At 27.0% G+C, this 288,358-nt stretch overlaps 5 protein-coding genes, 3 long non-coding RNA genes and 2 pseudogenes across 12 annotated transcripts; 5 read left to right on the top strand and 5 right to left on the bottom strand.

Annotated features, from left to right (window-relative positions):
- Positions 1–1,943: 1,943 nt before the first annotated feature.
- On the bottom strand, positions 1,944–15,288 carry LOC132924665 (mitoguardin). Its single transcript, XM_060989095.1, has 10 exons — positions 15,001–15,288; positions 13,001–13,160; positions 12,776–12,937; positions 12,503–12,693; positions 12,312–12,413; positions 7,654–7,751; positions 7,006–7,174; positions 5,415–5,648; positions 3,439–3,609; positions 1,944–3,290 (listed from the first exon to the last, which is right to left on the bottom strand). The coding sequence occupies exons 1-10, from the start codon at positions 15,079–15,081 to the stop codon at positions 3,129–3,131; spliced, it is 1,530 nt and encodes a 509-aa protein (XP_060845078.1). The 5' UTR covers positions 15,082–15,288; the 3' UTR covers positions 1,944–3,128.
- Positions 15,289–15,414: 126 nt separating this feature from the next.
- Positions 15,415–20,107, top strand: LOC132924666 (uncharacterized). 4 transcript variants are annotated; one of them, XR_009661362.1, is made up of 6 exons: positions 15,418–15,651; positions 15,711–15,839; positions 16,197–16,326; positions 17,579–17,709; positions 19,397–19,453; positions 19,864–20,107. It is a non-coding gene; the product is annotated as an uncharacterized LOC132924666 (long non-coding RNA). The 4 variants fall into 4 exon arrangements; XR_009661361.1 differs by lacking the exon at positions 19,397–19,453 and having other exon boundaries at positions 15,415–15,651; positions 15,711–15,940; XR_009661363.1 differs by lacking the exons at positions 19,397–19,453; positions 19,864–20,107 and adding an exon at positions 18,560–19,356.
- Positions 20,108–22,269: 2,162 nt separating this feature from the next.
- Positions 22,270–27,021, bottom strand: LOC132924511 (diphosphomevalonate decarboxylase-like). The gene is made up of 10 exons (XM_060988877.1): positions 26,753–27,021; positions 26,596–26,666; positions 26,097–26,164; positions 24,526–24,575; positions 24,027–24,158; positions 23,734–23,936; positions 23,120–23,242; positions 22,890–23,060; positions 22,655–22,807; positions 22,270–22,587 (listed from the first exon to the last, which is right to left on the bottom strand). Exons 1-10 carry the CDS (start codon positions 26,805–26,807, stop codon positions 22,453–22,455), a joined length of 1,161 nt encoding a protein of 386 aa, XP_060844860.1. The 5' UTR covers positions 26,808–27,021; the 3' UTR covers positions 22,270–22,452.
- A 1,437-nt stretch (positions 27,022–28,458) lies between these two features.
- LOC132924753 (uncharacterized) lies at positions 28,459–30,402 on the top strand (annotated as a pseudogene).
- Positions 30,403–30,473: 71 nt separating this feature from the next.
- Positions 30,474–32,007, top strand: LOC132927844 (uncharacterized). Of its 2 annotated transcripts, XR_009661861.1 has the most exons (4): positions 30,474–30,614; positions 30,720–30,891; positions 31,010–31,196; positions 31,774–32,007. It is a non-coding gene; the product is annotated as an uncharacterized LOC132927844 (long non-coding RNA). The 2 variants fall into 2 exon arrangements; XR_009661862.1 differs by lacking the exon at positions 30,474–30,614 and having other exon boundaries at positions 30,634–30,891.
- A 1,291-nt stretch (positions 32,008–33,298) lies between these two features.
- Positions 33,299–34,260, bottom strand: LOC132924754 (uncharacterized; annotated as a pseudogene).
- An 11,885-nt stretch (positions 34,261–46,145) lies between these two features.
- Positions 46,146–218,738, bottom strand: LOC132927882 (uncharacterized). The gene is made up of 3 exons (XR_009661878.1): positions 218,618–218,738; positions 216,706–216,765; positions 46,146–46,304 (listed from the first exon to the last, which is right to left on the bottom strand). It is a non-coding gene; the product is annotated as an uncharacterized LOC132927882 (long non-coding RNA).
- Positions 213,833–215,845, bottom strand: LOC132927072 (uncharacterized). Its single transcript, XM_060991520.1, has 2 exons — positions 215,455–215,845; positions 213,833–215,348 (listed from the first exon to the last, which is right to left on the bottom strand). The coding sequence occupies exons 1-2, from the start codon at positions 215,500–215,502 to the stop codon at positions 213,996–213,998; spliced, it is 1,401 nt and encodes a 466-aa protein (XP_060847503.1). The 5' UTR covers positions 215,503–215,845; the 3' UTR covers positions 213,833–213,995.
- An 18,929-nt stretch (positions 218,739–237,667) lies between the features above and the next one.
- Positions 237,668–245,463, top strand: LOC132924755 (putative uncharacterized protein DDB_G0282133). The gene is made up of 6 exons (XM_060989201.1): positions 237,668–240,117; positions 240,268–240,386; positions 243,230–243,370; positions 243,440–243,583; positions 245,141–245,251; positions 245,366–245,463. The coding sequence occupies exons 1-6, from the start codon at positions 237,668–237,670 to the stop codon at positions 245,461–245,463; spliced, it is 3,063 nt and encodes a 1,020-aa protein (XP_060845184.1).
- A 2,081-nt stretch (positions 245,464–247,544) lies between these two features.
- Positions 247,545–271,724, top strand: LOC132924756 (uncharacterized). Its single transcript, XM_060989202.1, has 19 exons — positions 247,545–247,705; positions 247,844–247,997; positions 248,086–248,212; positions 248,510–248,595; positions 248,693–249,089; positions 252,493–252,668; positions 254,264–254,387; positions 255,971–256,119; positions 256,924–257,073; positions 257,166–257,658; positions 258,727–259,256; positions 260,585–260,902; positions 261,034–261,128; positions 261,343–261,581; positions 261,683–261,891; positions 262,004–262,060; positions 262,975–263,054; positions 271,221–271,336; positions 271,522–271,724. The coding sequence occupies exons 1-19, from the start codon at positions 247,545–247,547 to the stop codon at positions 271,722–271,724; spliced, it is 3,864 nt and encodes a 1,287-aa protein (XP_060845185.1).
- The last annotated feature ends 16,634 nt before the right edge of the window (positions 271,725–288,358 follow it).

The raw sequence follows: 288,358 nt of genomic DNA on the forward strand, positions 1-288,358 counted from the left end.
CATTTTAAATCTAATTATTACCTATGTTGACTGCCACATGACCGTCGGTGACCCAAGGCAGTTCAATTGGTATATTATGCAAGACGCAACACCATCATTCAATTTATCGTACCTAACTATTAATATTTTCTAAAAATAGCTCTAATTGTTTGATTTTTGTGAAATTTACATAATTTTATTCTTGTACAGGTAATAAATAATAATATACAGAGAATAAAATATGACGTCTTGGGTCATTGGCTGGCCCATTGGCCATTGCATACAAATTATTTAATTATGTAACTTTATTTATGGGCCGTTCCTGTTCGTCCGCGGTCTTGTTCTAAATCTAAACTCAGCTGGAATTCTGGGTTTCTATTTGTTATTTTTCCTTCTCATAATTCACACTGTAAAATTTTAGTTTCTGTGGTAATGTGTAAATCGTTTAGGGAATGTCACTGATGTCAGTCGTCGTTTAATTTTCGTTGTGATCGTTGTTGATATAGTAATTTAGGGTTGCCATACGTCTCGGTTTTCCGAGACTGTCACTGGTTTTTGATTTGGTGTACCGGTGTCCCGAAAATAAACTTCAGAACGCCTATATGTCCCGGTTTTAAGAAAAATTAAAATTGTTTAATTTCGACAACTTTTTCAAACAATAATTGTAATCGAGAGTCAAAATGTTATTGTTAACGAATAATTTATAAAATGTATAAACGTATAGTATATTACATTAGCACAAGTTTTATAGTTAATTATACCTACTTTTGTATTTTGTGTTTTCCTTTATTTTATTATTCGTCATAACTCAACAAAATGGATGAACATAATTTATGATTATAAATTCAGTAAATGAATCATACGACTCATCTAATGAAAGTATTGACGACACAGTGATCTCTCCAATTTTTCAAACATCATCAAGAACGTTTGGTTAAATAATGATAATATTTATTTTCATACATATTGAATAATGAGTAACTTTTTTTATATCTTTATTAAAGCAACTATTAATCTCTTATATTTTAATGATTTTTTTTTTCAAAACAATGGATTTTATGTAGTCAATTCCATTAATTAAGGTATATCTTAATTCATGGTCTACACCAGCGGTTACCAACCCATGGGCCGCAGCTAACCTAACCTAACCTGGGCCGTGAACCATATAATATTAAATATTATATATTTAAAATAATAGTATTACATATTTTTATTATATGTACCTAATAAGATTTAATTCTTGTATTTCTAATAACTACCGTAGTATGTATGTATATATATGTGTGTGTGTGTGCTTACATATATAAGTATATTATAGGTGGGCCTCAAAATTTTTTTTAAAAAATCGGTGGTCCGCAAAACTAAAAAGGTTGGGAACTGCTGGTTTATACTATAGTAAAACTATATTTTTTTATCTCCAAGCTGCATTAAAATAAAACCCATTTAATAGTATGTTGAATTTGTTAGCCGTAGACTTAAGTGACTTCATATAAATAGTATAAGTTATTTGGTTGCTGGCAGGCAGCAACCCATTCACAATAAATGACATAAATTGGGTCGCCGGTAACCATGTAGCAGTCAACCCTTTATATAATACCACTAAGACATACAGTGTTAAAATGAATAAAAATATGTCAAAAGAGAAGTGAAAATATTATATAATAATATAATGTTATATCATTAAAATAACAATATTATTAGAAAAGTATTTATAGTGGATATTTTATTTATGTTCATTAAAATAAAAATTGTACGTTTGCAATAAGAATAAATATTAAATGTTAATCATTATTGTTTTAATACATAGTTATAAATACTTACTTAAATTTTAACAGATTAATATTGTAACTTATCTAATGATAATAGGAGTAAAATCATAAAAAAATTACATTCTTATATTCTCTTATAATATGCACTGATAAGTCAAATAATAACTATTTTCAATAGTATCAAATGCAGATGTGTACAATAAACATACATACATTTATTGTTAGACTATTTATTGTGCATATCCTGGTACCAAATAAATTGTTTAAAATTGATAACTGATTACCATGAACTAAGACTTACTATCTTCTTAGTTCATGTTGATTACAACAATCAAAAAAAAAAATAATACATTAATTGTATTATAGTATTAAACTAAAAAGCGTATCCCCATAAATATTATAATAAATTTCTTATTATTAAAAATTAATAGTATTAAAAAATACTCAAGTCATGAATTACATTTAATGACTTAATTAAGTCAGTTTTAAATTATTCAGTTGAACATTTTTGTCATCCAAACACAACAAACCCATAAAATATAGGTATACATTGTAATAAATAAATTATAAACAAATTGGTTCTATGAGATAACAATTATATACTATGAACTAATATTAATAATTACACAAAATTAAAATTAAATCGATCTAATTTTTTTTATCTAAAACACAAATTACAAATAGTATACTATATAACAATTATATTGATATAGTAATAAATGTATTGTTGTAAAACAAAAACTTATTATCTAAATCACAAGTATAAGACTTATTCACACTGATAGTATATATTTGTAAGTGATTTATATTTTACATAAATTAACTCCGATATGAAAATACATTTTAGATTATTATAAATTTACAATATGTAAAGCCTATCATAACCATTATATTCATCTTAACAAAGCTATATTAAATAATTTCTACTCTATCAAATTAAATATATTTTGTAAATTAAAGATTAACACTACAATGATTTTTTTTAACAACTTAAAAAATTACTGTACACAATACTGAACACAAATGTTTTATACCGAAAAAAATCATATTTTAATAAAATACATTGATCAGGCAAATTATTTTATTATTAAATTAATTTACCAAAACTTCAACCATAAAAGTTAACACCAAACCATTAAAAAAAATTACAATTATTAATGCTATTGAATACAATAAACTAATCTAAAGGCAAGTCATTTTTGTAATAAAAACTAAAATGTTATACATTTTTAAAACAAAATAATAAAATATTGAATTTAAATTTATAAATAAAAAATAAAAAACAAACAACATACATTAATTGTCAATAGAAAACAAATGCACAAAATAAGCTGGTAACTATGCAAATGTATATCTCAATTTAAATCAAGAGATCAATACTTAAGACTTAACATCCAAACTGCATTTCATTTCAATCATTTTATTAATGTTCTCCGCTCGTATTTTAAATTGCTCAAACATGTCTGCTGATAATTCTTCTTTAGTAGTATAACGACATTTATCAAAGCTAAATATATCACGCATCAATTCAATAACTTGATCCTAAGAAAATTAAAAATAATATATAACCAATGCAAGTTTATATATAATTAGATAATTTAAAATAATAGTAAGATATTATAAATAAACTTTAATACTATATTAAGTAATAAACTATACTAAATGATGTAATCAATTAATATTTATATACCTTGAAAAATAAACATATTCTGCTCAATTCTTCATCGGGACCTAAGAAGCCCCATGCAAGTAAAGGTGACATTTGTTCAGATATGTTGTAAAAATGATGCATAAAACCATTTGGGTACTTCAATTTACTACGCTTGGAACGGAGTACTGACCATACTGCAGTTGATAAAGCCTAAAACAGGCAAAAATATATATAGTTAATATTATATTAAAAATTCTTAAATCATATAAAATGGAAAGAGCCATCACCTACCACTACTAAATAAAGATTTAAAGCCAACATAATAATAGGATCTTATTCTTCAGAGCATATGTAATCAGGCCTGTCAATAGTGGGAGGGAGGACTAGGAGGAGGAAAGGTAGGATTCCTCTCAGGCACAAACGTTTAGAGTCCCGAAAAAAGAGGCACCGTAATTAATTATATAATTCGAACAATTTTTTTTTTTTGCTTATTTACAAATTTTAGCTAATAGTATGTTAACCAAATGATAAAATAATATCATATATATATGTGTAATATGTGAAAACTATTTCACAAAAAAGTAATTTGTGTAAAATTATTTGTTATCGTGTCATTCGCATCAATACTCTATATAATATGCTGTATTTACAGTTTTACCCAGCGAACAATACACGGACAATTTTTTGTACTTTGTGTCTTTGATTGCTAAAAGTTACAATAATATTAAAACTAATATTTTTACAAATTTGTGCTTTTACTTTGTTACTTAAAATAGAAAAAGTATAAATATTTGAAATTTATTGGGTCTTGTGAGGGGGTTGGGGGAAGGAGGGTGAAAGTGGATCCTGGAACCATCACTATAATAATAATAGGGGCCCTTAAGCATTTTCCTCCCAGACCTGAACTTTTCTCTCCACGGCCCTGTGTGTAATACATTCTTAGAACAATTAATGATAACAATTAATTTATTAAAGTAAAATGTATCATATTCAAAGTGATTATAGTGCATTTTTAAATATGATATAATTTGACATACTGTAACTTTACTATAATGTATATATGCCATAGCAATTTATTATATTTACTGAAACATAAAATGTTTAAAACATTTTTACATAATACTAGCTAACCGATTTTGTACAAAAAATGTAACATGTAATTTGTAACAAAAAATTTGTTAACCATTGTACTCAACCGTTTTTCTTAATTACATTTGTGCCGTACTCAGTGATCAAAGCATAGTGATAATATGTATACATTTTTATTTCAAATAATACTCATAATACTTTCAATTATACTTAATTGATTTATACACACAATTTAAAAATATTTAATGAATTACTCTTTGAACCTTCTTGGTATTTTTAAAATCAGATCAATCACTAACATTTTCATTATATTAGTTGAGTAATTTTTAAGTATAAACTACAACCAAACACATTTTCCTTTTTTAAATAAATATAATATACCGAGTGTTTCATTTTAATTTATTAAAGACCGCTTATTATTTCAAAATCTAATAACTTTTTTGAATTTATTTTTTTTCTACATAATTTCTAGACAAAATAAAACAATATATATTTTTTTTAAATTACTTTTTATCATTAAATATTTTTAAGTTTTTTACTTTTTTAATTTAAATATACTGTTTTATTTTGTCTGGGAATTATGTAGGAAAAAATATTTTTAAAACCATTTAAATTTTGGAATAATGAGTGTTGTTTGATAAAAAAAAAATCACCTGTATAATATATAGAAGTTATTATTTTATTTATTGTGTTCCATACAAAATTTAACCTGACAGTAGGCACATTAATATTTGTAACATGATTAGGCGCGTATGAGCTCACTTCTCTAATTTTTACTAATAAATAAATAAGATAAGTGAGCTAAGGCATGCCAAACATATTCTTTAGTCTTGTTGACTTTATAAATTTTTGCAGTGGCTCAATACATAGTATATAATTTTAGAAATAATTAAATATTTATATATATATATATAATTCAGTATTACAGTTTCTTTAAATCCTTTTGATAACCAACGATTTTGTATTACAGCAATCACCGATGTAGGAGGAGCTTCAAGATCTTCAAATGCATCCATTAAAATGTAATCCATAACAACATCATAAAAAGTCATTTTTTTCACACCCCTAGTTGACAATTCATTTTCAGCCTCTGTCCAGTGAGCATCAGTTTTTGCCCAACCCAACATCTCTTCATAAGCTAAAAGAAAATCCTTGGGATCCTACAATAAAATAAAATAATATTTTTATTGGCTAATATATCAATAATAATATTAAGACGATTAGAGAGATACACTGAAGAAGCTGTAGGAGAATACCAGTGGATTCAGAAAAGGAAGATCAACCACAGACCATATATTTGTAGTGAGACAATTAATGGAAAAGAACTATGAATACGCAAAGGACCTGCACATGGTGTTTGTGGACTATAAACAGGCTTATGATAGTGTTGACAGGGAAAGGCTATAGGAGGTACTCAGGGCATTTGACATTTCTATGAAAATTATCAAAATGGTAAAACTATGCAACAGAAAAATATAAAGTAGAGTAAAACTTGGGAATGAACTGTATAGCTTTTGAAAACAAAAGTGGACTACGACAAAGGGATGCCATGTGATCCATACTTTTTAACATGGCATTAGAAAGTGTGGTCCGATAAATGTCAAACGGAGAAGTCTGGTCACTTGAAGAGGACTACTACTACTTGCATACGCATATGACATCATAATCACTGAAAATACTCGAGCAGAAGTTCAAACGAATCTGAAGAAATGAATGAAGACAAGTAAAAATATGGGTCTAGTAGTAAATGTGAAGAAGACAAAATACATGGTGGTAACAAAAGGACCAGAAGATAGCTCCAATCTACAAGTATAAAATAATGAATTCGAACAAGTTAAAGAATTTAAGTACCTGGGAGTAACTCTAAACAACAAAAATATTATGCATGAAGATATAGATGTAAGGCTGAATGCAACAAATCGATGTTATTTCGCAATGAAAACCCTCATTAAATCAAAAGCGATATCAAAAAATGTTAAAGAAAAATTTTATATTAGCTATATAAGACCAGTACTGACTTATGCATGTGCCACATGGTCCACAACTGGAGAGGTGACGAAGAGAAATTAAAAAGATTTGAAAAGAAAATCCTAAGAAAAATACATGGTCCAGTATTTAATACCAGAACACAACAATGGAAATTGAGATCAAATGCCCAGCTAGAAAACTTATACAAAAAGGAAAATATTGTGCAATTTATTAAAAGTGTAAGAATGCTATGGGTTGAACATGCATGGCGAGCAGACGGATAGCTAATAAAATAAATAATGACTTGGATGTTAGTAGGGAAGAGACCAAGGGGAAGACCACAAAGAAGATGTATAGACTGCATAAATGAGAAATGGAATGCAGTAGCCCAAGAAGGTGGAGCTGATTAGCAAGTTATAGCGTATGACAGAGAGAAATGGGAGGAGGTAGTTTTGGCGGTAAAGATCCTCAATGGATCGTAAAGCTGGATTAAAATATATATATATATATGAATAGTATAACATAATATTATGAAAAAAAAAATATTACTTTTTCGGCAAATAAAAATATATCAGTTAATATACGTCTCCCACAATCTGAAAACCACATTGAGTTTTTTTCATTCTTGAATAAATGTTCAAAAGCTTGACGGATACAGTGTAATTTACAGACATATTCTCTATCTGAAGCACAATTCACTAATGTTGTTCGATAGCTCCTAAACAAAAATAATAATTTATTAAAAACTGATTAAAATGTTGTCAAGAGGATATCAGCGCAATATTTGTTTTCTTTTTCAAACCTAAGTGCATTATAGATAAAACACATTTACATAAAATTATTTTTAATGATTTTTGAGTTTTCTTAAAAGTAAAATCACCTATTAAAAAAATTATAATAAAAAGATATTTATGAGATTTTGATTTTGATATATTGGTTGGTGTTGGTTTTATATTTTATTTTATTAAATAGTTTTGTTTTGAAACAATATTCAATTTTTAAACAAATCAATATAATATCATACCTTAAACAAAAAGAAAATGATTTTGGGTAAATACATTACCAATGTTTATATAGCCCTGGGGTCAAAAAGAGAAAAAAAACCATGCCTGCAATCTTCTTAAATCATTGTACGATTATAATAAAATACTCTAATGATACGTGTTTGATTAATGATAATTTAAAAATATTACTTACCTGCAAGCAATGCCTTCAATTTCAGAGTACCTTAAAGCATTTTGATATAGATAATAGTTGTCAAAATTTAATTCTTCAAATTCTCTCAAATTTGCTACCTAAAAAATTAAATTACATAGTTATTATAATATTTAGGAGAAATAATAAAGATTAAAATAATATGAAAATCATCAAGGTCAAATAACATACATTTATCAACTGTAATAAAATTATAATTTAAATCAGAAGTCATTATATATCTTGGTATAGTAGCAAAGTCAGATTTTAAAATGCATACATCATTATTTTTACAATTGTGCTATTTCAGGAAATAAAGCATTTAGGTATTTATTTGAAATGTATTTAAAAAAATCTAAGCATTAACATAATTATTATTGATATTATCAAAGAAATAAAAAAATAAAAAAATAATAAGATACCAAAAAATAGTTAAAATGCAATATTATTACAGTGGACGCCACTTATAAGAATCACTTCAGGACCAGCACAAAGTGAATCTTATAACCAAATGAATCTCATAGGCGAAGTTGGAAAACAAAATTTTTAATAACATATTTATTTTATGAATTTAATTTTAATACATATTTTGCTTTAATTTTAATCTACTTTAATACATATTACATACAATAATTACAAAAAATGAGAAATGTGATAAAATTTTGTTGTTCATACACACATTATAAGCATGAACCAAAACCAAAAATAACCCAAAAAATATGTTATTTTTGAAAATCAATTTATTTCTAAATTTTAACCAAAAATGTTTATTTTTTACCATTTTTTTTTTTACGAAATTTGAGTCTTATAACCGAAATTTTTATAATGTATTTGGATATGTCTGGACCGTTCCAGACGATTTTGAATCTAATAAGCGGCGTCCACTGTATTATTATATATTATTTTTTTATAAATTATAATTTATAGTTATAACTAGGGCTTAGGACTTATAGGAGTTTGCATGTTTTTAAATAATCATTAAAAACATAGCTAAATAATAAAGAAATTGTTTCATAGTAATACAAATTTATATTTAAAATTTATAGTTGCATATTTTACATATTTGACCATTTTTTATTTTATAAGTGCATATTTGACAATTATTTATATGAAGGGGTAAGTTTTTAATACCTAACTTAAGAACATATCTAATAGTTCAATGTAATTAGTACTATATTAAAAATATTCAAATGTATTAAATTTAAGTTGTTTTTTAAAACAATTTAAACAGTTTTGTTTTAGACTAAAACTCAATGTAAGATGAAAACAAATCTGAAAAAAAGAAAATAATTATCTTTGATAATTAATCAAATTTATCTATTTATGTATCATATCTACAAATATTATTAGTTATTAGAAATATACTTTTTTTAAATGCATATTTAGTGATTCTTTAGGACATAAATACATGCATATTTTAAAGTTTTTTAGGGCATGAATTACCTAGTCCTAATTATAATATAATATAATTTATATCAGCGGAGTATTTGTAACTCAATCAACATATGGATGTGATTTGAAAAATGTAATTCATTTAATGTATGCTGAAGGGCTCAACACCTTTTTCCCTCAATTTTTTTAATAACAGATTTATCTTTTTATCATTTTATTTAATTCAATTATTACTTGTCTTATAATAATCAAACAAATACAAGAAATAAACATATTTTAAAAATAATGACATGGTTCTTTTAATTAATTTGAAATCGATCTATGACCACATTAAATACATCTGACTATCGGTAGAAATGCGAGTGTATGTGGATTTGAAACAATTAAAACTACTTTTAGCTTGTAATCTCAGATAGATGTATAATAATATACTAACTAAATAGCCATCTTTATTTTATCATTGTGGTTTACAATTTGTTATAGTGCAAAAAGTTACCTTATACATTTTAAGTAAATATATGGTTCTTTGTTAATGAATTTACCACAGTTTTTTTAATACAGTAATCCCTCATTATCTGCAAAGGTTACGTTCCAGCAAACCTGCGCGGAAACGAGACCATACATCAATGTAAAAAGGGAGGTTAGATTTAATTTTTTTTAATTTTAAAAATCAATTATTAATCAATTAATAATTTTGTAATTCATACAACTAAAGCATTTACAGTGGAGGGTTGAATTTTGTCAAGTGATTCTTTGATGTTGACAAGACATTCAGCAATGTTATAATTTTTCCTTCCTTGTGTGACAGTAAGTTGTAAGTATGTATAATGTATATGTGTTATACCTATAGCAATATAACAACAATTATCTAGAATTGTCAAAAATAAATTTCTACAGTGTTTGTGTAATAACAGCAAAACGTTATTGCAATTGCAAGGTTAGGTTATACGCAATAATATGTTATCGTGGACCCAACCGCGGACAATGAGGGATTACTGTACAAATATTGTTACAAATTGTTAAGAAAACCTAAACTATAGTCCGAGTTAGAGAATAATTTATTATCAAGGCTCTCTAGTCTGAGTTGTTAATTTACTAGTTAAAATAGAAGTATCCATAGATATATAACTGGTTTAAAACTATCACATGTAAACATAGAATATGATTGCTTATACATAAGCTTCAATATCTCTATGTATATTAAAGCCATATCAGATATCAATACATTTTTTGAAATATCAATAACAACCAATTATTAATACAGATAATAAATTACAGTAAACCTCTATTAACAAACTTAAAAAAAAGTCATTTTAGTGTATGAAATTCATGCAAATATGTAATAATATATAATATGTGTATAGTTTTAATAAATTAATTAAAATAAAAAAAATCAATTATATAAAGACCCTCGAATAGTGCCTACATCATACACATTATCAAGTGTTATACATTTTATCAATTAGATCATTTGGATCTAAACAAACTAAGATGCCAATTTAAAATGTATACAAAATAAATTATTAAATTAATTTTATTTGTTAAAACATTTTAAAACAGTTTAGAGCATTTTTTTATTTTGCATTTGTCTTTTATGAATAGATTTCACCGATTTAGCTGTTTTAGAAGACTATAATTTACAAACTTGTTTTATTTTATATACATTTTAAATGTTTATTTTGTTTTGTTTGGATCCAAAATTAAATTTTGATAAGGATTAATATTGTATGAAATGTCACACTATTCGTCTGTAATACATGTGTAAATATTTTTTTTTGTTCTATGTTGTCAAAAAACTTTCTAATGTCCTGTTGAACAACTTTTGTACCATTTTGATAATAAAAATATTATCACTTATTAAAATACTTAAAGGTATCATTTGGTACATTTTTGGTGTGCTGAAATCTTCAATGAATGTAAGTCTCAAACGCATACCATAACTTTATTTGTAGATGATGAGAATTTTAAATTTGCTGTAGACAATAATACAAAATTAATTTGAATAGCAACTTTTTTGAATGAAAATTTCAGTTTCATAAAATATTTTGTTGCATGGAGAGTTTCATTAAGAGGACATCATACTCGCATATGTTGTCTATGTCTTATTAACATATACCATACCTAATTTTCGTTCAGCAGAACACATCTTATGTTGTTAGTTTCAATATTGGAATCAATTTACCTATTATCAAACTTAAAGGTAAGAATATTATCTAGGGCATTCCTTATAATTTTATTTATATTAACATTTAAGAGTGAATTATAGCTATGTAAAATATAACAACTTTAAAATGCTCATAACTCACTTTTAAATTATAATATTAATTAATGCATTTGAGATGCTCTAGATAATATTCTTACCTGTAAGTTTGATAATAAATAAATTACTTCAATATTAAAGCTAACAACTTAAAATGTGTTCTTATAAAAGCAAATTTGTTATAATTTACGATGGCAAGACAAAGACTACACATACGGATATAACGTCTTCTTTAAATGAAAGTTTGTTAAATAAAGGTTCTACTATATTTATAAAAACACCACAATAAAAAAAAAATCAAAAGAGGGTAGATTCAACTATTGATCCCCCCTCACATTATATTCATTCTTATATACAAGAAATAATTTTAAAATAAACTAATATCCCACAATAATATATTATAAAATATGTTTTTAATACTTAAAAAATTATAATGCCGTGTTGCATAAAGCTAATCCTTAGATTTATTTAATGAACTCTTTTATTGAAATAATAAATCTTTTTACTGAGCCATTTTAATTCTACAGTTAAATAAAAATACATTAGTTTGAAACATGATACTGTTACAAACTCAATGATAAAAAATATCTATATGTATACAATTTTGTTAACGAATATTATTCAGTGTGGTGACATGTTTTCCGTTCAATTAACAACGTAAGCGTGTGGAAATCAGGACGAACATAGTATTATTTAATTTAATTATTTACATATTTTCACATGTTGCTAACTTCTTAGAAAAGTCGAAACTGATGAATCGACAAGAATACTAAAACTTAATGCAAAGCCCCTCGTAACAATGGAATTGCTATCACCATGCCCACCACTCTTATGAATTGATCATATATAAGAGACACTGAAACAAGAGTTCAGACGGTTAGGCAAATTTAGAGGCTGGTCGTAACACTACTCACAGTCTTGTCTATCAACATATTGGAGTTAGGTCACAATTTGCTGAAATATATAGTGTTTAAATTTTAATTATTTTAATACAAAATACATAACTTACATCTGTGCGTGCTGATACAAAGCTATCTACTGACGAACGACGATCATCAAACTTCAATGTGTCACCATTTCCATTCTGTTGAACACGAAATAATACTGACCTCTAAATTAAAAAAAAAATAATATGATAAATTGCAACTAGTTTATATAATATATACAACATTGAAATAAATAAATATATTAAGTTCTTACTTGATCTAAGAAAAGTAATTGACATTGATCTTGTAATGAGTAAGCAGAGTCCACTAAAAGTTGAAGTTCCTTACAAAATTGAGAATCTTCAGTGGACATAAGTTTATTGGATACCATCGTTGAATTATTGCCAGAAAATGCTGTCAATGCATCTTCCCAAAATGATATACTACAAGCTAATGATTCCATTCCTTAACCAAACAAAAAACAATTAAAATAATTTGATTTTAAATAATTAAGTATAACAAACCAAACTTTTAAAATATTACTTACCCATTACACCTAGTTGTTGAGGTGCAGTATATTTAACTTCTGAAGATTTACAATGGCTTGGAGAATCTTGAGTTGAAGATATCACAGATGCTTGTCGATTGGTAGATTTGATGCTAGGACTTAGTGATCTATGGCTAGTTCTAAAAATTCTAAAACTCGATACTGAAACACAAAACATAATTACAATAAATGTAATTGTTTGTTTTAATAAACATTTTAACTTACCTGAAGGTACATCAATATTAGCTTTTCTTTTGTCATAGGAATAATGTTTGATAACAGGTGCCGATTCTCGAGAATACTTTCTTCTTTTCCAATAGTTTCCTAATACCACAATTAATGTAGTACTTATAACTAATCCCATAGATATAGATACACGGAAACCCTGAAATAGTAAGAATAAAAAATTGTTTAAAACATTAAAAACTAATGTATTTTCTTGAACAAAAAATTAAATTAAATAAAAATCATGAAATTGTTTTAATTTTTAACTAAAATTTAAGTCGATAATTTATAATAAAAACATAAATTAGACTAATATTTTTACAATTTGAATAAATATTAATTTTCAAATGATAATTGAGTGTATTATGTTCTAATGTAAACAAATTTATATAAAAATTGAAAAATTAAATATTGAGTATAATGCCTATATAAAAAGATAGGATTATAAGTTTATGAGAATCACATTACTATTTGTTCTTTGTGATGTTTATTAACAACTTAATTCAACTCTGTAGAATAAAAAAAACTAACTTCATTAATCATTTAAAAACTTATACAAATAGCACAGTGATACATAAACTTACTATCCTATCCTGATACAAGAATTATTAGAAACTATTTCTATCAATAATACTACTTGGAGGCGAGTTAAAAATAAAGAAAGAAAATAATCATTACATTGTATAATTCTACAGTAGTTTACTGATTTATTAAGTATTAGGTATTTATATTAATCTAACTAACCATTAAAATATGATAAGTAAAAAAAAAAGTGAACTATATTGTAAGCCATAATAGAATTGTAAACTATATTTGGCATATCCATTCTTTTGTTGGCTACTGAACAAATATTTGTATAGGTAATTGATATTGATAATGATTATTTCAATAAAAATTATACAAACAAATTATGGACATACCACACCATTAATAAAATAAAATCGAAAGTTACAATTCATACATTTGATATTATAATAATAAAATATAAATAAGTAAATTTAAAAATATATAAAGTGTCATTTAGGTACAACGATTATTATTATTTTATGCAACCATTATTTATGAACTAATTATCTACATTATTTCCAATATTTTTATAAAATTACTTATTTTATTAATTAAATTATTATACAATATTACCTATTTTAATACAACTTAATATATCTTAAAAAAATATTTTAGGTATAAACATAATTTCAAATGTAAAACAAGTTACCTAATCCAAAACCTACTGTATTTTGATTTTCTAGTTTAGGTAATAGGTACACCTACTTTATTCAGGTAAAAATATAAAAATGTTCATAAAGATTTATAGAAAAAAAATGGTACTTAAGTAACAATAAAAATATTTGGTAGTATCAAAATAAAATATAATTTAAAATAATGTTAAATAGGTATAAATAGATGTCGCTAGAACAAATTCAAATTATGTAATTAATATTGCCATTATCAAAATAATAACACAAATAAATAACACATAAAATATACTAATTGATAAAGTAAATAGTATAATAAAATTTCAGTTTTAAGTAGTAGATTATATAATTATAATACATTTTAGGAACAAATATTTAAAATACAATGTTAGTGATAAAAATGTACTTGAAATAGAAATACTGCAAACAAGTAATAATTGTTATGAAATCAACAATATTAAATTAACCATTGACATTTGTGTAAACATACAATCAGAACTACAACAACAAAATTGTCGACAAATGGAAACACAGACGGGAAATATAAATTTTTTTATTATTCATCGAGTATATTATAGTTTAATATTATACCCAAGTAGATTTCTAATTAAAGGATGATCTTTTTGGCTTCTTTTAAACGAATACAATTAAAATAATAATAAATATTATTTCACTTTACAGCCTGAAAGTTAATTATTAAACGAGCTAGTAGTCGGTGTTGCCTAATAAGCACAGTTTTGAAAATCAAAAAAAAACGTAAATAATATAATATAAGTCAAAATGTTCGAGGTAAGATTGACTTACATGTTCCGAGATATGCTTTCGCAAAATTCCTGTAAGTTTGGTCAACGGGTACAAGACCAGGGCAGACTTTTTGCCGCACATAGTTCGGAGGCTGATCGATTATTGACGCACGACGTTTTGCACATAATTTGTGTAAACAAAAAACATACTAATAAATAAAATATCGACTATAATGTACATAAAGCAAATAATAATTTTAATATTATGTTGTATTTCTACCGCCGATCGAACTACGAGGTTGTGCTGTTGCGATATGCGGCTCTCACTCACTCATCTTAACATAAACGAACCGACCTGGTTATCACAATCACGAGTTGAGGATCTGTGATAACGAGGTACAGCTAATCACAACTCCGGTAAAGGTATCTATGCAACTCACGATTAAAGATAATCGCGATAACCCGGTACTCGATAAGATAACAGCACAAACAGATAATAAGTTTATTATACGATTTAAGGTAGTCAGAAGAGAAATGAATCATGGTTTATTGACTTGACGAATGTTCCGCTAGCAATAGGTATTTAAAAAGATAGTGCAGGGCTCCCAAACACATGAAAAATCTACGAAATGCACCAAAATCATATTTGACCGATAGTTAGCGCAAAACAACAGCAATACAAATCAACTTCAACAAATCCGACACCTGTTTGGTAATTTTTTATAAATACTTACAGTTATCAACACTTTTTAAGTGGTACAAAAATTGTAGAATTGACGAGGAGAATAACTGAATAATAATATTCAATCAGAACGCAGCGAGTCAGCCACGAAAAATGTCTGGAGCTTACGAAAGCCCGGACGCAACTATTGAAAAACGAGATACGCCAGCGGTCGTTTGGTAATTTTTTAAAAATACTTTCACAAGTCCGTCACTTCTTTTTAAGTGGTATGAAAATATAGATATTGGAGAGAAAAATAATGATATGCAATCAGAACGCGGTGAGTCGGCCCAGGAAAATGTCAGTTAGTGTCATTAAACCCTGACCTTTAGATTAAGAAAATGAGTCTAATTTGCCATTATTAACTTTCATATATATCAATTAAGCTGATACTTCATAAACACTATAAAACATGGTTATATATGATAATATTGACACATATTACAAATTCTTAAATTTAATTCTGTTAAAAAATTACTGAATTCTAAAGTTATTCTCCAACCATTATGTATATTTAACTGACTACATTTTTTCAGATGGCAGTACAGCAGATTACACAAGTCATGCTGTGACATGAAGTTACATTTCTAACACGTACAAAAGTATCAATATCCTATGTTGAAAATGGACTAGAAGATACTGATAATAATAATGGATTTATGCAAAGTATGTGTAATGGTTATTGAATGTAATTGATAGTAAATTAATAGTTGTGAAAGAATTGAGATTTTTTAAAAATATGAATAAAAAATTTGTAAACACCTTTAGCTTGTAATTTTCATTCTTTAAATTTGCCTTAGATATAAAAATCTTTTTTTTTTACTACGTTTATATAATAATTTTGACAGATTTAGCAAATTCATATTTTAAATTGTTTATAAAACACTCTAATATTAAGTAAATGTTTAGAAACCTTGACCAATTGATTAAAAAATGATTGTAATTTACCATTATTAACTATCATCTGTTTCATTTAACCTAATATATTTTGAATACACTATAAAACATATTTTTGACAAATAATACAAATTCATATTTATTACATATTGAAATGGTGCAATTTTAATTTATTGTACAAGTTTATTCTTTTGTTACACTTATTTTTCATTCTAATTAAACAAAACGGTTTAGTAGATTTGTACAATCGTTTATGGCTTATCAAAATTATTACTAAGATATAATCACAGAACTGGCATCGAGTGCAATATCTGTGAGATATATATTTTAGGCCGTAATCTCGACCAACAATATTATCACCTTATCGTTTGCACATATTATGTTTTTTCTTTTATATGTACTTACATGTTACATAGTACATACTACATATTATTTAGGGAGAAAATTATATTTTGATTCGGCATGTCCATCCGTTTCGTCGTTATTCATTTTTTTGCAGTACAATCTTTCTTAGTCCCCCAGACATTGTCTCATTTTGCTACTACTAGACATTCACAACATCAATCACCATGAGTTGAGGGTCATTAGATGAAGTAATGATACTCGTCTATTTAAAGCTGTGTAATTGTGCAATGTGCTAAGGGTACGGTCCTAATAGGTTTTGGTGCGTTTACCATTTGACTTTGTGGGACCTGTTTTCTAAGTCTCAATGTTAATGGCGAAACCATTATTATTTTTATTTTTAACTTATATAATTATTTTCCAAGCTCAATTTTTACTAAATTCAATCTCAAAAAAAAGCTCAACATAAAATTATTGTCGTTCAATCTTTTATGTGAACCAGCAGACATGAGATGGATTAATTACATATTTATATAATTAATATCTACATTTATTGTTCTCATTATTGCATTCAATTGAAAAAACATTTTTGTTTTGAAAAAAAATTCATTTGTCAAACGTTTTTATAATTTTGAACTTTTAACATGTTAATTAAATGCATTTATTTTTTTGATTGTAGCTATGTTAATTATTACAATATTTCTGCAAAAGTTGTAAGGAGAGTGTTGAAACCGGAACTCCAAGCTAATGCAAGCAAACGTGATGAAACACATGTAAAATTTACCCCGTGGGTTAAGGGATAGCCATCCAGTAAGTATCAATATATTTTTATTTTTTGTATTAGTAATAAATAGGGCTCGGATTTTAAAGGAAATGCTTCTTTTTATATATTTAAGATAGAAATTTAATTATTATACATAAATTCGTTTCACGTCAATCTGATTCCAAATAATCAAATTTATTTTGGCTTTTTTTTGTGTGAATGCTTTTTTTGCTTTTTTCAGTTATTCTAACTGGAATTTTTATATGTCTGTTATGCTATAAAAATAAAAAATAAATGTTTATTTACTTAAAAGGAAATGTGAAAACCCGCAATAATGATTGTGATCGTATTTCGTATTAATGTGAAACGACCTTAAACGTATAGATTATCGATCTACAGATAGTTTATGGGTCGATAGCTTATCGGCTATTATATAGTAAATACATGGTAGTAAATTCTTTTTTTAATTTAAATTAATTTTTCAATTTTTTTTTATTCAGTTTTATAAATTATAACTTATTATTCATGTATTTTTTAGTCATGCTTATTTTGCTTTTTTAAAGAATAAATATGTTTCATATTTGCTTTTTTAAAACAAGTTTGTGCTTTTTTTTGTTATTTATTATGCTTTAAAATCCATGCCCTAGTAATAAACAATCTATACCTTAGGACACAATAGGTTTATGTGGTTAGAGTAGAATACATACAAATTAATAATATAATTAAATATTTACACGCGAAACTTGATGTGAAAAATCATCTACTTATGATACTCATCGATTGAGTTTATTTTTTTTTTTTGTATAATTAAATAACTATACTGATAGTGCATCTGCCTTTATATTAACTGAAGGGAGGGAGGTGAAGAAACAGGTCATAACACCATGTTTTTTTTAGATGTCTAGGTGGGTTTCCGGGAATAGTTTTTACTGCGAGATTTGGTTGCTGTTGGAAGTAAGACAATTGTAGAAGTGTTGATAATAATTCGTAGTTTCTTTGTGTACTAATTTTAATTTTAGATCAGAGTGAGTAGTGTGGTTAGAGACACAAGGGGGAGCATTGAAAAGATTTTTAGTTCTATGTATTGAAAAGTTTGTATTTTATTTATATTTGAATTGTTTTGCATTACCCCATACTAAATATCATATGTCCAGACTGTTTGATCAAAGAATTATATATGAGCAATTTCATACTAAAACCTACTAGTATATTTATTTTAGCTAGGAAATGTTATAAAAAGGCGTAGTCAAAGGTTAAGGGTTAGTCGTTTAGTTTTTTTATGCTTAGCCCAGGTTAGTAACACAAATGTTTCAAGTGCATATAAGTGTATACTTTAAAATATAATGTCCAAATAATTGAACATCGTTATTAAATTATTAAATTAAATTAGTCTAAATGTAAAATTCTATCAACATAATATATTATCTATAGTTTTTCCTAATTTTCTCATAGGTTTTGGATGGTCTTTTTTTGATAAAAATACAATTGTCTTCTGGTAATTACATTTGAACCAAAAAGAGTGCAAAGATTTTGCAGATTTTCAATGATGCTATTAAAATCTAAAATAATGCACATGTAGTAGACTTCTGCCATAAAATATTTCTGTAAATGAAGTGTCAAATCATGAATCATTAATACAATTTAAAAACTATATAAATAACTATGTGATAAATAAAACTATAATATAGCAGTTTCTTAATATTATAAACTTTATATAAAATTGCAATATTTCAGATGAAAAAGCTTGAACTTATATAAATTAAACAATTGAAAAATTGTTATACATTTTTAGTAAGTTATAGTGTGTTTATAATTTAGCAAATATCAATTTTTGCATGGTCGATTGTTCAAAATATACTAATAATTTAAAGAAATTGATTTATTTGCATATAATATAAAGTTTATTATTTGTAATGTAAACAATAGTTATGAAAAACAATACATTTTTATTTGCTTATTATGCTAATATAAAAATATTAGATAATTTTATACAAATTTTAAGTTGAATAATCATTTTTAAATATATTACAGTTCTCATGAGTAAATTGAATTTTTTATTTTTTAATTATTGATTGCTATATTTTTTTTTATTAATTTGTGTGTTATATTAGGTTGTAATTTTTTTTATAAGTGTAGATAATTAACCTTAATTTGTGGTCCTAAATTGTAAAAGTATTTAATTATTTCTTTTTTTCTTTTAGGGCCAGGTCAATAGTCGATTTTTAACAAAAGTGACATTAAAAGTTTTAAGTAAAATTCATTGTAATATGTTGTTTTAGTTAAACTGAATATAATTTATTTAATAAACAAACATACATATTAATTTACATCAGTTATAATTATGTATAATTATAATCATCATTACAAATTAGTGTTTTTTTTTTTATGTAATAAAGTTGAAAAAATCTTTTTTTAATAAAAATGTAAGATTATAAAATATAAAAATTGTGTTATATTTATTAATTTATTATGATAATTTTCCTTTCATAAACATTTATTATTAGTTGACCAAAATTATTGATTTGATAGAAACAATTTTTTTTTTTTTTTTTGTTACAATATTTAAATCTGTGTTTTTGGAACTAAAAACTTATTATATCAACTATCAAAATAAATGGGAAGTTGTCTGAGGCACTCATAGGTATATTTTAAATAGTAAAAATAACATTAATTTAAGCCAGATGCAAATAATTTTCAAGACAAATAAATTATTTATCATTAGAGGAGAGTTTTAATAAAGAAGACATATCTAATAAATTGTTCTAAGGAATATTGCTGCTGTTTCAAAATTGTTTGTTATTAACATGGTGGTATTTCATACTATGTTATTTTAATTATAAATAATTAATTCAAATTTTCAACATTTATTAATATATTATTCAGTATGTTAGGACAGTTCTGTGCATATTACAAGATACTCACCAAATTTGTATCCTAATTTGGTGATACAGTAGAAACTTGTTTAACCGTCACTCTGTTATCTGTCATTGGTCAACATCAAAAAAAAAGTTAATAATGCGATCATTGAAATTTTGAATGATGATCTATTTTTAATGTCATTGCCGTTGACGAAGAAGTTGAGGACGACTTTAAAGATTCAGTGCTTCACTTAAAACCACCAACTAGCCACACAGAAGCAGAAGCAATGTTATTAAAATGCATTGATCGGTTTAAGATACAAGAGGAGGTAAATACAACGTAGGTCTTAATTATTCGTAAAAATGTAAAATACAAAACATGGCCATTCAAAAAGCTCGTACCTCAAAGAAGAAAAAAACAGAAGATGACAGATTATTTTGTTTAGTATTTTTTAGTATGGTATTATTTTTGTCTGCAAATTACATTGTAAAATATTTACGTTTATTAAAAAAGTATGTTTTGTATTATTGTCTTGATCCCGACAGTGATGGTTAAAAGAGTAGCTAATGTACATGCCTATTAGTAAGTAGTAATATATTGAAGAATTCAAAAATATAAAAAAAAAACTAGTCCTAAAAATGTATATTAACAAGTATACAAAGGTATGATATAAAAAAAAACTAAATTATAAATACAAGGAGTTGTAGTGGCGCTTCTCTTGTTCAACTGTACACATCAGACCAATCCACCACCTAATTGGTGACATCACCGATGATAAAGCCATCTTAGCCCATCACCATGAGGCATCCATGATCCAACTGAATCCAAATGCACCTTTTGATATGCTCTCGGTGTAATAAAAAGAGTGGTGATTCAAACTCAAAAAGTTAAAATTCATCCACTACACTTGTCTCAGAACCTAACCTAACACACTCAAAGCCAAACTCTCCCAAATTAGATAAAAAGATCACTGTCTCACATGGGCTGTCCATATATGCTACAACCTAATATTTCTTAACAATATTGTCAAGAACAGCTTTGCCCCCTACTTTTGTCCAAACATGTCACTTCACATTAATGGTGCACAACCTTTTCTTGATCCACAACCCACAAAAATGATTTATTTAGATGATACGACCCCCCTCCCTTTCTATCAACATTATGTAAGTGTATAATATATACTTACTTAATAATTTTATGTATACAATTTTATTCATATGAATTAAATTGTTAATTATAGGCAATTTATTAAATTATTGACAACACCCAGATCACGCAAAGCTGCTCTACATAATACAATTCTTATCTACAAGCTATTCCTCAAATTCATCTAGTCCTACGGAATTCAACTCTGGGTTTCAGCCAGTCTCAAATATAAACAAAATTCAAATGCCTCTGACAGATAACTAAAGCTCTTTAATATATGATTATAATAATGATACTCTCCACAAGGACCTCCTCATTCTGACAGTCAAAAACATTGCTAAAATTCTATACAAATGCTTACACTTTAAACTAGCAAATCACCAAAACCTCCTAATAAAAAAACCTCTCTTCCCGAACAATCCCATGTGACCCTAGTCGATGTTGACTTATTAGTCGAATAGTTGACTAACCACTATAACCCACTCAATAAAGTACTATTAATGAATAGTTTATTTGATCAAGCCAACCAAGCCCTCTTATAGTGCTTATTGTAAAAATCTTTAATACAGATTGTGCGCGCTAAAATAAATATGACAAAAAAATAATATATAAAATATTGTCTTTTATTTTGGGTTACTATCTGTTTAAATATAAATATTTAACTCCAATAAATTATATATGTAATAAAACTATAGTAAAAATTTGGCAACATCAATAAATATTTCCAAAAATAAGCATATAAAAATAAATTAAAGTGACTAATAAATATCTTATCAATTTAAAATTTAGTTGTTTGATTTAAGAGTACCATCATCATTTAATAAATGGTCATTAACACATCTTGGACCACTACCTAATTTAGTGACCATGATATATTTCAAAAGATCTTTATCTTTGGGTTTAAACCCATATGGTTTTACCTGAAACAAATAACAAAATAGGAATTAAATAATTGAACAAATCATTATAACTCACTGAATAACAAACTTTATACGGTAATGTTGTCACAATTCCTCGTAAATATGAAGAATCAGGTTGTTTTGATGGAAAAACATTAACTAATTCTGACAAAAATAAATTCAGATCATTTTGCTGAATAAATAAAAAAGCATTTGGGCCGGCATCAAATGTATAAGAAACCTAAAACAGTAAAAATAAAACTATAAAAGTACACTTACAACAACTTAAATATCATAAATGAGATTAAAAAAGAGCCATATACTTTGATTTGGCCAACAGCTTCATTATAATCATGAACAAAAGATATTATATCATGTGATACTTGATTTAAATAAACACAAGGAGGATATGTATCTAAACAAACTGCATGAAATTGGTTACTATCTCGCATTGTAATTTCAGCAAATTTTTCAAAATTTTTATGTGTTATGGCCTAAAACAAAAATATAGCATTCATGCATCTATGATATAGTGTTTCAGAAATAATTATACTTGAATGATTTCTTTTGTTCTTTCAGGTACACACTTTTGAACTCTGTATTTAAGTAATTCACTTGTTTTTACTGCTTGTTTCATTCCTACAGTACTACTAGTTTTTTTTTGAGAATCATTAACCTAATAAAAACATGAATTATAATTTCAAAAAAGAGTTCATATTAGTTTGTCCAGCAAGAGAATGCGCCGATTCTGCACAATCCCCCACGTCACCATACCATCAAAACTGGTTTACTTATGGTTGGGTATCATTGGGGAATGCGTAAAAAAACTGATTTTGGTCGGTTTGCGGCGCGTTCTCTCGCTGGACAGAGTATAGTTGGGAGTGCTACATTAATGTTGTGATACATTTTGAAGCAATGAGTATATTATTGAATTCCAACAACTGTTTGGTATTAAGTAACATTAAAACTGTATTTACTTCTAGATTTAATTTTCTACCAATTAATAAAAACTTAAATTTTAAAGTATAACTCAATAGTTTGTTATTAAAAAAATATTGTTAAATTAATATATTTCACTTAGAATGTATAACAACATTATTGTAATCAAAAATTGTAACCTTCAATGGTACCATAGTTAAAATTAATAGATATAAAGACCTATTTTACCACTAGTATGATAATTCTCATTTCTGGCCAATGCGTATCTGCAGCAATTTGAACTGCAGTCGAATCTGAACCCTGATCATCAATACCAGCCTTCCAATGAACAAATCCTCCATAAATACTTCTACATGCACTTCCACTACCTTGTCTTGCTATAGATGGAAGATCTTCATCAACCAAGCCAAAAGCGTTAGCTAATGTGAATACTGTTAAAAATATTTTCAAAGAAACAAAAAAATTAAAATAATTATACATTTTAAATATTCAATTGATATGATTTTAGAAAATTTTCAAACCAAGACATGCATAACCAGCTGCTGATGAAGCTAGTCCTGCTGCAGTAGGGAAATTATTTTCCGAGCAAACCCTTATATTCCATTTAGCTTCTTGACTATTTTTACCTTTTCGTATTTTGATCAAATTTCTTACTAAAAAAATATATATACATATATACACACATTTATTTTGAATCTTTAATTTTTTTTTTAATATTTACAAATTCATCAATAATTTTATAATTTATAGTAAATCTATAAATAAAAAATATAAAGATCTATTTTTTATAAAAATATAGCATTTCTATTGATAAATGGTACAATATAATATTTTGATTAAACAAAATAATGTATAATCCTACAAACAAATAATATAAATAATAAATAAATTCATTGCTCGGCTCAGAATTTAAAAATATGGATGTAACAAATTTATAAGGAAAACTAAATAGAACTTATAATATAATATAAAAAAATAATGAATACATTTTAAATTTATGTTATTAGAATATAGTCTTACTTAAATGAAAGCACTTTTTTAGACGTTCGTTTGTTTCAATGGGCATAATCCTGAAATGTTATAATCGATTAGGTCGTTAAGGATCAAATATATATATATATATTTTTTACTGAAATAAACATAATACAATTAATTATGAATATAAATATGGTAGTCCTATTTTGATAATATTATGATTTACTTATAATTCCAAAATCAATCATATTCATAATTTCAATTAAATTTAGATGTGATAAATTCAATAGTAGTAGTACTATACACATAATTATTTTAATTATATAAATAATTACCAATTCATGTTTATAAATAATTAATAAATATTAATTACTAGTCTGTCATGTTTTTTTCTTTAAAGCAATTCAATTGGGGTTATTAATAGTAAAAAAAATTTATTGAATGTTTGCTATAATTAACTAAATATATAAAACTTTAAATTAAATTTTAACTATTAATTATATTTAATTGCAATTGAGTGTACATATTAATAGAAGAAAATAATATAATCCATAACTCATATGTTATTCAATTACATCAATTAAATGGTTTCTTTTAGTTATACACATTGATATCTATTTAGATATAAACCCAACAGTACAGTGTACAAATATATTATATAATTTATTTATTATTTATTGTTAAATATTAATAACCCGCAAATCATAAAATATTAATGAAATAAATACATTTAAATTAATGCAAATATTTAAATAAAACATTATTTTAAATTATGTAATGTAGATAACATTTTATAATTAATACATTTATACATTTTATATTAATCTCATCATTCAATGTATTACTTAAACTGAATACAATTATTAATGAAATTGATTAATATTAATGTTGTAGAAAATGTAAATAAATATTGTTATATAAAAAAGGTTTTATTATGTTATATAATAAAAAAAAAACTGATAGTTAAAAAACTGTTTTTAATTCAGAAAAAGAAAAAATCAAATTTATTAATTGGAAATATTTATTAATCCACAGTTTAGTTATGCTAATAAAATGATAGCAAAAAATAAAGTGATTAAACAAATGGAAATATATAGTTAATAAAATAATACAAATACCTTTATAAATGCATAATAACTCTATTCACTATTGTTGTTATTATTATTATAGTATGGTATAATATGCAAGCATTACAAACTAGATACAGATATATATTAATAATTTACATAACAATAAAACAATATTAAACTTTAAAATTAATGTTATGGCCTTATGGGTAACTTTTCCATTGTTAAGTAGTCTAAATTTGGATTTCAAGTGTCCTTATCCATTTGACTGTGTTGTCGGTTTCACTATTGTTATGATAATTTATTATACTTCATATTATATTATTAAATAAATATTTTGAATAAAGAAGATAATATATTATAATAGTCAAAGGGAATCTATCAATAGACTAAACAAATCTTACAAGTGAATCAAGGTCAGTAGCAGATTTATGCAATTTAAAGTATCCATTGTTATTGAATATGACTAGTTCAACATGTCACTAGCCTCAATTTAGAAATTAATATAATCACTTTAAAGAGTAATTATAAAAAAATCAAGTCACTTACTGTCCATTTAACCAAACGCTGTCTTCATCTATCAACGGTCCTGCAATAACAGATGTTTTAGCATGCATCTGGAAAAAAAATAGATTATTAAATGAAGTTCAACTGTTGCAGTTGAACTGTTGTTCAACAAGTTCCTTGTTGTAAATTTAGGTGCTATTGAAAATAATAATTAATATAAATTATAAACTAGATTTTGAAGTCTATTCAGACAATATTAAAGAAAGGTATTTACTAACAGCCGATCAATAATTTTGCTCATATTTTGAAATATTGAAAACATTTTTAAGTGTTTTGTCAAATGATCCATTTGGTCGTGGAAAAAATTTGTTTGTTATAAAAATATAATGAATTTGATCATTTTGTCTACAAATAAAATTTAGAATGATAATTTAAATCATTTATTTCAAAGGCTCAGTAAATTAGCAAAAATTTATTTTTACAATTGCCTTGTTGTTTTTGAGTGATATAGTATAAGTATAAGTATTAAGTAGAAACTCACTTGATCGCAGTCCAATGTCAGACTGACTGAATCGTTCAGAGGCAATATCAAATATTCGTCTCTTTTGCCCCCTGGAAACAGGATAAAAACAAAATAATAAATATAATACCTATTTATGCAGAATTGAATTATAAAGTGGAAAAGCGCGAGAACTCACAGTATTTTATGGCGGCTATGTTGACGGGTGCTACGCACGTCACGACTTTAACCATGACAATTCAACAGAATGACGACTGAAGAAAAAAAGGAGCCTTTGTGGCGTCCGGCGTAGTCACGTAGACGTTAGGAAAATTGGTAAATTAGGTATCGTGTACACGCCACGATGCTATTCGTTCCGACGACGCGTTGGACGCGTTGGATGACCGACCGACGATCAAGCGACAACTAACTGACAACTGTCGAACATGTCGGTTCAGTCGTACTTATACTACAAAATGCGAGTATGGTGACCGGGTTGCATATTAACAAAACGTACATGATTTCGGCACCAGCATAATTCTCATTGGTCGGTTTAAATCGACTTGTTTTCCCGCGCTAATAATTAACTGTTATCAAATAATAAAATAAATACTGTTGTCTGCTAATGCCTAATATAGGTTTTTGAATTTTATTAGAATTATTAATTTAATTAGAATTCGCAATTGAGCTAATTAGTATATTCATTTAAAATGATTAACTATAAGCATCTACTTTCGTCATTTATAAATGAGATAGTATCCTGCAAAATGAGGTATATGATATTCGGTCTAACATAAAAGATTTTGACTCATGCCAAAAATGGATAGACGAATTTTCCGAAAAAACAAAAACAAGTTGGGTTGTTAGAAATACCAAAAGAGAAGGTAAACATTTTGTTTGCAAGTTAGTTAAATATGGTGGTTAATGTAACAATATAACATTATATGTCTGATTTGAATTTCTAATACACCTATTTATCATGATTGCTGAATTTTAATTTACCTAATATAATATAGTTTTTAAGTTAAAAAGTTATATGTAAGTACTAGTTTATTTTTACTTACTTACATTTTTATTGATATTTGTTACTATCAGCGTGAAAAAGGTATAGGAACATCAATGTTTTATAAATAAACAAGTTATTATGTAAGTAAGTATAACATTTGTTACAATATAACATTATATGTCTGATTTGAATTTCTAATACACCTATTTATCATGATTGCTGAATTTTAATTTACCTAATATAATATAGTTTTTAAGTTAAAAAGTTATATGTAAGTACTAGTTTATTTGTACTTACTTACACTATTAATGATATTTGTCACTATTAGTGTGAAAAAGCGTGGGAACAGGAAGATGTAAAATGTTTAATCATATAAATACTTTTTTTTATACTTTACTTTTATTGGATCAATTTTTATTGTGGTTTTATTATAAATTTCTTTTTTGCATAATTATATTTGAATTTTCATTTGTTGCTGGTCTTCCTACCATTAACCTACTACTACCTCTTTGTCAAATAATTGGTATTGGTTATAATATTTTGTTTGCAAGTAAGTTAAATATGTTGGTAAATATAATATACATAACAATGTAACGTTATATATATGAATTTATTTTCAAGAAAGATTATGTATGTCATCATAGTAATTTTAAAAAAGTTGACGCTGTTCTAAATAAAAGAGGAAAATCAAAAAACTTATCCTGTACAGCAAAAATAACAATAAAAGTTAAAAAGTGTACAGAAAACACTAAAAAAAAAAGGATAAATATATTAAAGTAAGAAAATAATTAAGAAGATTAGTATTATTCCAAATAATTAAAAATTATTTATTGTAAGAATATGAATAATTAATGCTTACATACATTTTGTTTTTTAATTGTTTGTTGAATATTTAGAAGGATTTAGTTGCTGAAATTTCTATTTATATGAATCATTCTCATACACTAAAAACAGCTGATGCGCTAAGTAATTTAAGAAGTATCCCTGACACAAGACAATTGTTTGAAACTTATTTTAATGATGGACTTGGTTAGTTTAGTATTAGTTTATACAAAATTAATAACTATTTTTTAATTTAAAGTTTCAAATTTTACATAACCGTATAATTTATCTTATTGTTCATTATTTAGGAATAACTGACTCAATAACATTTCATGAAGGTAAGCTAGAGTTAGAAGATGATGAAAATGTTCTTGCTGATGCATCTTTAAACCCAAAATATCGAACCGTTCAGCATTGGCATAATGTATGGAGAGAGTTTAATTTAGGCCCAAGAATTGGGGAAGGTATAATAGAGGTATTTATTATTATTATTTAGTACATGTATACAATTATCCACTAGTTACTAGTACATTAAGTAAAAATATATATTATAATATTTTTATTTTTATTGAAGAAACTTGAGTCCAAAAAAGCATCATATGAAGAAAAAGGAGTAAAAGTTTTAATTAATGAAGAACCATTTGCTGTTGTTATTTGTACACCACTCATGCAACGCGCACATAATTTACCCTATTCAAAAGACATAATATTCTCTGATAGTACAGCGAGCGTCATGTGATGCACATAATCATTCTATTACTTTCATGTTTACACCGTGTGCTGTTGCCTGTTGGTGCTGTTCCATTAGCTGTAATTATTACAAAAGGTCAGTCAATGAATGATTATAAGACTGGATTTGAATTAGTTAAGACTTGTATTGGTTCTAATGGGTTTGGTGGTCAATGTTTTCCAAAATTATTTATAACAGATGACAGTGAAGCAGAAAGACAGGCATTGCAATCTGTATGGCCACAGTCAAAACAATTACTCTGTCGTTTTCATGTGTGTCAATCTGTTTGGAGGTGGTTATGGGCCAATGAAAATAACATTGAAAAGTTTGATCGCCCTATTTTGTATGCATTGTTTAATAAAATATTAACAGCATCAAATGTAGAAATGGCTGAAGCCGCTTATTTAAATGCGATAGATAGCATTAATAATGTTTATGTAGCAAAGTATTCTAACTGGGTTAAATACATAAATTCATATTGGAAGGGTAAGGAAATATGGATTTTATGTTATAGAAACTTTGAAACTCATGGTCACCAAACCAACAATTTCAGCGAGGTATGTGTCAGAATATATAAAGATATAGTTTTATCCAGAAATAAAGCATATAATGTGGTTTCGTTACTGGATTTCACAAGTACTGTAATGGAGAATTATTATATTCGTAGAATAAGAAAGTTTTGTAATAGTCGTTGTGAAGTATCACGTTTATTTTTATTATCATTACAAAAAAAAATTAAATATTTAACAATTGAAATGATTGAAGCATTGGAAATATGTTTAAAGTACCAAGTGAAAAAGATACAACCATTTTTTAAGTAAATGCAACTTTGGGGTATTGCACTTGTTATCAAGGTCATTTGGGTACCTTTTGCAAACACCAAGCTGCAGTATATTTTTTTTTTTAGTAAAGAACTACCTAATGCACCTCCAGTTACTGCAAAATGTATGATATGGCTGTTTTAGCGTTTGGAGACAAAGCTCAACCACTATCATTCTATAATTCACTAAATGCTGAAGAAGAGATGAAAGAAAATAATTGTGGAATAATGGATACAAATACTACAAATAATACAAGTCAGGTTGTTATAGATGATGAACAACCTGAATTGCTAACAAATAATGTATTAAACCCTGTACAACATGACTTTCAAAACGTTATTGATTTAATGACTCACCACAATGACAAATTTGGATCCACGAATGAATCCCTAAAATTGATTAACCTAGAATCGGCGGTAGCACCGGGGCACACTCATGGTACTGGTCCAAGGTTTATTATTATCAAGTAAATACTCTTTGTTTACGTCACCTTCACACTGTGTCCACAATGCATGCGCGCCACCCGGATGGCTGTTGATAAAATCAGCTGAAACTCTCGAGTCTTGTTTTTTTTTTTTTACTATAGAAAGTTTTTTTTTCAACTGTTATTAAATTTATTTTTATCTAAATAAAGCTTCAACTTCTTAGGTCAATATCCTGTAATAATTATATGATAATAATAGTTAAGTAAAGGTCTTACAACTATGGGAATACATTATGTTTAACAATAGTGGGAGTTTGTGAAATATATGTACATTTATTTTAATTTTTTTTTAAATTTGTTTAGCTAAGCCTATGTTTGTGAACAATTTCTATGTATTTTTGGAGTTCTCATCGCCAAGTGCTTGTTGCAGAGAATTTGTTTAGAGCTGTTGAACTTTGGACATTCTAGTGTGATATGTTTGATTGTCAGCACTTTGTCACAGAGTTCACAAGTCGGGTGGTCTTCCTTAGTTATTGTAATTATTATTATTTTAACGATAATTACAAATTCATATTTTTAACTGCTTTTAAAACACTGAAATCTCAAGTTATTTTCCAACCATTATATGCATTTAACTGACTATATTTTTTCAGATAGCAGTACATCAGATTAAACACGTCATGCTGTGACATGAATTTACATTTCTAACACCTTGGAAAACATCAACATCCTACGTTGAAAACGAACTAGAACATGCTGATAATATAAAGGTTTTATGCAATGTACGTGGAATGGTTGTCGAATGTAATTTATAGTCAATCAATTGTAGTGTAATTAAAAGTTAGTGTCATTATACCCTGACCATTAGATTAAGAAAATAAATCTAATTTCCCATTATTAACATTCATATATTTTATTTAAGCTGATACTTCATAAACACTATAAAACGTGGTTTTATATGATAATTTTGATGCATATTACAAATTCAAATTTTTAACTGCTTATAAAACACAACATTCTCCAGTTATTTTCCAACCATTATATGCATTTAACTGACTACATTTTTTCAGATGGCAGTACAGTAGTTTATACACAAGTCATGCTGTGACATTAATTCACATATCTTACACGTGGGAAAACATCATCATCTTTCGTTTAAAACTAACTATAAGTTTCTGATAATAATAAAGGTTTTATGCAATGAACGTGGAATGGTTATCGAATGTAATTGATAGTCAATCAATTGTAGCATAACAAAAAGTTAGTGTCATGATACCCTGATCATTAGATTAAGAAAATCTTTCTAATTACCCATTATTACCTATTACAAATTTATATTTTTAACTGCTTATAAAACACTTAATTCTCAAGTTATTTTCAAACCGTTATATATAGCTAACTGACTACATCTTTTTAGATGCAGTTTAGCAGATCTCTCAAAGGATACCGAGTCATGAAGTCGCATTCATACTACCTACTTGGGTAAAGTATCAACATTCTTAGTTGAAAATGGACTTGAATATACTGATTCTAAAAATTGATTTATGTTATATACGTGGAATGGTTATTAAATGGAATTGATTGTAAATTAATATTATTGAAACAATTGAAATATGTTAAAAATCTAAATAAAAGTTTGGTTAACACCTTAGACTTGTAATTTTTAAAACTTGCCTTAGCTAGAAAAATCTTTTTAGTTTTCTATGTTTATATGACAATTTTGACGAAAGTTACAACTTCATATTTTTAACTTCTTATAAAACACTCAATTCTCAATTATGTGTTATGATACCTTCACCAAAACATTAAGATAAAGAATCTAATTTACCATTAGTAACTATCATATATTTGAATTGACCTGATACTTGTGAATTTCATTAACACTAAAACATGATTTTATATGATCGTTTTGACGAAAAATACAAATTCATATTTTTTTCATATTGAAAAGCATCAATTTTAAGTTATTGTAAAAGTGCATACTTTGGTTGCATTTATTTTACATTCAAATTCAACAAAACATTCTGGTAGATTTGTACTATCATTTATGGCTTATCATAATTATTATTTCTTATCATTTGTTATATGTTTATTTTTATATCTTTTTGCTGTTGTACAATCGTATTTGTATTTAAGTTTCGACAGTAAATTGTTTTTGACTATCTTCTTATAAGAATGAAGTTCATCTTTTAGTTTTTGATTGATTGTTTACGTTTTTGAATTATTCAGTGTTTTCCATGTAGTAGTTGTCATATAAAGATTTTCGTTCTCCTTATGGTGTGTAGTCGTGACATTTAATCTTCTGACCATTATGACAGTACAACAGATTACCCAAGGCATGCTGTGACATGAATTAACATTACTAACACTTGGGGCAGTATCAACATTATACGTTAAAATTGGACTTGAATATACTAATAAAAATAATGGATTTATGCAATGTATGTGTAATGGTTATTGAATATTTGAATTAATTGATAGAATAAGAGTAATGTAACAAAAATTTATTTTCATGATACCTTTACCATTAATATGTTTTGTACGTTTCATTTAATCTCATATTTTAAATACACTATAAAACATGGTTTTATATGAAAATTTTGATGAATGTCCTATAAGTTTAAATAAAAAATCAATAACAACCCCTTCAAAAGCTTTAAACATACATCTCTACATAATCTTTATTAGTTATTGTGCTAAAAATATAAAAATTAAAACTTATCTCACTAAATAATTAGTGTACTACTATACAAATCAGTACCAAATAAAATTGAATTTTTAAAGGTGAATTATTTAAATACAATTATACATTCAATTATTTGAATAATGTTATTATTAATAAGTATATGTTATAAAATAAAAAAATTATTTTACAATAATAGGTATGTAAGTGAAGAAAAAAGTAAGATAAACAAAATAAATACATACTATCTTGTGAATGTTATGTTTGACAATTATAAAATATATAATATAAAATAATAATACAGAATATTAAATAATATATAAATACGTACTAAGAACCTAAAGAGCCTTTACTAAATTAATTTTTAAAACTTGTAGGATTATAACTTAAATTAATGTTTTCTGTAGATAATATAAATTCATACGTTTTATCTACAGTAAGTGAATTAAATAACATATCTTGTTGGTCTAATTACTCTAATTGTTTATTTATTTTATTGAACACTACTTTATTTAATTTATATTTTTTATTACATCGAAGTGAATAAGTTTGGGATAGTGCTGATTTGAAAAGTTGAATACATTACAGCATGAATTATTCATAAGAGATGAATATACTGGAACTGAGAAATATGTCTGATTTAATATTTGTTCATATTTTAGTACATTTTCGAGGTGTAAGCAATACATCCAGACTTTAAGTATAACTTTCCAGAACTTTTAATTTATTACCTGAAAGGCTGTTTATTACAGTAATTGTAGTGGGTTTTTCACATACAAAAAACTAAAAATTTTTAAAAAATGAGGGATATCACATTTCTTTTTTGATTTCAGAGATATAAGTATTACATTGAGGTGGTTAAGTTTCAGAATTTTTTAGTAATTCTGTTACACACGTGGGGCTCGTATCACAATTATGTATAATTTTATTATACTCTGACGATTGTATCCAGACGCGCGAGGTTTGGTATACGAAGTAGATAAATAGTTGAAACTAATATGGTAAACTACGAATTAGCCGAAAGAAACAATTACTTGAAACGATTGAATTTTCTAAAAGAAGATGAGTGGTTGGACCGACCGTGCACAGTAGTCGCCAACATACAGGCACCATTGGTCCGCCGGATCGATCACAATGGTTTTTGCATATATTTTGACATACATAGACGACGATTGGCAGTCCCTTTACGATTATTACCACTATCAATCCAACTACGACCATAATTTCTACTACTACTATACTATTCCTACTATCGTCAATCCTACTACAACAAGACCATGATGGATACTTTGCTGATAAAGAAATTAAAAAAGAAATTTACCACCACAGTCATCATTAACGGCCAGTTCATCACTACGACTACCACCTAACCTAACCTATGACTTCAACCTCGTAATACCTACTGCAGTACAAGAACTGCCACCAATCGCCGTTAGTATACCAATAAACTACAGACGATTTTGAGGGTCCACCGGATTATAACCATACCATTTGGCTTAGAACTCACCATTTGGCGTTATACAATGTTCCTGTTTCAATTAAGCAGATCAAGCGTTTATCAGGGCGGCAAAACCTGCGACTAAAATTATCAAACAGCTGCCAAAATCTATTTAAAAAATTCATAGCTGTAAGCTGGAACGGACCCAATTGTGTTCAAGCAATGGTTGTTATAACTATAGATAGTATAATAAATTTAATATATAATTATCTTACGTACAATTGGAAACCTCGGCCAACGGAAAATTCCACATTACACTAAAACTAGCATACAGCGCACCATTTAAGGACAAGTCCTGAATACAGACGATGAAAATGGAAGAGCAAAATGATGCCGATGATTCATTTGGAGATCATGGACAATAGCATTGTCCTATACCAGGGGGAAGAGATCCAGACATTTGTAGATAGAAGAAATAGTTATCTACCTTTAATGCGATGATGATTATAACGATGAAGATAAAGTCTATGTTTTAAAATTAAAACTAAATATTGAAAAATTAAAAATTAATACTTTAAACATTCATTATTAATTAATTGAGGCCTTTAAAATTTATATCTGCTATTTAAAAATGTGAAAGAGAAAAAGTTATGTGATTTGTAAATAATTGACAATAATACAAAATAAAAATAGTTTAGTCACATCAACTAGTAAAATAATAAGTATTCATAAATTAAAATACTTTTTTTGTCAGTTCTCTTATAATGTCTTCTTCTGATATATGTTTGATTCTATCAATTGTTAGAGAGCAGAGAGCTACCGTTTTGATGTAAATTATGCGAATTTCCTCTTCATACTATTCAGACATTGTTTCTGCAAAGTAAAACATAATATTAAATTAATCATACAGTTATTATTGTTCGAATTGGCAGTACAACAACAGTCATTTTTTCATTCTATATTTTTGTTAGTTTATAGTATACAACTAAGGTATCTATGATGAGTGTGGAAAATAGGAGTGTATGGTAAGACACATAATTGTAGCTTGTGGATGTGTACCAGACTCCTGCAGGTCCAGAGATATAGATTCAGATGATAAGTGTGACAATATTTAATCATTATGTAATAATAAATATTTATACCATATTAAAAAATTTGAAAAAACTTGAAATTTAATTTCACATTTCTTTTAATAGCATAAAACAAAAAAAAAGATTCATAATATTAATTGGTATTATCCTCAAATAATCATAAATGTCAATTTCCGTATTTAAAATATTATAATTGTTACGTTATAATAACAATATTCAATGTTTAAAAAAGTAATATTAAATCTGAAATATTTCTTAAATGTGCTCGTTAAGTTTTTTTTAATACATTAAAATTGATATCAAATAAGAATACTGTAATAAAAATATTATATCAAATCATTTGAGAAAAAATATTAATTATACCGGTATGTCGTGAATATTTAAAGTTTGAAATACAATACAAAATTAAAGCGACTTTCAAGTAAACCTATAATTTTGCTATAAGTAGAAGAGTTAAAGAGGAAATTTGAATTAAATTTTCATATCATTAATATAATATAGTATTATAATTTATAATATTTAATACATAAATATTTTTAATCGATAATAATAAAAAAAAAAATTAAACCATGTGTATAGAAAATTAAAAATATAAACACATGGCGAAGAATTCAAGTCTATTGTTGTTCATATTCCAATTCCAATTACAAAAAGTCAACAAATAAATATTTGCCGCAGTTTACTATTTTATCTAAAAAAAACATGTGTTATCTATAATGTTATATTACGGGTTAAGCATAGCACAACAACTCAAGATACTTAGATATATGTAGGTACCTCACTTATACAACACAAGTTTCATGGCTGGAAAGTTGTCGTTATCTTCATCATTATAATCATCATCGCATGAAAGGTAGATAACTAGTTCTTCTATCTACAAATGTCTGGATCTCTTCCCCCTGGTATAGGACAATGCTATTGTCCATGATCTCCAAATGAATCATCGGCATCATTTTGCTCTTCCATTTTCATCGTCTGTATTCAGGACTTGTCCTTAAATGGTGCGCTGTATGCTAGTTTTAGTGTAATGTGGAATTTTCTGTTGGCCGAGGTTTCCAATTGTACGTAAGATAATTATATATTAAATTTATTATACTATCTATAGTTATAACAACCATTGCTTGAACACAATTGGGTCCATTCTAGCTTACAGCTACGAATTTTTTTAATTGATTTTGGCAGCAGTTTGATAATTTTAGTCGCAGGTTTTGCCGCCCTGATAAACGCTTGATCTGCTTAATTGAAACAGGAACATTGTATAACGCCAAACTGTGAGTTCTAAGCCAAATGGTATGGTTATAATCCAGTGGACCCTCAAAATCGTCTGTAGTTTATCGGTATACTAACGGCGATTGGTGGCAGTTCTTGTTCTGCAGTAGGTATAACTTACGAGGTTGAAGTGATAGGTTAGGTTAGGTGGTAGTGGTAGTGATGAACTGGCCGATAATGATGATTGTGGTGGTTAATTTCTTTATTAATTTCTTTATCAGCAACGTACCCATCATGGTCTTGTTGTAGTTGGATTGACTATAGTTGGAATAATAGTAGTAGAAATGATGGTCGTAGTTGGATTGATAGTGGTAATAATCGTAAAGGGACTGCCGATCATCGTCTATGTATGTCAAAAAATATGCAAAAACCATTGTGATCGATCCGGCGGACCAATGGTGTCTGTATGTTGGCGACTACTGTGCACGGTCGGTCCAACCACTCATCTTCTTTTAGAAAATCCAATAGTTTCTTCAAGTTATTGTTTCTTTCGGCTAATTCGTAGTTTACCATACTAGTTTCAACTATTTATCTATTTCGTATACCAAACCTCGCGCGTCTGGATACAATCGTCGGAGTCGAATGTTGGTAATCCCATTAAACTCGACTTGGACGAACCTGAGAATAACACAAACAAGTTAAATCAGCATTAAAAATCATATAAGACTATAAAAATGGCTTATAAAAAAAATGTTTTTCCAATACTATTTTTATTAACTTACATTATTATATCTATCATAGTGATATATTGATTAAATGTTACAAAAAAGTGACAGTTTTCAAAACTTAGCTACCTATTTACGTAAAATATTTTTAAAAGTATTACCTATATAAATCAGATGTTTAGACCTTTTACTGAAAAATAGATGAAATTTATTATAGGGATTTTATAAATATTTTTATTTTCTAAATATTATCATTGATTTTAAATATTAAAATATATAATCAATGGTTATACACATAGTGTGCAGTACCACACATGCATTTATTATTGCTGTAGCTTTTTCAGGTGCATAATAGAGCACTCTGTGTTTCAATAAGCACTTTAAATTAAATTATAATATAATATAGATAAAGTATGATATTTATATATATGCAGGCATATAAACAAATTATTACTTAAATACCTAAATCTCATCTTTAATAATCCTTGCACCTTTCTATTAAACTCCTATCCCGCATTTGTTTGGAATTATTTAGTTGTCCTTCTTCATTTACCGATTATCTCAAAATATAAATTTTACAAGATTTATTATATTTTACAATTAATTAATACCCAAAAGATAGAAACATTGATTGTGTCTGCTTAATTCCTAAACTATTGGTAGTACATTGCATTTGTTTCAAATGTGGCTGTCATGTGTACTACTAGGATACAGTGTATTCACACTTAATATTTTTAAATTGGCATCACAAATCTGTTTTTGATTAGCAATTATATTATAGTTGGATCACAATATTTATTTAAATTGTAAAATACAATATACTTTAGGGAAAGTGACCGGCTAACATCATAGGGAAGTACATTAAAAATGATACGAAAAATGGGGGTGGCCTATCAAACATTTTTATTTATTAAGTTTTTTAAATAAACAATTTAAATATATATTTTTAATGAACTTAAAGTTATGAACATAATTTAATTTTTAAAACTATTCTATTGTACTATCAACCAATAGTATTGAATATGTTTACAATTAAACCATAAATGTAAAAATTAACTTTATTAAATTGAAAAAGTATATTATTATAAGGGTCACTTCCCCCTGGGACACATTGTATAATATATGTATGTTATTTAAGTGTCTTACTACTTGCGTATTTATTGAATGATATTTTTTTCTATTTACATAAATATGTTCAGGATAATTATTTGCTGCACCTAGATTTCCCGATGGAGCTTCAATAGCAATATGAGTGCAATCTATGCACCCACAAACTCCAGGAAATCCTGTTTTCATGTAAAATCTAATAAATTTAAGATGTTAATTAGTAGATAGAGTGTGAAGAGTATTTTACAAATTGTGTATTATATTTAAAATGAAAAAAGTTATTCTATTTCTAATTGAATAACATTTCCCAGAACAATTACAAAAATTATGTTAGAATCTTTTCATTCTGAGATGACAAATTATTGATTGCACTGAATCATCCTTTAAATTCATATCTAAAAGACTGTGAATTTGCAAAATTCTATTTTTATTATTTAAATGACAGTCATACATTCTATATTTTAGCCTAAGAAAACAAGAAATTCTAATTCAACGCATATTGCATACACAATATCCAAAATAAAACCCAAAAAGTCTTAATCAACATATTATTATTTAAAATTAAAACTTACTTTTCGAGCTATTTTCAGCAATCATAAAACGTCCCACTTGTTTCAGGAAAACATTTTGATATGGTGATGATTTGATAGCTAATATTGCTTTTAGTATTTGTTTCTGCTTTTTTTGCGATCCCAGATTTATACATACGTTTCATGTTTATAAATTAATTGCACACATTCACGATAAATAAATAAATTATCAAATAGACAACAGTAAAACATCAAAGATATTTATATATCGCGGAACTATTGGCGATTTCGTGTTTTAAGCAACGAGGAAACCGTCCTCAGACGACGAGAGTAGTCAGCCCCTCCGACTACTCAAATAACCGAGGACGGTTACCTCACTTATTGCTCATAACGCGAAATCGCCAACAATTAGGAATATCTTAATAGTTTGTTATGATCTCAACAATGATCGACAACACGCGACACTGACTATGATCATAGAAATATAGAATAAAAAATATGAAAAATTAAAGACTAAGTCACTATGATGATGATGACTATAATAGTGATAGCTTGAAGCTTCCCTCGTGAAAATGCCAAGTCATCGTCAAAGTGACACACGTCATCGTGAAATTGCCACGTCATCGTGACGTGTAAACATTATGATGGTATCTATAACGAAAATAAGTTAGTAACCATGGTTTGTGGAACCTCGGTTAAATCATAGACCTATAAACTAATGGACTGCGCGTAGAGAGAGAAAACGTCAGCCAACATTGAGCAAATGAGATAGAGCTACAAGCTGGGAAAAACAGTGTAACCATTATAACAAAACTAAATTATGCTAAATTGCAATTTTAATTTAAAGACAAGATAATTAATTATTAATTTTTAATTAATTATTTAAAATGTATACTTGTAGTTCGTTAATTTATTATATTATACCTGTAGTTCTATCGTTACCGATTTAGTGTTTTTAAATTTTTTTTTTATAATAATTTATTTTAAAATGGTGAATGTATGTTGCATTAAAGGCTGTCCCACAAAAGCTGGCCAAGACATAATGCTGCACAAGTAAGTTGTTTTTTTTCATGCACCTTCACTTCATTTATATACACAAACCATTGTCTGTTTTATTTTATTTAGAATACCAACTGGTGAACTTGGTGTTAAATGGGTAGAATTTATCAATTTATATAACCCATGGTTCAAACTTACCAAATCAGCAGTGGTGTGTGCTAATCATTTTGCTGAAAATGATTATAGTATTTCATTTACTAGTATTAAAGGAAGAAAAACACTAAATCACAATTCTGTTCCCAGTATTTTTAATAGCTCATGTAATCAAATCATACATTTAATAAAGTCAAAAAAGAAATGACAAATATTTAAATAACATTATTTTTTATTCTCTTAGAGGCATTCAGTTACCATACTGTTAGCCTAATACTTCTTTACAAATATCACCAATAGGAGTAGTGCCATGGATTGAAAGTAATATGCATATGAGTGTAGCTGAAAAATCATTAACAGAACATAATGATAGTTCATGTAATAATTTATTTTATAATAGAAATTCTAAATTAATCTAATATAAAAAAAATAATGTTCATAAATATTTATACATTGATTTTTAATTTAGATACATCAATACCACCATCTACATATTTTGTCGTATCACCAAATTCTGAATGCACTGATGACACTAAAAAATCAAGTGAAAAAAAATCCAAGTATTAATTTGATTCTCTTTAATTGTTTTAAATTATAAAAAATCCATATTTATTTATAATAAATTGGTTTATTTTGTCGTGGTTTTTTTAAAAATAATGTTCTATTGCGGTTAACCATTGACCATCTTCGAGAGATCTCCAGTCAATAACATCAACCAAAGCTACTAATTCAACGATTTCCATGGAAAATAATCCTTAATTAATTAAATATGCAAAAAAGTAACTATAGCCTATAGGCAATAAAGTCTTGAACCTAAATTTCGACTTTTAAGTGTTTTTACTAAACTATAGTTACACAAAATTTTACCTGTAAAAAAAAAAAAAATACTTACTTGAAACTAAACTACTAAACTTAAAAAAAATGTATATATACTTAAATATTTAACTAAAAAATAATAATAATAATACAACACTTAATAAACAATAAACTTTATATTCTATAAAAAAAATAAAATAAAAATGTCTTAAACAGAAACACAATTTCGAGGTACTATTAATGTACACAAAAATTAAAAATGTATATTGGCTGAATGTCTCTTGAAAACACAAGTAACTGTTAGGCTTTGGTAAACACTCGTCACTGCACGGCTTTAAAACACTGGAAACTGTAAAAAAAAATACAAATGTTAAAAATCTTACATTATAGTAATGTGTAACAGCTACTTTCTCGATTAATCTCAATAAGTTGTAATAAGAAGGTACTATGTATACAATTATATTATGCATAAAATGTGTGTGTATTCATAAAAAGAGCTGTAGCAAGTACTTGGCAAGACTAGCCCTCAAAATCAGAAGAAAATATACCTAAAAATTAATTTAATTTTAACTTTTTAACTTGACTAGTTACGTTTGGATTTTCATTAACTTAACTGTTAACTAACTAAATTTCTTTTCTAATTAACGTGAAATTAACAAATTAATTTTTTATTTTAAGAAGTACGTTAATTTATTTTGTTTTTAATTTTATTAAATTTCACAATTTCAGTCTAATATGTTTTCATGTCGAAAAATATTTTCCGTGAATTGTTTAAAGTTAAAATTTTTATATTTTTCCAATTTAATTAATAAGGAAATACTATATAAAGACTATTCTATATTTTAATTTTGGGTTGGAAAAAAATTAAGTATGCTATGTAATAACACAAAAATAAAACAAATAAAAAATAATTGTTATAAATAGTTTTGTGTATTAATTGTGGTTATATGAAACCTAACGTGTGCGTGTATAATAAATCTAAAATTACAAATACAAGGGACACAAGCCTTGAATAAATGTCGAATCTGTGGAAAACCTTTTCCCTACACTTACAAGTGCTGGAGAATATAGTTACCTACCAGATGTAAAATTAATATTATTTAAATTTACTTTATTACCTTCCTCCTGATCGTCAGCGTGTATCACACGTCATACATTAATTGATATGTTAGAGAAAAAAGTTTAAAGTTTAAAAGTTTGAATATAATGTTAATGGATAATGTTTTTTTTTTATGCAAAATTTAAGGTTCTATGATACTATGATTCGAACTTACATATAATGTAGGAATAGAATTCATAAACAGGTATTATATTAACTTATCTTAATTTAAATTATGTTATTTTTTTTTTTTTTTTATCATGCAATAATGCATAAACAATTATTAATTTCATTTAGGTATACTAACTTAAATAGGTAATAACTTTACCGTTATTTATTTAATAAAATATACAATTATGATATGTGAACATATCATTACAACTAGCATTGTGTAAAAAAATTAAAACTGTTTTTTAAGGTGAACTTAATAGAAATATCAACAGTATGTCTCAACAAGAAGGCAGGATCAAACACGGCACTAGAGTTTTATTCCAAGGAATGGGGGGGGGAGGTGGGCAGAGTGAAACAAATATTTTTTTTTACATGGGCTAAGGTTTTTTCAACAATCAATGAGGTTATTTAAATAAAGTTAATGAATATAAAATTGATATAAAGTAATTGTTTTCTATTACTTATTGAGATTTTAGAGTATAATAACTATAGTATACTAATTTAAAACTAAAACATATTGCATGTTCTACCAGTTGTGTTTATTGTCAGAATTAACATTAGTTAATTCATCGCTTTTGTAACAATAGTTTATAATGATATATTAACTACACATTCACTTGGATGGGTTATTTTTTGTATGTTAAAAGAAATTAAATTACTTAGTAAGCATTGAATGAAAAATAACCGCATTAAAATAAAGATATATCTAAAAACAATTAAAAATTGCCCAACTGAATGCCTGATGACAAACTTTATTCCAGTGATAAACCAATTATTCAGGCAGGTGATATGATTAAACCAGTTACCATAGTATTTGTTATTATAAAAAGGATATGACATTATGTATAATGTGACACTGTGCTTGATGTATTTGACCTCAGAAAAAAGGAAAGACAATTCACACGTTCTGCAAATATTCTATTGACTATTTGACTGTGATCCATCCATACAACTTGTAATTTTATTATTATTATCTAATAAACAGATTTTGTAATACGATTGGTGAAAATCTAATAATAGTCCAAAGATATTCATGTTATAAATCATAAATTATCAATAATTATTTATTTTTGATTATTTTGATAATTTAAGCACTTTCATCCCTAGAAAACAAATCCTGGTTACGCCACTGATCGTATGTTGAAAAAATTAAGGTATTATCGGTATATTTAATTATTACGCATTTTATTCTTGGGTCGACTTGTAAAGTTACGATATCTATTCGATAGGAATTATATAAAATCCGGACTATGAAGTAAGATTTCTGATTATAAAAGTATAAGCTGCAAAAATGTAATAATGGAACAATAAAAACGATGATGAATACTTAGTACTTACGTATTTATAGTAACATCCGTTTTTTTTTTTATAGAATCAATTTTAGTATTATTAAATTCTATATGCTTGTGTTTATTTTCCATTTTTGGGAATGTTGCTGGCGTTAAATAACAAAATAAACAATAATATTTTTTTTATTATGTATACCTAACACAATTGAAACCGGCCGTTGGCAGTATCTGTGATTCCACGTTATTTATTTTTTACCATTGACTAAATAAACAGTTATTATGATCGTATTATTATTATTATTATTATCATTATATTATTTATTCATAGATTCGCGGTTAATTTTATAAATATTATCACCTACTGAATAATTTGCAAATTTTCATATTGTATGCGCCCAACACTATGGACTCCCGAAGGACCACTCGGTAATGCACGAGAACAATGAGACGTGCCAAAAAACGGCCGTCTAAATTTAAAAAAAACGCCGACTAAGTGGCAAGTAGGCAACCAAATATATTTTACGCCTTATAAATTGCAAGTAGGCAATTTTCTGCGCACGACGATGACACGGAGGACGGGAAGAGATATATATATAATACAAGGGAAATAGGATGATACAAGTTATTTAATGGGGCCGAAGGGCCCTGTGGTCGATCCGGTCTGGTGCAATAACCACAGGGGGGAACTACCAATAGGGGACAACTTAAAACTAAGGCAGGTGCTGGCGGGCTGGTGACTGGTTGGCTGATGAATAGTACGACTGGACGACCGGGGCGGCCTCTCACACAACCCACACTGGGTGCTGGCGGACATACGCGGAACATACAGCGACCATAGACGACGGGTGAATAATAGTTAGCTCCCAGTCTGTAGACCCAAAATCTACGGTGTCGCAGGACGATTGAGTGAGTTGGTGAATAGTTAATGCCCGGCTTTCAGTCACACATTTGTGACCAGAAGAATATTGAGAAACAAATAAAAAACTCACTCAACTGTTGCAGACGACGTTGTTTTATTTAATATAAGATTAAATATTAAATATAATGATAAATGGGTGTACGAGTTTGTGTTCACGTCACAATGACGTCGAGACACTACAAAAATGGTAACAATAATAATAAGAATAATAATGTGTAACGAAGTTGTTTCCGTGTTATTGACACAACAAAAAAAAGGAGGTGCTATGAGAGCGACCGTATACAAAAAAAGATACATATTATAATATGAAAAAAAGGGCGTTGGCCGCTGAATAATAACAATAATAATAATAATTAACAAGTGATATGAAAAACAGTGAAAAATGATAATAAACTTATGCGGCAAAGATCGACCAATAATTGTTCGACAGAGAATAATATATATACAAAGAGAATAAATAACAATAATATTATAACAGTTATATGATAATAAGGATGGAGTGGAGGATGGGGAGGAAAAACGGTAATTAAGACGGTGTCTTAGATCATATACAGCATATGATCTAAGGACGGTGTCGTCAGCGCGCAGTTTAACGTCCCGCGATAAGACATTTGCTTGGCGCGAACACATATGATTTTGACTAATTTGATCAAAATGTGAATATGTGGTCTTAAAACACTAATAAAAAGAATTGTGTTCTTCTATAAGTATTTTTAATATTTTTAAATAACTATAATAAACATTTATAACTCTTATAGTTCATTTTTAAGGTTTTTGACCGAGAAAACATTTATTTGATCGACAATAATTGTAAAAAACGTTGGTTTTTTATACCTACTAAAACTAATAACTGTAAACGACTTAGGTGAACTACACATATTGCTATAATCGATTGTACCTAATGTTTTGTATTATGCCTATACTATACATTGGACTAATAATCACTCAAATCGATCTGCGAGGTATTATTATAATATAGGTAAGTAACTCGCATTAGTCAGATAATGCATATTATACATTAGTACTAAATCAGAAAATAAATGTCGATGCATTCACCTAGGTGTTTAATGGCTGTAAGAATATTCTATACATATAATTACTTCCAGATCCGATCGTAATGAACTAATATATCGTTTTTTGGAACAAGTCTAGTTTAGCGACCACTCGAAGTTTTCGATTTTTTTTTCGGAAACCTATGTATTTTAACGATTCTTAAACGATGGTGTAAAAATAAATTTGCGGAAACCATTAGTTTTGAAGTTATAGACTTACGAAGTTCACGATTTTCGGTTTTTTACTCATACGCATGACACTATTTTTTTTTACATTTTTACCGCTTTTATATAATGAATTTTTTGGGGAAATCTTTGTATTTCAACGAGTTTAAAACGATAGTGTAAAAATAAATTTGCGGAAATCATTAGTTTTGAAATTATACACTAGTTTAATCTAGTTTAATGGCCACACGAAATTTTTACTGGCGTCATGCTAAAGCATCCATGAGCCAATAATGTCGTAAAAAACGTTTCTACGCAGGGTACTTGGCAAAGTACATGTTTTTAAAATCGTGTCGGTTAAAAAATGTTTACCCTATAGCAGAGTTTTTCGGGTTATGTTCCGTAGTATACGACCCTATCGATGGAGTTAGAGACGTCACTTCTATTGAGTCTGCAGAGTGGGAATCTGGAACCGGCTCTGAGGTAGAGTCTGGAGACGAATCTGAAACAATTTTTTTTTAGTTTTAAAATAAAATATAAAACATAAAAATTGGTTTTACTTTTTGACAGTGTAACCCGTATCCTTGTATGGTTTTCAATGTAAAAAAAAAACAAAAAAATATCCCTCGACTTGCTATGCAACACAACCTCGAGTAGGTCACAGGGTAAGTTATGTTGTATAGTATGTGCAGTGATTACACGTTTTGCTCCTCGGTGCAGTCGCTCTGCTCCGCAAATCGAAAATATCCCGTCACGCGCCTGAGTAAAAAACCGAAAATCCTGAACTTCGTAAGTCTATAACTTCAAAACTAATGGTTTCCGCAAATTTATTTTTACACCATCGTTTAAGACTCGTTAAAATATATAGGTTTCCGAAAAATAAAATCGAAAAATTCGAGTGGCCGCTAAACTAGACTTATGCCCGTTTTTTAAATGAAAACCATAATATATTGTAACATAATATTATGATATTGAATTTGTTATTGTTTCAGTATAGGAAAATTAATTGCAAATTATTTCCAAATCAATAGTTTCTAAACCGTTATTTGTTTGTCTCTGTAACTACAGTATAGGTATGTATATATGCAAACATAAAATTTGCATGGCAATATGAATGGATAAATGGTATCACTACGTCCGTAAAGTTCATCACCCCTCTACGCCCTCCTTCTCACCCATTAGTGGATGGATAGACTTCCAACGGGTATATTATCAGCATTTTTGCAATCCTTAACTGCAATTACGAGTACCTACATATAGTGGGCTGAAAAAAATTTCAACTCCAAGTGGACGCACAGACTTTGATTTAATATGTACTCGTATAAATATATAGTATACTCAAGTTTTAAATCGTCTTGTGTACAGAATAAACAAAAAAAATCATCAGGTATGTATCGGTAAAGTTTGTTTAATATTGATTTTAAAATTACATTGTGATCTGCAGATGATATACAGAGTGATTCTTTTATTATAAAACATTCATTATTTCAAAAAGTATTCATGTTTTTGAAAACAGTTTTCTACATAGTTTCAAGTTATAAAAAAAAAACAACGTTTTTATTATAAAATTATATTTTTAAATATTTATTATCCTTATATTTTTTTTAAGTTTTTTACTTTTTTGAATGACAGCATAGAGTTTTAATTTTATATTCCAAATCAGAATAATTTTCTGAGTATTTTGATACATAAAAATCGAATTTAGAGCGAGTAGTTTATGAGTTATAAGTATTTAAAGTTTAGATGCGCGGAGTTGAGTGGTACGAGGTTACCCCACAAAATGTTTGTACACTACTCCACTTGTCTAAACTTTAAATACGTAAAATCATAAACTACTCACCCTTAATTCGGTTTTTTGTATCAAAATACTCAGAAAATTATTCTGCTTTGGAATATGAAATTAAAAGTCTATGCTGTCATTCAAAAAAGTAAAATACTTAAAAAAAATATAATTTTATAATAAAAACGTTGTTTTTTTTAACAACTTGAAACTATGTAGAAAAATGTTTTCAAAAACATGAATACTTTTTGAAATAATGAGTGTTTTATAATAAAAGAATCACCTTGTATTCTTGACCAAGAAAATAAAACATTATGTAGAATTTATTATATCCGGATGTGTATTCGTTTCGATCCCGAGGGCTAGTAATGCCAGCAAACGCGTTCTTTAATAAGTTTATTGCCTGTTTCGAAGAGGGTTTTGAAGTCCTGTAGCTGTTAATAAAATGATGTGGATTAATACATATCATAAATAGGTAAATAAACACATAATTCTGTCATCATCATATGACAATATAAAAAAAAAATCGTTTTTAACACTTAATTTTAAAAAGACCGTATGTCATTATAATGTTTACAAGAAAACTACTGACTAAACATTTTTGAAAAAAAAATTGTATGGGTTTGATTCATCGAATATTGGTTTATATGAACTGGAGGACGAAAAGTAGTAAGTAAGTATAGATTTTTATCTGGAGATACTGCCAAATTATTTCTGATATCATAAGCAAAAACATAATGTATATGAACATTGAACATATAATTCATAAAATTAATGTACGTAGATATTATTATAAATATTATAGATATTACTTAAATAAGTTATAAATTTATAATAACATATTTTACATCCAAGTCTAAAAGTATCCATAAGTATTAGAAAAAAAGAGAATCTAGATATTTTAAAATATCATCTAGGGTCTATCAATATACATAAGAATTTAAAAGTTAAAATTCAGGTTTATCTTAATGAAACGTATTATGTTCACGTTCGATCATATTTTATACAAATTATATATTAAAGTTATTATTAATTCAACAAGAAGCTTACTGGAATCTTGGTCATTGCGTCTGCGTTTTCGTATTTTAATTTGACTTGGAAGTTTGATCGTCGCAAGTATAGTCCAGTTTCTTTCTTATGTTCTTTTATTTTTCGTTTTAAAAGTCTACCATGGTGGTAATAACCGACAACAAAACATTCTCCGAATTTCACTTTCCTGAATATTATACCCCATCGTTCAACTTCTGGCATAAGATTATCTAACGCAAGTCTTTCAAGTCTTTTCATATATGGATGCAGATAAGGTTTTTATACTATTTTGAAATTTTTATTTTTGTGAGAATTTGGAAATAACAGGTAACACAATAAGACAAATGTTGTCTTACCTTTTTGTTGTTTAATTCCAATAATCTCTCTAACCCTATAGTCTAATGACAATAACGGGGTGGGTTTGGAGAGAATCATTTACTTCGTACGTTTGCAGTTTGTTTTTAACGACCAATCTTAGAGATTCAATTTCTTGTAGTGACTACAAAAATGTATACTTAACACGTGTAAATAAATAAATTTATTTATATGTTGATGTTATGTGTGTATATAATATAAACGGTCATAACTTTATCAATATTTATAATTTACCGCAATTATATCTAATTTTTCAGTTATCATTCGTAATTTGGCCTTTTGCATTTTTAAATAATAGCGTGCCAAAACAGAACAATTTTTGACTTTTAATAAGCCTTTTGGAGCAACATGCCATAAAAAATTGTTCATTTCGCCATGCCTATAAAAATAATTAGTAAAAATAGTATTATTTTTTTTTTATATATACATAAACATAATAAACAATGTAATATAACATAATGTAAATGTATGTTCAAGAAGTTGAGATTACCATCCTATTTCTATAATATTTTCTCTGCCTCTACTCTTCCGTGTGACTTTCATTTTTTTATAGACGTAAAATTTGTTAAATTTTAGATAATATCTTAAAATATTGATTCTTAATATAAGAAATGTAGATACGAATAATCATTTGTTTATAAAGTAATACCAATTGGAAAATTGTTATAGAAACAATATAAATAAATAAAAATATATTTACCATAGTATACCTACATTAAATGTTTGGCAGCTACTGTTATAATTAATCACAGTGCATTCCGCTGCAGTTGTTCAACACAAATTATATCCTCTCCTATCTTTTATAAAATACAAAAAGTATTGAATTTATCAAAGTCTTTAAGCTCCAAAAAAATTTAGTGTGTAAAGTGAAAATTTTAACAAAAGTGTATTATTTATCCTAGAAAAATAAATGTTTTGTGAAGCGTTTACTTTAATCCATTATTTACTTGAAGAATGATAAACCTATAATTTGTGCGCGACAAACCTTTCGTACATTGTATAAAAACGGTATTATTTCGGTATTACCCGTGTCACATATTGTATGATGATTAGGTATAATACTGTTTTTATATAATGTACGAAAGTTTACCACGTGTAAATTATACAAAAGTATACTTATATTACACTTAGTATATGCCATCATACGATATGCGACATGCGTATTCGGAATAATATTGTAATGCAATTTAAATTCACGTATTTCTAGTTTGACATATAAATAATACAGTGAAACAAACATATCATCGTCGGACAAGAGTCCGAAATAAAACGTTAACGTAAATGCGTTCACGATAGACATGCACCATAGAGTTGTACACTTCAAAAACCTTTTTGACGACGGACGACGCCATCTTTGCAGTAATATTCCAGGTATTTACAGGCAGTGTAACGGGACCAAAACGCATTATACTACTGCGTAAGTATTTGAAATATTTTAAATGCATTTAAATTATTTATCGAAATACTCACAGGGGAAAAAAATAAATACTTTAATCAAATGAGAAATTGTCTAAATAGTATTAAATACAAATGATGACTACATTTAACAATAATTCATTGTCAATTTTTATTTATGTCAGAAGAGATTTTAGCTAAATGCCATTTTTATCTCAACGATATAGCGTGTGTGTTGCTAAAATTTCCAGGCGGTCACCCAACCGGGAACTAACAACGGCTCATAATATAATTATTTGTCTTTTGAGAGTTCCCGGAGAGTCTATGATACAGTTTTATAACTTAATTTGAGTAATTTACATGCGTATGGTTGTAATCATAATATTATATTTAGCTATACGTATATAATATAATATATACGCGTACTAAAAGTGATTTTTGATAAACAGAGATTTTGTCATTCAGAAATGGATCGCCGCCAAAAACCCAAGAAAAAGTTAAAAGATTTCGGTTGAGAGTATTTTCTGAACATTTCCGTCAATGCGTTAAAACACATAATCCGAGCCAAAAACGTCGGCAAACGGTAAGCACTTAATACAAATTTTTTGCGCTTATAAAATATTTTAAATAATTATCATTGGCGGATACCAATGCTGTTTCCGCCACCACACATTAAGTTTTTTTTTAATTATATTATTATAATATAGAAGTCGAATATTTGTTTATCAATAAACACTGTTTCTCTAGGTAAATAATCATGTTTTTGGAAACATTTTAACATTAAAATTTAAAAAAAATATTATTATTTACTATATTATTCTTTAAATTATTTTGTCGAATAAAATGCAATAACGATAAAAATAGTCTTAAACAAAAATATTAAAATGACTTAATGAAGTAAAAATAGAAACGTTTTAAAAACTCATATATTAATTGAACTACCGATATTGTATATGCATAATATACATTTTAGTTAAAACTATAAACAGCAGTACTATATAATAGGTAATCCTATACAGATTTTATATACCATTTGTGTATGTAAATTCAACTGATTAAATTTTTTTTTAGCTGTATAAGCATAAATATTCAGTAATACTGGTAACTGCACCAGTTGTCTACTCCGTGCCGTGTTCCGTATGTATATGTGTATTTAATTATATACAGGTTACAAAATGTCGGTAATATGTCATTGTAGTTTGTAATCGACCTAAGTCATTATTAATGACCATTTACTAGATAAACCTGTAAATAGGTCTCAGTTGTAGTAAATTTAAAGGTCAAAAAAACATTTAAAGAAGGTAATAAAAACAGCAAGAAAAACGTTTAATTAATTTAACATTAAAAAATACGATAAGATAATGTCAAAAAAATAAAATAAATAAAAATTTTATAATATTAATTTTTAAAAACAAATTTACAACCAAACACATATATTATACCAGTTATTTTTACTAAAACTTTGCTTATTGGGTAATTTATTTTTGTAAATTATTGCACATTTACTAATATTGATATTTACCAATCAACTAAAGTTTTTACACGTGACATATAAATACGCTATAATAATATATCCTATAGTATAGGGAAAAGTGGGGTAATTACGTACGAGCTGAGAGGCAAAAACTTTTTCCTGTTTTCTCAACGTCGTGTTAATAAATAAAAACAAAACTATTGATATTTTTCATTAACTATCGTTAACAAATAACAATTATTATAGTTAATAATAAATTCTCACTTAATACCACTCAATATCATTAAATGTTTACAAACAAAACGTTTTTTTTTGATACATACATTTCGAAATTAAATATATAGGCGTACTTATTGAATTAATTTGATATAAAAGCAAACTGTTTTAATTTGACAAACAAGGAGTAAAACTGTTGAAAAAAAATCATATTTATTTTTATATATGCCATATATTTTATAATATTACAATATTTATTTAAAAAGGTATTTATGTTAAATTATTATCATATTATCATAGGTTCCTTTTAAAAGTTTAAAACTATACTATATTAATACCAACAAAGTTGTCACATGTTTATTTTGTTTTGTTTATGTTAATTTTCATTCCAACTTATCAAATAATTATAAGAAATAGAACTTGATTAAATAATACATTTATTATTAACATATTTTATTTCATAGCAACATACTTTGCAAGTAAAATGTTTGATATTTTAAAACTTAAAATTACTATATTATTACTTTTTGACTTTTGTCATACTTTACTATGTGTCAATATTAAGATTCATAATCTATATACCACTGCCTACTAAATATACTAAGTACACAATATTATTGGAAATTTATTTCATTATATCATACTCAATTTTAAAATTGTACTTATATCTAATAATATTATAATATTAAAAATTTTTGAATTTGGTGGCCAATAATAATGTTAAATTTATTGTTTATTTTAAGCATAGACCTTATAGTAAAAGGTCTATGGATTCCACCTTAGACCATATAAACTAAGTTTATATCCTTCAACCAATAAACATATTTAATATGCTTTTAACTGACTATATTTTTTCAGATGGCAGTACAGCAGATTACACAATTCATACTGCGACATGAATTTGTATATCTAACACGTTGGAAATCATTAACATCCTACTTTGAAAACGAACGAGAACATGCTGATTTTATAAAGGTTTTATGTAATGTACGTAGAATGGTTATCAAATGTAACTGATAGTCAATCAATTGTAATGTATTAAAAAGTAAGTGTCATTAAACACTGACCTTTAGATTGAGAAAATGAGTCTAATTTGCCATTATTAACTTTCATATTTATCAATTAATCTGTTACTTCATAAACACTATAAAACGTGGTTTTATATGACATTTTTAACTGGTTATAAAACACTTAATTCTCCAGTTATTTTCAAACTATTATATGCATTTAACTGACTACATTTTTTCAGATGGCAGTACGGCAGATTACACAAGTCATACTGCGACATGAATTTGCATATCTAACACGTTGGAAATCATTAACATCCTACTTTGAAAACGAACTAGAACATGCTGATTATATAAAGGTTTTCGCCTTAAGCTCGTTATTTTAATTTTTAAAAATTGCCCGATCCATAATATAATTTTTATTGTTACTACAATATATATAAAAAAGGTGACCGTTTTATCAAATTAATATTTTAAGTTATGTATAAAACACTCTTTTATTAAGTTTATGTTTAGAACATTGACCAATTGATTAAGTAATGATTGAATTCTACCATTATAAACAATCACATTTTTCATTTAAACCGATGATTTAAATACACTATAAAACAATCTTTTAACAAATAATACAAATTCATGTCTATTTCATATTAAAAATGAGCAATTTTAAGTTATTGTACAATTGTATTCTTAAGAAACACTAATTTTACTTTCTAATTAAACAAACCATTTAACTGATTTTTTCTATCTTTTATGGCTTATCAAAATTCTTATTTCTTATCACATGTCAAATGTATTTATATCATATCTATTTGCAGTTTTACAATCGTATTTTGGTGATTCGATTTCCAACTGTAAATTGTTTTCATAAATTTTGTAATAAGAACGTAGTTTGTCTGTTGGTTTTTGTTTAATTGATTCCATAACTGAATTATTCAGTGTTGTCCAGGTACTAGTTGTTATATAAAGATTTTCATTCTCCTTATGGTGTGTAGTAATGAGATTTTGACATTTTATCCTTCAAGCAATAAACATATTTAATTGACTATATTTTTACAGATGGCAGTACAGCAGATTACACAAGTCATACTGCGACATGAATTTACATATCTAACACTTTGGAAAACATTAAAGTCCTACTTTGAAAACGAACTAGAACATGCTGATTTTATAAAGGTTTTATGTAATGTACGTGGAATGGTTATCGAATGTAACTGATAGTCAATCAATTGTAGTGTATTAAAAAGTAAGTGTCATTAAACACTGACCTTTAGATTAAGAAAATGAGTCTAATTTGCCATTATTAACTTTCATATTTATCAATTAATCTGTTACTTCATAAACACTATAAAAAGTGGTTTTATATGATATTTTTAACTGGTTATAAAACACTTAATTCTCCAGTTATTTTCCAACAATTATAGGCATTTAACTGACTACATTTTTTCAGATGGCAGTACAGCAGATTACACAAGTCATACTGCGACATGAATTTGCATATCTAACACGTTGGAAATCATTAACATCCTACTTTGAAAACGAACTAGAACATGCTGATTATATAAAGGTTTTATGTAATGTAAGTGGAATGGTTATCGAATGTAACTGATAGTCAATCAATTGTAGTGTATTAAAAAGTAAGTGTTATTAAACACTGACCTTTAGATTGAGAAAATGAGTCTAATTTGCCATTATTAACTTTCATATTTATCAATTAATCTGTTACTTCATAAACACTATAAAACGTGGTTTTATATGATAAATTTGACGCATATTACAAATTAATTTTTTTTAACTGTTTATAAAACACTGCATTGTCCAGTTATTTTCCAACTATTATATGCATATAACTGACAAAATGTTTTCAGATGGCAGTACAGCAGTTCACTCAATGCATGCTGAGACATGATAATTAACAATTCTTCTACGTGGGAAAATATCAACATTACTATGAAATAAATGTACTACAACATGCTGATAATAAAATAAATGTTTTATGCAATGTACGTGGAATGGTTATTGAATGTAGTTGATACTAAATTAATAGTTGTGAAACAATTTAGATTTGTTAGAAATGTGAATAAAAATTTGTAAACACCTTAAGCTCGTTATTTTCATTTTTAAAATTGCCCGATCCATAATATAATTTTTATTGTTACTACAATATATATAAAAAAGGTGACCGTTTTTATCAAATTAATATTTTAAGTTATTTATAAAACACTCTTTTATTAAGTTTATGTTTAGAACATTGACCAATTGATTAAGTAATGATTGAATTCTACCATTATAAACAATCACATTTTTCATTTAAACCGATGATTTAAATACACTATAAAACAATCTTTTAACGAATAATACAAATTCATGTCTATTTTCATATTAAAATGAGCAATTTTAAGTTATTGTACAATTGTATTCTTAAGAAACACTAATTTTACTTTATAATTAAACAAACCATTTAAATGATTTTTTCTATCTTTTATGGCTTATCAAAATTCTTATTTCTTATCACATGTCAAATGTATTTATATCATATCTATTTGCAGTTTTACAATCGTATTTTGGTGATTCGATTTCCAACTGTAAATTGTTTTCATAAATTTTGTAATAAGAACGTAGTTTGTCTGTTGGTTTTTGTTTAATTGATTCCATAACTGAATTATTCAGTGTTGTCCAGGTACTAGTTGTTATATAAAGATTTTCATTCTCCTTATGGTGTGTAGTAATGAGATTTTGACATTTTATCCTTCAAGCAATAAACATATTTAATTGACTATATTTTTTCAGATGGCAGTACAGCAGATTACACAAGTCATACTGCGACATGAATTTACATATCTAACACTTTGGAAAACATTAAAGTCCTACGTTGAAAACGAACTAGAACATGCTGATTATATAAAGGTTTTATGTAAAGTACATGGAATGGTTATCGAATGTAACTGATAGTCAATCAATTGTAGTGTATTAAAAAGTAAGTGTCATTAAACACTGACCTTTAGATTAAGAAAATGAGTCTAATTTGCCATTATTAACTTTCATATTTATCAATTAATCTGTTACTTCATAAACACTATAAAACGTGGTTTTATATGATATTTTTAACTGGTTATAAAACACTTAATTCTCCAGTTATTTTCCAACTATTATATGCATTTAACTGACTACATTTTTTCAGATGGCAGTACAGCAGATTACACAAGTCATACTGCGACATGAATTTGCATATCTAACACGTTGGAAATCATTAACATCCTACTTTGAAAACGAACTAGAACATGCTGATTATATAAAGGTTTTATGTAATGTAAGTGGAATGGTTATCGAATGTAACTGATAGTCAATCAATTGTAGTGTAATAAAAAGTAAGTTTCATTAAACCCTGACCTTTAGATTAAGAAAATGAGTCTAATTTGCCATTATTAACTTTCATATTTATCAATTAATCTGTTACTTCATAAACACTATAAAACGTGGTTTTATATGATATTTTTAACTGGTTATAAAACACTTAATTCTCCAGTTATTTTCCAACTATTATATGCATTTAACTGACTACATTTTTACAGATGGCAGTACAGCAGATTACACAAGTCATACTGCGACATGAATTTACATATCTAACACTTTGGAAAACATTAAAGTCCTACTTTGAAAACGAACTAGAACATGCTGATTTTATAAAGGTTTTATGTAATGTACGTGGAATGGTTATCGAATGTAACTGATAGTCAATCAATTGTAGTGTATTAAAAAGTAAGTGTCATTAAACACTGACCTTTAGATTAAGAAAATGAGTCTAATTTGCCATTATTAACTTTCATATTTATCAATTAATCTGTTACTTCATAAACACTATAAAACGTGGTTTTATATGATATTTTTAACTGGTTATAAAACACTTAATTCTCCAGTTATTTTCCAACTATTATATGCATTTAACTGACTACATTTTTTCAGATGGCAGTACAGCAGATTACACAAGTCATACTGCGACATGAATTTGCATATCTAACACGTTGGAAATCATTAACATCCTACTTTGAAAACGAACTAGAACATGCTGATTTTATAAAGGTTTTATGTAATGTACGTGGAATGGTTATCGAATGTAACTGATAGTCAATGAATTGTAGTGTATTAAAAAGTAAGTGTTATTAAACACTGACCTTTAGATTGAGAAAATGAGTCTAATTTGCCATTATTAACTTTCATATTTATCAATTAATCTGTTACTTCATAAACACTATAAAACGTGGTTTTATATGATAAATTTGACGCATATTACAAATTAATTTTTTTAACTGTTTATAAAACACTGCATTGTCCAGTTATTTTCCAACTATTATATGCATATAACTGACAAAATGTTTTCAGATGGCAGTACAGCAGTTCACTCAATGCATGCTGAGACATGAATTAACAATTCTTCTACGTGGGAAAATATCAACATACTATGAAATAAATGTACTACAACATGCTGATAATAAAATAAATGTTTTATGCAATGTACGTGGAATGGTTATTGAATGTAGTTGATACTAAATTAATAGTTGTGAAACAATTTAGATTTGTTAGAAATGTGAATAAAAATTTGTAAACACCTTAAGCTCGTTATTTTCATTTTTAAAAATTGCCCGATCCATAATATAATTTTTATTGTTACTACAATATATATAAAAAAGGTGACCGTTTTATCAAATTAATATTTTAAGTTATTTATAAAACACTCTTTTATTAAGTTTATGTTTAGAACATTGACCAATTGATTAAGTAATGATTGAATTCTACCATTATAAACAATCACATTTTTCATTTAAACCGATGATTTAAATACACTATAAAACAATCTTTTAACGAATAATACAAATTCATGTCTATTTCATATTAAAAATGAGCAATTTTAAGTTATTGTACAATTGTATTCTTAAGAAACACTAATTTTACTTTCTAATTAAACAAACCATTTAACTGATTTTTTCTATCTTTTATGGCTTATCAAAATTCTTATTTCTTATCACATGTCAAATGTATTTATATCATAAATATTTGCAGTTTTACAATCGTATTTTGGTGATTCGATTTCCAACTGTAGATTGTTTTCATAAATTTTGTAATAAGAACGTAGTTTGTCTGTTGGTTTTTGTTTAATTGATTCCATAACTGAATTATTCAGTGTTGTCCAGGTACTAGTTGTTATATAAAGATTTTCATTCTCCTTATGGTGTGTAGTAATGAGATTTTGACATTTTATCCTTCAAGCAATAAACATATTTAATTGACTATATTTTTTCAGATGGCAGTACAGCAGATTACACAAGTCATACTGCGACATGAATTTACATATCTAACACTTTGGAAAACATTAAAGTCCTACGTTGAAAACGAACTAGAACATGCTGATTATATAAAGATTTTATGTAATGTACGTGGAATGGTTATCGAATGTAACTGATAGTCAATCAATTGTAGTGTATTAAAAAGTAAGTGTCATTAAACACTGACCTTTAGATTAAGAAAATGAGTCTAATTTGCCATTATTAACTTTCATATTTATCAATTAATCTGTTACTTCATAAACACTATAAAACGCGGTTTTATATGATATTTTTAACTGGTTATAAAACACTTAATTCTCCAGTTATTTTCCAACTATTATATGCATTTAACTGACTACATTTTTTCAGATGGCAGTACAGCAGATTACACAAGTCATACTGCGACATGAATTTGCATATCTAACACGTTGGAAATCATTAACATCCTACTTTGAAAACAAACTAGAACATGCTGATTATATAAAGGTTTTATGTAATGTAAGTGGAATGGTTATCGAATGTAACTGATAGTCAATCAATTGTAGTGTATTAAAAAGTAAGTGTCATTAAACACTGACCTTTAGATTAAGAAAATGAGTCTAATTTGCCATTATTAACTTTCATATTTATCAATTAATCTGTTACTTCATAAACACTATAAAACGTGGTTTTATATGATATTTTTAACTGGTTATAAAACACTTAATTCTCCAGTTATTTTCCAACTATTATATGCATTTAACTGACTACATTTTTTCAGATGGCAGTACAGCAGATTACACAAGTCATACTGCGACATGAATTTGCATATCTAACACGTTGGAAATCATTAACATCCTACTTTGAAAACGAACTAGAACATGCTGATTTTATAAAGGTTTTATGTAATGTACGTGGAATGGTTATCGAATGTAACTGATAGTCAATGAATTGTAGTGTATTAAAAAGTAAGTGTTATTAAACACTGACCTTTAGATTGAGAAAATGAGTCTAATTTGCCATTATTAACTTTCATATTTATCAATTAATCTGTTACTTCATAAACACTATAAAACGTGGTTTTATATGATAAATTTGACGCATATTACAAATTAATTTTTTTAACTGTTTATAAAACACTGCATTGTCCAGTTATTTTCCAACTATTATATGCATATAACTGACAAAATGTTTTCAGATGGCAGTACAGCAGTTCACTCAATGCATGCTGAGACATGAATTAACAATTCTTCTACGTGGGAAAATATCAACATACTATGAAATAAATGTACTACAACATGCTGATAATAAAATAAATGTTTTATGCAATGTACGTGGAATGGTTATTGAATGTAGTTGATACTAAATTAATAGTTGTGAAACAATTTAGATTTGTTAGAAATGTGAATAAAAATTTGTAAACACCTTAAGCTCGTTATTTTCATTTTTAAAAATTGCCCGATCCATAATATAATTTTTATTGTTACTACAATATATATAAAAAAGGTGACCGTTTTATCAAATTAATATTTTAAGTTATTTATAAAACACTCTTTTATTAAGTTTATGTTTAGAACATTGACCAATTGATTAAGTAATGATTGAATTCTACCATTATAAACAATCACATTTTTCATTTAAACCGATGATTTAAATACACTATAAAACAATCTTTTAACGAATAATACAAATTCATGTCTATTTCATATTAAAAATGAGCAATTTTAAGTTATTGTACAATTGTATTCTTAAGAAACACTAATTTTACTTTCTAATTAAACAAACCATTTAACTGATTTTTTCTATCTTTTATGGCTTATCAAAATTCTTATTTCTTATCACATGTCAAATGTATTTATATCATATCTATTTGCAGTTTTACAATCGTATTTTGGTGATTCGATTTCCAACTGTAAATTGTTTTCATAAATTTTGTAATAAGAACGTAGTTTGTCTGTTGGTTTTTGTTTAATTGATTCCATAACTGAATTATTCAGTGTTGTCCAGGTACTAGTTGTTATATAAAGATTTTCATTCTCCTTATGGTGTGTAGTAATGAGATTTTGACATTTTATCCTTCAAGCAATAAATATATTTAATTGACTATATTTTTTCAGATGGCAGTACAGCAGATTACACAAGTCATACTGCGACATGAATTTACATATCTAACACTTTGGAAAACATTAAAGTCCTACGTTGAAAACGAACTAGAACATGCTGATTATATAAAGGTTTTATGTAATGTACGTGGAATGGTTATCGAATGTAACTGATAGTCAATCAATTGTAGTGTATTAAAAAGTAAGTGTCATTAAACACTGACCTTTAGATTAAGAAAATGAGTCTAATTTGCCATTATTAACTTTCATATTTATCAATTAATCTGTTACTTCATAAACACTATAAAACGCGGTTTTATATGATATTTTTAACTGGTTATAAAACACTTAATTCTCCAGTTATTTTCCAACTATTATATGCATTTAACTGACTACATTTTTTCAGATGGCAGTACAGCAGATTACACAAGTCATACTGCGACATGAATTTGCATATCTAACACGTTGGAAATCATTAACATCCTACTTTGAAAACAAACTAGAACATGCTGATTATATAAAGGTTTTATGTAATGTAAGTGGAATGGTTATCGAATGTAACTGATAGTCAATCAATTGTAGTGTATTAAAAAGTAAGTGTCATTAAACACTGACCTTTAGATTAAGAAAATGAGTCTAATTTGCCATTATTAACTTTCATATTTATCAATTAATCTGTTACTTCATAAACACTATAAAACGTGGTTTTATATGATATTTTTAACTGGTTATAAAACACTTAATTCTCCAGTTATTTTCCAACTATTATATGCATTTAACTGACTACATTTTTTCAGATGGCAGTACAGCAGATTTCACAAGTCATACTGCGACATGAATTTGCATATCTAACACGTTGGAAATCATTAACATCCTACTTTGAAAACGAACTAGAACATGCTGATTTTATAAAGGTTTTATGTAATGTACGTGGAATGGTTATCGAATGTAACTGATAGTCAATCAATTGTAGTGTATTAAAAAGTAAGTGTCATTAAACACTGACCTTTAGATTAAGAAAATGAGTCTAATTTGCCATTATTAACTTTCATATTTATCAATTAATCTGTTACTTCATAAACACTATAAAACGTGGTTTTATATGATATTTTTAACTGGTTATAAAACACTTAATTCTCCAGTTATTTTCCAACTATTATATGCATTTAACTGACTACATTTTTTCAGATGGCAGTACAGCAGATTACACAAGTCATACTGCGACATGAATTTGCATATCTAACACGTTGGAAATCATTAACATCCTACTTTGAAAACGAACTAGAACATGCTGATTTTATAAAGGTTTTATGTAATGTACGTGGAATGGTTATCGAATGTAACTGATAGTCAATCAATTGTAGTGTATTAAAAAGTAAGTGTTATTAAACACTGACCTTTAGATTGAGAAAATGAGTCTTATTTGCCATTATTAACTTTCATATTTATCAATTAATCTGTTACTTCATAAACACTATAAAACGTGGTTTTATATGATAAATTTGACGCATATTACAAATTAATTTTTTTAACTGTTTATAAAACACTGCATTGTCCAGTTATTTTCCAACTATTATATGCATATAACTGACAAAATGTTTTCAGATGGCAGTACAGCAGTTCACTCAATGCATGCTGAGACATGAATTAACAATTCTTCTACGTGGGAAAATATCAACATACTATGAAATAAATGTACTACAACATGCTGATAATAAAATAAATGTTTTATGCAATGTACGTGGAATGGTTATTGAATGTAGTTGATACTAAATTAATAGTTGTGAAACAATTTAGATTTGTTAGAAATGTGAATAAAAATTTGTAAACACCTTAAGCTCGTTATTTTCATTTTTAAAAATTGCCCGATCCATAATATAATTTTTATTGTTACTACAATATATATAAAAAAGGTGACCGTTTTATCAAATTAATATTTTAAGTTATTTATAAAACACTCTTTTATTAAGTTTATGTTTAGAACATTGACCAATTGATTAAGTAATGATTGAATTCTACCATTATAAACAATCACATTTTTCATTTAAACCGATGATTTAAATACACTATAAAACAATCTTTTAACGAATAATACAAATTCATGTCTATTTCATATTAAAAATGAGCAATTTTAAGTTATTGTACAATTGTATTCTTAAGAAACACTAATTTTACTTTCTAATTAAACAAACCATTTAACTGATTTTTTCTATCTTTTATGGCTTATCAAAATTCTTATTTCTTATCACATGTCAAATGTATTTATATCATATCTATTTGCAGTTTTACAATCGTATTTTGGTGATTCGATTTCCAACTGTAAATTGTTTTCATAAATTTTGTAATAAGAACGTAGTTTGTCTGTTGGTTTTTGTTTAATTGATTCCATAACTGAATTATTCAGTGTTGTCCAGGTACTAGTTGTTATATAAAGATTTTCATTCTCCTTATGGTGTGTAGTAATGAGATTTTGACATTTTATCCTTCAAGCAATAAATATATTTAATTGACTATATTTTTTCAGATGGCAGTACAGCAGATTACACAAGTCATACTGCGACATGAATTTACATATCTAACACTTTGGAAAACATTAAAGTCCTACGTTGAAAACGAACTAGAACATGCTGATTATATAAAGGTTTTATGTAATGTACGTGGAATGGTTATCGAATGTAACTGATAGTCAATCAATTGTAGTGTATTAAAAAGTAAGTGTCATTAAACACTGACCTTTAGATTAAGAAAATGAGTCTAATTTGCCATTATTAACTTTCATATTTATCAATTAATCTGTTACTTCATAAACACTATAAAACGTGGTTTTATATGATATTTTTAACTGGTTATAAAACACTTAATTCTCCAGTTATTTTCCAACAATTATAGGCATTTAACTGACTACATTTTTTCAGATGGCAGTACAGCAGATTACACAAGTCATACTGCGACATGAATTTGCATATCTAACACGTTGGAAATCATTAACATCCTACTTTGAAAACGAACTAGAACATGCTGATTATATAAAGGTTTTATGTAATGTAAGTGGAATGGTTATCGAATGTAACTGATAGTCAATCAATTGTAGTGTATTAAAAAGTAAGTGTTATTAAACACTGACCTTTAGATTGAGAAAATGAGTCTAATTTGCCATTATTAACTTTCATATTTATCAATTAATCTGTTACTTCATAAACACTATAAAACGTGGTTTTATATGATAAATTTGACGCATATTACAAATTAATTTTTTTAACTGTTTATAAAACACTGCATTGTCCAGTTATTTTCCAACTATTATATGCATATAACTGACAAAATGTTTTCAGATGGCAGTACAGCAGTTCACTCAATGCATGCTGAGACATGAATTAACAATTCTTCTACGTGGGAAAATATCAACATACTATGAAATAAATGTACTACAACATGCTGATAATAAAATAAATGTTTTATGCAATGTACGTGGAATGGTTATTGAATGTAGTTGATACTAAATTAATAGTTGTGAAACAATTTAGATTTGTTAGAAATGTGAATAAAAATTTGTAAACACCTTAAGCTCGTTATTTTCATTTTTAAAAATTGCCCGATCCATAATATAATTTTTATTGTTACTACAATATATATAAAAAAGGTGACCGTTTTATCAAATTAATATTTTAAGTTATTTATAAAACACTCTTTTATTAAGTTTATGTTTAGAACATTGACCAATTGATTAAGTAATGATTGAATTCTACCATTATAAACAATCACATTTTTCATTTAAACCGATGATTTAAATACACTATAAAACAATCTTTTAACGAATAATACAAATTCATGTCTATTTCATATTAAAAATGAGCAATTTTAAGTTATTGTACAATTGTATTCTTAAGAAACACTAATTTTACTTTCTAATTAAACAAACCACTTAACTGATTTTTTCTATCTTTTATGGCTTATCAAAATTCTTATTTCTTATCACATGTCAAATGTATTTATATCATATCTATTTGCAGTTTTACAATCGTATTTTGGTGATTCGATTTCCAACTGTAAATTGTTTTCATAAATTTTGTAATAAGAACGTAGTTTGTCTGTTGGTTTTTGTTTAATTGATTCCATAACTGAATTATTCAGTGTTGTCCAGGTACTAGTTGTTATATAAAGATTTTCATTCTCCTTATGGTGTGTAGTAATGAGATTTTGACATTTTATCCTTCAAGCAATAAACATATTTAATTGACTATATTTTTTCAGATGGCAGTACAGCAGATTACACAAGTCATACTGCGACATGAATTTACATATCTAACACTTTGGAAAACATTAAAGTCCTACGTTGAAAACGAACTAGAACATGCTGATTATATAAAGATTTTATGTAAAGTACATGGAATGGTTATCGAATATGACTGATAGTCAATCAATTGTAGTGTATTAAAAAGTAAGTGTCATTAAACACTGACCTTTAGATTAAGAAAATGAGTCTAATTTGCCATTATTAACTTTCATATTTATCAATTAATCTGTTACTTCATAAACACTATAAAACGTGGTTTTATATGATATTTTTAACTGGTTATAAAACACTTAATTCTCCAGTTATTTTCCAACAATTATAGGCATTTAACTGACTACATTTTTTCAGATGGCAGTACAGCAGATTACACAAGTCATACTGCGACATGAATTTGCATATCTAACACGTTGGAAATCATTAACATCCTACTTTGAAAACGAACTAGAACATGCTGATTATATAAAGGTTTTATGTAATGTAAGTGGAATGGTTATCGAATGTAACTGATAGTCAATCAATTGTAGTGTATTAAAAAGTAAGTGTTATTAAACACTGACCTTTAGATTGAGAAAATGAGTCTAATTTGCCATTATTAACTTTCATATTTATCAATTAATCTGTTACTTCATAAACACTATAAAACGTGGTTTTATATGATATTTTTAACTGGTTATAAAACACTTAATTCTCCAGTTATTTTCCAACTATTATATGCATTTAACTGACTACATTTTTTCAGATGGCAGTACAGCAGATTTCACAAGTCATACTGCGACATGAATTTGCATATCTAACACGTTGGAAATCATTAACATCCTACTTTGAAAACGAACTAGAACATGCTGATTTTATAAAGGTTTTATGTAATGTACGTGGAATGGTTATCGAATGTAACTGATAGTCAATCAATTGTAGTGTATTAAAAAGTAAGTGTCATTAAACACTGACCTTTAGATTAAGAAAATGAGTCTAATTTGCCATTATTAACTTTCATATTTATCAATTAATCTGTTACTTCATAAACACTATAAAACGTGGTTTTATATGATATTTTTAACTGGTTATAAAACACTTAATTCTCCAGTTATTTTCCAACTATTATATGCATTTAACTGACTACATTTTTTCAGATGGCAGTACAGCAGATTACACAAGTCATACTGCGACATGAATTTGCATATCTAACACGTTGGAAATCATTAACATCCTACTTTGAAAACGAACTAGAACATGCTGATTTTATAAAGGTTTTATGTAATGTACGTGGAATGGTTATCGAATGTAACTGATAGTCAATCAATTGTAGTGTATTAAAAAGTAAGTGTTATTAAACACTGACCTTTAGATTGAGAAAATGAGTCTTATTTGCCATTATTAACTTTCATATTTATCAATTAATCTGTTACTTCATAAACACTATAAAACGTGGTTTTATATGATAAATTTGACGCATATTACAAATTAATTTTTTTAACTGTTTATAAAACACTGCATTGTCCAGTTATTTTCCAACTATTATATGCATATAACTGACAAAATGTTTTCAGATGGCAGTACAGCAGTTCACTCAATGCATGCTGAGACATGAATTAACAATTCTTCTACGTGGGAAAATATCAACATACTATGAAATAAATGTACTACAACATGCTGATAATAAAATAAATGTTTTATGCAATGTACGTGGAATGGTTATTGAATGTAGTTGATACTAAATTAATAGTTGTGAAACAATTTAGATTTGTTAGAAATGTGAATAAAAATTTGTAAACACCTTAAGCTCGTTATTTTCATTTTTAAAAATTGCCCGATCCATAATATAATTTTTATTGTTACTACAATATATATAAAAAAGGTGACCGTTTTATCAAATTAATATTTTAAGTTATTTATAAAACACTCTTTTATTAAGTTTATGTTTAGAACATTGACCAATTGATTAAGTAATGATTGAATTCTACCATTATAAACAATCACATTTTTCATTTAAACCGATGATTTAAATACACTATAAAACAATCTTTTAACGAATAATACAAATTCATGTCTATTTCATATTAAAAATGAGCAATTTTAAGTTATTGTACAATTGTATTCTTAAGAAACACTAATTTTACTTTCTAATTAAACAAACCATTTAACTGATTTTTTCTATCTTTTATGGCTTATCAAAATTCTTATTTCTTATCACATGTCAAATGTATTTATATCATATCTATTTGCAGTTTTACAATCGTATTTTGGTGATTCGATTTCCAACTGTAAATTGTTTTCATAAATTTTGTAATAAGAACGTAGTTTGTCTGTTGGTTTTTGTTTAATTGATTCCATAACTGAATTATTCAGTGTTGTCCAGGTACTAGTTGTTATATAAAGATTTTCATTCTCCTTATGGTGTGTAGTAATGAGATTTTGACATTTTATCCTTCAAGCAATAAATATATTTAATTGACTATATTTTTTCAGATGGCAGTACAGCAGATTACACAAGTCATACTGCGACATGAATTTACATATCTAACACTTTGGAAAACATTAAAGTCCTACGTTGAAAACGAACTAGAACATGCTGATTATATAAAGGTTTTATGTAATGTACGTGGAATGGTTATCGAATGTAACTGATAGTCAATCAATTGTAGTGTATTAAAAAGTAAGTGTCATTAAACACTGACCTTTAGATTAAGAAAATGAGTCTAATTTGCCATTATTAACTTTCATATTTATCAATTAATCTGTTACTTCATAAACACTATAAAACGTGGTTTTATATGATATTTTTAACTGGTTATAAAACACTTAATTCTCCAGTTATTTTCCAACAATTATAGGCATTTAACTGACTACATTTTTTCAGATGGCAGTACAGCAGATTACACAAGTCATACTGCGACATGAATTTGCATATCTAACACGTTGGAAATCATTAACATCCTACTTTGAAAACGAACTAGAACATGCTGATTATATAAAGGTTTTATGTAATGTAAGTGGAATGGTTATCGAATGTAACTGATAGTCAATCAATTGTAGTGTATTAAAAAGTAAGTGTTATTAAACACTGACCTTTAGATTGAGAAAATGAGTCTAATTTGCCATTATTAACTTTCATATTTATCAATTAATCTGTTACTTCATAAACACTATAAAACGTGGTTTTATATGATAAATTTGACGCATATTACAAATTAATTTTTTTAACTGTTTATAAAACACTGCATTGTCCAGTTATTTTCCAACTATTATATGCATATAACTGACAAAATGTTTTCAGATGGCAGTACAGCAGTTCACTCAATGCATGCTGAGACATGAATTAACAATTCTTCTACGTGGGAAAATATCAACATACTATGAAATAAATGTACTACAACATGCTGATAATAAAATAAATGTTTTATGCAATGTACGTGGAATGGTTATTGAATGTAGTTGATACTAAATTAATAGTTGTGAAACAATTTAGATTTGTTAGAAATGTGAATAAAAATTTGTAAACACCTTAAGCTCGTTATTTTCATTTTTAAAAATTGCCCGATCCATAATATAATTTTTATTGTTACTACAATATATATAAAAAAGGTGACCGTTTTATCAAATTAATATTTTAAGTTATTTATAAAACACTCTTTTATTAAGTTTATGTTTAGAACATTGACCAATTGATTAAGTAATGATTGAATTCTACCATTATAAACAATCACATTTTTCATTTAAACCGATGATTTAAATACACTATAAAACAATCTTTTAACGAATAATACAAATTCATGTCTATTTCATATTAAAAATGAGCAATTTTAAGTTATTGTACAATTGTATTCTTAAGAAACACTAATTTTACTTTCTAATTAAACAAACCACTTAACTGATTTTTTCTATCTTTTATGGCTTATCAAAATTCTTATTTCTTATCACATGTCAAATGTATTTATATCATATCTATTTGCAGTTTTACAATCGTATTTTGGTGATTCGATTTCCAACTGTAAATTGTTTTCATAAATTTTGTAATAAGAACGTAGTTTGTCTGTTGGTTTTTGTTTAATTGATTCCATAACTGAATTATTCAGTGTTGTCCAGGTACTAGTTGTTATATAAAGATTTTCATTCTCCTTATGGTGTGTAGTAATGAGATTTTGACATTTTATCCTTCAAGCAATAAACATATTTAATTGACTATATTTTTTCAGATGGCAGTACAGCAGATTACACAAGTCATACTGCGACATGAATTTACATATCTAACACTTTGGAAAACATTAAAGTCCTACGTTGAAAACGAACTAGAACATGCTGATTATATAAAGATTTTATGTAAAGTACATGGAATGGTTATCGAATATGACTGATAGTCAATCAATTGTAGTGTATTAAAAAGTAAGTGTCATTAAACACTGACCTTTAGATTAAGAAAATGAGTCTAATTTGCCATTATTAACTTTCATATTTATCAATTAATCTGTTACTTCATAAACACTATAAAACGTGGTTTTATATGATATTTTTAACTGGTTATAAAACACTTAATTCTCCAGTTATTTTCCAACAATTATAGGCATTTAACTGACTACATTTTTTCAGATGGCAGTACAGCAGATTACACAAGTCATACTGCGACATGAATTTGCATATCTAACACGTTGGAAATCATTAACATCCTACTTTGAAAACGAACTAGAACATGCTGATTATATAAAGGTTTTATGTAATGTAAGTGGAATGGTTATCGAATGTAACTGATAGTCAATCAATTGTAGTGTATTAAAAAGTAAGTGTTATTAAACACTGACCTTTAGATTGAGAAAATGAGTCTAATTTGCCATTATTAACTTTCATATTTATCAATTAATCTGTTACTTCATAAACACTATAAAACGTGGTTTTATATGATAAATTTGACGCATATTACAAATTAATTTTTTTAACTGTTTATAAAACACTGCATTGTCCAGTTATTTTCCAACTATTATATGCATATAACTGACAAAATGTTTTCAGATGGCAGTACAGCAGTTCACTCAATGCATGCTGAGACATGAATTAACAATTCTTCTACGTGGGAAAATATCAACATACTATGAAATAAATGTACTACAACATGCTGATAATAAAATAAATGTTTTATGCAATGTACGTGGAATGGTTATTGAATGTAGTTGATACTAAATTAATAGTTGTGAAACAATTTAGATTTGTTAGAAATGTGAATAAAAATTTGTAAACACCTTAAGCTCGTTATTTTCATTTTTAAAAATTGCCCGATCCATAATATAATTTTTATTGTTACTACAATATATATAAAAAAGGTGACCGTTTTATCAAATTAATATTTTAAGTTATTTATAAAACACTCTTTTATTAAGTTTATGTTTAGAACATTGACCAATTGATTAAGTAATGATTGAATTCTACCATTATAAACAATCACATTTTTCATTTAAACCGATGATTTAAATACACTATAAAACAATCTTTTAACGAATAATACAAATTCATGTCTATTTCATATTAAAAATGAGCAATTTTAAGTTATTGTACAATTGTATTCTTAAGAAACACTAATTTTACTTTATAATTAAACAAACCATTTAACTGATTTTTTCTATCTTTTATGGCTTATCAAAATTCTTATTTCTTATCACATGTCAAATGTATTTATATCATATCTATTTGCAGTTTTACAATCGTATTTTGGTGATTCGATTTCCAACTGTAAATTGTTTTCATAAATTTTGTAATAAGAACGTAGTTTGTCTGTTGGTTTTTGTTTAATTGATTCCATAACTGAATTATTCAGTGTTGTCCAGGTACTAGTTGTTATATAAAGATTTTCATTCTCCTTATGGTGTGTAGTAATGAGATTTTGACATTTTATCCTTCAAGCAATAAACATATTTAATTGACTATATTTTTTCAGATGGCAGTACAGCAGATTACACAAGTCATACTGCGACATGAATTTACATATCTAACACTTTGGAAAACATTAAAGTCCTACGTTGAAAACGAACTAGAACATGCTGATTATATAAAGGTTTTATGTAATGTACGTGGAATGGTTATCGAATGTAACTGATAGTCAATCAATTGTAGTGTATTAAAAAGTAAGTGTCATTAAACACTGACCTTTAGATTAAGAAAATGAGTCTAATTTGCCATTATTAACTTTCATATTTATCAATTAATCTGTTACTTCATAAACACTATAAAACGTGGTTTTATATGATATTTTTAACTGGTTATAAAACACTTAATTCTCCAGTTATTTTCCAACTATTATATGCATTTAACTGACTACATTTTTTCAGATGGCAGTACAGCAGATTACACAAGTCATACTGCGACATGAATTTGCATATCTAACACGTTGGAAATCATTAACATCCTACTTTGAAAACGAACTAGAACATGCTGATTATATAAAGGTTTTATGTAATGTAAGTGGAATGGTTATCGAATGTAACTGATAGTCAATCAATTGTAGTGAAATAAAAAGTAAGTTTCATTAAACCCTGACCTTTAGATTAAGAAAATGAGTCTAATTTGCCATTATTAACTTTCATATTTATCAATTAATCTGTTACTTCATAAACACTATAAAACGTGGTTTTATATGATATTTTTAACTGGTTATAAAACACTTAATTCTCCAGTTATTTTCCAACTATTATATGCATTTAACTGACTACATTTTTACAGATGGCAGTACAGCAGATTACACAAGTCATACTGCGACATGAATTTACATATCTAACACTTTGGAAAACATTAAAGTCCTACTTTGAAAACGAACTAGAACATGCTGATTTTATAAAGGTTTTATGTAATGTACGTGGAATGGTTATCGAATGTAACTGATAGTCAATCAATTGTAGTGTATTAAAAAGTAAGTGTTATTAAACACTGACCTTTAGATTGAGAAAATGAGTCTAATTTGCCATTATTAACTTTCATATTTATCAATTAATCTGTTACTTCATAAACACAATAAAACGTGGTTTTATATAATAAATTTGACGCATATTACAAATTAATTTTTTTAACTGTTTATAAAACACTGCATTGTCCAGTTATTTTCCAACTATTATATGCATATAACTGACAAAATGTTTTCAGATGGCAGTACAGCAGTTCACTCAATGCATGCTGAGACATGAATTAACAATTCTTCTACGTGGGAAAATATCAACATACTATGAAATAAATGTACTACAACATGCTGATAATAAAATAAATGTTTTATGCAATGTACGTGGAATGGTTATTGAATGTAGTTGATACTAAATTAATAATTGTGAAACAATTTAGATTTGTTAGAAATGTGAATAAAAATTTGTAAACACCTTAAGCTCGTTATTTTCATTTTTAAAAATTGACCGATCCATAATATAATTTTTATTGTTACTACAATATATATAAAAAAGGTGACCGTTTTATCAAATTAATATTTTAAGTTATTTATAAAACACTCTTTTATTAAGTTTATGTTTAGAACATTGACCAATTGATTAAGTAATGATTGAATTCTACCATTATAAACAATCACATTTTTCATTTAAACCGATGATTTAAATACACTATAAAACAATCTTTTAACGAATAATACAAATTCATGTCTATTTCATATTAAAAATGAGCAATTTTAAGTTATTGTACAATTGTATTCTTAAGAAACACTAATTTTACTTTCTAATTAAACAAACCATTTAACTGATTTTTTCTATCTTTTATGGCTTATCAAAATTCTTATTTCTTATCACATGTCAAATGTATTTATATCATATCTATTTGCAGTTTTACAATCGTATTTTGGTGATTCGATTTCCAACTGTAAATTGTTTTCATAAATTTTGTAATAAGAACGTAGTTTGTCTGTTGGTTTTTGTTTAATTGATTCCATAACTGAATTATTCAGTGTTGTCCAGGTACTAGTTGTTATATAAAGATTTTCATTCTCCTTATGGTGTGTAGTAATGAGATTTTGACATTTTATCCTTCAAGCAATAAACATATTTAATTGACTATATTTTTTCAGATGGCAGTACAGCAGATTACACAAGTCATACTGCGACATGAATTTACATATCTAACACTTTGGAAAACATTAAAGTCCTACGTTGAAAACGAACTAGAACATGCTGATTATATAAAGATTTTATGTAAAGTACATGGAATGGTTATCGAATATGACTGATAGTCAATCAATTGTAGTGTATTAAAAAGTAAGTGTCATTAAACACTGACCTTTAGATTAAGAAAATGAGTCTAATTTGCCATTATTAACTTTCATATTTATCAATTAATCTGTTACTTCATAAACACTATAAAACGTGGTTTTATATGATATTTTTAACTGGTTATAAAACACTTAATTCTCCAGTTATTTTCCAACAATTATAGGCATTTAACTGACTACATTTTTTCAGATGGCAGTACAGCAGATTACACAAGTCATACTGCGACATGAATTTGCATATCTAACACGTTGGAAATCATTAACATCCTACTTTGAAAACGAACTAGAACATGCTGATTATATAAAGGTTTTATGTAATGTAAGTGGAATGGTTATCGAATGTAACTGATAGTCAATCAATTGTAGTGTATTAAAAAGTAAGTGTTATTAAACACTGACCTTTAGATTGAGAAAATGAGTCTAATTTGCCATTATTAACTTTCATATTTATCAATTAATCTGTTACTTCATAAACACTATAAAACGTGGTTTTATATGATAAATTTGACGCATATTACAAATTAATTTTTTTAACTGTTTATAAAACACTGCATTGTCCAGTTATTTTCCAACTATTATATGCATATAACTGACAAAATGTTTTCAGATGGCAGTACAGCAGTTCACTCAATGCATGCTGAGACATGAATTAACAATTCTTCTACGTGGGAAAATATCAACATACTATGAAATAAATGTACTACAACATGCTGATAATAAAATAAATGTTTTATGCAATGTACGTGGAATGGTTATTGAATGTAGTTGATACTAAATTAATAGTTGTGAAACAATTTAGATTTGTTAGAAATGTGAATAAAAATTTGTAAACACCTTAAGCTCGTTATTTTCATTTTTAAAAATTGCCCGATCCATAATATAATTTTTATTGTTACTACAATATATATAAAAAAGGTGACCGTTTTATCAAATTAATATTTTAAGTTATTTATAAAACACTCTTTTATTAAGTTTATGTTTAGAACATTGACCAATTGATTAAGTAATGATTGAATTCTACCATTATAAACAATCACATTTTTCATTTAAACCGATGATTTAAATACACTATAAAACAATCTTTTAACGAATAATACAAATTCATGTCTATTTCATATTAAAAATGAGCAATTTTAAGTTATTGTACAATTGTATTCTTAAGAAACACTAATTTTACTTTATAATTAAACAAACCATTTAACTGATTTTTTCTATCTTTTATGGCTTATCAAAATTCTTATTTCTTATCACATGTCAAATGTATTTATATCATATCTATTTGCAGTTTTACAATCGTATTTTGGTGATTCGATTTCCAACTGTAAATTGTTTTCATAAATTTTGTAATAAGAACGTAGTTTGTCTGTTGGTTTTTGTTTAATTGATTCCATAACTGAATTATTCAGTGTTGTCCAGGTACTAGTTGTTATATAAAGATTTTCATTCTCCTTATGGTGTGTAGTAATGAGATTTTGACATTTTATCCTTCAAGCAATAAACATATTTAATTGACTATATTTTTTCAGATGGCAGTACAGCAGATTACACAAGTCATACTGCGACATGAATTTACATATCTAACACTTTGGAAAACATTAAAGTCCTACGTTGAAAACGAACTAGAACATGCTGATTATATAAAGGTTTTATGTAATGTACGTGGAATGGTTATCGAATGTAACTGATAGTCAATCAATTGTAGTGTATTAAAAAGTAAGTGTCATTAAACACTGACCTTTAGATTAAGAAAATGAGTCTAATTTGCCATTATTAACTTTCATATTTATCAATTAATCTGTTACTTCATAAACACTATAAAACGTGGTTTTATATGATATTTTTAACTGGTTATAAAACACTTAATTCTCCAGTTATTTTCCAACTATTATATGCATTTAACTGACTACATTTTTTCAGATGGCAGTACAGCAGATTACACAAGTCATACTGCGACATGAATTTGCATATCTAACACGTTGGAAATCATTAACATCCTACTTTGAAAACGAACTAGAACATGCTGATTATATAAAGGTTTTATGTAATGTAAGTGGAATGGTTATCGAATGTAACTGATAGTCAATCAATTGTAGTGAAATAAAAAGTAAGTTTCATTAAACCCTGACCTTTAGATTAAGAAAATGAGTCTAATTTGCCATTATTAACTTTCATATTTATCAATTAATCTGTTACTTCATAAACACTATAAAACGTGGTTTTATATGATATTTTTAACTGGTTATAAAACACTTAATTCTCCAGTTATTTTCCAACTATTATATGCATTTAACTGACTACATTTTTACAGATGGCAGTACAGCAGATTACACAAGTCATACTGCGACATGAATTTACATATCTAACACTTTGGAAAACATTAAAGTCCTACTTTGAAAACGAACTAGAACATGCTGATTTTATAAAGGTTTTATGTAATGTACGTGGAATGGTTATCGAATGTAACTGATAGTCAATCAATTGTAGTGTATTAAAAAGTAAGTGTTATTAAACACTGACCTTTAGATTGAGAAAATGAGTCTAATTTGCCATTATTAACTTTCATATTTATCAATTAATCTGTTACTTCATAAACACAATAAAACGTGGTTTTATATAATAAATTTGACGCATATTACAAATTAATTTTTTTAACTGTTTATAAAACACTGCATTGTCCAGTTATTTTCCAACTATTATATGCATATAACTGACAAAATGTTTTCAGATGGCAGTACAGCAGTTCACTCAATGCATGCTGAGACATGAATTAACAATTCTTCTACGTGGGAAAATATCAACATACTATGAAATAAATGTACTACAACATGCTGATAATAAAATAAATGTTTTATGCAATGTACGTGGAATGGTTATTGAATGTAGTTGATACTAAATTAATAATTGTGAAACAATTTAGATTTGTTAGAAATGTGAATAAAAATTTGTAAACACCTTAAGCTCGTTATTTTCATTTTTAAAAATTGACCGATCCATAATATAATTTTTATTGTTACTACAATATATATAAAAAAGGTGACCGTTTTATCAAATTAATATTTTAAGTTATTTATAAAACACTCTTTTATTAAGTTTATGTTTAGAACATTGACCAATTGATTAAGTAATGATTGAATTCTACCATTATAAACAATCACATTTTTCATTTAAACCGATGATTTAAATACACTATAAAACAATCTTTTAACGAATAATACAAATTCATGTCTATTTCATATTAAAAATGAGCAATTTTAAGTTATTGTACAATTGTATTCTTAAGAAACACTAATTTTACTTTCTAATTAAACAAACCATTTAACTGATTTTTTCTATCTTTTATGGCTTATCAAAATTCTTATTTCTTATCACATGTCAAATGTATTTATATCATATCTATTTGCAGTTTTACAATCGTATTTTGGTGATTCGATTTCCAACTGTAAATTGTTTTCATAAATTTTGTAATAAGAACGTAGTTTGTCTGTTGGTTTTTGTTTAATTGATTCCATAACTGAATTATTCAGTGTTGTCCAGGTACTAGTTGTTATATAAAGATTTTCATTCTCCTTATGGTGTGTAGTAATGAGATTTTGACATTTTATCCTTCAAGCAATAAACATATTTAATTGACTATATTTTTTCAGATGGCAGTACAGCAGATTACACAAGTCATACTGCGACATGAATTTACATATCTAACACTTTGGAAAACATTAAAGTCCTACGTTGAAAACGAACTAGAACATGCTGATTATATAAAGATTTTATGTAAAGTACATGGAATGGTTATCGAATATGACTGATAGTCAATCAATTGTAGTGTATTAAAAAGTAAGTGTCATTAAACACTGACCTTTAGATTAAGAAAATGAGTCTAATTTGCCATTATTAACTTTCATATTTATCAATTAATCTGTTACTTCATAAACACTATAAAACGTGGTTTTATATGATATTTTTAACTGGTTATAAAACACTTAATTCTCCAGTTATTTTCCAACTATTATATGCATTTAACTGACTACATTTTTTCAGATGGCAGTACAGCAGATTACACAAGTCATACTGCGACATGAATTTGCATATCTAACACGTTGGAAATCATTAACATCCTACTTTGAAAACGAACTAGAACATGCTGATTTTATAAAGGTTTTATGTAATGTACGTGGAATGGTTATCGAATGTAACTGATAGTCAATCAATTGTAGTGTATTAAAAAGTAAGTGTTATTAAACACTGACCTTTAGATTGAGAAAATGAGTCTTATTTGCCATTATTACCTTTCATATTTATCAATTAATCTGTTACTTCATAAACACTATAAAACGTGGTTTTATATGATATTTTTAACTGGTTATAAAACACTTAATTCTCCAGTTATTTTCCAACTATTATATGCATATAACTGACAAAATGTTTTCAGATGACAGTACAGCAGTTCACTCAATGCATGCTGAGACATGAATTAACAATTCTTCTACGTGGGAAAATATCAACATACTATGAAATAAATGTACTACAACATGCTGATAATAAAATAAATGTTTTATGTAATGTATGTGGAATGGTTATCGAATGTAACTGATAGTCAATCAATTGTAGTGTATTAAAAAGTAAGTGTTATTAAACACTGACCTTTAGATTGAGAAAATGAGTCTAATTTGCCATTATTAACTTTCATATTTATCAATTAATCTGTTACTTCATAAACACAATAAAACGTGGTTTTATATAATAAATTTGACGCATATTACAAATTAATTTTTTTAACTGTTTATAAAACACTGCATTGTCCAGTTATTTTCCAACTATTATATGCATATAACTGACAAAATGTTTTCAGATGGCAGTACAGCAGTTCACTCAATGCATGCTGAGACATGAATTAACAATTCTTCTACGTGGGAAAATATCAACATACTATGAAATAAATGTACTACAACATGCTGATAATAAAATAAATGTTTTATGCAATGTACGTGGAATGGTTATTGAATGTAGTTGATACTAAATTAATAGTTGTGAAACAATTTAGATTTGTTAGAAATGTGAATAAAAATTTGTAAACACCTTAAGCTCGTTATTTTCATTTTTAAAAATTGCCCGATCCATAATATAATTTTTATTGTAACTACAATATATATAAAAAAGGTGACCGTTTTATCAAATTAATATTTTAAGTTATGTATAAAACACTCTTTTATTAAGTTTATGTTTAGAACATTGACCAATTGATTAAGTAATGATTGAATTCTACCATTATAAACAATCACATTTTTCATTTAAACCGATGATTTAAATACACTATAAAACAATCTTTTAACGAATAATACAAATTCATGTCTATTTCATATTAAAAATGAGCAATTTTAAGTTATTGTACAATTGTATTCTTAAGAAACACTAATTTTACTTTCTAATTAAACAAACCATTTAACTGATTTTTTCTATCTTTTATGGCTTATCAAAATTCTTATTTCTTATCACATGTCAAATGTATTTATATCATAAATATTTGCAGTTTTACAATCGTATTTTGGTGATTAGATTTCCAACTGTAGATTGTTTTCACAAATTTTGTAATAAGAACGTAGTTTGTCTGTTGGTTTTTGTTTAATTGATTCCATAACTGAATTATTCAGTGTTGTCCAGGTACTAGTTGTTATATAAAGATTTTCATTCTCCTTATGGTGTGTAGTAATGAGATTTTGACATTTTATCCTTCAAGCAATAAATATATTTAATTGACTATATTTTTTCAGATGGCAGTACAGCAGATTACACAAGTCATACTGCGACATGAATTTGCATATCTAACACGTTGGAAATCATTAACATCCTACTTTGAAAACGAACTAGAACATGCTGATTATATAAAGGTTTTATGTAATGTAAGTGGAATGGTTATCGAATGTAACTGATAGTCAATCAATTGTAGTGTAATAAAAAGTAAGTTTCATTAAACCCTGACCTTTAGATTAAGAAAATGAGTCTAATTTGCCATTATTAACTTTCATATTTATCAATTAATCTGTTACTTCATAAACATTATAAAACGTGGTTTTATATGATATTTTTAACTGGTTATAAAACACTTAATTCTCCAGTTATTTTCCAACTATTATATGCATTTAACTGACTACATTTTTACAGATGGCAGTACAGCAGATTACACAAGTCATACTGCGACATGAATTTACATATCTAACACTTTGGAAAACATTAAAGTCCTACTTTGAAAACGAACTAGAACATGCTGATTTTATAAAGGTTTTATGTAATGTACGTGGAATGGTTATCGAATGTAACTTATAGTCAATCAATTGAAGTGTATTAAAAAGTAAGTGTCATTAAACACTGACCTTTAGATTAAGAAAATGAGTCTAATTTGCCATTATTAACTTTCATATTTATCAATTAATCTGTTACTTCATAAACACTATAAAACGTGGTTTTATATGATATTTTTAACTGGTTATAAAACACTTAATTCTCCAGTTATTTTCCAACTATTATATGCATTTAACTGACTACATTTTTTCAGATGGCAGTACAGCAGATTACACAAGTCATACTGCGACATGAATTTGCATATCTAACACGTTGGAAATCATTAACATCCTACTTTGAAAACAAACTAGAACATGCTGATTATATAAAGGTTTTATGTAATGTAAGTGGAATGGTTATCGAATGTAACTGATAGTCAATCAATTGTAGTGTAATAAAAAGTAAGTGTCATTAAACCCTGACCTTTAGATTAAGAAAATGAGTCTAATTTGCCATTATTAACTTTCATATTTATCAATTAATCTGTTACTTCATAAACACTATAAAACGTGGTTTTATATGATATTTTTAACTGGTTATAAAACACTTAATTCTCCAGTTATTTTCCAACTATTATATGCATTTAACTGACTATATTTTTTCAGATGGCAGTACAGCAGATTACACAAGTCATACTGCGACATGAATTTACATATCTAACACTTTGGAAAACATTAAAGTCCTACGTTGAAAACGAACTAGAACATGCTGATTATATAAAGGTTTTATGTAAAGTACGTGGAATGGTTATCGAATATGACTGATAGTCAATCAATTGTAGTGTATTAAAAAGTAAGTGACATTAAACACTGACCTTTAGATTAAGAAAATGAGTCTAATTTGCCATTATTAACTTTCATATTTATCAATTAATCTGTTACTTCATAAACACTATAAAACGTGGTTTTATATGATATTTTTAACTGGTTATAAAACACTTAATTCTCCAGTTATTTTCCAACTATTATATGCATTTAACTGACTACATTTTTTCAGATGGCAGTACAGCAGATTATACAAGTCATACTGTGACATGAATTTGCATATCTAACACGTTGGAAATCATTAACATCCTACTTTGAAAACAAACTAGAACATGCTGATTATATAAAGGTTTTATGTAATGTAAGTGGAATGGTTATCGAATGTAACTGATAGTCAATCAATTGTAGTGTAATAAAAAGTAAGTTTCATTAAACCCTGACCTTTAGATTAAGAAAATGAGTCTAATTTGCCATTATTAACTTTCATATTTATCAATTAATCTGTTACTTCATAAACACTATAAAACGTGGTTTTATATGATATTTTTAACTGGTTATAAAACACTTAATTCTCCAGTTATTTTCCAACTATTATATGCATTTAACTGACTACATTTTTTCAGATGGCAGTACAGCAGATTACACAAGTCATACTGCGACATGAATTTGCATATCTAACACGTTGGAAATCATTAACATCCTACTTTGAAAACGAACTAGAACATGCTGATTTTATAAAGGTTTTATGTAATGTACGTGGAATGGTTATCGAATGTAACTGATAGTCAATGAATTGTAGTGTATTAAAAAGTAAGTGTTATTAAACACTGACCTTTAGATTGAGAAAATGAGTCTTATTTGCCATTATTACCTTTCATATTTATCAATTAATCTGTTACTTCATAAACACTATAAAACGTGGTTTTATATGATAAATTTGACGCATATTACAAATTAATTTTTTTAACTGTTTATAAAACACTGCATTGTCCAGTTATTTTCCAACTATTATATGCATATAACTGACAAAATGTTTTCAGATGGCAGTACATCAGTTCACTCAATGCATGCTGAGACATGAATTAACAATTCTTCTACGTGGGAAAATATCAACATACTATGAAATAAATGTACTACAACATGCTGATAATAAAATAAATGTTTTATGCAATGTACGTGGAATGGTTATTGAATGTAGTTGATACTAAATTAATAGTTGTGAAACAATTTAGATTTGTTAGAAATGTGAATAAAAATTTGTAAATACCTTAAGCTCGTTATTTTCATTTTTAAAAATTGCCCGATCCATAATATAATTTTTATTGTTACTACAATATATATAAAAAAGGTGACCGTTTTATCAAATTAATATTTTAAGTTATGTATAAAACACTCTTTTATTAAGTTTATGTTTAGAACATTGACCAATTGATTAAGTAATGATTGAATTCTACCATTATAAACAATCACATTTTTCATTTAAACCGATGATTTAAATACACTATAAAACAATCTTTTAACGAATAATACAAATTTATGTCTATTTCATATTAAAAATGAGCAATTTTAAGTTATTGTACAATTGTATTCTTAAGAAACACTAATTTTACTTTCTAATTAAACAAACCATTTAACTGATTTTTTCTATCTTTTATGGCTTATCAAAATTCTTATTTCTTATCACATGTCAAATGTATTTATATCATATCTATTTGCAGTTTTACAATCGTATTTTGGTGATTCGATTTCCAACTGTAAATTGTTTTCATAAATTTTGTAATAAGAACGTAGTTTGTCTGTTGGTTTTTGTTTAATTGATTCCATAACTGAATTATTCAGTGTTGTCCAGGTACTAGTTGTTATATAAAGATTTTCATTCTCCTTATGGTGTGTAGTAATGAGATTTTGACATTTTATCCTTCAAGCAATAAACATATTTAATTGACTATATTTTTTCAGATGGCAGTACAGCAGATTACACAAGTCATACTGCGACATGAATTTACATATCTAACACTTTGGAAAACATTAAAGTCCTACGTTGAAAACGAACTAGAACATGCTGATTATATAAAGGTTTTATGTAATGTACGTGGAATGGTTATCGAATGTAACTGATAGTCAATCAATTGTAGTGTATTAAAAAGTAAGTGTCATTAAACACTGACCTTTAGATTAAGAAAATGAGTCTAATTTGCCATTATTAACTTTCATATTTATCAATTAATCTGTTACTTCATAAACACTATAAAACGTGGTTTTATATGATATTTTTAACTGGTTATAAAACACTTAATTCTCCAGTTATTTTCAAACTATTATATGCATTTAACTGACTACATTTTTACAGATGGCAGTACAGCAGATTACACAAGTCATACTGCGACATGAATTTACATATCTAACACTTTGGAAAACATTAAAGTTCTACTTTGAAAACGAACTAGAACATGCTGATTTTATAAAGGTTTTATGTAATGTACGTGGAATGGTTATCGAATGTAACTGATAGTCAATCAATTGTAGTGTATTAAAAAGTAAGTGTCATTAAACACTGACCTTTAGATTAAGAAAATGAGTCTAATTTGCCATTATTAACTTTCATATTTATCAATTAATCTGTTACTTCATAAACACTATAAAACGTGGTTTTATATGATATTTTTAACTGGTTATAAAACACTTAATTCTCCAGTTATTTTCCAACTATTATATGCATTTAACTGACTACATTTTTACAGATGGCAGTACAGCAGATTACACAAGTCATACTGCGACATGAATTTACATATCTAACACTTTGGAAAACATTAAAGTCCTACTTTGAAAACGAACTAGAACATGCTGATTTTATAAAGGTTTTATGTAATGTACGTGGAATGGTTATCGAATGTAACTGATAGTCAATCAATTGTAGTGTATTAAAAAGTAAGTGTCATTAAACACTGACCTTTAGATTAAGAAAATGAGTCTAATTTGCCATTATTAACTTTCATATTTATCAATTAATCTGTTACTTCATAAACACTATAAAACGTGGTTTTATATGATATTTTTAACTGGTTATAAAACACTTAATTCTCCAGTTATTTTCCAACTATTATATGCATATAACTGACAAAATGTTTTCAGATGACAGTACAGCAGTTCACTCAATGCATGCTGAGACATGAATTAACAATTCTTCTACGTGGGAAAATATCAACATACTATGAAATAAATGTACTACAACATGCTGATAATAAAATAAATGTTTTATGTAATGTATGTGGAATGGTTATCGAATGTAACTGATAGTCAATCAATTGTAGTGTATTAAAAAGTAAGTGTTATTAAACACTGACCTTTAGATTGAGAAAATGAGTCTAATTTGCCATTATTAACTTTCATATTTATCAATTAATCTGTTACTTCATAAACACAATAAAACGTGGTTTTATATAATAAATTTGACGCATATTACAAATTAATTTTTTTAACTGTTTATAAAACACTGCATTGTCCAGTTATTTTCCAACTATTATATGCATATAACTGACAAAATGTTTTCAGATGGCAGTACAGCAGTTCACTCAATGCATGCTGAGACATGAATTAACAATTCTTCTACGTGGGAAAATATCAACATACTATGAAATAAATGTACTACAACATGCTGATAATAAAATAAATGTTTTATGCAATGTACGTGGAATGGTTATTGAATGTAGTTGATACTAAATTAATAGTTGTGAAACAATTTAGATTTGTTAGAAATGTGAATAAAAATTTGTAAACACCTTAAGCTCGTTATTTTCATTTTTAAAAATTGCCCGATCCATAATATAATTTTTATTGTAACTACAATATATATAAAAAAGGTGACCGTTTTATCAAATTAATATTTTAAGTTATGTATAAAACACTCTTTTATTAAGTTTATGTTTAGAACATTGACCAATTGATTAAGTAATGATTGAATTCTACCATTATAAACAATCACATTTTTCATTTAAACCGATGATTTAAATACACTATAAAACAATCTTTTAACGAATAATACAAATTCATGTCTATTTCATATTAAAAATGAGCAATTTTAAGTTATTGTACAATTGTATTCTTAAGAAACACTAATTTTACTTTCTAATTAAACAAACCATTTAACTGATTTTTTCTATCTTTTATGGCTTATCAAAATTCTTATTTCTTATCACATGTCAAATGTATTTATATCATAAATATTTGCAGTTTTACAATCGTATTTTGGTGATTAGATTTCCAACTGTAGATTGTTTTCACAAATTTTGTAATAAGAACGTAGTTTGTCTGTTGGTTTTTGTTTAATTGATTCCATAACTGAATTATTCAGTGTTGTCCAGGTACTAGTTGTTATATAAAGATTTTCATTCTCCTTATGGTGTGTAGTAATGAGATTTTGACATTTTATCCTTCAAGCAATAAATATATTTAATTGACTATATTTTTTCAGATGGCAGTACAGCAGATTACACAAGTCATACTGCGACATGAATTTGCATATCTAACACGTTGGAAATCATTAACATCCTACTTTGAAAACGAACTAGAACATGCTGATTATATAAAGGTTTTATGTAATGTAAGTGGAATGGTTATCGAATGTAACTGATAGTCAATCAATTGTAGTGTAATAAAAAGTAAGTTTCATTAAACCCTGACCTTTAGATTAAGAAAATGAGTCTAATTTGCCATTATTAACTTTCATATTTATCAATTAATCTGTTACTTCATAAACATTATAAAACGTGGTTTTATATGATATTTTTAACTGGTTATAAAACACTTAATTCTCCAGTTATTTTCCAACTATTATATGCATTTAACTGACTACATTTTTACAGATGGCAGTACAGCAGATTACACAAGTCATACTGCGACATGAATTTACATATCTAACACTTTGGAAAACATTAAAGTCCTACTTTGAAAACGAACTAGAACATGCTGATTTTATAAAGGTTTTATGTAATGTACGTGGAATGGTTATCGAATGTAACTTATAGTCAATCAATTGAAGTGTATTAAAAAGTAAGTGTCATTAAACACTGACCTTTAGATTAAGAAAATGAGTCTAATTTGCCATTATTAACTTTCATATTTATCAATTAATCTGTTACTTCATAAACACTATAAAACGTGGTTTTATATGATATTTTTAACTGGTTATAAAACACTTAATTCTCCAGTTATTTTCCAACTATTATATGCATTTAACTGACTACATTTTTTCAGATGGCAGTACAGCAGATTACACAAGTCATACTGCGACATGAATTTGCATATCTAACACGTTGGAAATCATTAACATCCTACTTTGAAAACAAACTAGAACATGCTGATTATATAAAGGTTTTATGTAATGTAAGTGGAATGGTTATCGAATGTAACTGATAGTCAATCAATTGTAGTGTAATAAAAAGTAAGTGTCATTAAACCCTGACCTTTAGATTAAGAAAATGAGTCTAATTTGCCATTATTAACTTTCATATTTATCAATTAATCTGTTACTTCATAAACACTATAAAACGTGGTTTTATATGATATTTTTAACTGGTTATAAAACACTTAATTCTCCAGTTATTTTCCAACTATTATATGCATTTAACTGACTATATTTTTTCAGATGGCAGTACAGCAGATTACACAAGTCATACTGCGACATGAATTTACATATCTAACACTTTGGAAAACATTAAAGTCCTACGTTGAAAACGAACTAGAACATGCTGATTATATAAAGGTTTTATGTAAAGTACGTGGAATGGTTATCGAATATGACTGATAGTCAATCAATTGTAGTGTATTAAAAAGTAAGTGACATTAAACACTGACCTTTAGATTAAGAAAATGAGTCTAATTTGCCATTATTAACTTTCATATTTATCAATTAATCTGTTACTTCATAAACACTATAAAACGTGGTTTTATATGATATTTTTAACTGGTTATAAAACACTTAATTCTCCAGTTATTTTCCAACTATTATATGCATTTAACTGACTACATTTTTTCAGATGGCAGTACAGCAGATTATACAAGTCATACTGCGACATGAATTTGCATATCTAACACGTTGGAAATCATTAACATCCTACTTTGAAAACAAACTAGAACATGCTGATTATATATAGGTTTTATGTAATGTAAGTGGAATGGTTATCGAATGTAACTGATAGTCAATCAATTGTAGTGTAATAAAAAGTAAGTTTCATTAAACCCTGACCTTTAGATTAAGAAAATGAGTCTAATTTGCCATTATTAACTTTCATATTTATCAATTAATCTGTTACTTCATAAACACTATAAAACGTGGTTTTATATGATATTTTTAACTGGTTATAAAACACTTAATTCTCCAGTTATTTTCCAACTATTATATGCATTTAACTGACTACATTTTTTCAGATGGCAGTACAGCAGATTACACAAGTCATACTGCGACATGAATTTGCATATCTAACACGTTGGAAATCATTAACATCCTACTTTGAAAACGAACTAGAACATGCTGATTTTATAAAGGTTTTATGTAATGTACGTGGAATGGTTATCGAATGTAACTGATAGTCAATGAATTGTAGTGTATTAAAAAGTAAGTGTTATTAAACACTGACCTTTAGATTGAGAAAATGAGTCTAATTTGCCATTATTAACTTTCATATTTATCAATTAATCTGTTACTTCATAAACACTATAAAACGTGGTTTTATATGATAAATTTGACGCATATTACAAATTAATTTTTTTAACTGTTTATAAAACACTGCATTGTCCAGTTATTTTCCAACTATTATATGCATATAACTGACAAAATGTTTTCAGATGGCAGTACAGCAGTTCACTCAATGCATGCTGAGACATGAATTAACAATTCTTCTACGTGGGAAAATATCAACATACTATGAAATAAATGTACTACAACATGCTGATAATAAAATAAATGTTTTATGCAATGTACGTGGAATGGTTATTGAATGTAGTTGATACTAAATTAATAGTTGTGAAACAATTTAGATTTGTTAGAAATGTGAATAAAAATTTGTAAACACCTTAAGCTCGTTATTTTCATTTTTAAAAATTGCCCGATCCATAATATAATTTTTATTGTTACTACAATATATATAAAAAAGGTGACCGTTTTATCAAATTAATATTTTAAGTTATTTATAAAACACTCTTTTATTAAGTTTATGTTTAGAACATTGACCAATTGATTAAGTAATGATTGAATTCTACCATTATAAACAATCACATTTTTCATTTAAACCGATGATTTAAATACACTATAAAACAATCTTTTAACGAATAATACAAATTCATGTCTATTTCATATTAAAAATGAGCAATTTTAAGTTATTGTACAATTGTATTCTTAAGAAACACTAATTTTACTTTCTAATTAAACAAACCATTTAACTGATTTTTTCTATCTTTTATGGCTTATCAAAATTCTTATTTCTTATCACATGTCAAATGTATTTATATCATATCTATTTGCAGTTTTACAATCGTATTTTGGTGATTCGATTTCCTACTGTAAATTGTTTTCATAAATTTTGTAATAAGAACGTAGTTTGTCTGTTGGTTTTTGTTTAATTGATTCCATAACTGAATTATTCAGTGTTGTCCAGGTACTAGTTGTTATATAAAGATTTTCATTCTCCTTATGGTGTGTAGTAATGAGATTTTGACATTTTATCCTTCAAGCAATAAATATATTTAATTGACTATATTTTTTCAGATGGCAGTACAGCAGATTACACAAGTCATACTGCGACATGAATTTACATATCTAACACTTTGGAAAACATTAAAGTCCTACGTTGAAAACGAACTAGAACATGCTGATTATATAAAGGTTTTATGTAATGTACGTGGAATGGTTATCGAATGTAACTGATAGTCAATCAATTGTAGTGTATTAAAAAGTAAGTGTCATTAAACACTGACCTTTAGATTAAGAAAATGAGTCTAATTTGCCATTATTAACTTTCATATTTATCAATTAATCTGTTACTTCATAAACACTATAAAACGCGGTTTTATATGATATTTTTAACTGGTTATAAAACACTTAATTCTCCAGTTATTTTCCAACTATTATATGTATTTAACTGACTACATTTTTTCAGATGGCAGTACAGCAGATTACACAAGTCATACTGCGACATGAATTTGCATATCTAACACGTTGGAAATCATTAACATCCTACTTTGAAAACAAACTAGAACATGCTGATTATATAAAGGTTTTATGTAATGTAAGTGGAATGGTTATCGAATGTAACTGATAGTCAATCAATTGTAGTGTATTAAAAAGTAAGTGTCATTAAACACTGACCTTTAGATTAAGAAAATGAGTCTAATTTGCCATTATTAACTTTCATATTTATCAATTAATCTGTTACTTCATAAACACTATAAAACGTGGTTTTATATGATATTTTTAACTGGTTATAAAACACTTAATTCTCCAGTTATTTTCCAACTATTATATGCATTTAACTGACTACATTTTTTCAGATGGCAGTACAGCAGATTTCACAAGTCATACTGCGACATGAATTTGCATATCTAACACGTTGGAAATCATTAACATCCTACTTTGAAAACGAACTAGAACATGCTGATTTTATAAAGGTTTTATGTAATGTACGTGGAATGGTTATCGAATGTAACTGATAGTCAATCAATTGTAGTGTATTAAAAAGTAAGTGTCATTAAACACTGACCTTTAGATTAAGAAAATGAGTCTAATTTGCCATTATTAACTTTCATATTTATCAATTAATCTGTTACTTCATAAACACTATAAAACGTGGTTTTATATGATATTTTTAACTGGTTATAAAACACTTAATTCTCCAGTTATTTTCCAACTATTATATGCATTTAACTGACTACATTTTTTCAGATGGCAGTACAGCAGATTACACAAGTCATACTGCGACATGAATTTGCATATCTAACACGTTGGAAATCATTAACATCCTACTTTGAAAACGAACTAGAACATGCTGATTTTATAAAGGTTTTATGTAATGTACGTGGAATGGTTATCGAATGTAACTGATAGTCAATCAATTGTAGTGTATTAAAAAGTAAGTGTTATTAAACACTGACCTTTAGATTGAGAAAATGAGTCTTATTTGCCATTATTAACTTTCATATTTATCAATTAATCTGTTACTTCATAAACACTATAAAACGTGGTTTTATATGATAAATTTGACGCATATTACAAATTAATTTTTTTAACTGTTTATAAAACACTGCATTGTCCAGTTATTTTCCAACTATTATATGCATATAACTGACAAAATGTTTTCAGATGGCAGTACAGCAGTTCACTCAATGCATGCTGAGACATGAATTAACAATTCTTCTACGTGGGAAAATATCAACATACTATGAAATAAATGTACTACAACATGCTGATAATAAAATAAATGTTTTATGCAATGTACGTGGAATGGTTATTGAATGTAGTTGATACTAAATTAATAGTTGTGAAACAATTTAGATTTGTTAGAAATGTGAATAAAAATTTGTAAACACCTTAAGCTCGTTATTTTCATTTTTAAAAATTGCCCGATCCATAATATAATTTTTATTGTTACTACAATATATATAAAAAAGGTGACCGTTTTATCAAATTAATATTTTAAGTTATTTATAAAACACTCTTTTATTAAGTTTATGTTTAGAACATTGACCAATTGATTAAGTAATGATTGAATTCTACCATTATAAACAATCACATTTTTCATTTAAACCGATGATTTAAATACACTATAAAACAATCTTTTAATGAATAATACAAATTCATGTCTATTTCATATTAAAAATGAGCAATTTTAAGTTATTGTACAATTGTATTCTTAAGAAACACTAATTTTACTTTCTAATTAAACAAACCATTTAACTGATTTTTTCTATCTTTTATGGCTTATCAAAATTCTTATTTCTTATCACATGTCAAATGTATTTATATCATATCTATTTGCAGTTTTACAATCGTATTTTGGTGATTCGATTTCCAACTGTAAATTGTTTTCATAAATTTTGTAATAAGAACGTAGTTTGTCTGTTGGTTTTTGTTTAATTGATTCCATAACTGAATTATTCAGTGTTGTCCAGGTACTAGTTGTTATATAAAGATTTTCATTCTCCTTATGGTGTGTAGTAATGAGATTTTGACATTTTATCCTTCAAGCAATAAATATATTTAATTGACTATATTTTTTCAGATGGCAGTACAGCAGATTACACAAGTCATACTGCGACATGAATTTACATATCTAACACTTTGGAAAACATTAAAGTCCTACGTTGAAAACGAACTAGAACATGCTGATTATATAAAGGTTTTATGTAATGTACGTGGAATGGTTATCGAATGTAACTGATAGTCAATCAATTGTAGTGTATTAAAAAGTAAGTGTCATTAAACACTAACCTTTAGATTAAGAAAATGAGTCTAATTTGCCATTATTAACTTTCATATTTATCAATTAATCTGTTACTTCATAAACACTATAAAACGCGGTTTTATATGATATTTTTAACTGGTTATAAAACACTTAATTCTCCAGTTATTTTCCAACTATTATATGCATTTAACTGACTACATTTTTTCAGATGGCAGTACAGCAGATTTCACAAGTCATACTGCGACATGAATTTGCATATCTAACACGTTGGAAATCATTAACATCCTACTTTGAAAACGAACTAGAACATGCTGATTTTATAAAGGTTTTATGTAATGTACGTGGAATGGTTATCGAATGTAACTGATAGTCAATCAATTGTAGTGTATTAAAAAGTAAGTGTCATTAAACACTGACCTTTAGATTAAGAAAATGAGTCTAATTTGCCATTATTAACTTTCATATTTATCAATTAATCTGTTACTTCATAAACACTATAAAACGTGGTTTTATATGATATTTTTAACTGGTTATAAAACACTTAATTCTCCAGTTATTTTCCAACTATTATATGCATTTAACTGACTACATTTTTTCAGATGGCAGTACAGCAGATTACACAAGTCATACTGCGACATGAATTTGCATATCTAACACGTTGGAAATCATTAACATCCTACTTTGAAAACGAACTAGAACATGCTGATTTTATAAAGGTTTTATGTAATGTACGTGGAATGGTTATCGAATGTAACTGATAGTCAATCAATTGTAGTGTATTAAAAAGTAAGTGTTATTAAACACTGACCTTTAGATTGAGAAAATGAGTCTTATTTGCCATTATTAACTTTCATATTTATCAATTAATCTGTTACTTCATAAACACTATAAAACGTGGTTTTATATGATAAATTTGACGCATATTACAAATTAATTTTTTTAACTGTTTATAAAACACTGCATTGTCCAGTTATTTTCCAACTATTATATGCATATAACTGACAAAATGTTTTCAGATGGCAGTACAGCAGTTCACTCAATGCATGCTGAGACATGAATTAACAATTCTTCTACGTGGGAAAATATCAACATACTATGAAATAAATGTACTACAACATGCTGATAATAAAATAAATGTTTTATGCAATGTACGTGGAATGGTTATTGAATGTAGTTGATACTAAATTAATAGTTGTGAAACAATTTAGATTTGTTAGAAATGTGAATAAAAATTTGTAAACACCTTAAGCTCGTTATTTTCATTTTTAAAAATTGCCCGATCCATAATATAATTTTTATTGTTACTACAATATATATAAAAAAGGTGACCGTTTTATCAAATTAATATTTTAAGTTATTTATAAAACACTCTTTTATTAAGTTTATGTTTAGAACATTGACCAATTGATTAAGTAATGATTGAATTCTACCATTATAAACAATCACATTTTTCATTTAAACCGATGATTTAAATACACTATAAAACAATCTTTTAACGAATAATACAAATTCATGTCTATTTCATATTAAAAATGAGCAATTTTAAGTTATTGTACAATTGTATTCTTAAGAAACACTAATTTTACTTTCTAATTAAACAAACCATTTAACTGATTTTTTCTATCTTTTATGGCTTATCAAAATTCTTATTTCTTATCACATGTCAAATGTATTTATATCATATCTATTTGCAGTTTTACAATCGTATTTTGGTGATTCGATTTCCAACTGTAAATTGTTTTCATAAATTTTGTAATAAGAACGTAGTTTGTCTGTTGGTTTTTGTTTAATTGATTCCATAACTGAATTATTCAGTGTTGTCCAGGTACTAGTTGTTATATAAAGATTTTCATTCTCCTTATGGTGTGTAGTAATGAGATTTTGACATTTTATCCTTCAAGCAATAAATATATTTAATTGACTATATTTTTTCAGATGGCAGTACAGCAGATTACACAAGTCATACTGCGACATGAATTTACATATCTAACACTTTGGAAAACATTAAAGTCCTACGTTGAAAACGAACTAGAACATGCTGATTATATAAAGGTTTTATGTAATGTACGTGGAATGGTTATCGAATGTAACTGATAGTCAATCAATTGTAGTGTATTAAAAAGTAAGTGTCATTAAACACTGACCTTTAGATTAAGAAAATGAGTCTAATTTGCCATTATTAACTTTCATATTTATCAATTAATCTGTTACTTCATAAACACTATAAAACGCGGTTTTATATGATATTTTTAACTGGTTATAAAACACTTAATTCTCCAGTTATTTTCCAACTATTATATGCATTTAACTGACTACATTTTTTCAGATGGCAGTACAGCAGATTACACAAGTCATACTGCGACATGAATTTGCATATCTAACACGTTGGAAATCATTAACATCCTACTTTGAAAACGAACTAGAACATGCTGATTTTATAAAGGTTTTATGTAATGTACGTGGAATGGTTATCGAATGTAACTGATAGTCAATCAATTGTAGTGTATTAAAAAGTAAGTGTCATTAAACACTGACCTTTAGATTAAGAAAATGAGTCTAATTTGCCATTATTAACTTTCATATTTATCAATTAATCTGTTACTTCATAAACACTATAAAACGTGGTTTTATATGATATTTTTAACTGGTTATAAAACACTTAATTCTCCAGTTATTTTCCAACTATTATATGCATTTAACTGACTACATTTTTTCAGATGGCAGTACAGCAGATTTCACAAGTCATACTGCGACATGAATTTGCATATCTAACACGTTGGAAATCATTAACATCCTACTTTGAAAACGAACTAGAACATGCTGATTTTATAAAGGTTTTATGTAATGTACGTGGAATGGTTATCGAATGTAACTGATAGTCAATCAATTGTAGTGTATTAAAAAGTAAGTGTCATTAAACACTGACCTTTAGATTAAGAAAATGAGTCTAATTTGCCATTATTAACTTTCATATTTATCAATTAATCTGTTACTTCATAAACACTATAAAACGTGGTTTTATATGATATTTTTAACTGGTTATAAAACACTTAATTCTCCAGTTATTTTCCAACTATTATATGCATTTAACTGACTACATTTTTTCAGATGGCAGTACAGCAGATTACACAAGTCATACTGCGACATGAATTTGCATATCTAACACGTTGGAAATCATTAACATCCTACTTTGAAAACGAACTAGAACATGCTGATTTTATAAAGGTTTTATGTAATGTACGTGGAATGGTTATCGAATGTAACTGATAGTCAATCAATTGTAGTGTATTAAAAAGTAAGTGTTATTAAACACTGACCTTTAGATTGAGAAAATGAGTCTTATTTGCCATTATTAACTTTCATATTTATCAATTAATCTGTTACTTCATAAACACTATAAAACGTGGTTTTATATGATAAATTTGACGCATATTACAAATTAATTTTTTTAACTGTTTATAAAACACTGCATTGTCCAGTTATTTTCCAACTATTATATGCATATAACTGACAAAATGTTTTCAGATGGCAGTACAGCAGTTCACTCAATGCATGCTGAGACATGAATTAACAATTCTTCTACGTGGGAAAATATCAACATACTATGAAATAAATGTACTACAACATGCTGATAATAAAATAAATGTTTTATGCAATGTACGTGGAATGGTTATTGAATGTAGTTGATACTAAATTAATAGTTGTGAAACAATTTAGATTTGTTAGAAATGTGAATAAAAATTTGTAAACACCTTAAGCTCGTTATTTTCATTTTTAAAAATTGCCCGATCCATAATATAATTTTTATTGTTACTACAATATATATAAAAAAGGTGACCGTTTTATCAAATTAATATTTTAAGTTATTTATAAAACACTCTTTTATTAAGTTTATGTTTAGAACATTGACCAATTGATTAAGTAATGATTGAATTCTACCATTATAAACAATCACATTTTTCATTTAAACCGATGATTTAAATACACTATAAAACAATCTTTTAACGAATAATACAAATTCATGTCTATTTCATATTAAAAATGAGCAATTTTAAGTTATTGTACAATTGTATTCTTAAGAAACACTAATTTTACTTTCTAATTAAACAAACCATTTAACTGATTTTTTCTATCTTTTATGGCTTATCAAAATTCTTATTTCTTATCACATGTCAAATGTATTTATATCATATCTATTTGCAGTTTTACAATCGTATTTTGGTGATTCGATTTCCAACTGTAAATTGTTTTCATAAATTTTGTAATAAGAACGTAGTTTGTCTGTTGGTTTTTGTTTAATTGATTCCATAACTGAATTATTCAGTGTTGTCCAGGTACTAGTTGTTATATAAAGATTTTCATTCTCCTTATGGTGTGTAGTAATGAGATTTTGACATTTTATCCTTCAAGCAATAAATATATTTAATTGACTATATTTTTTCAGATGGCAGTACAGCAGATTACACAAGTCATACTGCGACATGAATTTACATATCTAACACTTTGGAAAACATTAAAGTCCTACGTTGAAAACGAACTAGAACATGCTGATTATATAAAGGTTTTATGTAATGTACGTGGAATGGTTATCGAATGTAACTGATAGTCAATCAATTGTAGTGTATTAAAAAGTAAGTGTCATTAAACACTGACCTTTAGATTAAGAAAATGAGTCTAATTTGCCATTATTAACTTTCATATTTATCAATTAATCTGTTACTTCATAAACACTATAAAACGCGGTTTTATATGATATTTTTAACTGGTTATAAAACACTTAATTCTCCAGTTATTTTCCAACTATTATATGCATTTAACTGACTACATTTTTTCAGATGGCAGTACAGCAGATTACACAAGTCATACTGCGACATGAATTTGCATATCTAACACGTTGGAAATCATTAACATCCTACTTTGAAAACAAACTAGAACATGCTGATTATATAAAGGTTTTATGTAATGTAAGTGGAATGGTTATCGAATGTAACTGATAGTCAATCAATTGTAGTGTATTAAAAAGTAAGTGTCATTAAACACTGACCTTTAGATTAAGAAAATGAGTCTAATTTGCCATTATTAACTTTCATATTTATCAATTAATCTGTTACTTCATAAACACTATAAAACGTGGTTTTATATGATATTTTTAACTGGTTATAAAACACTTAATTCTCCAGTTATTTTCCAACTATTATATGCATTTAACTGACTACATTTTTTCAGATGGCAGTACAGCAGATTTCACAAGTCATACTGCGACATGAATTTGCATATCTAACACGTTGGAAATCATTAACATCCTACTTTGAAAACGAACTAGAACATGCTGATTTTATAAAGGTTTTATGTAATGTACGTGGAATGGTTATCGAATGTAACTGATAGTCAATCAATTGTAGTGTATTAAAAAGTAAGTGTCATTAAACACTGACCTTTAGATTAAGAAAATGAGTCTAATTTGCCATTATTAACTTTCATATTTATCAATTAATCTGTTACTTCATAAACACTATAAAACGTGGTTTTATATGATATTTTTAACTGGTTATAAAACACTTAATTCTCCAGTTATTTTCCAACTATTATATGCATTTAACTGACTACATTTTTTCAGATGGCAGTACAGCAGATTACACAAGTCATACTGCGACATGAATTTGCATATCTAACACGTTGGAAATCATTAACATCCTACTTTGAAAACGAACTAGAACATGCTGATTTTATAAAGGTTTTATGTAATGTACGTGGAATGGTTATCGAATGTAACTGATAGTCAATCAATTGTAGTGTATTAAAAAGTAAGTGTTATTAAACACTGACCTTTAGATTGAGAAAATGAGTCTTATTTGCCATTATTAACTTTCATATTTATCAATTAATCTGTTACTTCATAAACACTATAAAACGTGGTTTTATATGATAAATTTGACGCATATTACAAATTAATTTTTTTAACTGTTTATAAAACACTGCATTGTCCAGTTATTTTCCAACTATTATATGCATATAACTGACAAAATGTTTTCAGATGGCAGTACAGCAGTTCACTCAATGCATGCTGAGACATGAATTAACAATTCTTCTACGTGGGAAAATATCAACATACTATGAAATAAATGTACTACAACATGCTGATAATAAAATAAATGTTTTATGCAATGTACGTGGAATGGTTATTGAATGTAGTTGATACTAAATTAATAGTTGTGAAACAATTTAGATTTGTTAGAAATGTGAATAAAAATTTGTAAACACCTTAAGCTCGTTATTTTCATTTTTAAAAATTGCCCGATCCATAATATAATTTTTATTGTTACTACAATATATATAAAAAAGGTGACCGTTTTATCAAATTAATATTTTAAGTTATTTATAAAACACTCTTTTATTAAGTTTATGTTTAGAACATTGACCAATTGATTAAGTAATGATTGAATTCTACCATTATAAACAATCACATTTTTCATTTAAACCGATGATTTAAATACACTATAAAACAATCTTTTAACGAATAATACAAATTCATGTCTATTTCATATTAAAAATGAGCAATTTTAAGTTATTGTACAATTGTATTCTTAAGAAACACTAATTTTACTTTCTAATTAAACAAACCATTTAACTGATTTTTTCTATCTTTTATGGCTTATCAAAATTCTTATTTCTTATCACATGTCAAATGTATTTATATCATATCTATTTGCAGTTTTACAATCGTATTTTGGTGATTCGATTTCCAACTGTAAATTGTTTTCATAAATTTTGTAATAAGAACGTAGTTTGTCTGTTGGTTTTTGTTTAATTGATTCCATAACTGAATTATTCAGTGTTGTCCAGGTACTAGTTGTTATATAAAGATTTTCATTCTCCTTATGGTGTGTAGTAATGAGATTTTGACATTTTATCCTTCAAGCAATAAATATATTTAATTGACTATATTTTTTCAGATGGCAGTACAGCAGATTACACAAGTCATACTGCGACATGAATTTACATATCTAACACTTTGGAAAACATTAAAGTCCTACGTTGAAAACGAACTAGAACATGCTGATTATATAAAGGTTTTATGTAATGTACGTGGAATGGTTATCGAATGTAACTGATAGTCAATCAATTGTAGTGTATTAAAAAGTAAGTGTCATTAAACACTGACCTTTAGATTAAGAAAATGAGTCTAATTTGCCATTATTAACTTTCATATTTATCAATTAATCTGTTACTTCATAAACACTATAAAACGCGGTTTTATATGATATTTTTAACTGGTTATAAAACACTTAATTCTCCAGTTATTTTCCAACTATTATATGCATTTAACTGACTACATTTTTTCAGATGGCAGTACAGCAGATTACACAAGTCATACTGCGACATGAATTTGCATATCTAACACGTTGGAAATCATTAACATCCTACTTTGAAAACAAACTAGAACATGCTGATTATATAAAGGTTTTATGTAATGTAAGTGGAATGGTTATCGAATGTAACTGATAGTCAATCAATTGTAGTGTAATAAAAAGTAAGTGTCATTAAACCCTGACCTTTAGATTAAGAAAATGAGTCTAATTTGCCATTATTAACTTTCATATTTATCAATTAATCTGTTACTTCATAAACACTATAAAACGTGGTTTTATATGATATTTTTAACTGGTTATAAAACACTTAATTCTCCAGTTATTTTCCAACTATTATATGCATTTAACTGACTATATTTTTTCAGATGGCAGTACAGCAGATTACACAAGTCATACTGCGACATGAATTTACATATCTAACACTTTGGAAAACATTAAAGTCCTACGTTGAAAACGAACTAGAACATGCTGATTATATAAAGGTTTTATGTAAAGTACATGGAATGGTTATCGAATGTAACTGATAGTCAATCAATTGTAGTGTATTAAAAAGTAAGTGTCATTAAACACTGACCTTTAGATTAAGAAAATGAGTCTAATTTGCCATTATTAACTTTCATATTTATCAATTAATCTGTTACTTCATAAACACTATAAAACGTGGTTTTATATGATATTTTTAACTGGTTATAAAACACTTAATTCTCCAGTTATTTTCCAACTATTATATGCATTTAACTGACTACATTTTTTCAGATGGCAGTACAGCAGATTACACAAGTCATACTACGACATGAATTTGCATATCTAACACGTTGGAAATCATTAACATCCTACTTTGAAAACGAACTAGAACATGCTGATTTTATAAAGGTTTTATGTAATGTACGTGGAATGGTTATCGAATGTAACTGATAGTCAATCAATTGTAGTGTATTAAAAAGTAAGTGTTATTAAACACTGACCTTTAGATTGAGAAAATGAGTCTTATTTGCCATTATTAACTTTCATATTTATCAATTAATCTGTTACTTCATAAACACTATAAAACGTGGTTTTATATGATAAATTTGACGCATATTACAAATTAATTTTTTTAACTGTTTATAAAACACTGCATTGTCCAGTTATTTTCCAACTATTATATGCATATAACTGACAAAATGTTTTCAGATGGCAGTACAGCAGTTCACTCAATGCATGCTGAGACATGAATTAACAATTCTTCTACGTGGGAAAATATCAACATACTATGAAATAAATGTACTACAACATGCTGATAATAAAATAAATGTTTTATGCAATGTACGTGGAATGGTTATTGAATGTAGTTGATACTAAATTAATAGTTGTGAAACAATTTAAATTTGTTAGAAATGTGAATAAAAATTTGTAAACACCTTAAGCTCGTTATTTTCATTTTTAAAAATTGCCCGATCCATAATATAATTTTTATTGTTACTACAATATATATAAAAAAGGTGACCGTTTTATCAAATTAATATTTTAAGTTATTTATAAAACACTCTTTTATTAAGTTTATGTTTAGAACATTGACCAATTGATTAAGTAATGATTGAATTCTACCATTATAAACAATCACATTTTTCATTTAAACCGATGATTTAAATACACTATAAAACAATCTTTTAACGAATAATACAAATTCATGTCTATTTCATATTAAAAATGAGCAATTTTAAGTTATTGTACAATTGTATTCTTAAGAAACACTAATTTTACTTTCTAATTAAACAAACCATTTAACTGATTTTTTCTATCTTTTATGGCTTATCAAAATTCTTATTTCTTATCACATGTCAAATGTATTTATATCATATCTATTTGCAGTTTTACAATCGTATTTTGGTGATTCGATTTCCAACTGTAAATTGTTTTCATAAATTTTGTAATAAGAACGTAGTTTGTCTGTTGGTTTTTGTTTAATTGATTCCATAACTGAATTATTCAGTGTTGTCCAGGTACTAGTTGTTATATAAAGATTTTCATTCTCCTTATGGTGTGTAGTAATGAGATTTTGACATTTTATCCTTCAAGCAATAAATATATTTAATTGACTATATTTTTTCAGATGGCAGTACAGCAGATTACACAAGTCATACTGCGACATGAATTTACATATCTAACACTTTGGAAAACATTAAAGTCCTACGTTGAAAACGAACTAGAACATGCTGATTATATAAAGGTTTTATGTAATGTACGTGGAATGGTTATCGAATGTAACTGATAGTCAATCAATTGTAGTGTATTAAAAAGTAAGTGTCATTAAACACTGACCATTAGATTAAGAAAATGAGTCTAATTTGCCATTATTAACTTTCATATTTATCAATTAATCTGTTACTTCATAAACACTATAAAACGTGGTTTTATATGATATTTTTAACTGGTTATAAAACACTTAATTCTCCAGTTATTTTCCAACTATTATATGCATTTAACTGACTACATTTTTTCAGATGGCAGTACAGCAGATTACACAAGTCATACTGCGACATGAATTTGCATATCTAACACGTTGGAAATCATTAACATCCTACTTTGAAAACGAACTAGAACATGCTGATTTTATAAAGGTTTTATGTAATGTACGTGGAATGGTTATCGAATGTAACTGATAGTCAATCAATTGTAGTGTATTAAAAAGTAAGTGTTATTAAACACTGACCTTTAGATTGAGAAAATGAGTCTTATTTGCCATTATTAACTTTCATATTTATCAATTAATCTGTTACTTCATAAACACTATAAAACGTGGTTTTATATGATAAATTTGACGCATATTACAAATTAATTTTTTAACTGTTTATAAAACACTGCATTGTCCAGTTATTTTCCAACTATTATATGCATATAACTGACAAAATGTTTTCAGATGGCAGTACAGCAGTTCACTCAATGCATGCTGAGACATGAATTAACAATTCTTCTACGTGGGAAAATATCAACATACTATGAAATAAATGTACTACAACATGCTGATAATAAAATAAATGTTTTATGCAATGTACGTGGAATGGTTATTGAATGTAGTTGATACTAAATTAATAGTTGTGAAACAATTTAGATTTGTTAGAAATGTGAATAAAAATTTGTAAACACCTTAAGCTCGTTATTTTCATTTTTAAAAATTGCCCGATCCATAATATAATTTTTATTGTTACTACAATATATATAAAAAAGGTGACCGTTTTATCAAATTAATATTTTAAGTTATGTATAAAACACTCTTTTATTAAGTTTATGTATAGAACATTGAGCAATTGATTAAGTAATGATTGAATTCTAACATTATAAACAATCACATTTTTCATTTAAACCGATGATTTAAATACACTATAAAACAATCTTTTAACAAATAATACAAATTCATGTCTATTTCATATTAAAAATGAGCAATTTTAAGTTATTGTACAATTGTATTCTTAAGAAACACTAATTTTACTTTCTAATTAAACAAACCATTTAACTGATTTTTTCTATCTTTTATGGCTTATCAAAATTCTTATTTCTTATCACATGTCAAATGTATTTATACCATATCTATTTGCAGTTTTACAATCGTATTTTGGTGATTCGATTTCCAACTGTAAATTGTTTTCATAAATTTTGTAATAAGAACGTAGTTTGTCTGTTGGTTTTTGTTTAATTGATTCCATAACTGAATTATTCAGTGTTGTCCAGGTACTAGTTGTTATATAAAGATTTTCATTCTCCTTATGGTGTGTAGTAATGAGATTTTGACATTTTATCCTTCAAGCAATAAACATATTTAATTGACTATATTTTTTCAGATGGCAGTACAGCAGATTACACAAGTCATACTGCGACATGAATTTACATATCTAACACTTTGGAAAACATTAAAGTCCTACGTTGAAAACGAACTAGAACATGCTGATTATATAAAGGTTTTATGTAATGTACGTGGAATGGTTATCGAATGTAACTGATAGTCAATCAATTGTAGTGTATTAAAAAGTAAGTGTCATTAAACACTGACCTTTAGATTAAGAAAATGAGTCTAATTTGCCATTATTAACTTTCATATTTATCAATTAATCTGTTACTTCATAAACACTATAAAACGTGGTTTTATATGATATTTTTAACTGGTTATAAAACACTTAATTCTCCAGTTATTTTCCAACTATTATATGCATTTAACTGACTACATTTTTTCAGATGGCAGTACAGCAGATTACACAAGTCATACTGCGACATGAATTTGCATATCTAACACGTTGGAAATCATTAACATCCTACTTTGAAAACGAACTAGAACATGCTGATTTTATAAAGGTTTTATGTAATGTACGTGGAATGGTTATCGAATGTAACTGATAGTCAATCAATTGTAGTGTATTAAAAAGTAAGTGTTATTAAACACTGACCTTTAGATTGAGAAAATGAGTCTTATTTGCCATTATTAACTTTCATATTTATCAATTAATCTGTTACTTCATAAACACTATAAAACGTGGTTTTATATGATAAATTTGACGCATATTACAAATTAATTTTTTTAACTGTTTATAAAACACTGCATTGTCCAGTTATTTTCCAACTATTATATGCATATAACTGACAAAATGTTTTCAGATGGCAGTACAGCAGTTCACTCAATGCATGCTGAGACATGAATTAACAATTCTTCTACGTGGGAAAATATCAACATACTATGAAATAAATGTACTACAACATGCTGATAATAAAATAAATGTTTTATGCAATGTACGTGGAATGGTTATTGAATGTAGTTGATACTAAATTAATAGTTGTGAAACAATTTAAATTTGTTAGAAATGTGAATAAAAATTTGTAAACACCTTAAGCTCGTTATTTTCATTTTTAAAAATTGCCCGATCCATAATATAATTTTTATTGTTACTACAATATATATAAAAAAGGTGACCGTTTTATCAAATTAATATTTTAAGTTATTTATAAAACACTCTTTTATTAAGTTTATGTTTAGAACATTGACCAATTGATTAAGTAATGATTGAATTCTACCATTATAAACAATCACATTTTTCATTTAAACCGATGATTTAAATACACTATAAAACAATCTTTTAACGAATAATACAAATTCATGTCTATTTCATATTAAAAATGAGCAATTTTAAGTTATTGTACAATTGTATTCTTAAGAAACACTAATTTTACTTTCTAATTAAACAAACCATTTAACTGATTTTTTCTATCTTTTATGGCTTATCAAAATTCTTATTTCTTATCACATGTCAAATGTATTTATATCATATCTATTTGCAGTTTTACAATCGTATTTTGGTGATTCGATTTCCAACTGTAAATTGTTTTCATAAATTTTGTAATAAGAACGTAGTTTGTCTGTTGGTTTTTGTTTAATTGATTCCATAACTGAATTATTCAGTGTTGTCCAGGTACTAGTTGTTATATAAAGATTTTCATTCTCCTTATGGTGTGTAGTAATGAGATTTTGACATTTTATCCTTCAAGCAATAAATATATTTAATTGACTATATTTTTTCAGATGGCAGTACAGCAGATTACACAAGTCATACTGCGACATGAATTTACATATCTAACACTTTGGAAAACATTAAAGTCCTACGTTGAAAACGAACTAGAACATGCTGATTATATAAAGGTTTTATGTAATGTACGTGGAATGGTTATCGAATGTAACTGATAGTCAATCAATTGTAGTGTATTAAAAAGTAAGTGTCATTAAACACTGACCTTTAGATTAAGAAAATGAGTCTAATTTGCCATTATTAACTTTCATATTTATCAATTAATCTGTTACTTCATAAACACTATAAAACGCGGTTTTATATGATATTTTTAACTGGTTATAAAACACTTAATTCTCCAGTTATTTTCCAACTATTATATGCATTTAACTGACTACATTTTTTCAGATGGCAGTACAGCAGATTACACAAGTCATACTGCGACATGAATTTGCATATCTAACACGTTGGAAATCATTAACATCCTACTTTGAAAACAAACTAGAACATGCTGATTATATAAAGGTTTTATGTAATGTAAGTGGAATGGTTATCGAATGTAACTGATAGTCAATCAATTGTAGTGTAATAAAAAGTAAGTGTCATTAAACCCTGACCTTTAGATTAAGAAAATGAGTCTAATTTGCCATTATTAACTTTCATATTTATCAATTAATCTGTTACTTCATAAACACTATAAAACGTGGTTTTATATGATATTTTTAACTGGTTATAAAACACTTAATTCTCCAGTTATTTTCCAACTATTATATGCATTTAACTGACTATATTTTTTCAGATGGCAGTACAGCAGATTACACAAGTCATACTGCGACATGAATTTACATATCTAACACTTTGGAAAACATTAAAGTCCTACGTTGAAAACGAACTAGAACATGCTGATTATATAAAGGTTTTATGTAAAGTACATGGAATGGTTATCGAATGTAACTGATAGTCAATCAATTGTAGTGTATTAAAAAGTAAGTGTCATTAAACACTGACCTTTAGATTAAGAAAATGAGTCTAATTTGCCATTATTAACTTTCATATTTATCAATTAATCTGTTACTTCATAAACACTATAAAACGTGGTTTTATATGATATTTTTAACTGGTTATAAAACACTTAATTCTCCAGTTATTTTCCAACTATTATATGCATTTAACTGACTACATTTTTTCAGATGGCAGTACAGCAGATTACACAAGTCATACTGCGACATGAATTTGCATATCTAACACGTTGGAAATCATTAACATCCTACTTTGAAAACAAACTAGAACATGCTGATTATATAAAGGTTTTATGTAATGTACGTGGAATGGTTATCGAATGTAACTGATAGTCAATCAATTGTAGTGTATTAAAAAGTAAGTGTTATTAAACACTGACCTTTAGATTGAGAAAATGAGTCTAATTTGCCATTATTAACTTTCATATTTATCAATTAATCTGTTACTTCATAAACACTATAAAACGTGGTTTTATATGATAAATTTGACGCATATTACAAATTAATTTTTTAACTGTTTATAAAACACTGCATTGTCCAGTTATTTTCCAACTATTATATGCATATAACTGACAAAATGTTTTCAGATGGCAGTACAGCAGTTCACTCAATGCATGCTGAGACATGAATTAACAATTCTTCTACGTGGGAAAATATCAACATACTATGAAATAAATGTACTACAACATGCTGATAATAAAATAAATGTTTTATGCAATGTACGTGGAATGGTTATTGAATGTAGTTGATACTAAATTAATAGTTGTGAAACAATTTAGATTTGTTAGAAATGTGAATAAAAATTTGTAAACACCTTAAGCTCGTTATTTTCATTTTTAAAAATTGCCCGATCCATAATATAATTTTTATTGTTACTACAATATATATAAAAAAGGTGACCGTTTTATCAAATTAATATTTTAAGTTATGTATAAAACACTCTTTTATTAAGTTTATGTATAGAACATTGACCAATTGATTAAGTAATGATTGAATTCTAACATTATAAACAATCACATTTTTCATTTAAACCGATGATTTAAATACACTATAAAACAATCTTTTAACAAATAATACAAATTCATGTCTATTTCATATTAAAAATGAGCAATTTTAAGTTATTGTACAATTGTATTCTTAAGAAACACTAATTTTACTTTCTAATTAAACAAACCATTTAACTGATTTTTTCTATCTTTTATGGCTTATCAAAATTCTTATTTCTTATCACATGTCAAATGTATTTATACCATATCTATTTGCAGTTTTACAATCGTATTTTGGTGATTCGATTTCCAACTGTAAATTGTTTTCATAAATTTTGTAATAAGAACGTAGTTTGTCTGTTGGTTTTTGTTTAATTGATTCCATAACTGAATTATTCAGTGTTGTCCAGGTACTAGTTGTTATATAAAGATTTTCATTCTCCTTATGGTGTGTAGTAATGAGATTTTGACATTTTATCCTTCAAGCAATAAACATATTTAATTGACTATATTTTTTCAGATGGCAGTACAGCAGATTACACAAGTCATACTGCGACATGAATTTACATATCTAACACTTTGGAAAACATTAAAGTCCTACGTTGAAAACGAACTAGAACATGCTGATTATATAAAGGTTTTATGTAATGTACGTGGAATGGTTATCGAATGTAACTGATAGTCAATCAATTGTAGTGTATTAAAAAGTAAGTGTCATTAAACACTGACCTTTAGATTAAGAAAATGAGTCTAATTTGCCATTATTAACTTTCATATTTATCAATTAATCTGTTACTTCATAAACACTATAAAACGTGGTTTTATATGATATTTTTAACTGGTTATAAAACACTTAATTCTCCAGTTATTTTCCAACTATTATATGCATTTAACTGACTACATTTTTTCAGATGGCAGTACAGCAGATTACACAAGTCATACTGCGACATGAATTTGCATATCTAAAACGTTGGAAATCATTAACATCCTACTTTGAAAACGAACTAGAACATGCTGATTATATAAAGGTTTTATGTAATGTAAGTGGAATGGTTATCGAATGTAACTGATAGTCAATCAATTGTAGTGAAATAAAAAGTAAGTTTCATTAAACCCTGACCTTTAGATTAAGAAAATGAGTCTAATTTGCCATTATTAACTTTCATATTTATCAATTAATCTGTTACTTCATAAACACTATAAAACGTGGTTTTATATGATATTTTTAACTGGTTATAAAACACTTAATTCTCCAGTTATTTTCCAACTATTATATGCATTTAACTGACTACATTTTTACAGATGGCAGTACAGCAGATTACACAAGTCATACTGCGACATGAATTTACATATCTAACACTTTGGAAAACATTAAAGTCCTACTTTGAAAACGAACTAGAACATGCTGATTTTATAAAGGTTTTATGTAATGTACGTGGAATGGTTATCGAATGTAACTGATAGTCAATCAATTGTAGTGTATTAAAAAGTAAGTGTCATTAAACACTGACCTTTAGATTAAGAAAATGAGTCTAATTTGCCATTATTAACTGTCATATTTATCAATTAATCTGTTACTTCATAAACACTATAAAACGTGGTTTTATATGATATTTTTAACTGGTTATAAAACACTTAATTCTCCAGTTATTTTCCAACTATTATATGCATTTAACTGACTACATTTTTTCAGATGGCAGTACAGCAGATTACACAAGTCATACTGCGACATGAATTTGCATATCTAACACGTTGGAAATCATTAACATCCTACTTTGAAAACGAACTAGAACATGCTGATTATATAAAGGTTTTATGTAATGTATGTGGAATGGTTATCGAATGTAACTGATAGTCAATCAATTGTAGTGTATTAAAAAGTAAGTGTTATTAAACACTGACCTTTAGATTGAGAAAATGAGTCTAATTTGCCATTATTAACTTTCATATTTATCAATTAATCTGTTACTTCATAAACACTATAAAACGTGGTTTTATATGATAAATTTGACGCATATTACAAATTAATTTTTTAACTGTTTATAAAACACTGCATTGTCCAGTTATTTTCCAACTATTATATGCATATAACTGACAAAATGTTTTCAGATGGCAGTACAGCAGTTCACTCAATGCATGCTGAGACATGAATTAACAATTCTTCTACGTGGGAAAATATCAACATACTATGAAATAAATGTACTACAACATGCTGATAATAAAATAAATGTTTTATGCAATGTACGTGGAATGGTTATTGAATGTAGTTGATACTAAATTAATAGTTGTGAAACAATTTAGATTTGTTAGAAATGTGAATAAAAATTTGTAAACACCTTAAGCTCGTTATTTTCATTTTTAAAAATTGCCCGATCCATAATATAATTTTTATTGTTACTACATTATATATAAAAAAGGTGACCGTTTTATCAAATTAATATTTTAAGTTATGTATAAAACACTCTTTTATTAAGTTTATGTATAGAACATTGACCAATTGATTAAGTAATGATTGAATTCTAACATTATAAACAATCACATTTTTCATTTAAACCGATGATTTAAATACACTATAAAACAATCTTTTAACAAATAATACAAATTCATGTCTATTTCATATTAAAAATGAGCAATTTTAAGTTATTGTACAATTGTATTCTTAAGAAACACTAATTTTACTTTCTAATTAAACAAACCATTTAACTGATTTTTTCTATCTTTTATGGCTTATCAAAATTCTTATTTCTTATCACATGTCAAATGTATTTATATCATATCTATTTGCAGTTTTACAATCGTATTTTGGTGATTCGATTTCCAACTGTAAATTGTTTTCATAAATTTTGTAATAAGAACGTAGTTTGTCTGTTGGTTTTTGTTTAATTGATTCCATAACTGAATTATTCAGTGTTGTCCAGGTACTAGTTGTTATATAAAGATTTTCATTCTCCTTATGGTGTGTAGTAATGAGATTTTGACATTTTATCCTTCAAGCAATAAACATATTTAATTGACTATATTTTTTCAGATGGCAGTACAGCAGATTACACAAGTCATACTGCGACATGAATTTACATATCTAACACTTTGGAAAACATTAAAGTCCTACGTTGAAAACGAACTAGAACATGCTGATTATATAAAGGTTTTATGTAATGTACGTGGAATGGTTATCGAATGTAACTGATAGTCAATCAATTGTAGTGTATTAAAAAGTAAGTGTCATTAAACACTGACCTTTAGATTAAGAAAATGAGTCTAATTTGCCATTATTAACTTTCATATTTATCAATTAATCTGTTACTTCATAAACACTATAAAACGTGGTTTTATATGATATTTTTAACTGGTTATAAAACACTTAATTCTCCAGTTATTTTCCAACTATTATATGCATTTAACTGACTACATTTTTTCAGATGGCAGTACAGCAGATTACACAAGTCATACTGCGACATGAATTTGCATATCTAAAACGTTGGAAATCATTAACATCCTACTTTGAAAACGAACTAGAACATGCTGATTATATAAAGGTTTTATGTAATGTAAGTGGAATGGTTATCGAATGTAACTGATAGTCAATCAATTGTAGTGTAATAAAAAGTAAGTTTCATTAAACCCTGACCTTTAGATTAAGAAAATGAGTCTAATTTGCCATTATTAACTTTCATATTTATCAATTAATCTGTTACTTCATAAACACTATAAAACGTGGTTTTATATGATATTTTTAACTGGTTATAAAACACTTAATTCTCCAGTTATTTTCCAACTATTATATGCATTTAACTGACTACATTTTTACAGATGGCAGTACAGCAGATTACACAAGTCATACTGCGACATGAATTTACATATCTAACACTTTGGAAAACATTAAAGTCCTACTTTGAAAACGAACTAGAACATGCTGATTTTATAAAGGTTTTATGTAATGTACGTGGAATGGTTATCGAATGTAACTGATAGTCAATCAATTGTAGTGTATTAAAAAGTAAGTGTCATTAAACACTGACCTTTAGATTAAGAAAATGAGTCTAATTTGCCATTATTAACTGTCATATTTATCAATTAATCTGTTACTTCATAAACACTATAAAACGTGGTTTTATATGATATTTTTAACTGGTTATAAAACACTTAATTCTCCAGTTATTTTCCAACTATTATATGCATTTAACTGACTACATTTTTTCAGATGGCAGTACAGCAGATTACACAAGTCATACTGCGACATGAATTTGCATATCTAACACGTTGGAAATCATTAACATCCTACTTTGAAAACGAACTAGAACATGCTGATTATATAAAGGTTTTATGTAATGTATGTGGAATGGTTATCGAATGTAACTGATAGTCAATCAATTGTAGTGTATTAAAAAGTAAGTGTTATTAAACACTGACCTTTAGATTGAGAAAATGAGTCTAATTTGCCATTATTAACTTTCATATTTATCAATTAATCTGTTACTTCATAAACACAATAAAACGTGGTTTTATATAATAAATTTGACGCATATTACAAATTAATTTTTTTAACTGTTTATAAAACACTGCATTGTCCAGTTATTTTCCAACTATTATATGCATATAACTGACAAAATGTTTTCAGATGGCAGTACAGCAGTTCACTCAATGCATGCTGAGACATGAATTAACAATTCTTCTACGTGGGAAAATATCAACATACTATGAAATAAATGTACTACAACATGCTGATAATAAAATAAATGTTTTATGCAATGTACGTGGAATGGTTATTGAATGTAGTTGATACTAAATTAATAATTGTGAAACAATTTAGATTTGTTAGAAATGTGAATAAAAATTTGTAAACACCTTAAGCTCGTTATTTTCATTTTTAAAAATTGACCGATCCATAATATAATTTTTATTGTTACTACAATATATATAAAAAAGGTGACCGTTTTATCAAATTAATATTTTAAGTTATTTATAAAACACTCTTTTATTAAGTTTATGTTTAGAACATTGACCAATTGATTAAGTAATGATTGAATTCTACCATTATAAACAATCACATTTTTCATTTAAACCGATGATTTAAATACACTATAAAACAATCTTTTAACGAATAATACAAATTCATGTCTATTTCATATTAAAAATGAGCAATTTTAAGTTATTGTACAATTGTATTCTTAAGAAACACTAATTTTACTTTCTAATTAAACAAACCACTTAACTGATTTTTTCTATCTTTTATGGCTTATCAAAATTCTTATTTCTTATCACATGTCAAATGTATTTATATCATATCTATTTGCAGTTTTACAATCGTATTTTGGTGATTCGATTTCCAACTGTAAATTGTTTTCATAAATTTTGTAATAAGAACGTAGTTTGTCTGTTGGTTTTTGTTTAATTGATTCCATAACTGAATTATTCAGTGTTGTCCAGGTACTAGTTGTTATATAAAGATTTTCATTCTCCTTATGGTGTGTAGTAATGAGATTTTGACATTTTATCCTTCAAGCAATAAACATATTTAATTGACTATATTTTTTCAGATGGCAGTACAGCAGATTACACAAGTCATACTGCGACATGAATTTACATATCTAACACTTTGGAAAACATTAAAGTCCTACGTTGAAAACGAACTAGAACATGCTGATTATATAAAGATTTTATGTAAAGTACATGGAATGGTTATCGAATATGACTGATAGTCAATCAATTGTAGTGTATTAAAAAGTAAGTGTCATTAAACACTGACCTTTAGATTAAGAAAATGAGTCTAATTTGCCATTATTAACTTTCATATTTATCAATTAATCTGTTACTTCATAAACACTATAAAACGTGGTTTTATATGATATTTTTAACTGGTTATAAAACACTTAATTCTCCAGTTATTTTCCAACTATTATATGCATTTAACTGACTACATTTTTTCAGATGGCAGTACAGCAGATTACACAAGTCATACTGCGACATGAATTTGCATATCTAACACGTTGGAAATCATTAACATCCTACTTTGAAAACGAACTAGAACATGCTGATTTTATAAAGGTTTTATGGAATGTACGTGGAATGGTTATCGAATGTAACTGATAGTCAATCAATTGTAGTGTATTAAAAAGTAAGTGTTATTAAACACTGACCTTTAGATTGAGAAAATGAGTCTTATTTGCCATTATTACCTTTCATATTTATCAATTAATCTGTTACTTCATAAACACTATAAAACGTGGTTTTATATGATAAATTTGACGCATATTACAAATTAATTTTTTTAACTGTTTATAAAACACTGCATTGTCCAGTTATTTTCCAACTATTATATGCATATAACTGACAAAATGTTTTCAGATGGCAGTACATCAGTTCACTCAATGCATGCTGAGACATGAATTAACAATTCTTCTACGTGGGAAAATATCAACATACTATGAAATAAATGTACTACAACATGCTGATAATAAAATAAATGTTTTATGCAATGTACGTGGAATGGTTATTGAATGTAGTTGATACTAAATTAATAGTTGTGAAACAAATTAGATTTGTTAGAAATGTGAATAAAAATTTGTAAACACCTTAAGCTCGTTATTTTCATTTTTAAAAATTGCCCGATCCATAATATAATTTTTATTGTTACTACAATATATATAAAAAAGGTGACCGTTTTATCAAATTAATATTTTAAGTTATGTATAAAACACTCTTTTATTAAGTTTATGTTTAGAACATTGACCAATTGATTAAGTAATGATTGAATTCTACCATTATAAACAATCACATTTTTCATTTAAACCGATGATTTAAATACACTATAAAACAATCTTTTAACGAATAATACAAATTCATGTCTATTTCATATTAAAAATGAGCAATTTTAAGTTATTGTACAATTGTATTCTTAAGAAACACTAATTTTACTTTCTAATTAAACAAACCATTTAACTGATTTTTTCTATCTTTTATGGCTTATCAAAATTCTTATTTCTTATCACATGTCAAATGTATTTATATCATATCTATTTGCAGTTTTACAATCGTATTTTGGTGATTCGATTTCCAACTGTAAATTGTTTTCATAAATTTTGTAATAAGAACGTAGTTTGTCTGTTGGTTTTTGTTTAATTGATTCCATAACTGAATTATTCAGTGTTGTCCAGGTACTAGTTGTTATATAAAGATTTTCATTCTCCTTATGGTGTGTAGTAATGAGATTTTGACATTTTATCCTTCAAGCAATAAACATATTTAATTGACTATATTTTTTCAGATGGCAGTACAGCAGATTACACAAGTCATACTGCGACATGAATTTACATATCTAACACTTTGGAAAACATTAAAGTCCTACGTTGAAAACGAACTAGAACATGCTGATTATATAAAGGTTTTATGTAATGTACGTGGAATGGTTATCGAATGTAACTGATAGTCAATCAATTGTAGTGTATTAAAAAGTAAGTGTCATTAAACACTGACCTTTAGATTAAGAAAATGAGTCTAATTTGCCATTATTAACTTTCATATTTATCAATTAATCTGTTACTTCATAAACACTATAAAACGTGGTTTTATATGATATTTTTAACTGGTTATAAAACACTTAATTCTCCAGTTATTTTCCAACTATTATATGCATTTAACTGACTACATTTTTTCAGATGGCAGTACAGCAGATTACACAAGTCATACTGCGACATGAATTTGCATATCTAAAACGTTGGAAATCATTAACATCCTACTTTGAAAACGAACTAGAACATGCTGATTATATAAAGGTTTTATGTAATGTAAGTGGAATGGTTATCGAATGTAACTGATAGTCAATCAATTGTAGTGTAATAAAAAGTAAGTTTCATTAAACCCTGACCTTTAGATTAAGAAAATGAGTCTAATTTGCCATTATTAACTTTCATATTTATCAATTAATCTGTTACTTCATAAACACTATAAAACGTGGTTTTATATGATATTTTTAACTGGTTATAAAACACTTAATTCTCCAGTTATTTTCCAACTATTATATGCATTTAACTGACTACATTTTTACAGATGGCAGTACAGCAGATTACACAAGTCATACTGCGACATGAATTTACATATCTAACACTTTGGAAAACATTAAAGTCCTACTTTGAAAACGAACTAGAACATGCTGATTTTATAAAGGTTTTATGTAATGTACGTGGAATGGTTATCGAATGTAACTGATAGTCAATCAATTGTAGTGTATTAAAAAGTAAGTGTCATTAAACACTGACCTTTAGATTAAGAAAATGAGTCTAATTTGCCATTATTAACTGTCATATTTATCAATTAATCTGTTACTTCATAAACACTATAAAACGTGGTTTTATATGATATTTTTAACTGGTTATAAAACACTTAATTCTCCAGTTATTTTCCAACTATTATATGCATTTAACTGACTACATTTTTTCAGATGGCAGTACAGCAGATTACACAAGTCATACTGCGACATGAATTTGCATATCTAACACGTTGGAAATCATTAACATCCTACTTTGAAAACGAACTAGAACATGCTGATTATATAAAGGTTTTATGTAATGTATGTGGAATGGTTATCGAATGTAACTGATAGTCAATCAATTGTAGTGTATTAAAAAGTAAGTGTTATTAAACACTGACCTTTAGATTGAGAAAATGAGTCTAATTTGCCATTATTAACTTTCATATTTATCAATTAATCTGTTACTTCATAAACACAATAAAACGTGGTTTTATATAATAAATTTGACGCATATTACAAATTAATTTTTTTAACTGTTTATAAAACACTGCATTGTCCAGTTATTTTCCAACTATTATATGCATATAACTGACAAAATGTTTTCAGATGGCAGTACAGCAGTTCACTCAATGCATGCTGAGACATGAATTAACAATTCTTCTACGTGGGAAAATATCAACATACTATGAAATAAATGTACTACAACATGCTGATAATAAAATAAATGTTTTATGCAATGTACGTGGAATGGTTATTGAATGTAGTTGATACTAAATTAATAATTGTGAAACAATTTAGATTTGTTAGAAATGTGAATAAAAATTTGTAAACACCTTAAGCTCGTTATTTTCATTTTTAAAAATTGACCGATCCATAATATAATTTTTATTGTTACTACAATATATATAAAAAAGGTGACCGTTTTATCAAATTAATATTTTAAGTTATTTATAAAACACTCTTTTATTAAGTTTATGTTTAGAACATTGACCAATTGATTAAGTAATGATTGAATTCTACCATTATAAACAATCACATTTTTCATTTAAACCGATGATTTAAATACACTATAAAACAATCTTTTAACGAATAATACAAATTCATGTCTATTTCATATTAAAAATGAGCAATTTTAAGTTATTGTACAATTGTATTCTTAAGAAACACTAATTTTACTTTCTAATTAAACAAACCACTTAACTGATTTTTTCTATCTTTTATGGCTTATCAAAATTCTTATTTCTTATCACATGTCAAATGTATTTATATCATATCTATTTGCAGTTTTACAATCGTATTTTGGTGATTCGATTTCCAACTGTAAATTGTTTTCATAAATTTTGTAATAAGAACGTAGTTTGTCTGTTGGTTTTTGTTTAATTGATTCCATAACTGAATTATTCAGTGTTGTCCAGGTACTAGTTGTTATATAAAGATTTTCATTCTCCTTATGGTGTGTAGTAATGAGATTTTGACATTTTATCCTTCAAGCAATAAACATATTTAATTGACTATATTTTTTCAGATGGCAGTACAGCAGATTACACAAGTCATACTGCGACATGAATTTACATATCTAACACTTTGGAAAACATTAAAGTCCTACGTTGAAAACGAACTAGAACATGCTGATTATATAAAGATTTTATGTAAAGTACATGGAATGGTTATCGAATATGACTGATAGTCAATCAATTGTAGTGTATTAAAAAGTAAGTGTCATTAAACACTGACCTTTAGATTAAGAAAATGAGTCTAATTTGCCATTATTAACTTTCATATTTATCAATTAATCTGTTACTTCATAAACACTATAAAACGTGGTTTTATATGATATTTTTAACTGGTTATAAAACACTTAATTCTCCAGTTATTTTCCAACTATTATATGCATTTAACTGACTACATTTTTTCAGATGGCAGTACAGCAGATTACACAAGTCATACTGCGACATGAATTTGCATATCTAACACGTTGGAAATCATTAACATCCTACTTTGAAAACGAACTAGAACATGCTGATTTTATAAAGGTTTTATGGAATGTACGTGGAATGGTTATCGAATGTAACTGATAGTCAATCAATTGTAGTGTATTAAAAAGTAAGTGTTATTAAACACTGACCTTTAGATTGAGAAAATGAGTCTTATTTGCCATTATTACCTTTCATATTTATCAATTAATCTGTTACTTCATAAACACTATAAAACGTGGTTTTATATGATAAATTTGACGCATATTACAAATTAATTTTTTTAACTGTTTATAAAACACTGCATTGTCCAGTTATTTTCCAACTATTATATGCATATAACTGACAAAATGTTTTCAGATGGCAGTACATCAGTTCACTCAATGCATGCTGAGACATGAATTAACAATTCTTCTACGTGGGAAAATATCAACATACTATGAAATAAATGTACTACAACATGCTGATAATAAAATAAATGTTTTATGCAATGTACGTGGAATGGTTATTGAATGTAGTTGATACTAAATTAATAGTTGTGAAACAAATTAGATTTGTTAGAAATGTGAATAAAAATTTGTAAACACCTTAAGCTCGTTATTTTCATTTTTAAAAATTGCCCGATCCATAATATAATTTTTATTGTTACTACAATATATATAAAAAAGGTGACCGTTTTATCAAATTAATATTTTAAGTTATGTATAAAACACTCTTTTATTAAGTTTATGTTTAGAACATTGACCAATTGATTAAGTAATGATTGAATTCTACCATTATAAACAATCACATTTTTCATTTAAACCGATGATTTAAATACACTATAAAACAATCTTTTAACGAATAATACAAATTCATGTCTATTTCATATTAAAAATGAGCAATTTTAAGTTATTGTACAATTGTATTCTTAAGAAACACTAATTTTACTTTCTAATTAAACAAACCATTTAACTGATTTTTTCTATCTTTTATGGCTTATCAAAATTCTTATTTCTTATCACATGTCAAATGTATTTATATCATATCTATTTGCAGTTTTACAATCGTATTTTGGTGATTCGATTTCCAACTGTAAATTGTTTTCATAAATTTTGTAATAAGAACGTAGTTTGTCTGTTGGTTTTTGTTTAATTGATTCCATAACTGAATTATTCAGTGTTGTCCAGGTACTAGTTGTTATATAAAGATTTTCATTCTCCTTATGGTGTGTAGTAATGAGATTTTGACATTTTATCCTTCAAGCAATAAACATATTTAATTGACTATATTTTTTCAGATGGCAGTACAGCAGATTACACAAGTCATACTGCGACATGAATTTACATATCTAACACTTTGGAAAACATTAAAGTCCTACGTTGAAAACGAACTAGAACATGCTGATTATATAAAGGTTTTATGTAATGTACGTGGAATGGTTATCGAATGTAACTGATAGTCAATCAATTGTAGTGTATTAAAAAGTAAGTGTCATTAAACACTGACCTTTAGATTAAGAAAATGAGTCTAATTTGCCATTATTAACTTTCATATTTATCAATTAATCTGTTACTTCATAAACACTATAAAACGTGGTTTTATATGATATTTTTAACTGGTTATAAAACACTTAATTCTCCAGTTATTTTCCAACTATTATATGCATTTAACTGACTACATTTTTTCAGATGGCAGTACAGCAGATTACACAAGTCATACTGCGACATGAATTTGCATATCTAAAACGTTGGAAATCATTAACATCCTACTTTGAAAACGAACTAGAACATGCTGATTATATAAAGGTTTTATGTAATGTAAGTGGAATGGTTATCGAATGTAACTGATAGTCAATCAATTGTAGTGTAATAAAAAGTAAGTTTCATTAAACCCTGACCTTTAGATTAAGAAAATGAGTCTAATTTGCCATTATTAACTTTCATATTTATCAATTAATCTGTTACTTCATAAACACTATAAAACGTGGTTTTATATGATATTTTTAACTGGTTATAAAACACTTAATTCTCCAGTTATTTTCCAACTATTATATGCATTTAACTGACTACATTTTTACAGATGGCAGTACAGCAGATTACACAAGTCATACTGCGACATGAATTTACATATCTAACACTTTGGAAAACATTAAAGTCCTACTTTGAAAACGAACTAGAACATGCTGATTTTATAAAGGTTTTATGTAATGTACGTGGAATGGTTATCGAATGTAACTGATAGTCAATCAATTGTAGTGTATTAAAAAGTAAGTGTCATTAAACACTGACCTTTAGATTAAGAAAATGAGTCTAATTTGCCATTATTAACTGTCATATTTATCAATTAATCTGTTACTTCATAAACACTATAAAACGTGGTTTTATATGATATTTTTAACTGGTTATAAAACACTTAATTCTCCAGTTATTTTCCAACTATTATATGCATTTAACTGACTACATTTTTTCAGATGGCAGTACAGCAGATTACACAAGTCATACTGCGACATGAATTTGCATATCTAACACGTTGGAAATCATTAACATCCTACTTTGAAAACGAACTAGAACATGCTGATTATATAAAGGTTTTATGTAATGTATGTGGAATGGTTATCGAATGTAACTGATAGTCAATCAATTGTAGTGTATTAAAAAGTAAGTGTTATTAAACACTGACCTTTAGATTGAGAAAATGAGTCTAATTTGCCATTATTAACTTTCATATTTATCAATTAATCTGTTACTTCATAAACACAATAAAACGTGGTTTTATATAATAAATTTGACGCATATTACAAATTAATTTTTTTAACTGTTTATAAAACACTGCATTGTCCAGTTATTTTCCAACTATTATATGCATATAACTGACAAAATGTTTTCAGATGGCAGTACAGCAGTTCACTCAATGCATGCTGAGACATGAATTAACAATTCTTCTACGTGGGAAAATATCAACATACTATGAAATAAATGTACTACAACATGCTGATAATAAAATAAATGTTTTATGCAATGTACGTGGAATGGTTATTGAATGTAGTTGATACTAAATTAATAATTGTGAAACAATTTAGATTTGTTAGAAATGTGAATAAAAATTTGTAAACACCTTAAGCTCGTTATTTTCATTTTTAAAAATTGACCGATCCATAATATAATTTTTATTGTTACTACAATATATATAAAAAAGGTGACCGTTTTATCAAATTAATATTTTAAGTTATTTATAAAACACTCTTTTATTAAGTTTATGTTTAGAACATTGACCAATTGATTAAGTAATGATTGAATTCTACCATTATAAACAATCACATTTTTCATTTAAACCGATGATTTAAATACACTATAAAACAATCTTTTAACGAATAATACAAATTCATGTCTATTTCATATTAAAAATGAGCAATTTTAAGTTATTGTACAATTGTATTCTTAAGAAACACTAATTTTACTTTCTAATTAAACAAACCACTTAACTGATTTTTTCTATCTTTTATGGCTTATCAAAATTCTTATTTCTTATCACATGTCAAATGTATTTATATCATATCTATTTGCAGTTTTACAATCGTATTTTGGTGATTCGATTTCCAACTGTAAATTGTTTTCATAAATTTTGTAATAAGAACGTAGTTTGTCTGTTGGTTTTTGTTTAATTGATTCCATAACTGAATTATTCAGTGTTGTCCAGGTACTAGTTGTTATATAAAGATTTTCATTCTCCTTATGGTGTGTAGTAATGAGATTTTGACATTTTATCCTTCAAGCAATAAACATATTTAATTGACTATATTTTTTCAGATGGCAGTACAGCAGATTACACAAGTCATACTGCGACATGAATTTACATATCTAACACTTTGGAAAACATTAAAGTCCTACGTTGAAAACGAACTAGAACATGCTGATTATATAAAGATTTTATGTAAAGTACATGGAATGGTTATCGAATATGACTGATAGTCAATCAATTGTAGTGTATTAAAAAGTAAGTGTCATTAAACACTGACCTTTAGATTAAGAAAATGAGTCTAATTTGCCATTATTAACTTTCATATTTATCAATTAATCTGTTACTTCATAAACACTATAAAACGTGGTTTTATATGATATTTTTAACTGGTTATAAAACACTTAATTCTCCAGTTATTTTCCAACTATTATATGCATTTAACTGACTACATTTTTTCAGATGGCAGTACAGCAGATTACACAAGTCATACTGCGACATGAATTTGCATATCTAACACGTTGGAAATCATTAACATCCTACTTTGAAAACGAACTAGAACATGCTGATTTTATAAAGGTTTTATGGAATGTACGTGGAATGGTTATCGAATGTAACTGATAGTCAATCAATTGTAGTGTATTAAAAAGTAAGTGTTATTAAACACTGACCTTTAGATTGAGAAAATGAGTCTTATTTGCCATTATTACCTTTCATATTTATCAATTAATCTGTTACTTCATAAACACTATAAAACGTGGTTTTATATGATAAATTTGACGCATATTACAAATTAATTTTTTTAACTGTTTATAAAACACTGCATTGTCCAGTTATTTTCCAACTATTATATGCATATAACTGACAAAATGTTTTCAGATGGCAGTACATCAGTTCACTCAATGCATGCTGAGACATGAATTAACAATTCTTCTACGTGGGAAAATATCAACATACTATGAAATAAATGTACTACAACATGCTGATAATAAAATAAATGTTTTATGCAATGTACGTGGAATGGTTATTGAATGTAGTTGATACTAAATTAATAGTTGTGAAACAAATTAGATTTGTTAGAAATGTGAATAAAAATTTGTAAACACCTTAAGCTCGTTATTTTCATTTTTAAAAATTGCCCGATCCATAATATAATTTTTATTGTTACTACAATATATATAAAAAAGGTGACCGTTTTATCAAATTAATATTTTAAGTTATGTATAAAACACTCTTTTATTAAGTTTATGTTTAGAACATTGACCAATTGATTAAGTAATGATTGAATTCTACCATTATAAACAATCACATTTTTCATTTAAACCGATGATTTAAATACACTATAAAACAATCTTTTAACGAATAATACAAATTTATGTCTATTTCATATTAAAAATGAGCAATTTTAAGTTATTGTACAATTGTATTCTTAAGAAACACTAATTTTACTTTCTAATTAAACAAACCATTTAACTGATTTTTTCTATCTTTTATGGCTTATCAAAATTCTTATTTCTTATCACATGTCAAATGTATTTATATCATATCTATTTGCAGTTTTACAATCGTATTTTGGTGATTCGATTTCCAACTGTAAATTGTTTTCATAAATTTTGTAATAAGAACGTAGTTTGTCTGTTGGTTTTTGTTTAATTGATTCCATAACTGAATTATTCAGTGTTGTCCAGGTACTAGTTGTTATATAAAGATTTTCATTCTCCTTATGGTGTGTAGTAATGAGATTTTGACATTTTATCCTTCAAGCAATAAACATATTTAATTGACTATATTTTTTCAGATGGCAGTACAGCAGATTACACAAGTCATACTGCGACATGAATTTACATATCTAACACTTTGGAAAACATTAAAGTCCTACGTTGAAAACGAACTAGAACATGCTGATTATATAAAGGTTTTATGTAATGTACGTGGAATGGTTATCGAATGTAACTGATAGTCAATCAATTGTAGTGTATTAAAAAGTAAGTGTCATTAAACACTGACCTTTAGATTAAGAAAATGAGTCTAATTTGCCATTATTAACTTTCATATTTATCAATTAATCTGTTACTTCATAAACACTATAAAACGTGGTTTTATATGATATTTTTAACTGGTTATAAAACACTTAATTCTCCAGTTATTTTCCAACTATTATATGCATTTAACTGACTACATTTTTTCAGATGGCAGTACAGCAGATTACACAAGTCATACTGCGACATGAATTTGCATATCTAACACGTTGGAAATCATTAACATCCTACTTTGAAAACGAACTAGAACATGCTGATTATATAAAGGTTTTATGTAATGTAAGTGGAATGGTTATCGAATGTAACTGATAGTCAATCAATTGTAGTGTAATAAAAAGTAAGTTTCATTAAACCCTGACCTTTAGATTAAGAAAATGAGTCTAATTTGCCATTATTAACTTTCATATTTATCAATTAATCTGTTACTTCATAAACACTATAAAACGTGGTTTTATATGATATTTTTAACTGGTTATAAAACACTTAATTCTCCAGTTATTTTCAAACTATTATATGCATTTAACTGACTACATTTTTACAGATGGCAGTACAGCAGATTACACAAGTCATACTGCGACATGAATTTACATATCTAACACTTTGGAAAACATTAAAGTTCTACTTTGAAAACGAACTAGAACATGCTGATTTTATAAAGGTTTTATGTAATGTACGTGGAATGGTTATCGAATGTAACTGATAGTCAATCAATTGTAGTGTATTAAAAAGTAAGTGTCATTAAACACTGACCTTTAGATTAAGAAAATGAGTCTAATTTGCCATTATTAACTTTCATATTTATCAATTAATCTGTTACTTCATAAACACTATAAAACGTGGTTTTATATGATATTTTTAACTGGTTATAAAACACTTAATTCTCCAGTTATTTTCCAACTATTATATGCATTTAACTGACTACATTTTTACAGATGGCAGTACAGCAGATTACACAAGTCATACTGCGACATGAATTTACATATCTAACACTTTGGAAAACATTAAAGTCCTACTTTGAAAACGAACTAGAACATGCTGATTTTATAAAGGTTTTATGTAATGTACGTGGAATGGTTATCGAATGTAACTGATAGTCAATCAATTGTAGTGTATTAAAAAGTAAGTGTCATTAAACACTGACCTTTAGATTAAGAAAATGAGTCTAATTTGCCATTATTAACTTTCATATTTATCAATTAATCTGTTACTTCATAAACACTATAAAACGTGGTTTTATATGATATTTTTAACTGGTTATAAAACACTTAATTCTCCAGTTATTTTCCAACTATTATATGCATATAACTGACAAAATGTTTTCAGATGACAGTACAGCAGTTCACTCAATGCATGCTGAGACATGAATTAACAATTCTTCTACGTGGGAAAATATCAACATACTATGAAATAAATGTACTACAACATGCTGATAATAAAATAAATGTTTTATGTAATGTATGTGGAATGGTTATCGAATGTAACTGATAGTCAATCAATTGTAGTGTATTAAAAAGTAAGTGTTATTAAACACTGACCTTTAGATTGAGAAAATGAGTCTAATTTGCCATTATTAACTTTCATATTTATCAATTAATCTGTTACTTCATAAACACAATAAAACGTGGTTTTATATAATAAATTTGACGCATATTACAAATTAATTTTTTTAACTGTTTATAAAACACTGCATTGTCCAGTTATTTTCCAACTATTATATGCATATAACTGACAAAATGTTTTCAGATGGCAGTACAGCAGTTCACTCAATGCATGCTGAGACATGAATTAACAATTCTTCTACGTGGGAAAATATCAACATACTATGAAATAAATGTACTACAACATGCTGATAATAAAATAAATGTTTTATGCAATGTACGTGGAATGGTTATTGAATGTAGTTGATACTAAATTAATAGTTGTGAAACAATTTAGATTTGTTAGAAATGTGAATAAAAATTTGTAAACACCTTAAGCTCGTTATTTTCATTTTTAAAAATTGCCCGATCCATAATATAATTTTTATTGTTACTACAATATATATAAAAAAGGTGACCGTTTTATCAAATTAATATTTTAAGTTATGTATAAAACACTCTTTTATTAAGTTTATGTTTAGAACATTGACCAATTGATTAAGTAATGATTGAATTCTACCATTATAAACAATCACATTTTTCATTTAAACCGATGATTTAAATACACTATAAAACAATCTTTTAACGAATAATACAAATTCATGTCTATTTCATATTAAAAATGAGCAATTTTAAGTTATTGTACAATTGTATTCTTAAGAAACACTAATTTTACTTTCTAATTAAACAAACCATTTAACTGATTTTTTCTATCTTTTATGGCTTATCAAAATTCTTATTTCTTATCACATGTCAAATGTATTTATATCATATCTATTTGCAGTTTTACAATCGTATTTTGGTGATTCGATTTCCAACTGTAAATTGTTTTCATAAATTTTGTAATAAGAACGTAGTTTGTCTGTTGGTTTTTGTTTAATTGATTCCATAACTGAATTATTCAGTGTTGTCCAGGTACTAGTTGTTATATAAAGATTTTCATTCTCCTTATGGTGTGTAGTAATGAGATTTTGACATTTTATCCTTCAAGCAATAAACATATTTAATTGACTACATTTTTTCAGATGGCAGTACAGCAGATTACACAAGTCATACTGCGACATGAATTTGCATATCTAACACGTTGGAAATCATTAACATCCTACTTTGAAAACGAACTAGAACATGCTGATTATATAAAGGTTTTATGTAATGTAAGTGGAATGGTTATCGAATGTAACTGATAGTCAATCAATTGTAGTGTAATAAAAAGTAAGTTTCATTAAACCCTGACCTTTAGATTAAGAAAATGAGTCTAATTTGCCATTATTAACTTTCATATTTATCAATTAATCTGTTACTTCATAAACATTATAAAACGTGGTTTTATATGATATTTTTAACTGGTTATAAAACACTTAATTCTCCAGTTATTTTCCAACTATTATATGCATTTAACTGACTACATTTTTACAGATGGCAGTACAGCAGATTACACAAGTCATACTGCGACATGAATTTACATATCTAACACTTTGGAAAACATTAAAGTCCTACTTTGAAAACGAACTAGAACATGCTGATTTTATAAAGGTTTTATGTAATGTACGTGGAATGGTTATCGAATGTAACTTATAGTCAATCAATTGAAGTGTATTAAAAAGTAAGTGTCATTAAACACTGACCTTTAGATTAAGAAAATGAGTCTAATTTGCCATTATTAACTTTCATATTTATCAATTAATCTGTTACTTCATAAACACTATAAAACGTGGTTTTATATGATATTTTTAACTGGTTATAAAACACTTAATTCTCCAGTTATTTTCCAACTATTATATGCATTTAACTGACTACATTTTTTCAGATGGCAGTACAGCAGATTACACAAGTCATACTGCGACATGAATTTGCATATCTAACACGTTGGAAATCATTAACATCCTACTTTGAAAACGAACTAGAACATGCTGATTTTATAAAGGTTTTATGTAATGTACGTGGAATGGTTATCGAATGTAACTGATAGTCAATCAATTGTAGTGTATTAAAAAGTAAGTGTTATTAAACACTGACCTTTAGATTGAGAAAATGAGTCTAATTTGCCATTATTAACTTTCATATTTATCAATTAATCTGTTACTTCATAAACACTATAAAACGTGGTTTTATATGATAAATTTGACGCATATTACAAATTAATTTTTTTAACTGTTTATAAAACACTGCATTGTCCAGTTATTTTCCAACTATTATATGCATATAACTGACAAAATGTTTTCAGATGGCAGTACAGCAGTTCACTCAATGCATGCTGAGACATGAATTAACAATTCTTCTACGTGGGAAAATATCAACATACTATGAAATAAATGTACTACAGCATGCTGATAATAAAATAAATGTTTTATGCAATGTACGTGGAATGGTTATTGAATGTAGTTGATACTAAATTAATAGTTGTGAAACAATTTAGATTTGTTAGAAATGTGAATAAAAATTTGTAAACACCTTAAGCTCGTTATTTTCATTTTTAAAAATTGCCCGATCCATAATATAATTTTTATTGTAACTACAATATATATAAAAAAGGTGACCGTTTTATCAAATTAATATTTTAAGTTATGTATAAAACACTCTTTTATTAAGTTTATGTTTAGAACATTGACCAATTGATTAAGTAATGATTGAATTCTACCATTATAAACAATCACATTTTTCATTTAAACCGATGATTTAAATACACTATAAAACAATCTTTTAACGAATAATACAAATTCATGTCTATTTCATATTAAAAATGAGCAATTTTAAGTTATTGTACAATTGTATTCTTAAGAAACACTAATTTTACTTTCTAATTAAACAAACCATTTAACTGATTTTTTCTATCTTTTATGGCTTATCAAAATTCTTATTTCTTATCACATGTCAAATGTATTTATATCATAAATATTTGCAGTTTTACAATCGTATTTTGGTGATTCGATTTCCAACTGTAGATTGTTTTCACAAATTTTGTAATAAGAACGTAGTTTGTCTGTTGGTTTTTGTTTAATTGATTCCATAACTGAATTATTCAGTGTTGTCCAGGTACTAGTTGTTATATAAAGATTTTCATTCTCCTTATGGTGTGTAGTAATGAGATTTTGACATTTTATCCTTCAAGCAATAAACATATTTAATTGACTACATTTTTTCAGATGGCAGTACAGCAGATTACACAAGTCATACTGCGACATGAATTTGCATATCTAACACGTTGGAAATCATTAACATCCTACTTTGAAAACGAACTAGAACATGCTGATTATATAAAGGTTTTATGTAATGTAAGTGGAATGGTTATCGAATGTAACTGATAGTCAATCAATTGTAGTGTATTAAAAAGTAAGTGTCATTAAACACTGACCTTTAGATTAAGAAAATGAGTCTAATTTGCCATTATTAACTTTCATATTTATCAATTAATCTGTTACTTCATAAACACTATAAAACGTGGTTTTATATGATATTTTTAACTGGTTATAAAACACTTAATTCTCCAGTTATTTTCCAACTATTATATGCATTTAACTGACTACATTTTTTCAGATGGCAGTACAGCAGATTACACAAGTCATACTGCGACATGAATTTGCATATCTAACACGTTGGAAATCATTAACATCCTACTTTGAAAACGAACTAGAACATGCTGATTTTATAAAGGTTTTATGTAATGTACGTGGAATGGTTATCGAATGTAACTGATAGTCAATCAATTGTAGTGTATTAAAAAGTAAGTGTTATTAAACACTGACCTTTAGATTGAGAAAATGAGTCTAATTTGCCATTATTAACTTTCATATTTATCAATTAATCTGTTACTTCATAAACACTATAAAACGTGGTTTTATATGATAAATTTGACGCATATTACAAATTAATTTTTTTAACTGTTTATAAAACACTGCATTGTCCAGTTATTTTCCAACTATTATATGCATATAACTGACAAAATGTTTTCAGATGGCAGTACAGCAGTTCACTCAATGCATGCTGAGACATGAATTAACAATTCTTCTACGTGGGAAAATATCAACATACTATGAAATAAATGTACTACAGCATGCTGATAATAAAATAAATGTTTTATGCAATGTACGTGGAATGGTTATTGAATGTAGTTGATACTAAATTAATAGTTGTGAAACAATTTAGATTTGTTAGAAATGTGAATAAAAATTTGTAAACACCTTAAGCTCGTTATTTTCATTTTTAAAAATTGCCCGATCCATAATATAATTTTTATTGTTACTACAATATATATAAAAAAGGTGACCGTTTTATCAAATTAATATTTTAAGTTATGTATAAAACACTCTTTTATTAAGTTTATGTTTAGAACATTGACCAATTGATTAAGTAATGATTGAATTCTACCATTATAAACAATCACATTTTTCATTTAAACCGATGATTTAAATACACTATAAAACAATCTTTTAACGAATAATACAAATTCATGTCTATTTCATATTAAAAATGAGCAATTTTAAGTTATTGTACAATTGTATTCTTAAGAAACACTAATTTTACTTTCTAATTAAACAAACCATTTAACTGATTTTTTCTATCTTTTATGGCTTATCAAAATTCTTATTTCTTATCACATGTCAAATGTATTTATATCATAAATATTTGCAGTTTTACAATCGTATTTTGGTGATTCGATTTCCAACTGTAGATTGTTTTCACAAATTTTGTAATAAGAACGTAGTTTGTCTGTTGGTTTTTGTTTAATTGATTCCATAACTGAATTATTCAGTGTTGTCCAGGTACTAGTTGTTATATAAAGATTTTCATTCTCCTTATGGTGTGTAGTAATGAGATTTTGACATTTTATCCTTCAAGCAATAAACATATTTAATTGACTATATTTTTTCAGATGGCAGTACAGCAGATTACACAAGTCATACTGCGACATGAATTTACATATCTAACACTTTGGAAAACATTAAAGTCCTACTTTGAAAACGAACTAGAACATGCTGATTTTATAAAGGTTTTATGTAATGTACGTGGAATGGTTATCGAATGTAACTGATAGTCAATCAATTGTAGTGTATTAAAAAGTAAGTGTCATTAAACACTGACCTTTAGATTAAGAAAATGAGTCTAATTTGCCATTATTAACTTTCATATTTATCAATTAATCTGTTACTTCATAAACACTATAAAACGTGGTTTTATATGATATTTTTAACTGGTTATAAAACACTTAATTCTCCAGTTATTTTCCAACTATTATATGCATTTAACTGACTACATTTTTTCAGATGGCAGTACAGCAGATTACACAAGTCATACTGCGACATGAATTTGCATATCTAACACGTTGGAAATCATTAACATCCTACTTTGAAAACGAACTAGAACATGCTGATTTTATAAAGGTTTTATGTAATGTACGTGGAATGGTTATCGACTGTAACTGATAGTCAATCAATTGTAGTGTATTAAAAAGTAAGTGTTATTAAACACTGACCTTTAGATTGAGAAAATGAGTCTAATTTGCCATTATTAACTTTCATATTTATCAATTAATCTGTTACTTCATAAACACTATAAAACGTGGTTTTATATGATAAATTTGACGCATATTACAAATTAATTTTTTTAACTGTTTATAAAACACTGCATTGTCCAGTTATTTTCCAACTATTATATGCATATAACTGACAAAATGTTTTCAGATGGCAGTACAGCAGTTCACTCAATGCATGCTGAGACATGAATTAACAATTCTTCTACGTGGGAAAATATCAACATACTATGAAATAAATGTACTACAACATGCTGATAATAAAATAAATGTTTTATGCAATGTACGTGGAATGGTTATTGAATGTAGTTGATACTAAATTAATAGTTGTGAAACAATTTAGATTTGTTAGAAATGTGAATAAAAATTTGTAAACACCTTAAGCTCGTTATTTTCATTTTTAAAAATTGCCCGATCCATAATATAATTTTTATTGTTACTACAATATATATAAAAAAGGTGACCGTTTTATCAAATTAATATTTTAAGTTATGTATAAAACACTCTTTTATTAAGTTTATGTATAGAACATTGACCAATTGATTAAGTAATGATTGAATTCTACCATTATAAACAATCACATTTTTCATTTAAACCGATGATTTAAATACACTATAAAACAATCTTTTAACAAATAATACAAATTCATGTCTATTTCATATTAAAAATGAGCAATTTTAAGTTATTGTACAATTGTATTCTTAAGAAACACTAATTTTACTTTCTAATTAAACAAACCATTTAACTGATTTTTTCTATCTTTTATGGCTTATCAAAATTCTTATTTCTTATCACATGTCAAATGTATTTATATCATATCTATTTGCAGTTTTACAATCGTATTTTGGTGATTCGATTTCCAACTGTAAATTGTTTTCATAAATTTTATAATAAGAACGTAGTTTGTCTGTTGGTTTTTGTTTAATTGATTCCATAACTGAATTATTCAGTGTTGTCCAGGTACTAGTTGTTATATAAAGATTTTCATTCTCCTTATGCTGTGTAGTTATGAGATTTTGACATTTTATTCTTCAAGCAATAAACATATTTAATTGACTATATTTTTTCAGATGGCAGTACAGCAGATTACACAAGTCATACTGCGACATGAATTTACATATCTAACACGTTGGAAATCATTAACATCCTACTTTGAAAACGAACTAGAACATGCTGATTTTATAAAGGTATTATGTAATGTACGTGGAATGGTTATCGAATGTAACTGATAGTCAATCAATTGTAGTGTATTAAAAAGTAAGTGTCATTAAACACTGACCTTTAGATTAAGAAAATGAGTCTAATTTGCCATTATTAACTTTCATATTTATCAATTAATCTGTTACTTCATAAACACTATAAAACGTGGTTTTATATGATATTTTTAACTGGTTATAAAACACTTAATTCTCCAGTTATTTTCCAACTATTATATGCATTTAACTGACTACATTTTTTCAGATGGCAGTACAGCAGATTACACAAGTCATACTGCGACATGAATTTGCATATCTAACACGTTGGAAATCATTAACATCCTACTTTGAAAACGAACTAGAACATGCTGATTATATAAAGGTTTTATGTAATGTAAGTGGAATGGTTATCGAATGTAACTGATAGTCAATCAATTGTAGTGTAATAAAAAGTAAGTTTCATTAAACCCTGACCTTTAGATTAAGAAAATGAGTCTAATTTGCCATTATTAACTTTCATATTTATCAATTAATCTGTTACTTCATAAACACTATAAAACGTGGTTTTATATGATATTTTTAACTGGTTATAAAACACTTAATTCTCCAGTTATTTTCCAACTATTATATGCATTTAACTGACTACATTTTTACAGATGGCAGTACAGCAGATTACACAAGTCATACTGCGACATGAATTTACATATCTAACACTTTGGAAAACATTAAAGTCCTACTTTGAAAACGAACTAGAACATGCTGATTTTATAAAGGTTTTATGTAATGTACGTGGAATGGTTATCGAATGTAACTGATAGTCAATCAATTGTAGTGTATTAAAAAGTAAGTGTCATTAAACACTGACCTTTAGATTAAGAAAATGAGTCTAATTTGCCATTATTAACTTTCATATTTATCAATTAATCTGTTACTTCATAAACACTATAAAACGTGGTTTTATATGATATTTTTAACTGGTTATAAAACACTTAATTCTCCAGTTATTTTCCAACTATTATATGCATTTAACTGACTACATTTTTTCAGATGGCAGTACAGCAGATTACACAAGTCATACTGCGACATGAATTTGCATATCTAACACGTTGGAAATCATTAACATCCTACTTTGAAAACGAACTAGAACATGCTGATTTTATAAAGGTTTTATGTAATGTACGTGGAATGGTTATCGACTGTAACTGATAGTCAATCAATTGTAGTGTATTAAAAAGTAAGTGTTATTAAACACTGACCTTTAGATTGAGAAAATGAGTCTAATTTGCCATTATTAACTTTCATATTTATCAATTAATCTGTTACTTCATAAACACTATAAAACGTGGTTTTATATGATAAATTTGACGCATATTACAAATTAATTTTTTTAACTGTTTATAAAACACTGCATTGTCCAGTTATTTTCCAACTATTATATGCATATAACTGACAAAATGTTTTCAGATGGCAGTACAGCAGTTCACTCAATGCATGCTGAGACATGAATTAACAATTCTTCTACGTGGGAAAATATCAACATACTATGAAATAAATGTACTACAACATGCTGATAATAAAATAAATGTTTTATGCAATGTACGTGGAATGGTTATTGAATGTAGTTGATACTAAATTAATAGTTGTGAAACAATTTAGATTTGTTAGAAATGTGAATAAAAATTTGTAAACACCTTAAGCTCGTTATTTTCATTTTTAAAAATTGCCCGATCCATAATATAATTTTTATTGTTACTACAATATATATAAAAAAGGTGACCGTTTTATCAAATTAATATTTTAAGTTATGTATAAAACACTCTTTTATTAAGTTTATGTATAGAACATTGACCAATTGATTAAGTAATGATTCAATTCTACCATTATAAGCAATCACATTTTTCATTTAAACCGATGATTTAAATACACTATAAAACAATCTTTTAACAAATAATACAAATTCATGTCTATTTCATATTAAAAATGAGCAATTTTAAGTTATTGTACAATTGTATTCTTAAGAAACACTAATTTTACTTTCTAATTAAACAAACCATTTAACTGATTTTTTCTATCTTTTATGGCTTATCAAAATTCTTATTTCTTATCACATGTCAAATGTATTTATATCATATCTATTTGCAGTTTTACAATCGTATTTTGGTGATTCGATTTCCAACTGTAAATTGTTTTCATAAATTTTATAATAAGAACGTAGTTTGTCTGTTGGTTTTTGTTTAATTGATTCCATAACTGAATTATTCAGTGTTGTCCAGGTACTAGTTGTTATATAAAGATTTTCATTCTCCTTATGCTGTGTAGTTATGAGATTTTGACATTTTATTCTTCAAGCAATAAACATATTTAATTGACTATATTTTTTCAGATGGCAGTACAGCAGATTACACAAGTCATACTGCGACATGAATTTACATATCTAACACGTTGGAAATCATTAACATCCTACTTTGAAAACGAACTAGAACATGCTGATTTTATAAAGGTATTATGTAATGTACGTGGAATGGTTATCGAATGTAACTGATAGTCAATCAATTGTAGTGTATTAAAAAGTAAGTGTCATTAAACACTGACCTTTAGATTAAGAAAATGAGTCTAATTTGCCATTATTAACTTTCATATTTATCAATTAATCTGTTACTTCATAAACACTATAAAACGTGGTTTTATATGATATTTTTAACTGGTTATAAAACACTTAATTCTCCAGTTATTTTCCAACTATTATATGCATTTAACTGACTACATTTTTTCAGATGGCAGTACAGCAGATTACACAAGTCATACTGCGACATGAATTTGCATATCTAACACGTTGGAAATCATTAACATCCTACTTTGAAAACGAACTAGAACATGCTGATTATATAAAGGTTTTATGTAATGTAAGTGGAATGGTTATCGAATGTAACTGATAGTCAATCAATTGTAGTGTAATAAAAAGTAAGTTTCATTAAACCCTGACCTTTAGATTAAGAAAATGAGTCTAATTTGCCATTATTAACTTTCATATTTATCAATTAATCTGTTACTTCATAAACACTATAAAACGTGGTTTTATATGATATTTTTAACTGGTTATAAAACACTTAATTCTCCAGTTATTTTCCAACTATTATATGCATTTAACTGACTACATTTTTACAGATGGCAGTACAGCAGATTACACAAGTCATACTGCGACATGAATTTACATATCTAACACTTTGGAAAACATTAAAGTCCTACTTTGAAAACGAACTAGAACATGCTGATTTTATAAAGGTTTTATGTAATGTACGTGGAATGGTTATCGAATGTAACTGATAGTCAATCAATTGTAGTGTATTAAAAAGTAAGTGTCATTAAACACTGACCTTTAGATTAAGAAAATGAGTCTAATTTGCCATTATTAACTTTCATATTTATCAATTAATCTGTTACTTCATAAACACTATAAAACGTGGTTTTATATGATATTTTTAACTGGTTATAAAACACTTAATTCTCCAGTTATTTTCCAACTATTATATGCATTTAACTGACTACATTTTTTCAGATGGCAGTACAGCAGATTACACAAGTCATACTGCGACATGAATTTGCATATCTAACACGTTGGAAATCATTAACATCCTACTTTGAAAACGAACTAGAACATGCTGATTATATAAAGGTTTTATGTAATGTAAGTGGAATGGTTATCGAATGTAACTGATAGTCAATCAATTGTAGTGTAATAAAAAGTAAGTTTCATTAAACCCTGACCTTTAGATTAAGAAAATGAGTCTAATTTGCCATTATTAACTTTCATATTTATCAATTAATCTGTTACTTCATAAACACTATAAAACGTGGTTTTATATGATATTTTTAACTGGTTATAAAACACTTAATTCTCCAGTTATTTTCCAACTATTATATGCATTTAACTGACTACATTTTTACAGATGGCAGTACAGCAGATTACACAAGTCATACTGCGACATGAATTTACATATCTAACACTTTGGAAAACATTAAAGTCCTACTTTGAAAACGAACTAGAACATGCTGATTTTATAAAGGTTTTATGTAATGTACGTGGAATGGTTATCGAATGTAACTGATAGTCAATCAATTGTAGTGTATTAAAAAGTAAGTGTTATTAAACACTGACCTTTAGATTGAGAAAATGAGTCTAATTTGCCATTATTAACTTTCATATTTATCAATTAATCTGTTACTTCATAAACACTATAAAACGTGGTTTTATATGATAAATTTGACGCATATTACAAATTAATTTTTTTAACTGTTTATAAAACACTGCATTGTCCAGTTATTTTCCAACTATTATATGCATATAACTGACAAAATGTTTTCAGATGGCAGTACAGCAGTTCACTCAATGCATGCTGAGACATGAATTAACAATTCTTCTACGTGGGAAAATATCAACATACTATGAAATAAATGTACTACAACATGCTGATAATAAAATAAATGTTTTATGCAATGTACGTGGAATGGTTATTGAATGTAGTTGATACTAAATTAATAGTTGTGAAACAATTTAGATTTGTTAGAAATGTGAATAAAAATTTGTAAACACCTTAAGCTCGTTATTTTCATTTTTAAAAATTGCCCGATCCATAATATAATTTTTATTGTTACTACAATATATATAAAAAAGGTGACCGTTTTATCAAATTAATATTTTAAGTTATGTATAAAACACTCTTTTATTAAGTTTATGTATAGAACATTGACCAATTGATTAAGTAATGATTGAATTCTACCATTATAAACAATCACATTTTTCATTTAAACCGATGATTTAAATACACTATAAAACAATCTTTTAACAAATAATACAAATTCATGTCTATTTCATATTAAAAATGAGCAATTTTAAGTTATTGTACAATTGTATTCTTAAGAAACACTAATTTTACTTTCTAATTAAACAGACCATTTAACTGATTTTTTCTATCTTTTATGGCTTATCAAAATTCTTATTTCTTATCACATGTCAAATGTATTTATATCATATCTATTTGCAGTTTTACAATCGTATTTTGGTGATTCGATTTCCAACTGTAAATTGTTTTCATAAATTTTGTAATAAGAACGTAGTTTGTCTGTTGGTTTTTGTTTAATTGATTCCATAACTGAATTATTCAGTGTTGTCCAGGTACTAGTTGTTATATAAAGATTTTCATTCTCCTTATGCTGTGTAGTTATGAGATTTTGACATATTATCCTTCAAGCAATAAACATATTTAATTGACTATATTTTTTCAGATGGCAGTACAGCAGATTACACAAGTCATACTGTGACATGAATTTACATATCTAACACTTTGGAAAACATTAAAGTCCTACGTTGAAAACGAACTAGAACATGCTGATTATATAAAGGTTTTATGTAAAGTACATGGAATGGTTATCGAATGTAACTGATAGTCAATCAATTGTAGTGTATTAAAAAGTAAGTGTCATTAAACACTGACCTTTAGATTAAGAAAATGAGTCTAATTTGCCATTATTAACTTTCATATTTATCAATTAATCTGTTACTTCATAAACACTATAAAACGTGGTTTTATATGATATTTTTAACTGGTTATAAAACACTTAATTCTCCAGTTATTTTCCAACTATTATATGCATTTAACTGACTAAATTTTTTCAGATGGCAGTACAGCAGATTACACAAGTCATACTGCGACATGAATTTGCATATCTAACACGTTGGAAATCATTAACATCCTACTTTGAAAACGAACTAGAACATGCTGATTATATAAAGGTTTTATGTAATGTAAGTGGAATGGTTATCGAATGTAACTGATAGTCAATCAATTGTAGTGTAATAAAAAGTAAGTTTCATTAAACCCTGACCTTTAGATTAAGAAAATGAGTCTAATTTGCCATTATTAACTTTCATATTTATCAATTAATCTGTTACTTCATAAACACTATAAAACGTGGTTTTATATGATATTTTTAACTTGTTATAAAACACTTAATTCTCCAGTTATTTTCCAACTATTATATGCATTTAACTGACTACATTTTTACAGATGGCAGTACAGCAGATTACACAAGTCATACTGCGACATGAATTTACATATCTAACACTTTGGAAAACATTAAAGTCCTACTTTGAAAACGAACTAGAACATGCTGATTTTATAAAGGTTTTATGTAATGTACGTGGAATGGTTATCGAATGTAACTTATAGTCAATCAATTGAAGTGTATTAAAAAGTAAGTGTCATTAAACACTGACCTTTAGATTAAGAAAATGAGTCTAATTTGCCATTATTAACTTTCATATTTATCAATTAATCTGTTACTTCATAAACACTATAAAACGTGGTTTTATATGATATTTTTAACTGGTTATAAAACACTTAATTCTCCAGTTATTTTCCAACTATTATATGCATTTAACTGACTACATTTTTTCAGATGGCAGTACAGCAGATTACACAAGTCATACTGCGACATGAATTTGCATATCTAACACGTTGGAAATCATTAACATCCTACTTTGAAAACGAACTAGAACATGCTGATTATATAAAGGTTTTATGTAATGTAAGTGGAATGGTTATCGAATGTAACTGATAGTCAATCAATTGTAGTGTAATAAAAAGTAAGTTTCATTAAACCCTGACCTTTAGATTAAGAAAATGAGTCTAATTTGCCATTATTAACTTTCATATTTATCAATTAATCTGTTACTTCATAAACACTATAAAACGTGGTTTTATATGATATTTTTAACTGGTTATAAAACACTTAATTCTCCAGTTATTTTCCAACTATTATATGCATTTAACTGACTACATTTTTACAGATGGCAGTACAGCAGATTACACAAGTCATACTGCGACATGAATTTACATATCTAACACTTTGGAAAACATTAAAGTCCTACTTTGAAAACGAACTAGAACATGCTGATTTTATAAAGGTTTTATGTAATGTACGTGGAATGGTTATCGAATGTAACTGATAGTCAATCAATTGTAGTGTATTAAAAAGTAAGTGTTATTAAACACTGACCTTTAGATTGAGAAAATGAGTCTAATTTGCCATTATTAACTTTCATATTTATCAATTAATCTGTTACTTCATAAACACTATAAAACGTGGTTTTATATGATAAATTTGACGCATATTACAAATTAATTTTTTTAACTGTTTATAAAACACTGCATTGTCCAGTTATTTTCCAACTATTATATGCATATAACTGACAAAATGTTTTCAGATGGCAGTACAGCAGTTCACTCAATGCATGCTGAGACATGAATTAACAATTCTTCTACGTGGGAAAATATCAACATACTATGAAATAAATGTACTACAACATGCTGATAATAAAATAAATGTTTTATGCAATGTACGTGGAATGGTTATTGAATGTAGTTGATACTAAATTAATAGTTGTGAAACAATTTAGATTTGTTAGAAATGTGAATAAAAATTTGTAAACACCTTAAGCTCGTTATTTTCATTTTTAAAAATTGCCCGATCCATAATATAATTTTTATTGTTACTACAATATATATAAAAAAGGTGACCGTTTTATCAAATTAATATTTTAAGTTATGTATAAAACACTCTTTTATTAAGTTTATGTATAGAACATTGACCAATTGATTAAGTAATGATTGAATTCTACCATTATAAACAATCACATTTTTCATTTAAACCGATGATTTAAATACACTATAAAACAATCTTTTAACAAATAATACAAATTCATGTCTATTTCATATTAAAAATGAGCAATTTTAAGTTATTGTACAATTGTATTCTTAAGAAACACTAATTTTACTTTCTAATTAAACAGACCATTTAACTGATTTTTTCTATCTTTTATGGCTTATCAAAATTCTTATTTCTTATCACATGTCAAATGTATTTATATCATATCTATTTGCAGTTTTACAATCGTATTTTGGTGATTCGATTTCCAACTGTAAATTGTTTTCATAAATTTTGTAATAAGAACGTAGTTTGTCTGTTGGTTTTTGTTTAATTGATTCCATAACTGAATTATTCAGTGTTGTCCAGGTACTAGTTGTTATATAAAGATTTTCATTCTCCTTATGCTGTGTAGTTATGAGATTTTGACATTTTATCCTTCAAGCAATAAACATATTTAATTGACTATATTTTTTCAGATGGCAGTACAGCAGATTACACAAGTCATACTGTGACATGAATTTACATATCTAACACTTTGGAAAACATTAAAGTCCTACGTTGAAAACGAACTAGAACATGCTGATTATATAAAGGTTTTATGTAAAGTACATGGAATGGTTATCGAATGTAACTGATAGTCAATCAATTGTAGTGTATTAAAAAGTAAGTGTCATTAAACACTGACCTTTAGATTAAGAAAATGAGTCTAATTTGCCATTATTAACTTTCATATTTATCAATTAATCTGTTACTTCATAAACACTATAAAACGTGGTTTTATATGATATTTTTAACTGGTTATAAAACACTTAATTCTCCAGTTATTTTCCAACTATTATATGCATTTAACTGACTAAATTTTTTCAGATGGCAGTACAGCAGATTACACAAGTCATACTGCGACATGAATTTGCATATCTAACACGTTGGAAATCATTAACATCCTACTTTGAAAACGAACTAGAACATGCTGATTATATAAAGGTTTTATGTAATGTAAGTGGAATGGTTATCGAATGTAACTGATAGTCAATCAATTGTAGTGTAATAAAAAGTAAGTTTCATTAAACCCTGACCTTTAGATTAAGAAAATGAGTCTAATTTGCCATTATTAACTTTCATATTTATCAATTAATCTGTTACTTCATAAACACTATAAAACGTGGTTTTATATGATATTTTTAACTTGTTATAAAACACTTAATTCTCCAGTTATTTTCCAACTATTATATGCATTTAACTGACTACATTTTTACAGATGGCAGTACAGCAGATTACACAAGTCATACTGCGACATGAATTTACATATCTAACACTTTGGAAAACATTAAAGTCCTACTTTGAAAACGAACTAGAACATGCTGATTTTATAAAGGTTTTATGTAATGTACGTGGAATGGTTATCGAATGTAACTTATAGTCAATCAATTGAAGTGTATTAAAAAGTAAGTGTCATTAAACACTGACCTTTAGATTAAGAAAATGAGTCTAATTTGCCATTATTAACTTTCATATTTATCAATTAATCTGTTACTTCATAAACACTATAAAACGTGGTTTTATATGATATTTTTAACTGGTTATAAAACACTTAATTCTCCAGTTATTTTCCAACTATTATATGCATTTAACTGACTACATTTTTTCTGATGGCAGTACAGCAGATTACACAAGTCATACTGCGACATGAATTTGCATATCTAACACGTTGGAAATCATTAACATCCTACTTTAAAAACGAACTAGAACATGCTGATTATATAAAGGTTTTATGTAATGTATGTGGAATGGTTATCGAATGTAACTGATAGTCAATCAATTGTAGTGTATTAAAAAGTAAGTGTTATTAAACACTGACCTTTAGATTGAGAAAATGAGTCTAATTTGCCATTATTAACTTTCATATTTATCAATTAATCTGTTACTTCATAAACACAATAAAACGTGGTTTTATATAATAAATTTGACGCATATTACAAATTAATTTTTTTAACTGTTTATAAAACACTGCATTGTCCAGTTATTTTCCAACTATTATATGCATATAACTGACAAAATGTTTTCAGATGGCAGTACAGCAGTTCACTCAATGCATGCTGAGACATGAATTAACAATTCTTCTACGTGGGAAAATATCAACATACTATGAAATAAATGTACTACAACATGCTGATAATAAAATAAATGTTTTATGCAATGTACGTGGAATGGTTATTGAATGTAGTTGATACTAAATTAATAGTTGTGAAACAATTTAGATTTGTTAGAAATGTGAATAAAAATTTGTAAACACCTTAAGCTCGTTATTTTCATTTTTAAAAATTGCCCGATCCATAATATAATTTTTATTGTTACTACAATATATATAAAAAAGGTGACCGTTTTATCAAATTAATATTTTAAGTTATGTATAAAACACTCTTTTATTAAGTTTATGTTTAGAACATTGACCAATTGATTAAGTAATGATTGAATTCTACCATTATAAACAATCACATTTTTCATTTAAACCGATGATTTAAATACACTATAAAACAATCTTTTAACGAATAATACAAATTCATGTCTATTTCATATTAAAAATGAGCAATTTTAAGTTATTGTACAATTGTATTCTTAAGAAACACTAATTTTACTTTCTAATTAAACAAACCATTTAACTGATTTTTTCTATCTTTTATGGCTTATCAAAATTCTTATTTCTTATCACATGTCAAATGTATTTATATCATATCTATTTGCAGTTTTACAATCGTATTTTGGTGATTCGATTTCCAACTGTAAATTGTTTTCATAAATTTTGTAATAAGAACGTAGTTTGTCTGTTGGTTTTTGTTTAATTGATTCCATAACTGAATTATTCAGTGTTGTCCAGGTACTAGTTGTTATATAAAGATTTTCATTCTCCTTATGGTGTGTAGTAATGAGATTTTGACATTTTATCCTTCAAGCAATAAACATATTTAATTGACTATATTTTTTCAGATGGCAGTACAGCAGATTACACAAGTCATACTGCGACATGAATTTACATATCTAACACTTTGGAAAACATTAAAGTCCTACGTTGAAAACGAACTAGAACATGCTGATTATATAAAGGTTTTATGTAAAGTACATGGAATGGTTATCGAATGTAACTGATAGTCAATCAATTGTAGTGTATTAAAAAGTAAGTGTCATTAAACACTGACCTTTAGATTAAGAAAATGAGTCTAATTTGCCATTATTAACTTTCATATTTATCAATTAATCTGTTACTTCATAAACACTATAAAACGTGGTTTTATATGATATTTTTAACTGGTTATAAAACACTTAATTCTCCAGTTATTTTCCAACTATTATATGCATTTAACTGACTACATTTTTTCAGATGGCAGTACAGCAGATTACACAAGTCATACTGCGACATGAATTTGCATATCTAACACGTTGGAAATCATTAACATCCTACTTTGAAAACGAACTAGAACATGCTGATTTTATAAAGGTATTATGTAATGTACGTGGAATGGTTATCGAATGTAACTGATAGTCAATCAATTGTAGTGTATTAAAAAGTAAGTGTCATTAAACACTGACCTTTAGATTAAGAAAATGAGTCTAATTTGCCATTATTAACTTTCATATTTATCAATTAATCTGTTACTTCATAAACACTATAAAACGTGGTTTTATATGATATTTTTAACTGGTTATAAAACACTTAATTCTCCAGTTATTTTACAACTATTATATGCATTTAACTGACTACATTTTTTCAGATGGCAGTACAGCAGATTACACAAGTCATACTGCGACATGAATTTGCATATCTAACACGTTGGAAATCATTAACATCCTACTTTGAAAACGAACTAGAACATGCTGATTATATAAAGGTTTTATGTAATGTACGTGGAATGGTTATCGAATGTAACTGATAGTCAATCAATTGTAGTGTATTAAAAAGTAAGTGTCATTAAACACTGACCTTTAGATTAAGAAAATGAGTCTAATTTGCCATTATTAACTTTCATATTTATCATTTAATCTGTTACTTCATAAACACTATAAAACGTGGTTTTATATGATAAATTTGACGCATATTACAAATTAATTTTTTTAACTGTTTATAAAACACTGCATTGTCCAGTTATTTTCCAACTATTATATGCATATAACTGACAAAATGTTTTCAGATGGCAGTACAGCAGTTCACTCAATGCATGCTGAGACATGAATTAACAATTCTTCTACGTGGGAAAATATCAACATACTATGAAATAAATGTACTACAACATGCTGATAATAAAATAAATGTTTTATGCAATGTACGTGGAATGGTTATTGAATGTAGTTGATACTAAATTAATAGTTGTGAAACAATTTAGATTTGTTAGAAATGTGAATAAAAATTTGTAAACACCTTAAGCTCGTTATTTTCATTTTTAAAAATTGCCCGATCCATAATATAATTTTTATTGTTACTACAATATATATAAAAAAGGTGACCGTTTTATCAAATTAATATTTTAAGTTATGTATAAAACACTCTTTTATTAAGTTTATGTATAGAACATTGACCAATTGATTAAGTAATGATTGAATTCTACCATTATAAACAATCACATTTTTCATTTAAACCGATGATTTAAATACACTATAAAACAATCTTTTAACAAATAATACAAATTCATGTCTATTTCATATTAAAAATGAGCAATTTTAAGTTATTGTACAATTGTATTCTTAAGAAACACTAATTTTACTTTCTAATTAAACAAACCATTTAACTGATTTTTTCTATCTTTTATGGCTTATCAAAATTCTTATTTCTTATCACATGTCAAATGTATTTATATCATATCTATTTGCAGTTTTACAATCGTATTTTGGTGATTCGATTTCCAACTGTAAATTGTTTTCATAAATTTTGTAATAAGAACGTAGTTTGTCTGTTGGTTTTTGTTTAATTGATTCCATAACTGAATTATTCAGTGTTGTCCAGGTACTAGTTGTTATATAAAGATTTTCATTCTCCTTATGCTGTGTAGTTATGAGATTTTGACATTTTATCCTTCAAGCAATAAACATATTTAATTGACTATATTTTTTCAGATGGCAGTACAGCAGATTACACAAGTCATACTGCGACATGAATTTACATATCTAACACTTTGGAAAACATTAAAGTCCTACGTTGAAAACGAACTAGAACATGCTGATTTTATAAAGGTTTTATGTAATGTACGTGGAATGGTTATCGAATGTAACTGATAATCAATCAATTGTAGTGTATTAAAAAGTAAGTGTCATTAAACACTGACCTTTAGATTAAGAAAATGAGTCTAATTTGCCATTATTAACTTTCATATTTATCAATTAATCTGTTACTTCATAAACACTATAAAACGTGGTTTTATATGATATTTTTAACTGGTTATAAAACACTTAATTCTCCAGTTATTTTCCAACTATTATATGCATTTAACTGACTACATTTTTTCAGATGGCAGTACAGCAGATTACACAAGTCATACTGCGACATGAATTTGCATATCTAACACGTTGGAAATCATTAACATCCTACTTTGAAAACGAACTAGAACATGCTGATTATATAAAGGTTTTATGTAATGTACGTGGAATGTTTATCGAATGTAACTGATAGTCAATCAATTGTAGTGTATTAAAAAGTAAGTGTCATTAAACACTGACCTTTAGATTAAGAAAATGAGTCTAATTTGCCATTATTAACTTTCATATTTATCATTTAATCTGTTACTTCATAAACACTATAAAACGTGGTTTTATATGATAAATTTGACGCATATTACAAATTAATTTTTTTAACTGTTTATAAAACACTGCATTGTCCAGTTATTTTCCAACTATTATATGCATATAACTGACAAAATGTTTTCAGATGGCAGTACAGCAGTTCACTCAATGCATGCTGAGACATGAATTAACAATTCTTCTACGTGGGAAAATATCAACATACTATGAAATAAATGTACTACAACATGCTGATAATAAAATAAATGTTTTATGCAATGTACGTGGAATGGTTATTGAATGTAGTTGATACTAAATTAATAGTTGTGAAACAATTTAGATTTGTTAGAAATGTGAATAAAAATTTGTAAACACCTTAAGCTCGTTATTTTCATTTTTAAAAATTGCCCGATCCATAATATAATTTTTATTGTTACTACAATATATATAAAAAAGGTGACCGTTTTATCAAATTAATATTTTAAGTTATGTATAAAACACTCTTTTATTAAGTTTATGTATAGAACATTGACCAATTGATTAAGTAATGATTGAATTCTACCATTATAAACAATCACATTTTTCATTTAAACCGATGATTTAAATACACTATAAAACAATCTTTTAACAAATAATACAAATTCATGTCTATTTCATATTAAAAATGAGCAATTTTAAGTTATTGTACAATTGTATTCTTAAGAAACACTAATTTTACTTTCTAATTAAACAAACCATTTAACTGATTTTTTCTATCTTTTATGGCTTATCAAAATTCTTATTTCTTATCACATGTCAAATGTATTTATATCATATCTATTTGCAGTTTTACAATCGTATTTTGGTGATTCGATTTCCAACTGTAAATTGTTTTCATAAATTTTGTAATAAGAACGTAGTTTGTCTGTTGGTTTTTGTTTAATTGATTCCATAACTGAATTATTCAGTGTTGTCCAGGTACTAGTTGTTATATAAAGATTTTCATTCTCCTTATGGTGTGTAGTAATGAGATTTTGACATTTTATCCTTCAAGCAATAAACATATTTAATTGACTATATTTTTTCAGATGGCAGTACAGCAGATTACACAAGTCATACTGCGACATGAATTTGCATATCTAACACGTTGGAAATCATTAACATCCTACTTTGAAAACGAACTAGAACATGCTGATTATATAAAGGTTTTATGTAATGTAAGTGGAATGGTTATCGAATGTAACTGATAGTCAATCAATTGTAGTGTAATAAAAAGTAAGTTTCATTAAACCCTGACCTTTAGATTAAGAAAATGAGTCTAATTTGCCATTATTAACTTTCATATTTATCAATTAATCTGTTACTTCATAAACACTATAAAACGTGGTTTTATATGATATTTTTAACTGGTTATAAAACACTTAATTCTCCAGTTATTTTCCAACTATTATATGCATTTAACTGACTACATTTTTACAGATGGCAGTACAGCAGATTACACAAGTCATACTGCGACATGAATTTACATATCTAACACTTTGGAAAACATTAAAGTCCTACTTTGAAAACGAACTAGAACATGCTGATTTTATAAAGGTTTTATGTAATGTACGTGGAATGGTTATCGAATGTAACTTATAGTCAATCAATTGAAGTGTATTAAAAAGTAAGTGTCATTAAACACTGACCTTTAGATTAAGAAAATGAGTCTAATTTGCCATTATTAACTTTCATATTTATCAATTAATCTGTTACTTCATAAACACTATAAAACGTGGTTTTATATGATATTTTTAACTGGTTATAAAACACTTAATTCTCCAGTTATTTTCCAACTATTATATGCATTTAACTGACTACATTTTTTCAGATGGCAGTACAGCAGATTACACAAGTCATACTGCGACATGAATTTGCATATCTAACACGTTGGAAATCATTAACATCCTACTTAGAAAACGAACTAGAACATGCTGATTTTATAAAGGTATTATGTAATGTACGTGGAATGGTTATCGAATGTAACTGATAGTCAATCAATTGTAGTGTATTAAAAAGTAAGTGTCATTAAACACTGACCTTTAGATTAAGAAAATGAGTCTAATTTGCCATTATTAACTTTCATATTTATCAATTAATCTGTTACTTCATAAACACTATAAAACGTGGTTTTATATGATATTTTTAACTGGTTATAAAACACTTAATTCTCCAGTTATTTTCCAACTATTATATGCATTTAACTGACTACATTTTTTCAGATGGCAGTACAGCAGATTACACAAGTCATACTGCGACATGAATTTGCATATCTAACACGTTGGAAATCATTAACATCCTACTTTGAAAACGAACTAGAACATGCTGATTATATAAAGGTTTTATGTAATGTACGTGGAATGGTTATCGAATGTAACTGATAGTCAATCAATTGTAGTGTATTAAAAAGTAAGTGTCATTAAACACTGACCTTTAGATTAAGAAAATGAGTCTAATTTGCCATTATTAACTTTCATATTTATCATTTAATCTGTTACTTCATAAACACTATAAAACGTGGTTTTATATGATATTTTTAACTGGTTATAAAACACTTAATTCTCCAGTTATTTTCCAACTATTATATGCATTTAACTGACTACATTTTTTCAGATGGAGTACAGCAGATTACACAAGTCATACTGCGACATGAATTTGCATATCTAACACGTTGGAAATCATTAACATCCTACTTTGAAAACGAACTAGAACATGCTGATTTTATAAAGGTTTTATGTAATGTACGTGGAATGGTTATCGAATGTAACTGATAGTCAATCAATTGTAGTGTATTAAAAAGTAAGTGTCATTAAACACTGACCTTTAGATTAAGAAAATGAGTCTAATTTGCCATTATTAACTTTCATATTTATCAATTAATCTGTTACTTCATAAACACTATAAAACGTGGTTTTATATGATATTTTTAACTGGTTATAAAACACTTAATTCTCCAGTTATTTTCCAACTATTATATGCATTTAACTGACTACATTTTTTCAGATGGCAGTACAGCAGATTACACAAGTCATACTGCGACATGAATTTGCATATCTAACACGTTGGAAATCATTAACATCCTACTTTGAAAACGAACTAGAACATGCTGATTATATAAAGGTTTTATGTAATGTACGTGGAATGGTTATCGAATGTAACTGATAGTCAATCAATTGTAGTGTATTAAAAAGTAAGTGTCATTAAACACTGACCTTTAGATTAAGAAAATGAGTCTAATTTGCCATTATTAACTTTCATATTTATCATTTAATCTGTTACTTCATAAACACTATAAAACGTGGTTTTATATGATAAATTTGACGCATATTACAAATTAATTTTTTTAACTGTTTATAAAACACTGCATTGTCCAGTTATTTTCCAACTATTATATGCATATAACTGACAAAATGTTTTCAGATGGCAGTACAGCAGTTCACTCAATGCATGCTGAGACATGAATTAACAATTCTTCTACGTGGGAAAATATCAACATACTATGAAATAAATGTACTACAACATGCTGATAATAAAATAAATGTTTTATGCAATGTACGTGGAATGGTTATTGAATGTAGTTGATACTAAATTAATAGTTGTGAAACAATTTAGATTTGTTAGAAATGTGAATAAAAATTTGTAAACACCTTAAGCTCGTTATTTTCATTTTTAAAAATTGCCCGATCCATAATATAATTTTTATTGTTACTACAATATATATAAAAAAGGTGACCGTTTTATCAAATTAATATTTTAAGTTATGTATAAAACACTCTTTTATTAAGTTTATGTATAGAACATTGACCAATTGATTAAGTAATGATTGAATTCTACCATTATAAACAATCACATTTTTCATTTAAACCGATGATTTAAATACACTATAAAACAATCTTTTAACAAATAATACAAATTCATGTCTATTTCATATTAAAAATGAGCAATTTTAAGTTATTGTACAATTGTATTCTTAAGAAACACTAATTTTACTTTCTAATTAAACAAACCATTTAACTGATTTTTTCTATCTTTTATGGCTTATCAAAATTCTTATTTCTTATCACATGTCAAATGTATTTATATCATATCTATTTGCAGTTTTACAATCGTATTTTGGTGATTCGATTTCCAACTGTAAATTGTTTTCATAAATTTTGTAATAAGAACGTAGTTTGTCTGTTGGTTTTTGTTTAATTGATTCCATAACTGAATTATTCAGTGTTGTCCAGGTACTAGTTGTTATATAAAGATTTTCATTCTCCTTATGGTGTGTAGTAATGAGATTTTGACATTTTATCCTTCAAGCAATAAACATATTTAATTGACTATATTTTTTCAGATGGCAGTACAGCAGATTACACAAGTCATACTGCGACATGAATTTGCATATCTAACACGTTGGAAATCATTAACATCCTACTTTGAAAACGAACTAGAACATGCTGATTATATAAAGGTTTTATGTAATGTAAGTGGAATGGTTATCGAATGTAACTGATAGTCAATCAATTGTAGTGTAATAAAAAGTAAGTTTCATTAAACCCTGACCTTTAGATTAAGAAAATGAGTCTAATTTGCCATTATTAACTTTCATATTTATCAATTAATCTGTTACTTCATAAACACTATAAAACGTGGTTTTATATGATATTTTTAACTGGTTATAAAACACTTAATTCTCCAGTTATTTTCCAACTATTATATGCATTTAACTGACTACATTTTTACAGATGGCAGTACAGCAGATTACACAAGTCATACTGCGACATGAATTTACATATCTAACACTTTGGAAAACATTAAAGTCCTACTTTGAAAACGAACTAGAACATGCTGATTTTATAAAGGTTTTATGTAATGTACGTGGAATGGTTATCGAATGTAACTTATAGTCAATCAATTGAAGTGTATTAAAAAGTAAGTGTCATTAAACACTGACCTTTAGATTAAGAAAATGAGTCTAATTTGCCATTATTAACTTTCATATTTATCAATTAATCTGTTACTTCATAAACACTATAAAACGTGGTTTTATATGATATTTTTAACTGGTTATAAAACACTTAATTCTCCAGTTATTTTCCAACTATTATATGCATTTAACTGACTACATTTTTTCAGATGGCAGTACAGCAGATTACACAAGTCATACTGCGACATGAATTTGCATATCTAACACGTTGGAAATCATTAACATCCTACTTTGAAAACGAACTAGAACATGCTGATTTTATAAAGGTATTATGTAATGTACGTGGAATGGTTATCGAATGTAACTGATAGTCAATCAATTGTAGTGTATTAAAAAGTAAGTGTCATTAAACACTGACCTTTAGATTAAGAAAATGAGTCTAATTTGCCATTATTAACTTTCATATTTATCAATTAATCTGTTACTTCATAAACACTATAAAACGTGGTTTTATATGATAAATTTGACGCATATTACAAATTAATTTTTTAACTGTTTATAAAACACTGCATTGTCCAGTTATTTTCCAACTATTATATGCATATAACTGACAAAATGTTTTCAGATGGCAGTACAGCAGTTCACTCAATGCATGCTGAGACATGAATTAACAATTCTTCTACGTGGGAAAATATCAACATACTATGAAATAAATGTACTACAACATGCTGATAATAAAATAAATGTTTTATGCAATGTACGTGGAATGGTTATTGAATGTAGTTGATACTAAATTAATAGTTGTGAAACAATTTAGATTTGTTAGAAATGTGAATAAAAATTTGTAAACACCTTAAGCTCGTTATTTTCATTTTTAAAAATTGCCCGATCCATAATATAATTTTTATTGTTACTACAATATATATAAAAAAGGTGACCGTTTTATCAAATTAATATTTTAAGTTATGTATAAAACACTCTTTTATTAAGTTTATGTTTAGAACATTGACCAATTGATTAAGTAATGATTGAATTCTACCATTATAAACAATCACATTTTTCATTTAAACCGATGATTTAAATACACTATAAAACAATCTTTTAACGAATAATACAAATTCATGTCTATTTCATATTAAAAATGAGCAATTTTAAGTTATTGTACAATTGTATTCTTAAGAAACACTAATTTTACTTTCTAATTAAACAAACCATTTAACTGATTTTTTCTATCTTTTATGGCTTATCAAAATTCTTATTTCTTATCACATGTCAAATGTATTTATATCATATCTATTTGCAGTTTTACAATCGTATTTTGGTGATTCGATTTCCAACTGTAAATTGTTTTCATAAATTTTGTAATAAGAACGTAGTTTGTCTGTTGGTTTTTGTTTAATTGATTCCATAACTGAATTATTCAGTGTTGTCCAGGTACTAGTTGTTATATAAAGATTTTCATTCTCCTTATGGTGTGTAGTAATGAGATTTTGACATTTTATCCTTCAAGCAATAAACATATTTAATTGACTATATTTTTTCAGATGGCAGTACAGCAGATTACACAAGTCATACTGCGACATGAATTTACATATCTAACACTTTGGAAAACATTAAAGTCCTACGTTGAAAACGAACTAGAACATGCTGATTATATAAAGGTTTTATGTAAAGTACATGGAATGGTTATCGAATGTAACTGATAGTCAATCAATTGTAGTGTATTAAAAAGTAAGTGTCATTAAACACTGACCTTTAGATTAAGAAAATGAGTCTAATTTGCCATTATTAACTTTCATATTTATCAATTAATCTGTTACTTCATAAACACTATAAAACGTGGTTTTATATGATATTTTTAACTGGTTAAAAAACACTTAATTCTCCAGTTATTTTCCAACTATTATATGCATTTAACTGACTACATTTTTTCAGATGGCAGTACAGCAGATTACACAAGTCATACTGCGACATGAATTTGCATATCTAACACGTTGGAAATCATTAACATCCTACTTTGAAAACGAACTAGAACATGCTGATTTTATAAAGGTATTATGTAATGTACGTGGAATGGTTATCGAATGTAACTGATAGTCAATCAATTGTAGTGTATTAAAAAGTAAGTGTCATTAAACACTGACCTTTAGATTAAGAAAATGAGTCTAATTTGCCATTATTAACTTTCATATTTATCAATTAATCTGTTACTTCATAAACACTATAAAACGTGGTTTTATATGATATTTTTAACTGGTTAAAAAACACTTAATTCTCCAGTTATTTTCCAACTATTATATGCATTTAACTGACTACATTTTTTCAGATGGCAGTACAGCAGATTACACAAGTCATACTGCGACATGAATTTGCATATCTAACACGTTGGAAATCATTAACATCCTACTTTGAAAACGAACTAGAACATGCTGATTTTATAAAGGTATTATGTAATGTACGTGGAATGGTTATCGAATGTAACTGATAGTCAATCAATTGTAGTGTATTAAAAAGTAAGTGTCATTAAACACTGACCTTTAGATTAAGAAAATGAGTCTAATTTGCCATTATTAACTTTCATATTTATCAATTAATCTGTTACTTCTTAAACACTATAAAACGTGGTTTTATATGATATTTTTAACTGGTTATAAAACACTTAATTCTCCAGTTATTTTCCAACTATTATATGCATTTAACTGACTACATTTTTTCAGATGGAGTACAGCAGATTACACAACTCATACTGCGACATGAATTTGCATATCTAACACGTTGGAAATCATTAACATCCTACTTTGAAAACGAACTAGAACATGCTGATTATATAAAGGTTTTATGTAATGTACGTGTAATGGTTATCGAATGTAACTGATAGTCAATCAATTGTAGTGTATTAAAAAGTAAGTGTTATTAAACACTGACCTTTAGATTGAGAAAATGAGTCTAATTTGCCATTATTAACTTTCATATTTATCAATTAATCTGTTACTTCATAAACACTATAAAACGTGGTTTTATATGATAAATTTGACGCATATTACAAATTAATTTTTTTAACTGTTTATAAAACACTGCATTGTCCAGTTATTTTCCAACTATTATTTGCATATAACTGACAAAATGTTTTCAGATGGCAGTACAGCAGTTCACCCAATGCATGCTGAGACATGAATTAACAATTCTTCTACGTGGGAAAATATCAACATACTATGAAATAAATGTACTACAACATGCTGATAATAAAATAAATGTTTTATGCAATGTACGTGGAATGGTTATTGAATGTAGTTGATACTAAATTAATAGTTGTGAAACAATTTAGATTTGTTAGAAATGTGAATAAAAATTTGTAAACACCTTAAGCTCGTTATTTTCATTTTTAAAAATTGCCCGATCCATAATATAATTTTTATTGTTACTACAATATATATAAAAAAGGTGACCGTTTTATCAAATTAATATTTTAAGTTATGTATAAAACACTCTTTTATTAAGTTTATGTTTAGAACATTGACCAATTGATTAAGTAATGATTGAATTCTACCATTATAAACAATCACATTTTTCATTTAAACCGATGATTTAAATACACTATAAAACAATCTTTTAACGAATAATACAAATTCATGTCTATTTCATATTAAAAATGAGCAATTTTAAGTTATTGTACAATTGTATTCTTAAGAAACACTAATTTTACTTTCTAATTAAACAAACCATTTAACTGATTTTTTCTATCTTTTATGGCTTATCAAAATTCTTATTTCTTATCACATGTCAAATGTATTTATATCATATCTATTTGCAGTTTTACAATCGTATTTTGGTGATTCGATTTCCAACTGTAAATTGTTTTCATAAATTTTGTAATAAGAACGTAGTTTGTCTGTTGGTTTTTGTTTAATTGATTCCATAACTGAATTATTCAGTGTTGTCCAGGTACTAGTTGTTATATAAAGATTTTCATTCTCCTTATGGTGTGTAGTAATGAGATTTTGACATTTTATCCTTCAAGCAATAAACATATTTAATTGACTATATTTTTTCAGATGGCAGTACAGCAGATTACACAAGTCATACTGCGTCATGAATTTACATATCTAACACTTTGGAAAACATTAAAGTCCTACGTTGAAAACGAACTAGAACATGCTGATTATATAAAGGTTTTATGTAAAGTACATGGAATGGTTATCGAATGTAACTGATAGTCAATCAATTGTAGTGTATTAAAAAGTAAGTGTCATTAAACACTGACCTTTAGATTAAGAAAATGAGTCTAATTTGCCATTATTAACTTTCATATTTATCAATTAATCTGTTACTTCATAAACACTATAAAACGTGGTTTTATATGATATTTTTAACTGGTTAAAAAACACTTAATTCTCCAGTTATTTTCCAACTATTATATGCATTTAACTGACTACATTTTTTCAGATGGCAGTACAGCAGATTACACAAGTCATACTGCGACATGAATTTGCATATCTAACACGTTGGAAATCATTAACATCCTACTTTGAAAACGAACTAGAACATGGTGATTTTATAAAGGTATTATGTAATGTACGTGGAATGGTTATCGAATGTAACTGATAGTCAATCAATTGTAGTGTATTAAAAAGTAAGTGTCATTAAACACTGACCTTTAGATTAAGAAAATGAGTCTAATTTGCCATTATTAACTTTCATATTTATCAATTAATCTGTTACTTCTTAAACACTATAAAACGTGGTTTTATATGATATTTTTAACTGGTTATAAAACACTTAATTCTCCAGTTATTTTCCAACTATTATATGCATTTAACTGACTACATTTTTTCAGATGGAGTACAGCAGATTACACAAGTCATACTGCGACATGAATTTGCATATCTAACACGTTGGAAATCATTAACATCCTACTTTGAAAACGAACTAGAACATGCTGATTTTATAAAGGTTTTATGTAATGTACGTGGAATGGTTATCGAATGTAACTGATAGTCAATCAATTGTAGTGTATTAAAAAGTAAGTGTCATTAAACACTGACCTTTAGATTAAGAAAATGAGTCTAATTTGCCATTATTAACTTTCATATTTATCAATTAATCTGTTACTTCATAAACACTATAAAACGTGGTTTTATATGATATTTTTAACTGGTTATAAAACACTTAATTCTCCAGTTATTTTCCAACTATTATATGCATTTAACTGACTACATTTTTTCAGATGGCAGTACAGCAGATTACACAAGTCATACTGCGACATGAATTTGCATATCTAACACGTTGGAAATCATTAACATCCTACTTTGAAAACGAACTAGAACATGCTGATTATATAAAGGTTTTATGTAATGTACGTGGAATGGTTATCGAATGTAACTGATAGTCAATCAATTGTAGTGTATTAAAAAGTAAGTGTCATTAAACACTGACCTTTAGATTAAGAAAATGAGTCTAATTTGCCATTATTAACTTTCATATTTATCATTTAATCTGTTACTTCATAAACACTATAAAACGTGGTTTTATATGATAAATTTGACGCATATTACAAATTAATTTTTTTAACTGTTTATAAAACACTGCATTGTCCAGTTATTTTCCAACTATTATATGCATATAACTGACAAAATGTTTTCAGATGGCAGTACAGCAGTTCACTCAATGCATGCTGAGACATGAATTAACAATTCTTCTACGTGGGAAAATATCAACATACTATGAAATAAATGTACTACAACATGCTGATAATAAAATAAATGTTTTATGCAATGTACGTGGAATGGTTATTGAATGTAGTTGATACTAAATTAATAGTTGTGAAACAATTTAGATTTGTTAGAAATGTGAATAAAAATTTGTAAACACCTTAAGCTCGTTATTTTCATTTTTAAAAATTGCCCGATCCATAATATAATTTTTATTGTTACTACAATATATATAAAAAAGGTGACCGTTTTATCAAATTAATATTTTAAGTTATGTATAAAACACTCTTTTATTAAGTTTATGTATAGAACATTGACCAATTGATTAAGTAATGATTGAATTCTACCATTATAAACAATCACATTTTTCATTTAAACCGATGATTTAAATACACTATAAAACAATCTTTTAACGAATAATACAAATTCATGTCTATTTCATATTAAAAATGAGCAATTTTAAGTTATTGTACAATTGTATTCTTAAAAAACACTAATTTTACTTTCTAATTAAACAAACCATTTAACTGATTTTTTCTATCTTTTATGGCTTATCAAAATTCTTATTTCTTATCACATGTCAAATGTATTTATATCATATCTATTTGCAGTTTTACAATCGTATTTTGGTGATTCGATTTCCAACTGTAAATTGTTTTCATAAATTTTGTAATAAGAACGTAGTTTGTCTGTTGGTTTTTGTTTAATTGATTCCATAACTGAATTATTCAGTGTTGTCCAGGTACTAGTTGTTATATAAAGATTTTCATTCTCCTTATGGTGTGTAGTAATGAGATTTTGACATTTTATCCTTCAAGCAATAAACATATTTAATTGACTATATTTTTTCAGATGGCAGTACAGCAGATTACACAAGTCATACTGCGTCATGAATTTACATATCTAACACTTTGGAAAACATTAAAGTCCTACTTTGAAAACGAACTAGAACATGCTGATTATATAAAGGTTTTATGTAAAGTACATGGAATGGTTATCGAATGTAACTGATAGTCAATCAATTGTAGTGTATTAAAAAGTAAGTGTCATTAAACACTGACCTTTAGATTAAGAAAATGAGTCTAATTTGCCATTATTAACTTTCATATTTATCAATTAATCTGTTACTTCTTAAACACTATAAAACGTGGTTTTATATGATATTTTTAACTGGTTATAAAACACTTAATTCTCCAGTTATTTTCCAACTATTATATGCATTTAACTGACTACATTTTTTCAGATGGAGTACAGCAGATTACACAAGTCATACTGCGACATGAATTTGCATATCTAACACGTTGGAAATCATTAACATCCTACTTTGAAAACGAACTAGAACATGCTGATTTTATAAAGGTTTTATGTAATGTACGTGGAATGGTTATCGAATGTAACTGATAGTCAATCAATTGTAGTGTATTAAAAAGTAAGTGTCATTAAACACTGACCTTTAGATTAAGAAAATGAGTCTAATTTGCCATTATTAACTTTCATATTTATCAATTAATCTGTTACTTCATAAACACTATAAAACGTGGTTTTATATGATATTTTTAACTGGTTATAAAACACTTAATTCTCCAGTTATTTTCCAACTATTATATGCATTTAACTGACTACATTTTTTCAGATGGCAGTACAGCAGATTACACAAGTCATACTGCGACATGAATTTGCATATCTAACACGTTGGAAATCATTAACATCCTACTTTGAAAACGAACTAGAACATGCTGATTATATAAAGGTTTTATGTAATGTACGTGGAATGGTTATCGAATGTAACTGATAGTCAATCAATTGTAGTGTATTAAAAAGTAAGTGTCATTAAACACTGACCTTTAGATTAAGAAAATGAGTCTAATTTGCCATTATTAACTTTCATATTTATCATTTAATCTGTTACTTCATAAACACTATAAAACGTGGTTTTATATGATAAATTTGACGCATATTACAAATTAATTTTTTTAACTGTTTATAAAACACTGCATTGTCCAGTTATTTTCCAACTATTATATGCATATAACTGACAAAATGTTTTCAGATGGCAGTACAGCAGTTCACTCAATGCATGCTGAGACATGAATTAACAATTCTTCTACGTGGGAAAATATCAACATACTATGAAATAAATGTACTACAACATGCTGATAATAAAATAAATGTTTTATGCAATGTACGTGGAATGGTTATTGAATGTAGTTGATACTAAATTAATAGTTGTGAAACAATTTAGATTTGTTAGAAATGTGAATAAAAATTTGTAAACACCTTAAGCTCGTTATTTTCATTTTTAAAAATTGCCCGATCCATAATATAATTTTTATTGTTACTACAATATATATAAAAAAGGTGACCGTTTTATCAAATTAATATTTTAAGTTATGTATAAAACACTCTTTTATTAAGTTTATGTATAGAACATTGACCAATTGATTAAGTAATGATTGAATTCTACCATTATAAACAATCACATTTTTCATTTAAACCGATGATTTAAATACACTATAAAACAATCTTTTAACGAATAATACAAATTCATGTCTATTTCATATTAAAAATGAGCAATTTTAAGTTATTGTACAATTGTATTCTTAAAAAACACTAATTTTACTTTCTAATTAAACAAACCATTTAACTGATTTTTTCTATCTTTTATGGCTTATCAAAATTCTTATTTCTTATCACATGTCAAATGTATTTATATCATATCTATTTGCAGTTTTACAATCGTATTTTGGTGATTCGATTTCCAACTGTAAATTGTTTTCATAAATTTTGTAATAAGAACGTAGTTTGTCTGTTGGTTTTTGTTTAATTGATTCCATAACTGAATTATTCAGTGTTGTCCAGGTACTAGTTGTTATATAAAGATTTTCATTCTCCTTATGGTGTGTAGTAATGAGATTTTGACATTTTATCCTTCAAGCAATAAACATATTTAATTGACTATATTTTTTCAGATGGCAGTACAGCAGATTACACAAGTCATACTGCGTCATGAATTTACATATCTAACACTTTGGAAAACATTAAAGTCCTACTTTGAAAACGAACTAGAACATGCTGATTATATAAAGGTTTTATGTAAAGTACATGGAATGGTTATCGAATGTAACTGATAGTCAATCAATTGTAGTGTATTAAAAAGTAAGTGTCATTAAACACTGACCTTTAGATTAAGAAAATGAGTCTAATTTGCCATTATTAACTTTCATATTTATCAATTAATCTGTTACTTCATAAACACTATAAAACGTGGTTTTATATGATATTTTTAACTGGTTATAAAACACTTAATTCTCCAGTTATTTTCCAACTATTATATGCATTTAACTGACTACATTTTTTCAGATGGAGTACAGCAGATTACACAAGTCATACTGCGACATGAATTTGCATATCTAACACGTTGGAAATCATTAACATCCTACTTTGAAAACGAACTAGAACATGGTGATTTTATAAAGGTATTATGTAATGTACGTGGAATGGTTATCGAATGTAACTGATAGTCAATCAATTGTAGTGTATTAAAAAGTAAGTGTCATTAAACACTGACCTTTAGATTAAGAAAATGAGTCTAATTTGCCATTATTAACTTTCATATTTATCAATTAATCTGTTACTTCATAAACACTATAAAACGTGGTTTTATATGATATTTTTAACTGGTTAAAAAACACTTAATTCTCCAGTTATTTTCCAACTATTATATGCATTTAACTGACTACATTTTTTCAGATGGCAGTACAGCAGATTACACAAGTCATACTGCGACATGAATTTGCATATCTAACACGTTGGAAATCATTAACATCCTACTTTGAAAACGAACTAGAACATGCTGATTTTATAAAGGTATTATGTAATGTACGTGGAATGGTTATCGAATGTAACTGATAGTCAATCAATTGTAGTGTATTAAAAAGTAAGTGTCATTAAACACTGACCTTTAGATTAAGAAAATGAGTCTAATTTGCCATTATTAACTTTCATATTTATCAATTAATCTGTTACTTCATAAACACTATAAAACGTGGTTTTATATGATATTTTTAACTGGTTAAAAAACACTTAATTCTCCAGTTATTTTCCAACTATTATATGCATTTAACTGACTACATTTTTTCAGATGGCAGTACAGCAGATTACACAAGTCATACTGCGACATGAATTTGCATATCTAACACGTTGGAAATCATTAACATCCTACTTTGAAAACGAACTAGAACATGGTGATTTTATAAAGGTATTATGTAATGTACGTGGAATGGTTATCGAATGTAACTGATAGTCAATCAATTGTAGTGTATTAAAAAGTAAGTGTCATTAAACACTGACCTTTAGATTAAGAAAATGAGTCTAATTTGCCATTATTAACTTTCATATTTATCAATTAATCTGTTACTTCTTAAACACTATAAAACGTGGTTTTATATGATATTTTTAACTGGTTATAAAACACTTAATTCTCCAGTTATTTTCCAACTATTATATGCATTTAACTGACTACATTTTTTCAGATGGAGTACAGCAGATTACACAAGTCATACTGCGACATGAATTTGCATATCTAACACGTTGGAAATCATTAACATCCTACTTTGAAAACGAACTAGAACATGCTGATTTTATAAAGGTTTTATGTAATGTACGTGGAATGGTTATCGAATGTAACTGATAGTCAATCAATTGTAGTGTATTAAAAAGTAAGTGTCATTAAACACTGACCTTTAGATTAAGAAAATGAGTCTAATTTGCCATTATTAACTTTCATATTTATCAATTAATCTGTTACTTCATAAACACTATAAAACGTGGTTTTATATGATATTTTTAACTGGTTATAAAACACTTAATTCTCCAGTTATTTTCCAACTATTATATGCATTTAACTGACTACATTTTTTCAGATGGCAGTACAGCAGATTACACAAGTCATACTGCGACATGAATTTGCATATCTAACACGTTGGAAATCATTAACATCCTACTTTGAAAACGAACTAGAACATGCTGATTATATAAAGGTTTTATGTAATGTACGTGGAATGGTTATCGAATGTAACTGATAGTCAATCAATTGTAGTGTATTAAAAAGTAAGTGTCATTAAACACTGACCTTTAGATTAAGAAAATGAGTCTAATTTGCCATTATTAACTTTCATATTTATCATTTAATCTGTTACTTCATAAACACTATAAAACGTGGTTTTATATGATAAATTTGACGCATATTACAAATTAATTTTTTTAACTGTTTATAAAACACTGCATTGTCCAGTTATTTTCCAACTATTATATGCATATAACTGACAAAATGTTTTCAGATGGCAGTACAGCAGTTCACTCAATGCATGCTGAGACATGAATTAACAATTCTTCTACGTGGGAAAATATCAACATACTATGAAATAAATGTACTACAACATGCTGATAATAAAATAAATGTTTTATGCAATGTACGTGGAATGGTTATTGAATGTAGTTGATACTAAATTAATAGTTGTGAAACAATTTAGATTTGTTAGAAATGTGAATAAAAATTTGTAAACACCTTAAGCTCGTTATTTTCATTTTTAAAAATTGCCCGATCCATAATATAATTTTTATTGTTACTACAATATATATAAAAAAGGTGACCGTTTTATCAAATTAATATTTTAAGTTATGTATAAAACACTCTTTTATTAAGTTTATGTATAGAACATTGACCAATTGATTAAGTAATGATTGAATTCTACCATTATAAACAATCACATTTTTCATTTAAACCGATGATTTAAATACACTATAAAACAATCTTTTAACAAATAATACAAATTCATGTCTATTTCATATTAAAAATGAGCAATTTTAAGTTATTGTACAATTGTATTCTTAAAAAACACTAATTTTACTTTCTAATTAAACAAACCATTTAACTGATTTTTTCTATCTTTTATGGCTTATCAAAATTCTTATTTCTTATCACATGTCAAATGTATTTATATCATATCTATTTGCAGTTTTACAATCGTATTTTGGTGATTCGATTTCCAACTGTAAATTGTTTTCATAAATTTTGTAATAAGAACGTAGTTTGTCTGTTGGTTTTTGTTTAATTGATTCCATAACTGAATTATTCAGTGTTGTCCAGGTACTAGTTGTTATATAAAGATTTTCATTCTCCTTATGGTGTGTAGTAATGAGATTTTGACATTTTATCCTTCAAGCAATAAACATATTTAATTGACTATATTTTTTCAGATGGCAGTACAGCAGATTACACAAGTCATACTGCGTCATGAATTTACATATCTAACACTTTGGAAAACATTAAAGTCCTACGTTGAAAACGAACTAGAACATGCTGATTATATAAAGGTTTTATGTAAAGTACATGGAATGGTTATCGAATGTAACTGATAGTCAATCAATTGTAGTGTATTAAAAAGTAAGTGTCATTAAACACTGACCTTTAGATTAAGAAAATGAGTCTAATTTGCCATTATTAACTTTCATATTTATCAATTAATCTGTTACTTCATAAACACTATAAAACGTGGTTTTATATGATATTTTTAACTGGTTAAAAAACACTTAATTCTCCAGTTATTTTCCAACTATTATATGCATTTAACTGACTACATTTTTTCAGATGGCAGTACAGCAGATTACACAAGTCATACTGCGACATGAATTTGCATATCTAACACGTTGGAAATCATTAACATCCTACTTTGAAAACGAACTAGAACATGCTGATTATATAAAGGTTTTATGTAATGTACGTGGAATGGTTATCGAATGTAACTGATAGTCAATCAATTGTAGTGTATTAAAAAGTAAGTGTCATTAAACACTGACCTTTAGATTAAGAAAATGAGTCTAATTTGCCATTATTAACTTTCATATTTATCATTTAATCTGTTACTTCATAAACACTATAAAACGTGGTTTTATATGATAAATTTGACGCATATTACAAATTAATTTTTTTAACTGTTTATAAAACACTGCATTGTCCAGTTATTTTCCAACTATTATATGCATATAACTGACAAAATGTTTTCAGATGGCAGTACAGCAGTTCACTCAATGCATGCTGAGACATGAATTAACAATTCTTCTACGTGGGAAAATATCAACATACTATGAAATAAATGTACTACAACATGCTGATAATAAAATAAATGTTTTATGCAATGTACGTGGAATGGTTATTGAATGTAGTTGATACTAAATTAATAGTTGTGAAACAATTTAGATTTGTTAGAAATGTGAATAAAAATTTGTAAACACCTTAAGCTCGTTATTTTCATTTTTAAAAATTGCCCGATCCATAATATAATTTTTATTGTTACTACAATATATATAAAAAAGGTGACCGTTTTATCAAATTAATATTTTAAGTTATGTATAAAACACTCTTTTATTAAGTTTATGTATAGAACATTGACCAATTGATTAAGTAATGATTGAATTCTACCATTATAAACAATCACATTTTTCATTTAAACCGATGATTTAAATACACTATAAAACAATCTTTTAACGAATAATACAAATTCATGTCTATTTCATATTAAAAATGAGCAATTTTAAGTTATTGTACAATTGTATTCTTAAAAAACACTAATTTTACTTTCTAATTAAACAAACCATTTAACTGATTTTTTCTATCTTTTATGGCTTATCAAAATTCTTATTTCTTATCACATGTCAAATGTATTTATATCATATCTATTTGCAGTTTTACAATCGTATTTTGGTGATTCGATTTCCAACTGTAAATTGTTTTCATAAATTTTGTAATAAGAACGTAGTTTGTCTGTTGGTTTTTGTTTAATTGATTCCATAACTGAATTATTCAGTGTTGTCCAGGTACTAGTTGTTATATAAAGATTTTCATTCTCCTTATGGTGTGTAGTAATGAGATTTTGACATTTTATCCTTCAAGCAATAAACATATTTAATTGACTATATTTTTTCAGATGGCAGTACAGCAGATTACACAAGTCATACTGCGTCATGAATTTACATATCTAACACTTTGGAAAACATTAAAGTCCTACTTTGAAAACGAACTAGAACATGCTGATTATATAAAGGTTTTATGTAAAGTACATGGAATGGTTATCGAATGTAACTGATAGTCAATCAATTGTAGTGTATTAAAAAGTAAGTGTCATTAAACACTGACCTTTAGATTAAGAAAATGAGTCTAATTTGCCATTATTAACTTTCATATTTATCAATTAATCTGTTACTTCATAAACACTATAAAACGTGGTTTTATATGATATTTTTAACTGGTTATAAAACACTTAATTCTCCAGTTATTTTCCAACTATTATATGCATTTAACTGACTACATTTTTTCAGATGGAGTACAGCAGATTACACAAGTCATACTGCGACATGAATTTGCATATCTAACACGTTGGAAATCATTAACATCCTACTTTGAAAACGAACTAGAACATGGTGATTTTATAAAGGTATTATGTAATGTACGTGGAATGGTTATCGAATGTAACTGATAGTCAATCAATTGTAGTGTATTAAAAAGTAAGTGTCATTAAACACTGACCTTTAGATTAAGAAAATGAGTCTAATTTGCCATTATTAACTTTCATATTTATCAATTAATCTGTTACTTCATAAACACTATAAAACGTGGTTTTATATGATATTTTTAACTGGTTAAAAAACACTTAATTCTCCAGTTATTTTCCAACTATTATATGCATTTAACTGACTACATTTTTTCAGATGGCAGTACAGCAGATTACACAAGTCATACTGCGACATGAATTTGCATATCTAACACGTTGGAAATCATTAACATCCTACTTTGAAAACGAACTAGAACATGCTGATTTTATAAAGGTATTATGTAATGTACGTGGAATGGTTATCGAATGTAACTGATAGTCAATCAATTGTAGTGTATTAAAAAGTAAGTGTCATTAAACACTGACCTTTAGATTAAGAAAATGAGTCTAATTTGCCATTATTAACTTTCATATTTATCAATTAATCTGTTACTTCTTAAACACTATAAAACGTGGTTTTATATGATATTTTTAACTGGTTATAAAACACTTAATTCTCCAGTTATTTTCCAACTATTATATGCATTTAACTGACTACATTTTTTCAGATGGAGTACAGCAGATTACACAAGTCATACTGCGACATGAATTTGCATATCTAACACGTTGGAAATCATTAACATCCTACTTTGAAAACGAACTAGAACATGCTGATTTTATAAAGGTTTTATGTAATGTACGTGGAATGGTTATCGAATGTAACTGATAGTCAATCAATTGTAGTGTATTAAAAAGTAAGTGTCATTAAACACTGACCTTTAGATTAAGAAAATGAGTCTAATTTGCCATTATTAACTTTCATATTTATCAATTAATCTGTTACTTCATAAACACTATAAAACGTGGTTTTATATGATATTTTTAACTGGTTATAAAACACTTAATTCTCCAGTTATTTTCCAACTATTATATGCATTTAACTGACTACATTTTTTCAGATGGCAGTACAGCAGATTACACAAGTCATACTGCGACATGAATTTGCATATCTAACACGTTGGAAATCATTAACATCCTACTTTGAAAACGAACTAGAACATGCTGATTATATAAAGGTTTTATGTAATGTACGTGGAATGGTTATCGAATGTAACTGATAGTCAATCAATTGTAGTGTATTAAAAAGTAAGTGTCATTAAACACTGACCTTTAGATTAAGAAAATGAGTCTAATTTGCCATTATTAACTTTCATATTTATCATTTAATCTGTTACTTCATAAACACTATAAAACGTGGTTTTATATGATAAATTTGACGCATATTACAAATTAATTTTTTTAACTGTTTATAAAACACTGCATTGTCCAGTTATTTTCCAACTATTATATGCATATAACTGACAAAATGTTTTCAGATGGCAGTACAGCAGTTCACTCAATGCATGCTGAGACATGAATTAACAATTCTTCTACGTGGGAAAATATCAACATACTATGAAATAAATGTACTACAACATGCTGATAATAAAATAAATGTTTTATGCAATGTACGTGGAATGGTTATTGAATGTAGTTGATACTAAATTAATAGTTGTGAAACAATTTAGATTTGTTAGAAATGTGAATAAAAATTTGTAAACACCTTAAGCTCGTTATTTTCATTTTTAAAAATTGCCCGATCCATAATATAATTTTTATTGTTACTACAATATATATAAAAAAGGTGACCGTTTTATCAAATTAATATTTTAAGTTATGTATAAAACACTCTTTTATTAAGTTTATGTATAGAACATTGACCAATTGATTAAGTAATGATTGAATTCTACCATTATAAACAATCACATTTTTCATTTAAACCGATGATTTAAATACACTATAAAACAATCTTTTAACAAATAATACAAATTCATGTCTATTTCATATTAAAAATGAGCAATTTTAAGTTATTGTACAATTGTATTCTTAAAAAACACTAATTTTACTTTCTAATTAAACAAACCATTTAACTGATTTTTTCTATCTTTTATGGCTTATCAAAATTCTTATTTCTTATCACATGTCAAATGTATTTATATCATATCTATTTGCAGTTTTACAATCGTATTTTGGTGATTCGATTTCCAACTGTAAATTGTTTTCATAAATTTTGTAATAAGAACGTAGTTTGTCTGTTGGTTTTTGTTTAATTGATTCCATAACTGAATTATTCAGTGTTGTCCAGGTACTAGTTGTTATATAAAGATTTTCATTCTCCTTATGGTGTGTAGTAATGAGATTTTGACATTTTATCCTTCAAGCAATAAACATATTTAATTGACTATATTTTTTCAGATGGCAGTACAGCAGATTACACAAGTCATACTGCGTCATGAATTTACATATCTAACACTTTGGAAAACATTAAAGTCCTACGTTGAAAACGAACTAGAACATGCTGATTATATAAAGGTTTTATGTAAAGTACATGGAATGGTTATCGAATGTAACTGATAGTCAATCAATTGTAGTGTATTAAAAAGTAAGTGTCATTAAACACTGACCTTTAGATTAAGAAAATGAGTCTAATTTGCCATTATTAACTTTCATATTTATCAATTAATCTGTTACTTCATAAACACTATAAAACGTGGTTTTATATGATATTTTTAACTGGTTAAAAAACACTTAATTCTCCAGTTATTTTCCAACTATTATATGCATTTAACTGACTACATTTTTTCAGATGGCAGTACAGCAGATTACACAAGTCATACTGCGACATGAATTTGCATATCTAACACGTTGGAAATCATTAACATCCTACTTTGAAAACGAACTAGAACATGGTGATTTTATAAAGGTATTATGTAATGTACGTGGAATGGTTATCGAATGTAACTGATAGTCAATCAATTGTAGTGTATTAAAAAGTAAGTGTCATTAAACACTGACCTTTAGATTAAGAAAATGAGTCTAATTTGCCATTATTAACTTTCATATTTATCAATTAATCTGTTACTTCTTAAACACTATAAAACGTGGTTTTATATGATATTTTTAACTGGTTATAAAACACTTAATTCTCCAGTTATTTTCCAACTATTATATTTGCATTTAACTGACTACATTTTTTCAGATGGAGTACAGCAGATTACACAAGTCATACTGCGACATGAATTTGCATATCTAACACGTTGGAAATCATTAACATCCTACTTTGAAAACGAACTAGAACATGCTGATTTTATAAAGGTTTTATGTAATGTACGTGGAATGGTTATCGAATGTAACTGATAGTCAATCAATTGTAGTGTATTAAAAAGTAAGTGTCATTAAACACTGACCTTTAGATTAAGAAAATGAGTCTAATTTGCCATTATTAACTTTCATATTTATCAATTAATCTGTTACTTCATAAACACTATAAAACGTGGTTTTATATGATATTTTTAACTGGTTATAAAACACTTAATTCTCCAGTTATTTTCCAACTATTATATGCATTTAACTGACTACATTTTTTCAGATGGCAGTACAGCAGATTACACAAGTCATACTGCGACATGAATTTGCATATCTAACACGTTGGAAATCATTAACATCCTACTTTGAAAACGAACTAGAACATGCTGATTATATAAAGGTTTTATGTAATGTACGTGGAATGGTTATCGAATGTAACTGATAGTCAATCAATTGTAGTGTATTAAAAAGTAAGTGTCATTAAACACTGACCTTTAGATTAAGAAAATGAGTCTAATTTGCCATTATTAACTTTCATATTTATCATTTAATCTGTTACTTCATAAACACTATAAAACGTGGTTTTATATGATAAATTTGACGCATATTACAAATTAATTTTTTTAACTGTTTATAAAACACTGCATTGTCCAGTTATTTTCCAACTATTATATGCATATAACTGACAAAATGTTTTCAGATGGCAGTACAGCAGTTCACTCAATGCATGCTGAGACATGAATTAACAATTCTTCTACGTGGGAAAATATCAACATACTATGAAATAAATGTACTACAACATGCTGATAATAAAATAAATGTTTTATGCAATGTACGTGGAATGGTTATTGAATGTAGTTGATACTAAATTAATAGTTGTGAAACAATTTAGATTTGTTAGAAATGTGAATAAAAATTTGTAAACACCTTAAGCTCGTTATTTTCATTTTTAAAAATTGCCCGATCCATAATATAATTTTTATTGTTACTACAATATATATAAAAAAGGTGACCGTTTTATCAAATTAATATTTTAAGTTATGTATAAAACACTCTTTTATTAAGTTTATGTATAGAACATTGACCAATTGATTAAGTAATGATTGAATTCTACCATTATAAACAATCACATTTTTCATTTAAACCGATGATTTAAATACACTATAAAACAATCTTTTAACAAATAATACAAATTCATGTCTATTTCATATTAAAAATGAGCAATTTTAAGTTATTGTACAATTGTATTCTTAAAAAACACTAATTTTACTTTCTAATTAAACAAACCATTTAACTGATTTTTTCTATCTTTTATGGCTTATCAAAATTCTTATTTCTTATCACATGTCAAATGTATTTATATCATATCTATTTGCAGTTTTACAATCGTATTTTGGTGATTCGATTTCCAACTGTAAATTGTTTTCATAAATTTTGTAATAAGAACGTAGTTTGTCTGTTGGTTTTTGTTTAATTGATTCCATAACTGAATTATTCAGTGTTGTCCAGGTACTAGTTGTTATATAAAGATTTTCATTCTCCTTATGGTGTGTAGTAATGAGATTTTGACATTTTATCCTTCAAGCAATAAACATATTTAATTGACTATATTTTTTCAGATGGCAGTACAGCAGATTACACAAGTCATACTGCGTCATGAATTTACATATCTAACACTTTGGAAAACATTAAAGTCCTACGTTGAAAACGAACTAGAACATGCTGATTATATAAAGGTTTTATGTAAAGTACATGGAATGGTTATCGAATGTAACTGATAGTCAATCAATTGTAGTGTATTAAAAAGTAAGTGTCATTAAACACTGACCTTTAGATTAAGAAAATGAGTCTAATTTGCCATTATTAACTTTCATATTTATCAATTAATCTGTTACTTCATAAACACTATAAAACGTGGTTTTATATGATATTTTTAACTGGTTAAAAAACACTTAATTCTCCAGTTATTTTCCAACTATTATATGCATTTAACTGACTACATTTTTTCAGATGGCAGTACAGCAGATTACACAAGTCATACTGCGACATGAATTTGCATATCTAACACGTTGGAAATCATTAACATCCTACTTTGAAAACGAACTAGAACATGGTGATTTTATAAAGGTATTATGTAATGTACGTGGAATGGTTATCGAATGTAACTGATAGTCAATCAATTGTAGTGTATTAAAAAGTAAGTGTCATTAAACACTGACCTTTAGATTAAGAAAATGAGTCTAATTTGCCATTATTAACTTTCATATTTATCAATTAATCTGTTACTTCTTAAACACTATAAAACGTGGTTTTATATGATATTTTTAACTGGTTATAAAACACTTAATTCTCCAGTTATTTTCCAACTATTATATTTGCATTTAACTGACTACATTTTTTCAGATGGAGTACAGCAGATTACACAAGTCATACTGCGACATGAATTTGCATATCTAACACGTTGGAAATCATTAACATCCTACTTTGAAAACGAACTAGAACATGCTGATTTTATAAAGGTTTTATGTAATGTACGTGGAATGGTTATCGAATGTAACTGATAGTCAATCAATTGTAGTGTATTAAAAAGTAAGTGTCATTAAACACTGACCTTTAGATTAAGAAAATGAGTCTAATTTGCCATTATTAACTTTCATATTTATCAATTAATCTGTTACTTCATAAACACTATAAAACGTGGTTTTATATGATATTTTTAACTGGTTATAAAACACTTAATTCTCCAGTTATTTTCCAACTATTATATGCATTTAACTGACTACATTTTTTCAGATGGCAGTACAGCAGATTACACAAGTCATACTGCGACATGAATTTGCATATCTAACACGTTGGAAATCATTAACATCCTACTTTGAAAACGAACTAGAACATGCTGATTATATAAAGGTTTTATGTAATGTACGTGGAATGGTTATCGAATGTAACTGATAGTCAATCAATTGTAGTGTATTAAAAAGTAAGTGTCATTAAACACTGACCTTTAGATTAAGAAAATGAGTCTAATTTGCCATTATTAACTTTCATATTTATCATTTAATCTGTTACTTCATAAACACTATAAAACGTGGTTTTATATGATATTTTTAACTGGTTATAAAACACTTAATTCTCCAGTTATTTTCCAACTATTATATGCATTTAACTGACTACATTTTTTCAGATGGAGTACAGCAGATTACACAAGTCATACTGCGACATGAATTTGCATATCTAACACGTTGGAAATCATTAACATCCTACTTTGAAAACGAACTAGAACATGCTGATTTTATAAAGGTTTTATGTAATGTACGTGGAATGGTTATCGAATGTAACTGATAGTCAATCAATTGTAGTGTATTAAAAAGTAAGTGTCATTAAACACTGACCTTTAGATTAAGAAAATGAGTCTAATTTGCCATTATTAACTTTCATATTTATCAATTAATCTGTTACTTCATAAACACTATAAAACGTGGTTTTATATGATATTTTTAACTGGTTATAAAACACTTAATTCTCCAGTTATTTTCCAACTATTATATGCATTTAACTGACTACATTTTTTCAGATGGCAGTACAGCAGATTACACAAGTCATACTGCGACATGAATTTGCATATCTAACACGTTGGAAATCATTAACATCCTACTTTGAAAACGAACTAGAACATGCTGATTATATAAAGGTTTTATGTAATGTACGTGGAATGGTTATCGAATGTAACTGATAGTCAATCAATTGTAGTGTATTAAAAAGTAAGTGTCATTAAACACTGACCTTTAGATTAAGAAAATGAGTCTAATTTGCCATTATTAACTTTCATATTTATCATTTAATCTGTTACTTCATAAACACTATAAAACGTGGTTTTATATGATAAATTTGACGCATATTACAAATTAATTTTTTTAACTGTTTATAAAACACTGCATTGTCCAGTTATTTTCCAACTATTATATGCATATAACTGACAAAATGTTTTCAGATGGCAGTACAGCAGTTCACTCAATGCATGCTGAGACATGAATTAACAATTCTTCTACGTGGGAAAATATCAACATACTATGAAATAAATGTACTACAACATGCTGATAATAAAATAAATGTTTTATGCAATGTACGTGGAATGGTTATTGAATGTAGTTGATACTAAATTAATAGTTGTGAAACAATTTAGATTTGTTAGAAATGTGAATAAAAATTTGTAAACACCTTAAGCTCGTTATTTTCATTTTTAAAAATTGCCCGATCCATAATATAATTTTTATTGTTACTACAATATATATAAAAAAGGTGACCGTTTTATCAAATTAATATTTTAAGTTATGTATAAAACACTCTTTTATTAAGTTTATGTATAGAACATTGACCAATTGATTAAGTAATGATTGAATTCTACCATTATAAACAATCACATTTTTCATTTAAACCGATGATTTAAATACACTATAAAACAATCTTTTAACGAATAATACAAATTCATGTCTATTTCATATTAAAAATGAGCAATTTTAAGTTATTGTACAATTGTATTCTTAAGAAACACTAATTTTACTTTCTAATTAAACAAACCATTTAACTGATTTTTTCTATCTTTTATGGCTTATCAAAATTCTTATTTCTTATCACATGTCAAATGTATTTATATCATATCTATTTGCAGTTTTACAATCGTATTTTGGTGATTCGATTTCCAACTGTAAATTGTTTTCATAAATTTTGTAATAAGAACGTAGTTTGTCTGTTGGTTTTTGTTTAATTGATTCCATAACTGAATTATTCAGTGTTGTCCAGGTACTAGTTGTTATATAAAGATTTTCATTCTCCTTATGGTGTGTAGAAATGAGATTTTGACATTTTATCCTTCAAGCAATAAACATATTTAATTGACTATATTTTTTCAGATGGCAGTACAGCAGATTACACAAGTCATACTGCGTCATGAATTTACATATCTAACACTTTGGAAAACATTAAAGTCCTACTTTGAAAACGAACTAGAACATGCTGATTTTATAAAGGTTTTATGTAATGTACGTGGAATGGTTATCGAATGTAACTGATAGTCAATCAATTGTAGTGTATTAAAAAGTAAGTGTCATTAAACACTGACCTTTAGATTAAGAAAATGAGTCTAATTTGCCATTATTAACTTTCATATTTATCATTTAATCTGTTACTTCATAAACACTATAAAACGTGGTTTTATATGATAAATTTGACGCATATTACAAATTAATTTTTTTAACTGTTTATAAAACACTGCATTGTCCAGTTATTTTCCAACTATTATATGCATATAACTGACAAAATGTTTTCAGATGGCAGTACAGCAGTTCACTCAATGCATGCTGAGACATGAATTAACAATTCTTCTACGTGGGAAAATATCAACATACTATGAAATAAATGTACTACAACATGCTGATAATAAAATAAATGTTTTATGCAATGTACGTGGAATGGTTATTGAATGTAGTTGATACTAAATTAATAGTTGTGAAACAATTTAGATTTGTTAGAAATGTGAATAAAAATTTGTAAACACCTTAAGCTCGTTATTTTCATTTTTAAAAATTGCCCGATCCATAATATAATTTTTATTGTTACTACAATATATATAAAAAAGGTGACCGTTTTATCAAATTAATATTTTAAGTTATGTATAAAACACTCTTTTATTAAGTTTATGTATAGAACATTGACCAATTGATTAAGTAATGATTGAATTCTACCATTATAAACAATCACATTTTTCATTTAAACCGATGATTTAAATACACTATAAAACAATCTTTTAACAAATAATACAAATTCATGTCTATTTCATATTAAAAATGAGCAATTTTAAGTTATTGTACAATTGTATTCTTAAAAAACACTAATTTTACTTTCTAATTAAACAAACCATTTAACTGATTTTTTCTATCTTTTATGGCTTATCAAAATTCTTATTTCTTATCACATGTCAAATGTATTTATATCATATCTATTTGCAGTTTTACAATCGTATTTTGGTGATTCGATTTCCAACTGTAAATTGTTTTCATAAATTTTGTAATAAGAACGTAGTTTGTCTGTTGGTTTTTGTTTAATTGATTCCATAACTGAATTATTCAGTGTTGTCCAGGTACTAGTTGTTATATAAAGATTTTCATTCTCCTTATGCTGTGTAGTTATGAGATTTTGACATTTTATCCTTCAAGCAATAAACATATTTAATTGACTATATTTTTTCAGATGGCAGTACAGCAGATTACACAAGTCATACTGCGACGTGAATTTACATATCTAACACTTTGGAAAACATTAAAGTCCTACGTTGAAAACGAACTAGAACATGCTGATTATATAAAGGTTTTATGTAAAGTACATGGAATGGTTATCGAATGTAACTGATAGTCAATCAATTGTAGTGTATTAAAAAGTAAGTGTCATTAAACACTGACCTTTAGATTAAGAAAATGAGTCTAATTTGCCATTATTAACTTTCATATTTATCAATTAATCTGTTACTTCATAAACACTATAGAACGTGGTTTAGTATGATATTTTTAACTGGTTATAAAACACTTAATTCTCCAGTTATTTTCCAACTATTATATGCATTTAACTGACTACATTTTTTCAGATGGCAGTACAGCAGATTACACAAGTAATACTGCGACATGAATTTGCATATCTAACACGTTGGAAATCATTAACATCCTACTTTGAAAACGAACTAGAACATGCTGATTTTATAAAGGTATTATGTAATGTACGTGGAATGGTTATCGAATGTAACTGATAGTCAATCAATTGTAGTGTATTAAAAAGTAAGTGTCATTAAACACTGACCTTTAGATTAAGAAAATGAGTCTAATTTGCCATTATTAACTTTCATATTTATCAATTAATCTGTTACTTCTTAAACACTATAAAACGTGGTTTTATATGATATTTTTAACTGGTTATAAAACACTTAATTCTCCAGTTATTTTCCAACTATTATATGCATTTAACTGACTACATTTTTTCAGATGGAGTACAGCAGATTACACAAGTCATACTGCGACATGAATTTGCATATCTAACACGTTGGAAATCATTAACATCCTACTTTGAAAACGAACTAGAACATGCTGATTTTATAAAGGTTTTATGTAATGTACGTGGAATGGTTATCGAATGTAACTGATAGTCAATCAATTGTAGTGTATTAAAAAGTAAGTGTCATTAAACACTGACCTTTAGATTAAGAAAATGAGTCTAATTTGCCATTATTAACTTTCATATTTATCATTTAATCTGTTACTTCATAAACACTATAAAACGTGGTTTTATATGATAAATTTGACGCATATTACAAATTAATTTTTTTAACTGTTTATAAAACACTGCATTGTCCAGTTATTTTCCAACTATTATATGCATATAACTGACAAAATGTTTTCAGATGGCAGTACAGCAGTTCACTCAATGCATGCTGAGACATGAATTAACAATTCTTCTACGTGGGAAAATATCAACATACTATCAAATAAATGTACTACAACATGCTGATAATAAAATAAATGTTTTATGCAATGTACGTGGAATGGTTATTGAATGTAGTTGATACTAAATTAATAGTTGTGAAACAATTTAGATTTGTTAGAAATGTGAATAAAAATTTGTAAACACCTTAAGCTCGTTATTTTCATTTTTAAAAATTGCCCGATCCATAATATAATTTTTATTGTTACTACAATATATATAAAAAAGGTGACCGTTTTATCAAATTAATATTTTAAGTTATGTATAAAACACTCTTTTATTAAGTTTATGTATAGAACATTGACCAATTGATTAAGTAATGATTGAATTCTACCATTATAAACAATCACATTTTTCATTTAAACCGATGATTTAAATACACTATAAAACAATCTTTTAACAAATAATACAAATTCATGTCTATTTCATATTAAAAATGAGCAATTTTAAGTTATTGTACAATTGTATTCTTAAAAAACACTAATTTTACTTTCTAATTAAACAAACCATTTAACTGATTTTTTCTATCTTTTATGGCTTATCAAAATTCTTATTTCTTATCACATGTCAAATGTATTTATATCATATCTATTTGCAGTTTTACAATCGTATTTTGGTGATTCGATTTCCAACTGTAAATTGTTTTCATAAATTTTGTAATAAGAACGTAGTTTGTCTGTTGGTTTTTGTTTAATTGATTCCATAACTGAATTATTCAGTGTTGTCCAGGTACTAGTTGTTATATAAAGATTTTCATTCTCCTTATGGTGTGTAGTAATGAGATTTTGACATTTTATCCTTCAAGCAATAAACATATTTAATTGACTATATTTTTTCAGATGGCAGTACAGCAGATTACACAAGTCATACTGCGACGTGAATTTACATATCTAACACTTTGGAAAACATTAAAGTCCTACTTTGAAAACGAACTAGAACATGCTGATTATATAAAGGTTTTATGTAAAGTACATGGAATGGTTATCGAATGTAACTGATAGTCAATCAATTGTAGTGTATTAAAAAGTAAGTGTCATTAAACACTGACCTTTAGATTAAGAAAATGAGTCTAATTTGCCATTATTAACTTTCATATTTATCAATTAATCTGTTACTTCATAAACACTATAGAACGTGGTTTAGTATGATATTTTTAACTGGTTATAAAACACTTAATTCTCCAGTTATTTTCCAACTATTATATGCATTTAACTGACTACATTTTTTCAGATGGCAGTACAGCAGATTACTCAAGTAATACTGCGACATGAATTTGCATATCTAACACGTTGGAAATCATTAACATCCTACTTTGAAAACGAACTAGAACATGGTGATTTTATAAAGGTATTATGTAATGTACGTGGAATGGTTATCGAATGTAACTGATAGTCAATCAATTGTAGTGTATTAAAAAGTAAGTGTCATTAAACACTGACCTTTAGATTAAGAAAATGAGTCTAATTTGCCATTATTAACTTTCATATTTATCAATTAATCTGTTACTTCTTAAACACTATAAAACGTGGTTTTATATGATATTTTTAACTGGTTATAAAACACTTAATTCTCCAGTTATTTTCCAACTATTATATGCATTTAACTGACTACATTTTTTCAGATGGAGTACAGCAGATTACACAAGTCATACTGCGACATGAATTTGCATATCTAACACGTTGGAAATCATTAACATCCTACTTTGAAAACGAACTAGAACATGCTGATTTTATAAAGGTTTTATGTAATGTACGTGGAATGGTTATCGAATGTAACTGATAGTCAATCAATTGTAGTGTATTAAAAAGTAAGTGTCATTAAACACTGACCTTTAGATTAAGAAAATGAGTCTAATTTGCCATTATTAACTTTCATATTTATCAATTAATCTGTTACTTCATAAACACTATAAAACGTGGTTTTATATGATATTTTTAACTGGTTATAAAACACTTAATTCTCCAGTTATTTTCCAACTATTATATGCATTTAACTGACTACATTTTTTCAGATGGCAGTACAGCAGATTACACAAGTCATACTGCGACATGAATTTGCATATCTAACACGTTGGAAATCATTAACATCCTACTTTGAAAACGAACTAGAACATGCTGATTATATAAAGGTTTTATGTAATGTACGTGGAATGGTTATCGAATGTAACTGATAGTCAATCAATTGTAGTGTATTAAAAAGTAAGTGTCATTAAACACTGACCTTTAGATTAAGAAAATGAGTCTAATTTGCCATTATTAACTTTCATATTTATCATTTAATCTGTTACTTCATAAACACTATAAAACGTGGTTTTATATGATAAATTTGACGCATATTACAAATTAATTTTTTTAACTGTTTATAAAACACTGCATTGTCCAGTTATTTTCCAACTATTATATGCATATAACTGACAAAATGTTTTCAGATGGCAGTACAGCAGTTCACTCAATGCATGCTGAGACATGAATTAACAATTCTTCTACGTGGGAAAATATCAACATACTATGAAATAAATGTACTACAACATGCTGATAATAAAATAAATGTTTTATGCAATGTACGTGGAATGGTTATTGAATGTAGTTGATACTAAATTAATAGTTGTGAAACAATTTAGATTTGTTAGAAATGTGAATAAAAATTTGTAAACACCTTAAGCTCGTTATTTTCATTTTTAAAAATTGCCCGATCCATAATATAATTTTTATTGTTACTACAATATATATAAAAAAGGTGACCGTTTTATCAAACTAATATTTTAAGTTATGTATAAAACACTCTTTTATTAAGTTTATGTATAGAACATTGACCAATTGATTAAGTAATGATTGAATTCTACCATTATAAACAATCACATTTTTCATTTAAACCGATGATTTAAATACACTATAAAACAATCTTTTAACAAATAATACAAATTCATGTCTATTTCATATTAAAAATGAGCAATTTTAAGTTATTGTACAATTGTATTCTTAAGAAACACTAATTTTACTTTCTAATTAAACAAACCATTTAACTGATTTTTTCTATCTTTTATGGCTTATCAAAATTCTTATTTCTTATCACATGTCAAATGTATTTATATCATATCTATTTGCAGTTTTACAATCGTATTTTGGTGATTCGATTTCCAACTGTAAATTGTTTTCATAAATTTTGTAATAAGAACGTAGTTTGTCTGTTGGTTTTTGTTTAATTGATTCCATAACTGAATTATTCAGTGTTGTCCAGGTACTAGTTGTTATATAAAGATTTTCATTCTCCTTATGCTGTGTAGTAATGAGATTTTGACATTTTATCATTCAAGCAATAAACATATTTAATTGACTATATTTTTTCAGATGGCAGTACAGCAGATTACACAAGTCATACTGCGTCATGAATTTACATATCTAACACTTTGGAAAACATTAAAGTCCTACGTTGAAAACGAACTAGAACATGCTGATTATATAAAGGTTTTATGTAAAGTACATGGAATGGTTATCGAATGTAACTGATAGTCAATCAATTGTAGTGTATTAAAAAGTAAGTGTCATTAAACACTGACCTTTAGATTAAGAAAATGAGTCTAATTTGCCATTATTAACTTTCATATTTATCAATTAATCTGTTACTTCATAAACACTATAGAACGTGGTTTAGTATGATATTTTTAACTGGTTATAAAACACTTAATTCTCCAGTTATTTTCCAACTATTATATGCATTTAACTGACTACATTTTTTCAGATGGCAGTACAGCAGATTACACAAGTAATACTGCGACATGAATTTGCATATCTAACACGTTGGAAATCATTAACATCCTACTTTGAAAACGAACTAGAACATGCTGATTTTATAAAGGTATTATGTAATGTACGTGGAATGGTTATCGAATGTAACTGATAGTCAATCAATTGTAGTGTATTAAAAAGTAAGTGTCATTAAACACTGACCTTTAGATTAAGAAAATGAGTCTAATTTGCCATTATTAACTTTCATATTTATCAATTAATCTGTTACTTCATAAACACTATAAAACGTGGTTTTATATGATATTTTTAACTGGTTATAAAACACTTAATTCTCCAGTTATTTTCCAACTATTATATGCATTTAACTGACTACATTTTTTCAGATGGCAGTACAGCAGATTACACAAGTCATACTGCGACATGAATTTGCATATCTAACACGTTGGAAATCATTAACATCCTACTTTGAAAACGAACTAGAACATGCTGATTATATAAAGGTTTTATGTAATGTACGTGTAATGGATATCGAATGTAACTGATAGTCAATCAATTGTAGTGTATTAAAAAGTAAGTGTTATTAAACACTGACCTTTAGATTGAGAAAATGAGTCTAATTTGCCATTATTAACTTTCATATTTATCAATTAATCTGTTACTTCATAAACACTATAAAACGTGGTTTTATATGATAAATTTGACGCATATTACAAATTAATTTTTTTAACTGTTTATAAAACACTGCATTGTCCAGTTATTTTCCAACTATTATATGCATATAACTGACAAAATGTTTTCAGATGGCAGTACAGCAGTTCACTCAATGCATGCTGAGACATGAATTAACAATTCTTCTACGTGGGAAAATATCAACATACTATGAAATAAATGTACTACAACATGCTGATAATAAAATAAATGTTTTATGCAATGTACGTGGAATGGTTATTGAATGTAGTTGATACTAAATTAATAGTTGTGAAACAATTTAGATTTGTTAGAAATGTGAATAAAAATTTGTAAACACCTTAATCTCGTTATTTTCATTTTTAAAAATTGCCCGATCCATAATATAATTTTTATTGTTACTACAATATATATAAAAAAGGTGACCGTTTTATCAAACTAATATTTTAAGTTATGTATAAAACACTCTTTTATTAAGTTTATGTATAGAACATTGACCAATTGATTAAGTAATGATTGAATTCTACCATTATAAACAATCACATTTTTCATTTAAACCGATGATTTAAATACACTATAAAACAATCTTTTAACAAATAATACAAATTCATGTCTATTTCATATTAAAAATGAGCAATTTTAAGTTATTGTACAATTGTATTCTTAAGAAACACTAATTTTACTTTCTAATTAAACAAACCATTTAACTGATTTTTTCTATCTTTTATGGCTTATCAAAATTCTTATTTCTTATCACATGTCAAATGTATTTATATCATATCTATTTGCAGTTTTACAATCGTATTTTGGTGATTCGATTTCCAACTGTAAATTGTTTTCATAAATTTTGTAATAAGAACGTAGTTTGTCTGTTGGTTTTTGTTTAATTGATTCCATAACTGAATTATTCAGTGTTGTCCAGGTACTAGTTGTTATATAAAGATTTTCATTCTCCTTATGCTGTGTAGTAATGAGATTTTGACATTTTATCCTTCAAGCAATAAACATATTTAATTGACTATATTTTTTCAGATGGCAGTACAGCAGATTACACAAGTCATACTGCGTCATGAATTTACATATCTAACACTTTGGAAAACATTAAAGTCCTACGTTGAAAACGAACTAGAACATGCTGATTATATAAAGGTTTTATGTAAAGTACATGGAATGGTTATCGAATGTAAATGATAGTCAATCAATTGTAGTGTATTAAAAAGTAAGTGTCATTAAACACTGACCTTTAGATTAAGAAAATGAGTCTAATTTGCCATTATTAACTTTCATATTTATCAATTAATCTGTTACTTCATAAACACTATAAAACGTGGTTTTATATGATATTTTTAACTGGTTAAAAAACACTTAATTCTCCAGTTATTTTCCAACTATTATATGCATTTAACTGACTACATTTTTTCAGATGGCAGTACAGCAGATTACACAAGTCATACTGCGACATGAATTTGCATATCTAACACGTTGGAAATCATTAACATCCTACTTTGAAAACGAACTAGAACATGGTGATTTTATAAAGGTATTATGTAATGTACGTGGAATGGTTATCGAATGTAACTGATAGTCAATCAATTGTAGTGTATTAAAAAGTAAGTGTCATTAAACACTGACCTTTAGATTAAGAAAATGAGTCTAATTTGCCATTATTAACTTTCATATTTATCAATTAATCTGTTACTTCTTAAACACTATAAAACGTGGTTTTATATGATATTTTTAACTGGTTATAAAACACTTAATTCTCCAGTTATTTTCCAACTATTATATGCATTTAACTGACTACATTTTTTCAGATGGAGTACAGCAGATTACACAAGTCATACTGCGACATGAATTTGCATATCTAACACGTTGGAAATCATTAACATCCTACTTTGAAAACGAACTAGAACATGCTGATTTTATAAAGGTTTTATGTAATGTACGTGGAATGGTTATCGAATGTAACTGATAGTCAATCAATTGTAGTGTATTAAAAAGTAAGTGTCATTAAACACTGACCTTTAGATTAAGAAAATGAGTCTAATTTGCCATTATTAACTTTCATATTTATCAATTAATCTGTTACTTCATAAACACTATAAAACGTGGTTTTATATGATATTTTTAACTGGTTATAAAACACTTAATTCTCCAGTTATTTTCCAACTATTATATGCATTTAACTGACTACATTTTTTCAGATGGCAGTACAGCAGATTACACAAGTCATACTGCGACATGAATTTGCATATCTAACACGTTGGAAATCATTAACATCCTACTTTGAAAACGAACTAGAACATGCTGATTATATAAAGGTTTTATGTAATGTACGTGTAATGGTTATCGAATGTAACTGATAGTCAATCAATTGTAGTGTATTAAAAAGTAAGTGTTATTAAACACTGACCTTTAGATTGAGAAAATGAGTCTAATTTGCCATTATTAACTTTCATATTTATCAATTAATCTGTTACTTCATAAACACTATAAAACGTGGTTTTATATGATAAATTTGACGCATATTACAAATTAATTTTTTTAACTGTTTATAAAACACTGCATTGTCCAGTTATTTTCCAACTATTATATGCATATAACTGACAAAATGTTTTCAGATGGCAGTACAGCAGTTCACTCAATGCATGCTGAGACATGAATTAACAATTCTTCTACGTGGGAAAATATCAACATACTATGAAATAAATGTACTACAACATGCTGATAATAAAATAAATGTTTTATGCAATGTACGTGGAATGGTTATTGAATGTAGTTGATACTAAATTAATAGTTGTGAAACAATTTAGATTTGTTAGAAATGTGAATAAAAATTTGTAAACACCTTAAGCTCGTTATTTTCATTTTTAAAAATTGCCCGATCCATAATATAATTTTTATTGTTACTACAATATATATAAAAAAGGTGACCGTTTTATCAAATTAATATTTTAAGTTATGTATAAAACACTCTTTTATTAAGTTTATGTATAGAACATTGACCAATTGATTAAGTAATGATTGAATTCTACCATTATAAACAATCACATTTTTCATTTAAACCGATGATTTAAATACACTATAAAACAATCTTTTAACAAATAATACAAATTCATGTCTATTTCATATTAAAAATGAGCAATTTTAAGTTATTGTACAATTGTATTCTTAAGAAACACTAATTTTACTTTCTAATTAAACAAACCATTTAACTGATTTTTTCTATCTTTTATGGCTTATCAAAATTCTTATTTCTTATCACATGTCAAATGTATTTATATCATATCTATTTGCAGTTTTACAATCGTATTTTGGTGATTCGATTTCTAACTGTAAATTGTTTTCATAAATTTTGTAATAAGAACGTAGTTTGTCTGTTGGTTTTTGTTTAATTGATTCCATAACTGAATTATTCAGTGTTGTCCAGGTACTAGTTGTTATATAAAGATTTTCATTCCCCTTATGGTGTGTACTAATGAGATTTTGACATTTTATCCTTCAAGCAATAAACATATTTAATTGACTATATTTTTTCAGATGGCAGTACAGCAGATTACACAAGTCATACTGCGACATGAATTTACATATCTAACACTTTGGAAATCATTAACATCCTACTTTGAAAACGAACTAGAACATGCTGATTATATAAAGGTTTTATGTAATGTACGTGGAATGGTTATCGAATGTAACTGATAGTCAATCAATAGTAGTGTATTAAAAAGTAAGTGTTATTAAACACTGACCTTTAGATTAAGAAAATGAGTCTAATTTGCCATTATTAACTTTCATATTTATCAATTAATCTGTTACTTCATAAACACTATAGAACGTGGTTTAGTATGATATTTTTAACTGGTTATAAAACACTTAATTCTCCAGTTATTTTCCAACTATTATATGCATTTAACTGACTACATTTTTTCAGATGGCAGTACAGCAGATTACACAACTAATACTGCGACATGAATTTGCATATCTAACACGTTGGAAATCATTAACATCCTACTTTGAAAACGAACTAGAACATGCTGATTTTATAAAGGTATTATGTAATGTACGTGGAATGGTTATCGAATGTAACTGATAGTCAATCAATTGTAGTGTATTAAAAAGTAAGTGTCATTAAACACTGACCTTTAGATTAAGAAAATGAGTCTAATTTGCCATTATTAACTTTCATATTTATCAATTAATCTGTTACTTCATAAACACTATAAAACGTGGTTTTATATGATACTTTTAACTGGTTATAAAACACTTAATTCTCCAGTTATTTTCCAACTATTATATGCATTTAACTGACTACATTTTTTCAGATGGCAGTACAGCAGATTACACAAGTCATACTGCGACATGAATTTGCATATCTAACACGTTGGAAATAATTAACATCCTACTTTGAAAACGAACTAGAACATGCTGATTATATAAAGGTTTTATGTAATGTACGTGGAATGGTTATCGAATGTAACTGATAGTCAATCAATTGTAGTGTATTAAAAACTGACCTTTAGATTGAGAAAATGAGTCTAATTTGCCATTATTAACTTTCATATTTATCAATTAATCTGTTACTTCATAAACACTATAAAACGTGGTTTTATATGATAAATTTGACGCATATTACAAATTAATTTTTTTAACTGTTTATAAAACACTGCATTGTCCAGTTATTTTCCAACTATTATATGCATATAACTGACAAAATGTTTTCAGATGGCAGTACAGCAGTTCACTCAATGCATGCTGAGACATGAATTAACAATTCTTCTACGTGGGAAAATATCAACATACTATGAAATAAATGTACTACAACATGCTGATAATAAAATAAATGTTTTATGCAATGTACGTGGAATGGTTATTGAATGTAGTTGATACTAAATTAATAGTTGTGAAACAATTTAGATTTGTTAGAAATGTGAATAAAAATTTGTAAACACCTTAAGCTCGTTATTTTCATTTTTAAAAATTGCCCGATCCATAATATAATTTTTATTGTTACTACAATATATATAAAAAAGGTGACCGTTTTATCAAATTAATATTTTAAGTTATGTATAAAACACTCTTTTATTAAGTTTGTGTATAGAACATTGACCAATTGATTAAGTAATGATTGAATTCTACCATTATAAACAATCACATTTTTCATTTAAACCGATGATTTAAATACACTATAAAACAATCTTTTAACAAATAATACAAATTCATGTCTATTTCATATTAAAAATGAGCAATTTTAAGTTATTGTACAATTGTATTCTTAAGAAACACTAATTTTACTTTCTAATTAAACAAACCATTTAACTGATTTTTTCTATCTTTTATGGCTTATCAAAATTCTTATTTCTTATCACATGTCAAATGTATTTATATCATATCTATTTGCAGTTTTACAATCGTATTTTGGTGATTCGATTTCCAACTGTAAATTGTTTTCATAAATTTTGTAATAAGAACGTAGTTTGTCTGTTGGTTTTTGTTTAATTGATTCCATAACTGAATTATTCAGTGTTGTCCAGGTACTAGTTGTTATATAAAGATTTTCATTCTCCTTATGGTGTGTAGTAATGAGATTTTGACATTTTATCCTTCAAGCAATAAACATATTTAATTGACTATATTTTTTCAGATGGCAGTACAGCAGATTACACAAGTCATACTGCGACATGAATTTACATATCTAACACTTTGGAAAACATTAAAGTCCTACGTTGAAAACGAACTAGAACATGCTGATTATATAAAGGTTTTATGTAAAGTACATGGAATGGTTATCGAATGTAAATGATAGTCAATCAATTGTAGTGTATTAAAAAGTAAGTGTCATTAAACACTGACCTTTAGATTAAGAAAATGAGTCTAATTTGCCATTATTAACTTTCATATTTATCAATTAATCTGTTACTTCATAAACACTATAGAACGTGGTTTAGTATGATATTTTTAACTGGTTATAAAACACTTAATTCTCCAGTTATTTTCCAACTATTATATGCATTTAACTGACTACATTTTTTCAGATGGCAGTACAGCAGATTACACAAGTAATACTGCGACATGAATTTGCATATCTAACACGTTGGAAATCATTAACATCCTACTTTGAAAACGAACTAGAACATGCTGAGTTTATAAAGGTATTATGTAATGTACGTGGAATGGTTATCGAATGTAACTGATAGTCAATCAATTGTAGTGTATTAAAAAGTAAGTGTCATTAAACACTGACCTTTAGATTAAGAAAATGAGTCTAATTTGCCATTATTAACTTTCATATTTATCAATTAATCTGTTACTTCATAAACACTATAAAACGTGGTTTTATATGATATTTTTAACTGGTTATAAAACACTTAATTCTCCAGTTATTTTCCAACTATTATATGCATTTAACTGACTACATTTTTTCAGATGGCAGTACAGCAGATTACACAAGTCATACTGCGACATGAATTTGCATATCTAACACGTTGGAAATCATTAACATCCTACTTTGAAAACGAACTAGAACATGCTGATTATATAAAGGTTTTATGTAATGTACGTGGAATGGTTATCGAATGTAACTGATAGTCAATCAATTGTAGTGTATTAAAAACTGACCTTTAGATTGAGAAAATGAGTCTAATTTGCCATTATTAACTTTCATATTTATCAATTAATCTGTTACTTCATAAACACTATAAAACGTGGTTTTATATGATAAATTTGACGCATATTACAAATTAATTTTTTTAACTGTTTATAAAACACTGCATTGTCCAGTTATTTTCCAACTATTATATGCATATAACTGACAAAATGTTTTCAGATGGCAGTACAGCAGTTCACTCAATGCATGCTGAGACATGAATTAACAATTCTTCTACGTGGGAAAATATCAACATACTATGAAATAAATGTACTACAACATGCTGATAATAAAATAAATGTTTTATGCAATGTACGTGGAATGGTTATTGAATGTAGTTGATACTAAATTAATAGTTGTGAAACAATTTAGATTTGTTAGAAATGTGAATAAAAATTTGTAAACACCTTAAGCTCGTTATTTTCATTTTTAAAAATTGCCCGATCCATAATATAATTTTTATTGTTACTACAATATATATAAAAAAGGTGACCGTTTTATCAAATTAATATTTTAAGTTATGTATAAAACACTCTTTTATTAAGTTTGTGTATAGAACATTGACCAATTGATTAAGTAATGATTGAATTCTACCATTATAAACAATCACATTTTTCATTTAAACCGATGATTTAAATACACTATAAAACAATCTTTTAACAAATAATACAAATTCATGTCTATTTCATATTAAAAATGAGCAATTTTAAGTTATTGTACAATTGTATTCTTAAGAAACACTAATTTTACTTTCTAATTAAACAAACCATTTAACTGATTTTTTCTATCTTTTATGGCTTATCAAAATTCTTATTTCTTATCACATGTCAAATGTATTTATATCATATCTATTTGCAGTTTTACAATCGTATTTTGGTGATTCGATTTCCAACTGTAAATTGTTTTCATAAATTTTGTAATAAGAACGTAGTTTGTCTGTTGGTTTTTGTTTAATTGATTCCATAACTGAATTATTCAGTGTTGTCCAGGTACTAGTTGTTATATAAAGATTTTCATTCTCCTTATGGTGTGTAGTAATGAGATTTTGACATTTTATCCTTCAAGCAATAAACATATTTAATTGACTATATTTTTTCAGATGGCAGTACAGCAGATTACACAAGTCATACTGCGACATGAATTTACATATCTAACACTTTGGAAAACATTAAAGTCCTACGTTGAAAACGAACTAGAACATGCTGATTATATAAAGGTTTTATGTAAAGTACATGGAATGGTTATCGAATGTAAATGATAGTCAATCAATTGTAGTGTATTAAAAAGTAAGTGTCATTAAACACTGACCTTTAGATTAAGAAAATGAGTCTAATTTGCCATTATTAACTTTCATATTTATCAATTAATCTGTTACTTCATAAACACTATAGAACGTGGTTTAGTATGATATTTTTAACTGGTTATAAAACACTTAATTCTCCAGTTATTTTCCAACTATTATATGCATTTAACTGACTACATTTTTTCAGATGGCAGTACAGCAGATTACACAAGTAATACTGCGACATGAATTTGCATATCTAACACGTTGGAAATCATTAACATCCTACTTTGAAAACGAACTAGAACATGCTGAGTTTATAAAGGTATTATGTAATGTACGTGGAATGGTTATCGAATGTAACTGATAGTCAATCAATTGTAGTGTATTAAAAAGTAAGTGTCATTAAACACTGACCTTTAGATTAAGAAAATGAGTCTAATTTGCCATTATTAACTTTCATATTTATCAATTAATCTGTTACTTCATAAACACTATAAAACGTGGTTTTATATGATATTTTTAACTGGTTATAAAACACTTAATTCTCCAGTTATTTTCCAACTATTATATGCATTTAACTGACTACATTTTTTCAGATGGCAGTACAGCAGATTACACAAGTCATACTGCGACATGAATTTGCATATCTAACACGTTGGAAATCATTAACATCCTACTTTGAAAACGAACTAGAACATGCTGATTATATAAAGGTTTTATGTAATGTACGTGGAATGGTTATCGAATGTAACTGATAGTCAATCAATTGTAGTGTATTAAAAACTGACCTTTAGATTGAGAAAATGAGTCTAATTTGCCATTATTAACTTTCATATTTATCAATTAATCTGTTACTTCATAAACACTATAAAACGTGGTTTTATATGATAAATTTGACGCATATTACAAATTAATTTTTTTAACTGTTTATAAAACACTGCATTGTCCAGTTATTTTCCAACTATTATATGCATATAACTGACAAAATGTTTTCAGATGGCAGTACAGCAGTTCACTCAATGCATGCTGAGACATGAATTAACAATTCTTCTACGTGGGAAAATATCAACATACTATGAAATAAATGTACTACAACATGCTGATAATAAAATAAATGTTTTATGCAATGTACGTGGAATGGTTATTGAATGTAGTTGATACTAAATTAATAGTTGTGAAACAATTTAGATTTGTTAGAAATGTGAATAAAAATTTGTAAACACCTTAAGCTCGTTATTTTCATTTTTAAAAATTGCCCGATCCATAATATAATTTTTATTGTTACTACAATATATATAAAAAAGGTGACCGTTTTATCAAATTAATATTTTAAGTTATGTATAAAACACTCTTTTATTAAGTTTGTGTATAGAACATTGACCAATTGATTAAGTAATGATTGAATTCTACCATTATAAACAATCACATTTTTCATTTAAACCGATGATTTAAATACACTATAAAACAATCTTTTAACAAATAATACAAATTCATGTCTATTTCATATTAAAAATGAGCAATTTTAAGTTATTGTACAATTGTATTCTTAAGAAACACTAATTTTACTTTCTAATTAAACAAACCATTTAACTGATTTTTTCTATCTTTTATGGCTTATCAAAATTCTTATTTCTTATCACATGTCAAATGTATTTATATCATATCTATTTGCAGTTTTACAATCGTATTTTGGTGATTCGATTTCCAACTGTAAATTGTTTTCATAAATTTTGTAATAAGAACGTAGTTTGTCTGTTGGTTTTTGTTTAATTGATTCCATAACTGAATTATTCAGTGTTGTCCAGGTACTAGTTGTTATATAAAGATTTTCATTCTCCTTATGGTGTGTAGTAATGAGATTTTGACATTTTATCCTTCAAGCAATAAACATATTTAATTGACTATATTTTTTCAGATGGCAGTACAGCAGATTACACAAGTCATACTGCGACATGAATTTACATATCTAACACTTTGGAAAACATTAAAGTCCTACGTTGAAAACGAACTAGAACATGCTGATTATATAAAGGTTTTATGTAAAGTACATGGAATGGTTATCGAATGTAAATGATAGTCAATCAATTGTAGTGTATTAAAAAGTAAGTGTCATTAAACACTGACCTTTAGATTAAGAAAATGAGTCTAATTTGCCATTATTAACTTTCATATTTATCAATTAATCTGTTACTTCATAAACACTATAGAACGTGGTTTAGTATGATATTTTTAACTGGTTATAAAACACTTAATTCTCCAGTTATTTTCCAACTATTATATGCATTTAACTGACTACATTTTTTCAGATGGCAGTACAGCAGATTACACAAGTAATACTGCGACATGAATTTGCATATCTAACACGTTGGAAATCATTAACATCCTACTTTGAAAACGAACTAGAACATGCTGAGTTTATAAAGGTATTATGTAATGTACGTGGAATGGTTATCGAATGTAACTGATAGTCAATCAATTGTAGTGTATTAAAAAGTAAGTGTCATTAAACACTGACCTTTAGATTAAGAAAATGAGTCTAATTTGCCATTATTAACTTTCATATTTATCATTGAATCTGTTACTTCATAAACACTATAAAACGTGGTTTTATATGATATTTTTAACTGGTTATAAAACACTTAATTCTCCAGTTATTTTCCAACTATTATATGCATTTAACTGACTAAATTTTTTCAGATGGCAGTACAGCAGATTACACAAGTCATACAGCGACATGAATTTGCATATCTAACACGTTGGAAATCATTAACATCCTACTTTGAAAACGAACTAGAACATGCTGATTTTATAAAGGTATTATGTAATGTACGTGGAATGGTTATCGAATGTAACTGATAGTCAATCAATTGTAGTGTATTAAAAAGTAAGTGTCATTAAACACTGACCTTTAGATTAAGAAAATGAGTCTAATTTGCCATTATTAACTTTCATATTTATCATTTAATCTGTTACTTCATAAACACTATAAAACGTGGTTTTATATGATATTTTTAACTGGTTATAAAACACTTAATTCTCCAGTTATTTTCCAACTATTATATGCATTTAACTGACTACATTTTTTCAGATGGAGTACAGCAGATTACACAAGTCATACTGCGACATGAATTTGCATATCTAACACGTTGGAAATCATTAACATCCTACTTTGAAAACGAACTAGAACATGCTGATTTTATAAAGGTTTTATGTAATGTACGTGGAATGGTTATCGAATGTAACTGATAGTCAATCAATTGTAGTGTATTAAAAAGTAAGTGTCATTAAACACTGACCTTTAGATTAAGAAAATGAGTCTAATTTGCCATTATTAACTTTCATATTTATCAATTAATCTGTTACTTCATAAACACTATAAAACGTGGTTTTATATGATATTTTTAACTGGTTATAAAACACTTAATTCTCCAGTTATTTTCCAACTATTATATGCATTTAACTGACTACATTTTTTCAGATGGCAGTACAGCAGATTACACAAGTCATACTGCGACATGAATTTGCATATCTAACACGTTGGAAATCATTAACATCCTACTTTGAAAACGAACTAGAACATGCTGATTATATAAAGGTTTTATGTAATGTACGTGGAATGGTTATCGAATGTAACTGATAGTCAATCAATTGTAGTGTATTAAACACTGACCTTTAGATTGAGAAAATGAGTCTAATTTGCCATTATTAACTTTCATATTTATCAATTAATCTGTTACTTCATAAACACTATAAAACGTGGTTTTATATGATAAATTTGACGCATATTACAAATTAATTTTTTTAACTGTTTATAAAACACTGCATTGTCCAGTTATTTTCCAACTATTATATGCATATAACTGACAAAATATTTTCAGATGGCAGTACAGCAGTTCACTCAATGCATGCTGAGTCATGAATTAACAATTCTTCTACGTGGGAAAATATCAACATACTATGAAATAAATGTACTACAACATGCTGATAATAAAATAAATGTTTTATGCAATGTACGTGGAATGGTTATTGAATGTAGTTGATACTAAATTAATAGTTGTGAAACAATTTAGATTTGTTAGAAATGTGAATAAAAATTTGTAAACACCTTAAGCTCGTTATTTTCATTTTTAAAAATTGCCCGATCCATAATATAATTTTTATTGTTACTACAATATATATAAAAAAGGTGACCGTTTTATCAAATTAATATTTTAAGTTATGTATAAAACACTCTTTTATTAAGTTTATGTATAGAACATTGACCAATTGATTAAGTAATGATTGAATTCTACCATTATAAACAATCACATTTTTCATTTAAACCGATGATTTAAATACACTATAAAACAATATTTTAACAAATAATACAAATTCATGTCTATTTCATATTAAAAATTAGCAATTTTAAGTATTTGTACAATTGTATTGTTAAGAAACACTAATTTTACTTTCTAATTAAACAAACCATTTAACTGATTTTTTCTATCTTTTATGGCTTATCAAAATTCTTATTTCTTATCACATGTCAAATGTATTTATATCATATCTATTTGCAGTTTTACAATCGTATTTTGGTGATTCGATTTCCAACTGTAAATTGTTTTCATAAATTTTGTAATAAGAACGTAGTTTGTCTGTTGGTTTTTGTTTAATTGATTCCATAACTGAATTATTCAGTGTTGTCCAGGTACTAGTTGTTATATAAAGATTTTCATTCTCCTTATGGTGTGTAGTAATGAGATTTTGACATTTTATCCTTCAAGCAATAAACATATTTAATTGACTATATTTTTTCAGATGGCAGTACAGCAGATTACACAAGTCATACTGCGACATGAATTTACATATCTAACACTTTGGAAAACATTAAAGTCCTACGTTGAAAACGAACTAGAACATGCTGATTATATAAAGGTTTTATGTAATGTACGTGGAATGGTTATCGAATGTAACTGATAGTCAATCAATTGTAGTGTATTAAAAACTGACCTTTAGATTGAGAAAATGAGTCTAATTTGCCATTATTAACTTTCATATTTATCAATTAATCTGTTACTTCATAAACACTATAGAACGTGGTTTAGTATGATATTTTTAACTGGTTATAAAACACTTAATTCTCCAGTTATTTTCCAACTATTATATGCATTTAACTGACTACATTTTTTCAGATGGCAGTACAGCAGATTACACAAGTAATACTGCGACATGAATTTGCATATCTAACACGTTGGAAATCATTAACATCCTACTTTGAAAACGAACTAGAACATGCTGAGTTTATAAAGGTATTATGTAATGTACGTGGAATGGTTATCGAATGTAACTGATAGTCAATCAATTGTAGTGTATTAAAAAGTAAGTGTCATTAAACACTGACCTTTAGATTAAGAAAATGAGTCTAATTTGCCATTATTAACTTTCATATTTATCAATTAATCTGTTACTTCATAAACACTATAAAACGTGGTTTTATATGATATTTTTAACTGGTTATAAAACACTTAATTCTCCAGTTATTTTCCAACTATTATATGCATTTAACTGACTACATTTTTTCAGATGGCAGTACAGCAGATTACACAAGTCATACTGCGACATGAATTTGCATATCTAACACGTTGGAAATCATTAACATCCTACTTTGAAAACGAACTAGAACATGCTGATTATATAAAGGTTTTATGTAATGTACGTGGAATGGTTATCGAATGTAACTGATAGTCAATCAATTGTAGTGTATTAAAAACTGACCTTTAGATTGAGAAAATGAGTCTAATTTGCCATTATTAACTTTCATATTTATCAATTAATCTGTTACTTCATAAACACTATAAAACGTGGTTTTATATGATAAATTTGACGCATATTACAAATTAATTTTTTTAACTGTTTATAAAACACTGCATTGTCCAGTTATTTTCCAACTATTATATGCATATAACTGACAAAATGTTTTCAGATGGCAGTACAGCAGTTCACTCAATGCATGCTGAGACATGAATTAACAATTCTTCTACGTGGGAAAATATCAACATACTATGAAATAAATGTACTACAACATGCTGATAATAAAATAAATGTTTTATGCAATGTACGTGGAATGGTTATTGAATGTAGTTGATACTAAATTAATAGTTGTGAAACAATTTAGATTTGTTAGAAATGTGAATAAAAATTTGTAAACACCTTAAGCTCGTTATTTTCATTTTTAAAAATTGCCCGATCCATAATATAATTTTTATTGTTACTACAATATATATAAAAAAGGTGACCGTTTTATCAAATTAATATTTTAAGTTATGTATAAAACACTCTTTTATTAAGTTTGTGTATAGAACATTGACCAATTGATTAAGTAATGATTGAATTCTACCATTATAAACAATCACATTTTTCATTTAAACCGATGATTTAAATACACTATAAAACAATCTTTTAACAAATAATACAAATTCATGTCTATTTCATATTAAAAATGAGCAATTTTAAGTTATTGTACAATTGTATTCTTAAGAAACACTAATTTTACTTTCTAATTAAACAAACCATTTAACTGATTTTTTCTATCTTTTATGGCTTATCAAAATTCTTATTTCTTATCACATGTCAAATGTATTTATATCATATCTATTTGCAGTTTTACAATCGTATTTTGGTGATTCGATTTCCAACTGTAAATTGTTTTCATAAATTTTGTAATAAGAACGTAGTTTGTCTGTTGGTTTTTGTTTAATTGATTCCATAACTGAATTATTCAGTGTTGTCCAGGTACTAGTTGTTATATAAAGATTTTCATTCTCCTTATGGTGTGTAGTAATGAGATTTTGACATTTTATCCTTCAAGCAATAAACATATTTAATTGACTATATTTTTTCAGATGGCAGTACAGCAGATTACACAAGTCATACTGCGACATGAATTTACATATCTAACACTTTGGAAAACATTAAAGTCCTACGTTGAAAACGAACTAGAACATGCTGATTATATAAAGGTTTTATGTAAAGTACATGGAATGGTTATCGAATGTAAATGATAGTCAATCAATTGTAGTGTATTAAAAAGTAAGTGTCATTAAACACTGACCTTTAGATTAAGAAAATGAGTCTAATTTGCCATTATTAACTTTCATATTTATCAATTAATCTGTTACTTCATAAACACTATAGAACGTGGTTTAGTATGATATTTTTAACTGGTTATAAAACACTTAATTCTCCAGTTATTTTCCAACTATTATATGCATTTAACTGACTACATTTTTTCAGATGGCAGTACAGCAGATTACACAAGTAATACTGCGACATGAATTTGCATATCTAACACGTTGGAAATCATTAACATCCTACTTTGAAAACGAACTAGAACATGCTGAGTTTATAAAGGTATTATGTAATGTACGTGGAATGGTTATCGAATGTAACTGATAGTCAATCAATTGTAGTGTATTAAAAAGTAAGTGTCATTAAACACTGACCTTTAGATTAAGAAAATGAGTCTAATTTGCCATTATTAACTTTCATATTTATCATTGAATCTGTTACTTCATAAACACTATAAAACGTGGTTTTATATGATATTTTTAACTGGTTATAAAACACTTAATTCTCCAGTTATTTTCCAACTATTATATGCATTTAACTGACTAAATTTTTTCAGATGGCAGTACAGCAGATTACACAAGTCATACAGCGACATGAATTTGCATATCTAACACGTTGGAAATCATTAACATCCTACTTTGAAAACGAACTAGAACATGCTGATTTTATAAAGGTATTATGTAATGTACGTGGAATGGTTATCGAATGTAACTGATAGTCAATCAATTGTAGTGTATTAAAAAGTAAGTGTCATTAAACACTGACCTTTAGATTAAGAAAATGAGTCTAATTTGCCATTATTAACTTTCATATTTATCATTTAATCTGTTACTTCATAAACACTATAAAACGTGGTTTTATATGATATTTTTAACTGGTTATAAAACACTTAATTCTCCAGTTATTTTCCAACTATTATATGCATTTAACTGACTACATTTTTTCAGATGGAGTACAGCAGATTACACAAGTCATACTGCGACATGAATTTGCATATCTAACACGTTGGAAATCATTAACATCCTACTTTGAAAACGAACTAGAACATGCTGATTTTATAAAGGTTTTATGTAATGTACGTGGAATGGTTATCGAATGTAACTGATAGTCAATCAATTGTAGTGTATTAAAAAGTAAGTGTCATTAAACACTGACCTTTAGATTAAGAAAATGAGTCTAATTTGCCATTATTAACTTTCATATTTATCAATTAATCTGTTACTTCATAAACACTATAAAACGTGGTTTTATATGATATTTTTAACTGGTTATAAAACACTTAATTCTCCAGTTATTTTCCAACTATTATATGCATTTAACTGACTACATTTTTTCAGATGGCAGTACAGCAGATTACACAAGTCATACTGCGACATGAATTTGCATATCTAACACGTTGGAAATCATTAACATCCTACTTTGAAAACGAACTAGAACATGCTGATTATATAAAGGTTTTATGTAATGTACGTGGAATGGTTATCGAATGTAACTGATAGTCAATCAATTGTAGTGTATTAAACACTGACCTTTAGATTGAGAAAATGAGTCTAATTTGCCATTATTAACTTTCATATTTATCAATTAATCTGTTACTTCATAAACACTATAAAACGTGGTTTTATATGATAAATTTGACGCATATTACAAATTAATTTTTTTAACTGTTTATAAAACACTGCATTGTCCAGTTATTTTCCAACTATTATATGCATATAACTGACAAAATATTTTCAGATGGCAGTACAGCAGTTCACTCAATGCATGCTGAGTCATGAATTAACAATTCTTCTACGTGGGAAAATATCAACATACTATGAAATAAATGTACTACAACATGCTGATAATAAAATAAATGTTTTATGCAATGTACGTGGAATGGTTATTGAATGTAGTTGATACTAAATTAATAGTTGTGAAACAATTTAGATTTGTTAGAAATGTGAATAAAAATTTGTAAACACCTTAAGCTCGTTATTTTCATTTTTAAAAATTGCCCGATCCATAATATAATTTTTATTGTTACTACAATATATATAAAAAAGGTGACCGTTTTATCAAATTAATATTTTAAGTTATGTATAAAACACTCTTTTATTAAGTTTATGTATAGAACATTGACCAATTGATTAAGTAATGATTGAATTCTACCATTATAAACAATCACATTTTTCATTTAAACCGATGATTTAAATACACTATAAAACAATATTTTAACAAATAATACAAATTCATGTCTATTTCATATTAAAAATTAGCAATTTTAAGTATTTGTACAATTGTATTGTTAAGAAACACTAATTTTACTTTCTAATTAAACAAACCATTTAACTGATTTTTTCTATCTTTTATGGCTTATCAAAATTCTTATTTCTTATCACATGTCAAATGTATTTATATCATATCTATTTGCAGTTTTACAATCGTATTTTGGTGATTCGATTTCCAACTGTAAATTGTTTTCATAAATTTTGTAATAAGAACGTAGTTTGTCTGTTGGTTTTTGTTTAATTGATTCCATAACTGAATTATTCAGTGTTGTCCAGGTACTAGTTGTTATATAAAGATTTTCATTCTCCTTATGGTGTGTAGTAATGAGATTTTGACATTTTATCCTTCAAGCAATAAACATATTTAATTGACTATATTTTTTCAGATGGCAGTACAGCAGATTACACAAGTCATACTGCGACATGAATTTACATATCTAACACTTTGGAAAACATTAAAGTCCTACGTTGAAAACGAACTAGAACATGCTGATTATATAAAGGTTTTATGTAATGTACGTGGAATGGTTATCGAATGTAACTGATAGTCAATCAATTGTAGTGTATTAAAAACTGACCTTTAGATTGAGAAAATGAGTCTAATTTGCCATTATTAACTTTCATATTTATCAATTAATCTGTTACTTCATAAACACTATAAAACGTGGTTTTATATGATAAATTTGACGCATATTACAAATTAATTTTTTTAACTGTTTATAAAACACTGCATTGTCCAGTTATTTTCCAACTATTATATGCATATAACTGACAAAATGTTTTCAGATGGCAGTACAGCAGTTCACTCAATGCATGCTGAGACATGAATTAACAATTCTTCTACGTGGGAAAATATCAACATACTATGAAATAAATGTACTACAACATGCTGATAATAAAATAAATGTTTTATGCAATGTACGTGGAATGGTTATTGAATGTAGTTGATACTAAATTAATAGTTGTGAAACAATTTAGATTTGTTAGAAATGTGAATAAAAATTTGTAAACACCTTAAGCTCGTTATTTTCATTTTTAAAAATTGCCCGATCCATAATATAATTTTTATTGTTACTACAATATATATAAAAAAGGTGACCGTTTTATCAAATTAATATTTTAAGTTATGTATAAAACACTCTTTTATTAAGTTTGTGTATAGAACATTGACCAATTGATTAAGTAATGATTGAATTCTACCATTATAAACAATCACATTTTTCATTTAAACCGATGATTTAAATACACTATAAAACAATCTTTTAACAAATAATACAAATTCATGTCTATTTCATATTAAAAATGAGCAATTTTAAGTTATTGTACAATTGTATTCTTAAGAAACACTAATTTTACTTTCTAATTAAACAAACCATTTAACTGATTTTTTCTATCTTTTATGGCTTATCAAAATTCTTATTTCTTATCACATGTCAAATGTATTTATATCATATCTATTTGCAGTTTTACAATCGTATTTTGGTGATTCGATTTCCAACTGTAAATTGTTTTCATAAATTTTGTAATAAGAACGTAGTTTGTCTGTTGGTTTTTGTTTAATTGATTCCATAACTGAATTATTCAGTGTTGTCCAGGTACTAGTTGTTATATAAAGATTTTCATTCTCCTTATGGTGTGTAGTAATGAGATTTTGACATTTTATCCTTCAAGCAATAAACATATTTAATTGACTATATTTTTTCAGATGGCAGTACAGCAGATTACACAAGTCATACTGCGACATGAATTTACATATCTAACACTTTGGAAAACATTAAAGTCCTACGTTGAAAACGAACTAGAACATGCTGATTATATAAAGGTTTTATGTAAAGTACATGGAATGGTTATCGAATGTAAATGATAGTCAATCAATTGTAGTGTATTAAAAAGTAAGTGTCATTAAACACTGACCTTTAGATTAAGAAAATGAGTCTAATTTGCCATTATTAACTTTCATATTTATCATTGAATCTGTTACTTCATAAACACTATAAAACGTGGTTTTATATGATATTTTTAACTGGTTATAAAACACTTAATTCTCCAGTTATTTTCCAACTATTATATGCATTTAACTGACTACATTTTTTCAGATGGAGTACAGCAGATTACACAAGTCATACTGCGACATGAATTTGCATATCTAACACGTTGGAAATCATTAACATCCTACTTTGAAAACGAACTAGAACATGCTGATTTTATAAAGGTTTTATGTAATGTACGTGGAATGGTTATCGAATGTAACTGATAGTCAATCAATTGTAGTGTATTAAAAAGTAAGTGTCATTAAACACTGACCTTTAGATTAAGAAAATGAGTCTAATTTGCCATTATTAACTTTCATATTTATCAATTAATCTGTTACTTCATAAACACTATAAAACGTGGTTTTATATGATATTTTTAACTGGTTATAAAACACTTAATTCTCCAGTTATTTTCCAACTATTATATGCATTTAACTGACTACATTTTTTCAGATGGCAGTACAGCAGATTACACAAGTCATACTGCGACATGAATTTGCATATCTAACACGTTGGAAATCATTAACATCCTACTTTGAAAACGAACTAGAACATGCTGATTATATAAAGGTTTTATGTAATGTACGTGGAATGGTTATCGAATGTAACTGATAGTCAATCAATTGTAGTGTATTAAACACTGACCTTTAGATTGAGAAAATGAGTCTAATTTGCCATTATTAACTTTCATATTTATCAATTAATCTGTTACTTCATAAACACTATAAAACGTGGTTTTATATGATAAATTTGACGCATATTACAAATTAATTTTTTTAACTGTTTATAAAACACTGCATTGTCCAGTTATTTTCCAACTATTATATGCATATAACTGACAAAATATTTTCAGATGGCAGTACAGCAGTTCACTCAATGCATGCTGAGTCATGAATTAACAATTCTTCTACGTGGGAAAATATCAACATACTATGAAATAAATGTACTACAACATGCTGATAATAAAATAAATGTTTTATGCAATGTACGTGGAATGGTTATTGAATGTAGTTGATACTAAATTAATAGTTGTGAAACAATTTAGATTTGTTAGAAATGTGAATAAAAATTTGTAAACACCTTAAGCTCGTTATTTTCATTTTTAAAAATTGCCCGATCCATAATATAATTTTTATTGTTACTACAATATATATAAAAAAGGTGACCGTTTTATCAAATTAATATTTTAAGTTATGTATAAAACACTCTTTTATTAAGTTTATGTATAGAACATTGACCAATTGATTAAGTAATGATTGAATTCTACCATTATAAACAATCACATTTTTCATTTAAACCGATGATTTAAATACACTATAAAACAATATTTTAACAAATAATACAAATTCATGTCTATTTCATATTAAAAATTAGCAATTTTAAGTATTTGTACAATTGTATTGTTAAGAAACACTAATTTTACTTTCTAATTAAACAAACCATTTAACTGATTTTTTCTATCTTTTATGGCTTATCAAAATTCTTATTTCTTATCACATGTCAAATGTATTTATATCATATCTATTTGCAGTTTTACAATCGTATTTTGGTGATTCGATTTCCAACTGTAAATTGTTTTCATAAATTTTGTAATAAGAACGTAGTTTGTCTGTTGGTTTTTGTTTAATTGATTCCATAACTGAATTATTCAGTGTTGTCCAGGTACTAGTTGTTATATAAAGATTTTCATTCTCCTTATGGTGTGTAGTAATGAGATTTTGACATTTTATCCTTCAAGCAATAAACATATTTAATTGACTATATTTTTTCAGATGGCAGTACAGCAGATTACACAAGTCATACTGCGACATGAATTTACATATCTAACACTTTGGAAAACATTAAAGTCCTACGTTGAAAACGAACTAGAACATGCTGATTATATAAAGGTTTTATGTAAAGTACATGGAATGGTTATCGAATATGACTGATAGTCAATCAATTGTAGTGTATTAAAAAGTAAGTGTCATTAAACACTGACCTTTAGATTAAAAAAATGAGTCTAATTTGCCATTATTAACTTTCATATTTATCAATTAATCTGTTACTTCATAAACACTATAAAACGTGGTTTTATATGATATTTTTAACTGGTTATAAAACACTTAATTCTCCAGTTATTTTCCAACTATTATATGCATTTAACTGACTACATTTTTTCAGATGGCAGTACAGCAGATTACACAAGTCATACTGCGACATGAATTTGCATATCTAACACTTTGGAAAACATTAAAGTCCTACGTTGAAAACGAACTAGAACATGCTGATTATATAAAGGTTTTATGTAAAGTACATGGAATGGTTATCGAATGTAAATGATAGTCAATCAATTGTAGTGTATTAAAAAGTAAGTGTCATTAAACACTGACCTTTAGATTAAGAAAATGAGTCTAATTTGCCATTATTAACTTTCATATTTATCAATTAATCTGTTACTTCATAAACACTATAAAACGTGGTTTTATATGATATTTTTAACTGGTTATAAAACACTTAATTCTCCAGTTATTTTCCAACTATTATATGCATTTAACTGACTACATTTTTTCAGATGGAGTACAGCAGATTACACAAGTCATACTGCGACATGAATTTGCATATCTAACTTGTTGGAAATCATTAACATCCTACTTTGAAAACGAACTAGAACATGCTGATTTTATAAAGGTTTTATGTAATGTACGTGGAATGGTTATCGAATGTAACTGATAGTCAATCAATTGTAGTGTATTAAAAAGTAAGTGTCATTAAACACTGACCTTTAGATTAAGAAAATGAGTCTAATTTGCCATTATTAACTTTCATATTTATCAATTAATCTGTTACTTCATAAACACTATAAAACGTGGTTTTATATGATATTTTTAACTGGTTATAAAACACTTAATTCTCCAGTTATTTTCCAACTATTATATGCATTTAACTGACTACATTTTTTCAGATGGCAGTACAGCAGATTACACAAGTCATACTGCGACATGAATTTGCATATCTAACACGTTGGAAATCATTAACATCCTACTTTGAAAACGAACTAGAACATGCTGATTATATAAAGGTTTTATGTAATGTACGTGGAATGGTTATCGAATGTAACTGATAGTCAATCAATTGTAGTGTATTAAAAACTGACCTTTAGATTGAGAAAATGAGTCTAATTTGCCATTATTAACTTTCATATTTATCAATTAATCTGTTACTTCATAAACACTATAAAACGTGGTTTTATATGATAAATTTGACGCATATTACAAATTAATTTTTTTAACTGTTTATAAAACACTGCATTGTCCAGTTATTTTCCAACTATTATATGCATATAACTGACAAAATGTTTTCAGATGGCAGTACAGCAGTTCACTCAATGCATGCTGAGACATGAATTAACAATTCTTCTACGTGGGAAAATATCAACATACTATGAAATAAATGTACTACAACATGCTGATAATAAAATAAATGTTTTATGCAATGTACGTGGAATGGTTATTGAATGTAGTTGATACTAAATTAATAGTTGTGAAACAATTTAGATTTGTTAGAAATGTGAATAAAAATTTGTAAACACCTTAAGCTCGTTATTTTCATTTTTAAAAATTGCCCGATCCATAATATAATTTTTATTGTTACTACAATATATATAAAAAAGGTGACCGTTTTATCAAATTAATATTTTAAGTTATGTATAAAACACTCTTTTATTAAGTTTGTGTATAGAACATTGACCAATTGATTAAGTAATGATTGAATTCTACCATTATAAACAATCACATTTTTCATTTAAACCGATGATTTAAATACACTATAAAACAATCTTTTAACAAATAATACAAATTCATGTCTATTTCATATTAAAAATGAGCAATTTTAAGTTATTGTACAATTGTATTCTTAAGAAACACTAATTTTACTTTCTAATTAAACAAACCATTTAACTGATTTTTTCTATCTTTTATGGCTTATCAAAATTCTTATTTCTTATCACATGTCAAATGTATTTATATCATATCTATTTGCAGTTTTACAATCGTATTTTGGTGATTCGATTTCCAACTGTAAATTGTTTTCATAAATTTTGTAATAAGAACGTAGTTTGTCTGTTGGTTTTTGTTTAATTGATTCCATAACTGAATTATTCAGTGTTGTCCAGGTACTAGTTGTTATATAAAGATTTTCATTCTCCTTATGGTGTGTAGTAATGAGATTTTGACATTTTATCCTTCAAGCAATAAACATATTTAATTGACTATATTTTTTCAGATGGCAGTACAGCAGATTATACAAGTCATACTGCGACATGAATTTACATATCTAACACTTTGGAAAACATTAAAGTCCTACGTTGAAAACGAACTAGAACATGCTGATTATATAAAGGTTTTATGTAAAGTACATGGAATGGTTATCGAATGTAAATGATAGTCAATCAATTGTAGTGTATTAAAAAGTAAGTGTCATTAAACACTGACCTTTAGATTAAGAAAATGAGTCTAATTTGCCATTATTAACTTTCATATTTATCAATTAATCTGTTACTTCATAAACACTATAGAACGTGGTTTAGTATGATATTTTTAACTGGTTATAAAACACTTAATTCTCCAGTTATTTTCCAACTATTATATGCATTTAACTGACTACATTTTTTCAGATGGCAGTACAGCAGATTACACAAGTAATACTGCGACATGAATTTGCATATCTAACACGTTGGAAATCATTAACATCCTACTTTGAAAACGAACTAGAACATGCTGAGTTTATAAAGGTATTATGTAATGTACGTGGAATGGTTATCGAATGTAACTGATAGTCAATCAATTGTAGTGTATTAAAAAGTAAGTGTCATTAAACACTGACCTTTAGATTAAGAAAATGAGTCTAATTTGCCATTATTAACTTTCATATTTATCATTGAATCTGTTACTTCATAAACACTATAAAACGTGGTTTTATATGATATTTTTAACTGGTTATAAAACACTTAATTCTCCAGTTATTTTCCAACTATTATATGCATTTAACTGACTACATTTTTTCAGATGGAGTACAGCAGATTACACAAGTCATACTGCGACATGAATTTGCATATCTAACACGTTGGAAATCATTAACATCCTACTTTGAAAACGAACTAGAACATGCTGATTTTATAAAGGTTTTATGTAATGTACGTGGAATGGTTATCGAATGTAACTGATAGTCAATCAATTGTAGTGTATTAAAAAGTAAGTGTCATTAAACACTGACCTTTAGATTAAGAAAATGAGTCTAATTTGCCATTATTAACTTTCATATTTATCAATTAATCTGTTACTTCATAAACACTATAAAACGTGGTTTTATATGATATTTTTAACTGGTTATAAAACACTTAATTCTCCAGTTATTTTCCAACTATTATATGCATTTAACTGACTACATTTTTTCAGATGGCAGTACAGCAGATTACACAAGTCATACTGCGACATGAATTTGCATATCTAACACGTTGGAAATCATTAACATCCTACTTTGAAAACGAACTAGAACATGCTGATTATATAAAGGTTTTATGTAATGTACGTGGAATGGTTATCGAATGTAACTGATAGTCAATCAATTGTAGTGTATTAAACACTGACCTTTAGATTGAGAAAATGAGTCTAATTTGCCATTATTAACTTTCATATTTATCAATTAATCTGTTACTTCATAAACACTATAAAACGTGGTTTTATATGATAAATTTGACGCATATTACAAATTAATTTTTTTAACTGTTTATAAAACACTGCATTGTCCAGTTATTTTCCAACTATTATATGCATATAACTGACAAAATATTTTCAGATGGCAGTACAGCAGTTCACTCAATGCATGCTGAGTCATGAATTAACAATTCTTCTACGTGGGAAAATATCAACATACTATGAAATAAATGTACTACAACATGCTGATAATAAAATAAATGTTTTATGCAATGTACGTGGAATGGTTATTGAATGTAGTTGATACTAAATTAATAGTTGTGAAACAATTTAGATTTGTTAGAAATGTGAATAAAAATTTGTAAACACCTTAAGCTCGTTATTTTCATTTTTAAAAATTGCCCGATCCATAATATAATTTTTATTGTTACTACAATATATATAAAAAAAGGTGACCGTTTTATCAAATTAATATTTTAAGTTATGTATAAAACACTCTTTTATTAAGTTTATGTATAGAACATTGACCAATTGATTAAGTAATGATTGAATTCTACCATTATAAACAATCACATTTTTCATTTAAACCGATGATTTAAATACACTATAAAACAATATTTTAACAAATAATACAAATTCATGTCTATTTCATATTAAAAATTAGCAATTTTAAGTATTTGTACAATTGTATTGTTAAGAAACACTAATTTTACTTTCTAATTAAACAAACCATTTAACTGATTTTTTCTATCTTTTATGGCTTATCAAAATTCTTATTTCTTATCACATGTCAAATGTATTTATATCATATCTATTTGCAGTTTTACAATCGTATTTTGGTGATTCGATTTCCAACTGTAAATTGTTTTCATAAATTTTGTAATAAGAACGTAGTTTGTCTGTTGGTTTTTGTTTAATTGATTCCATAACTGAATTATTCAGTGTTGTCCAGGTACTAGTTGTTATATAAAGATTTTCATTCTCCTTATGGTGTGTAGTAATGAGATTTTGACATTTTATCCTTCAAGCAATAAACATATTTAATTGACTATATTTTTTCAGATGGCAGTACAGCAGATTACACAAGTCATACTGCGACATGAATTTACATATCTAACACTTTGGAAAACATTAAAGTCCTACGTTGAAAACGAACTAGAACATGCTGATTATATAAAGGTTTTATGTAAAGTACATGGAATGGTTATCGAATATGACTGATAGTCAATCAATTGTAGTGTATTAAAAAGTAAGTGTCATTAAACACTGACCTTTAGATTAAAAAAATGAGTCTAATTTGCCATTATTAACTTTCATATTTATCAATTAATCTGTTACTTCATAAACACTATAAAACGTGGTTTTATATGATATTTTTAACTGGTTATAAAACACTTAATTCTCCAGTTATTTTCCAACTATTATATGCATTTAACTGACTACATTTTTTCAGATGGCAGTACAGCAGATTACACAAGTCATACTGCGACATGAATTTGCATATCTAACACTTTGGAAAACATTAAAGTCCTACGTTGAAAACGAACTAGAACATGCTGATTATATAAAGGTTTTATGTAAAGTACATGGAATGGTTATCGAATGTAAATGATAGTCAATCAATTGTAGTGTATTAAAAAGTAAGTGTCATTAAACACTGACCTTTAGATTAAGAAAATGAGTCTAATTTGCCATTATTAACTTTCATATTTATCAATTAATCTGTTACTTCATAAACACTATAAAACGTGGTTTTATATGATATTTTTAACTGGTTATAAAACACTTAATTCTCCAGTTATTTTCCAACTATTATATGCATTTAAATGACTACATTTTTTCAGATGGCAGTACAGCAGATTACACAAGTCATACTGCGACATGAATTTGCATATCTAACACGTTGGAAATCATTAACATCCTACTTTGAAAACGAACTAGAACATGCTGATTATATAAAGGTTTTATGTAATGTACGTGGAATGGTTATCGAATGTAACTGATAGTCAATCAATTGTAGTGTATTAAAAAGTAAGTGTCATTAAACACTGACCTTTAGATTGAGAAAATGAGTCTAATTTGCCATTATTAACTTTCATATTTATCAATTAATTTGTTACTTCATAAACACTATAAAACGTGGTTTAATATGATATTTTTAACTGGTTATAAAACACTTAATTCTCCAGTTATTTTCCAACTCTTATATGCATTTAACTGACTACATTTTTTCAGATGGCAGTACAGCAGATTACACAAGTCATACTGCGACATGAATTTGCATATCTAACACGTTGGAAATCATTAACATCCTACTTTGAAAACGAACTAGAACATGCTGATTATATAAAGGTTTTATGTAATGTACGTGGAATGGTTATCGAATGTAACTGATAGTCAATCAATAGTAGTGTATTAAAAAGTAAGTGTTATTAAACACTGACCTTTAGATTGAGAAAATGAATCTAATTTCCTATTATTAACATTCATATATTTTATTTAAGCTGTTACTTCATAAACACTATAAACGTGGTTTTTTATGACAAATTTGATGCATATTACAAATTCATATTTTTAACTGCTTATAAAAAACTTAATTCACAAGTTGTTCGGGCCGGGAACGGACAATAATAGGCCGTGCGCCCGGTCACCAAAATACTTCGCGCTTAATAAGTATTATACTAACACACCGACCGACCTATGTAAAATTGTGTTAATTGTATATAGCTCAACTAGAATTGGTTGGGTTCGCCGCGCAAATACTAGTGAGCTATGTAGTGTGGTGGTGTGTAAGTGTGTATATAGTATATGTGTTAGTGTGTACCTATACTTAAATCTAGGACGAATAGGTAACTTTATAATAAATAATGGTAACTCAAATCAAATCTGGTAAAAATATGATATAATAATAAAATAAACAAATTACGGCCCTTTTGGCCCAACAAGTAAAAAATGTATATAATAATAAAATAAACAAATTACGGCCCTTTTGGCCCAACAAGTAAAAAATGTATATAATAATAGGCCTAACCAAAATGCCGATTCGGCACAACCAGATATAATAATAATATATAAAATAATTAGGTAATAATTGCAAGTGTATAAACAGTAAATATCAAAAACTGTGTAGCCCTTATGACCAAAAGGAATAAAATATAGATATAATAAAATCTAGGTAATGAAAAAAGTTATGGCCCTTCTGGCTCAATAACACAATAATTATAATATAAAACAAAACGCTATTAGAGCAGTAACCTGGTATAATTAATATAGAATATAGAAAAGAAAAGCCCTTCTGGCCTCACAATAATAAAAAAAAAATATATAGCACTTTTGGCTCAACAGAGTAAATGTTAACAATACCTAATAATATAATAATAATACATAAATAACAATAAAAAATAACTCACGACTTGTCGGTGCACTGCTGGCCAGCTGCTACCTAGACCTATATACACTAAAAAATTCACACTCAACAAAGATATTCACAAAGGTATAAAAAGACGCAAATGCTACGACGACTGCGACAATGAATATAATATATGATAATGGTATAATTTAAATATGGCAATTCGCACACCGGTATATAAAATAGATATAGTAACAAATATATGGCGATTAGCGCCCACGCAATAGTTATAAAAAAAATAGCAATTCGTGCATATTTAAAAAGATATTGTTCACGACGGCCTAGCTCACGACGACGGACGGAGAAAGAAAAAAAAAAAAAACTGCGGCGGCCGTGTTAAACTACGCGGACCGGCGAGCCGGCGGCCGCAGATAACACGCCGATACCTGTTTTGCATAATATTATATAATTCACAAGACACAAAATATAATTAAAACAAAAATAAATATAAAAATAACGGCTGGTGCGCGCGAGTGTTTGTGTGTGTGTGTGTGTGTGTCGATCGGTTGTTCGTCCGTAACCGCTAGTATTATACACTATTATATCCTATTCTATGGCGGCAACATTCTCCCCCCGTTGAAAGTCTTGGGTTTCAACTGTTGTGTTGTTCTTGTCCGTCGGTAGCCTACATAACTTGATGACTGGACGACGCATATGCGTCCCGTTTGCTGTCCTTAGTGTGGCAACCCGAACTGTACCATCGGAGCCAGGATGTAATTCCACGACTATACCTAACTTCCACTTGGCTGGAGGCATACAGTCATCCTTTATGATTACAACATCGTCCCTTGCTAGTTGCACGCTCTTACTCGTCCACTTGCCACGAATTTGAGTTTGCGGTAAATACTCCTTTGACCACCTCTTCCAAAATGTTTGCATTAGATTTTGCACAAGCTGCCATCTTCGTAGACCCTTAGGCTCTTCTTTGGATATGTCTGGCTCATCCGGTAACAACATAGCCCCTCCAATCAAGAAATGAGATGGGGTTAATACGGCTAAGTCTGAAGGGTCGCTATTTAGGGGGGTCATCGGTCTTGAATTGAGACAAGCCTCGATTTGGCATAGTAGTGTACGCATTTCTGTGTTTGTAAGCTTATGATCGGATATAACTCTCTTCAGGTGATGCTTCATACTCTTGACGGCACTCTCCCATATACCACCAAAATGGGGCGCAGCCGGTGGATTAAAATGCCACTCAATACCTTCTTTCTCTAAGTCAACACTAGCCTTCTTCATCATTGAGACTAACTCCTTTTGAGCGCCGACAAAATTTGTTCCATTATCGCTATAAATCTTAGCACATTTTCCTCTTCTAGACATAAAACAACGCAATGTCGCTATAAAGGACTTACTCGAAAGATCGTCAACTAACTCCAAATGTATGGCCTTTGTGGAAAAGCAAACAAATACTGCAATCCAAGCCTTCTTAGCTGCCACGCGTCTCAATCCACTTCGAATATATATTGGTCCCGCAAAATCTACACCTGTAACTGTGAAAGGTCTAGTACACTGCACTCGATCTCTTGGGAGCGCTGCCATCATTGGGTGATTAAAACGCGGCTGTGCTCTCGTACATTGAACACAACGCCATACCACTGACCTTGCAGTTACTCGACCCAGCAGTGGCCAGTATAAACGCCTTACCTCAGACAACAAGAGTTGAGGTCCTCCATGAAGAAGCTCCAGATGGTATTTTTCAAATATCATACGGGTTACCTTATGAGCGGCAGGCAATACCACAGGGTGCTTATGTTTATCCGCCATGTCTGAATTGTTGAGTCTTCCACCCACCAGTATTAAACCATCGCGTAGGAAAGGATTCAAACTCCGTAACTTGCTATTTCTTGATACTTCTTGTCCTTTTTCTAGCGACAAGATCTCTTTGCTAAAGCACTCAGCTTGAACCATTCTTAGCACCGTTTTTCTCGCTTCGTTCAAGTCATGTATCCTTAAAGATTGAGGTCCATTGATCTTCTTACGCAGGAACTTTGAATAGATTGTTAGCCAAGCTATTCCTTGCAGCATTTGGTTCCATTCTGAGTAGTGTTCTAATATATCATTCACTGAGTTGTTTGCTACAAGTACTAGTTTCACTTTACGTACTTCAGGTAGCTCTTCATTCGTGTTGACTATTGGATTGAAGATCCAATCTTTCTCATTCTTTTCCAACCAGGTGGGTCCCTTCCACCACAATTTTGCCTCTAAAAGCTCCCGTGGCCCCAAACCTCTTGAAGGGATATCCGCTGGGTTTTCATGTGTTACTATATGGTTCCACTGGCTGATCTCTGTAACATCCATGATTTGAGCTATTCGATTTGCAACATATGTTTTTAGCCGGCTGCTCTGGCTATTTAACCACCCTAGTACAATAGTTGAGTCCGTCCAAAGCTTGAACTGATGAATGTTGATTTGCCATGACTCAGCAACTCGTTGGGCCAGCTCCGCTAATAATAATGCACCGTTCAACTCAAGGCGTGGGATTGTGCTGCCTTTTAGTGGGGCCACTCGAGTTTTAGCGCATAGAAGTCTGGAATACCATTCTCCATCGCTGCTCTGAGTACGAATATAGATACAGGCTCCATATGCTTCCTCCGAGGCGTCGCAAAATCCATGTATATCTATGATCTCGGTGCGCTCGGGAATAGCTTTTCTGGGAATGGACAATTCCTTTAGCTGCTCAAGCTCATCATAAAAACGAATCCATCTTTGCTGAATGTCTACCGGAAGCCGTGCATCCCAGTCTATCTTCATAGACCACAGCTGTTGTAAAAATATTTTTCCTTTCACTAAAACTGGCGACAGGAACCCAAGTGGATCGAAAATTTTGTTCAGGTCAGAGAGTATAGCTCTTTTCGATAACGCACCTTCTGATGATCTTGCTACGATGTCATATTGAAATTGGTCTGCGACTGGTTTCCACTGCAACCCGAGTGACTTGACCGTGTCATCATCTCCTATATCTAATACGAACAAAGGATCGTCAACACACTTGGACATGTTTCGCAAAACAAATTCGGAGTTGGAACACCATTTCCTTAATGGTAACTTTGCTGAGTTTAGCACTGAGCTAACCTCTATTTGCAACCGACAGCAGTCATCCTCTGTATCGGCTCCCGTCATTAGATCGTCCATGTAGAAATCTTCGGCAATCACCTTTGCAGCTTTCGGTAATTCCTTCTCAACACTTTTTGCGAGTGCTATAAGACAGTAGGTTGACAGAAATGAGGCAGGAGTTGTTCCATACGTGACTGTAGTTAGCTGGTACGACCGTAGTAATTCTTCAGGGCTGGATCTCCAAACAATTCTTTGTAGGTCCCAATCTTCCCTTGCCACCTTTATTTGGCGAAACATTTTTTCTATATCCGAAGTTAAAACGAATTGATGCTTGCGGAAGCGAACGAGGATTGAAAATAAATCTTGCTGAACAACTGGACCACACCTCAAGACATCATTAAGAGATATGCCAGATGTACTTTTGGCAGAGGCATCGAAAACCACTCGGACCTTTGTAGTTAAACTTGATGCTTTTATTACCGAATGATGTGGTAGATAGAAGGGATTCTGCGTCTGAACTGAATCGTCCATTACTTGAACCATGTGTCCCATTTCAATATATTCGTTCATAAATCGTATGTACTCGGCCTTCAGATGCTCATCATGTTGTAATCTTTTCTCAACATTCAAAAAACGTGCGGTCGCCATAGGTAATGTAGTCCCTAATTCACTGATTGCCTGTTTGGTGGGAAGCCGTACGATAAAACGTCCCTCCTCATCACGGATGGTGTGTTGCTTAAAATGTTGGAGTGTTTCTTGCTCTTCTTGACATCTCTTATTCGCTTTTGATGCTCGGCCATAGCTTGTATCTTCAATGCTGCTGAGCACCTTCCAATCTTCCTCTATTGTTTGACCCATTGAGAAAAGTGCCGGTGTATGGTGGTTAGAAAGTTCTCCTGTTACGAGCCATCCGAAGCTACTTTCATGTAATGTGACTGAACCTATATTTAGTGGTATTTTTTTTGTTCCCAAAACATCAAAGAACGAGCCACCTCCAATAAGCAGATCGATACCTTGAGGTCGATGGAAATCCGGATCAGCCAGAAGTGGAACCACAGTCCCTGGTATACCCCATCCGCCTGCCGGTTCTGGACAAGACGCTAATTCTCCGACTATATTAGGCAATATATAGCAAGAAATATTAATACTAAATTCATTCGTTCTTGATTCAACCTTCAACTCGCTACATGACCTTGCTCTTAACCAATTGTCTCCAATACCACTTATTGGTAATAAAGACTTCTTACATGTTAGTTGTAATAGATTTGCATATCTTTTTGACACAAAGTTGACTTGGGAACCGCTATCCAAGATAGCTCTGCACTGGCGTCGTCCACCATTTTTATCTCGAACTATAACTAAAGCTGTCGCAAGAAATACGTGAGAGTTTACCCTGGCGATTTTTGCTGGTACAGGTGCAGACACAAGGATTGCAGACGTAGACGGTGTTTGACCTTTATCCGGTTGTTGTCCTTTGAGCTGCTCCTTCTCTTCTGTTTTTTCTTTCTTTTCAAAATGCAATAATGAATGATGATTACGGTTGCACGTTCGACACCTGTAAGTGGATCTACAAGTATTTGCCATATGTCCCGAAGATAGACAATTGAAGCATATTCCTTTTCCTTGAACAAATGAGAGGCGTGCGTTTAATGGAACTGCTTTGAAATCTTCGCAATTATATAATTTATGTAGCTTGGTACAGTAATGACAGAAAACAGTTTCGGTAGATGCTACTAAAGCTCGCCTTGCTTCAGTAGCGGAATGTTTGACACTACTTCTCTTAGCTGCTTCAACAGCCATATTAGTTTTGATATCCTTTTTGTGCCCAGCTGCTGCTTCCGATGATTCAAAGGCTACACATCGACTGGATAGAAACTCCTCCAATTGCTTAAATTTTGGTAGCTCTGTATTTCTTTGGTGTAGCTGCCATCCATGTGCAGTGTTCTTGTCAAGTCGATCTATGACAATAGTGACTAGCCAAGCATCCCAGTGTTCTACTGGTTGCTCTATTGCTCGTAATGCTGCTACATGTGCACAAACATGAGAATGTAATTCTTGCAATGAACTAGCCGATGCTTCTTCTATCCTTGGAGAATCCAAAATTGACCTGATATGTGATTGTATAATCAAGCTTTTATTATCGTAGCGTTGTTTGAGCCTTTGTAATACTGCTTCATAGTTACCATCACTAACCGGGATGGATTTCACTAAGTCTAACGCTTGGTCGCTTAGACACGATCTCAAATAATAAAACTTTTGCGCAGCTGATAGTGACTCGTCGTGGTGAACCAGTGCCTTAAAAACATCGTAGAATGATGGCCAATCTTGAATGTTGCCATTGAACTGGGGTAATGGTATAGGAGCTAGTTGCACTCGATTGCTAATTGAGGTGTTTCCAAATGACACATTCTGTCCTGTCGTACTAGTTGGTCTTTCTGCATTTATTAGCTCTTGTATACGGGATCTTATATTATAATAATCAGCCTCAAACTTTGCTCTTTCTTGTTCAGCGCCTTCTATATCATCTACTGCGATTAATTCAATTTCACATTGAATAGCATCGAACTTTCGATTTATCTGCGGCAGCTCTTCTTGTCGAAAATCGAGGAGTGAAGTTGCATGTTCGACGGGATCAAATTTGTTTACAAATGTTATTATTCGCGTTAACGATGCCTTTATGACGCCCCGTTTTCTTTTGAGGTCCGTTAGCATTTTCTGCGACGATTCGTCGAGTACCATGATTGCAATGAAGACAGATGCTAATAATTTATTAGAAAGCTAAATATATATATAATAAATAAAATTTGAATACACGCATACAACAAAATAAATATGATCTAGTATCAAAAATAATGCGATATCAAATTAAAATGCCAATTGCTATATACGATAAATTGATAATAATATTTATAATTTATAATTCGCAATAAAAGATAATAGATAAAAGAATTGAAATATTAATCACTATGCAGTTACGCAACATAAAATATACCAATTAAAAATACCACAGAAATATAAGATTTAAGAATATATGAAATATACGTAATAAAATAAGATAAGATCACGTCGAGGTCACCAAATGTTCGGGCCGGGAACGGACAATAATAGGCCGTGCGCCCGGTCACCAAAATACTTCGCGCTTAATAAGTATTATACTAACACACCGACCGACCTATGTAAAATTGTGTTAATTGTATATAGCTCAACTAGAATTGGTTGGGTTCGCCGCGCAAATACTAGTGAGCTATGTAGTGTGGTGGTGTGTAAGTGTGTATATAGTATATGTGTTAGTGTGTACCTATACTTAAATCTAGGACGAATAGGTAACTTTATAATAAATAATGGTAACTCAAATCAAATCTGGTAAAAATATGATATAATAATAAAATAAACAAATTACGGCCCTTTTGGCCCAACAAGTAAAAAATGTATATAATAATAAAATAAACAAATTACGGCCCTTTTGGCCCAACAAGTAAAAAATGTATATAATAATAGGCCTAACCAAAATGCCGATTCGGCACAACCAGATATAATAATAATATATAAAATAATTAGGTAATAATTGCAAGTGTATAAACAGTAAATATCAAAAACTGTGTAGCCCTTATGACCAAAAGGAATAAAATATAGATATAATAAAATCTAGGTAATGAAAAAAGTTATGGCCCTTCTGGCTCAATAACACAATAATTATAATATAAAACAAAACGCTATTAGAGCAGTAACCTGGTATAATTAATATAGAATATAGAAAAGAAAAGCCCTTCTGGCCTCACAATAATAAAAAAAAAATATATAGCGCTTTTGGCTCAACAGAGTAAATGTTAACAATACCTAATAATATAATAATAATACATAAATAACAATAAAAAATAACTCACGACTTGTCGGTGCACTGCTGGCCAGCTGCTACCTAGACCTATATACACTAAAAAATTCACACTCAACAAAGATATTCACAAAGGTATAAAAAGACGCAAATGCTACGACGACTGCGACAATGAATATAATATATGATAATGGTATAATTTAAATATGGCAATTCGCACACCGGTATATAAAATAGATATAGTAACAAATATATGGCGATTAGCGCCCACGCAATAGTTATAAAAAAAATAGCAATTCGTGCATATTTAAAAAGATATTGTTCACGACGGCCTAGCTCACGACGACGGACGGAGAAAGAAAAAAAAAAAAACTGCGGCGGCCGTGTTAAACTACGCGGACCGGCGAGCCGGCGGCCGCAGATAACACGCCGATACCTGTTTTGCATAATATTATATAATTCACAAGACACAAAATATAATTAAAACAAAAATAAATATAAAAATAACGGCTGGTGCGCGCGAGTGTTTGTGTGTGTGTGTGTGTGTGTCGATCGGTTGTTCGTCCGTAACCGCTAGTATTATACACTATACTAAAGCCAACGAGAGAGTACTATTCCTTCGCGCATCCAAATGATCGAGCTCCGCGGTTTCGTACCCAAATTTCTCCCACTCTACCATCTAGTTGCCGCCGTAAATACCCCCACTCACTAAACGGCGGCTGTCGACTAATTCCACGGCCGCCGCCAACCACTGGTTGTATACACCGGCTCAAGTAACACACCACCCAAAAAAAAATAACAGCTGGCGTCTGCCGTAGTGCCGAAACTATTATGTACCTAATACAGCAACAATACAAATAATGTGTGTGTAATATCAATATTTTAATTATGCATTTATTTATTTTAACAAAAATGTCCAATTGTGCATTACATAATTTTTATACACATAACAAAATCATTAAATTACAAAAAAAAAAAATTATAATAAAAAAATATTCGAATGATAAAAAATAAAATACAAAGAAATCAATCCGAATCGAAGTCTGATTCCGAACAACTCGTATCACCTGTTATCGTCATGATATGACGTCCTTCTGCTTCGGGAAGTTCGTCAAATACTTCATCTGTTATATGTTCAATGTTCAAAAACTTTTCTTCCTCCTTGACGACATGTCCCACAAAATTCGTCCACATTTCCGCTGTCACATGTTCCACGCCTTTTTTTAATAACTCCAGTACATCCTTTATTTTAAACGTATTATTATGTGTCCGGACATAGCTTTTTACAGAAGACCACGCGAGCTCGATAGGGTTTAGCTCGCAGTGGTATGGGGGTAATCGCAATACGATTTTGCCATTGTCTTTTGCGTACTCGTCTATTACGTACTTGTCGTATTGGTTTTTTATTTTTTTAACTCTTATTATTAAATCATTTTTGACTATTGGATGGTTAACGATTTCACCTTTCATTTCAAGCCAATCGATAATATCTTTTTTTTTCCAAGACATAGTTGGTATTTTGCATTTCTTTACGGAGTGATACGAAGCATTATCCATCACTATGACGGCGTTTTCTTTTAATAGTGGTAGAATTCGTACAAACCATTCATAGAATGTATCGCCATTCATCTCGTCATGGTAGTCCGTAGAATTGGTCTTTGATTCGAAACACAAAAGACCCCCCGGGACAAAACCATCTGTCGACCCGATGTGTAAGACAATGAGACGCTTACCTTTTCCCGAGGGTTCTTTTTGTCCTGTGGTTAGGCCCTTGAGGAATGCATCTCGTGATGAATTTATTGTGGTATCGGTCCACGTTCTACTGTGTGCCTCGCCTGCGTTGACCCACGTTTCGTCCAAATAATAAATTGGTCTGTTTTGCTCTCTATAATGCTTTATTTTGACCAAATAACTTCGGCGCCAAGTTATTAAATCTTCTCTTTCGAGTAGTGCACTATTACGTTTTTTTTTTACGTATTGAAATTGTAAATCTTTCAACACTTTTTGAAATGACGACCGCTTAATGTTTGGAAGTGTTTCATCTTCATTAATGGCGATTAACATTTTATCGACTGTTGGTACTTCGCGGTTCCTCCAAAAATTGTGTATTTTCTGTCTTATTGCATTTTTATCGAATTCATCGATTTTTTCGATTATTGTAGGTCGAATTTTTTTCTTGTTCGGCGATGTAATTGTTCCTTGATTCTTATACTCCGATAATATGTTTTGAACTGACCGCTGTCCAATACCCGAAGATTTTGAGATATCGACGATCATTTCTCTTAAGGTCATTCGAGGGCTGTCAGGATTTTCAAGCTGGTGTTTAACTATTTTCTTATATAAATTGACAATAATTTTTCTTTGACCAGTGCCGATGAACTAAAAAAAAAATTAAAATTTAAGAATTTAAGAATTTAAAAAATAGTATAAAAAAATAAATAAAAAAATAAATAGTAAAAAAAATAGTATAAATACAAACACTTACTTTTCCACATGGATTTTTTTTGGAAGGAGACACAGCTGCGACATCCATATTGTACTTATTGTTATACGTAAAACTATTAAACAATTGTTAAGTAAAAAACGTAAAAAAGTTAAATAAAACCGTATAAAACACCGGGGTGCGCGAAAAAACAAAAATGTTGTGTTTAAAATATCGGAGATGCTATTATAGTTCACGCTGTATACAAACACTGTCACAGTTTCCTGGTCGGCGGCGGCGACGGTGGTGGCAGCAGCGTCGGCGATGGTGGCGACATCGGTGTCGGCGGCCAGCGTTGACGGCGGCCAGCAGTTAGGGAGTTTTAGTGGTGGGAATGCGCGAGAACGGATGAGTTTTGGTCGCCGCCCAATAGTACTCTCTCGTTGGCTCGACTATATTATATCCTATTCTATGGCGGCAACACAAGTTATTTTTCAACCATTATATGCATTTAACTGACAAAATGTTTTCTAATAGCAGTACAGCAGTTCACTCAATGCATGCTGAGACATGAATTAACATTTCTACCACGTGGGAAATCATCAACATTTTAAGTTGTAAATGTACTAGAACATGCTGATAATAAAATAAAGGTTTTATGCAATGTACGTGGAAAAATCATGTGAAGGAAGGAAATGTGTGGCCAGAGATGAATTTTTAACTATTTTCTGACTATCGTTAACAAACTGATGGTTATAACTACGGAGTTTATGTGTTATACTATGCAGAGTGTATGATGAAAAATAAGATTCAAAATGTTAAATTCAATAAAGACTTCAGCCCAATGGTATTAGAGAGGTGTTAAAAGATCTTTTGTTGGAAAAATCTGATTTCATGAGAGATTTGTTTGTATTGTGGACGTACGGACAAAAAACACAAAGAAATAAAAAAGGACAACATTGATTGGGTTCAATGCGATACATGTAATAGATGGATAATACAATTCTTGTTAAATGTAGAACAGAGGTTAGATTATGATAATTTTAAATGTGTTTTGTGCATGTCTAATACAAAAAAAAAAAATTATAAGTTAAGTATTAATGAGTAAATTAAAAAGTTTAATATAATATACATATAAGTAGTATATGCCAATTAGAAACAAAGAAAATGAGTGGAGTAGGCCTATGTTGGGTAACCACTATAAATAAAAACGCGCCAAAATGCAGTACCTCCAGTTATGTTGAATACAATGCTAAGGTGGTTTGGAAATCTGTTAAAATTTCTATATATACTAGTATATTATATAAAACTTACATAACTGTCCACATACAATTTGTGTAAGTTCTGAAAACTAGATTTAACTTGTCATCCAATCTAAAAAAAAAAAAAATTATAATATAATAAATGTACATAATATAGACTTAAAAATAAAATTCTATTATTTATCACCAACTAGTTATTGTTATTAACATTATTACATAGAACTATGACACTTCATGAATAATTTTTTCTAATTCACTATTTCACATCCAATATGACAACAAACAGATAATCCAAATATTTGGATAATCATTTTGTGGACCAACTAATGCACAATGAAAGGAATTGCAGGTAAACATCAAAATCCTTCAACAGCCTAACATTGTAATTGTTTAATAATGTGAGATTAAAAGTTAAAATATATGTTAAAAAAAACTTATATTGAATATAATAATTAATAACAATTATTTGCTGATACTTTCAGTAATCTATTGAACAATATCAAAATGGATTTTATTTTTTCCTTGTTGTTAGTTTGAAGATTTCTTGATAAAATACAGCTTCTAATTTGTATGATACAATTTCTTAAAAAAAAAAAAAAATGTACAATGATTGCATAACATGACATTTTTAATAAATTGACTATGAGAAGTCTTTAAGAGTATGTCAGCACAATATTTCTTTTCTTTTTTGACCCAAACGCAACTTAGATAAAATGCTTACACTATTTATGTGGGTTTGACATATTGGTTTTGTATTTTATAATTATTTGACTTTGTATTCGACTTTCAAAAAAATAAATGTTTTAAATTTAAAACATGTTTCGAGACATTATTTAGAAAAATTAATAGGTCATACGCTCAAAAATATTAATTGCTATCATTTTTGTAATGGGCAAATTGACTCTAAGATTACTTAAAAGATAAAAAAAAAAAATTAATTCTGCATAAACGTGTTTTGTGTATGTTGCGAGTGGACCAGAGAGAAAACAAACAGTACTCTGATATCTGCTTAAGGATATAGATTTTATAAAATACATAATTAAATTTAAGAAATATTTATTGATATCATATACCTATTAGACTTGCATACCTTATGTCTTTATTAATATACATAAACAGGGCTCGGAAGTTATAGCACTAAAAAAATTAATTTTTAGCGCTTAAATATGCACATAAAAACATTAATATCAGCGCTATAAATAGCACTAAAAATTGGAAAATATGCAAAATAAAATTTTCAACAAATTGTTTTAAACATGATATTTAAGATATATTTAATTTCACAGATTTTTAATGTTTTTCATAGAAAATGATGGTAGGTATCGATAGGTTAAGGTTATCAGAAACGAACGGAATTGTCCGATTTAATCGACGATAACATCGGTCTAAGGCCGTTTATTTCGGATGCTTATCATCTTAAAATAAAAAAATTTTTTTCGTTCACATACTTGTAGGCGGCTGTTTGGTAGGTTAACTAAATTTAGTTTTTAAAAATATGCCCATAAACAGCATTTATAACTCTAAATTAGCAATATAGTTCCTATAATATGTATTTATGTGAAAATATACCCAAAAATAGCACTAAAAACCTTAAATTAGCAAAATAGCTGTAAAAACCGTAAATATGCAAAAAATAGCAAAATAAAATTTCGTGTATGACATCAGAGAAGTGTGAAACATATTTGTATCTTACTTTGGATGTTCTAGGACGAACCAAGAAAAATATGCATTTGCTAGAACTTCCGAGCCCTGTACATAAACATTAAAAGATACATAATTTATAATATACTTCACAGTTATACTACGAGTAACATTTTTTAAATATTTCCTCTTTCATATAATGTTCATTGAGCTTGCAGAATATGACTTGGCGAATTAGTAAAAACATTAATATTCCTCGAACAATCCTATAAATAAAATATCATTCACCTAGTTAACTAATAAAATCACGATTATAAAATTACCTTTAGTGTTCTTCTTGTTACAATTCTTGTGTTTTCTTTATTGAATTTCGATAGTTAGGATCATATGCATTCGTGCCTAATCTTTAGAAAAACAAATTCATAACAAATTGGCTGTAAAAATAACAAAATATTAATGTAATATAGTAATATAATGTATATTATATTATTATCATAATTAATTATTAAAATATAGAATTATTCGATTGCGACAACTCCGTTATCAAAATATCCCGATTAAGTAACTATCGAACAGCGTAGATTAGACGGTTAGAGCGCAGCACATAATTCTTCATGTATGTACAACATAGTATATTATCGAAAAATAAATTTATTTATAAATTATAATAAAATAACTAAAATCATTATTTTTCATATCATTCTATAAATATATTATTCCTAATACATTTTGGTTCACTTTATTTTATAACACATCAATATTTATTCTTCAGTAAACATTTAGATTAATCAATAGTTAATAACATTGTGACATAATTTATAAATTATGGGTTTTGTATAAAATGCAATATCTACTTTATAATTACAAAATTTTGTCCATAATTAATGAATCTTATTGTGTCCTTGTATAAAGCATTTTAGACAAAATATTTTATTGTAAAATAAATATTAATGCATAAAAATACTCTAAAATCATTAGAATTTTGACTACTATTTAATGTATTTAAATTAAATATTTTTCATTTTCTCAATTAATGTATAATATTGACACTTTTTCATACTCTCTGTAGAATTTTAACACCACAGACGTTTAATTACTAAAAATCTGTGAAAAAAATGTATACCTACATAATCATAATATTAAAAATATGTATATTTATTATTTCTTCAATACTGACTTGTATTTCAAGTTTTTCATTTATTTTTAAAAAACCATCTAAGTACAAATGTTACTTTGTTAACTATAAACTGTCTTTTTAACATTTATTTTGAGTCATTATTATGTATGTAATGCAATACATAGTGAATACATAGTGAGACTAATTAACAGATTCGTTTTCAAGAGATATTTGAAAGCAGTGTCGGTCTGGCTCATGACTGGGCCCCTGGCCCCTGGTTAACTAATTTCGAATGGGCCCCCTACAAAATTAATTTTAACTTAAACTAAATACTGCGTTTATCCTTATCACCAGACCACAATAATTACCATTTATCTATGTTAAATTTTTATATATTTATTAGAATTGTACCCGATTAGAATTTTAAACACATACATATTTTTTATTACGTTTACGATTGGCTATGGACCCTTAATATTGAAAAATATCGAAGGGCCCACGGCGATCGCCGGGTAGCCGGGTGGACCAGACCGACACTGTTTGAAAGTAAATTGAATAATATATAAACTTCTTAATAGGTACCTACTAAAGTAAATTATTATATCCGTAAGTGTATTATAAATGTATTCTTAATGTTTTTTGTTTGTATAATCTATCTTCAACTGTTCTTAGGTAAATATCAGAAACAAAAAATTGATTCTCTGTTTCCTATCCATTGGGGGGTATATACTACTATTTTGTTCCATTTCTATTGGAGAAACCAGCATCAAAACAAAACTATTTGCCATTTATCATACCTTCATAACTCTAACATTTTCAAGCAATTATAGTGCTTGCTAAACTAGTTGTGAAAGTACAATACCTGAACTACATATTATAAAGTTATATAGTTATAAGTTTATATCGTTAATCTACGGTATTTTTCGTTCGTTTTTCAATTTTATTTTATTTTTGTTCGCAATGTCTTTTACGTGTGTCAAATGTTTTGATACTTCTACACATAAGGATGACATATTAGAGTGCTCTAATTGCAAAAAGTTTTTGCACTTCTATTGTGCGGGCTACTCTGAAATTAATTTTAAAAAAATGTCAAATAATACGAAAGCAAGATTCAATTGCACTGAGTGCCAAACTGATATTCAAAAATTTCAAAAATCTCCTAAAAATCAAAAAACGGAAAACAAGGTAAACTCGGTTAATCCTATGGAAAAAAATATTGAGTAACTCATGAGTTCTGTTTCTTTTATGAGCTCACAATTTGACAATTTTAATAATAAAATTAATACTATTGTGAGTGAACTAAAAAATATAAAACTTGCAAATGAAAAAATAATTGCTGAGAATAAACGGCTCTCAGATGAAGTTTGTATACTGAAATCTAAAATTGATGAAATTGAACAACATAATTTAGGTATATCTGTGGACATAATAGGTATACCTAAGACAACTAATGGAAATTGTATTGATATTGTTGAAGAAATTGGTAAAATTACTAATACGGAATGTAAAGTAATTGAAGCCTATAGAATAAATTCTTTGGTATCCAAGCAAAATATTATAACGGCGAAATTATCAACACTGGGCATGCGCAAAGATCTAATTCGCAAAGTTAGATCTATGAAATTGACAGCGGATATTATAAAAAATAATTGGCCGAAGGAAAAAATATAAATTAATGAACGTCTTACAAAATCAAAAAGAACACTTTTTTCACAAACCAGACGCGCTGCGAAAGAAAAAAATATCAAATTTGTATGGTTGTCTAATGCTGATATTCTCGTAAGAAAAAACGATGTTTCCAAAATAATGAAAATTAAATCATCTCAAGACATCGAAAACATATAGTTAGTACTTTTTACATTCAATATAATTAAAAATAAGAATAATAATTTCTATTTCCAATGAATGATAATATATTAAACATTAATAAGCTTTTAAATATAAATAATATTAACTCAAATTATGTAGATTCTATAGCGGATATCCCCCTATTAAATGGTAATCTATCATTTTTCCAAATAAATATAAGAAGTATAAATAATCATTTCAATGAACTAGCTATGTTGCTAGGTTCAATAAAAAATTATTTTAGTATTATTGTATTATGTGAAACATGGCTTTTGAATGATGTTGAATTTACTTTAAATGGTTATAAATCTATAAACTCGCTGGGAACGTTAAATAAAAGTGATGGGGTCACAATATTAATTAAAGAATCCCTAAATATTCTTCAAATTGAAAAAAATGTTATATTAAATTGTAATTCAATACATCTTAAGATCAAATCTAATGAATTATTATTTTCTTTAATCTGTATGTATAGATCGCCAAATGATAATCTTGAAAATTTTATCAATAATCTTGACTTTTTCTTATCTCAGAATAAAAATGACTACCTAAATATTTTATGTGGCGATATTAATATTGATATAATGAAAATTTCAAATATTAGCAATGATTACTTAAACGTATTGGCTAAACATGAATACATATCATGTATAAATAATTTTACCAGAGTCATTGAGTCCTCAAATACTTGCATCGATCATATATTTGTTAAAAATGTAGAATCAAATAAAATTAGTTCAAACATATTACGCTGTGATATAACTGATCATTATGCTACAACACTGATGTTATCTGACGAAATGTTTAAAGTCCAAAATAATTGACAAAATGTAAAATATATAAAAAAAATAAATATCGAACTTTTAAATAAATTAATTATTTTAGAAAATTGGTGTTCCACTATGTCTTTTGATGATGTTGATTCTATGCTCGAGGTTTTTAATTCTAAAATAAATAAATTTATTTATCATTCAACTATTTCTGTAAATAAATTTAAATCGAAAAAAATGTCAAAACTAAAAGAATGGATTACAACCGGTATAATAACTTCTATAAGAAATAGGGAAAAATTGTTTGCCAAATTGAAATTGAGGCCTTTTGATACACGTTTTAAAAAATTCTATAATAAATATAGAAATATATTAAATGTATTAATAAGAAAAGCTAAACAATTATTTTATCAAGGTAAATTATTAAGAGCTCAGTCTGATGTTAAACAGGCATGGAATATTATTAATGAGGTAATAGGTAAATCAATTAAAAATAAAACATGTGATATTAATAAAATAACAATAAAAAACGGTTGTAATACTGAATCAAAAACAGAAATCTGTAATACATTAAATGAATATTTTATTAATGTTGGGAATAATTTAGAAATAGAACACATAAATCATGTACCTAATGACCATGAAATTATAAATGATAGTTTGTTTTTTAAACCAATAAATAGTGATGAAATAATGTTACACTTAAATTAAATAAAAGACTATAATTCTTTTTATGAAAATAATTTGTCTAATTACATACTAAAAAAAACATCTAAAACCATTTCATTACCATTGTCAATTATTTTCAACAAATCTCTATCAACAGGTAAATATCCATCAAATTTCAAAAAATGTATTGTAATTCCCTTATTTAAGGCAGGTAACAAACTAGAGTGTGGCAATTATAGGCCGATATCCATATCTCTAACATTATCAAAAATTTTTGAAAAATGTATAAAAAACAGATTACTTGATTTTTTAAATAAAAAATGTTTCTTTTCCAAATGTCAATTTGGTTTCAGGCCTGGATTATCTACTATAGATGCACTTTTTAAGGTAGACAACTTTGTTAGGAATAATATTGATAATAATAATAAGGTAATGGGTATATTTTTAGATGTACAGAAAGCTTTTGATAGTGTGAATCATAAGCTATTGAGGTTTAAATTAGAAAACGCAGGTATTCGTGGTTTACCTAAAACCTAAAAGTTTAGAGCTTTACAATTATATTTTTCATAGCTACTAAAGTACTAAATATAGGTTTGATTTCAATTGATTCAAGTATAAATAATTTATGTAATTCATATAATTGTAAACATTTGTCGCTGCTTTTTTGGACAGGTCAGAGAAGAAAAAGGGCCATCATCTCCAAATTAAAAATTTTAACGGTATTGGATATTTATTCGAATTTAAAATATATAATAACAATATTATATTCAAACGATTTTTATTATTATTCAAATCGTATCAATCGTATAGAAACATATGGTAACTATTAACAGTACAGTGGATTCCGCCTAGTACCGCTTAATATTGGCAAAATGATCTGGTCCCAATACAAATGTATATTAACAAGGTTAAAAGAAACCGCGTAAAATGCCACTCGATTTGATTTATGTGGGCAATTTTTATTTTCATAGTGTTAGAATATACAGTATATACATAATATAATATGTAATTTAATCGGGTTTCGTCATATCTATGAGATTGTGTTTATCGAAAGTAATAAAAAGCATTACCATTTAAACCTCAAAACTGTTAAATATAATTAAATTAATTTAATTCTGCATATTGTACCTTAAATGGCACAAATTAGTTTTTTGTAGTTTCTATTTTTAAAAATAAAGTTACAACGTTACTGCATATACGGCCAGATTCGGTACAAAAAGGCGAACAATTTTGATGTAAGGTACATCTACTTAGTGGTAAAATTATTAACTTCTGCAAATGAAGAATAAACGACTGAAAATATTATTGTTGTGTAAAGTTAAAAACTAGCTATCCACTTTATATTATTATCTACAACAATTTCACTTGAATATTTTTTTTTAAATATTTTTACCATAATCCTGGTGTTTTTTTTACTATAAGTACATTTTTTTCGGAAAAAAAATTAAAGTGCATGCAAAAAAGGATCTTGTTGACTATTTTGATATTATAATTTTTTTTTAAACTAATTTCGGTTTTTATGGGCAACCGCTTATTGTGAGCGAACAGGGCTGGTCCCAACGTGCTCACATTAAGCGGAATCCACTGTATTACTTATTACTTATCGTTTTCTATACACAACAATATTTTCATTTTTCAAAATATTTAAATGAATTTAAAGCTATTTATTTTTTATATACCTCAGTTCTACAAACCTATATTCACATCGTTCTATGGTATCAATCTATTCGTTTGTGTGTTAACTTATAAAATAGACGTAGTTAATATCAAATAATAATGTTTAAAAATGGGTGGTCAAGTGAGTATCACTCTGCGGTATAGCAGAGGTGGAGAGTAGGTCACTATAATAAATGTGTTAAATTTGAATACAATGACAGATATCATTGTATACGAAAAACGGTTCTGAACAGTGAACGGAGATGATTTGTCAGTCTAAGATATACTTATTATAAATGTTATCTATATTTAAATTGTAATTTATTTTTTTTAGCTACTGGTGAAAGTTTCAAGTTTTTACGACTAGACTAATACTTTTTGAATAACAATAAATATTTTAAATTGTTTTAGGATATCATTACTTAAAAAAATTAAATTTCGTAAATAAATTAATAAGTAAATAAATTTTTTTGCTATATTGACGCTGGATTTGCTGGAGTTTTTTTTATAGTTATTTGAATGAAAAGTTATGGAGAACTTTGTATTGGGTTTTTTAACCTTAGATATAAATTACAACAATTTTATGAATTTTCAACTTCAAAATTCCTTGCCAATTTTCGCGATTTTGACATATTTCGTATACATTTGAACTTTAAAAGTTCAGCTTTAAGTATAACAAATCAAAAATTATGACCAACGATATTTGATTTATTTTTTTACTACTTTAAGTACAACTTCTAATAAACCTTGTATTAAATTTTAAAAATATTTTAGAAAGCCAAATTTTTTTTATCAGCATTTCAAGAAAAAAAATTTAGAAAAATCGAAAATTTCAATCGTAATAATCGTAAATAGATAACGCTAATATAAACATTTGGTGAAAATTTCAAGTATTTACAATGATTTGTTTTTGAGTAAAATAAAAAAATCGATTTTGTCGAAAACTGGTTATGTGTAAAAATTCCCGTTTTCCGTTACTTTTTCAGGGTTTTTCCTGATGCTTTGAAAACTACTAGAATTTTTTTACTTTTGATTCCCAAAGTACCAACTAGATTCAATTTCCTTTTCAAAAAGGGGCTGAAGTCAAAAATCAAAGAATTATTTCTACTTCAAAACGTGATGACAGACACACAAAAAAAACCACACATTATTGTAAAATCTATACCAGTTAGTGCCGTAGCCAGTGGGGTTCCGGGGCTCTGGGCTCAAGCTCTCCACCTCCGAAATGTCAGACGACAATAATTTTATTAATTTAATTACCGTTTGTGGTGATAAAGCAACGTCGCTCTTATCTCATTTACTTGATTTTGATTTGATAATATGTATAATTATATGAATTATATTGTCAAATATATACATTATACAGTACAAACTTATCCTAATGTCCCTAACGTTAAAAATTGTATAAGGTACATGCAATTAACAAATTACTGTGGAAGCCTAGTCGGGAAAACTCCCTAAACCGGATAGGTTATAGAATTCTTTTGACGACAACAAAAAAGTTATCTGCATTATTTAAAATTTTGAATGGCAATCATAAATCAATATAATTAAATATGGCATACGCCGTAACGTTTTTAAACAAGATTAATAATATTTTTAACGTTTAAATTAAGTTTATTTTTTGATCGTTTTTGTTGAATTTTAATATTTATAATAGGTATAATACAAATCTAGATTATATAATTTTTTTAAGTAGTTATTTCAATTTATTTTAGTAATTTACTTTTTAAAATGTATTAATCACTATTATTATTTATATGTATAAAATAATTTTAATATTTCTCATTATGTAGAAATGTATAGTAATATATTTATATTTATTCCCATCACTAGATACTATTCAATATTTCGATCAAAACATTTCGATTATTTTAATCGAGTAATATCTCGATTATGAAAATGTCTCGATTACTAATCATTCGATAATGCCCATCACTAGTTGAAATTATTTTTTTAAAGTAGTGCTGTTCTACCATTATACCATTATTTATATATACTTTTTATTTGAGCGTTTACCATCACCTTTTTTTTCCAAGAGCATTTCGATCATCCAAGTTTTTCCTTCAGAATTGACCAGGATCCCATACGCACTACCACGGTCCACGTTAAAGCGAGTCATCGTTATATTCGCGAAACCAATAAAAACGTACAGCGTACATAACTATCTTAGCTATCGTACGTTCCATCAAATGATGCACAAATGCACAATCGAATAAAACCGATCGAGCAATTAATAATTTAAATAATTAATACTGTTATAAGTGTTTCGTTTTCAAACATGTTTTTATATTAGACACATCAAGAATCGTCCTCCGTGTTAAAAATAACTAGGTAATTAAAAAAAAGAATTGGTATGTATATACAAGCAGTAAGTATGTTTAAGTATGTATATTATACCATCGAATTATATAAGAAAAAAAACGTTCTTTTGAATAATTAGTATCAATTATTATTGCTATGCCTCAACTATAGTAACAATGGTAGTTATTAGGGTATATAATATGGTAGTTTTTTATATAAATACAAATTATTTCATGCATGGTATATATAGTGCAGCGTGTCTTAACCTTTTTAATCTCGCGACCCCCAAAAAAGAAATAAAATATGCTCAATTACTTTGCGATCCCACCCCTTCCTATCTATATTAAGTATAAATTTGTATCATATTGTTGTGAAAGCCAATGTAAGGTTCATTTTTTAAATCGGTGTTTTATTATTTTTGACCACCGTGACCCCCAGGTTGAGAAACGCTGATTAAGTGTATAGAATTAATAGGTAACTATAGACGTATAGTACACAAAATAACTCGTCGCGTATCTATCGATACATAAAAAACTTGATTTGTGATTAATGATTATATTTGCAAAATATTTTCTCCGCACCTCTCCTTATCTTTGTAACAAATTCCATAGTGGCGTGTTTACAGCGTAGGTCAACTTGTTTCGGGTCTACCTGATTTTAAAACGGTTAGGTAAATTTTTTATCAGATATAAAAACGCATTTATTAAAGTATGTAAATCAGGTAAAGTCGTCAAGGCTCAGATAATTGTTTTTTTTTAAAGTCTACTAAAAATAAAGATTGAAGTTTTATAGTTTGATACTTTTTAAATATGTAACTACAGTAAGTTATGTCCGCTAAACTTCAACTAACTTTTACTAATTACTAATAATTATACAATGTAGTATATTGCAATATTGTTAAATAAAATATCAAAAAAGGGGAAAAGGTGGAGACTGGAGAGCCTAAATAATATTCTTAATTTTTTACCTTAACACCAAACAAGTTATACACATTCCGACCATTACAATATATATACTATTGTATATAGCTGTTTTTATATTATAGTTGTGTTATTGAGCCAGAAGGGCCATAACTTATTGTTTATTTTATACGTTAATTATTTTATAATATTTATTCTATTGTGTTTGGCCATAAGGGACATGCATTTATCATATTTATTATTTATATTTTTCTATTAATGTGATTTATTTGTATACTTGTACTTATCATCAATTATTATATTTTATTTATTTATTTAATTTGTTAAATTATCATAATTACCATTTTTATCTCTTGGGCCAAAAGTACCGTAATAATTATTTTATACTTCTTATAGAATCCAAAAGGGATTTCTTCTATTAACCATAAATAAGTACCTTATTATATTTATATTTATTATACCTAGTTTATTACTACCTATATTTGTCAGTGAGTTACCTTTCTTTTTATTCGATTAACCTATCTATTCATTAGTTTTAAGACTACACATACACATATACGTACATACATACACCACTCGTCCACTCACACATTAGCACTCACAGGATTTGCTCGGCGACCTTGTCCACTATTCTCATTTGTACATGCCTAGGACTTTCAACTTAAAAGTAGGCTTAGTTAAGAATGTTCGTTAATGTGTTTTATAAAAAAATGATATAATATATAAAATTATAAATCGTTGATTTGGAAGTCAACTAGTCATCACTTAGGTTTAGTTGTACAAAATACAAATAATGAAATATAATTATTTATAATCGTTGATTTGAAAATCTTAAGCAAATTCTCTTTAAGTAGGTATTTAATTCGCTATAGATACTATAGAGTGTAGGTACATTTATATTTTATACTATCTAATTTATATTTTGTACCAATTAATAAAAATTAAAAATGTAACTACTTTATCTATACACAAACGGTAACCAATTCGGCTCAACCTAATAAAATACCTTTTTCGAACGGGAACCAATTCGGTTACTCTCGTCGGTATTTGGTAAGTGTGTAGTAAGATTCATATAAGGTAAATACGGTAACGAAATCAAATCGATAACCGGATCCATTACAGAGTGCAGATGACTGGACGCACGACTTTTTATTGTCTGTTTCCAGCTCAAACACTGATTTTAAAATATCATTTGCTTCAACGATGAAAATAGAGACGTGGTCATATTTTTTGTGATAAATGTTTTATATTTAATATAATTATTGATTTATATGTTAATTTATTTTTGTAGTTTATACACATTTATATTTTATATATATTAGGTTTATTTTACTTTTTGAATAATGTTGGGAGATTCGGACACTCCCGTACCCATTAATTTTGGCCTAGGGGTCACCCCTCAACCATATAATTTAAGTATCCACTATCCTTTATACATAGGAAAAGATGGATAGCGGTTTTGGATAATACGTTTTTATTAATCCCCTACCTACGTTTTTCTTTATTTACCTAACGTCGATCGATGCATTCACCATAATATTACTGTGTGGGCAATTATAGAGAGTACCAAAACGTCAAGTATATTTTTTTAGTATATCAATCAAAGTGTCATACCATTTTTTTTGGGGAGAAGGGTTGCTATAATAATAATAATAATAATAGTAATAATTTGAGCAATATTAATGTGACTAAGCGCAGTCGTCTAACGCACAAATATGGAGTACCTGATAAATTATTATAGACTTTTCAAAATTGGTTGTATTATAATTATTATATTATCTGTTTTATAGCTTTAACTTACTTGGTCATGTACCAAATTTAAAAAACACTATTTCAATTATAGTTTATTCTGAAACCAAAAAATTTAAGACTATTTAACGATTTTTTTTTTATAGTCATTTTAATTTAAATTTGGATGAAACTTCATATTTATATTATGAAGAATAGAAATTGTTATTAATTTGCTATACTTCATCAAAACATAAGATTTAAAAATGAAACGCTTCTACGGTTTTATTATAGTAAATCATATATTATTAAATATTGAAACTCTACTCTAATATTGTTTCTAAATCTATTATCTGCTAGATGGTAAAACTCATTAATTTTTTTGCAGAAATTCAAATTATTTATTTCAGAAATTAAGGTAAACTTTTTATTAATTAATTAAGGTAAAATTCTACGCTATTGATTAGACTATTTTAGTCGATATCGGAATAAAATGTATATAAGTTTTAGCAATTTAATAAAAAAACTATGTTTTGATATTCACCATAATATATAATAGTGGCCCAATACTAATGCTAACTAAAAACCTATCTAAAACATGAAAAAACAACAAAATGTGTCGAGTAATATAATATTATATTTAAATAATTATATTATAGCTAAGTATAATTTATTATTTTATAATATAAATAAAAAAAAATATATACAAAATGTAGGTATTATCGGCTTTTACTTAAAAACTTAATCCAGTAATACGTAAATGTTCAACTATTAATATTATTTTTACAAGACCATTGTTTCAATTCCCCTTCCTTTGGGAAATTCTTTTTCGCAGTTATAATAATTTATAATAATTTACATATGGGTAGCTAATCCTTAAGATTTCTAAAAATATTTTATAGCAAATTTTTTTTAATTTGATTATTATTTATTGTTTCTATTGGTATTTACAACTGACTTGAATGATGATTCGTTTATATGAAACATTATATCTTTTATATTGTAGGCAGAAATAAAGTTAATACTAATATACTAATATTATATAAGCACATACCCAACTATTCTTTCGCGACTGCAAGACTACAGAAACCATTAAAACGCGCACGTGAGAGCTTAGTAATACGAGTGTTAGATATTTTTGTCATATATATCCGAACGCGCACTCAATGCTTTTAAGAGAAAAATATTGAAGCAATGAAGCCAGTCGCTAAGTACTGTGATATAATGTTTACACAAGTTTCGTTCTAAATAAACACATTTGTTTATATTTCATTATTATAAAGGGTCCATTTGTGGGGTGGTTGCGAAATTATTGATTTTTCGAGGCTCCCTAAATACAATCATACTGCCAAGCTTGATGGACGGGTAATGTATCACTTGTGCGCTGTTCAATATATTGTCAACGTAATGCAGCTCGACGATTCGCACATCCATGAGTCACATAAGAGTTCAACATATATAAATAAAAATAGTAAAGTTATAACCATACCAAATCATATATCAAATTCGTAGCTTTTTGTATGCAGCGAAACGTGCAATATTATATTGAAATTAAATCATATAAGTATAATATAATATTGTCGAAAATAATAACTTCGAGTAGTAAGTGAGATCCGCTAAAAAGTACTATTCAAGCGTAGTCACATGGATCTAGAAATCTGAAACGAGGAAGAAAGAACTCTAATTTTTCTTCAGAAAGATGCAATCAATGTAATTTTTTGTTTATTATAGTGGTATTATACAACAAATTTGACTTTTATAAAAATTAATGTGGTTAATAAGTTTTTAGAATTTTAAGACGTATTAATAGTATTTATTATATGCTTCAAATTATATAAAACGTTCAAAAGGAACGTGGTTAAAGCACTTTATCCTTTTTTAAATTGCACCTGGTGCTATTCAATACGTGATTAGTATAAGGATTTACCAGATTGCAACTTTTCGCGAAGCTCGAAGCATAATATATTACACTTTATTCGTTGCTTTTGGATATCTTAAATACGTATTCGGTCCCAGTTAAGCCTAATACTATATGAGTGCAGGGCAAATATAATTTTTACCTTAAACCAAACACTTTCTTCTGAGATTTTAACTAATAAGCCAATCAATCTGCTGAAAACTATTCTATTAGTGACATATAAAACTGTTAACTCTTAAAAAAAAAATACCTATTAAATTTGAAATAAATCATAGCAATGATAATTTTTAAATTCTCTGAAAATTAAATATAAATTAAAATAAAACCTCTTTATTGACTGTGGATAATAATCTATCTTATTTATGATTCAATTTATAACGATTTGTTACACAAAAGTTACGATAAAAGTTAAAACTTAAAAGTAACATTTTTTTTTTAAATTTATACTTATAAAAGTAACTAAAAGCCTGCATGATTTGTTTTCGTTTATATTGTTCACAAACGTGGTGTCACGTCAAAATATTGTGGTAATAACGTCATGGTAAAAATATGAATACAAAAATATCGCAATGTAAAAAATATGACAAATGCAATTGCCAAATAATATATATTATAATTTAATTAAATTAATTTTATCATAAACGAGTACATACAAAGTATACAGTCATACTACTCATATTTAATAATTCACTCATACGTCTTAATATTGCAATAAACAAAATAATAAATTATATTTTTATAACTTAAAGATAAAAACATTATCTGTATTTTTACTTCTTTTTTCAATATTTGATAGTACATATTTTAGGAAAAGTTTACTATAAAGATAACAGTTTTTAAATTTTAATAACTGTTTTGGTAGAAATGCGGTCATTATTGTATTTGGTGGAAAGGATCAAGGAAGAATTACTAAGTATCTAAAAGATGGAAAAAAAGAAAGACTCGCTTTTTGCTTTTGGCGAAAACGTGTTATATCACCTAATAAGTAGGTATATGAGCCGTGACGAGTCACGCTGCAACGTATTTGTACCCGTTTTACCTTTTCAGTTTTCACACGAAAAAAACGCAACACGATTGTGCTCTATAAAATGTAGGTGTCTTTAAAACAATAAATCGGCCTGACCAATTTTATAGCCTTAGAACTGACAACAAAATAAAATTGTTGGATTTGTAAATATGTTTTTTTACTATGACATTACTTTACACTATTTAAAAATAATAGTTAATAAAAAATTACATACACTTACAATATATTAAATAACCAGTTATTAATGTTTATATGATATCCACTTTGAATATTGGTATTAACTATTATTGGTATTTCTATGTATTAATATATGTAAATAGGTATTTTTATGCAACGCAATCATGTTGCGTTTTTGCAGGTAAAAAGGTGAAAAAGAAGTAGTTTAATAAGTTTTACTAATTTCTAGTTAAGATAATTCCAATACTATTTGTGTTTGAGAATAATATCAAAAATATTCATAGATTTGAGCTGGTCAAAATTAGTCTTGAATTAATCATACAAATGACAAATAACTATGAAAAATTCAAACAATGTGACTTTTGATTTAAAAAAAAACATAAAGCGGTTTTTAAAAATTATATTGCTTGTTGCCTCAAAGCCCAAAGGCAACGACAAACATAGCTTTTTGTTAAATTGGTAGGTTAGGTTAGGAAGTAAATGTATGAATATAGCTAACTATGTTTATATGACAGGTATATAGTCAAATCGGGCCATTTTACAAAATGCCTAGGTATATAGTCAATTTTTAAGCAATTTAACTAAATGCCTATTTTAAGTCAGAAAAATAATAAAAATGAAACATTTAGTTTTATTTTAAAAATTTAACTATATTTTCTATTAATAATTTATTGCTATTTTATATATAAAAAAAACTATGTATAATTTATTAATACATAATGTAAAACACGTAGGTATATGAAATATGTTCATTTCGTGTCCATCGCGATTGGTACTATTATTTTATAACTTAAATCATAAATATATAAAAGTATAACTGTAACTAATAATTATAATTAGATATATAATTTAGATATATACTCTTATTAAATAAAAAACAATTATCACCCGATGGAAATTTTAAATGGGTCATGAATCATGATTCATGCTATGAACTAGCCGGATCATTAGTCGGGTCAAAGCCCTGTTACAGTAAGAATAAAAATACAAACAATATGCTAGATGTAGACATAGAAAACAGTAGATACAGACGATACATTAGAGATAGTATTAATTATAATAACAACAATATTGACAGCAATATAAATAATAGGTAACAATAATAATATTACAATATAAGCATAAGCTAAATTATGAGTTAAGAATTTAAGTACCTATATACATTTATTTTTACTCTTATAGTGATATAGTGTCTTTTTTTGTTGCCGACAAAACAAAAGCAGATTTTTTTAAATGTATTGTAAATTACAAGTACATTTTGAATTATGGTAGGGTAGGTGTCACGCACAAGTTTTAACACCAAAAAAATTCTGCCTGAACCAACGCTGTAAATTTGAAAACGAGACTCTTAATTATACTTTTGATAATAACGTGAATAGATGACTTACGTAAACTATTATCACGATAAATAGCGTTTTAATATCAAGTATAATACTAGATATATTTAAAATAATATATATATATTCTATACCACATTATTTAAAAACAGGTTTTAATCACGTATTTAAGTAGTGTACAGTGAAATCTCCTCGAAAAGTTAAATAATATAAATCACTTGAAATGTGTACTTATAATGTAACTTTACTATTGAAAGAAAACTGTAGTTGAAAATATAGATCACAGACGAAATAGTTTTCATTCAAATCGTAGAAAAACGAGAAGAATAAAAGGAGGCGTCGTCGTTAAGGAATCCAAATGCAAGTTTGAACTGTTTCAATGAATAAATTGTCTAATCATTTTAAGTGATCACGAGTGCGATTGTTTGGTAATTATAAAAAAATAAAATAAAATTAGTCGAGTTAACTAAATCAAAATTGAATAAAATTGATTGAAATGGTGTATTAAATATTAAAAACAATAGACTCATTGGTAGTTTTTTATAAAAATAAAGAATATATTTACTTTAAAATTAGTATTTCTAATAATAGTTATTAAGAAAAGTTAGATTGGCTAATAGAGTATAGGAAACCAACAACTAGGCATGTCAGGTATGTCACCTTTCAACAAAAACTAAAATATTTTTTTTTTTTAATATTAATCTGTCAAATGTAGTCTTTAATATAAATGGGTGATTGTAAATTCTCCCATTGCAATTTTTTTTATAAACTTAATTTTCAAATTTTATGTTAAAACTAAATTTTATTATAACTATAGTATATTAACAAATGTTATTTTCTTTCCCAATTGATGCCTAAAATGAACTATAGAAATGTAATATATTACTACTTAAATGTTTGAGTTTTTTTATTTGTATCGTATAGATTATAATATTTATATAATGTTTTTATAACATTTATTAGTAAGATGTAATCAAGAGCAATTACATACATTACATACATTTTTCCAGCTGTACATGATTACTAATCATGGTTGGTAAATTAAGTTTTAATTTTTTAATCTTTTATTTTGTGTATATAGAATACCTATTTAATTTTGATTTGATTTGTCCATTTTTAACGATGTAATTCATATAAATTTAGTACTAGTAGAGTGAATGTATTTTATTTTTGAAGGTTAAACAATGTACCTGTAGAATTTACGGTCTACAATCTAACCCTTAATCGACTACCTGTAAACCGGTGGATTTACATGCGCTCACCCTGAAACGGCGAGGACGTCGATAATCACGATGACAGAAATTTATTACAACGGCGTAACGCATTATTCGTATACAGCATATAGTAGATACGCATGCGGCACGTTAATCATACTCGACCTTTATTGATTTTTCTGTTACCGTGACAACCTCCCGGGTCACCGGTAAACATCCATATGTATATTATCATAAGATATGTCCGTGACAAATTCCGGGGTCTTATGATGGGCGGTGGCTTTCCAGTTATCAAATCCAATGAAGAACGGGAAACCGACGTCGTCGCAGTGCCTCCGCTGCCAATCCTCGGCCGAATCAACCCCCGGGGATGAAGCTTTCCCGTGTTGCCGCCGCCACCAGCGCGTCAAGGTCCCGTCCGAAGCAGTCGTGCAAGCGTTTGATCTCGACCGCAGAGTTGTTTAGCAACCCTTCAGCCATAGTCGTAGGTAGCCGTCGTCTCACTCGACGACGCGTCCCTTCACATCGTCCGTTTCGCTTTCATTTGCTTTTACTTTTTCGATTGTACTCCGCGATCTAGCCATCATGTATCGTATAGGTACGCCGTTTCGTTTGCGGCCCATACCGTGAAATCCGTGAACTCCATAACCACCACTAGTTGCGGCGTTGAGCAATTTACATTTCACCTCGGTATTTTTTCAAAATCGTACCGTAATCGTTTTCCCATCCATCGCAGACGGCCAGTAGAGCGCGCCCGGCCGTGTACAAATCCGCTCTCTTTACTCCGAAAAAAAATCAATAGCATCTAACCGTCGGTCATCAACGGATGCGCCGCCACCGTCGGACTTTTAACGGCTTTTCGATCTTTTTCTCGTTTATCATTCGCATACGATATCGTTTATGCGCGTTGATTTCACCATCTCTAAATTTTTAGCGTACTTTTGGACAGTCGGCCAGTGTAGAATATAAGCAATACGTGATATAGTACTCATAGATTACCATGTTTCTACCATCTTTTATTTGCTTTCAATATTATTTGTGATACGCAACCAGTATACTACTCGTTGGTCGTTTGGTGATTAATACACACTCGAAGATTGTGTAAATCATATCTCGTACGTCAATATCCTATTGTTGGTTTGCAAACTGTGGACCATCGACATCGTTGCCACCGTACTCTGAATATCAGGTAAGAAATTCTCGATAAATAAATGGATGGTGTACAATAGACTTTTTAATCATTTTATATAAGCTTTATAATATAATAAATATTTTATTTCAATATTATAACATTATAAATTATACTTATATGTTTTTAATTTTATGAAAAATAATTTTTAAAAGCATATTTTGTTAGAAATTTTTTTTATAGGTAAGATTTTATAAAATGATTAACAAAACAATAATTTTGTATTCCTTAAACATAAAAATATAGTATTTATGTTGCAAATATGCCCATTGATCTTGCCTTTCTTAAAACAAAACTAATCGGTTTAGAAATTACATTCCGCAATAATTAATGATTCTATAAAAGTAAGTGTTTTGATGAAGATAAAAAGATTTTTTACTACCAACCAAACCGATTTCTATAAATGTCCGTACTAAGAGTACCCCTTGACCGTCATCTGATTTGCGTAGGCGAAAACTATTGTTCACCGCGTGTTTGAGTTCCCAAGTTACTATTATACTAGTGTTGTTTGCTGTTTACATTATTACGGCTATGAAGTTGTTATTGTATAGTGTCTAACAATTCAATAAACTTACACAACCGCCATATTCATCCTAAAAAAAAAAAAAAAAATAACTTACCTATTTATTCGTTATTTGTTTTTATCTAGTTTGTATTCAGTATACTAAAATATTTTTTAACCATATTATTTTTACTAAGAAAATAGACGAAGTTAAAAAGTCATTTGTGCTAATGATTCAATAACAATTTTTTCTAACATTTTAGAAAAAAAAATTTAAAAAATCTCGTGCTAGTTAGTTTAAAATTAGTCAGGTTAGGCGTTTGTAACTGATTAAACATTATATCTTACATACATGGACAAAATTAAGATTAAAAAAATATAATTATTTGAAAAATTGGGATTACCTTGTATGATATATAAGTACTTACTACAACAAAGTAAAAGTTATCAATAAATCATTATAACGTAACATCATAATTTGAATATTTAAAATCTTTTTACTCATTTAACCTGATAGGATACATGCTATATTATACTTCTATAATAACCTTTTCTAGATCGTAAACTACATAGGTACTTTATAGCTTATACTATACTTTTGTTATATTTTATATTATAGTGGAATCGGATAAATTTCATTGTATTGATAATTATTATTGTATATCTTACCTATATATTTATGAATTATTGTTTAGCTACCTACATGGGATGCATAATGCATACGTATTGATATATTTGAAAATACTAGATATATTATAATTTATATTGTATATTTATAATTATAAATGTATTTTTCTTACAGTTATTGCGATGATCAAGAAATTAAATATGACTTATCAAGTATCTACAATTAATTAGCTCTCCCAATATTCGAATGGTCTATTAATAATCGACTAGAAAGCTTAAAATAAGATTTTATTTAAAATAATGAGCAAACTATCAAAAAACACTAATAAAACAAAATATCATATTAAATTAGCAAGCGTCTAGTAGTACAATGTCAAATTATAGTTGGTCTGTCACTAATGACGATGAAACTAGGTTTTCAAGTGGAACAAATGACCATAATTATAGTAAGATATATTTGAATCGAGGTTCTTCTGAAGACAATTCTATTTTGAAATCAAAAAGTCCACGAAGTATTTGTGAAACTATAAACTGTGATACGGAAGTACAACATACATTCGACCATTTTAATCCAGTCAAACAAAACTCAGTAAAAAGACCCGGTACATTAATTTACACTAATGAATCATTTGAAACGCCTCTTTCGTTGAATATTGAATGTGGTAAACCAGCCAAATCGTATATACGGAGTAATGCTGCACTTAAACCATTTATCATGAATAATATTCTTCATGGTCTGAATATAAAAAATAAAAACTCATTGGATCATGAAAACCATAATAGTTATACTAAACAGTCTTTCAATAAAAGTTTACAAACTTTGGTACCTGTGGTACCTATGGTACAAAGCGAGAATGAAGAATTTCCTATATATAAGGTTGTTAATACAAATCAATCTTATCCTACTACATTCAGAATATCGGATCAAAATTATTATAATTATAATAACAATACTACTGGTATTCAGGAAAATGATCGATACTTTAGTCAAATCCCTCCTGATTCAACAGAACGCAAAGAATCAGTTATAAAATATTGTAAACCGACACAAAACAAATATGAGACCATCAATATATCAATAAGAGATCCACGGTTAAAAAAATACAGTGAAAATATATCTCAACGGAGATTTGTTGATTTTAAAGGATTGAAACCAATAACATACAATAACAATTTAAACGAGGACTTAGAACAAGTTAACAGGAAGTTAAAAAACATGAATTCAAGTTACAGATTTGGTGTTTCATATGATTCGAAGAGCATTTATAACTTTGACGAACACAACATTGAACCCATAGAAGATCCTTTTGTTAATCATACTAAATATAATAATACACAAAATGACTTGGAAGTTGAAACATACATGGATTGTAATAAAGTTTTAAAACACGCGAATACTGAACGAAACCAAAAAATTAATAGTAAAGAGGTGCCTGCGATAATAGACTTAACTGATGACGATATGGAAATTGTATCTTACTTTACAACTGAAAATACTCGTAATTATGATGTGTTAAAAAGATATAGTGAATTGAAAAATGAACTCGAACTATCATTGGAGATCGATGAAAATAAATTAAAACACGTTGTAGAAAATATCATTGATAATTTAAATGATAATATTATAAGCGATTCAAGTTGCGCAACAAAAATGATTTCACAAAAAAATAAAGAAATGACAGTAACTCGTCATTTTATCGATCTAACAAAAGATGATGATCCAACAGTAAATAAAAACATTTTAACCTCAGAAAATTCCAATTTTGATAATACGCAACAGACGGTAGATGATAATATCAGTGGATTAATTAAAAAAAATAAAAATTCTAAGTCCGTCAGATTAATAGAACATTCAACAACTGAATCTATTAACAAACACATTGATTTTGGATATAGGAGGAATGTTACAGCTGATGCAAGTGAAAATTCATATGTTGATACTAGAATGATTTCTACAAAATTAGAAAACCCGAAATGTATGTCAACGGTCAATGCGTTTAAAGATAAAGATAAATTTGATCAGTGTTCAAAAAATTCAGAAAAACTAAACAATGGAAAAAATTATGATATTGATCAACATAAAACATCTAAAAAGTCTAAAAAATCTAAGAAATCTAAGAAATCTAAGAAAAATAAACATAAAAAAAAATCACCAAAACATAATAAATCTAAAGACAATTATAAATCTTCTAAAATGTATAAAAATAAATATTCAAGTAAAACTGATTCTGAATTTGAAAATAGTAATTCTGATTTGACAACTAATGATGATCAATCTAGCGATGAACAAACATACAATAGAAAAATGGGTAAGGAACTAGTTAAACAACAAATGAGAACTAATAAAAATGAAATTAACAATGAACCGGATAAAATAATTAAACTTGACAATGAAACTGTTAATATTAACAAGAAGTATATAGAAAATGCATCTGAATTAATAGAGAATAACGAGTATGAATTAGAATCAGAATCTATAGAAATTGTCTTTAATGAACCATGTGATGAAGTAAAATCAAATTTAAATACTTCTGCAGAACGTACTTCATCAGCAAAGAACGTAGCCAAAGTAACACATGAAAAAAAAAATTCAGATGAAACGACTGCGAAAGAGTCTAATTTTACTGACAGTTATAAAAATCGTAAAGTATCGACAAATTTAAAGAAACTCATTTACGATACTATTGGATTGAATGATAAAATTGATGTTTTGAACTTTCCTGAATCGCAAAGTTCTATAACCGATGAAAAAGTAAAGCTAAAGAACAACGAACCACCGGGTGCTATAAAACTATTAGATTTGAATCTCGGAAATTACAAGTTAATTGATTGTGGAGAGAAAAATACAAGCACAAAAATATCTTATGACGGAAAACCAAACTTCAAATTGAATAAAAATGAAAATTTACTTAGAAACAATAAAATAACTAAATCTCAACTTCAAAATGATTTAAAATCGTTTGAAATAAGTTTAACTAGAGTTAATGTCAAACCAATAGATGTATTACCTGATAAAAAGTTCATCTATCGAGATACAGTTGAAGATTCGCTCAAGCCAAATACTGTCCAATCATTACCAAACTCTGAATGTAAGTAAAAAATAGTGATAATACTTTATTTGTCTTAAATTCTTAATTGATAACTTGTTTTTCGTTTATTTTTCTTTTTTTGTAAATATTGTTACTGCATTGGATAGTTGTGATATTTGTTAATTATCATGGGTTCTTAAAAGATTATGAATGAAGAAACAGATTTTGAAAAATGAGTTAGGAAACATTTTGTCATTGCTGTGAATAAACATTTGAGATATTCTGTATATATTTTGTGTGTAGTACTTAATTAATTAGCTTAGTTATAGTTTAGTTTTATGTGGTAACATAGATCAGCTAGAAACGGAGGCAGAAGAATCACATATTGAATGTTCTGATAACACTTTGAACGACCATTCTAAAATATACTATGTTATGAATAAACTTAATTTGCGAATCAAATGAAGAATTATTCATAATAGGTGTGAAATGTTGATCATATTCACATATAAATATCGTCAAATTGAAATTCATAAATAATATGAAAAATATGTTTATAGTGTGTTTAGTGAGCAATCAATGTATGTCACACTGAATATAAAAACACTGATATAAGAACAACAGAAAAAAGTATATGAATCCCCCAAGGATGCTACTGAATCGCAGACATTTGATTGTTTTGCTTGATTGAATATAAAGAAAAATATAGTTTTAAGTTAAGGGAATAACAAATGGATTTTACTAAAATATCCACATTTCCGATATTTAGTGTACCATAACGATCTCAGTATTGAAAGGACATAATTGTATTTTTCATGAAATTTACTGAAGTTTGATTTTTTGACTTTTAAATTCTGGATAGAGAAAACAATTGTTAACTAATCTTCTCTATATATAAAGGAAAGTGTACTTTACCAATAATCAACGCAGAGTCGAACCTATTTGAGTTATCGACTTGAAATTTCGAGAATAGATTTTTATAATAATTTCATCGGGCACTAAGAAGGGATTTATCAAAATTTTGATTTAAAGGGTTGAAATCGGTAAAAATAATTTTTTACATGTAATTTGTATATCTATATTAATCGTCTGTCTTGGTCTGCGGCCGTCCGGTTAAAGTTGGGCTGTAGACATTTTTTATACTTAAACCCGGCAACGACGGGTAATTCAGCTAGTTGCAAATAATTGAAAATCTTTTTTTATATTTTTCACGAATCTTGCAAAAATTGGTTGCAACCGGTTTATAATTAATTGATGGTATTTTGAAGTCAGGTAAACAATGTGGTGACTGGTGAGACTACATGAAATTACCCCCCTCCTCAACCAATATTAAACATAATTTTACTTAAAACTGGATAATTTGCAATTAACGAAACTCGATTTGCAATATTATTTGGTAGTAGTTCGAAATCAATTGGACAAAGGGGGTGCCAACTTCGTGTACATAATATAATTCAAAAAGTATAAGTCGTAGAAACATCACAATATTAGATACCTAAATTATGGTTGTATACACTCAAAACATAAATATTTTAAAATATTCAGACTTAATCTAAGTGGTTTATCTTTATAGAAAAAAGTTTGATTAACTTTTATTTTTTAGATCTTGATAAGTTTTTTTAAAAAGTTTGACAACTATAATTTTCTACATATTAAGTTGTTATTATAGCTATTTAAAAATAATAAGAACAATAGGCACGTTTTTTAAAAATTATTCCCTGATGCTTCTTTTTTCCATGAAATGAGTCTTAACAAATAAATTACTGCATTCTCTTGAATTATATTTTAATGCGTGAACATTTTTATTCTTAAAAGCATTCAGAAATCATATATTTTTCGTTAACTTATCGTTGATTCTCATTACCCTTTTTTTTTATTCCTACTCTAGTAACTTTAACGTTCCGTCACGATCTACATCCCTTGTCTTACATAATTGAGAAATTAGACAACAGATTAAATGAGATTAGCAAATCAGACATCACAATAATAATATTTCAATAACTTTTCTTTTTTACGTAAATTATTGTCTATTAGTTATTTGATAATACAACATCAATTAATTTAGTGTTAATTTTTAATAACATAGGTGTAATAATATATACATTATATTTTTATTTAAATCATATTTGTTCGTATTATTGTTACTCAATAGATCGTATTTTTTTAATGTACTTTAGTTATAATTATGGTCTTACGATGTCATCGTCGTACACTTATATCGTGGATTTATTTTTTCAGTTTAAAATATGTATGGTTAGTATCACATTAAAATCACAACTTTAGACTATGGAGAGTGTTTAATTATTTAATTTGAAATAAGATAATAAATAATTATTTATAAATCAGTCTTACTAAAATTGATATGCAGTAAATAGATTATTTATATTGTGCTAAATTAGATTTTAAATGACTACTGATTAACCATGTTATTTTATGTATATTTTTAGGTTTAAAGTTTTATATCTTTAGTACTATTTATGTTTTATTTTATCAGCGTATGAAATTAATTTTTTTACGAAATTGCGTAAAATAACGATATATTACAATTTAAATATAGGTAATAATATGATATATCCTACTATCCTAGACTGACAAATCATCTCCGTTCAGAATTGTTTTTCGTATATAATAATTAATAATAATAATAATAATATCTGCATTGAATTCAAATTTAATACATCCATTATAGTGACTTACTCTCCACCTCTACTATACATGTATAGCAGAACGATACCTATTTGCCCATTCTTCTGTTTGTTCGAAAGTAAATGTATTTAAATATTAACTATGTTTTTGGATAAAATAATAAAATTTTAATTTTAAAATGTGATTATGAATGAATACTATTGGTGTTGATAAGTGATTAAAAATGTATTATTTTAAATACAATATTATTTTATTAGATCCAGTATACGAAATAATATCGGATGCAGAAGAAGAAGAACCAAAGGTTAAATGTTCTGAAAAAATTGTAAAAGAGAATTTTAAGAAATACGACGTAGATGAATTAAATTCTGAATTATATGACGATCTAATCGAATTGGGTTTGTAATGATAAAATAACAATATTGTCAAAGTAAATTATTTAATTAAACATTATTAAATATTTTAAGGAAATTTTGGAGATTTAAATGCCAAAAAGAGTCTAGCTATTGCATTAAAAGATACCACTACAGATGAAACAAGATCAAATAAACCGTTCGAAGATGCCTCTCTATTACCGATAGATTGTTTCATTGACAATGGGAAACCAGATGGTGAGTTAAGAAGCGTAGTATTAAAGAAATATAAGTTATTGGTTAATATTATAGTAAATAAATAAACATAAGTTTTAAATTTTTTTATTATTTTTGATTCAATTAATCAAAATTTATCAATTTATTAAGTATATTATTATATCATAACTCTCAAGTGTCTTTAATCGCAGAAGTTTCCAACTTACGGCCTGTTCCAACCCGTCAAGATTTTCGAACTGACCTTCCAACCTAATTAATATTTTGAAAATAATATATTTGTTTTCAATTTATTAATTTATTACTAATGAACTTAAACAAATTCAGCCCATGATATAAAAGCATTGTTCAAATTTGGTTTGCCATAAAAAAGATTAGAAGCCCCTGGGTTTTATGAATATTGATAATTAAGTTGTTAAGCATGTTTTTATACCTTTACGGATCCATACATCATATTAAATGACATCAAAGATGCACAAATGAGTACTGTTTTCCAAATTACTGCAGAATTTTCAAATAACTTGGTTCTAAGTTGATCCTAGATTCATAATTAGACTAATATACGCCCGACTGCACAGACTCGAATCCTTTTAACTCTAACGATGTATTTTATAAATCCCCTGTAGTGTAGTACACTCACTATGATCAAACCTAGTTGATGTAGTGAAGTAAAATTATTTATAACATAAATGATGTGTGATAACTTTTCTTTAAAACTGAATAGGATTAAGTGTTGTATTATATTTATAAATACTACAATTAGGGCTCAGAAGTTGTAGGAGCTAAAAAAAGCAAAATATGCACAACAAAATTGTAAAATATTCAAAAAAAGTTGCCAGGTGTACAAAAAAATTTATTGTTTTATGTTTTTATTGAATATAAAATTGTTTGGCTGATTTTGATGGATGTAATTTTTTTCAAGCTAAAAATAAAAATATAGATTGAATTATTTGAAAAATTATATTTAATTTTTTTAAATTTAGTAAACACTAAACTTATAAATTGTTGTAACTGTCATACCTATAAAATGTATTATATTGGAAAACCAGACATTTTTTGATATTTTCTATATCAAACGATAAAATAATAAAACCATAATTATTAGAAGAAAGCATAATTTTTTTTTATTATATTATTTTTTTATATTAAAAAGTATTTAAATCCTATACAAATTGAGAAATAAAGGTACCTACATAAAAAGCATATGAAAATTAAGAAATATGCACTTTTTTTCTAAAATTGACAAAATGTGCAAAAAAATGCATTTTTAGTTTTGTATTTAAACTTCTCATTGTAAAGAACATCTGTTTTAGCTTGGTTTCCTATAAATATACAGAAACTCCTACAACTTCCAAGCCCTAATTATGACTATGATAATGGAAATGAACATTTAATGGATATGTTATTATTCTATTTTTTTTTGTTAAAAATTATCAATACCTTAAAATTTAAGACATGATTTTTGATTAAATTACAACAAAACTTATATTCAAAGAAATTTAATAATTTGACACTAAAACGTTTCTTTCCCTTGTCATTATACAAACTGTTTATATTTATTCTCTAAAATTTTTTTATTAGATCATAAAGACGGATACGGAACGGACACAGATGAATCGGCAGACATTACAATTGTTGACTACATTTTGAACAAAAATTCTGACGAAAGTGACAAAATTAAAATTAAAAAAGGTATCAATTTATAAGGATACAATTGATATAAATGAATTAACTAATAATTAATTGTTATCTATACAAAGAATATCTCGAAAGTCTAAATAATGAACACTATTTGTCTATTTACAGAAAATCAAGACACTGAAATAAATGGATTCTACGATGTCGCTGCCCAATTGTACAATCTTCATTATTCGCCCGATGACGTACAACCTGTCAGTGAGTGAAATTAAACAAAATAATACTAATAAAAATGAATATAATATTAATCATCAGTGAACGATTCAACGATTTAAATTTAAATTTTTTGTTTACATAATTTTTAGTATTTACAAATTATTTTAATTTTAAATATTTACTGATTTAATGAAATTTCGGATAAGTACGTAGTTTATTGTTTATAAATTTAAATATTTATAACTCATAAATTAATCAATTAAACGTCCAAAATTCTAAAATATTTATATATCGAAATAGGCACTCCAAAAAATAATCTGCTTTAGAATAAGAAATTAAAAATGCACGTTCTCATTCGAAAATTATATAAATTAACAATTATCTCGGCCATCTTTTGTTCATAATACATTTAAATAGTCTATTAAATATTAATGTTGATGCTGAAATAATTTGTTATGCAGATGATACAGCTATCTTAGTTCATAGCAGTTCCATAGAGTCATTATATATAAAAGTAAACAATGTTATTAAAGATATTAAAGATTGGTTTGATAATAACTTATTAGAATTAACTTTAAATAAATTCAAATATGTTCATTTTAATATTAACTCAGAGGTAATTAATCCAGAACTAAATATATGCATACATTCATCTATGTATGATGTCAATCTAGTAATTGTGATAATTGTGTTATTCTAGAGAATTCTAATTATATTAAGTACTTAGGGCTCACCCTGGATAATAAACTTAAATGGAATTATCATATTAATACGCTAACAAATACTATTCGAAAATGTTTTTATGTAATATTTTATGATTTAAAGCATATATTTAACATTGATAATATGAAACGTATAATTTATTTAATAGTTCAATTTATTTTATGCTATGGTATTGTATTTTGGGGACAAGCATATAAGTCTCATATTCATTCTTTAAAATATATTACTTTAAATAATGTAATCAAATTTATATTCAATTTACCAAGGCTTACTAATAATGAATTTGTATACAATGTTTTAAATCTACTTAATATTAAATATTTATATTATAAGAACGTATTACTTTGTTTTTATAAATTTAAAAATAATACTGTTTATGTTGATCATATTTATAATACGCATTAGTAAACTAATATTAATCTAAATGTACCTCTATATCGTAAATAGTTTGGCATGAAAAGTGATATTTTAATTGCAATCAGATTATGTAGAATGCTTAATATAAATATATGTAATTTTAAGAATGTAACGGATTTGAAATTGTACTTAAAAAATGTTGATCTTACACAAATTGATATGTGATTATCGATTAATAACATATTATGTAATTTTTATAATTTTGTTTTAGAATCATGTATTAAATTATCAATAATTAAATTCATATAAAACTCCCCATCACAAGCTATGCTTATAGAGGTGTTGCGAATCTTTGTATTATCTATAGATATACCATTTGTACATTTTATTTGATTTGCGTAATATACTATTATATTATATTATAATATTTTAACAATAAAAAATAGTAAAATTATTGTTTTTATAGTTCACTTAAAATTATAAAAAAATATTTCAAATAAACGTTAATAATTCACTCGGACTGGAAATTGATCGTCCGATATAGTTCTATCCCTGGTAGAGTGGTAGCATTATATTACTTTATTGTTATTAATTTTGATAGGTAAGTATTTATATTCATTATCTATCTTAAATATAAAAATTAAAACATATCACTCGTTATTATTATGTGTAAAACTTTAATGAACAATAGCCGATTGAATTTAATGACCAACCTATATTCAGCGACTAGTCCAATACACCTTTTTTTTTCTTCAAAATACGACGTTTCATTGATAAACCATTCTTAAATTAATTTATAATTCAATAGTTTAATTTTTATAAGTATTCAAAAACAATATAATACTTATGTGCGATGTGCATTTAATACTACAAAATAATAAATTTATACAATCATGTTAAGTATATATTTTTATTTGGACGCTGCAATATTTTTCAATAAATATATTATAAGAAATTGTTTAAATAAAACAGTTCATTATAATTAATAAGAATAATAAATAGATAATTTTATATAAAATTCGTCTTATATTTTTAAGGTGAATGTTTTGAGATGGATTATTTTTATAATATAATTCAAATTAACAACAGTTTATTTCGCGTTAATCTATATAACGAAGATGATATTTTCAACTACATACAATTATATTCGCGACAAACTGAAACAAGTTGGCGTGTTTTGAAATCGTGTAAATCCGAAAATTATGACATTTGGTAAATACTACATCATTTGTTAATATTTTAAGTTTTTATGTGAGAAATTAATTGGCACGTTAGTTGTTTAATGAAATATATAAAATTTGTTTTGTTAATGATAACATGCATTTTTTTTAAATACAATAATTATTACAGGAAAATATTTGGATGTCTTCACAATAGTTTGCACAAACTTTTAAAAAACACAGATAAGAAAAATAATTTAAACACAAGTGAGTGTCCATCAATTATTGACATTAGAATTAAATGCTTAAGCTCAAGAGAAAAAGACTACGATCCCCATTTAAAAGTAAATTTATTTATTTTAGTTTTACTACTCGTACTTTGAAAATGTTAGTCATATTTTACTTTAATTAAGTAATATTGGTATATTTTAGAATGGGTTACCAGCAATTGTGAAACTTAAAAACCACCATAACCATTTAGTTCGTAAAGTCAAAGATTTCCCCTTATTAAATTCTACAACAGACAGTAATGTAAACAAACCATTTGATAATGGTATCGGTAAGTTTAATTTTACACGTTTTGTGGATAATATTCCAATTTATTAAATGTAAATTTGGATTTTACATTATTATATGAATACATATAATACATATTTAAAAATATAGTTAGTACATAATAATTATTTATCTTTAAAGGTTAAATTAGATATTATAATATTGTATCTATACAGTTTGTAAATTACATTACAAAGTTTGGGATAGTCAAATATATAATAGTACTTTATTTATTGTTGTTCTATATTTAAAACATTAATTCATTAAGTTTCTAAGTTTTGTATGTGAATTTACTTAACAGAGCCAGCAAATATAGTTCAAGCTTACAACAATGAAATTCACCCAAATTTAAGTCAGCCGATTATCATCACTACAAATTCGTTAGATGTAAGTAATTACATTGATTCAACTTTGAAACTTATTTTTTGAAGATTGGCATTTTTCATGTTTTCAATATCTATGATCATTTGTTTTATGAATTTAGACGGTCGTAGACATTTCTGAAACCAACAATATTAATACAAGTACTCAAAGCACTGAACATATTTCATTTAGCAAGTGGGAGGATATAAAAATACAATGCGATATCGTAAAGTCAAAATACGGCGTACGTCTCAAACCAGGACAACTGATCATCAACAATGGTAAGCCGGTTGGCGGTACGCCATATCACTTTGTGGATACTAGTTATAGAAAAGAATATTTCCGGACGCTAAAAAGCATGCTGTCAAATGACGAACAGTCTAAGTGGCTTTGGAACAAAATGACAACCGTCGGCAATCAAGTGAGCCTTTACAAATGCTCAGGTACAAACTGCAAAAAGGTGTTCAGCAATCGGTTATTATTTCGGTCCCACTTAAACAACCACTATGATAAATCAAGTAAGACTTGTGTGATTGTTGTTTTTTACTCTTTCGCGTAACACTGTTTTATTTATATTTTTATTGGCTGCATTAATGCTTAGCAAGTTTGGTCATTTTTTTTTTTTATAAAAGATAAGTAAGTTATAAAAAATAATAGAGGCTTGGATTCATAGTTATTTTTCCAAAATTAACTGAGTTGGGAAAAGGTTACTAATAAGATACTATCATTTTTTAAAAGTTTAAATAATAAAACTGTGTATGATGTATCTAAATAATGTATTATTAGTAATACTATTATAATACTATATTTATTTTGAACTTATATTATATTCAAATTGTCGATTGCATATATAACTTCATCCAATTAAAATGTATTTCCGTTTAACGTTTAAAATTAATAAAATAAGTAATAAAAAAAAACTTATGACACGTAAATTTAGGCAAACCATTTCAAATGTTGATTATAGTTATATAATAATGAAACATCAAAGTAATTCAAAATAGGAATTACAAAAATTATACGTTTTGTGAAAAGTTTTTATATTATGACTTTTTTTGTTAATGGATCACTTCCTCTACAGCTGTACTGAAAAATAACTATTTTTTCATATATTTAGGCGTTAAGTCAAAATAATTCACAGTTTAATTATAGTTCAAAGTTTAGTAAAAAAATGACTTAAGAATTAAATTAATTGATTAAGTGAAAAATGTAATACGTACGTAATTACGTTATTATTTAGTATACATTGCCCAGATTTCAGGCCCGTAAATAGGTGCTTTTTTTTGGGGGCGGGGGATGATTAACTTTTTTCAAAATAGTTGAGGCTTAAAAAATATTTTTTTATTAATTATTAGTTACTATAATACGATCTTTAGGGGAAGAGGTGGGGGGGAAATGGCGATTGTTTCCATAGCTCCCCTAAATTACGAATCCGCCTGCTTTAGGGCTTTAGGTGTGTATACCTATTGCATCCCGAAAAAAAAGTTTCAATAAGAAATCGAAAGATTTTTACTACTAGTAATTAGCCACCCAAGTTGAATACCTGTCTTACACATGTTAGGTTTATACTAAAACCGGCGATGTCCGATTGCATCCGAATAAATTCAGGTTGCATTATTGTGTTCAAAATATAAGTATTCAAAATGCGTACACATAGGTTGTCAAATTAACGAATCTACCTATAAAATAGGTACCTATAATACAAATGTAATATGATTTAATTTTGTTTTCATATCATTACAAAAATATTAACTTTTATTTAAGACAATTATTAATACAATCAATTCATAAAAGTATTATTGATTTATTTAAAAATTTATTTTTATGGAGAAAATCAATAAAACACTTAATGAAAAATACTTAATAATATACACATTATAGATAGTCAAATTAGTAAATTGTATTACAAGTGCATACATAATATATATATGTATACATAATTTAATTAATATAAAACAAAGGTAAAAAAAAAAAAAAAAAAATTATTATAGATTAATTTTATTTTTATAAACCCAGTTATAGATTTTTTTTGTTCAAAATCTAGCAGTTTATTGGCTTTCTTATCTTTAATAAACTAGAAAGCACCATTCGTATCGAATATTTTTTCTATCCATATTAAAAAATGTAAGATACAATCGGGATATTTATTTAGTTTAAATAATTACTAAAAACACTATTCCCTTCTTAATTTTTAACGACCGGTATATGAAAAAGGAAAAATGTCGTTTTGGATTGCAATCGGGTGATACCCATTAGAACTAGGTATAAATAAAACTTATGTTCCAAATGAAAACGATAGGTTAATTTAGGTTAGTTGACGTTTGTAAGCAACCCAAGAAGAAATTAATTAATACTAAAATAACATCGATTATATGCATAATTCCGACGTTAGAATAACAAAATATTTATAAAAATAATAATTTTCTGTTCGGGTGGTACTGTTAGTGAATTCTCATAACGTGAGAAGTAATACATTTTAATTGTTAATAATTATTCAATAAAAAATCTTATACCACATTTACTGATTGTAGATTTTTACAGTTTGTAAATTATATAGTATGATAAACGCAACTACTAAAAATAGACAGATAAGAACTTAATTAAAAGTTACGCTTACGGAGTTTATAATCAAAATTTAAATTAAAGTAAGAGGATGATTTTTTTAAATTAAATCTATACTAATATATTTTAACTGACGATAAGAAGGAGGTCAAAGCCGCAAAATTCGTATAAACCTATACCTGCTTCGTATAAAATATTTACTTGTCTTTTACTTTCCGGAGATTTGGTCACAAATTAAATCTATATTTTTAAAGTGTATTTAGAGATTGGGCTATAAACGTATAACATAAAAATATACAATTATATTACTTATGCCATTTATTAACTATTTTTTTTTTTTTAAAAGAATATGATATAGATTTTACAAATTCAAATCTGTCTTTTTTCCCTTCTTTACATATATTTAATTTAATTTAATTTAGAATATAATTTATTGGTATTAACGTTTGTTTCCTGGCTTTTAATGTTTCTGCGCTTTTAATTATAATATAAACTACTGATTGAACTCTCAATAAAATTTTTATTAAATATTTTTTTATAAAAATTTAAAATTGAAGGGTTGCTTAATTACCGGATACAATAATAAAAATCGTTGAAAATAGTAACCCAATTATCGTATACATTTTTTAAAAGGGTTAATTGTGGCCCAATATAGGCATTCAAATACAACGCATTAGGTACTTAACCTATATGAGAATTGGAATCATTATAAATACTGTCAGCCTTGCAGTAGGTACTTAATTTGTAAAAGATACAACAAAAATAATTTTTGTGCTCAATTGCTTAATAGTTTCCTCATAATTTTTTAACAGGTAACGTCTGAACTTACTTGCCGTTAAGAATTATTTCTATTATCGATTCATGGTACAATTATTAGAGTAACACTACAGTGGCTATATTATTGTTTTGTCAGTTTAAAGAGCCGTGACTCAACTGCATTCAAGTAACAAATAACAACAAGCTGTTAATTATTCGTACCCACATTGCGCTCTAAGTAAACTTAAAACATACCACCACATTATTTAAGAACTCCATAATATTTTTTATAAGAACATGTATTTTATGATTGAGTATACAAATAATATATAATCAAATTTAAAATATCAAATATTATAATAATTTAAAGCATAGATCATCTAAGTAAGTTAAACATTTTTAAAACGATTGACAACACAACTAATTGTAAAACATTTTTTTAAATATAACATAGATTATTATTTTGGTTTTTAGAGCATTAATTCTAGGTGCATATCTCGAGTGTTCTTATACTCTATTTGGTGTTTGAAGTGCTGACGTTCTCCGTTGGAACGCGTTTAACACTTTGACGTATTATATAGTCGTCATATTGTATCATTTCAGATAACTCGGATAATGCTTATCAGTTTATGCAATGCATGTATTGCTTCAAGCAGTTCGATACGGAAAGCATAAATGTATTAGCCAACCACATCACCGATAAATATACTTTTTGTAAATACTTCTGTCGGTATTGCTTGTACCGCGCATATACAGCTTCACACGTTTTAATCCACGAGGTAAATCGACGACTGGTTAAAGTATTTGGTATTATGGGTTAAAATAGTTAACCTACAAATGCCCTTTTAGTTTTGTAAAAATATCTCCGAACTTAAATAATTTTCTTGTACGTAATAAATTGTCTCAATTAGTCTTGTAAAAATACTTTTAAAATTGTATTTAAATAAAGATAATATATACAAAAACATTCATTTAGAAAATATTTATAAGAGCAAGTACAATGCATTCAGGAACTTTTTTAATTTTACTAATTTATATTCATAAGTTGGTAAGAAAATTAATTTTGTATTTATTAATTAATAATTTAATAATAATTTTAATGTCACATTTGAGTATCGTTAGATTTTAATAATACAAATTTGTAAATAACTAGCAGTCACATAATAATACATAAGAAAACAATTATCTATTGTCTAGAATTATTTACTTACTACTCTCTTTAGGAGAGGGGGAGTGAATTTTATAGGAATATTTACAATTTTTTTAAATATATTTTCCCGATTTTATAACTAGTATATTATAATTTAGCGATAATTATTATTTTCTTGACTCATCACACAAGAAGTATTAGTTATAGAGAATACATTTTTTTTACATAATTTAAAAACATTTTTATACGAAACAACATTTAAAAAAAATAAATATTTTTTAATATCACTATCAATTTTCACCAATGGCGTAGCCAGGATTTTTTTCCGGGGAGGGCTGATCAATTTTTATAGAGTACAATTTAAGATTTTTGCAACGATTTTCATAGACCATTAAAAATTAAAATAATTTTTAAATTTTCTTGATATTTCGAGGGGGATGGCTGTACCCCTTTAGCCCTTCCCCTGGCTACGCCATTGATTTTCACACATTTGAAATAAATATATACATAATAATTAATATTTATTTGTACTACATAGCCAAATTAAAATTTTTATTCTAAGGTGTATACCTGCAACTTTTTATTTTTAGATTTTTCACCTTATTGACTAATTAAGTTAATAGACTAATATTTTAGTCCCATAGTAAGTTCTTAAGTCTTTAAGTGGTGACTTCTGTAAAATAAAAATTTTTCAAATAATTTTTTAATAATTTGATTTTAATAGTCAGTATATAAAATAATATAATGAAAAACAATCTGACGTGTGACTTAAAGTTTTTTTATTTTTAAAAGTATATACATGAAAGTTCTTGATTTTCATTTAAAGCTACGTCCAAAACATAATTTAAAATACTTTTCAAATATTGAATTTAAAAATTATTTAAATAAATGTACTGTACTCTAGTATTTTACAACTATGTTATTTAACTTAAAAGTATAATATATAATTTTTTTTATTAATATTATTTTATAGGCAATATTATGATGATTTTTTTTTATGCATTTTTCAATAAAACATTTTTTCCTGGTAATAATGATTAATGTTTTTTAGATATTATTTTATGGAAAAGGTTATTTTTTAAAAACATTTTTCGGAGATATTTTTTTATAATACTGTTAAACTGAAATTGTTTTTATTATTTTGATTTTTGTTACGATGGCCATATAGGTCAAGAGTTTTGATAAAATATAATAACTGTCATGATTTGTATTGTTATTATTTAGTATGTATTTCATAAAGATCAAAAGCCTTCAATATTAAAACTCAAGAACCTCCGAGGCGAACGGAAAGAAATAGTAAAGGCGATTGACTTTAAAAAATTTGTGTTGCCTTATGTTTGCAATATTGGTAAGTGTCAGAAATTTATTTTAAATAATTTAAATGCGAGATTTAATACGATTACTAAATTTAATTATTATTGTATGCATCGTGAAATAGTTATAATTAGAGCTCTTTTTAAAGCAATTATTTTAGTTTAGAAATATTTTATTCATTAATCACTTAGTAGAAAAATGATTTTAGATACATTTAGGCACGTTTTCTTCTGGTAGTAAATTAAATAGATTTAGTAGACCTGTTGCATTAATTAATTTTTTATTGAACTTTGCAATAAAAAAAAAAACATTGTGTCATCAAAAAAGTATTAAAATTAAAGCTCATCAAATTTTTGTATAAAATAAAATTATTTTTTATTTTTTTATTTTAATATAAAACACTATAACCAGAATTGAATTCCTGATTTCAAAAGTTGAAAAAACTACTAATTTATCCTAAGTTCAAAATTATTGTATACTTTGTTCTAAACCTTTATATTGTTTTGTAATAATTTTATTTCATTTCTTTGTTATTTACATAAACCTCAGAATTTTAATTTTTAATATCAAATGTTGAGATGACGTCATCTCAGCATCCGATACAATTCAACATTTTTTTTTTATTTAAAAATGTTACGAAACTTTGTTACCATTTCGTAATCAAAATATATAATTCAAAATTCGTGATTTTTGACTAACCTAAAATTTGTAAAAACCATTTTAAATTGGATTGTCATCATCGTGACATCACGTGATAGTAATAAAAATGTTTTCCTTGATTTAAAATTTTCATAAGGTTGTATTCTTACAACTTACTATTTTGTAACCGAATCTTATATAAATACCGTAAAATTTGTTGCAAGTTAACTGAGTGACAGCATGACGACATTCTAGTACCTTCGAATTCTAAAAGTTTTTTTAAGTTATCGTAGTTACATTTTGTTACAAAATGATTGTTACCAAATCTTATGAACATATTGTATAAAAATTTAAAACTTTGGGTGTTAGCGTGATATAATTACCATGGAGTTAATGTATTTTTTTAGTTAATTACAGCGATTTAAATAAAATTTTGATGAATATACATTTTCGAAATTTGTTAATTTTATTCATAGATTTCTTAGATGAATAGGTGCTATTATAAAAAGAAATTATTCAATAATTTTGATTTCTGTATGAAATATTTATTTTTCATATAAAAAATTTGTTTGAATTCGATGTCAAAAAGAGTAAAATAGCCAATAAATGTAATGATTTCGTTCGATTATTCAGATTTTCAATAAACTATAATTATTATTTATTATTATATTATATATTATTTTAATATAGTTTAAGACTGTGATTTATCTATCTGTATTACTGTATTTGATTTAATTTTATTAACCTATAATAATTTTGCTAATTTATTTTTCCATGAATTTATTTTACTTTCCTCTACTAACTTACTAACTTAGTAGATTTTATTATTATATTTATCTATATTATATTACCTAATGCTTTAAGATTCTTTGATATATATGATGTAATAATTTTGTTAAACATTTTCGCCATAATTCTTGACGAAGATCAATAATATTATCTACAGATTAAGCCTAAACCTTGTTTTACTCATTTCAGAATGCTGTACTTTCTCTTCTTATATCAATAGTGATTTCTTGTCTCATTTGAGACTGGAGCATGTACATAGTGACCAATTATCTTGTGATCTTTGTGCTAAAAACAATGACGATGGATTTATTTCGTTCAATCCGAAATTATTTGTTAAAGTAAGCGTGTAATTTTTTTATATTACCTAATTGATTTAAAATTTCATAAACTCATAACCTTATAGCTTTCCTTTTTAAAAATAAATTTGTAATCCTATGCATGAGCCTTGTCATTTTTATAAATACGTAATTGTTTTTTATGTAAAAAATATGCAATTTATATAACGTTGTTAGATAAAAATTATAAAATTGTATATTTATATAAAATAAATGAATTAATTAAGACATGCATATATGAGAGCGGAGAAAACTGTCCATTGATGGAACTCTGCCTTACACATTATAATATAATATTAAGTATAAATATTATATTATGTTATAATACAGTTTTTTTCTAATTTAATCAGAAAAATCATATTTTACTTAATATTAAATTTAATCATTATAATCTATCTAACAGCTATTTAATAATCAATATTTAATTTTCTATTTACATTTAAGACAATATGTTCCTTCATTGAAGGATCATTGTTTCATCCTTCATTGTTTATTCATTGAACTTATAATAAATTATGAATCACAATATCTAAAAAAAAAAATTATTTGTCCCGATAATAGTTGATAACATGAAAATCCAAAATTTACTCAATTAGGAATATTAAAAAACTATAAGATGATTTTAAGTTAACGAAGAGATAAAAAAAGTTAAATTAAATTAAAATTAATTATAATATCAAACGTAATAGTTTGATGAATTATGTATAATTTAAATGAATAATGCCCAGCTTTTGTAATCACCTATAATACATACTATAATTAACGTTTTTATTTCTAATCAATATAATTATGATTTCTATTTTTCAGCATTTTAATTTGCATTGTATTAACACATATCAATGTATTTTCTGCTTGTTTGGTGCTGAATGTATGAATACCATGATAATTCACTTAGCAATGGAGCATTTTGAATATGAACCTTTATGCTTGGAACGTTGTCCGAAAAATGATTTTTGCGTAAATATAATTATTATTAAATAAAGTTTATACTATATAAAAGTTTAGAATAAGAATTATTATTAATATTTTTTTACTATTTTTCGTTATAGGACGGCAACACAATTAAAAATCTTAAAATTTTAAATATTAAGAAATATGTAAGCGATGAGATAATAGAAATAGTGAGTACGACTTCATTAAAAAATGTTGATGGTATAAAAGAATGTCCAACTAAAGAGATGAATGAATTATGTCCAATGGATCCCGTTGACATATGTACAAATACTAAGCCAGATGACATCGACAATACTCCTCAGCTCTTAAGTAAAATTTTTAAAAAAATTGCACAATCAACAAGAAACACATCAACTCCAGCTATTAATAATAACAAAAATAACATAATTATATTATCTGATGAAGATAAACGAACCGTTCCAGGGGATGCAGAACAAATTCAAAATGTCAAGGCTTTAATCGTAAATGACAAAAAAAATCCACCACAACTGTCAAATTATGAACTCATAAAAGATTTTAAATTAGAAAAAGATACTGAAATACAAATCAATGGAAACTGTTTAGAACACCTTTCTAATAAAACTGTTGGTACGCTTAATAAAGTTTGATAGACTCTATAGGCGCAAATAAGGTGGGGTTTAGGGGCTTAGACATGTAATGAAAATTAAGCCCTTTTAATCTACCAATTTACCGTAGAATTTATTTCGACTATTATAAACTTAAATATTTAAAAATATAATCAGCGTAAATATAGAACCTAATCATATTATATCAATATTAACAATTAACCATAATAGATGAAAGATAATTTTCCACCAAAAAATAGTAACGAAGATTTGGTTAACAATTTTGTGTGAGCAATTTTATGAAGAGAATGCCAGCGTAGTATTTGTTATCTCTCTCTAACCCACGCGCAACATAGCAAATTTTATATTCACAAAAATGACTATAACCATATTAATTTCTCAAATTAGAGTAAAATGACCTATTACAGAATTTAAAGTTAAAAACATTATCTAGGGCATCTCATAAGCGTTTCATTATATTTTTATTTTAAAGCGAGTTATAAGTATTTAAAAATTGTAAATTGTTTATACATCTTAAAAAACTCATAACTAGCTTTAAAATAAAAATATAATAAAACGCCTATGAGATTCTTTAGATAATGTTCTAAACTTTAAATTTTATAATAAGTCATTTCACTCTAATTTGAGAAATTAATATGGATATAATCATTTTTGTGAACGTAAAATTTGCTATGTTCCGCGAGGGTTAGAGAGAGATAACAAATACTACGCTGGCATCCTCTTAATAGTAAATAAATATAATAAAATAAATTGATGTTTAAAATTATAATTTCAAATTTCAAATGATTGTTGCAATATTATCTGGTGAATCAATTTAATTTATATTAAAGTTGTAAATATTAATAAATAATAAAATATATGTATTATTTTTTAGAACTGTTATTACGAAATTGTATTTGCAAAGTAAACAAAGCTACCCGTATTAATTTACTAAATAAAAAAAATGATTGATTTTTAATCCCATTGTTTTGATACCATATTTACGCCTATAAATTCGACTTTATGAAGTTTAATATTAAAAACACGAAATAACTGAATTTTGATGTTATTTTAACTCTATATGTTTCAGATGAAGTCTTCCTAGATGGACTTTCATATGAAGATCACTTAAATAACTGCCCAGTAGAAGGTCCTAAAGAGTGTACTTTCTGTTTGGCACAGTCGAAGTCGACATTTGAGGTTGTCGAATTTCCAAAACTCCTTAGACCGAATCGTTTCACGTGCACTTTTTGTAACTTGGAATTTCCGTCTAGTGACATTGTCAAGAACCACGTAAAAAAAGAACATCACATTTCTAACCTCGAGTTCGTGCCTGTAGATGTTAATGCGACGGATATTGAGAAAGACAAATTTCTTGTATGCCAGGATAAATCTTCTAGAACGAAAAAACGATCTAATGATTGTATCGTTTTAACAAATAGTCCTGAGAGTACTATCGTTCTTCAAAAGAAACGTTCTAAAGTTGTTAACAAGCAAGATGATTCTCAATTAACTATATTTCCGGATACTTTGCAACAAAAGTTTACTAGACCTAGTAGGGTTGAATCAAAGCAACAACACAAAATCCTAAAAAGAAAACATTCCACCGAGAGCTGCGAAGTAAGTATATTTTTTTTTACATTTTTAACATTTTGAAGAAACTATGTATATGTATATAATAAAACGTGGTTTCCGCTATCGAATTCATAGTATTATATCAATAAAAATTAGAGTTAATAATAATTGTTTAGGGGCAAAAATCGAGAAGTATTTTTCTTAATAATAAAAAAAAAAAACTGAAAAATTGATTAAACTGAAAAAAACTGTAGGAAATGGAAACATTCATTCAACAAAAAATATTGAAAAAATCAATTTCATTTAATTTTTTTTTTAACTGTTAAGAAAAATTATCATAGGTAGATAAATTAATTTTTCATCAAATACTCTCCATATTATATATATTAAAATTTCCTAAAAAATAAAAATATTTGATCTGACATCAAAAATTCTTATCCACTGTTAATTATTGGCTATTGGTTAATAAAAGATTCCTTCTACGTATAATCTCACGGAAAGATTCTCTCTATTCAGATATTTTTATTCTAAGAAAAAAAGTATATATCCTTCGAAATTTAGATAGATAGATTATCCTCACTCCGATTAGATTTTCATTTTATGCTATGATTTATTATTGAATTTAAATTTAATAAATTTGTTACAAATTGTTCAATTTAAGGTGCACTTCCCAGTATTTGAAACTTTTAATTTTAAGTTTATTTTTTTCATTATAATATGTTTATTCATTTGTAGACATATTTATAACTGTGTAAATATCTAATAATAATATAGCTAAGACTAGTGAGAAATACTAAACAACGATAGTCTGTACTCTGTACCACTCCAGTTAAATAAAACATAAATTAAAATACAGTAGAAAAAAACAGAAATTAATTACCTGTAAAAGAGTCGGGTAAAAGTATACAACCCACAACTTTGAACCTAATTTCTTATTTATGAAAAACTTTGTTATAAAAGGCTGATTAACAGATTAAATCTACCGAATCAAGAAATTACTAATAATTACATATTTACATGCATATACCTAATATAGTAATATTAAAATAGAAATCCTTGGTAGGTAATAGATGGTTATTCACACCCGTATATTTCTCTTACTGTAATGATTAATTATTGAGATAAAATGTAACATATGCATATTACAATGAGTTTCTTGCAATGTTGCGTGCTATACTAAAAACTTAGGTACTACTCAGTTGAACCAAGTTCTCTGTTTATTATTTTATTCTTCTGTGTATGAAATGATCTGATTTCTTAATATACTTGCCCTAAATTTTAGACGACTGAAATCATCGATTCATTATTATAAAACATAATAATAAATTAATTATTATCATTTTTTTTTAAAATATTATTATTACAAATTATAGGACGACAACAGAAAAATACCTAGCCAATATAAGTCAAACGATCTGGGTGTTAGAATAGCAATGTATTTTTCTCCTGACAATATTGATAACATTCCACGAACAGAATATTTCTTGCAACCGATGGGATGTTTACTTTGCGAGTATGAAACTAAGGTGCGATCAAAACTAGTCTCACACATCAAGAAACATAGAGTAAAGCCAGACGAATCGACTAAGAAAATTTCTAAATCTATTCCATGTAATTCCAAGTCTATATTTACGTCCATGAATATGACCAATTCATCCACCAGTTCATTTACAGCTCAAGAAAATGAAAAGGTAATGTTTATTCTTGAAAACTACTTATTTATTAATTATATTTTCTAAATGTCTAGTCAATTGATCAATTTAATTTTTTTTTCTGTATAATTCACAAATTATAGCAATAACAAATGTAAATAAATTTTCAGATGAAATCAACTGAAAAAAATAAAGATTTTCTAATAGAAACATCAACTATTACATTACCTTCGATGTTCAGAGAACGATTTTACGATTATCCTCAGTTCGTCTCAAAAAGAAAACGTTTTAAATGTTGTATATATAAATGTGATTTCATCGGTTTGAATATAGAAATTCTGAAGTCACATATATTTAAATGTCATCCAAATTTTTGGTGTTATATGTAAGTATAACTATGTCACTATAAATATCATTATATTATTTACTGAAAATGTATCTACATCACTATAATATGTTTTTTTTATCAATTTTTTCAGATGTCCACATTGTAAACCAATACCGACTAGGGTCGTCGGTATACGTGAAATGAGGTTGCATTTAAATTATCACGGTGAAGACTTATACATTTGTCAATATTGCAGTTACTTTCATTATAAAAGTGAAAAAATAGAAGCACACCAGAAAAGAAAACATCCGTCACAAATGAATGGCAAAAAAAAATTAAATGTCATCGCGATCAGAAGACAAACTCCTATTAAAAAACCCATACCTCCAGGTTTGTATAAATATTATTCTATGATTAATTTTTGTATATAATGTTTATATTGTATAATTATGTACAATGTTACCAATATTTATAACTTATTTTCTAAATAGCTGAATGGATATGTAAATTATGTACCTTGGGTGTCAAGTATACTATAACTGAGATTGCTAAACACTTGTTAACGGTCCATAAAATATCAAACATGTTTAAATGCTCAATATGTTTATATAATCATAGTGATTATGAAGTGTTTAAAAAACATTTCAAGTTGAATCATCCATCTTTGCCAGTAAAGTACTTGAATGTACATTTTGATAAAGTAAGTTCTTATAGTTTGTTATAATGTGTGAAAAAGTGATATATTAACAAGTGAATAATAGTCACATATATATCTTAGTAAATTATTGACCGCTTTCAAAAAACAAATTTAGGTTAGTCCAGATGTAAAACCGCAACCACCTAATAAGCAAACACATTTTGATGAACACGTTTCCAGTACACAAAATTAAGTTATCTCTTATAAAAACAACCTAATTAAGTTTATTTATTTTTAAGAATGGTAACGATAAATCCAAATAGATGTACTTAACTCACAAAATGTTCAAATACCTTCAATTTAAATTTTAAAACTATTGGTAAGTAATAACTATACGTTATATTAATTATGTAATATTTAGTTTTGATTTAACATTTTAATATTATGAAATTAAAAATGTATGTATACCATGAGATTTTTGTGATACACCTTATCACACACACAAGTGGTCTATAAATACTTTTGTTGGTTGAGATGATAAGTGGAAAAATAAATAAACCACGTGTACAAAAAATAGTGCTTAAGATACCTTTTGACCAAATATTTATATCCTTAGTGACACTATAGTAATCAGACAATTCTTAGAAAATTACTTTTATAGCTAACATCACGTTATTTTGTTGATTATATTGATTTCAAATTATATTTACACGATCAATCATTAAACTCGAATGGAATTTACAATAGTTAACTGGGATAATTACGCAAAGGAGCTAGACCAAATAATTTCTTTAATTCTACCTGAAGCCAATCTTATGACCGATTCATTAGAGTGATAAATTCGATGGCAAAAGTAGACATCCCAATCATCAGGAAACGCTTTCTACCCAGTGGCGGCGCCAGGAATTTTATCTTTAGGGGGCCCATTAGTGGCCTTTGAAAATTTGGTTGGGCCAAAAAAGTCCCAATCCGTGGTATTTTTCCCATTCATAGGCTCAGTATAGGGTAGGGACTTACACACTGTCTACCTATTGTAAAGACTGTGTTGCATATACTAAGTTTTCATATAATTATTGGTTTTCATTTTAATCGATAATAAATTATATAATCTGTTCTTTTAAAGAATTTTTTTTCTCTTGTGGTTAGGCGGTCAAGGGGGGCCAAGGGGTGGCCAAGACAAATTTAGAGGGGGCCGTGGCCCCTGGCACCGCCACTGTTTCTACCAGGTTAGTAGAAGACATATACACCGAATGATTTGATTTCCAGAAAAACGGTGACATTAAATAAGCATAATATGCTCGGTAATATTATTATCTCATTGACACACTAAGTGTTATTAGGAAACAAATTTAGTAAAAAAACAGTTGGAGTACTAAACAGTGTTATACAGTAATACATAGTATACTATAGAATTATAGGGTTATAACTTACTATAGATGTATAGTTCATACAATCATACCGAAACAATTTAAAAGAGATAGTAAATTGTATTCTTAAAATCAGTAAAAAAGGATTGAGGCTACAGATAAGCATCCGATTTAATTAATTATTAGTGTATAACATACAATATCTTACAAATAATGAAATAACTAAGGAGGTGGACTGGGTGGAGAACAAACTTAATTTGTTGTAATAATTGGCCATCTAAAATTAAGTCTCCCCCCCGAAAAAAATCCTAGCTACAGCAATGATCCGTGCTACAAACAATATATAATAATTATAATCCTGGGCTACCCTACTACTTTTATCTAATTTATCTGTTAACTATTTATTATGTATATTTTTGAATTATTATTGTTATTTTAATTATATTTTCTTATGAATATTTTTATGTAGTAACCTATAAACTAGATTACTTACGCTCACCTAATTAATTAATTAATTAATAATATTGCATTATAGAAAAAATTGCCGTTTGACGTTTAATACAGGTGGAATTGTAAAATGTCAATTGATCTTTGACAAAATATTATTTTTAAAATAGTACTATTTTTTTATTTTCACAGGTGATCAAAGCCTGTATTCATTATTTAATTAGATAGAGTACAAGATGACTGTTACCATGGATATAATACTACCTCTCTCGGTTAAAAGTTTATGTTTTAAAACTATAATAACTGTACTTTCCTAAAGTTGATTGTTCGATAATTTAGTACAAATATGTTAAGATAAACTGTTAAGTTAATTTAGTTAATAATTGTGTGTTATTGTTTTTAAGTATTTGAAGGTCTAGGATTTATATCTTTCTTATGTTTTTTTTATTTTTTTGCAATACCCAATATAATTTTCATTAGAAATTTCTAAATATTATTAGCATCATTCTGTCACGAATGAAACTATTTTTATTCTTATCGTACACACACCTACTGCATATGGCATATCTTGGATTTTTATAATAATATGTTTTGTGTATTTTTCTGTTAAATGTTTAACTAGTTGCTAGTCATATTTTTACAGTTTGGGAACTTTGAATTAACATAAAATTAAATGTTTTCAGCTTACACTTAACAATTCAATATATTTGGTTTGATGCCGCTTCATATTAATACATTAAATATATAAATAACCTGTTCTGTCAAATATACACCATAAAAAATATAAAATTAATACACAAGAGTACTCATGACTAAATAGTAGTATCTAGTCAACAATAGTGTAATTACTAAATATTATATTATTCAGAATAAATAAAAATATGAAGAAAAATTATTAGTTAAATTTATTAATTGGTTAAACTGTGAATAATATTATTATACATGTATTTATTATGATTTATAATTCACATTTTAAGAGTCTTTAAAATCCAGTGTGCACAAATAATTATAAAACTATACAATCTTTCAATTTGAAAATTTGAAAACATTTGAATGTTATATTGAATTATGCAAACTTTTTAATGAATAAAATGAAGACAATTCATTTCTTAAATTCAAAACATAATAAAACAAATACATTATAATTATTTAAACTTTACTTACAATGTTATTATTGCTATTGAATAGTTATGAATTAATGATGTACCTAACTACATATTATTATTAAAACCAAGTTTATATTTTAGTATTTTATATTGCAAATAAATCCTAATAACTACATAACTATCTAATAATATTATTGATTTATTATTTAAAAATAATTTTGAACTAACTGGCTCTTTGAATAAAAAAGACGAGTGAATTTTTTGACGTTTTCAAGGAAAAAAGATAGCTATAAATCGAATCTAACTATTATATATAATTAATTATATAATTTATAATATTTAAACAATTGTTTCTGTATCTATACTCACATTAAAACATTTTTATTTTAAATATGAGAATATGGACTTAACAGACTTTTTGCTTATAATATGCAATTATATTTTTACGTATATTAAATTTATTTGATATATAAAATAAAATAAATTTCAATTTAAAAACATTAATATATCGATAATAAATATAATTTTCAGTCATATTATTAGTAAAAATATGCGCATTTTACCTTTACTTTTAAATGAGTTCAGACTTTTAAGTTAATTTTTACTCATAAACTCGTAACCAAAGCAATTCTATTAACACAATAGTCCTACATATAACAATAGAATATGCCGTGTTTTTTGACACAAATGTATACAAAAAGATAGCATTAAAATCAATAAAAATGTGATTTTCCAAAAAAATGTGAACTTGCCTCTAACAAGTCCATAAATGTTTATGTTATAATATGGTAAATTGTTTCCAATGTTTTAGATAAATAAGTAATTTTAGTTTTTAGAAAATAATTATTTTATGTATTTTTGTTATTTAAATAGGTAAATATAACATAATATATTAATCTTAAATAATAATAAGATAATGAAAGGTTTAATGAGTGTGAAAAATGATAAAGTGATTTTTGGACGACTGTTATAGTACCATTAACCTTGTCTTACAAATAAAATTATAGTGATAAAATAAGGTATTGTCTCCAATCTGACCGTTAACTTTTAAGTATATAGATAATTGGAATTTTATAAAATTATTTATCAAATTCATTTAGCGTGTGACAACCACTGGCACTAAAAGCTATAATATTCTACTTTTTAGTTACTTAAAGAAAAGAAACGAATTTTCAATATAAAAAAGATAATTCTGACTGTACAAAATATTGCAATATAACATTATTTTTTTAGTATCACTTTTACGAAAAAATAACAATTTTATTACAATCCGTAAATCAATGTTATTGCAATTTAAAAAACTTTTTTAAAAAATAATATCAAAGAAATATGTAAGATTTTATACAGTTAAAAACGTTTACTAAGCAGAAGTCATAATTTTAATTATCATTAACTGCAGCCGTATTCTCATTGGTTTATCACGCAGAACCATTTTTATTTTAAACTTCGTAATATTACTCGGGACCACTTGTAAGTTATTTCGAATTAGTATGTATAATAATCACATTTTTCTTTATAAATCACTTAAATAACTTAAACCATATCCATTTCAGTGGCATCTTTTGAATACAATAATATATTATTATTATTGTTATAGTTTTGACTATGAGGTTTTTTTTGTTTTTTTTGTTTTTTTTAAAAAAGAGCATCGACAAATGCAGTACAATGAATTTTAAATAATCAAAAGCATGGAATATACGATATTTAGGAATGTAACTTTAAAATTTGTATAATTAATTCAAATATTTAATCAAATTTTGAAACTTGTATTTATTATTTAACTAAAAATGACGTTTTCGTCAATGTTATTATCAATTCAAAAAATACGTTATTCATGTGTGGTTTAGCATCTAAATTCTAAGGTATTACATTTTTATTTTGAGCGTTGAGAAATAACTGTATCATACAAATTCGTCGGCGTGCGTAGACTAGAATCTCCGATGGTGTCTACAGTATTTTACTGTTCTCGTCGTTATTTAGGTCTTCATTTACAAAGATAAATAATAAATCATTATTTACAAATGTATAGGTTTTTTTAACCTTGTAATTTATAATAATACATAATAATAAAAATAATATAATATAATAAAAAATATACTATAGCAGACAACTAATTTAATTAATGACTTTTTGTACTTTTGAATCTAAAAATCAAAAAAAATCAGAAAAACAATTATAATATTATAATTGTCCCCCAACTTGGAGTTTAAACATTTAGAGCTTCGATTAAAAAATGTCAAAAAATCTTCTGTGCACGCATATGAATAATTGTATAACAGAAAGATTTTAACGATTTATTCTTATTCTTATTTATTAATATCTTAGTTATAAGTTTTCATTAATTTTACTTAAATTTAAGTTCCCGTTGATGGTATTATTTTAAAAAAATACGTCAATGGTGTTTCACATTATTATAATAGTCGATAAGTATCTACCATCAAAATATTACTAAAAATATAATCATTAAAGTTAATATTATAGCACTTAAAACTAGTACATAACATTTCATTTCATTAGTATAAGATATTAAGATAAATTCTAATAATATTTTATTTTCTATTACTTTTAAGGTTTTCTTTTATCATTTTATTTAAAAAAATTGTCGACACTTTTAGTGCGATCGAAAAAAATTAAAAGTGTTAAATGCATAATTTTAGAGAATATCCTTGTATTACTATAACTTATTATAATATTTAGTTATAAGTTTTCATAAATGTATTTATCATTTCGCTTAAACTGATATTTCCGTTGACGTTATTTTAAACAAAAAAAATGTGTTATTGATTAATGATTTTTCATATTATTCATATTATAATAGTCAATAAGTATTCATTACCGAAATCTTACTTAAAATATTATCATTAAAAAGTATATTATTAGCACTTAAAAATTAGTACGTAACATTGTATTAATATTAAATATTATATTCCATTAATATATTAGTTACTATTAATTTAAAAAAAAAAATTTCCTTTTAAATGTTTTTTTTTTACCATAATTTACTAATATTTAGTTATAAGTTTTAAAAAATGTGTTTATCATTTTACTTAAATTTACATTATTTGAAAATAAAACTATGAGTTTTTGATGTTTCATATTACTTGTATTACAATAGTCAATTTATCCATAAACGAAATGTTACTTAAAATATTATCATTAGAGATGGTACCATATCACTAAAAATCTAATTTATTTCGCAATAATTTAAAATATATTATAAGATTTATTTCTGTAAGATTTTAGTTTCTATTTTGAGGTTTTATTCATTTGCGCAAATTGTTGGCAAATTTAGTGCAATTGAAAAAAATTCAAGGCCTTACATTTTAGGAGAAAGTAACTTTATAGTTTTATCTGTATTATTATTTATTAGTATATTTTTGAAAATGTATTTATAATTTTATTTAAAATTTAGTAAATTTAATGTTCCTTTTAACATATTATTATTACTATTATTTATCTTTAATTTTTAATTTAAAAGTCATCAAACTTGTATTTTTTATTTGAATAAAATTAATGTTTTCGTGGAAGTTATTATTCCGAAAAAAAATCATTGTTATAGAGTATTGTCTATAGAATTTACCTATCCCAACTACCTAATATCAATTTTTTTTTATAACTAAGTTAATAACTTGGTATTTTTTTTTATCCATAATCACTTTAAACTTTACTTAATTAATTTATTATCTATACACTTCTAACTTCTAATTTAATAATATTGTGTTTATTATTTTAATTAATTATCAATTACACGCATAAAAAATATGGTAAATATTTTTTTTTTTTTTTTTAGGGCGTTCTATGAGCACTCTTCTCTAAAGTGGCGCTTACAATTTATAATACTGAAGGGTACTCACGATAGTTAGAATAATAACTTTCCTCAGTATCGAAATACACTTTATTTCTAAAAATAACAACAATTAGAAAACAAGATACAACTATGATGGGTATATAGTAAAACAATTTTCTACTTACTAACTTGCCATTTAAAAAGGAGTAAATTACAAAAATATATATTATTAGCCTTCGGACTATAAACATATGAAGTTTGCTCTATATTCTAGTGTCTTAAATTTTTTTAACATTATTTTTTTTAAATTTTAATCATGCCCTTGTTTTATACGTACACATATTATAGTAAAATCAAAACAATAAAATTTCGCTTCACTATGTCTGTGTGACGTAAATGTAATCGCTCTAATGTATAATTTGTTCTAAGCAGAGGATCTCAATTATTTATATTCTCCGGTACCTACTAAACAGCAATACAACATTTATTGCAAATCAAATGAGTGTTCTATTAGTAACTAAAGACAAAACTATTCAAAATGATTAATCAATAATATATAATAATTGTTCTTCATGTTTTTATGTGCATTTTAATTTAATTACCGCGTTTGATGATCTCTGCGTACCTAATCTAAAATCTTAATACCTTTGGTTTAAACTGGCCAATAAAATAGCTTTATTCTATGTTATTGCTATATTAACAGTATCACAATAAAGATGTTTGATGAATCGGAAAAAAAATTAAGAACATTGGGTGTCGAAAGAAATTATAAACAATCGATTTGCAACACACGTATAATAAACAAAGGTCTGTATTTTTTTAATGCAGTAGACACTCTTTATATTTTACAGAATTCTTATTTAAATTGATTTAACTCATCAAGTATGTCTTCACATTTTTACTCTTTATGGTTTCATGATATAGTGGTAAATTTTGAATTAAAATTATCCTATAACTATATGTCTATATATATTTTAAGTACTTTAATGTTGACCACCTGAAATTACTTTTCCTTAATTATTTTTAATTGAAAATAAAATGAATTATCTTTTTTGCATTACCCATGTATTATATATTGTACAGAATATACCTACTCATTGTTGTTTGATATTAAAGAAAAGAAATAACGATTAATTATTACAATTTTGTAATATGGTACTCATTTTTTAGCTCAAAAAAAAGTTATTACTTTAAAAGATATTGTAATCCACATAAAAATTAATAATAGTGCTCACATTATTCTCAAATTGTTGCTTTTATTTCAATCATTTCATTCAAAACAGTGGCGCCGAAGTCCACAATTTTACCTATGACATTAGACACCTCTACACATAATTTTGACATCCATCTAGGTTAGGTTAATGTAAGTCTGTACACTCTATGAAAAAGATGATCCCCTACCTGTTAAATTCACCTATGATAATATTAGCATAGGTAAATACGTATATATTTTTGTGGAACTGATTCAAAGTCATATAACTCTCATTCTAGTCTGTGGATCTGTAAAATCTTCATCGTAATTGACAGTGTTATTATTAATACTATAATAGATCCAAAGTTGATTCAAAGATGTATATATTTTTTATTTATTACTGCAATGTATGAATGATCCACGCCTAGTTTACTTTTCTCATAGAGTCATAGCTATTATGAGCAAAAAAGTGTTCCATCTATAATCATGCGATTGTCGTGATTAGAGATCAGGCGAAATTTTGGTTTTGCGTTTTACTAAATTTTTAAATGTCCACTCTTAGGACCTGCCGACCAGGTCACTTTAAATTATAAGTTATAATAATATAAAACGTGCAATACACGTATTTGTAAATATACAATAAAAAAATTACCAAAAAGAATTCGAAAATGTGGATGGTTCTATTTTAATAAAGAATTTAGAGTTCAAAATTCTACAAAACCAAATTATGTTAATTAAAGAAATGTTTGAATCATCTAATAGAAAAAATCTAAAAGGAAATCGCTACACCGAAGATTGGTTCAGCTGTGTATGTTATAAGTTATTACATATTATAAGATTATGCCGAGGTTATGCATTTTTAAAAAATATACAATTGTACCATTACCTTGTGTCAGGACTTTAAGAAAATATTTAGCACAAATTGCAACTACGTGTGGATTTGATAATGTTTCTTTGAATTGTTCAAGAAACATTTCTTTGCTTAAAATCATTTCCAAAAACATGGACTTCTCATCTTTGATATTTCTTTCTCAAAAAAAGCATTTCCATCAATTCTATTCAAATCAATCAATTCAATTCTTGAGTTATACAGCTATAATCGATTTTGGCAAAGACAATGAACAATTGTATAAATATATTTAAGCCATAGCTGTAACCATAGATATATAAACATGTTTGGCTGTAACTGGGTATAGGACGTCCTTCAAAGTTATTTGAGTTTCATTTTTGCCTTAACAGTCACTGTATTAACATAGGTATTATCATGAATAACGTGAATTTATTTATGAACTTTGGCAGGCATTTAATGAAAACATACACTAAATGTCCGATTAACATCGGTGCTTCAACATAAAAAATAACAGTATCAATTCCAATTGGATCTCGTGTATTTGCTAGTCGTTTAGCCAAACGTTTAGCATTTAATTATGTAAAAAATAATTATACAACTATAAAGTATTTAAATTTTTCCTCATATAATCTATATTATGTAGGTCATCGTCGCTGTCGTTTGGTTCAATAAAATCTAAAGATTTGGACAGTTTAAGTTTAATTGCAATAAGCACTGATTTTAAAGAACTTCTCGCTAAAGCACATCAAGCCCATCAAGGTAAATTGAAACTTCAAGAATATCGGATATTTATTATTTCTTTGTGAATTTCAGAATTTGTATAATATTATTTTTTAACATGAATTTAATTCAAAGTTTTCTCTATCGCAGGGAGGAACATACCTGATATCCTTAAGATTGCAGTTCATCTTGACGGTCTTAAACGACAAGTTTTTTAACATCAGTGCTTATTGCAATTAAACCTAGACTGTCCAAATCTTTAGATTTTATTGAACCAAACGACGGCGACGACGACCTACATAGCATAGATATGAGGAAAAATTTAAATTTCAGAAATGTACCATTACAAATAGCCCGGCAGATACTATGTTTAAAAAACAGCATACAAATGGACCCTAATTGCAAGATATTTTACATCAAATTTTAATTTTTAAAAATTTTCAAATAAATATCTCTTCATCTGATAATTATTTTTCTACTAAATTAAAACAAATTGTAAAGATTAAAAATATTTTTTATGATAAATCTGGAGGGATAGTAATTGTAGGTAAATCGTTTTAAAATAAAAAGCCTTATTACAACAAAACCATTGATAGCACAAAAATTGGTATTTATATAGTTGATGATCTTTCCACAAAATATGATGAGTATTGGAGTATATACATCGAATGTAAATATTATATGATTTTAAAAATTCAAGATCAATAAATAGGTTTTCCAATCATACAACTTTGGCAAATAAATTTATTTAAATATATCTGCTATAATAATTAACCTGCACCTGTAAATTATAATTATTTTATATTTAAAAAATATTTTTTTGTTTTTATTCCAACTATATGTTACACTATTACGAGTATACATTATTTAAGCGTTTATATAAATTTATACCATTATTTCGACCACTGTATTTAAATCTAAAGGTTGTAAATAGTTATAATATAATATAATACTTAATTATTTACATTTATATGTATTATATATTAAATTACTTTATTCCTGACTATCCTAATTTTCACTATTTTAAGGTACTTATTGCACAATTTGTATTTTCGGTTTTTTTTTAATTTTGTGTAATGACATAATATATCATAATATATTAATATGTATAATTATAATATTATTTATTACAAATTAATCTAAAATTGTACTGAGTTACAAATCGAGGGTGTTAAAAAATAATTAACTATACAATTAAATGGATTTATATTATTTAAAACTATAATCCTATGAAACAAAAAGTAGCTCATTATTACGTATATTATACACTTATTTATATGTTACGAATAGGCGATGTTTTCAAAATTAAAAATAATTTTACAACTGACATCGGAAAACGAAAACTATTTCAAACAGTATTGATAAAATATTATGTTTTCATATTAATCTAATAAAATTTGCCGAAGTCATCGCTCATCGTTTCGGAGTACAGGTCTGGGCGCGATAGCCATAATAATACGATGTGTGATATATTTTAATTTATTAGCTTATAATAATAAAACTGTAGAAACATAATTATTATAATATAATGATCGTGTAGTCGTGTATACTGCAAATATGTATAATGCTGGTTTTGCGAAAAAAAACAACTTATATAAGATTGTCGTCTAAATAGTAAATACATATGAAGTACCTATAAAAAAGGAAGTATATTATTATAAAAAAATCTGTAAACCGTATAGGATAAATAATTCGTTAGATATTATATATTGTATAATAATTACATAAAATAACAATATCAGACTTTTAAGTTAATTTTTACTCATAAAATCGTAACTTATTTATGTATTATATATAATATATATATTTTGATACGTGCTGCAATTCTGCAAATAATGTGAGTAATTTATATTAAGTATTTAAAATGTTAAATAAATGTATTTACAGCGCAATTTTTGTTTAATGTGTATATAGTCTTAACTTGGTAGCCTATATTAAATATTTATAGATTGAGGCTTAATAAGCATAAGTTATTTTACTTTATTTAAATATTATTCATTGTTCGTTTATTCCGCATTGCATAGAAATTAACTATTTAGTACTAATAATTTAAACTAAATTAAGTGTTTATATAACATTTAGAAATTAATCTAATTTAAATATTTAAAAATTAACACTTTGTGCCCATTTCTATGAGCGTTTTTAAACACGCGTTTATGAAATGTATTGGAAGAAATACAAGCGTACCCATTTAAACGAGCGTCTTACGCGCGTTAACGCGAGGTCTTGCCTCTACGCGCGTTAGATAGCAATCAATTGCAAAAGATTAGGACGTTTCCACGGGAAGAAAAACGCGCGTCACGGCTTACCAATTATACTATAATTTATGCAAAAACTGTTTAATGTCAACCAGTGCAGGGGTTGGTATGATTGGAAAAATATCGAGAAAATCATGACTGTCAAATTTCAATTAATGCGAATTGTTTTATCACGAAAATACAAATATAGAAAACTGTTTTTTCGTTTTATAATTTTTTAATTTCTTACTTACTATGGACTCGAGAAATGAATGTATTGACACTGAACTATTTATAAGTGTAATTGAAAACAAAAATGTAATATGGAACACTCAAACTGCTGAATATAGCGTGAGAAATGCCAAGTCAAAGGCCTGGGAAAATATAAGTAAAATATTTTACGAACATTTTGACGATAAACCAACAGCAGAGAAAAATAACATTGGTAAATACACTGTACATAAACTATACCTAGCTATTACTCATATTTTTTTTATATATACCATCATTTTTACAATTTTATTTATATACTTTGAAACTGACGCTTATAATTTCAAAATCAAATTTAATTTCCATTATAACTATAGTTTATAGTTAAGTATGTTTCATGCATTAAAATTATACCTATCTAAAAAATGTTTTAATAAACCATGTAAATCACTATCGTAAAAAGATTATAATTATAATTTGTATTTTTGTATACACTATATATTATGTTAATAAATAAGACTAAATTAATCGAAAGTTAATAGTGAAATCACTCTCACAAAAAAAAGTATAATATAATAAACTATATAATATATATTATAGAGATATAGGTTAATTTACTATGTATAGTATACATGATAAAAATAATTACTAAATATAAATTTATAATAATATGTAATATAATTCATTAATTTTTCGAATCTTGCCACGGTACAGCTCCGATATCATTTTTGAAATATGTAGAAAAATGATCACGGATAGTATTTGCTACTACGCCACCTTGCACATTTTCCTGCTGTTGTAAACTACTTAATTCGTCAGTTAAGGTATGTTCAAAGTTGTAGCCGTCTCGTTCTCTAACAAAATTATGTAATATACAACAAGCCTTTATTATATCTTCTGAAAAATCCGTATTTACATTAATTGGTCTATGAAAAATTCTCCATTTGTTTGCAAGTATCCCAAAAGTACATTCAATATAACGTCTCGCTCGAGATAGTAAGTAATTAAAAATACATTTTTTCTCCATCAGATTTTTCCCTTTATAAGGTCTTAAACATGACGAGAAAACCCAAATGCTTTATCTCCAACAATCACGTGAGGGCATTCAAGTGTCTCTGTGCCTGGTAAAAACTTTTGTGCTGGAATATTCAAAGTTTGATTTTCAAGTCGTTTCCATAAATCAGAATTTTTAAAAACTGACGAATCTGAACTTTTACCGTATGCGCCAATATCAACGAATATAAATCGATAATTTGAGTCACAGACTGCCAGTAAACTTATAGAAAAAAAAATGTTTATAATTATAATACAAGGAACGCTCGTAGAAAAGGACCCTAAACCTAATTTTATTAAATCTTATTTTTCGAATCTTTAATATTTAATTCATCTTCAACGTTTATTGAAGTTTTAAAATTGGGAAATGCTTGACGGGGGACGACGACGATGACTTAATTATATGTCGTTATATAATGTTATATGTATAAAAAATAAAAATAAACAAATAGTAATATTAATAGTTTTAATTTATCAGTATAGGTACACTCTATCAGATTTTTAAGCACACTCTTAGTTGTTTAAATGCAATAAGAGTATATTGACACGAGTAGACATAGCTCTAGTGAATTATAATAGCTATAAACACACATAAAATAAAAGAAGTATCTTATGTTTCTTGGATGTACGATTTTTATAAGTTTTCAAATTATATAACCTACCTTTAAAATGTACTAAATTAATAGGGCTGTTTTTTTTTATGAATTTTAACGTTTAAATTATTATTTTTCGTTAATTTTTTAACGAGATATAAATTTTAAAAGTTGGGTGGTTTTCGGTTTTTATAATACTTTTTGTTTCGGAAGACCAGTAGTCACAAGGGTAATAGATAATAAAAGATACATATTTTCATATGCAGGGACGGATTTACGCATAGGCGACCTAGGCACGTGCCTAGGGGTGGAAAAATGGTAAGTCCGTCCCCATTCATATGTAATAAACTCGTTATCGACTATCGACGCAGTGATGAACGTTATACCTGTAATTATATACCAACACCTCACAGCCGTAATAATCTGTAATAGGACAAACACCTAAAAATATTAAATCATCCAATTTTTAGCAGCTTTAAATTATTAATGGTTAAATGGAAAATAATAATATTAACGTTAAAAATCATAAAAAAAATAGCCATACTATTGTATTACATTTTAAATATAGGTTACCATTTGAAAATAAAAAGTTGATAGTTAACCTAACCTAACCTAAGTTTCACATTAAATAAAAGGGTGAAAAATAAGAATTTCATACAGTTTGAGAAGAGCATGACACAAAATATTTTGAAAAAAAAAAAATTAAAAGAAGTCAATACTTGACAAAATAATGAGTGTATTATAGTTATTGATAATACAAGTTAAAAACATTTTTGTCAAAAATTTCCTTTTAAAAGGTCAGTGTTTATAAAATATTATAAATATATATTAGCTAGATAGTTATTGAAAAAAATATTTCATAAGTCTATAAATGGTTTAATTTTGTAATTTACGTATAATAAATGCCAATTTAAACATTTGGTGAAAATTTCAACTATGAATTATTATTGTGAATTTTTAACTGCAAACCTGTTTACAAATCTTTGTGATTTCGACCGATAGTTGTTACAATTTGAACTTCAAATGTTTATAAAAATAAATTGTGATTGTGTATTTTAAATATTTTTATATGATATCTATAAGAACAACTTATGTAGGTTAGTATCTTAAAATATATTTTTAAACTTTTCAACACAGTGAAATTTTTTATCTTTAAAAAAAATAAAACTAAAAAAAATGATAATTGAAAATATCTATAAATATAAAAGTTTGAAATATTTTGAATATTTTATCATGTATAGAGAAAATATTCATATAAACATTGAGTAAATATTTTACACGAATCTATGGTTATTTTATTTTTTTTTAATTATTATAAAATATCAAGAATCATTTAATGATAAATATTTATTTTATGAGTGAATAATATATGTAATGTTGTAACAATTTCAAGCATTCGTAAAAAATTAATTTAATCAGCAGAATTTTAGTTTTTAAATAATTTGAATCTTGTATTTAAATATCAAATTTGAGTTATTAAAATGAAAATTTGTACGAGTTTCTAACTATAAAATATTTTCAAACTTTCAATATTTCTCAAATGTTGTATTCTAAATGTGAACGCTTTTAAAAATATATTGGGGCGATCAATTTCCGATATTTTTTAATTAAGTAAATACGTATATTAGTAAATGATAAACTTATTTAACCGTTTATTAAATATTCAAGCATTTTTACAAAACAAATAATTTTTTTATCGACATAATTTATTAAAAAAAATAAATTAAACATTGAAAATGTCTACAAATAGCTTAAAAAGATAAATAATTTTTATTTGTTTTTCCGGTTATTTTGAAAAATATTGGTAATTTTTAATTTTTACTTCTCTAAAGTATAAACTAGATTCAATACAACAAAATAAAAATATTGAATACTCTTCGCGAAATATTTGGATTAAACTGCAGTCATTCCGCTCTCTGGTGGTTTATCATTACACTGTATTAAGAGATGAGCGAATGTAGGAGTTGAAATATAGATTGAGCTGCTCCATCAATTTAAATCGAATTTTGTTAAAACATTTTATTGTTATTTATTAAATTACTAGTAGTAGGTTTTATGATGTATGCATACAATTTTCTGTCAACATAGCAATGAAATCACTTTGCTTTTCATAAAACAAAAATAAAAGACTAAAATGTTCGGGTCAAAAAAAATTAAATATAATATTTATCTGAACACAACGACGCACACTTGTAAATCAACAGTAATTCTAACTATGGCGTTATCATAGAAGTGTTTAACATAGATTTTTTAAGAAAATCACGAAGTTTAATGTGATAATATGTGCATATGAAAATATATTGAACATTTCTTATGGGAGGTTGAACCCAGTACTGTGCTAACTATCGGTATCGTACCGAGGCAATCACATTTATGCACATAACATTCGATATAATATTTTATAACTAGCTGTTCTATTCTGTTAAAATTTTACATGAATTGAAACCTATACCGAATACTCTCACTGTATACACAAGACAGGAATAATTCCTTCTTTATCACTGGAATATGAATTACATAGTTACATTATTCATATCATTCAAAACTAATCGGACAACACATATTTTTTTTTAATCGTACAAATAAGTAACTTATATAGGCAATTTATTTATTTATTTAAAAAATGATCAATTCATAAAAATATAACTTATTAACATATTATTATTAAACGCAATAATCCATATTTCCTATAATTCATAATTCCAGAATTAATAGGGTTTATTTTTCCAAATTCCATTTTACACAGAAATTAAATACATATAGTTTGTTTTGTTCTTGTACGATATTTAAATTTAAATTTTAGAATGTCAATGAAAAGCATATTTGATAATATATGTCGCGCATATAATTGAGTTAAGTTTAATAAGTTACATTCTCTTTATAACAATACATTGCTCATCGCGTAGTGTTTTTTAATATATTTTAATAAGAGAATTTATAATGATTTCGAGTGAATTAAGAGGATATATGAAATTGTAGGCACCGCCCTAACTCCCAATACCATATGAATATATTAACTGAGCCATAGGCATGAAAAACATTCTCATTGTGGTGGGTTCTAGTATGTTACTAAGAGTTTAAAATGTATAGAATAATAATCTGATCTTTCTAGTTGTATTAATAATATGATCTTTCCATTTGAGGTTAGCATCTATAACAATACTGAGATATTTTACTTTTTGGACTGAAGAAATAGAAGTGCAATTACGCTTACTGTCATTACCTATACTTAAAGCAATCCTGTATTTATAATAAATTCATTACAATTTTTTCAATTTGTCTTAAGATAATTATTTTCAGTGAGTGACAATTTATTTATACCAAAGTTTTATAAAGCAAGTTTTTGTTAAATTAATAAGTTCTAGGAGGATTTTATCAAACCATGTTTTGACGATACTTAATACATGAGTAGATTTATTATGAATATCAGAATATGGTTTTTATTTATGTCATCTATAATAATTGATGTATCATCAGCGAAACTGAAAATTGAACCATTATAGTTAATACAAGTCATTAAAAAACACAATAAAAAGAAGAAGACCTAATACAGTGCCTTTATGGTATTCCATAATTTGAAATCTGGTGATCGCTTAAACTATAATTTATTCTAACTTGTTGAATATGATTTACTAGAAAATTGCATAGGTATAAGGTTATTATAATTGCCTCTGATACCGTATTTTTCTAGTTTAGCAAGCAATATCGAATAGTCAACCGAATCCAAAGCTTTTTTAACATCTAGAAAAAGTCCTATTACTGCTCTAGTCTCGTCTAATTAGTTTTAGTTATAATAATATTTAAGATAAATATAAAATTTATTTTTTTTTAACAAATGTATGACAAATAAATTTGAAAAGAAGTAGTGCTATGTGCTTCTGTTGTACAATAATCGTTGAATGTGTACCGTCATTTAATGAGTCACTGTAATGTATTATATATGTGTCAAATTTGAATTCGATGAACCATTTTTATTGCTTCAAAAAATAATAATAACACACGCAAAAAAAAAATTAAAAGTAAAAAACACATGATAATCTAATAAAAAAATTATATCGGACATTGTTCTTATCGGAATTTAAAATATAAATTTATGTTTTGATTGATTTGGTGACACTAAAAATGTTGAAGCCTTCGTCGCTCTTATACCCACATTTGCTCTGCTCGATCATAACGGCTCTGTTTGAACCCTCCAAACTCCGGCCACCGTAGGTATATATAAGTACTTAAATTACGAGAATTAAAATAATTATTTTATAAACACGTAGTTGAATCGCGATGGTATACTTTTTCGTCGACATAACGATCGTGTATTTAACCGGGTCGCGATTTTCGCAGCGCTTGCACTGAAATATGCCAATTAATTTGTCGTCGATTGTGACGCAAAGGTCCTGCACGGTCGTTAAAATGCTTACCAAATAATAATACGTATAAAAACGCGTAACGTGTATATAGGTAGGTAGCAGTATTTATAAATAGTTATAATTATCAAATCGAAAAAAATATATATGTAAAATAATATTTATAATTAGGGCCATAAAAAACTTCTTGTAATTGACTGTTTTTTCATAATACTTGTAGTAGTCATAGATTACTATAGGTAAAGAACAAATTTATTTGTGAAATGGTAAAATGACCTACAATGTTTGAATTTGCATACATTTTGTATATTTAAGGATAAGTGTCTTGAAGTGCATTTTTTTTTATCATAAATGTATTATATAACCGACCAATATCGTATTTAGTTAACGTTTTAAAAAGTCACTTTGCTGATTTATAAATTATATTTCTATCTAAAATCGTACAAGTGGTGACTTAATGATGTATAGATTTCTAAATGTACAGATAATTAAAACAGTGTTTGTGCATTGTGGCTCTCATTATTTTGTATCTGAATCAGATGCATGCTATCGTCTAACTAAAAACAATAATGAACTATATTTTAACTATTTATCAACAACATAGGTATTATACATATATATTTATATTTTACTTGGTTTAATTTTACCTAAAATAGCAAATAATATTAGTAATCTTCAATACATATCTAAGTTAGGCAACGTTAAGCAATTTTTATTAATTCGTTAATGATTACCAATCGGCAATTATTATAAACTTTAATTTATTTTTGACGTTTTAACATTATTGAAAATACTGTGAATTTTTTTCAAATAATAATCATTTTTGATAATTTTAGTGATTTTTAATGCAATAAGTCCAAATTCTATTTACGACTATACAATATTAGATATACGCATAATGGTTAATATTGCAGTATTGTATAATATATATATAAGTACGAGGTGGCGATATTTTATGCACGTCATCGGGGCAATTCGCTTAATCCACCAATGGTTTTATCGTTATTTTGAGAAATAACAAAAAATCATAAACCCGAAAACATTGCTCTCGTCCTGCGCGCTCCACGCGCTTTCGTAAAATCATTATTTTCCTGGAGATTCTTCGCCGCAGCTTTTCGACAACCGCAACCTACAGCAGTTCCCTTGAAACCCTCACACGATATGCCCCTTCGCCTATGTCTAGCGATTTCTTATGTCCCGGAGCGGGAGAAATGATGCCAACGCGTAAAATATAATATGACAAACGTATTTAATAATACTCGACCAATGCGATTCCTACTATTTAATTTAATAATTTAATTAATATAAACGTTTGTGGTTTGATGATTGCGGTATAGTTCTGAGTTTGTGAAAAATATAAAAAAAACTGTTTATACAAAATTTGCAGTTTTAAGTAATCACACAGAAATTGCATGAACATTTTAATCAGAAATATTAAAATCATTGAAATCCGAACGATTAGTAGTTGTATAATTATATAATAAAGTCTTAATATAGTATTTCAAGTTCAGACCAATCGGATAAGTGGAAAAACAAGTAATGGAGTATAGATCCGTTTATATGTGTAACTGGTAAAAATATCTGGATCAATAATATCCAGTTGAAAATATCATTGGAAAAATGTTGATATTTATATATATCATAATTTTTTTAATGACAAAAGGTATTTTTGATTTAATACTTTAAACCAGAAAATGAATTAGATATTTTGTTAATTAAAGATACAATAATTGTCAAAAAGAACCTATTTTAAAAGAATTTTATTGAATTTACTATATGAACGGCTGTTAATTACTCTGCTTATCGATATTTTTAATATATTACACCTACCTATTATACAATTTACCACTTTTTCGAAATTAAATTTGTATGTACCTACCTATACTAAAGCGTCTAAAGCAAAACGAACAATATATTATGCTTTGGAATAAAAAATAATCAAAAATGTATGTAAAAATATTTGTATTCAAAAAAGTAGAAATATAGAGATTATAACAATAATATATAATATAATATATTATATGACGTATACTTAGATATTTTTCAAAATACATTTTAAATTTACATAAATTGTGTGAAAATAATATTTTTTAAATGTTTGAAATAACGAGTGTAGATGTTTAAATGGATCACCTTGTATATACACACACGAAACGTTACACGCTATGTAATACACGTATCTGCTGTATGTATAATTATTGGCCATTTTCGTGTGATCGCGTAATGAAGTATTATAATAATATTATACGATGCGTAGTTGGTATTCGTTCGTTATTGATATTATGCGTCGCATTAAGTCCGTTACAGTATTATTATTTTAATCTCGAAAGTATTACGCAGAATAATTCAATAACCATTAAACCATGGCCATTCCATTTTTCTTCTTCAATAATGTAGTTATTTATAAAATCTGATTTCTGTAATTTTTAAATATACTTTAATACCACATTTTAAAATGACAACCCCTTCCTCTCTCCTTTTCACTGTAAATTATTTAATGGATATTTTTTCCGATAATTATAGCGTATCAAAATTCAAATTCAAATAAGGAATAATTTTTTAATTATTTAACTTTGTATATTTAAGATAATAGGTCCACAATAATAAATTTAGAATATATGTGGACTTTGGTAATTTGAAAATATAAGTAATCTTTTAAATCTATTAATATTTATAATTTATAAAAATGGTCCAAGTATAATGAATACCTACTAGATCCGATATTACGTATATTATACGTTATATTTGTGTAAAACCATTCCTAAGGATTTTTTTTTTATAACAAATTTAATAGCAGACAATTTTATTATTCTTTCGAATTTTGAATTATATATTCTTTAATATTTTCAAAAAAATTATCCACTAAATAATTTACAGTTAAAAAGGGGTCATCATTTGAAAAATAAAAGTTAGTATCGTACACAGTTTTTAGTATAAAAAAACCTTAAGAATTTAAAAATATTTTCTGTAAGTAAAACCATTTAAAATTTCTAAAAATCAAAAATTGAATGAATTCGTAATAAATCGGAAATGAGCATTCTTGATAAATATCCTTGTTTATTATTATAATATACGCCAATATGATAATATGTATATACAATTATAATAGAGCGTTTGAATAACTTCGCCGTTACCGTTTGACACTTATCACGAACGATTGGCGTTTACGTAGATCCTTTATTGTAATTTATATTGTATCATATTTTTTGGTGTCAAATATATTTCTTCGAATGGGACGATTTTTCTGAGAAACACGCTTTATTTTCTTTAAAAGTATTAAAAGTATCTCTCTTACACTCGCGCTGATTGTTCATTATATTATAATATTTAAACGCACAATTTTTGATATAAAAATATAAGTTCAAAAACAAATATATATTATATATTAGATAATATAATACATTATTGGGTAGGTGTACTTCCTAACCTTACAAGGTGATTTATTTCATAGAAAAATTGAAACTGTTATGCATAAATAATATTATCATTAACGATGCTAATTGATTTGTTTGTATTTTATTATTTAGAACTTCAATGGAATAATCCATTAGACATTAGTAGAAACATAACATTTAAATAATTAACATAAGTACTTAGTACACGGATAAGTATGATTATATACTATACAATTTTAATTGTTTACTCGTACTTATCATCAAGGTTCAACAAGATAAGTGTTAAGTTACTTTTCTTTATTTTAAATTGAAAGAGTTGCAAATTAACTTAGTTTAAAATCATGTTAATTAATTTTTATCTGAATATTTAAAATTCCTGTTAAAGTAGAATAAGTACGCTTGATAAAAGCATATTATATGGGAAAGCAAAAACAGAAATACATAGTAAAAATAATAGCAGAGTAATTATTAACAGAATTAATTAATTAGGTAGACATTTTAATGAACCACAGACGTTACTATAGGTATTAGGGTGTTATTGTTGAGAGAATCGCACGCTAAACATAATATTATACTATATAACAGCATTATAGACGCCGTACAATATAACACTATAACATCGACAGGGACTGTTTTTGAGTTTGAGAACTCGTCTGACCAAGAAATTTGCACCGGCATTGTTCTCGCCATAGTATATTATAATATGGTAATATACATATTAATTATAAAGTCGACGCACAACATTTACGGAATTAGGGGGGGGGTGCTTGGGTCACTAAGCCGAAATCATAGCTTACATAATATTATATCTATTCTAAACCTATTATCATGGATTATTATCCCTGTAGTACACAAAGCAAACAAATCAGAAGTCAGAAACTACTTGTTTTAATTTTGAATTATACACCTATATATCAAAATTATCAAAAAGTAAAAAATGAACTCATCAATAAATTGCCCATCAAAAAATATGATTTGCTTTAGAAAAAAAAAGAAGTCTGTATTCTAAAATATAGTCATGAATCTTTCAGCAAATTCTTAAACATTTCAAAAAATCAGAATAAATTTTAATAAATTAATTTTACTAAAGGAAAAAACGCAAATAAGCAATGCATTTTTATTCCTGGAGACTGCAGGAAACTAGAAATTTATTCAAGCCATCAAATAATTTAAATTTTTTGATTAGAAGTTTTATTCTATTCGTTTAAATAATACATATTAATACAACGATACCGAACCGGGGCTTCAGTGCTTTGAAATAAGATTATATCAAGCTACACTTATAACGCACAGCGTCGTATTTCGGAGAGTCGCATCGAGTACGTCAGACAGATAATGAAAAATGTAATTATAGTAACATGCGTCGGACCAATTTATTGTAACTGAACATAATAATAATTTAAATAATTTATTCAGCAATATATGTTTTTACATTTTTATTGACTAAATAATATTTTATACAATAGTATACAGAAAAATGTATTTCAATGAATATTATGCATGAATGCCCAAAATATGAAAAATATCTAATACAAAATTGCTTTTATTTTATCTATAAAATGGTCATAGTTTATGAAAACTTGTTGACAATATATCTATATGATGTAGAAAGTAGCCGCATGCGTTGTATGCAAAATCCAATCTTTAATGATAATAGTTGTAAAAAATGTACACATAACACAATGTGAAATTACTTGACCAAAAGTTAGGTATATTTTTAACGATTTGTTATATTGCCTACAGGTAAACTGCGACAAAATTACACCTTTTCTAAAAGTCGATAATGTAAACTGCTGTGAAAAAAATTAACATTATACAATCTGCAACAAAACCAATAACATACATTATTATACAAACTGTGGCAATTTATTATATATATATAAAGTATATACATACCGATGTGATATATATCACATCATTATATATAGGTATAAACATGCATCATTTATACCTATATCACCTATGTGTTATTATGTACATATATCGTTTAATTAATATGTTATGTTGGATACAAATTTGTAAGGAAAATCCAAATTTATTTTTAGGTTTTAACGCAATATACTAAATATCGGCTCCTTCACGAGTCAAAGATTATCACAAGTAATTATTATTCTACTCAGTACGTGCTGTGTCGTTTATTGTTTTATTTAATATAGGACTTACAAAAATGTTTAGCCAAAATGGCAAACAATTAACAGTGCTAGACAATTTTAAATTTAAATTTTAATATGATTCAAAAATAAGTGATTATACGACATCTTGGAATAAATATTATATTTACAAAATAAATTGCTACAGTTTGTATAATGTATCTTATCGGTTTTATCGCAGTTTGTATAAGTATAATGTTAATTTTTTTTCGCTGCAGTTTACATATCGACTTTTAGAAAAGGTATAATTTTGTCACAGTTTACCATCTCCCGTTATATTATGAGTCCTATAAATTATAAAAATATTCGTTTATATACACGTTTTATATATTATTTATGAACTGCTGGTGTAACCCGGTGTATGTGAGTATCTTTGGTCGGGAATATAATTAGGTACCTGGTCAAATATTACTAGTTGAAAATCATCTGAAGATCCAAATTATGAGTTATAATGTTGATTATAATTATTTAATGGTCCGATGTACTCTATGAATGTAGAAAAGTCGTCGAAAGGCAAATCTGAGTGTCTTTATTATTATCAGTCATCACCTAATCTAACCTCTAGGTGGTCGAATGGGGACTGGATATGGTTCCCTGCTTGAGTTCAGTAAGTGTTTTTTTTTTTGTAAGTTAATAAGTATTAAGTCGAAAGCTAAGCTTGGATGTTTAGAGCTATCATTGTAGGGCCCAAAAAAAATACTAATGTACATGCATTAATACGTTTAAATAAAAATAAAAATATCCTGTTATTTTTTTTTTTTGTTTAAATACATATATTTTACAAAACTATAATCAGTTAAATCCAAAGTTAAGTAGTATTCTAAAGAAAATTAAATAATATGATTTGCTTTTATAGGTTTTCTTAAAATAACATAAATGTAAATTCCTATATATTTGTAATTTTTAAAACATAATTTCCAAAGTAACTTTAAAAATGTTAGTTTAATAAAATTCTTATTATTGAAATAAATTATACATATAAAATATATATTTGTATGTAATATTATAATGTAGTATTAATTGGAGGTTGACAATGACCATAATGTAAAGCGAATAATAATATATTATTATACCAGCTAGGTCCTATTAATTTGTGAAAATACAATTTGTACAGATGGTACAGTAGATACTATAAAGTTAAGAAAGCAACATCTTAAAGTAAGTATGTAAATATATATGTGTGTATGTACTAGTTTATGGACTTTCAAATTGCTTAACATATTATTCATCATAAAATATATGATCTAAAACATTGTAAATTTAATAAATATTTCTTTAAAACTAAAAAAACCATACAATACTTAAAAAAATATTAACAGTAAACTTTTAATATTTTTTTCTTTGTGTTTCAAAACTAATTTTTAGCTGACTGAGCAATAAATCTATAATTACATACAATAACCATGCAAATTCAACAACTTTCTAATCAAAAACTTATCAGTCATCTCTGGTTAAAATCGATACCTGGCAAATTATAACGTTATAAACGTTGGACATTAACTAGTTAAAAAGTTAAACATTTTAAAACTTTTTGACCTTGCTACCTAGTTAGATTATTTTCTGATAAAGAACTTCGTTTAATTAAAAAATAAAGTAATAATATAATAATAACACTATAAATTATGTTGTTTCTTGACAAAATAGTATTACATTGCGAAGATAGACAAAACATACTCTTTTATATATGTTTTATGTGATCCACGGACTAATTAAAAAAAATACATTAGCTTTTTTCAAACTTTTGTTTATGCGCTTTTCAGTGCGTGTTTACCTTTAAGGATACTTCAGTAACCAAAAAACCATCAATTAACCGGTTACAAATTGAATTCAAGGAGTACGGTATAATTGTGTGGCTACTCAAACAAAACAAGTATTTTAATTGGTCGGAAACACTTTTAATCAATTTTTAAAACAAACACAAAATAAATTACTAAATAAAAAATACTTAGTCTGCACTGCAATCGTCGTCCCTACGCTCTCGCTAAGTCTCTCGACAACAACCGGACTCTTCGTGCTTGCGCGCGACAGTCTTATACGGCAAAATATTATAACATCGGCTCGGCACAATATCTCGCTTCGCTGGCAAGACATATCTTAATAATTAGTCGCTAAAAATAATACCACCTATATTACGTATTATTTTATCGACGACTGTCCACAACATAATATCATTATCATCATCATCAACTTAGCGGTCCATTCAGGACCATCGTTGCCATCAAAATCTCTCTTCATCTGTTTTTCTGATATGCTGTTTCTAAAGTTGCATTCTGGTCTATCATAACCAGGGCTAGGATTTATATGCAAAGCATATTATTGCATATTTTGACTATAAGAATGCGAAAAATGCATGTTTTATAGTATATTTCGTAATTAATTAATTTAAAATTGAATATTATTATTTCGTGTTTAATTCTAGCCTTGCTGATTAAAGTATAAAGCTAGGTTTTTTTTGTCAAACATACATTTTCTAATTTTTCAAACATAATAAAATTCAAAGTATTTCCACTATTGAATGTGAATTATAAATTTTATTTTATTTATCAATTATATTATATTAAAACAAATAGCTAATCACTGATGTATTTCAATAAATAAATATTTTTTTTGTAACTATATTTTTGTAATCATCTCATAAAAATTTAAACGCATATTTTTGCATATTTTGGTAAATAAAATGCATATTTTACAATTTTTTATTGCATACAAATCTTAGCCCTGATCATAACTATATTTTCGGGTTTTGGGTCATTCTAAGGGTTTCGTTTCATTTATTTTATTGATTAGTACATTTTTAATTAACTGTGTCCATCTGCTCTCCATAAACGTCCGAACCATTCTAATCGTTTTTTCCTAATAAAAGAGAGGTATGTTTGGCTTATTATAAAGAATCTTTATATTTTCTTTATTTCTTCTTTCGTATGTCTGTGATTCTGGGTTAAAGATTTACATAATATAGGTGCGACAAAACCGAGTGAATATGATATTTTAATTTTCCATTCGACTTTATACCTTATACATATAATAATATCATCTGTTAACCGTCGTCGACTTGTAACTCG

Source organism: Rhopalosiphum padi, chromosome 3, assembly GCF_020882245.1.
Source record: "Rhopalosiphum padi isolate XX-2018 chromosome 3, ASM2088224v1, whole genome shotgun sequence".
NCBI classification, from domain to species: Eukaryota; Metazoa; Arthropoda; class Insecta; order Hemiptera; family Aphididae; genus Rhopalosiphum; species Rhopalosiphum padi.

What these genes read in the sequence shown, in the direction of transcription:
- LOC132924665 (XM_060989095.1), bottom strand. Translation starts at nt 15,081, where the DNA reads ATGTGCGGCAAAAAGTCTGCCCTGGTCTTGTACCCGTTGACCAAACTT. An exon ending in TCAACAACTAGGTGTAATGG is followed by an intron (nt 12,694 to 12,775) that starts GTAAGTAATATT and finishes TGTTTGGTTAAG; the next exon opens with GAATGGAATCATTAGCTTGT. An exon ending in TTGTATCAGCACGCACAGAT is followed by an intron (nt 7,752 to 12,311) that starts GTAAGTTATGTA and finishes TTAATTTTTTAG; the next exon opens with GTAGCAAATTTGAGAGAATT.
- LOC132924511 (XM_060988877.1), bottom strand. Translation starts at nt 26,807, where the DNA reads ATGGTTAAAGTCGTGACGTGCGTAGCACCCGTCAACATAGCCGCCATA. An exon ending in AGCGTTTGGTTAAATGGACA is followed by an intron (nt 24,576 to 26,096) that starts GTAAGTGACTTG and finishes ATAACATTTCAG; the next exon opens with GATTATGCCCATTGAAACAA. An exon ending in AAGCTGTTGGCCAAATCAAA is followed by an intron (nt 22,808 to 22,889) that starts GTATATGGCTCT and finishes TTACTGTTTTAG; the next exon opens with GTTTCTTATACATTTGATGC.
- LOC132927072 (XM_060991520.1), bottom strand. Translation starts at nt 215,502, where the DNA reads ATGGATGTCGCAGCTGTGTCTCCTTCCAAAAAAAATCCATGTGGAAAA. An exon ending in AAAAAAATCCATGTGGAAAA is followed by an intron (nt 215,349 to 215,454) that starts GTAAGTGTTTGT and finishes TTTTTTTTTTAG; the next exon opens with TTCATCGGCACTGGTCAAAG.
- LOC132924755 (XM_060989201.1), top strand. Translation starts at nt 237,668, where the DNA reads ATGTCAAATTATAGTTGGTCTGTCACTAATGACGATGAAACTAGGTTT. An exon ending in TTGAATCTCGGAAATTACAA is followed by an intron (nt 240,118 to 240,267) that starts GTTAATTGATTG and finishes GTTTGAAATAAG; the next exon opens with TTTAACTAGAGTTAATGTCA. An exon ending in CAAAATTAAAATTAAAAAAG is followed by an intron (nt 245,252 to 245,365) that starts GTATCAATTTAT and finishes GTCTATTTACAG; the next exon opens with AAAATCAAGACACTGAAATA.
- LOC132924756 (XM_060989202.1), top strand. Translation starts at nt 247,545, where the DNA reads ATGGATTATTTTTATAATATAATTCAAATTAACAACAGTTTATTTCGC. An exon ending in TCCGAAAATTATGACATTTG is followed by an intron (nt 247,706 to 247,843) that starts GTAAATACTACA and finishes TAATTATTACAG; the next exon opens with GAAAATATTTGGATGTCTTC. An exon ending in ACCGCCACTGTTTCTACCAG is followed by an intron (nt 263,055 to 271,220) that starts GTTAGTAGAAGA and finishes TATATTATGTAG; the next exon opens with GTCATCGTCGCTGTCGTTTG.